The 288,358-nt window shown below is 37.8% G+C and overlaps 1 protein-coding gene across 8 annotated transcripts; it reads right to left on the bottom strand.

The window, feature by feature from the left end:
• Positions 1-58,926: 58,926 nt before the first annotated feature.
• LOC131041478 (protein PLASTID TRANSCRIPTIONALLY ACTIVE 12, chloroplastic) lies at positions 58,927-182,306 on the bottom strand. Of its 8 annotated transcripts, none has more exons than XM_057974591.2 (12): positions 182,162-182,306; positions 91,352-91,440; positions 91,177-91,272; positions 90,995-91,065; positions 90,204-90,881; positions 89,783-89,895; positions 87,405-87,664; positions 65,889-66,010; positions 61,972-62,043; positions 61,683-61,736; positions 61,389-61,472; positions 58,927-59,299 (listed from the first exon to the last, which is right to left on the bottom strand). In XM_057974591.2, the coding sequence occupies exons 3-12, from the start codon at positions 91,211-91,213 to the stop codon at positions 59,240-59,242; spliced, it is 1,551 nt and encodes a 516-aa protein (XP_057830574.1). In that variant the 5' UTR covers positions 91,214-91,272; positions 91,352-91,440; positions 182,162-182,306; the 3' UTR covers positions 58,927-59,239. The 8 variants fall into 8 exon arrangements, with proteins under 8 accessions (XP_057830574.1, XP_057830570.1, XP_057830572.1 ...); XM_057974587.2 differs by having other exon boundaries at positions 91,371-91,440; XM_057974589.2 differs by having other exon boundaries at positions 182,083-182,277.
• Between the last annotated feature and the right edge of the window lie 106,052 nt (positions 182,307-288,358).

Genomic DNA, 288,358 nt, shown 5'->3' with positions numbered 1-288,358 from the left:
TTGATTTCTCGATACTCCATGATTAAATTGATACATGTGTGACTTAATTAAAATATTTAATCAAGTACAACATTGATGATAAGGAAGAAATATGCACTAAGTCTAAGAATCATATAACTAATGTGATTTAATTTTGAACTTAAACACAACATGATACGATTCTACTTAACACATAAAGACACTGTATAATATGCTAGCATAATGGAAATGTAAATCTTTTACAATTTACATAAATGAATTCAAGACAAACTATAAAGTAAGAAGACATGCTTGTCAGGAACAAAGCAATATAGATTAAACAACATAACATTTAATTCTATTTTGCTTTAATTAAGAAACACTAACATATTATCCAATGTTGAAGAATTGAAAAGAAGATAGATAAGAAATGGAGAATTAAGCATAATATCTACGCAAGTGCATAGCATTGATAGGTTCTTTAAGAGGTGTACCGTCTACATCCACTATTTTGTAAGCACCTGATCCATAATCCTCAATAACGATATATGGTCCAAGCCAATTAGGACTAAATTTTCCCTTTTCTGCAGGTAAGGCATTCACATTGTGTTGATTCTCATAAAGGACTAAGTCACCTACTGAGAAGGAACGTTGAATAACCTTATCATTATAGCTTCGTTGTAGAGTTTTGTGATACGCTTGAATATGCTCAAGAGCATTTATACGCTGTTCATCAAGCATCTCAAGTTGTTGAAGTTGTTGTTCTCTATAAGAGTCATCATCTACTATACCTTTGAGAGAAACCCTAAGTGATGGAATCTCTAACTCTAAGGGCATAATAGCGTCAGCACCATAAACAAGATTATAAGGAGTAGTTCCCGTAGCAATTCGTACACTCGTTTGGTAGGCCCAAAGATCATAGATTAGCTGGTTACTCCAATCCTTACCATGCTTATTCACGGTTTTACGAAGAATTTGTTCGATTATCTTATTGGATGATTCGGCTTGACCATTTGACTAAGGATAATATGGTGTAGAAAATCGATGTTTGATATGATACTTCTTGAGGAATTTCTTCACATCCGTGTTCTTAAACGATGTCCCATTATCTGAGATAATAGTGGAAGGTATCCCAAATCGAGAAATAATGTTTTCTAGAAGAAATTGACAAATCACTTCAGCAGTAGTAGAGCGAAGGGGAATAGCTTCTACCCACTTCGTAAAGTAATCTGTTGCGGTTATAATGAAGGTGTGTCCTTGAGATGAAGGAGGAGAGATTTTTCCAATAAGATCCAAACCCCATGCGGAGAAAGGCCAAGAAGCTACTTGAGAACGAAGTTCTTGGGCAAGAGCATGAATCAGATTATTGTGTTGTTGACATTGATGACATTTCTTAACAAATGAAAAGGAATCCTTCTGCATAGTTTGCCAATAGTATCCCATACGAAGCAATCTATGAACCAAGGATTTGCCCCCAAAATGCCACCCACAGGCACCTGAATGTGCCTCTTCAAGAGCAACGGGGATTTCCGACTTGTTAAGACAACGAAGGAGAAGACCATCATAACCCCTTCGATAAAGGACATTAGAAAGGATGATATATCTAGCAGACAGCTTGCGGATTCTAGCCCTAGTGTTTCTATTGGTAGAATTAGGAAAGGTACCATCGGTCAAATATCTTACGATATGCGAGGACCATTCATCTGAATCTACAAAGTCACAACATGTTACCAAGCTAGAATCGTCTTCAATAGCTAGAGAAATAAGATTGTGAATAACAAAATTAAGATCGACCATAGGGTCCTCTAAAGATACTAGAGAAGCCACACATGCCATTGCGTCTGCATGTCGATTATCTTTTCGAGGAACGGGTTCCATGGTATAAGAATCGAAATTTTGTAATAAAGAGATAGCAAGGTCTTTATATTGTGATAATTTGTCTTGTTTTGCTTGATACATTCCTGTTACTTGTCTTATAATCAATTGCGAATCTCCATAGATATGTATGTGTTTTATATTCAGAGCTAACGCTGCTTTTATTCCCGCTATAAGAGCCTCATACTCAGCAATGTTATTGGTACACAGGAAATTTAGACGATATGATAAGGGAATAGGTTTCTTTGTAGGAGAAATTAGAACAACACCTGCCCCCGATCCCGTATGACACTTAGAGCCATCAAAGTATAACTCCCAAGTTTCATCTTTCTCTATAGAAAGAATGAAGTCATCAGAAAAGGACTCAGGGTTAGGGAAGGAGAAAGGTGAAGGGGCCTCAACTAAGTGATTGGTCAACGCTTGTCCTTTAATTTCTCTTTGTGAAACAAATTTAAGGTCAAATTCAGTTAACATCATAACCCACTTAGCTAGACGTCCTAATAAATCAATTTTAGAGAAAAGATGCTTCAAAGGATCAAACTTTACCATGACATGGACTTCTGAATTTAAAAGATAATGTCTCAATTTCTGAGTCGCAAACACCACGGCCAAGCATTGTCTTTCTATCGCAAAATATCGGGTCTCATAATCGAGTAAGGTACGACTTATGTAATAAACTAGGCATTCCTTACCATCTTTATCATGTTGTGCTAACAATGCTGCGAGAGCATGAGAAGAAGCAGTTGTATACAGAAGGAAGGGTTTAGAAGGTTCGGCAGGTTGAAGAATAGGAGGACTAGCCAAATACACTTTTAAATCTTCAAATGCTTGCTGACAATCCTCATTCCATTGAAAAGTGATATCCTTTTTAAGAAGTTGAGTAAAAGGAAAGGTACGATCCGCAAGTTGAGACACGAACCTACGAATGGCTTGAATCTTTCCTTGTAAGCTTTTAAGTTGAGACACATTTCGAGGAGGTGGCATGTTAACAATAGCATCTATTTTCTTAGTGTCCACCTCAATCCCACGATGCGAAACTATGAACCCTAATAGTTTTCCACTATCCACACCAAAAACACATTTTCGGGGATTCAAGCGCATGTGATATTTACGAATTCTTTCAAAGATTTGACGGAGGATTTTAACATGATCCATGCGAAGAAAGGATTTGGCTAAAATATCATCAACATAATCCTCTAAAATCTTATGCATATAATCATGAAAGATAAGGGTCATCGCTTGTTGATAAGTTGCACCGGCGTTTTTAAGTCCAAAAGGCATCATTATCCAACAAAACATACCCCAAGGAGTGGTGAAAGCGGTTTTGAATTGATCTTGAGGGTTTATGAAAATTTGATTGTAGCCTGAAAAACCATCCATGAAGGATAACAAGGCATGTCCTGTCGTAGAATCAACTATCATGTCAATGTTTGGAAGAGGGAAATCATCTTTTAAAGAAGCCTTATTTAGATCCCGAAAGTCGGTACACATTCTTATTTTGTTGTCTGGTTTAGCCACAGCGACAATATTTGAAATCCAAGGGGAATAGTCAATAGGGCAGATAAATCCAGCCTCCAATAATTTTTCAATCTCAGCCTTAACAAGCAAAGCCACCTTAGGATTCATTTTTTGAATCTTTTGTTTCACGGGCTTACAATCAAGAACTAAGACAATATTATGAGTAACGATCTTAGGATCTATACCAGGCATGTCAGAATATGTCCAAGCAAAGATCTCAGGGAATTCATGCAATAGTTCTTCATATTGTTTCTGTTCCTCTTCATCCAAACATTTTCCAATTTTAATAACTTTCTCTTTATTGCAAGGATCCATCTTAACATCAGTGGTGTCACTTATGAGAAGATTACTTTGTTGAGGAGTATCCTTTAACTGAGGGAATTCTTTCACAATCTCATCGTTATCAATCTCTTTTCCAAAATAGGCTTCAGTATTCAAACAATAAGGGAGTCCCCTATTGTGGTGATAACGAGGAAGAGTGTCATAGGCTCCCAAGAACTCAGCTAAAGCATCGTCGGTAGGGAATATATCCAGAGCACAATCACCCGAAGAATCCTCATCAATATACTCAGGGTGTTGTATTGATAAAGATGTAGAGATAGCATTAACACTAATGCATGGTCTTTTAGAAGCTTTAGTACGTCTGTAGGGATTATAGCCAAGTCCAAAGGCATAATGTTGAAAATTAGTCTCTAGAGGAACTCTTATCCCTTGTTCATTAGCACCACAACCTTTTCCATGATACCCATTCTTAGCAAAAATGCGAAAACCACGACCATAACGATCAGCCATTTCAGGAAGGGAAGGTGGTTTTTCATAAGACAAAGAATCAAACTCTTCATAATTATAGATGTGAGGAGAAGAAGTTTGAGAAGCGGCCACAAAATTATTACTCATAGATTCAGGTAAGGTTGATTGATTTTTAGTTTCTTCTTTCTTTTCAACTTTGTGATTTTCAGCTTCTTCCTTCTTTTCAACTTTAATTTCTCTAGAAGGAACCTTATACTCACCTACAAAGGTAGGGTTAAAATCAAGAGATCCCCAATCATCTTCTGTGAGAACCTTCTCAGGATCAAAATCCTTTTTATGTGTAGTTTCAAGTCGAGAAGGATCTTCTTCAGGAGCTCCAGACTCATCCAAAGAATTTTGATCATCGGAGAGCAGGGATTCATCGATAGGTTTCTTGTTTAAAGAGTCATCACTAGACGAGGATGGCTTGGAATTAGATGTTTGAAGACAAGCTTGAAAATTAGTATCACCTATCAAAGTATATGTCTTATTGTTATAAACAAATTTAACTTGTCTATGCAATGTAGAGGGGACAGCTTGCATGCTGTGAATCCAAGGCCTCCCTAATAACAAGTTGTATGTTAAATTTCCCGGCATAACATGGATAGGAGTAGGCAAAGTAACAGGTCCCACTGTGAGAGGTAAGGTGATGATACCCAATGAAGTTTTAGCCACATTGTCAAAGCCACGAATGGGACGAGAGTCAGGCTCAATAAGAGATGTATCCACAATCATCTTATGCAATAAATTAATACTACACACATTAAGGCCAGAGCCATTATCTACTAGTGTTCGTCTTATAGCAGTGTCTTTCATGACAACCACAATCATCAAGGGATCATATTGTTGTTGAATTTCACTAGTAGGCAACTCATCTTGGGTAAACACAATTTGAGCTTTAGGATTCATCACAGAGTTAACAAAAGATGCTATATTGCTAGATGTATTCGGTGGAGGAACATTCAAATCTTTCAAGGCATCTTGTAACATTCCATGATGAGCGGAAGAAGTTTGAATCAAATCCCAAAGGGATATCTTAGCAGGGGTAGCTTTAATTTGTTCTATGAGATCATATTCCTTACCCATAACTTGCGAAATACGGGGAGCTTGAGGAAGAATTGGTTGAGAATTAGGAAGAGAAACTGGAATAACAGGAGGAGGATTAGGTTGCCTATTATTTCTGGTATGATAAGTATGGGCAACCGCATGATAACTCTCTCTAGTTATTTGCTTAGCATAACTGTAAGGACTTATAGGTTTTCTTCCTTGTACAGTGATGATTGGTTTATTCGGGGTACGAAAGGAATCATGATCATACCTCCCTTGGACAGTAAGGCGAGGTGATTTAGGAATTTGAAAGGTGGGAGAAGGATAAGCACCTTGGACTTCAAAGAGAGGCTTATTATGTTCATTCAAGTTTATCATGTTAACCAATTTAGAGGTCTTGTTTTTGTTTAAAGATTTCGACAAAGCCACAAAGTCATCAAGAGCATCATCCAACAAAGCATGATCATATCGGTTAAAAGGTTTGTCTTTTGATTCAAAAGGAGACATCTCCTCATAGAGGGGATTATTGAAAACAACCATGTTACTAGATTCAGGGGAAGAGTGGATAGGAATGTATCCTTGAGAGGAATCATTCGACTTATCTTTCTCATCACACCTAAATGGCATAGTAACAAGGTTTATAAGTTTTTGGTAAAATGAAAGTTTGGCATCTTTAGGGTTCAAAGACTCATCTAAAGCTTCATCTAATTCATCTTGGCTATACTCATAATAATCATCAAAAGCATGGACATTTTACAAATAAAAATCTGACATTTTGAAAAGATTGCATAAAATTTAAACACACAATGCAAAGAAACACACTTTTTTTTTTCTTTTTCTTTTTAATGAAAAATGAAATGAAAACACACTAAATCTAGATCTAGATCTAAAAAATGCAATGCAAGAGGAAGCAATGATAGATTCACGTCGGGTTCACCAAAATGTGTAGGGGAAAAAGCGAGACTAGGTTAACATGCCCTAATCCTACCTTTTGACACACATTACGGAATACGAAAGAGCCTAGAGATATCGCACAATTGGCTACTTCTTTTTGTGAAAGAGAGAGCCACGGGATATCTATTAGGATTCCTATTCCCTTGTTGAAATTGTAAGATCAAGTAATGCAAGTTCAAACCCTAATCCCAAAATGCAAGTATGAACTAATAACAAGATTGCAGAATTGAGATTAAACAATGAACAGCTGTAAATACAAGGATGAGATAAGAATGCAGATGTGTACCCGGAGTCAAAATCGGACTGAAAATATTCGGGACGGGGGCGCGGGCGCCACTGTCCTGAAAACTGCATCGGAAACTGCTGTTCTGCACTCTGAAACATTGTCGGGAAGCTGTCTAAAAGCTGTCTGTCCGGAGGACCAGGGCGCCCAGCACCTCTGTCCCAGGGACCAGGGCACCCAGCGCCCCTGTCCTAGCAGGACCAAGGCACCCAGCGCCCCTATCCTAGTCTTCTGCTCTGCAACTTGACACAGAGTGTTGTCTCGACCTTCTCTCTCCGGATCTGTATCCCGCGGCGTCGTCCGAATCCTGAAACCTGCAATGATATCTGAAAAAGGGTGTATGGGCGGCTATATAGGGTTTTGCCTTAGTCAAACCCCTGCTTTGGTGATTTCCACCTCCACGAATAGCCAAGTTGTTTTGTAAAATGTATTGTGTGTGCAGACCTAGTGTGTGTGCAAGGTCCTAAAATGCAAGAAAGCAAACTAGAGCAACCTAGAAAGTAAACCCTAATTGCTTGTAAATGATAATGTAAATTCTCTAAATCAAGATGCACTGTGATCTAAAGCATGAATAAATGATATATTGAAGCTTATGTAAAGACATGAAAACAATATGAAATCATACCCAACCCTCAAGGGAGGAGTACAAGCCAATCTTCAGTCGGTAATCTCCTATTGTTCTTCAATGTCTTCCAAGCCCTAAGTGAAGGAATGAAATTGATAGATGCTTGATAGAATGCTGTTGAATGTTGTTGAAGTCTTCAAAGATCTGCTCTTTCGCTGCATATGAAGTTCCTGAAAACAAAAATCGGATCCATTCAAATGAAGAAAGAGAGCTCTTATGTATGAAACCCTAGGTCGTAATTTCGTCTTTTGGCCGACCTAGAGATTGAATATCCTGCCAATTTCTTGAGGTTAAGCTTTATTTTATGATTGGATCGTGCTCCCAAAATTTTGGAAAAAATGTTCGGGACCATGTGCACTCCGGGCGCCACGGTCCCGACAACTTTTCACCAAATTTTCAGGGCCGTCGGATATGATGATTTTAGAGAGAATCTCGAAGTTACAGGTGATTTCGAGATGTTTTGACCCTAAAACCAAGCTCCCAAGTTCGAAATAGGACTTAATTAGGGTTTTTGATTAAGTGGTGTATTGGAGGAATAAAATGCGAAGGGCGCGCTTTAGTGAAAGGACCCAACTTTATGATGTAGAGAATGATGAAATAGGACCTTAGACCTAATTAATTTGATTAATTAAGTGCTTAAGGAGAAATGCAATGCAGAATGTAAAATGCACTAAGGCGGGTGCTAAACTAGGTGTGAAATTGTACCACCCTAGCGAGTGCGTACAATTTACGACGCTACACAAACCAAAAGCTATATTAACAAATCTGCATATTACAAGCTACTAGTGAGACAAATTCCAATGAATGAGAATGTGATTCCTATCATTCTGAACAATCAGCTAAAGAAACTAGCTATGAAGAAGATGTGGGTGTCGATGTAGTTAATGAGAATGTAGGATAAATGTTAGGAACTAGATCACTTGAATTAGAATCACATTCGGTTGACTTGGATTTAATTGAGAATGATCAAGAACTACTTGTGAGAGGTTATTTTGATGAGAGTATCGTCCTAGACATTGAAATACATATTGAACACTTTGATGTTTCTATCATGGCCTTTAATACCTTTGAAACATCTCAACATGAGGATCCCTTATCTTTAATAAATCTTGAACTTATTGACTAGGATAATGAATGACATACTGAAATTGATACATTTCCTAATGACCACATTATATCCTTATACGTCAATGCAATTGAACCCACAACAACTTCCACCAAGGATTTCACTAATGCATCTTTCAGTCAAGTGGGTACCAAGTCTCCCAGTCGTAAAAATATAAATAAAGAAAAAATAATCAAGTCTAATGTTGAAAACCATTTATTGGGAACATTAGACTAGGGAGTAGTAAAAAAAAAGGACACATCTAACTGTGAAAACCTCCTTGAGACACTGGAATATGGGAGATTTGACACCTTACCTGAATATTATCAATAGAGATCATTTATACTGATTGAACCAATGGAGGCAGTCAATATTGGCACAACAGATCAACCAAAGATTCTACATCCGACAACCTCTCTATCAGAACAAGAAAAGAAGAAATATATGGAAATTTCAAAAGACAACAAATCAATTTCATCTGGTCATATGCAGACATGCTAGGGTTGGATCCACATCTTATAATGCATCATCTAAATGTCGCTCCAGGAGCCAAACCAGTAAAACAAATATTAGAAAGATGCATCCTCATATAAGTCTCCTTGTCAAAGCAGAACTGAAGAAATTACTGGATGTGGGATTTATCAAACATGTGGCATATCCCCAATGGGTATCAAACATAGTTCATGTTTCTAAACTGGATAAAATTATCAAAGTATGCATAGACTTCAGAGATCTTAATAATGCATGTCCAAAGGATGACTTTCCTTTGCCTAATATTGACATCATTGTAGATATAACTGCTCAACATTCCATGTTTTCTCTAATGAATGGATTCTCAAGACATAATCAAATTAAAATAGCTCCAAAAGATCAAGAAAAAACAACCTTCACATGTCCATGTGGTACTTTATGTTGGAACGTCATGCCATTTGGACTAAAGAATGCAGGTGCTACCTATCAGAGAGCCATGACAACAATATTCCATGACATGATGCATACATAATTTATGGAAGACTATGTAGATGACATATTGGAAACATCATACAATAAAGAGGAACATCTAGAAATATTGGAAAAGATCTTTGACCAGTTAGAACAATACAAGCTAAGGCTCAATCCCAAGAAATGTGCCTTTGGTGTTGTATACACATAAAAATTTTCATTAATTTGTCCTCATTTAATTTCAAATTTCTCCGAACATCGGGCAAGTCCTTATTATTACACTATTATTTCTCCATAATTCATTATTCATAATTTCCATCTTTTATTATATTATTATTAATATCTCATCATTTATCCATTAAATTTATTAAATAAAACATTATATCATATTCGTGTATACACCTTCATGCATTCACGTTATATACATTTCTCTATTTATTTAATAAAACCCTTTAATATCCCCTCCAACCACTTACCATTTCCCATTTACCACTCATCTTCCCTATACCATTCATCTTGCATTATCCCATATTCATCCCATATTCATCCCACAACATGAACTCGCCTGGAGAAAATCTATTTAAACAAGCCCCCCTCTCTTATTTGAGTATCTCATCTTTATACGTCGAACTTATGCCAATTTGCATCCCATTATCGACCTCTTATCCGCTATATTTGCATTCTTAAATATCCATTTCCTCATAGCTTTTTGTATAAGTGTTTCTGAGAGCAAATATAGATTAAAAGTGAAATCTTGAGGAATAAGAGTGCAATGGAGTGATTTTTTGTTGCATGCATGTGTGTTTTAGCTTAGATATTTACATTTGCATGTGTGTGTTTTGTCGGTACTTCATTGTTGGATGTTTGAAGATTGAATCTTTTATTCAATCCATTTCCTCCATCTACATTTGGCACGCCCGGTGGGACCATGTCCTTTCATGTTTTCTTCTGCTTGGTAGAGGCAGTTTTTTTTTTTTTTTGTTTAATTTTGCAGGCTGCCAACACATTCAATGCTAAATCTATGCATTCGAATGATCTTATTTACATGAGATATATATTGGTTTTGTTTAGTGAAATGGACTTTTATGCAAATAAGATGACATTTCAGTGAGATATTTTGTCAAATCTCTTAAAAATCTTCCTACAAACATTTTATGATCCAATTTCTTCATCAAATTGTTGCAGTTCAAAACAAGTTTCTGGCAGATTATAAAATAAATCATTTTTCTTTTTGCGACATTATCCTTGATTACAATGTGTTGAATCTTCTTTGTTGTCTGAATTTATACTCATGTATTTATAGCCTACAAAGAAATTATTTTGCTTCATGTGTTGCAGATACTCTATGAGATAGAGAAGACCTCGAACAAGGTTGTGGAATGTGAAAGATTTAAGGGAGCCATATGCCTGGTCTATGCATAGAGACGTCTTAGTGTTTATCAAGTCTTTCTCTCCTCGATCCTGAGACCGCCTCTTTGTTATTCTCATGCATTCCTTATTCCTCCTTTCACACCACGCCTTTCACAACCTCCCTACACACACTCCTCCCTGTTCTCTTTTCCCACATCTCTTCCCTCGCATTCAACGTCTCTTGTGCATTAAAATCCATGTTCCTCTGCGAAACAGTTTCATAAAGTCTATTTTGTGCATACCCGACAATCTGGACAAATTCATTTTTGGGCATATTCTGCAATTTTTACAGACATTAGGCTCTCATTTCTGCAACATACTTATCATTTTGTCTGCATGTCCTTTTCATTTTGCATGAAAATCTGCTCAACCTGCATTTTTGTTGCCATAAGGCTGCGTAGGGTTCTTTTTACACCTCACGTGAGTTGTTCCATAGCCCATGTGGAGCCATTTCACACCCCACATGAAGCTATGTGGGAGTAGCTTTTTCCTTTTAAGTTTCATTAAAACAAAAAAATCTAGTTTAGCTTGCTTTTTAGGATTTACTCTAGTTTAAATTTTATTTTAGGTTTCAAATTGTTATTTTAATTTAGATTTAGATTTATTTTCTTTTAATTAAATTTAGATTTTGTTATTTATTAAAGTAAATTAGTTTTTAAGTTAATTTAAATTAAAATTAGATTTAGTTTTTTTCTAATTTCTTAGATTAGTTTTAATTTTTGTTAATTAGATTTACTTTTTAATTTCTTAGATTAGTTTTTTTTTTTTACATTAGTTTTTTTTTTAACTTTTATTAGATTAGTTTATTTTTTTTATATTTTGTTAATTAGTTTATAATTTTAATTGTTAATTAGTTTAGATTTTTTTATTGTTAATTATTTTAGTTTTTTTTAATTGATCATTAGTTTAGTTTTTTTTATTGTTTAGTTTGTTTGTTTTTTGTTTTTTTTTAGGTTGTTTGTTCATTATTGGGTGTGATTGTTTCGTGTGTTTGTTTGGATTTTGGGGACTAAATCTTTTGATTTTTTGTCTTGTGCAGGGCATCTATTCTCGTCTATCAAAGGCAATATCTTGAAACTACTAACATTGTTTGATGCAGGACGCATGTCGAAGAAATGGTGATTTGAAACAATTTGTCTATTTTTTTAGCTTAGATCACATTTCGAATTGGTGCTTTAAAATTAACCAATGTCTTTTATGTCTTGAGCAATAGGCTCTTTTTGTTTTACATTTTAGAGGGTCTACCTCCCAAGAAGCCCTTAAGGCTCGGTGAGAGGGAATGACCCAAGTGGTAACGGGCTAAAGCCAAGCTCTTCCGAACCACTATAAATAAATGTGTTTGTGACGAAAGTTGCAAGCCATGAGTGTTGATTAGTTCATACCGATGACATGTCTCCCCATAAACCCTATAGGGTGCAACCTCTATAGGCTGGGAGCCTTCCTTAATGGAGCATACGTCGCCACATGTATGGCCACTCGAATGGATACCCTTACTAGACACCTTTTATGTTGGAAGCCAAAATCCTTCTAGTTGTTGATGCAAGAGGTCGAACCTCTGAAGCAGCTCATGTTCTTACGGTTCTTAGTAGAGATACAAAGTTCGTCACGGGAAGTTTTCATGGGGACTAATGCTTGGTTTCCCTGGAGAAGTGAGTGCCGAGGGTGGAGCTAGTGGGGTCAAACATCTAAGTATCCTCTCTGAATTGTGTAGCTTGGGGTAACCCCCCAAGTGAGATTCAACAACTATTGTCCTGGTCAGCCTTAGGATTGTGCTTGAATGTGTTTTTATTGCAAAATCAAACAAACATTTTGTCTGCCATGTTTTCTGAGTGTGTGCACAAACAAACAAGAACATTTCACAATCAACACCACACTTGAAATTGAAACACTTTACAAAAAACCTTGGTCTAAGCTTTCAAGTATCCATCCACATTGTAAAACAAAAACATTGTGAAACAACATTGTCCTTGAAACATTGAACTTGTGTTCTCAAAACAACCATTTCAAATCTCTTGAGACATTACTTTTGAAGTTATGGTCTTTTAGATCCCCACATAGTCATATCATTCTAGTTTCCCATACCTTTATGTCCTTGCATAGTCTTCACCTAGTTGCACCTTTCATCCTTGCATATCTCATTTAATTATACCTAGTCCTTTGCATAACACCCTTAGATCAAACCTTTGCATACCACCATTGGGTTATACCCTTTCACAATACCCATGATCTTTGCATCGCCTTCCATCATTCCTTTAGGACATAAACTTAGACCTTTCATAGGTGTCTTAGGTCATTTCATCATTGATCCTAGCATTTCATTATTATTCACATTACCAATATCCAAAAAAAAAAAAAAATCCAATCAAACCCCCCCAAAAAAAAACATTGCTTGCACTTAGGATTCCTCGTCTTAGGTCTGACATCAACTTTCGATCATTAATCACCCTTATCACTTGAGGTGCATCTTCCTTGAGTTAGGGAACCTATCAGTGTCTTTGAGTTGGTATTCTGCTTGGAGTTCATCCTCTCCTATCATAGGATGCCCTCTCTTTGATCACTTATCCTTGTTTCTATCCATCATAGCACAACTCAAACCTCACATTGCAAATATTTTCAGATATAGAGTATCCTTAGTCCTTGCATCCAACATCCTCATATCTCATTTAGGGTTTATTTGCACATCACTTTCCTATCATATAGATCGCATTTTGCATCAGCCCTTTAGCACATTCCCATCTCATTCATGTCACATAGATTACATTTTTTCATTAATCCTTATCACATCCTAATCTCACTCATATCATATAGTTCCCCCTTTGCACTTTAGGGTTTGTGTCATACCTAGAGTCTCATACATTGTCCTAGGTCAAAGATCAGAACTATCATAAATATCCATGGCCACCTTGGCCCAACAAATTCAAGATCTCAAGAGAGAAATATATGACATTCAAGTTCAACAAAATGAATCAATGACCCCTTTTGAGAAACAAATTTGTGATATCAACAATGACAAACTTCAAGGAATGCTAAAATGACTATTTAAGGTGGAACAACAAATAATTGAAAATAAAAAGTCAAATCTCAAGAAAGATCACATGAGTCCTTCACTAAGAAAACAAGATATTTCTTCCAAATATCCCTTAGATAGACAATTTACACCTTTGGGGCAATCTATTGAGTCAGCTTTGAAAGAGTTTCTTGAGCACAATCTTATCATATTGTCAAACAAGACCACATGGGGATGTGAATTTTTGAGTAATTATTGTGCATATCATAGACATAACAAACATAAGACTTCAATGTGCATGGAATTAAAACATAAAATTCAAGACCTCCTTGATAATGGTGTTATTGAAATTGAAGATCCTAATAATTCACCTAAGGAGAAACTAGATGTCATTACCAAGCATGATCAAAATAATACACCTATGTCTAGCAAGGCTCCATATATGGCCTTCATCTCTTCCACGATGCCTTCTGTATACACATAAAAATTGGCTATGAGCAATTAAATAAATATTTTATATTTATTTAATAATTATTCTTCTATTAAATAGTTAATTTGAAAAGATTAATTTATTTAATTCATTTCATGTCTTTCTATTAATTAATATTTAATTAATTAATTCATCTATATTATTCCTCTAATTAATTAAATATCTACTATTTAATTATTCTTTTAACCAAGTTAATTAAATATCTAATATTTAATTATCTCCTCCAAACAATTAAATATCTAATATTTAATAGTTATTCTCCTATCCTATAGTCTCAAATATTAAATAATTCTTAAATTATTTAATCTCTTTTCCAACTCATCCTCCATCTCTACTTCATCTTCCCTTTGCCAACTCATCCATCATGTGGCTAAGGAAATTAATATTTCTTAAATATTGATTCATTATTTATCTTCAACTTCCAAAATTAATAAAAATTGTGTATGTACACATATTTCATAACCATTTCCTATATTCTCTCCAACACCCCCTACATCTTAGGAAGGACTTGAGTCCACTTGTGCTCTCGTGCCTAAATTTCCTCCACCCATCCTTAGATTCTCTCAGTCAGCAACCCAGTCAAGATGAGATGAGTGACACTTGTCTTCTCCTTCCCCCTTTCTCTCAACCTTCACCTTTTCTCATAGCCATTCAAATCTGTAAATCTGATCAAGACCGTTGATCTGAGCCACATCATCTAATCCTCTCAAGTCTATAAAATCAGGAGCTTCAGTTGAGAGAGAGTTAGACTTCAAGAGACTGCAAGTGCATTTTGCAAGCCAATCTTATGCATCTATAAGTTTTTGAAGCAAATATCATATAGCATTTTAGCATAATCATATAGCATTTGCATATCATAGTATCAGTTAACTACAAGTTATCAGTCCATTCTTCATATGCCATCTTGGAAGCTAACAGTGCATTGTCTGAGAGCACACCCATCTGCAACCAAGAACAGTGGAGTTAGGACACAATGAGACATAAGCCATGAAGGTAAAAATAGCATTTTTATTTCATATGTACTTCATGTAGTTTCATTGGTTGAATTTGGATTTCCTGTATGCATTTCCATTTGTATTTTATGAAACTAACTTATTGTAGATAACATTCTGAGGATGAAATTCAAGCTCACACATTTTGGCACAAAAATAAAATTAACACATTTGTAATGCAGATTCACGCATGTGTGAATTTTGACAGCGCTTTTGTTCAATGGGTTAGCGCATTTGCATCATAGGTTAGCACATATGTCATGTAGGTTAGCGCTTTTGTCTAAAAAACTGCACATTTGCATCATAGGTTAGTGCATATGTCATGTAGGTTAGCGTTTTTGTCTTAAATTATGCGCATCCGCAGCACAGGTTCGCACATTTGCATCATAGGTTAGCGCATATGTTAAAGAAATTTCTCTTTTATATCCACAGAGCAACGCTTTTGTAGTCTAAGTTAGCACTTTTGATCTGCAGGTTAGCGCTTTTGAACAGAAAAATAGCACATATGTTAGGTTAGCACTTCTGTTTATAAAACTAACAAAATTTTCTTGCAAGTCCAAATGTCCAAGAAATCAGATTTTTTAGATTACTAACATGCATGTGCAGGATAGCATTTAAGGCAAATTCTATGCATTTCCTCATCTAGTTAATTAAAAGTCTTCATTTGGGAAGTAATATATCATATCTTGTTCATCTAGCTTAACTAAGAGGATGAATTGACAGCATGCAACCTACATTTTTTATATTTTCTCTAAAATAGTTGCACATAGACTTAAAGGGCTAAAAATGAACACCATGCTTGTTGGAGCAACATCTCCAAATAGGATTTAGCCAACAATTGCTTTGAAAAGGTTAAAAAGAACGCTTGTATTTCATGTCTCGAAAGTGGTAGGTATGTGTTCTCCCCTTAATTGAGTGATCAAAAAGCAAAGCCCACTCTTTTATGCTTTCTTTACTTTCAAGCAATTAAATCCTTTAGAGGGTCTGCCTTCCCGAGCTACCTTGAGGGGGCCAGTGAGAGGGGAACGACCTAAAGTGGAAACGGGCTAATATCGAGTCCTTCCAATCCACTATAAATAAATTGTGTTTGTGACGAAAGTCCCAAACAACATGTGCTGATAAGTTTATACCGACACTATGTTTCCCCATAAACCCTATGGAGCGTAACCTCTATAGGCTGGGAACCTTCTATATTTACAAAGCTGAAAGCGCCGCATGTATGGCCACATGATCGGAAGCCTTTATTAAAAACCACTTGTACTAGTTGCCAAAATCCTTCTAGTTGTTGGCGCAGGAGGTTGGATCTCTGAAGTGGCTCACATACATACGGTTCCTAGTAAAGATAAATTTTTCTATAGAGAGTTTTCATGGAAACTGATGCTTGGCTTCCCCGAAGAAGTGAGTGTCAAGGGTGAAGCCAGTGGGATCAAGCATCTAAATATTCGCTTTGAATAGCGTAGCCTCGGAGAAAACTCGACATGAGATTCAACAACTATTGTCTTAGTCTGCCATAGGGATTGTACTTTCTTGTGCATTTTATTTATTAAACATTGTGTCTTCTATGTCTATAATAGGTTCCAAAAGGTCAAAAATTGAAGAAAATTATCATCTACGAGTGAGCAAAAATCCAACAAATTGCTGAAAAAAATTGATCAAAAGGGTAATACAAAAGCTTTCCAACACTTGAAACATCAAATCAAAATCAAAGTGTCAAAACATCAATGTCAAAATAATTCTTGAACTAGGTTTGTCTCTAAACCATCACGTATTTTCAAACTAGCTCAAACAACTAGGTTGCTAATCCAACAGGTTATACTCAAAAGGTTCAGTAAACATTAACATTTAACAAGCTATTGATTCAACCATCTTAAGTGCAAAAAATCAACATCTTTGTCAAGTTTCTCATCAGGATAATCAAATCCTCTATCACAAAGCTTGATCAAATCTATACTAGGTTCCTAATCTTGGATATATCTTTCCTATTTTGAACCTAGGTTATATCAAAACTAAATTGCACCAACATTGGAATCAAACAAACTTGTGAATTGTCAAATGCTTATATGACTTTTAAGTATCACCTTAAGAAAAGAAAACCTAGTTACAAAGCTACTCAAAAAAGAATAAGATTCTTATATATCAATCACAAGATCTTATTGAAACATAGGACATTCCTACACCGTTTTCGTCACTACTTACGTGGCTGCGGTACAGAATTTGACAGTGAAACTTTACAAAGACGTGCCTTTCAACAAAGAGATGCTTTATCCCAATGAACAAACAATAGTGGTAAGATCAACAAGCATATCTTCCCTAAACCAATAATCACCTATTGATTTTGTCCTTTGGAACTTTCAACAACTTTGAAATAAACACATGCCAGTTTGGACTAGAGCCCAACACAAACAACTTAGAAAACAACAACAAATGGAGGAAGAAGATACTCCTGTATTCCACACTTTTGGATTTACCATTGTTGACAAAGAAGCAGTCAATAGCACCATCAGAGACCTAGAGCAAGATTTCAAATTTGATAAGCTAATGGAAAAATTGTTGGCAAAACAAAAAGAAAAATATCTCTTGATGTTGGCAAAATCTAAAGCTAAACTACCACAAGACTTTAACATGGAAAGCTTGAAACAAGATGCAGAGACAAGTAACACCCAAAACACAGATGAGCAAAATAATGAAGATGTGAACAAAGAAAGTAACAAAGAAACAAGGAAAGAAAGGGATGATAAAAGAAAAGAGCGTAGTGACAAAAAGACTCATGAAGAAACAAGGAGAGACTATGTAGATAATCCCTTATCAAACCTTACTCAACAAATACAAACTCTTCAACAATAAATACAAGACATGCAAAATGGGACAAGCTCCAAGAAATATTCATTACAAGATATATGCCCATATCCTTTTGATAAAAATCTGAATATGATACCATTTCCGCAACATTGCGAGATTCCTAAATATAACAAATACGATGGAAAATTTGATCCTCAAGATCACATTAGGGAGTTGTGTACTATGAGCATGGAATTTTCTCATGATGAAACTTACCTTATGTGTCTTTTTCCTAGGATTTTAAATGGACAATCAATGGAGTGGTTTTCAAGATTACCATCCGGAATCAAATCCTCTAAAGAACTTGTGAATAAGTTTATTTCACAATATTCCTACAATATAAGGAATGAAATAACAATGTTGGATCTCTGCAATGTTAAACAAAAGAATGGTGAATCCTTTATGATTTTCTTACAATGATGGAAACGCATGTTTAATAGGTATCCCCGAGATGTACCTGATCAAGAAAAATTAGACATATTCATTGATAATCTTATCAGTGAAATGAGTTATTGATTAAGGATGCAATGTCCTCCCTCTTTTGCCAAAATGATCAAAAATGGTCTGAAAATAGAGAATGCAATGGTAAAGAAAGGAGAGCTAAAACTTTACAATAATTCATACAACAACAACAACAACAACAACAACAACAACAACAACAACAACAACAATGGCAAACCTAAGTTCTGGTCAAAGAATAGGAATGTCAGCAATGAAGGGAATGACAATAATAGTAATACAAAATAACAACAACCAATTTTCAATCTATCAAGTCAAAACCCAAGCAATAACAATCCAGAAAACAATAAAGCTAAGTCCTTTTCCTCTAATCCGCGGAGGAAATTCACAAACATTGGAGAATATTTGGAATCAACTCTAAAAACTTTTCTTGCTAACAAATTGACTGTTTTGCCAGAAGCAAGAAATTATGAACCACCAGTCAAGCCCAATTGGTGGAATGACAATCATTTTTGCAACTATCATAGGAATGAAGGACACCTAACAAATGATTGTCAGAGATTGAAACACCTTATCCAAGATCTAATTGATAATGGAACCATCACAGTGGATAGCCATAAAACAAATGAATCACACTTGGCTTTCAAAACTCCACTTTCGAATTATGACAAAGGTGAATCGTCCCAATTAAAAGATGACAAAGGAAAAACCAAGGTGAATTACACTTATACCTATGATGATGTAGTGAATGTAATCATTGTTAATGAAAATTCATCTTTCAAACCAATCAATGTTATCATGAGAAGCAAAGCAAAGGTTACTTTTCCAGGTGTAGCAAAAGATCCAACATCCAATCCACAACAATACAATTTAGTAGAGCAATTATAGCGAATACATGCTCAAATATCAATTCTGGAACTTCTCAAAATTTCACCTATGCATAAGGAAATTTTGGAGAAAGCTTTAGTGGAAACAATAGTTTCAAAAGATTTGGATGTTCTAGATCAGTTCCAAAATATGGTAGGACACCTTATAACTCCTCATTGCTTATCATTTTCTGAAAATGATGATGCATCCTTACAACATCCTCACAATGCTCCCTTACATGTTGAAGTCTCCATAAATAAAACTTGTGTCAAACGTGTGCTCATAGATGGAGGAGTTGGATTAAACATTTGTGCTCTAAGTTTGATAAAAGCTTTGGGATATTTAGAGAATGCAGTAGATCCGAAAAAGAAAATAACCATCAAAGCTTATGATGAATCAGAACATTCTTCTAAAGGAATTATTGTGCTACCAATAAGGATAGGACCTGTGGAAAAAGATACATTGTGTCAGGTTTTAGATTTGAACCTCTCCTACAACATTCTTCTAGGGAGACCATGGATTCACAAGATGTAAGAAGTTCCTTCTACATATCATCAATGTGTAAAATTTCCTCATGAAGGAAAAGAGATCACTATAATTACAGACTCCAGTCAATATTGCAATAATTTGAAACCCACATAAGATACAAGAGTTCCACATAACAGAGAATCAGTATATCCTACCAAAGAAATTCAAGCAAAGTTATTGGAAACTTTTGAAGAAAAGCTCAAGTTAAATGATGAAGGAATGGGAAAGTATTCTTTGCAAAATTTTCCACTTTCCCCTAAGTCATATGGAAAACCTACAAATATTCAATCAAAGACATCAGAAAAATCAAAACATATGTTCAAAGGAACCTTTGTTAGTGTTGGAACTCTTGAAGAAGAAAATGAATACAAAGACATTCTTGGTTGGTTGTACAAAGATGAAGATAAAACTATAACAACAGCAAAAAAAGTCAATATTCCCATAAAACAATATGGCAAAGGATATGAAATCATGCAAAAGATGGGATATGAAGGAAAAGGACCAATTGGTAAGCAACATCAAGGTATTTCATAACCTATTTGTCCGCACTCACAATCCACATAAGATAAATCTAGGCTGGGATATCTAAAGTCTAATCAAAAGCAACATAATCATCAGCAGCAAAAATGGAGAAAAAAATCAGTTCCTAAAGAAGAAAATTGGCAAGAAAAGCTACATCAAGCGGTCGAAACAGTAACCAATAAGAAAAAGAAGCAAGAAGAACATGAAAAGAAAGAAGAAGAGACTGCCATCAAAGGTGAAGAAAAATTTTGTCAACAAGTTCTGAAAATACAAACAAAGGCAAAATCCGAACAAGATATTCCAGAAGCAGTAAAAATAGAGATGACAGAAATCAGGGAACTTTTTGCACCACATGACATTCCAGTATGGTATAGTGGAGTAATCTTAGATCAAGATTCAGAGACAGATTCCAGTGAATATGAATCAAGTCTAGATACCTTATCCACTACATCAAGTAAGGAACACAATGAAGATCAAGCAGCTATCACGAAAGAAGACTTGTCTATTGCAGAACAAAAGATGAAGTTAGAAAGAAGACAAGAGAAACTCAGAATTCAGAGAAAAGAGGCGTATGCAAAAAGAAAAGGGAATGACAAAGACAGAGAGGCAATGCCACAAGAAGCGCAAACAAAAATCAAATATCGAAGAACCATAGAAGAACTAAGAGATAGTCAAGTTGGATTAACTATTAGTCCAGAAGAAGTTGAGTTTGAAAGGAGACAAAATCTATTAAAAGAGTCTACTTCATCATGTGCACAAATATGTCAACTTCTAAATGCAAATGAGGTCAACCAAGAAGGAATTTACAGCATCAAAGATGTGTGTGTGGATATAATCCATTCATTTAAGGGACAAACGTCAGTTGAAGAACCACTTGAGTGTGAACTACAAAATGCTAATATAAATTTTGTTAAGACTAATTCAGAAACGCTTGCGAAAGACAATTCTCACAAATATTTAATCTATGATAGTACCTATTCTACGCCAAGCTATTATCATTATGTCATGAACATTGAAACACCTAATGATGATGATGATTATGATTTACCCCTTCTACATCCTGAACTAATTGATTGGGATAATTTAGACAACCCCAAACTGAATGTCTTTTCCAATGACCATGACTTAGTCATGTACCTTAACATTGTTGAACCCATCCATCCTAAGATATCTTCCATTGTAGAATCAAGTGATGGTTCTCATAGTCAAGAGAATGCCAAACTTTTCAGTCGTAAAAGTGAAATAAAACAAGGAAAGAGACCTATTGTTGAAAACCATTTCATGGCAACATTAGATCAATCAAAAGAGAAAACAAAGGGTGTATCTGATGGTGAAAACCTCCTTGAGGTGCCAGAAGATGAAAAGTCATTCTTTCTGCATATTTTTAAGAGAGATCTGCTATCTTGATAGAACCAACAGAAGTAGTAAACATTGATACATCAAAGGATCTTAAAATACTTCATTTTGCTGCCTCATTATCAAAAAAAGAGAGGAAAGAGTACATAGAATTTTTTAAGCAAAGACAAATAAATTTTGCTTGGTCCTATGAAGATATGCTAGGACTTAACCTAGATCTTATCATGCATCATCTTAATGTGGATTTAAAAGAAAAACCTGTTAAGCAGAAGCTAAGAAAGACGCATCTACATATTTCTCTCCTTGTCAAAACTGAACTCAAGAAACTATTAGAAGTGGGTTTCATAAGACCAGTTGCTTATCCAGAATGGGTCTCAAGTATTGTACCAGTATCAAAGCCAAATAAGAGCATAAGAGTCTGCACAAATTTTAGAGATCTGAATAAAGCATGTCCAAAAAATGATTTCCCGCTACCAAACATTGATATCATAGTAGACTTATCAGTAGGACATGAGATGTTTTCATTAATGGATGGCTTCTCAAGATATAATCAAATAAGAATTGCACCTAAAGATCAAGAGAAGACAGCTTTCACCTATGCATGGGGAACGTACTACTAGAATGTTATGCCATTTGGGCTTAACAATGCAGGAGAAACTTATCAAAGGGCTATGATGACAATTTTCCATGATATGATGCATACATTCATGGAAGAGTATGTCGATGACATACTTGCAAAATCTCACACAAGAAAAGAACATTTGAACATTTTAAGCAAGATTTTTGACAGGCTGGAAAGATATCAATTGAGATTAAATCCAAAGAAATGTGCATTTGGGGTAACCTCTGGAAAGCGCCTGGGATACATTATATCGGCTCGTGGCATTGAAGTAGATCCTGGAAAAGTTAAAGCTATCATGGAGATGGAATCACCTAAAAACATAAGTCAATTGCGATCTTTACAAGGAAGTTTACAATCAATCAGGAGATTTGTTTCTCAATTGGCCGATAGATGTCTTCCATTTACCCATCTTCTACATAAAAATGTTCCATTCGAATGGGATACAAAATGTGAAGAAGCTTTCTTGCAAATAAAAGAATATCTTATGAGTCCTCCAGTACTAATATCACCAACCAAAGGGAAACCATTGTTACTCTATGTCTCAGCAACAAGTGTGTCATTAGGCGGTCTCCTAGCTCAACATGATGATGAAGGAAAAGAAAGAGCAGTTTATTATATCAGCAGAACACTTGTTGGCTATGAGTTAAAGTATTCCCCAATTGAAAAGATATGTCTAGTAGTTGTATTTGCAACCCAGAAGTTGCGACATTATATGTTGATTCATTCTGTAAAACTAATAGCAAAGATAGATCCTCTCAAATATTTGTTGAGCAAGTCAACATTGACAGGGAGATTAGCCAAAGGGGTTATGATACTGAGTGAATTTGACATAGAATATGTTAACCGGAAAGCTATCAAGGGACAAGTCATCGCTGATCAATTGGCTGATGCACCTTTAAAAAATAACATGCCTTTGCACATCGAATTTCCTGATGCAGATATCTTGACAATAAGTACAAACTTTTGGGAATTGTTCTTTGATGGTTCTTATACCCAATATGGTTCAGGTGCAGGAATCTTTTTCATCACACCTCAAGGACACACGATTCTAAAATCGCATATACTATGATTTCCATGCACCAATAATACTGCAGAGTATGAAGCATTGGCTATAGGGCTTAAAATGGCCATTGAATGGAATGTCAAAGAAGTACATGTCTATGGTGATTCACAACTTGTCATTAATCAAATAAATGAATATCAAACAAAGGATGATAAGCTTATGCCATACAAACAGCTGATAGAGGAATTTAAAGGGCACTTTAAAGAAACTACATTCACCTAGATTCCCAGAAATGAGAATAAAGCAGCAGATGCAATGGCTACAATAGAATCTCTCTTGCAAAATAAAGAGAATCAATAGCGTTACGAATTTCTCGTGGAAGATATCTTAACCCCTACCATCCAATCCCAGCATACCTATCAAATTTTCCATATATCAGGAACCAGTGAATCCTTATACGGTCAAACCTACCAATTCTTGAAAGATCATATCCTTCCTCTGGAATTATCTCATAATCAATGAAGAAACTTTATCCATCGATCCTCTCGCTATACCATTATTGTTGATATCCTATATAGGCATGGTCTAGATGGTACATTATTGAGATGTCTTGAAAAAGACAAATCTGAGAGAATTCTTAATGACATTCATTCGGGTATTTGTAGTACACACTCAAGTGGTTTAACATTGGCTAAGAAACTTATTCATATGGGTTACTTTTGGCCTACTATGGAAAGAGATTCATTCACCTATGCTAGAAAATGTAAACAATGTCAAATCCATGGAAATTTAATTCATGCACCAGCGCAAGAGTTGTATCCTATGACGGGATCATGGCCATTTTCACAATGGGGCCTTGATTTGGTAGGAAAGATCAATCCCTCATCTTCTAATGGACATAAATTCATTCTGATTGCTACTAAATATTTTACTAAGTGGATTGAAGTAGTGCCTTTAACGACAATGACAGAAAAACAAATATCATCATTCATCTTCAATTACATAATCTATCGCTATGGCGTTCCTATGACCATTATCACTGATAATGGAAGGCCATTCAAAAATCAAGATGTAAAAGAGCTATGTGAACAGTTTCATATCCAAAATAGGTTCTCTACTCCATATTATCCACAGGGTAATGGTCAAGTTGAGGCATCAAATAAAACTATCTTGAAAATCTTGAAGAAAACAGTCAATGAAGCTGGAAAAGATTGGCACATTTAGCTAAACCCTGCTCTTTGAGCATACCGAACTAGCATCTGCACTCCAACAGGGGCAACTCCATATTGTTTGGTCTATGGATCAAAAGCTATATTACCTATAGAAGTAGAGATACCTTCTCTACGAGTATCCTTGCACGGTCTTATACCAGAAGAAGAACAATGAGTCTCTCGACTCCAAGAACTAGAATTAATTCAAGAATGTCGCCAAAATGCAATAGAAAATTTGAAAGTATACCAACAAAGAATGGCAAGAAGCTATAACCACAGAGTCAAGCCGCATATTTTCCAGATTGGAGATATAGTTCTAAGGGAAAATCTAAGAAATTAGCAGGATCGAGAAAAGAAGGGAAAATTTGAACCAAATTGGCTAGGACCTTTTGTCATAGTAGCAACATATGGATCAGGAGCATACAAGTTATCTACCCCTGAAGATGATTGGTTTGATGAACCTATCAATTATATCCATCTCAAGAAATTCTATGCTTGAGATATAAAGTCCTGAAAAAATCAATAAAAAGCATATAAAGTCCTGAAAAAATCACTAAAAAGCAAATAAAGTCCTGAAAAAATCAATAAAAAGCATATAAAATCCAAAAAAATGCAATAAATTTAGATGGTGAAAACCTGGTACACAGGCGCTATCTAAAAAGTAAGTTCCTCCATCTATGAGATCACTTTGCGCACCTATCCACTCCATCCTATCGCATCTATCGCTTCCATCTATCCTAGTTTATCTATTCCATCTTCCGCATCCATTGCTCTGAACCATTTAGCAAGGAATATGCATCTTACCAACAATTATCAATCTTTGACATACTTGTCGTAGTCACTGCCTTAGATTTTATCAAAATCAATCAATCTGCATTTGCATCCATCCATGGTTTGGATCTTGATCAATTCATACATCCATAATAATTTTTTGTTTCCACTGGGGGCAAAATCCTAACTCCTTTTTCTAAGGTGATGTTTTGAATCTTTAAAATCCAAAAACATTCGGAAAACTTAGAAAAACCAAAAACACCTAGGATTTTGAAACAGATAACGAGCAACAAAGTAATGAAAATCAAGGCATTTCAACAACTGAATCATGACACTCAAAAACTGAAGAATCAACTAACAAGTAACAAAGGATTATCAAAGATCATTCATAAAGATGATTATATCAGTTAATGACCATTAGAACATGTGAATGACATGCAAGATTCAGTGTTTGTATCTTGATTTTATTGCTAGTCATGTACTCTATGCGACTCAAGGATGTCCATGACTAGAGAAGCTATGATGAGGCATGATTATTTTCTTTGATTGTTGTCTGTGTTTTATCTCTTACTACGGTATGAACTTGTCTCAGGATATGATTGGCAAAAGATCAAGGAGGACGTTCCAAATCATGCATGAAAGGGGATAATCCTTGTCTATTCTGCAAGCAATACTCAGGTCAACTTGATCCATTATATCACGTTGCTTGTATTAACTTGCTATATAAAAATCCATGTAAGGAATAACTCAAGTCATCTTGAATCATTATGTCAAGTTGCTTGTATTTTCTTACAACATTTTAAAGCTCAATGATGAAATCAGGCACTGTTACAAGATCACATATGAAGAATTATGGCAGTACAATTTTTAGTTAGATCATTTCATTAGCTCATTTTTCGTCTACATTATAAGCATTCATTGTCAAGTTGCATTATAAGCATATCATTTCATTAATAGATCAACGGTCATAAATAAAGATTGAGTATACTTGGACAAACAAAAACAATTTGCATTTAATCATATTAGGAGCATTCATTCTTAGAATCATTTCAAATCATTTAGTTGCATTTTATCATTGCATTCGTTTGCATTCAATTAAGTGCATTTCACTCATCATGTCATGTATCATCATTATTATTTGCATTATCATTTTATTAGCAATTATTTAGTTGCATATTTGCACTTAGATTCATAAACATTGCATAAATAACTCAAAAACATTTCATATAGATCATTTACATCATCATCAAAAGTAAATCAATCATTCATTCGCATTTTCATATAGATCATTGCATCATTTGCATATCATTTAAGTTAGTAATCATTTTCATTTGCATCCAAGATCCTTAAAATCAAAAATCAAGACAAAAGAATATAATCATTTTATCATCATATGAAGCATCATCAAATAGAATAACATGCACAAAGATCATCATCCATCTAATCACTGCATCCATATAATCAAAGCATATAAGCATGTAGATCGTCATCAAATAAAGTAACATGCATAATAAAGATCATCATCATATAGAATCCATGTCTACATATAAATCATCATAAAACAATAAAAGTCCAAGTATACAATGATATCAAATAAAAAATACAAATGCCTCATCAAATACAAATCAAGTCAAGGTTGTCCTATACCACTACCACCTGATTATGTCTGTCTCTGTGGCTATGGGCGCAAAGATCCTCTAGATACCTGTCTCCCATGATCACCACTCCTCTGAGGAGGTCCCATGACCCCACCACTACTAGTATCCATCAACACGATGGTATGATAACTACTTGCTCTCTGGCTCTCTGCAACTGCCTCCTCATATCATTGTCGCCAGTAGGAAGTCTCCTTCCCAGCCCGAAATAATGCTCTAATAGTATCCACCGAGAGAGTACCTAATCCAACCTATTAAATGTGATCAAGAAGGCCCTGAGCATCATGTTGTCTCCTAACAGCTCTATCCCACTCAGCAATAAGAGTTTGTACCTATGCTCGAAGCTGATCAATCTGTGCTCACAGACTGTCAATAGTATCCTTCCCTGGCACATCATGCTCTGGTATAACCACATCTCCCATATCATGCATCGGTGCAACCTGCTTTGGTACATCCTATTGTGGTGCATGAATCCCAATCCCCTCACCACCAACCTGTCCAACTGCTGGAATCTCAGTCCGAGTAACTCTCTAAACCCATCATCTAATTGGGGGAACATGATCCTCAGGATCCTCATCATCTCCATCATGCACTGCAATAACCCTAGGATCTAGCTGAATCTGACCAAAATCAATACCTCTCCCGCAACCCCCATCCAGTCTTGTCACCCTACCTCCTGTCAATGGCAACCCTCTCGGTGATCTCATACCATTCTTGCCATGCTCTCTCCCAATCCATCCAACATCCCTCCCACCCATAGGATGTGGTCTCTCAATCCTGTCAGCCAGTCCAAATGGTCCTCCACAGACTCTCAATCAACCTCCCCTCCGTCCAGGTCTCCTACCACCACCACCTCCATCCCCACCTCCCCCAGCCTCATGAGCAGCTCTAAGCTCTCGTCTCTATCTCCGTCTCCTAGAAACTGGATCATCTGAATCATCATCCTCATCTCCTAAGCTGGGAGGAGGATCTGTTGGATCAGTAATATGAGGAAATGGACATGCTAATATATACTCGGCATAATCTGCAATAACCCCAGGATCAATAATGTGGAATCTCATATCATACGCCACTCTCGAAGTAGCAACAAACTCTGCACGAGCAATCTCAAATGACAATGACGGTCCCCAATCTCACCTATCTCTGTACCGCCGAGCATATATTGTCACACCAGTAGGCATAGGCTGGATGATACCAAACTGTCTCAAAATCTGACCAATCAAATGTCACTCAACAATGAAAGGTGTCTGACCAATGAGATATCTACTCTGCATGATACATGGTAATGTTTGTGCATCATCCATCCATGGCTCACAATCAAGATATGGTCTCCAAATGATGTTGTCCAAAGAATCAAACACCCAACGCCAATACCCCATCTTACCCAGCTTATGCCGAGTAAGGATACCTGCATAAAAATATACATATGGCTGCCTCTCTTCACGCACTTTGTGATGGATAGGTCGAGTAACAGCAATGTGCTCCCAGCACCAGATCTACAATAAAGTGCATCTAGTAGATAAACTCGCACTCTCATCATACAGTACCTGATGCAGATCATGATATAAATGAGCTAACATGCAAACACCCCAAGCATATCGAGTACGATATTGCATCATACTCAGAAGAATCTCACCCTATCCAATGAAAAAACCTCGTGATCTCCTATCAGGACATATAAATCCTCCAATCAAACCAGCAAGAATCACAAGAAGAGCCTCATAATACATCACCATATCAACCCATCTGATCTCTTCTCTACTGATGCTCTCATCAGCAAACATGACTCTGCACGCCTTTGTCCCCACTCGATCCTGATAATCATACTGCACTAACTCACCAGTCATTGGTATATGCAGAATCTTGTAGACGTCCTCAAGAGTCACACTAATCTCACTCATCGGCAGGTGGAAAGTGTTATGCTCGTTGTGCCATCTCTCAGCCAATGCTATCAACAAACCCCTGTTATGCGTAATCTCAGGCATATATAACAAATGGCGTAAACCATAGGCATCTATGTGTCTAATCTCAGCCTAGGTAAGCTTTGGAGCTAAATGACGCACTACTGGTAATTTCTCCTGACACTGGAGAACATCAAGTTTCTCCTATTTTGTCAAGAGAAATCAATCAAAACTAAATCAATCATCAAATCTATCTATCTATCAAATCAAAATTGAAACAAATTAAGCTATCAAATCATTTTAAAAACCTATCAATCATGGTTTTCTATCAATCACTGAGTTTACTCAAAACTCTACTAAGCTCTTACATCAGCAAACTAAATCGGTTTATTAGAGCTACTCAAGTTAATCAAAGCTATCTATCCAATCTATCAAATCTATCAAATCAAGCTAATCAAAACTATCTATCAAACGATCAAACCAGCTAATCAAAGCTACCTATCAATCTATCAATCATGCAATCATGCAATCAAGACCTTATTTTCATCATCAATGCATATTAAACATGTTAAATCTAATCATCAAAGTGATTTTTAACTTTTGCACTTATTCAAAATATCAAATTTAAGCAAAAGCGCTGATCTATTGAGCATTTGCACTAAACCACAACAAAACTAAATCTAAATGCAAATGTGCTAACTTAGTGCATATGTGCTATCCTTTTTAACAAATGCACTAAAACTACAGGCATAAGCACTAACCCATGCAAAAGCGCTACCTTTCTGGGCATATATGCTAACAAACAATGCATTTGTGCTACCCTATGCATATGTGCTAACATCTTGAACATAAGCGCTAACATATAGAGCATATGCGCTAAACTAAGCATTTGTGCTAAACCTAGTTGCAAATGCGCTAAAACAAACTGCAAAAGCACTAAAATAATGCCGAAAAAATCAAAAAAATTCAAAAAACAAAACAAAACACCTAAAAAACATAAAAATTTGAACGAAAAACTTAACAACAAAGCTCGGGCTAAGATACATACCAAATACCCATACTCGGGAGGTCGCTGATAACGCCGAACATGCTCAAAACGATGGTTCTCCATGGGAATCACCATTTCGCCACCTCAATAAGAATATTTTCTCCACAAGCTGACAAGGATAACAATGAAATTAAAATTAGTCTTGGTTAATTTTATATTTACTATTTGAAGAGTAATTAATTTCAATGGGGCAATTTAATTTATTTCTTACAAATGAATTTAATTGACTAAATTTTTATCAATTATCATGAGATCAATTGTTCCAAACAAAATTTTCGACAATTTCACGATCAATCTCCTGAGGGGGCAGACAATCAGGATTTTCAATCTCTATCAGGCGCATTATCAAGAGACTTGATTTAATCTTTGAAACAATGTTGTCTTGACATTATTTCAAAGAGGGGCAAAATGTATACACATAAAAATTGGCTATGAGCAATTAAATAAATATTTTATATTTATTTAATAATTATTCTTCTATTAAATAGTTAATTTGAAAAGATTAATTTATTTAATTCATTTCATGTCTTTCTATTAATTAATATTTAATTAATTAATTCATCTATCTTATTCCTCTAATTAATTAAATATCTACTATTTAATTATTCCTTTAACCAAGTTAATTAAATATCTAATATTTAATTATCTCCTCCAAACAATTAAATATCTAATATTTAATAGTTATTCTCCTATCCTATAGTCTCAAATATTAAATAATTCTTAAATTATTTAATCCCTTTTCCAACTCATCCTCCATCTCCACTTCATCTTCCCTTTGCCAAATCATCCATCATGTGGCTAAGGAAATTAATATTTCTTAAATATTAATTCATCTTTTATCTTCAACTTCCAAAATTAATGAAAATTGTGTACGTACACATATTTCATAACCATTTCCTATATTCTCTTCACCACCCCCTACATCTTAAGAAGGACTTGAGTCCACTTGTCCTCTCATGCCTAAATTTCCTCCAACCATTCCTAGATTCTCTCAGTCAGCAACCCAGTCAAGGTGAGATGAGTGACACTTGTCTTCTCCTTCCCCCTTTCTCTCAACCTTCACCTTTGCTCATAGCCACCCAAATCTGTAGATCTGATCAGGACCGTTGATCTTAGCCACATCATCTAATCCTCTCAAAGTCTATAAAATCAGGAGCTTTAGTTGAGAGAGAGTTAGACTTCAAGAGACTACAAGTGCATTTTGCATGCCAATCTTATGCATCTGTGAGTTTTTGAAGCAAATATCATATAGCATTTTAGCATAATCATTTTAGCATAATCATATAGCATTTGCATATCATAGTATCAATTAACTACAAGTTATCAATCCACTCATCATATGCCATCTTGGAAGCCAACAGTGCATTGTCTGAGAGCAAACCCATCTACAACCAGGAACAGTGGAGTTAGGACACAATGAGACATAAGCCATGAAGGTAAAAATAGCATTTTTATTTCATATGTACTTCATGTAGTTTCATTGGTTGAATTTGGATTTCCTGTATACATTTCCATTTATATTTTGTGAAACTAACTTATTGCAGATAACATTCTGAGGATGAAATTCAAGCTCACACACCTTCATCTCCTAAAACTTCTCAACAACAATCCATACCATCTCCTTCAAAAAATTAACCTAATGGTGAAACTTCACATGTTGAACCTCAAGGGCTATCAACAGTACAAATCCAAGCTAAGCCATTCTTTTATACAAATCCTTTATATGATTCATATATCTTAGATCCTATGCCATCATGCATTCCAATTCCAATCATACCCACTCTAGAAGGCCCCATCCAAAATGCTTTCCCATCATGCGAAAACATGAACACCTTCCAAGAACCACATATCAAAATTACTACCCCTTCCTTAGAAGTGGCTCCATGTCAAGAGGATAATCTGAAAAATGAAGAAATGAGTTCTATCATAAATTAAGATCAAGATACCAAAACTCTCCAATCCCATCCAATGGTTGAAAAAGATCCTACCTCCCTAGAATCACATGATGATCTCCTTGTACCTTTCCATTTCTTCCAAGATGATCCCCTTCCATCTTAAGAGAAAATCATCCTTCCCAATCCCATTTCTAAACCACTCCCTAAGCAAGATCATGATGCCTCTTCCACCTTTTCAAATGGTTCTATTTAAAATGAAGTGTCAAACACCCTTACTACTCTATCCAATGGTCCTCTTCCATGTCAAGATCAAAGTATCCCTTTATTCCCTTGTCATAATTCTCCATGTCTGCCTCAAGAGTCCATCATGCCCTTAAGGCCCTCTCATGACCCTATCATTCCTTGCAAGCCACCTCCACCTCAAAATGGACTTGCCTCTAGCATCAAAAGTAAGAAGAAACACTTTGTTAAAAAGATCTTCCAAAGAATGCATTATCAAAGAAAATGGTTAGACATTCATGAACAGGGTATATCGGAACCCCCTGATATAAAAAAAATCTTGATTATAATGGCTACATTTCTCACTCTCAATATTTTGGTATCCCTCATCAATCCTACATTTCTCCAGCTAAATCCAAATATATGCCTTCCCCTTCCCCCCTTCCATCTATTTTAGGTCCCTATATCCCTCCATTCCTTATGGAGGATCAACAAAGGAACACATCTTCGAGCACATTCCATTCATCCAAACCTCCATATCATTCATATTCATCCACACATTCTTTCCTTCTTCAATCAATTTGGATGCCAAGCATAAAAGTCATGAGTCAAACAATTCACATGCATTTAAGGATCAACATGTCCCATCTAATCGACATGTAAAAACAAAGAAAAATGTGATCCAAAAATAAAAAGTGATATACAAAAGGCCACAAAGGCCAATTGAGAAAAAGAAAGAAATTTCAAAAACCATATGGGTTCCTAAGGTGCTTGTAGAAGCAATGCATTCCAACAGACTACAAAAGAAAGAAATTTCTGAAAGGCCACAAAGGCCCACAAAGAAAGAAGAAAAGTCAAAATGTGTATGGCTTCCCAAGTCTTACATCGAGACAATGCATTCTAAAGTATCACAAAAATATGAAAAATCAAGAACCATGTGGATTCCCAAGTCGCTCATACAGGACTTGCACACTAAAGAAAAATCAAAATTGGCATTCAATTTTGCTACCCTAGCTTCTCCCACATCCACTATCCTAAAATGTATTCCACCTCCTTCATCCATTTTGGCTCCTTGTGTCCTAAAATCTACATCAACCTTTCCATTAAAATCACAAACTCTGAAATCCACTATTCCTCCACCAGTCCACCACCCCTCAAGGTGTGTGCCAATGTTGATCTTGCCAGCATTTCCATCCAGCCATGCACAATTCTTCCAACATCCCATCCATTATCTAACACCTATGTTCTATCCTTCCATCCCTCTTATCCAATCCTTATAACCTTTTCGTCTTATAATCCATTTCATCTAGTCCCTTTACCATCACCCTATCGACATCTTTAAGAATATCTTCAATAGCCATGGATCGTTATAGAACATCTTTCAACAATTCAAAAAGGTTCAAAAAAAATGAAAGAAAGAAGTCAAAATGAAAAAAGAGAAAAAGAAAAAAAAAAAAAAAAAAAAAAAAAGTGAAAAATCAGAAGAAAAAAAATAGTAAAGAGAAAAAAATTCATCCGTTGGTGAAAACCTAGCAAACAGGCGCCTTGGGAAAGTACCATGATGAAAACCTGGTAAACATGCATCATGTGTAATCAATTATTTCTTGCACTATTCAATGGGGGCAAGTTCCATCTGTGTGCATCCATCTATTATCCCTCATCCTCCATTATTCCTCATTCACTCTATATCCATACATATCCCTTTTCCACCTTTGATCTTGAAAAGGTTAAGGACCTTTGCAGGCCTTATATGTCCTATCTATTGCACTTGATACACACCCTTAAGCTCCTATCCATCATTTCATCCATTACTTGCTTCCATCCATCATTACCCCCTTTTTTGATCTTGCTTATCATATCTACCTTCTATCCAAACCCATCTCTTGATCTTGATCAAAATTAAGGACATAAAATGTAAAAAAACCTCTTGACACGTCCATTCCTTTGGATCACATGACATTCATTACACCATACTCTTTCTTTATTTTACTATATTCGATCCTTGAGCTTGGATTAACATGTTACTCTATTATGAGATAGTCCTTGACAATCACATAAGATTTCTCCATTGTTCTCTTATCCATTCATGTATTGTTCATTCATTCATCCGCTCAAAATCCCTTTTACCTTGCTAGACACTAGGGGTAAACATTCGAAAAAATCATAAAATGTCCTGAAAAAATCTTTTAAATCATAAAATGTCCTGAAAAAATCATAAAAACCATAAAATGTCCTGAAAAAATCATAAAAACCATAAAATGTCCTGAAAAAATCATAAAAACCATAAAATGTCCTTAAAAAACCCTAAAAACCATAAAATGTCCTAAAAAAACCATAAAAACCATAAAATATCTTGAAAAAAGCCTAAAAATTAAAACATTCATAAAAAGCTTAAAATTAAAACATTCATAAAAAGCCTAAAAATCATAAACATTCAAAAATATGTAATAAACATTGCGATGACACAAACACTTAAGACAAGCATGCAGCTTTGCACTTCAACGAATTCATGATGTGATGAGATTATGATTGAGCAAACATAAAAACATCTAATAGACTTATTAAAACCAAACACATTAACTATGAACAAAAAAATCATTTGGTATGAAACATATTGTTTGCTTGTTTGCTTGTTTGCTTATTTTCTCTTGATTGTTTCTGATTTTCTTTTTGGGTGACATGTCTTTTAGCTTTTCTAGGATGTCTCTGACTAGAGATTTTATCTCTAGGATGTAATTGACTAGAAAGCCGAGGATGGAGCATGTTCACTTGTTTGTTGCTTGCGGAATGTTCCTTAGGAATATGATGACACATCCTACGACATGATCACTAAATATCATCGAGGACATATTGGTCTGATACACAATGAGGCATTCCTTTACTGTCTGATATATTTTCTTTCTCACAATTGGTGTGACTGATTCATTTGGATCTAATTCATATCCAAATGATTTTTTGCCTTTTTCCTATAATAAGCTCGATGATGATACAAGCACTTAAAAAGCACAAGAATTCACATCGCTTTCATATCCTCTTTCTCATCATTCTTCATAATCATCATTTTTCTCTTCTGATCCTCCTTCTCATCTATCTTTTTTATTATTTCTTTCACCATCTTCTTCATTCTTTTGATTCCGGTGTGGTGAATCAAACACTTTGTCTAACTGATGCAATGTCTTTGAATCTTTAATCTCTTTATCAACCACCTTGTTTCTTGCAATCTCAATGCCCTAGATCAATCAATCAATCCTTGGATCACCTTATCTTGTGCTAGCATCAATCCCTATCAGCTTAATCAGCTTATCAATTTAGCTATACTGTTCATTTCCATCAATTGTTCAATTACACCTCATCAACTATGCATTTCTATCAAATGTACATCTCAGTCTAATCACTTCTGCAATATTAATCATCCAATCTTCTCTCTCGCGATCTATCGAGAGATCAATCTCCATCATTCTGTTCGATCAATCTCTCAAGGGGGCATAACCAATCAATCATCATCCTTACCAGGACACCTTTGGGGCATATATCAGTTGATCATTTTCTTTGAAACAATGCGATAAGCTGCATTGTCTCAAAGAGGGGCAAAATATAGACATATAAAAATTTCCATTAATTTGTCCTCATTTAATTTCAAATTTCTCCAAACATCGAGTGAGTCCTTATTATTACAATATTATTTCTACATAATTCATTATTCATAATTTCCATCTTTTATTATATTATTATTAATATCTCATCATTTATCCATTAAATTTATTAAATAAAACATTATATCATATTCATGTATACACCTTCATGCATTCACGTTATATACATTTCTCTATTTATTTAATAAAACCCTTTAATATCCCCTCCTACCACTTACCATTTCTCATTTACCACTCATCTTCCCTATACCACTCATCTTGCATTATCCCATATTCATCCCACAACATGAACTCGCCCAGAGAAAATCTATTTAAACAACCCCCCCCTCTTATTTGAGTATCTCACCTTTATGCGTCAAACTTATGCCAGTTTGCATCCCATTATCTTGACCTCTTATCCGCTATCTTTGCATTCTCAAATCTCCATTTCCTCATAGCTTTTTGCATGAGTGCTTCTGAGAGAAAATATAGATTAAATGTGAAATCTTGAGGAATAGGAGTGCAATGGAGTGAATTTTTTTTGCATGCATGTGTGTTTTAGCTTAGATATTTGCATTTGCATGTGTGTGTTTTGTCAGTACTTCATTGTTGGATGTTGGAAGATTGAATCTTGTATTCAATCCATTTCCTCCATCTACAGGTGTCACTTCAGGTAAGCTATTGGGATACATTGTTTCAGCTAGGGATATAGAAGTAGATCCAGCTAAAGTTAAAGCAATCATGGATATGGCATCTCCCAAAAATATCAGTCAACTCGGATTACTTCAAGAAAGATTGTAGCCAATTAGAAGATTTGTTTCTCACTTGGCAAATAAGTGTCAACCATTTATGCATCTATTACACAAGAATTTTCATTTCAAATAGGACAATCTATTTGAAGAAGCATTCAACAAAATTAAGGAATATCTCATGCAACCACCAGTTCTAATGTCACCAATTCAAGGTAAGTTGTTGTTACTATATGTATCGGCCATAAAAGTATCATTAGGAGTTATGCTCACACAACAAGATAATGAAGGAAAATCAAGAGCGTTACAAATTCCTGGTGGAAGAGTTGTTTTACCCTACCCATAACTGTCTTGATTCCCAAAATGTTTGTTAGCTTGTTGGGCATGGTTCCTCCCGCTATGGCCAAATTTATACATACCTAAAAGATAACACTCTCCCTCCCAACTTGTCAAAGAACCAAAAGTGAAATTCCATCCACCAATCTTCCCATTATACTCTTGTCGCTGATACCCTTTTTAAACGAGGTCTAGATGGTACTCTCTTAAGATGTCTCGAGCAAGAAGAATTTAAAAAGGCCTTAAATGAAGTCCATAACGACATTTCTGGAACTCATTCAAGTGGTCTTACCCTTTCAAAAAAACTCATACGGTTGGGCTATTATTGGCTAACTATGGAATGAGATTCTTTTCAAATAGCTAAAATATGCAAAAAATGTCAGATCCATGGAAACTTAATTCATGCACCAACACAAGAGATTCATGTTTTGGCAACATCTTGGCCTTTCTGCCAATGAGGTCTTGTTCTAGTAGGAAAGATAAATCCTCCTTCATCCAGTGGTCACCAATTTATCTTAGTAGCTATAGAATATTTTATAAAATGGATTGAGACAGTACCTCTCACAAATATCACAGGAAACAAATTGTTGCATTTATTTTGAACTACATCATATGCCGCTATGGCATACCCATAACCATTATCACTGATAATGGGTGACTATTCAAGAACAAGGATGTACAAGAGCTTTATGAGAAATTTTGGATCCAACATAGATTTTCCACACCCTACTAACCACAAGAGAATGGACAAGTAGAAGCATCAAACAAAACAATTTTGAAGATCCTCAAAAAGATAGTGAATGATGTTGGCAAAGATTAGCATATTCAATTAAACCCTGCTCTATGGGCCTATCGTACTAGTATCCACACACCAATAGTAGCCACACCTTTCTCTCTTGAAGTAGAGATACCTTCTCTACGAGTATCATTAAAAGGCCTTATCACAGATGAAGAACAACGAGTATCCAAACTGCAAGAGCTACAATTCATCCACGAGAGATGCCAAAATGTCTTTGATCATTTGAAGGTGTATCAGCAAAGAATGTGTCGAAGCTATAATCTCAAGGTCAAACCAAGAGCCTTTCAAGTGGGAGAACTAGTGCTAAAGGAAAATCCATGCAACCAGTCAAACCGAGAAAAGAAAGGGAAGTTTGAACCAAATTGGTTGGGTCTGTTTGTGGTCACAGCAGCATTTGGGTCAGGAGCCTATCAGTTATCAACACTAGACGGGGATTCGATCAAGGAACCCATCAATAGCATGCATTTGAAAAAGTTTTATATCTAAAAGAAGAAAATCCAAAAAAAAGAGAAAAAGCAAAAAATCCAAAAACAGTGAAAAAACAAAAAAATCTGAAAACAATGAAAAAATAGAAAAATCCAAAAATAGTGAAAAAGCGGAAAAATCCAAAAAATAGTGAAAAAAAAAATACAAACACTGTGAAAAAATAGAAAAATTCAAAAATAGTGAAAAAAACTGTGAAAAAATCATGAAAAATAAAAAAATAAAAAAAATATTTGATTCATCTCCCAAGGGGGCATCCTCGCATCATAATCTATCATTCAGTGTATGGGGTATCATATCAAGATTTATCATCTCAAAATCGAAACCGCATCAAATCCACATCATATCGAGATTTATCATCTCGAATCGAATCAATATCGTATCGAAATCAAACCTGCATCAAAATCCAGATCAAATCTGCATCCTATTGGAATCAATATCAGCAACATCATCAAATCAAATTTTCTTTGAATCAATGTGTGGTCACACATCGCTTCGAAGAGGGGCAAAATGTATACACCTAAAAATGGTCTGAAGATAATTAATTAAATGCGCGGCTATTCAATTAACCCCCCTTCCCAATTAATTGAATTCACAAGCATTTTGATTAATTTCCCTATTTATCTACTAGAAAATAAGTCTAACCGGTTTAATTATATAGTTCATTCAATAATCCCCTTTGATTAATTAATTCTCCTCATTTTAATTAATTATTCTAATTCCTAATTAAGATTAACAAACTAAACTTGGTTGAGATTAATTACCATTTTCCTAATATTTGAATTTCTAAATTCAAATATGAGCACATGGCTCCCAACTTCTAACCACCTAACCTAACTACCCTCTAACCTAACCCATTCTATCTAATCTTGGGTTTGACTAACCCTATCCAATCTTGCACATCCTAACCTCTTTTATCCTAACCTCTTATGAGTTGGATATTCTTCCTTTGAGACACATGGAACTTTTTCCACATGTCTCCTCCCTTGGACACTTGCCCTCTCATGAGCAAGGTTCCTTGACACTTGTCACCATAGATATGACAAGTGTCCCTTCCTCCAACCTCTTCTCCAATTTCCTCAATCTTAGCCCTCAATATCTTCAGATCGAATCCAAACCATTGATTCCTACCACCTCATCTTTGGCCTTGGAATTCCTATAAATATCCCTCATTTTAGAGAAATAAAGATCCCTTGCATCCTAGATTTTAGCATCATTACTATGGGCATTTTATATCTCAATCATCTAGCATAATTAGAATTTTATATTAATCATGCATACAATCATCTTAGCCTCATACATTTGCATAATCATGAAGTAGCTACTCAACTTTTGAGTTGCCACTTTGGAGGTCATTGCTCTGCTGAGAGGCAACAAATCCAACACCTTCAAGGTCCTCAAAAATAGAGGAAGATGGGACATCTCAAATGAGTTTCTGGTTTTATTTTTATTTAGCTTTCATTTTGCTTCATATATTTCATTTATATTGTCTCATCTATGTGCATGTTTTTTATTAAGGGAAAAGCAAGTTTTGAGGGGACTGGAAACCCCAAACAATAGGTTTTAAGGGGACCCAAAATCCCTTGATGAATTGGCATCTAGAACCCAGCAAAAACAGCTAATCAATAGATATACAAAGATTCCATAGAGACAACCTCCAATGAAACACCAACCAGAGGACATTAGAAAAAATTACATATCAGGCTGGACCTAAGCAAAGAGAAAAGACTCTGAGGGTTTTGACTGGCTCCAACAACCACAGAAGAGGGTTTTAAATAGGCTCCCACAACCTGAAAGACATTGATGGTTTTGACAGGCACCCACAACCATACAATAGGGTTTTAACTAGGCTCCCAAACCCAGCACACCTTAACCAAAAAAAAGAACTAGAGGAAACCAAGATGTGCCCTCTAAAACTAGCAGCAAACACCCAGTTAGTCAAAAAAATAACTAACGGTGGAGAATTTTTACTGGCTCCCTCAACCAAGAGGAACAAGAACATGGCTAAAAACCGAAATCTCTCCTCAATTACCACCTCAATAGGGATGAGAGGAGGAAGAACAATACATAACACATACTCAGCCATCAAAATCCTAAGGTCCTTAAAAATGGGTTTTGACAGGCTCCAATAACCTGAAAATCTTGGAAGCATAAGTTGAATGAGATACCTGAACTGAATCAGCTCCAAGCAGGTGAGCACCTCCCATCTCTCTGCCTCTATAGGAAAAAGGTCCAAAAGCATAAAACCATGAAGAAAGATTCGAACAAATAACCATCTCCAAGCAAGTTCCATCTAATAGCAATCAACCAGCAACTCTTCCTCTCTATAGAAGAATGACCCACCTCAATAGGGAAGGATGAGAAGAACTGAGATATGCAACCCAAATAGAAAGTGATCCTCTTGATAAGAATAAGATAAAAAATGCACCTCCACCCTTCAAGAGGACAATTGGCATATCTTGATACCACAAACAAGAAAACCCCCTTAACAGAGAGTCTCCCTAGAAACAGAATTGTCAACTTGAACTGAAGATAGACAAATAAGGCATAGTCGACTAGGAAATAGCCTCCACCATAGATCCAAGGAGAAGGAGCAGAAGGAATGGAGTTAGAAGGAAGATCCCTAAAAAACAAGGAGTAGAGCACACAATTCGGGCAAAAATGTTCTTCCAAAACCAGATAACCCCAAGCCCACAAGAACCCACCAGGTCTTCAGAAGAAGAGAGAAAATCCTTCCATCACAGATACCACCTGGATCCCAAATCCTCCCCCAACTCCAATCCAAGCCCCTTGCACCAACAAGAGAGAGAGAGAGAGAGAGAGAGAGAGAGAATAGAGGATCTCTCCTCTCATACATCTCTCGTAGCAGACCCCAAGCCACCTGTAGAGTACCTCCATCCCAACACCGTAGGGAGCTCCAACTGCAACACCAAATCTGCCACATAAGAATAGCAGATACAGGACAAATCCAGACCCCAAAAGGATCGAGAAAGGAAAATAGGCATGGAGGGCAGAGCCACTTCCAATAATGGGTCTGGATGCCAAAGATAACAATCTGCACGCCAAAAAGACCAGGGACAACAAAGAGCATAGCCATCCTAGTAGATCCCAAACCCCGCATAAGGTGTGCATGCTTCCACACATCCACCAAACAAACAGGGCCACCCCCACAATGAACACCCATCCACAATGAAATGTTGCAAACACCAAGCAGAGAAAGACCCAAAAGAAAGGGTGTCGAAAGGGTGTCGAAAGTAGGCCAACATGGGAATCAAATTCCCTCCATCTGCCTCGCTATCATCTTCTTCCTTGTTTGCATCCCTCAACCCCAAAACCCTAGCACTTGCACTAGATCTCCTGCCCATTCTTCTATGATGGGATATTCATCCACAAAATGTTGATGTTTTTATAATTTTATGGTTAAAAGTAACCAACTTTGCTACAAGTTCCTCTACACTATTATCATAATCTATGTGCATGTTGAATACACAATTAATCATATTTTTAGCAGCACACTATTAACACTAAGTGCTTGACATTGGCAATCCAATAAAAATTTAGTCTAACCGTGATCTATTGAATCCAAAAGCCTTCATCACTAAGTTCATTAGGAATATCTAGTCCAAACAATCATAAGCCTTCTTTATATCTAATTCTATCATCATCTCTAGACTCCATATTGTTTTAATTGAATGTAGAGCCTCACATGCTATTATAATTCCATCCAAAATGCATTTTCCCAAACTAAACCTTGTTTGTTCCTTAGATGTAATATTGGGAAGGATCCTTTTCAGTCCATTAGCTACTTTTTTACCAATATTTTATAGAGAGTATTGCAAAGTGAAATTAGTCTAAACTAGAGTATTGAAAAGTGAAATTGGTCTAAACTAGCATATTCCAAAGTGAAATTGATCTAAACTCTTCCAAAGGGGATGATTGATCCTTCTTCAAAATCCTTAGCATAATACATATGTTAGTTCCTATATGGGTCCTTACCGTTTCTCAATAGTACCCTATATCTACCATGTATTTAATCATGCTTTCAAGATGAATAGAATTTATTACATTGAGTTATTTTTTTGTGTTCTCATTTGGTATCAAAACACTCTTATTTTCCTACTCCTATGCTTTAACTTATTTTTTATGATCCCCGGTTTTGTTGATCAATGATGAAGGTGGGTGGGTAGTGGAAGTTTGGACAATAACCATTGAAACCTGTAACATGGTAAGTGAGATGTTGATTGTTGAAATATACACTAATTGGTTCCTTGTGCATGAAGAACTTAGAGCAGTTACCTCAGAATGACAGTCTGAATGCTTGATGGTGTTTTCTTTGCAGGAGTCGTTATTTTCTCTCTTTTGGCATAAAGCAATGAGCATGTATTAAAAGACAATGTCAGAAGGTGTTGATTGTAACTGCTCAACGTGAAGAGATTTACCATTCTATTTTCATTTTGTGGTGTAATTAAACATGGATGTGCAGAAAGGTGTGAAGAACTAGACACATATAAAACTTGTGCAAAGCCCATAAGGAATTGTGGTTACCAAATAGCAATAGATTTGAAGATCCCGTGAATGTCACACTTACCAGAGGATGCTAGTAGTAGTATCAACAATCATGGACCTCAAAATATAATTCATGGAAGCACTGAATTCTATTTTTCTTTATTAGACACTTTCCAAAATACTTACAACCTACATTGGACGAGTTGATTCAACAAGGGATATTGGAGTCTTTTCATTTTGATATGTGCTCTCAGGTAAAGAAGATATGCATACAAGTTGAACCAAACTATGATGTGTTGGCAATTGACACTCATTGGATTCATATGTTGTCATTGATGGCAACATGGCAACATGGTAACTTGACAACAAGATTCATAAGGAAGCTTACACTGGCATACACCAGCATTAGGACGCATTCACCATCAGACACCGGCATTGGAGAATCCAAGGTTACACCGGTACCGACATCTAGCACTTCGGTAAAACCGACATCAACCTTGGACCCAAAGGAAGATTTATTTGTAAAAATCATTTTGTAATTATTAAGGCCGACATTGTATACCTTTTGTAATGCATCGTAAGACGACATAAGGCATATTGTTTGTGAAGAGTATATAGGTCAGTTTGTTAAGGTTATTTTATATATAATGTGACATAGGAGATAAATAGCAGAACTGTATGATGCAAAGAGTATGTATGAAGATCATTTTGTATGTAAATGTTATATCATGCAATTATTTGTAGATAGTTTGGAAAGCATTCTTGGAGGAGAGGAGATACAGGTAGAAGTGTTCATGTTTTATGAACCAGTACAGAGCAGAACTATAACCGGAACTCTTTTTGCCATAGCAGATGCATTTTGTGAGTTCATTATTATTGTTTTATTTCAGAAGAAGCTTGTAGTCAGTGAGACTATTTTGTGATGAGGAGTGTGCTCTAGGCAGTGTGCCTTCCTACATGTGCAGGCCCCCATTTTATGTAATATCCTTTCATATGGCCAGTGAACTGATATTGTGGGTCACAAATCCTACCATGGTTTTTCCTCTTTGGGGTTTTCCGTGTATAAAATTTGTGTGTTATGGTGTTCATTTATGTGGATGGTTTATTTGCCTCAAGTTATATGTTTCTTCATTTACTGGTTTATATGTGTATGTTTGAAAAGGGTAAAATCATATCTTACTGGCAGAACATGGATTCACCCTCTCAGTGTTATTGGATCCCAACAATTCGTTTCAAATCCTAGTTCCTCAGGAGAAGTTTAACAACTTGAGGAAGATCCTGAAACCGGAATCATCAAGCATGGCTATTGAGAAGCAACTTGAGATGGCTCTTGAGGATTATGATGTTAAAAGGATGAAGAATCTAAAATTGCAAGATGAATTGAATTCTGCTACTGAATTCATTCTTGTCTTGCAAGAAAGGTTATCATCTTCTCAAGCCAAGAGAAAGGAACTTTTGTAAAATGAGGATGATGAAGAGAAAAATGCACTTAAGGAACAATGCCAGAAACTGAGTCAAGCAAACATGCAATGAAATGGAAGACCTAACTATGAGGTTATCAAAAGATATTGAGGACAGAAAGAAGAAGGAATAAAATCTTGTTATATCTTTGAAGAACAAATTTGATGAATGTGGAATATTGACTCATGAGAATAATCTATTGAGAACTTATTTGGCACACTCCCGGAATAATGAACAAGAGCTTGAAAGACAAATAACTAATCTAAGAGATGATCTGGCTACTTCAAGTGAGTATAAAGAAAAATCCAGGATTAGTGTTGCACAGTTGAATGACTTATTGAAAATACAAAGGCAGAATGATGATTCTAGAGGACTTGGATTTGTACAAGGTGAAAGCTCCGGTACTGCAAATGAAGATCAAACAACCGGTATGCAAAACTCATCAGACCAAAGGAAAATGATAAGGTAATCTAATGCTTATAAATTCAATGGTAGATGCTTTATTTGTAATAAAATTGGCCATATGGCTAGACAATGTAAAATAGAGCAAATCAAAACTACAATTTTGTTCCTGGTCAATGCACAAATTGCAAGAAATATGGTCACAAGTCTAAAGATTGCAGAATGAATGTCAAATGTCATGCATTTGGAAATTTTGGTCATTTGGCTAAACAATGTAGGTCAAGGAATGACATTGGATATGTTAAATCAATTCAAAAGAACAATGTGACATGTTATGCATGCAACAAAATAGGTCATATTGCTAAATATTGCAGAAGAAAGACTCAACCGGTTAGCAATGATAAAGCAAATGAGAAAGGAAAGAAGAAGGTAGATGAAATAAAACAAGATCACACCAAGAGATGGGTTAGAAAGTCTAAAGAACCAAGTGGAGATGGATCTACACTGGTAATTGCACAAGTTACTCCATCTGTAGAATAGAGCATTCTTGCACCGGCAGGAAATTCCACAAGTAACTGAGGCATACGCCTTAGGGGTTGGCAAATCTATTGCAAATCTTTCTTATTCCTCAGAAGAGATCTTGAGAGAGATCTGGAGAGTGGTATGTGATGGAAGTTTATCTAGCAGAAACTGTGAAACCGGCATTTGGGAGCGTACATCACGAAGCATTTATGATAGTGAAGGATTAGGGTTTACTCGCTGATAAAAGGGGAAAGTGAATTCATTTTCACCCACCCACCATTCAAGAAATCCAGAGCGAAGCAAAGGCGAATCTTAGCCGATTAAGAGCGAGCAAAGGAATTCTGAAAGGATTTCCAGCAATCATCTGAGAAGCAATCAAATCTTCACGCCAACGATCATTTTTAGGTATTTCTTCAAAATGGCATCTGGATCATCTGCTCCTACTTTCATTGCAAATCCTACCATTGTTGAAGTTAAGGATAGGCTGAGACCCGTTTTCAAGGAACTTCCCCAAATAGATAAGAAAGAAGACTTTGTGGGTGCATTCTCTAGGGTTCCTGATGGCATGATGTATGTTGAAGATGTAAATGCATATATTGACTACACCTTGGAGGATCTAGGTACAAAAGAGATAAAGGGCATGTATCAATCTATGATACTGGGAAGCTCCAGAAAAATCAAGCCAGAATATAAGATTATTGAGGATATAGGGCTAACGAGTATCTTGTACATACCATAATTCAAAGATGAGGTAATCAAATATGTTCTGAGAAGAGTTCACAATGAGTTCATCTGGCTGGACCAGCCCTACATGATCACAAAGGAAGCAATTCAAGCAGTCACTGACTTACCCAAAGTCAAACAAGAACCTAGCAAGAAGATTTCCACCACTGCGGTTGAGAAGCTCACCAGCGCAACCCATGATGGAAGATCTATGAGGGTCAGCACCATCAAAGATATTGATGTGAAATTTGTCAGCATGATAATCGGCTATAAGGTAACTCAATCTAGTTGACTGAACTTTGTTGCTAGTTCTTGAATCCATTCTTCTTATCAGATGCTAAAGAATAATGAGAAGTATGATTTGTGTGAATCGCTGAGAAGTGAACTAATGTTGAATCTCGAAAAGATTAAGAATGTTAAGAAAGGAACTTTTAGGTTTGGAAATCTCATTGTTTGTTTAATGCTTTACTTAATGAATGAGCTACCGGGTTTACGGAAGAAGCGTTGGGCACATGATATACCGGTAGGAATGAAAATCAAAGAAGCAATCACCAGTCTTGGTACCAGCAGGGATGAAAAGCTTTGAAATTATTTCAAAACATTTCAGGAAAATATGAGACAGAGGGAAAGAATACCAAAGCACATTATGGAGAAGTACTCCATTGATATCTGTTTTATGGTGAAAACTGATGAAACTCTTATGGAGGCAGTAGAACCTAGGACCATATGGGTCACTAAGCTTGGATATGAAGTGGATGACAACATTTTTAAACTTTATGCAAAAATGTTGCTTGAAGATCCATTGGATGATAAGACATAACACTTTGGTACTGCTGAAGAAAAGGCTCTTGAAGTCAAAATTGGCTTCAACAAGAAAAGAAGAGAGAAGAAAATTGATAAGATGTTTGCATTTGTACAAAATGTAATCCATAAGATTGACACTGAACTGGGTTTTGGATCCAAACCACCAAAGGAACCGGCAATGGTTAGTGCTCCTGAGGCAAACAGGCCCTAAACTTTCATTTCTTTTGTCACTTCTGACTCTGATCCAGAGGATAATGAACATCTAGCATTCAGAAGGGTACAAAGAAAGAAAATTGACCAGCCTCTAAGAAAATTGACCAGCCTCTAGTAGAGGAGAAGAAGGTGGAGCCAAGGAGGAAGCTTGTGAGAAAATTAAAACAAACCTACTACACCTCCACGTCAGGCAAGGAAACCTATTCAAAAGAGGAAACCAGTCACATCCACTCTGGCAACCGACAACAACAAGAAGAAGAGTCATGATGCTATTGAATCTGGTAAGGCTACAATGACTTGTGCTGAATTGATTGATGAAATAACCAAGGATGGAATTTTGAAGAATGTATCCATTTATTATGAAGATTTAGAGGATAATGAGCAGAATGAGATTGAAGAGGCAATTTTGTTACACATGGATATATATAAGAAAGTCTTAGTAGAAATTTTGAAAGAAATTCCTCTATCATTGTACAATAAATTAGATGCTAGAAGACTTGATGCAGTCAAGAGGGATAGATAAATTAAGGAAGTAGAACTTTTGGGTATGTGTGGTTCAATAAACAATTAGGAAATGAAATGATGCATTGATGTTGCAAACAGAATAGTTTTTAGTAGTAAGCCCCAGCAAATAAGCCTAATGATGGGCAGGGTAAATGAGGTAGTAAATGAGACCAAAGATGGTTGGACCAAATTCTTCTAAAAGAATCCTGATTTTCTCACCTCCCAAGAAGAGTTTGTAAACGCAACAACTTCCACCATCCCAAACAGATCTAAAGGGAAAGGTATTTTGGCTAGTTCAGCTCCAATTTTGAATAAACTGACAGTAACTATAAGTATACAGACACCACCGGCAGTAGAGTGTATAGTCAATACCGGCATAAACAACTTTTGAACAAGGCAATGTACAAGATACTGACAATATTATGGATAATAATCCACTGACAGTAATTGATATTGCACCAAGTGGTGAAGCTACCAATGCTAAGGAGGATAAGGCAAAAGGAATTGAGACTGTACCAGCAGTTAATATTGATTCACTGGCAAAGGTTTTGGCAATTGACACTTCTCAAGTTGAGAAGAAATCAATCACTGAGATGAGTCCCACTGAGTTAATGATGATGGCTACTTGGAAACTAATATGTGCTAAGTGTACAATACTTTGTTGATCAGTCGGCACATTTCAACAAATGAAAGAATTATATTTTTGGCAAGGAAACTATCATCCACACAAATCACAAGCCTCTTCAATTTTTGCAAACAAAAGGAAAGATGAAGAATGATAGACATCAAAGATGGTCAGCCTATCTTCAACAATTTTATCTTATTATTCGCCATAAGAAAGGGACCACTAATAAAGTAGAATATTTTTTTAGTAGGGCTCCAATTGCAGTTATAAGTATGGTGTTAGAATCATGTGGTCACCAAACTACAACTTGGGCTCATTTGTTTGCTCATCAGGGTAAGTGGCTTAAGTTCGAGAAGAAATTTAGCTTCATTTTCCTCACATACTGCATAGTGTTGATGCAATGAGGCCCATTGCCTCTCAAGGGGGGAGGAATGATCAGAAAACAATCCAGGAGTGTCCAGATGGTGTGGGCACAAGCAATAACGGAAAATATAAAAAATATAATTGTTCGATATTTTTTATGTTTTAGTAAATGGAATTTTCAGAGCTCTTTGGAGCATTTTTGGCCTTTGAAACTTTGGAATAAAACTAGAGATCTTGGAGATCTTTCCAACGGTGAAAACGGTTCGTAGTTTGAGCCCTAAGCAAAAAGTTATGGCTTTTTTAAGTCAGACTAAATAGTTTTTGGTTTTTGATTTTGTAGTAAATATTCGAAACTATTCATTTTCAATTCCAAGGGGGTTCTAAGGACCCTTGGGATCTTATAAAATTTGTATAAACATATTGCAGGTTATACATCAGGTATTGTACTCTGAAACCATAATTCGAATCAACAAGGATGTAGATACATGTAATAAGTTGGTTCCACATTGAGGATAAGTGTTGTATAAAAAAATTCTTGATAGAAATGGGTGCTCATTTTGTTTTGAGTTATCAAGGAAAAAATAAAAATGGGCATGTGTTCTTAATGGGAACTATTTTCTAAAAAAAAAAAAATTTAAATGCAAATTCATTTTTCCAAGTGAGTGATAGAGATAGTGTCCATTCGAATGGGTACTCGATTATGTGTTTCTACCATCCACCTACCACCTTTTCTCACCTACCTTGTAAAGTAGCTACATGTTTAGGTAGGGTTTCTTATGATTTTTATTGTATTTTTTTTTTCTTAATTTGACTTTATGTTTAGATATTAGGGTTTGTCAAGTTTTTGATAAATTTTTAAGGGCTTCAAGTTTTCTGATTTATAAATGAAATCAATAATGAAGTAATATAAGATATAAACCATAAACCCTAATCAAAAACTTGTAAACCCACTTTAATGATCCAAAAAATTGGCTAATCATTATCAATACAATATATATTCCCGTGTTCAAAAATTAATATCACTTACAACCATATACTTGAATATGTGGCAACACTCATCTCTAGTTGATCCATCATGGATTCATGTATTGAAAGTATGCATTGTTGTTGTCATTGATGTCCAACTTGATGTTCTGGATTGGTTTGAAATGTCTATGGGTTTGGAATGCCTATGGTGCAGGGTTATCTTGCTATGTTGTTGATGTTGTAGTTGTTCTATTGGTTATTCCGAAAATTCTTGGTCTAGAATCTGTTGTTCGTGTTGAGTGTTGTTGTTATCTTAATTGGATATAGTTCCAATATGATAAATATGATGGTTTTGTGGTCCAAAAATATTTTTATGTTCTTCAGGTGTTGTGGTATTGATTGTTGCTAGTTGTGAGATTCTATATTTGACCTATCCTTAGATTTGGATATTATTTGTGGAAGCGTATTTGATATGTTATGGGTCTCACCATAGTGTGTGGTGATCTATATTTGAGTTATTTGTATTGGAGAGTATGTTCTTGACCGTTAATGTGTTATATGGATGTGTAGCGTGTGGATATGCTATTGGTTATTTTTTGGTGATTACGAATAAGTGAATTAATCTTTGTAAGATGTGTTTTGGTGCCCTCTTTCTCCTGGAGTGGATCAATGTCTATATTTTTGGATCAGAATGTGTGTCTTGATTTAGGCCGACTTGGTTTAATCTTTGATGATCTATCTTGTATGATTGATTTTTGCAGATGTAGAAGAGTGGATAGAGTCAAGGAAAGAAAGTGTGATGAATATAGATGCAAGAATAATCAGTGAGGTTTGATAAAGAGCAGAAGAAGAGTTATGTTTGAATGATATTCAAGCTATGCTAAGACTGTCACAGAGATTTGAGATAGAGTGTTGGTAGTTGAGATTAGAGTTGTGTGTGTTGATTTTCTTCACTTGATGCAGAGTTCAAGGACAACTTCATGATCAGGAGATCCTTCTTTTCATATCATTTTGTATCTCGCCTTGACCACAGTTACCTTCAAGTTTTGTAAGTTCTCTTTTGTATATGTGCCCCATGAGAAATTAGCCTTGGTGTGCAATTATGAAGTAGTTAACTCTTTTCTTTGTAATATGATATGTACATAGTGGATATATTTTGTGGGTAGGTTCTCACCATAGTTTTTCCCTATTTTATTTTTCATGTATAAATCTTGGTGTTCATGTGTTGGATGTGTGTTGAAGTTGTGCTGCATTTAATTTTTGTTTTGGATTGATTCACACCCCCTCTCAGTCCTACCTTGGGTTCAACATTATGACCTATACAACTCTAGAGAATGACATATGATTTTGTTTGTACTTTGTGTATCCCTTATTCTAAAAGGTGATTCACTTTGATTTGTTAATTTAAATTCACAAAAGGTAATTTTTTTAAAAGTTCTGAATAGATTAAATCAGGAGAGGCTTGAACCTTAACATTTAACTGCAAAAAACCAACAAGTGATAAAAACCAAGGGCTCACAAGGAATAAGGGTATAAGACTAGGATGCTTACTACCAGAAAGGAACAAAAATCAATAGGCATCTAGCACCACAAACAAAACCCAAGCAATGGACAAACATAACTAACAAACCAAAAAAAAAGAACAAAACATACCCCCACCAAAGGCACAAACTGATGACCTTCCTAGTGGAGGAGATCCCCAACTTCCTATCCTAGCTCATATATTTACCTTTTTATGAAAATGAGAGCTTCCTATTAGATCTTTCCCAGAGGATATTGTCAGGGAATCTTGGGTTGCCTTTACCTTTGACATAGATGTCTCCAAGCCCATGGTAGTGGAGAACTCCAAATGGCACATCTTTTTTGCACACCTTCTCTCAATTGCATCGTGTATGGATTGGAGAGCAATAGAGTTCTTCTCAGTCATCTCCATACTCTGAGCAAACATGTCCTCACACACATGACATCCACCATGAACCATATCAGAGGGTAGAGATAAGGGCTTTCACCTTAAGTCTTTATCAAGGAGAAATGCATTAACAAGACTTTACACATTAAACATCTTTGCTCAAATAGAAGAATACATTATCATAACATATAACTAAATCAATGATGTTGAGACTCGATCTCAGTTAGGGCTCCATTCTTTACCATACCAAGCTTACCTCAAAAGTACACAAACTTTATTCTGAAGAGAGGCTTGGTGAGAATGTTTGTTGTCTACTCATTAGTACTAATGTATCTTAATTGAATAGCATACCTTTCCACTTGATCTCCAGATGCCTTGACCTTTCATGAAATACAAGGTTGGAGTCTGCTTCACTCTTGGTGTATTCCAAGCTCGCCAAATGTCTATCTATCTACAAATATCATACCCTATGAATCAGCATAAAGGTCTTTCAACATATATATATGGGACTCCATCTCATGAAGCATAATTCTCTAATTGATTAATCACCAAAGAAACCATCTTGACATGGTCCACTCCCTCTGAATCAATATGATCAAGATCCTTGAATATCAATCGAAGTATATTTTCTCAGTTGCTCTCTCTTTCACATAAACATCCCCTACTGTCATAAGGTCGGGCCCTAGGCACGAATATGACCATCCTGAGATTTAGAATAAAATCCCCTTACAATATGCTCCCTCTAACTGGGAGAGCCTTCTTGTCTCAACTTTGCTTTGTACCCCTAGATGCTATCATCACGTGCATAAATGCCTTGATAATTTTCTCCAATGGACAGTTGCACTTCTTGCAACAAAATCTCAAGATCTCCATTGAAGTCCTCTACGTATTCCTTCTGAATTTCAATCTCTTCATTACAAATAGAACTTTAAAACTCTATAGCCTGAAAAGCAACAGATTGTGATTCTAAAGATGTCCTAAATATAAGGGACAAATTTCTCATAGTAAATTAAAGAAATTTAAAACACAAGATATCCAAATGCAGCTTATCGTAAGCGAACATCTACTGACAAAGTTGTTTCACAAATAACACACATAATGTAATTGCATGAATTAACAAAAAACTACATATTAAATTCATGAACATTATTCAACCAAAAAGAAAACTTATCTCTTTCAATTCAGAATATGAATCCATCTTAATCCTTTTGTGGAATAGTCTCACCAACATCCGCAAAGGAAGCTTGAGGCATAGTCCTGGTTGGACATTTCATTGCATAGTGACCATATTTGTCACATCTAAAGCATTGGATTTCATAAATGTCCTTCCTTCTTTTGTGTGTAGGAGCACCATTTGATTCTTCATCTTTCTTTCTTTTGGAGTGTCCTTTCTTACCTTTCATCTTTGTGGAGTGGGAGGCAAGAACATGAATGTCTTCATTTATGGAGCTTTGGCCAATGCCTCTTATAGCCAATCTAGACTCTTCTTGAATGCAATCTTGCTTTAATCGATCAAACTTTGGAATTTTTGATCTTGCACTTATCCCTTGAATAAATGCCTCCCATGAGGAGGGGAGACCATTTAGTGCTAGCATGGTTAACTCTTTGCTCTATATTGTGTGACCTATAGTAGAGAGTTGATCTTTCAATTCAGTAATCCTCATGAAGTATGAGGTGATGAAATCACCTTTTGTCATTTTGACATGATGGAGTTGTTACCTTAGAGCAAGAGCTCGGCTTGTGTTGTTTATCGCATACATGTTCTCTAATGATTTGAACAAGCCATAGGCAGTCTCCATCTTGGAGATAGTTGGCACAATATGATCTTTCACTGAGTCAACTAACATCTTCATGGCTTTATTGTTCTTTCTCATCCATTGAAGCTTTTCATCTTCTTCTTCTGGTTTCGGTATGGCTTTCTTCACAAATCCATCTAATTCATTTTCACTTAAGGCCAGCATGATCCTAAACTTCCAAGATACAAAGTTGGAAGCCCCTTCAAGTCAATCCTCAAATCTAACACCATTCACCATTTTGAAGCGTAGAAGGGAGTTGAAGAATTCGAGGATAAATAGAGGACGGATTTGCCTACATTAAACCGATCTAATCTTTTCTTATACTGGATCTGATACCATGTTGATTTTTTATAAGATTATAATGGCAGGTTAAATTCAAAAGTTTGATCTATGATTTTATCAAACCTACAAATGAATTGGTCTCCTAACTCAAGAACAATATGTTTGATCAATCAAGAATATTATTTACCTCTCAAGGTTATGATATTGCTGAAGATGATTGAAGGATATGTTGTATATATAATCCCTTTGCACAAGATTGTTCACGAGTTGATTAGATGATAATCTAATCTGTTGAAAGTCATATTCGTATATGATAACAATATTTGAACCCTTTTGGAGATGGCACGATCTGCAATCAGTATTTTGAAGTCCTTCCAATATTGTATCGGACTTGTTGTATATTATCCACGTCTTCTTCTATCATTGTTGTGCATATCTGCATTCATGGTTCTTACAAAAGAAGCCATATTGACTTTATATAATATAGTGAAGACTTCCAAAAGATACATGACTACTAGCAAGAGTCATAACCAAACTGATTCATAATTGAATCGGTTTATATATATAAACCGATTCAATTATAATCGGTTACACATAACAAACAACAATTAGTGTGAATCGATAATAATCATTGCAAACATAATATTAACCAATATAGTTTAAACAAAGTACGATATGGAAGTCAGGTGTGTGTGTGTGTGTGTGTGTGTGTGTGTGTGTGTGTGTGTGTGTGTGTGTGTGTGTGTGTGTGTGTGTGTGTGTGTGTGTGTGTGTGTGTGTGTGTGTGTGTGTGTGTGTGTGAGTGAACACGCATAATTTGAAAATTGTTTTATCAAATATGTAAGGGTGATAGGCCATCCACATTTAGTTTCAAGATATCAAAAGGATAACTCTAGATGCTACATCATTAACATCTTGCAAGGCAAAAATAGTTTTTCAAAAATTCATATCCTTTGCCTTGGGCGTCAAATTTTAGCAAACAAGGAAATCATTGGAAAGATAAAGATAAGAAATTTCCATCAATATTGGTCTTTATCAAAAAAATTATCTCCTATTTTAAATATTTTATGTCAAAGCTATGCATGAACAAAACTAAATAGTTAATTTTTCTAGATTTTGTAATAGTACTTTTAGCCATTTTGAACCTTAGCACTTTTTTAATTTGGGAAAAGATTTGTAATCAAACTAAAATATAAAGTTCCTACATTGAAATATTTGGGGGGATAATTTCTAAGAGTAGTGAAAAAGGTGGGGGTGTACAAGTGTTCTTTTGTTCTCTTTCTTTCAACTCTTCTTTCAGTATTTTACGTATCATGGATCAAACAACAATTTTCATTCTAGCTCCTTACAATTATATTGAGTGGAAATCATGCATGACAATCTACTAAGAAAATTTAGTTTGCATAGGATAACAATAGGACTAGAAACTAAACCTACTATAGATACAAAAAAGTCTAAGTGGTTCAATAGATGTGATGAAACATATGGAACTTTGTGTTTGTCTATTTCTCTTGACCCAGTCTTTCATATTAAATCTTTGAGTAATTCTAATGAAATTTGGAAAAAGTTAGAAACTTTATTTGGCAAGATTCAATGAGAAGTCATATGTTGGAAAATGAACTTATGAGTCTAAGTCCAAGCAACTTTAACACAATCCAAGATTTCCTCACAAAATTGAAATCAATAATATTGCAGTTGAAATAATGTGGAATTAAAAAGAAAGATGAATAATTGATTATTAGTATACTATCTAAGCTAAGTTCTCAATAATCAGTATTTGTTTCAACCTTCTATGCTACTAAGGGTGCACTTGGGACTCAATTTACCATGTCATCATTAGATGATTTCGCTATTTCTCTCACATGGGAGCAAGATAAGCTAATCCAAATAGGCACTCTAAAATCCTTTAAGTCACATACCAAGGCACAAAAGAACATAAAGGACAAAGTAGTAACAATTAGAAAAAATGAAAGAATAGCTATGAGGAGGAGGATCGAAAATAAGTTGCCCCAAAAGTAGCTAATGAAACTCATCTTCTAATGGTGGCAAGCCTAAGAAAGAGAAGGTAAAATGTAACTATTGCAATAGACCCAGACATAATGAGCATAAATGTTTGAAGAAATAAATTGATCACTTGATTCACATTCTTGAAAGAATATTATCAATGTTCCTAAATCAATAAAACAGAGTTCAAGTGAGAGGTCTAACAAGGCTAAAGAAAACAAGGTGAAAGGAAAGGGCAAGGTCCTCATAGCATTTTATTTGCCACTATCAACTTGGGTTCCTGATTTAAGTGTCTCACACCACATGACTTCATCAAAGGATGAACTTACATATTTGGAGCCATGTTCTATGTCTTTTATTTTGATGGGTGATGGTACTCTTGTTGAGAGAGTCGATGACATCAGGGATTGCATACCCTCACTATCAACTAATCTCCTATTAGCATATCATATCACTTGCATAGGCTTAGGCAAATCGGTTCACTCTTTATTCAGTGGTAATTCATGAGTTCCATATTGATTCTATAGGTACAGTTGGGAAATAAAATCATTAGTCATGACTTTATTTGTTTTCTCATTTTGTTCTAGGTCCTCTATGGTCTATTGTTCACTCATTCTGATAAGTAACTTGTGGCATCAATGATTTGGCCACTTAAACTACCACTACTTGTAGTAGCATAGTTAGCATGACATGGTTATAGGATTTTCTACAATTCACTTTTCTAATGGTGTTTGTCAAGGATACATTCTTGACAAGCATCCAAAAGATAAATTTGACAAAGGAAAAGCTTGGAGAGCTCACAGCTTTTGGAGTTGGTACATAGTAATTTGGTTGGACCATTTCCACATCCATCTTTCAATATAGCCTAATATGTTTTGACGTGTATTGATGATTTTTCTAGATACACCTTCGTATATTTTCTCAAACAAAAATCTAAAGTTTCATTCATTCTTGGACTTCAAAGCATTTGTAGATAAACAATTTGGGAAATCTATCAAAGTTCTGTGTACACATAATGAGTGGAATATGTCAACAAGAAGTTTGAGCAATTTTGTGTCTCAAAGGGTATTGACTTGTAGCAAATAGTTCCTTATAGTCCTCGGTAAAATGGAGGTCCTTGAAAAAAATGGCCAATTGTTTGATTCACTCCAAATCTTTGGCACCACCATATTGGGCAAAAGTATTAACTATGTGTGTTACATCCAAAACCCAATCCCTCACAAAGTTGTAAAGAGAATAATACCCTTTGAAGCTTGGACTAGGCAAAAGCCCTCAGTTAAGCACTTTTGAGTGTTTGGTTCTCATGCATGGGCTCACATTCTAGCAAAGAAACGCAATGTCATGGATGCGCAACATACCTATTGGATATCCAAATGATGTCAAGGACTACAAGATTTTTTATTCTACCACTCATGAATTGTTCATTGAGAGGAGTATTCATTTTGAGGAAAGTCATTCTAGCTCTTCTTCTACTACTTCTCCATCAATTATCATGTTAAAGCTACTCCATCATAATTTTTTAGATGATCTCAATATTCCTTCTTTTGACGAGGAGTCTTCTATCTCCCCTACAGATGGTGTAGTGATGATGAGGATTCACATTCCTCCCATAGTCATCATTCAGAGGATGTTGATTCGCCTCTAGACTTTTTAGTCTCATGTTCTCTTTGGGCTTGTCAAACACTAGAGCTAGCAAGTGATTGTGTTGGTTAAACATAAAGGGAATCCATAACACTCTACAAATGAGTATAATCGATCTTGTCATCACCAACATCATTGTCATTACTAACAAGGGCTTCAACAACACTCAACATAGCCTTATTTGGATCATCTAACTCAATCTTTGATCTTTGTCAAAGATATCATAATTGTAGTATCTAAAAAAGTGTTTGATGTCTCCTCTAAGACGAGTTCAAACAAATGATTAACAACAAACCACAAGCTTTTGTAATTTTTTATGAAAACAGTAAGAAGAATCATGTGCGTTAACCACATAAAGAAGAAATGTGTAAATCAAAACAAGAAATTGGTGTATAACCATAAACACAATTTTGATTGAATCGCTTTGACATTCGTAGAGGAAGATTCAACTTGACATGCATTCATAAGTCCTCCAAATATAAATTTGATGAATTCTTAACACTTCAGAACATAAGACCCAATGAAACCCTTATAGCTAAGGCCACAATTTATCTTGTTTATTTCTTAGGTCTCCCAAACTCTCATGACAAGTTTTCCACTCGTGTAAGTGCTAAAAAAAACATCCTATTCAACATTTTTTTGTACTAATACATTGAGTGTCAAAAATTGCACCCTGTCAATCTCGCCATAGTAAAATATATTGAACACAAAACTGCATAAAAGTAGGCTAAAATAACCTCAAACATTCTACTATTTTGATTAGCTTATTTTGAGTTGTTAATTTTAACACATAAAAATGAAATACCATCTTTTATACAAAGTGGATCCCATGATGCAAATACATCTATAATTTTCAAAAATTCCATACAAACACTTATTTCTTCTTATGTCACCAAAAACACCTTATAACAACTGCCCCCTTTCCGAACACCCGTATTTCTCTTCACAAATTGTATATTTATCCTTTCAAATATAACATTTTATTACTCCGTTTATCAATATAATACATATTATTACTCCAAAAATTATTCTTACACAAAATAACCTTTCTTATCTTCTGCAAATTATAAATCAAAGCTCTCATCCTACAAATCCTTACAAAATTCCACACTTTCTATGGAAGTCAATTACGGATACAAGTTCCAATTACCAACAACTAGCCAGACTAAGCACATTTTTGCTCTTTAATAATACGAAACTTTTGCAAATAAAAGAAAACATCCATATTTCAACATTACCACACAACACTTCTGCAAGCAAATAATGAATCCCCTCTTACAAAATCCGTCAAACTCTTCGCAAAATTCTTCTCAACACACTTTCCTGTACATATATCCTTCTGAAGGAAAAAAGTCTGTATACATGTGTGTAGATGTTTATTGGGAAAGTTTTCTTTTTTTAATTCTATCTTTCAAAAACGAAAACTTCCCAATAAACCATTCAGAAAACACAATTCACATGAATCCAACAATCAATTTCTATGCTTATAATAGATCCTCAACCAAAACAAAAGTTTGTATCAAAAAGAAACTTCCTCCTGCACTCTTACAAATGTTGTCTGTCTGACTTCCATAACCCCAATGGCCAAAAAATATTGTGGCAGATAACTGTTTTATCTTTCTGCCTGTGCAATTTTCCATACGACCAGAAAAATGTCTGCTTTCAATGACTGATTCTGATTATATCCTAGCAACTCCAGTGCATAATGCTGACCACAGCAGCCTCTCCTCGTGTCCTTATCCTCTCATGACCAGCAATTAGTGTTTGAAAACACATTTTCCCATGATTTATGTCCTTGTGTCCAATTTGAGCACCTGTAAATCAGCGTCCACCACATATTCATTGGCTCCTCATGAGCACAGTCACAGATTCATCCACTCCTCAGGAGTACAAAATCACAGGAGCAATCCAGACCCTCACAGCCTTCATGGCACTCTCATACCAATTGACGGAATATAAAACAATAATGTGGTGAAATATCTACACTGATTCTACACAATGCACAATAGAGAATATATCAAACTTATATAATTACTCCATTATATTCATTCCTCCATTATATTCGTTTTTCCATTACATTCTGACTGCTGTATGTATATATTTAAGAATATAACTAAATCTACAATGCAACTACTTATAACTAATTACACAAACTAATGTTCATTATCCTCCACTATAGACAAGGATAAAAGTCCTTACCAAAACTAATGCTACCTATGAGTTGCCGGTTTCGTATCGAAGAGAAGTGATCATATGCATACTCGGAAAAATGGGAAAAAAAAAAAGAATCATTTTCACAGTATCATCCTTCACAAGTAAAGAATCAGCACAACACAAAAAGATATTCCATTGGAATATTGACATGTACATTGGATTAATGGGACAACCGCTAAACAATGAAAGCTTAGAATTGGATGTTATTCCACATTCACATTTCTGCAGTATATCTCAACTAAAAATATCATGCCCAACTTCATGGTGGCCAAATAACTAAACGATTAGAATCTAAAAGGCCTTAACCCGCTGCACACAATTTGCCTATCAAATTGAAGTGTACTACCAGTCAAACAAGGAACCTGATTTGAGCTACATCTAGCTCAGGTTGATCCTCAAAGGTGCCAAGAACTGACTATTCTGAATTTTCAGTAGTGCCTCTGCCAGAATCCTTCTCTGCTTCTGATCCAGGTTCCTGAAAAAAAATGAAAAACACATACATGTAAGTGAACAAAACGAAATCATTACCTTTTGATCGCATATTTGACCATAAATTAATACACTGCGAAAATTTAACAGAAATCTGATATGTAAATGATATGTAGGTTCATAGAGGAAGCATTCTCATCCCTACTATAATGAAGTTCACACTTCACAATGTAAAGCTAATAAAACAATAGAAATGCCAATCATCATAAAGTTTCATCTCATAATCATTTACAATAATACTAATCGACAACATAGAATTTCCAACCAAAAATATTATTCAGTAGCAACTTTTCTGACGACTCCTAAAGAATTGCTACATGTCCAAGAATGTTGAGCTTGAATGAACAGTTCTGTGCGTGATTATAGACAGCCAATAGAAATTTAGGACTTCAGTCAAGTATTCTACCCATTCATTAACAATGCTTCAACTAGAGATCTAGGTAGCACATGCTTTCCTCCAGCAAGTATTGGACCTCTCAATAAACAGCTTTGAGAAATTTAATTCACTACAAGTAGGTGTTAAGCTGGGTGAATAGTTGAGCTTACAAAATCCTCTATCGAGATACTCAAGTGATGTACACTATTATGCGCAACTAATAGAAGTAAACATTTATCATGGATTCTCGTCATGCTACACACATTAAACTCTTCTACAATATAACATACAACCTCCCCTAGGAGAATGATTGCCTAATCTCAGTGCATTGCATCCAATTTGATATAGATGACAACATTTCAAAAAATATAATATTTCAATGTCCAGGGTTTACAACACCTTCCAAACAGTAACAACATTCTTTACTCATGATTCAGGATGAGAAGCATAAGGATGCCACACAGGATCATTTGCGTGGTGCAACCAATGGGACTGGCAATGGTGCTGCTTGATCCAACAAACCAGCTGACAACATTGACGCTCTTGATAAAGATTAATATTGATTTGAAATGTGCATTTGCACTGGTATAAACCATTTTGATTTCATCTTTAACATTTGACAATTGACATTGAATTATTAGTTGAGTATATATATATATATATGGGAAAAAAATGATAAACCTTTGAACCCAACCCTCAAATCCAACCCAAATAGGCAACAAAGCAAAAATGCCAATCTATTCCTTGGCTTTACTCCAAAACATTATATCTCACAGCTTTATTTGTTTCCACTTATATCATACAAAGGTGTCAGTTTTTATTAATTTTTCTCTATAGAGCAGTATCCAACTTTGATCTCAGAAAATAAGAAGAGGATATCAATGAGGTAATAGAATGGATCGGAACACTGCTGCAAACAATTTGTCGAATGAAAATTAAATTCACTAATTGACTATTATTTGGAAATCACAACTTACATTCCCCTCACCCCAAGAGAACTTGAATTCTAGTTTCTTTTTTAAACCCTTATCCTTATGATTATGAGAGTAAATATCATATCACAGATTGTCATGAATAGGAAAGATTATCCCTGTATTTGTAGATTTTTCCTTTTTGTTGAGACATGGACCAGCTAGGACTCAAACCTAGGACCTTCCATATGCTACTGGAGTGCTCTACCACTGAGCGACTGGCCCCTCTTGGACCAGTCCATCGTCGGTTAGGGTGTGGCTTATTTTCAACACCAACACCCCCCCTAAGCCACACCTCTCGTGTGCTTGGGGCTCCTAGCCTGGACCTGGCTCTGATACCATGTTGAGACATGGACCAGCTAGGACTCGAACCTAGGACCTTCCATATGCTGCTGGAGTGCTCTACCACTGAGCTACTGGCCCCTCTTGGACCAGTCTATCGTCGGTCAGGGTGTGGCTTATTTTCAACACCAAGACTTTTAGCATGGAGAAAAGTGATTCTACCATCCATCACATAATTACACCACTCATAAATCTTATATTATTTCCTTTGTAGTTATTCCTCTGTTTCATAATTTGTTGACTCTCAAGTTGTATTGTATATTCATATGTGGCTGGTTCTGAATGGTAATCTACTATTTTCTAATATCATTTTGAATCTAAAATCCAATAATTGTAGAAGAAAAAACATTGAGTACATAAATTAACCATAAGATATTATGGCTCACCAGAGAAGACTGGTGACTGTCTGCAATTTCCAAGTCAGATACGTCATCCTCTTCTTCCTCTTCAACCTCATCCTCGCCTTCATCCTGATACATACACAAACCTTCATGGTAAGCAAAAGATTATGATAGACTCAATGTTCAACTTCTGATACTATAGGGATCCCCACCATAATTTAGTCAGTGACATGGAATCCATATTTTATCAAACCAAAAACATTTTTTGTCAGTCACAAAATTAAGGTTAATGTGAAAGATTCTCGAGAAACTTGATGAAAGAGAAATATAGAATATTACGTTCTTTTCACCAATGTCAACAGCCACAGACATTGCTTCATCCAGTTCATCATCCTGCATTACATGACAACAGCCAGTGCTTAAGATGCTACATAATACATATAAAATTGGCATGCACAGTTGCATCACATTTCTACTCACAAAACAAATATTATGGACCAGTAATTTACATGGGAATACATGTTCTAAAATCAACAGTGTGTTTTCATTCAATTAATGACAGTATTATTCAAAGCTGTTGCGGCTACAAATGTAGATCGCATGTCAACAACCAAACCAGATTGCTCACCTCATCTTCTTGTTCCTCCCTTTGTTTGGCTCGTATTTTATCAACTACATCTTGTGATATAAGTCTGCCTCTCTGGTGATAACAATGAAACTGTTAGCAAAAATCCAAGAGATTTAAATATACCAAAACAAACAGATAAATTGAATACCACCACTACATGCAGTTCTCTCTGATTTCAGGAAACCTACAAATGGCAAATGCATTTAATGGAACAAATGTAACATACACACGTATACACAAACACATATACATATGGGTGTGCTGCAGTGTAGTCCTGGAATCAGCAGCTACTTGAAATGAGTGAACATGATGAAGGACAACTTAGGGCGCTTGATATCAGAACAAATTAACAATGATTTCCATGCATAGCAATCTCAAAACTATAGCAATATATAACACCAACTGCCCAAAATGGCCCTACATAAAAAAAACGTGGCCTGCAGCAACTTGTACAGGCAAGGATGAAAAATGAGCAGCTTTTTTATCTTATTTTTCAGACTCTCAATATTACTTTTGCATTCATATTGACTGAGAAGAATAGAGGATAAAAAAAATTGTCCGGTAATCTGCAATAGTGCCTTAACCAATTAGTACAGCCTACAACTGGGAATAATAACATTCAAATATGTACGGCCTCAAGGGAAATTTGTATGCACTCATTTACCAAGTAATATCTTCAAACATTAATTGCACAAAAAACCTGACTAATCTGCATAGGTATTCACAAGAACTTAAGGAAAATATTCAACCTCAAAACTAGCTCTTATAACACACTGCAAGAAATGGTACAGCCAGCAGCAGCGGACCTGGAAGAATCTAAAATCTCTCCAATATGGCTATTAAGCACCCACAATGCTAATATTATTAAATAACTCAACTGAAATTCAAAACTAAAACAAAAAACTGAGATGCGATCACTGAGAGTAGAAAATAACAATAAAAATTTCACACCCAAAACTGAAGTTTTGAAAGAATTATTGATAAAGCCCATTGTCAATTCCTGAAAGACTCACTGAAAACTAGAGTTTTCATCCTTGTCAGTTCACAGGTGTCACCAGAACATAGATCTTCCAAATTGGTCATACTTTGTTAGAAGATAGTCTAAAGTAGTATGGTCGGAATGAGATATGTGGCACACAACACCAGTACTCAGATGGCATCACATAGGTCCCCTTGTCTATACTCCACGTGAAGGGTAGGGCCATTTCCACTAGGAAGTTGTGCGGGACACCATTGGTCTGTGGTTGGAGTAGCACCCAGATGATGCTCTCCCTCCTGCAATTGACTAGCCAAGGCTTGCAAGATGGGTAAATCTGGTAAATTTTTACTTATGTCATGTTTTGTATCATGATTTTCAATGCAAAGGAAAAAGAAAAGATTGCCTTTCATAATGTATTCAGACAGAAATGTTAAAGAATTTTATTTGAAAATATATCTCTGTTTTAAAAATTAAAAAAAAAGGTTGTGCTTTTACTGCCATAATGAAATTTATCTCCTGTAAAAGTAAAAGTGTATATTTCCTAACAGTTTAGGATTCAGGGTCGTTACAGCATACGTCAACAAAGGACCCCAGAAACAGCAAAAATGTTAATTGGCCCCTTAACAAATTTTCGTGTGCCTAGATTAGTGGTAAAAAGATGATCTTTGACTGCATTGTTGCAAGAAGCTATGTTAGCAGATCAAAATTTTATATTAGACAAGTGATTACAAGAGACGCAATAAATGTATTAGATGCCAAATAAATCAAAGACAATTGTTTGCTTGGAGGGGTCAGAACACCCACCCTAAAGGGGTGAGGGGGCGAGGTGTGGCTGAAAATCTATGACCCCCCATGTAAGGGGTCCAAGAGTGACGCCATCGAAGGGGAAAAAAAATGATAAGTGAAAAGATGAAGAAAAATTGCAAAAATTTTGAATTGAGATGGAGTTATTATACCTTATGCAGTCACTAATTTACAGAGCAAATTTGCCTCAAAGTAAAGCATATTGACCTATCTACAAACAGATTTGTCTAACCTCTAAATAAACACTTTCGCCCAAGCACAGAGCAGATTCACCTCTATGGTAGCGGATTCACCTCAATGTGAATTCACCCAGACTTATCTACAAGTCGTCACTTAGCACTTTCACCTAATCAACGTCGAATTTGGCCGAGTTTTCATGTATTCACATTTCTATACCAGATTCAATCAATTAGATGCAAATTTGCCTGAGAAATTGCAGGTTTGCCCTACAAGGTTCAGCTGGCCATTTTTCCCAAAACGCACACCTATTCAATCGTATCATCCTACTTGAGGATCTCACAAGAGGTTGTTAAACCATGTCACAAGTCCCAAGGGGAGACATAGACACAATTCAACAATCTCCCCCTTAGCATTACCCAAGGGTATTTGAAATTGTGATCCCAATCTCAATGAGCTGGTCATTTTTCCCAAAAGGCGCCCCTGTTCAAGAAACCACAACCATCCAAAATAAGGATCTCACTAGATGTTGTTAAACCCTGTCACAAATCATGAGGGGAGACACTAGACATTTCTAACATGCTGAAGCATGTAGGCAAGTTCTACAGCAGATTCAATCGATTAGTTGTAGATTCACCCAACTACATTCAGGTTTGCCCCTTTGCAGAGCACATTCAATCAAGTTCTGCAAGACTTCAGTAATCCATAGTTTCGCCTCTATAGATGCGGATTTGCCTATTTGGAGATTGTATTCACCCTAATAGTAGTGGACTCACCTTTCCAAAATCTGCAAACGTGAAAACGCTAAAGATGACCAAATTTTGATTAGTTGACCTGTGACATGGGTCCTACCAAGCGTGCCAAAAAATGTGTGCGAATAATCTAGCTATTTAAACCAAACAAACATTCAAGATAAGGTAAAAGAGGTCAAATTAGCATATAATTTAACAAAATTAAACTATATAGAACTACATTAACGGGTTTGGCAAGATTACCCGCCATACCCTATGGCTTCGATACGAGTGCAGGTTAGATGCCGATCCGCTTGCGGGTATGACTCTGGTTCATCTAGGCATTTGCAACTCCATCAGCATACTTTTTAGGGTTTTTTTATAACATTTTAAGATTTCTATCTTCCTCAGTCGGCATAGGATGGTGGCGAGAGCTACTGAAGGGCAAACTTGAGAGTCTACAATGGATCGAGCAGCTATTTTATTGTTTTATCTATTTATAAGATTATTTTTTATAGTAACATTTATAAATTTAGATTTAGTATTTTGATTTTAAATTATTATTATTATATAAAATTTAATATGTTCAAAAATTTAAATCAATTTAAAAATATATAATTTTGATTTCAAATTATTATTATTATCTAAAATTTTAAATGTTCAAATATTTAAATTATATTTAACAAGGTATTGTTTTTATTTTAAAAATAAAGCATTTATATTTATTATGCATTTAAATATTTAAAAAGAAAACATTGTTTATTTAAAATTTAATGTATCTTATCGTGATGGATTCACATATCAATCTTAAAATAAAAGTGAAATTACAAGAGTGTCTGATCGATTTTTTTATATTTTTTAATTACAAGACAAATAGATAGATATGATCAGTCTGATTGTGTGAATAATGAACTAAAAATTGCATAAGATGTGGTATAAGAAAACCAGTTAGTGTTCTAACATATCTTTTAGGAGGCTAAAATAATTGGCAAACAGAAGCTACTGTTTGATAATATTCAAGGATCATACCAGGGATCATACTGCCCCTCTATGTATTAGAGGATTGGGCCTACTAACAATAGAATCATTACTATTTATGCCAAATTATCTCTAGGAAGGAAACGTTTATAATTTATACAGGTTGTCCCTGCAACAATATTCTAACATATTACTTGTTTGGTTAAAAAAGTAGTTTTCTTCAGTGAAATCAAGTGTTAAGGTTCAACCTGTCTTATACGATCCAGTGGCTCTCGTACTGGCTCATGGAAATTAGGTCCTCGATAATCAACAGTATGATCCGGAGCCTGTTCATAATTTATAGTTGGATATGCTGGATCTCCTCCAAATACTGCATAACAATAATATACACGACATTAAGTAATACCCAGTACAATTAAATAGTGGTTTGCAGAAGAAAAACTACCACTTGGTAATTGTTGAACAATATAGAATGACTTGAAATTAATAAGAGCATTAAGATCCTTAAAGATATTGACATCTCATTATAGTATTCACTGCTGTCAGATGAGCAAAGAACATATACAACTTTCCTTAGAGTCCACTCATATGTTTATGAGAACTGATGTTTCGTAATTTGAATGAGTGAAGTTTTCTCTGTCCATGTACAATTCTTTTCCTAAGCTAGACTCATTGTGAAATACTTTTTGGTCACTTGGATAAGTAGATATTTCTCTCTGCAGGTTGATTTTCCAGAAATAATCTTGACAAAGTTCCTGAAGAGCTCAGGAAAAATGCTTGATTCATCGCTTCGTCAAGCAAACGTATTTTTTTTCTTTAAATTGATTGAACCTAAGTATATTGCAATTATTTTAAAAGAGAAAATTTAATTCTGCAACCTTATGAGAGTCAGAATCATAAGTTGGCAGTAATCTGATTTCATAAGAGTGACAATCAGCCCAAAAAACCAAATTTTCTCTTCTTTTCCTCCACCTGAATAAAAATGAAACTAGGAACTTGTTGTGACCATTTCACACATTGCCCCATTAGAATGGGGACCCCCTCTTTTTTTGCTTTTGTTTTGCTTGTTCTTCTCTCTACTTTAGGGTTTTGAGTAAGTGAGTTGTTTGTCTGGGCTGGGGCTAAACCTTAGGGGTTTCTTCTTATGTTAGTCAAGCTGAGTCCAGTCAAATTTTGAAAGTTGTTAAGTGTCCTCCCGAGGATTGAGATTGTTGAAAAAGGTGTGCCTGTTAGGAGAGTCAGATAGGTCTCAGGTTAAGTCTAGATTCAGGGTTTTTGGGGTAAAATCCAAATTTTGTCTAAGTGTTAGCATTTTGAAGGTGAAATTGTGTGTTCTTGCCTAGGTAAATTTTGATCAAATTTTGGAGGTAAGATGATGCCTGAAACAGAGAAATCGCTCCTGTCCTTCACTGGAGGCCCAGGGCGAAATTCATTCTAAGTGCAATTCCTTGTTTTTGATAGGCTTGCTAACTGGTTCCTGGCCTTGAAAATGACCTAACTCTGCCTTGTGAAGTGATTGGAGACTTAAATTTTGGATGGATTAGCCAGAAAGGATAAAATCGCTCCTATCCCTCTCCAAGGGTCCAGGGCGAAATTTTGAATTCCCTCATCTGGCAGTGAAAAAGGACCAAGTGTTGGATATGATTGGAAAACAAGTGACTTTCTCCACCCGCCTGAAGGAGTTTTAGCTCGAGATGATGAAGGATTTTGTTTGAATCATCAAAATCACTCCTGTCCCTCACCAAGGGTCTAGGGTGAAAAGACTTAGTGGAGTCATTCCTGACCTTGTGTGGTCCAATTGAGATACCAAAGGCATGGTAGAGGACAAAATGAACGTGATAGAGCATCCAGACTTGATTAAAGACAATGAAATGATGGAATTTTGCCTAGAAGGGTAATTTCGCTCCTATCCTTCACTGAAGGTCCAGGGCGAAATTCTTTATACACACATTTTTAGACCTTCTTTGGACTGGAACTCTTATTCATGGCGTGTAACAAGATGAAATCTTCCCTAGCAAAGACATTTCATGATGAAAGATGAAGCATTTTGGCCTAGAAGGAAAAGTTCGCTCCTGTCCCTCACTGAAGGTCCGGAGCTTGATTTTCAAATTTGCACTGTTCTTGCAAGATCAAAGTGATTTTATGATTGGAAGAGATCAAGGAAAGCATGTTTTGTCCATTGAATATAATTTGAGTAGTCAGCAAAGGAGGAAATCAACCCAAATGACAAAAGGCGCTCCTGTCCCTTGCTGAAGGTCTAGAGCGATTTTCTAAAAAGTGCAATTTTCTTGCAAGGACAAGGCAAGTTTTGTGATTGAAATGAATGGAAGGAGGTGTGTTTAGCCCGTTAAAGATAATTTGGAGGGCTAACAAAGGACGGATAAAACTTGAATTTGCAAAATCGCTCCTATCCCTCTCTGAGGGACTGTTGTGACCATTTCACACATCGCCCCATTTAAAATGGGGACCCCCTCTTTTTGCTTGTTTTTCGCTCGTTTTTCGCTTTCGTTTTTTAGGGTTTTGTTAGTTTGTTAGTTGTCTGGATTTAGGGTCAGGCCTTAGGGTTTTAATTACCGTCTTTTCAGGCCATAATCCAGTCAGTTTTGAGAGCTTTTTGAGCTTCCTTTTTGTAGGATGCAATTTTGAATGAAATAAATTCACCAGAATGGTCTATTTTCAATTGGAAATTTTGAGTGCAAAGTCTAAATTTGTCTAAGTGTTGATGATGAAAGGTGAATTTTTGTCCAGTTGAATATTTTGACTAAATTTTGAGTTTTTTGATTTTTGATCCTGGGCATTGGGAATGATTTGTTTTTGCCTTGTGAAGTGATTAAATGTGCGAAATCATGATATTTTGGCCTGTAGGAGCAAAATCGCTCCTGTCCCTCAATGAAGGACCGGAGCTCGTTTTCAAATATCTTACTGTCTCTGCAGGATCAAGATGAATTGCGAATTGGAAGTGATAGAGAAAGGCGTGATCTTTCCGTTGAATATAAATTGAAGAATTTCACGAACACGGAAATGCCCCAGGGAGCAAAATCGCTCCTGTCCCTCAGTGAAGGACCGGAGCTCAAAATTAAATATTACTTTGTCCTTGCAGGATTTTAACGACTTGATGATTTGAAGAGGTCCAAAGAGATGCATTTTATCAAATGAATATAACTTGAAGTGCCGTCGTGAAGGAGAATGGTCCAGAATGCCAAAATCGCTCCTGTCCCTCGGTCAGGGACCAGGGCGAAGTTCTTTGTAGCTCCCGTCCCTCTCCCAGGGACCAGAGCGAAATCCTTCATAAGGCATATACTGGGCAAAGATCAAGCAAGTTTTAGGTTGGAGGCAAGCAAAGACGATGAGTTGAACCCATTGAAGATAAATTGAAGATTATAAAACGTCAACAAGGAACCTAAATGACCAAGTTCGCTCCTGTCCCTCAGTCAGGGACCAGAGCGATTTTTGTCTTAGATGATTTTCTTGCCAAGTTTGAAAGATTTCCAAGGCATGGATAAGTGAAACAGAGCATGACAAGACCGTTGAAGATAAATTTTGAGGTTAACAAAGTGAAATGAAGCCTACAGGACCAAGATCGCTCCTGTCCCTCAACCAGGGACCAGGGTGATATAATGATTATATTGCCGTTCCTCCAAATTCAAGACACTCCAAGACGAAGAACAAGGTGGCAAGGGTGTTTCGAGGCATCTCAATCAAACACAAAGTTACGAAGGTCACCAAATTGAAGGATTTGCACTAAAATACCCTAGTTCGCTCCTGTCCCTCAGGAAGGGACCAGAGCGAAGTTTTTATAAAGCTCTAAATTTTGATGGATTATCAAGCATCAAGTATCCAAGGGGTTCAAAGGGACTTCATTTTACGCGTTGAAAGTAATTGCAAGTTGGTTGAAGCAAGGACAAACCCAAAAACTTGAAGTTCGCTCCTGTCCCTCAGGAAGGGACCAGAGCGATATCTACTATAGTTGCTAATTCCTTCAAAAATCACGTTAAGTCAAGATCATGCGAATTGGTAAAAGGTCTAAGGTGTCTTTTGAAGATGATTTACAAAGGTTCCAAACGTCAAAATGCTATCAATTAAGCCAAGGAACTTATATCGCTCCTGTCCTTTGGACAAGGACCAAAGCGATTTTCATTAAAACACTCATGTTCCTTTAAAATCAAGACAAGGCAGGGTCGTACAAGATCAAGGACACTATTTGGAAGGCAATGAACGAAGAATAAAGGCTGAAAGATGGCAAATTTTAGCTAGAGCTTCAAGATCGCTCCTGTCCCTCTCCAAGGGACCAGGGCGATATTCCTCTAAACATCAAAGTGTCTTGTAGAATTCAAGTGAAACGAGAATGGAATGAAAGAATAGCATTGTTTGTCCCTCACAATGAAGATGGAAGTTCGAAGTTACAAAGGTCAATGAGAAAACACTAGGATCGCTCCTGTCCCTCTCCAAGGGACCAGGGCGATATTTGCTAAAGCACTCGTTATCCTTCGAAGATCATGGCAAAACAAAGTTGCAAAGGGTTTGAGACGTCGTTTGAAAGGTAATGAACAAGGAATCAAAATCAAGAACGAAGAATCTCACGTAAAAGAATAGGGATCGCTCCTGTCCCTCTCCAAGGGACCAGGGCGATAATGGTCATGAGATGCATTCATTCGCACAAGCAAGTCAATTAAGCTCGAAGAACCCAACGAAAATGCCAACTTCAACGTAGAGATGAAGACTTTGAACGTCAAAAGTGCAAGGATCGAGACAAAGTTGATGGATCGCTCCTGTCCCTCAGTCAGGGACCAGGGCGATAAGGTTTGCATTTTTCATTTTTAAATTTTGGCGCTCAAACACATTTTTGAATTTATTTAAATGCTAGGAGAATCAATATTTAATTAAAAGCATTTAAATAGCGCATGGTATTCATTAATTAATTGTTTTTTGCCTTGTAAAAAAAATCGAATTTATTAAATAATAAACGATGGCATTTAATAATTAATTATTAATCAATTAAAAAATTAAATGGAGCGCTAGGATTGTGAGGTCGGCTTTGTTATTTATTTAAAAAATCGTTTTAATTGCTTATTTTTATGAAAGTCGGCCTAGAGTGATTGTGGTGTGAGCACTTATAAAGGAGAGGTGAGAATCGTCATTTTCACATTACCATTTTTTCATTTCACATGCGATTTGAGGAAGACAAAAGAAAGTGCGAATTGTGTGTTAAAGGAGCGAATTTTAGTTCAAGCAAGGTGGCGCCAAGATTATCCAAGGTGGTGCGAATCTAAAGTTTCATATTGTGCGAACTTGTCAAAGATATTGGAGATCACATCAAGGACATACCAAAGGTGGCAAAGTTGCTATTTTGAAGAAGAGATCACGTTGAAGACCATCTAACATCAATTTTGCCTAGGCGAATTTTCTTCATTTTGTATTCTAGTGTTAGCTCTCTAGTGAGGTATGGCGATATTGGTTTTATTGTTTTAAATTTTGTACGTTGATCGTCATAGCTTAAATTTTGAAATTTTGAATTTTGAATTCCTACCTTGATCATTTTTAGGAAATGATAACTCTAAGACTTATCATGATGTTTCCTAAAAATTCTCTCTAATCTATGTTATTTATTGCAAGATCTAGTTTCTCATTATGAAATGTTGTGTAGGTATGGCGACCCCGAAGGCGGGAGCATCCACCAATCGTTCAGCTCTCATGAAAGAAGATCAAAAGACCAAAGAAGTGGAGACGAAGATCGTGTCGAAGTGGAGCAACATTGGAGATACCAACTTGGGCAACTTCAGCACAAAGAAGTTTCGAGAGGTCCCTTACATTGGCAAGCCATCACCTGTCGCCCGGAGAATAATCGAGAGTGGCATCATTAAAGCGGCCGGCTTTCCTCCAGCTGTTCAGTGCCATGAGTTGATGATCGAGTGTGCTCGTCATTATGATCCACAGTCCAGAACGATCGTGTCCAATGAGGGAAACACTTTGGCGTACCTTTCGGAGGAAGCTATAAGTGAAGCTTTCCATCTTCCAGAGCACAGGGACATGATATACAAGAGCATAGAAGGAGCCAGGTCAATGTACGAAGATGATCCAGATGCTTGTCTAAGCATTATCAACAAGAACTGGTTACTCAAGAGCCGTCCCCGTCTAAGCAAGATCCCGAACACACCGCACAGGATTGATTTCCAGGAGGAGTACAGAGATTTGATTACAATGCTCAACCGAGTTACAGGAGCCCCTCACGCCTTCTATTTCGAGAAGTGGATGTTCTACTTCATCCAAGTGATCGTTCAAGGGAAAGGTACCATACATTGGGCTAGGATGATTAGCCATTGCTTGGACGTACAGTTGAGGAGACTCAAGGCTACCAAGTCCTTCCACATGAGTTCATACGTCATCTATGCCTTAATTAGGAGTGTTGAGTACGTAGGACTACCTCACAAAGGAGTGATTGGAAGAGGACCCGGCGAGGTCAGAGCTTGTGATTCCTATGCCTACTTGCATCATCCGCCAGGAAGTAACTACAAGTTAGTTAATGATACCTTCACAATGAACATCACAAGGACATTGCAAGGCGGGATTCACAACAGATTATCTCAGGATGCACAGGAACTAGTGAAGAGGTACGGTGCTTGGTTTATTCAGTTTCCGAAGTTCACTTATATTAGAGTGCATGGATGTCCTTTACCTCCATACATGTTGCCGAGATATCCGACAGACAGAATTGTGTTACTTGAAGTAACAAGACAGTTAGCAGCATATGCGAAGGCATTCAGACACAGACATGGGAATGGAGTTCCAGTACCTATCATTTTGGGCAATTCAGTTGAGGTATGTCCTAATGCTTTAGCTATGGATGACACAGAGAAGGAGTTAGCCTTGTTTTCTTTTTCATCTTTTGCTTTGAGAGAAAGCTTTGATCCACATGGACATTTAGAGGAGACAGTCGGCAGGAAGTTTAGACATGAGTACCAAATTGAAGATTTTATGATGAATCTCTTAGATGATCTTGAAGTGAAACGAAAAATGCATTCTAGATTGCCTTTGGATTTCATCAGGAAATGCAGGATTTACAGAGTGACCGACCAAGCTCAGGACAGTGGCAGACATATCCAGTCATCCTATGATCGAGAAAGCAAAACAATAAGGTTGGATTGGAATGAGCCCGAGGTCATGGATCTAGATACTTTAATGGCACCAGTCTTGTCTTGTACTCGCAGATGGGTTGACGTACAGCATCAGAAGTTGAGAGAGCAAGGCATAACTATGACTTTCACTTTGGAAGAGAAACCAGCCGAAGGTGGAGCTAGTGTGAGTGAAGGCAATCCTAATCCTAGAAATTCAGGTGAAGGTAACCTTCGATGTGCCAGTGAGGGCAATCTCCATCCAAGAGGTTCTAAGAGGAAAGAAAGATCAGAAAAGAAAGAATCTTCCAAGAAGAAGCAAGGGGCTAACAGAGATCGATCATCCGGTACTTCTTCTAGACCAGAGAAGAGGACACTTCAAGTGGAAGAATCCATGGAGTCGATGGTACAGAACGATAGGCAGGAAGAAGGACAGGCGCAGCAAGGTTCACCAGATGGGTCTCTCCAAGATTATGAGTTAGATGAAGACAACGAAGCGACATCTCCTCCCAGAGAAGAAGAAGTAGTACATAAAGAAATACAAGTTCAAGAGACCAGATCAGCTATCCCAGATTGGTTGAAGGAAAGATTAACCAAGGTGATCGTAGTAGAGGACGAGGACAATGCAATTGATTTAGAGAGCCTTGTTGGACGTTCTCACGAAGTAACAGAAAAGAGGAAGGCTACCAAGATGTCCAAGATGATTCGAGATGAGACTGGATCCAGAAAACTGCAGATAGCTACACCGGCAGTAGACAAATATGAAGGTGAGATCCTAGCAGAGGAATATGATATACAGACATTTGAACTAGGTCCATCCACAGCAGAGCAGACATTGGATGATGCCACCGACTCATTTGAGGCATTGAAAGACAAGCTTAGAGAAGAAATGGAGAAGAATAGAAAGCTTGAGAGAGAGGTCGGTGCATGGAGGACGTATTTCAATCATATCAATGAGCCTTTGGGACGTCAGGATCCAGCTAGATCACCAGTATAGGCACTTCCCCTTCAATCAATTAATGAGGCAGAAAGATTCAGGAATATGGTCCAGCGTACAAGTAATTGGATGGATAAATCTCATACAGTGGCCGTAGAGTTTGTAACAAGGATGATGAAGATTATTCATCAGGCTATCCAGGTTCTTGAGATAATCCACAACTTGATGATAACAGTAGCCGCATTTGCTCATACCAAAGATGTTATCATTCCTGTATTGAAAGTAATTAGACATACATCAAGGAAGGTCTTAGCACAAGAGAAGATCATGGATGGAGGACCTCACAGTTTGCTTCAATGGTCAACCTTACTCCATATGAAGAGTGTTCTCTTCGAGGACATCAGTACTAGATGTAGCCAAGTTGAGGAGGTGATCAATCCGATCCAGGATAGAGTATTCGAGGTACTTCGTACCATTCTTGGCAGAAGGATCGAGGTCGAGACAGATGTGGATATGCAAGAATTAGAGGATAGAATCAAGGCCATCTTTTGCAAGGACGCTAATGTTACAGACGAGCAGTATGATCAGATGTTTGCCACCATGCTCCTGATTGAAAGAACAAAGGAACTTGAACCTTCATGGGACGCAGCTCTTCTAGATGCATTCGATCAAGTCATCCACTTGGAAGAGAGTATGAAGAATCTTCCCGAGATTCCAATTGCAGAAATCGAAGGAATCGTGTCAAGATTCATTGCATATGCTAAAAAAGAGAATTGGAAAGGGAATAAGATTCTAGATGAAAGGTTGTTATAGATGACATGGCATCTTATTTGTCATTGGTTTATGTCTCCTAGGTTTTTGTGCCAAATTTAATATTTGGCTATGCATTTAATATTGTTCAGTAAAAAGGAAGCCATTTGTCACAAACCCTAATTAGGGTTTAGGTGTCATGATCTTGACCGTTGATCTACTTTCAATCTGGACCTTTCATTGTAATTGAGGATGCTATTTATACCCTCATTTTTCATTTCATTTGTAATAGTCAAGGTAATAGTTAGATATCAGAGAGTTTGTTGTATTAGAGAGATTAGAATTAGAAGCAAATTTTACTTTTGTAGTAAGATTGAGTTTGAGGAAAGGAATTCAAGCAATTGTTGTACATGATAACTTTTGAAATCAATGAAATATTGAAGTTATGGTGTTTTGTTGCAACTTTCTTGGTTATCTTCATGGTTGTTCAATTTACTTGAATCATGCTCAATCAAAGTAGTGTGTTAATTTGAAAGACATAGTGTGAGACTTGATCTTTGGTAGGATTCATTTTCCATACCACTAGCTTCTTGCTGATTGTAGGAATGCCTTGCGTGGTCGACTGGATATATTTGAATCACTTAATCTTCAATCATTATTGTATCTTAGATATGTACCTTCGTGGTAGTGTCTTTGATCTTTGATGCGTTGAAAATCATTTTGTTACCTTAGAAGATCGCATCAATTTCAATTGAGTTGTTATCTTATGGCGAAGTTGAAGTTGGTTGAATCTTGCCAAGTCTTGTTCACACGAAGTCATTTTTAGGGTTAGACTAGATTAGATCTCTTGCAAACCCTATCCTTTTGTTATTTTTTGAAAGCTTCTTAGTTTAGTAAGATTTCGGAAATTCGGAGTGTAAGATCCCCTTGAGGACACAGCAAATCACATCATACCAACTGGTGCTTATCCACACGTAGAGACCCTACTAACCAGAACATTGGAGTCATCCTAACTGATCCTTCATGCGAATCTTCAGCAGTTAGAGACATTTTTCAAGAGAGGATAAGATGCCTTAAGGTATTTTATTCTGTGTATGATGGTGTACAAAATACACGTCAACAGGGTTCAAGGCGAAAAACCTAATATCCAGCCCTTCTCTCCAAGCTTGGACAAATCTAAGCCAAGGCGCAAGTTTGAAATGATGTTTGAAATGCCTTGAGGTGGAATTGAGAGGCAAGGATTACAAATTTTGATGACAATAAGGAAAATCGCTCCTGTCCCTCACCAAGGGTCCAGGGCGAAATTTCCAAATGTGCCCATTTACCTTGCATTTCGAGATAACCTTTTGTTTCCAACACTCAAAGGGGAGTGGAGGATGATGTTCTACGCCTTAAGGGTAATTTGAAGTTGAAGTGATCAAGAATTTGTACAAAGGACTCAAAAGCGCTCCTATCCCTTACTGAAGGACCATGGCGATTTTTACGAAACCAATAACTTCCCTCTAAGATTACGCTAAGGCAAGGTTGTGCAAGGATGGAAAAAGTCTTCTAAAGCATGGTGAACGAAGATTTGACTTCGAAACTTGATAATCCTAAGCTAAAATACAAAAGTCGCTCCTGTCCTTCACTGGAGGCCCAGGGCGAAAATCTTTGAAACACCTATTTTGCCTTGCGAAAACGAATTAAGCGTGTATGGAATAGATGAAAGAGATCATTGCTTACCCCACAACGAGAATTGACAAATAAAGGGTGAAGGATTAAGACCGAAAGTGAAAAATTGCTCCTGTCCCTCTCCAAGGGTCCAGGGCAAAAAAGGTCCTAAAGGCACTTTCCTCCTAGAGATCAAGTGAATTAAACTCAAAACTCCAATTAAAATGCCATTTTAAATGCCTAGATGAAGTCTTGAACAAGGAAAATAAGGAATGCAAGGCCTAAATTGAAAGTTCGCTCCTGTCCCTCTCCAAGGGTCCAGGGCGAAGTTAGTGGCATTCTTCATTTTTTTACCATATTTGAGCGTTAACATCTTCCAAATTGCATTTAATGCCAAAATTGCTAACTTCGAAATATTTGAAAAAATTAAATTAAATTGGCATTTGATAAAAAACGCATTGGCATTTAATAAATTAATTTTGAGCCTCAAAAAATCGAATTTTTATTATAAAGGCATTTAAAATTAATTTTTGTGAAATTAAAATTAAAAATGGAGCGCTTGAGGGCTTATTTTTATTCATTTTATCAAGTCGGCCTCTCCTTTTTGCAAATTTATTTATTTTTTAGGCCTATTTTGACAAGTCGGCCTAGGGGGAGCAAGGTGGTGAGCGCTCTATATATTGGAGATGTTTTTTTTCATCATTCAAATCATTCACTCATTGTTTCAAGTGCGAATTTGGAGAGCAAGAAGGTGCGAAATCTGGTCTATTTGGAGCGAATTTATCTCAAGTATTGGAGGCTAGAAGGTGGTGGAGTTGATTCTTGTGAAGACTAAAGGAGGCGCATTTTGCTCAAGGGAGAACTTTGATCTACATTTTGCCTAGCGAATTCTCCTATTTTTGCATCATTTCTTAGAATTAGTACTCAAGTGGAGGTATGGCGAGATTATCCTAGTCCCAACGTTGAAGATTTGAATTTTGTGCTTTGTTTTGAAAATTCTAAGTTTGATGTAGTTAATTAGGAAATGATAACTCAAGATTTATCATGAAGTTTCCTAATTAAAATCTTGAATCTTCCTTTCTACTCTATATTTCTACGCTTCGAGATATATTACTCATTATGAAATGTTGTGTAGGTGTCAAGATGGCGACTCCAAAGGCAAGAGCATCTACTAGTCGTCCAGCTCTCATGAAGGAAGATCAGAAGAACGAAGAATTGGAGACCAGGATCGTGTCTAAATGGAGCAATATTGGAGATACCAACTTGGGAAACTTCAGTGTGAAGAAGTTTTGAGAGGTCCCCTACATTGGCGAGTCATCACCTGTCGCAAAGAGAATAATTGAAAGTGGCATCATCGAGGCGGCCGGTTTCCCTCCAGCAGTCCAATGTCATGCGCTGATGATCGAGTGTGCCCACCATTATGACTCACAATCAAGATCAATCGTATCCAAGGAAGGGAACACTTTGGCTTACCTTTCAGAGGAGGCTATAAGTTAAGCTCTCCATCTTCCAGAGCATAAAGATATGATTTACAAAAGCCTAGAAGGAGCCAGGTCAATATATGAAGATGATCCCGACACTTGCTTGAGTATCATCAATAAGAATTGGTTGCTCAAAAGTCGTCCCCGCCTGAGCAAGATTCCCAACACACCACATAGGATCGACTTCCAGGAGGAGTACAGAGATTTGATAACTTTGCTCAATCGAGTTACAGGGGCTCCTCAAGCCTTCTACTTTGAGAAGTGGATGTTCTACTTCATCCAAGTGATAGTTCAAGGGAAAGGAACGATTCATTGGGCTAGAATTATTAGCCATTGCCTAGACGTACAGTTAAGAAGACTAAAGCCTACCAAGTCGTTTCACATGAGCTCATGCGTCATATATGCCTTGATCAGGAGTTTCGAATATGCAGGGCTACCTCACAGAGGAGTGATCGGAAGAGGACCCGGAAAAGTGAGAGTTTGTGACTCTTATGTTCATTTGCATCATCCTCCTAGAGGTGGCTACAAGTTAGTCAATGACACCTTCACGATGAACATCACTAGGATATTGCAAGGTGGGATTCACAATCGACTATCTCCAGATGCACAAGAGCTTGTGAAGAGGTATGGTGCTTGGTTCATCCAATTTCAAAAGTTTACATATATCAGAGTTCATGGGTGTCCTTCACCTCCCTACATGTTGCCGAGGTATCCGACAGACAGGATAGTGCTACTTGAGGTGACTAGGCAGTTGGCAACTTATACGAAGGCATTCAGACACAGGCATGGAAGTGGAATTCTCGTGCCCATCATATTGGGGAATTCAGTTGAGGTATGTCCTAATACTCAAGCCTTGGATGATGCAGAGAGGGAATTGGCTTTATATTCATTCACGTTCTTTGCCTTGAGGGAGAATTTTGATCCTCATGGTTATATGGAAGAGATAGCTGGTAGGAAGTACAAGCACGAATTTCAGGTAGAGGACTTTTGGATGAATCTCTCAAGTGATTTGGAAGTGAAAAGAAAGATGCATTCCAAATTACCTTTAGATTTCATCAGGAAGTGCAAAGTTTACAGGGTGGCCGATCAAGCTCAGGACAATGGCAGACATCTCCAGTCATCCTATGATAGAGAAGACAAAGCAGTGAAAATAGATTGGAATGAACTTGAGATTTCGGACTTGAGAGCTTTGATGGCCCCAGTTTTGTCATGTACTCGCAGATGGGTGGATGTACAACATCAAAAGTTAAGAGAACAGAACATACCAATGACTTTTACTTTGGAGGAAAAACTAGAAGAAGGAGGAGCAAGCGCAAGTGAAGGCAATTCTCATCCCAGAGGCGCGAAGAGGAAAGAAAGACCTAAGAAAAGAGAGCCCTCCAAAAAGAAGCAAGAGGCCAATCAAGATCGCTCATCAGGCACATCTTCTCGACATGAAAAAAGGACAAGTCAAGTTGAAGGACAAGAGAAGACGGTGCCTGAGGTTGATGAATCTATGGAGTCGATGGTACAGAATGATAAACCTAAAAAGGGGTAGGCACCTCAGCATTCATCAAGTCAATCTCCCCAAGTCGATGAGCTACATGAAGAGAAGAATGATGATGAAGTGACATCCCCTCTCCGAGAGCACGAACCATTGCTTAAGGAAATACAAGTTAGAGAGACAAGATCCGCCATTCCAGATTGGTTGAAGGAGAGACTGACAAGGGTGATTGTGATTGAAGATGAAGATGATATAATTGACTTAGAGAGCCTTATAGGAAATTCTCAAGAGGCAACGAAGAAGAAGAAGGCCACCAAGATGTCCAAGATGATCACAGATAAGGCAGGATCTAGGAAGTTGCAGATTGCTACACCAGTAGTAGACAAGTTTGAAGGTGAAATTCTTGCAGAAGAGTATGATGTAGAAACATTTGAGCTTGGTCCGCTCACTGCTGAGCAGGCACTGGATGAGGCAACCGATTCGTTTGAAGCACTTAAAGACAAGCTTAAGGAAGAAATGGAAAAGAATAGAAAGCTTGAGAGAGAGAGAGGTGCTTGGAGAGGCTACTTTAGCCATCTCAATCAGCCCTTGGGACGTCAGGATCCAGCAATGTCTCCCGTGCAAGCACTTCCCCTTGAATCAATTGGCGAGGCAGAAAGGGTCAAGAGCTTGGTTCAGCTTATGAGCTCTTGGATTGACAAATCCCACACAGTAGCCGTTGAATTTACAACAAGAATGATGCAGACAATCCATCGAGCTATCCAGGTCCTTGAGATCGTCCACAACCTAATGATAACTGTAGCCGCTTTCACTCACACTAGAGATGTTATCATTCCTGTTGTGCAAGTAATCAAGCAAACACCAAGGAAGATCCTAGCACAAGAAAAGATAATGGATGGAGGAGCTCATAATTTACTTCAGTGGTCAACTCTACTCCAGATGAAGGAGGTTCTTTTCAAGGACATCAGCACCAAATGCAATCAAGTTGAGGGCGTCGTCCATCCAATTCAGGATAAGGTGTTTGAAGTGTTGTGTACCATTCTTGGCAGGAGGATCGAAGTTGAGACAGATGTGGACCTTCAAGAGTTGGAAGAAAGAGTCAAGGTCATCTTTTGCAAAGATGAGAATGTCATCACAGATGAGCAATGGGATCTAATGTTTACTACTATGCTCCTGATTGAGAGGATCAAAGAACTCGAACCTGGATGAGAAGCTGCTCTTCTCAAGGCCTTTGATCAGGTTATCCACTTGGAGGAGCGAATGAGGAATCTTCGCGAGATTCCTATTACTGAGATTGAAGGAATTGTGTCCAAATTCGTTGCATATGCTAAGAAAGAACATTGGAAGGGGAATAAGGTTCTAGAAGAGAGGTTGTTATAAAATGATGTGGCATCTTAATTATCATTGGTCTATGTTCCCTCGATTTTTGTGCTAATTAAATATTTGGCTATGCATTTAATAATGTTCAACTAAAAAAGGAACTTTTTGTAACAAACCCTAATTAGGGTTTAGGTGTCAAAATCTCAGCCATTGATCTTCTTTTGATCTGGGTCGTTCATTGTAATTGAGGATGCTATATATACCCTCACTCATTTTCATTTTGGCATAATTAGAAATTAGATGATTAGAGAGTAGATATTAAGGAGATAGACAGTTAGAGCTTTTGGAGAGAAGAAAGTTATTTTGTAGCAAGATTGAGTATTGAAGAAAGAATTTCAAACAATTGTTGTCTATTTTGGCTTTGAGATCAATAAAATATTGAAGTTATGGTGTTTTATTGCAATTCCTATGGCTATCTTCATGGTTGTTTACTTTCTTGAATCATTCTCGATCAAAGTAGTATTTAAGTTTGAAGGACTAAGTGTTGGGCTTGATCTTTGGTGAGATTCACGTTCCAAACCACTAGCTTCTTACTGATTGTAAGGACGCCTTGTGTGGTCAACTGGAGATATTTGGATTGCTTGAACCTTCAATCATTATTGAACTATTGATATGTACCTTTATGGTAGTATCTATAATTCTTGATGATTTGAAAAATCACTAATCACCTTAGAAGATTGCATCAATTCCAGTAGAGTTGTAATTCCTTGGCAATACTGAAATTGGTAGAATTTTACCAAGTCTAGCCTACATTGAGTCATTCTTAGGATTAGATTAGAATTCATCTCTTGCAAACTCTATCTTTTGATCTTTTTTTGAGAACCTGTTAGCTTTAGGAAAATTCTGTTCCTGCAGCTCGAAAACGTAAGGCCCCTTGAAGAAACAGCATTCACAACGACCACTGGTGCTTATCCACACGTAGAGATCCTACAACGAAGAACCTTGAAGTCATCCTGATTGATCCTTTTTCGCGATATCTTCAGCATTCAGAGACTTTACTCAAGAGAGGATAAGGTACCCTTGGGTATTTTATTTTGTGTTTGATAGTGTACAAAATACACGTCAACAGAACTGCAGATATATTTTAATAGTGTTGCACCTGTTGTGACGTTTTCACACATCGCCCCATTGCAAATGGGGACCCCCTACTTTTTAGGCCCTCCTGGTCTTCTGGCTTGCATTTTTGGGGTCTTCTCGCAGCAGTCTTGTCAGTCTCTCTGCTTTGCAGGTGTTCGAGGGTCATTTGGGTTTAATCTACTTTTCGTTTGAGCGAGTTTGGTGAAGTCGAGGGCCCGTTTTGTCCTTTTTTTAGGGTTTCTGCCTTTTGTCCTAGATTTTAGGGGTTCCTGTTAGGGTTTCGAGAAAGTTGAACATACGACTAGAATCGGGACCCTTCAAGGGACCTCCCAGTAAAATTTGGGCCCAAACGGAGCAACTTTCTATTTTTAGAAAGTCCCTGTTTTTTAGGGATTTTTCTGAGTCCCGGAATGTCACCATTTTGCCAAAAATCAAACTTGCTATTTTTAGTAATTTCTATTTTTAGTAAGTTTCTATTTATAGTAAGTCATTACTGCACCCTGTCTAGGGATCTAACACTGACACCTGTAAAGTTTTTATTTTTGGAAAGTTATTACTGGCAAGGTCAGTCAGCCAAGGCGACAAGGATCAGGCATTCACAGACAATTCTAATTCCGGAAAGTCAGACAGCAGACAGAGAAAGCCAAAAATGGGTCAAGTACTGAAAGTCCGTGCCCAAAATGGAAAAGGCATTCACAGGTGGAAAAATCCGCGAGTCCATGGACAAAGTGAAAATGCGCCCAAGACTGGATTGGGGCGCCAAAATGGAAAAGGCATTCACAAGACGAAAAATCCATGAATCCATGGACATGGTGAAAATGCACTCAAGACTAGACTAGGGGGCCAAAATGGAAAAGGCATTCACAGGTGGAAAAATCCGCTAGTCCATGGACAAAGTGAAAATGTGCCCAAGACTGGACTGGGGCGCCAAAATGGAAAAGGCATTCACAGGTGGAAAAATCCACGAGTCCATGGACAAAGTGAAAATGCGCCCAAGACTGGACTGGGGCACCAAAATGGAAAAGGCATTCACAGGTGGAAAAATCCGCGAGTCCATGGACAAAGCAAAAATGCGCCCAAGTCTGGAGTCATGCGCTGAAATGAGATCCCCAAGGAGAGGGAAAATCCATGAATCCTTGGCATGGCAAAAAAAAAAATTCCACCCAAGCTAAAAATTGAAATTTTGCCTAAGGCATGGAATCCAAGAAGTCAAGGAGGAATAAAAAGCAAAATTCCCCTTGGACGAATTTTCGAATTTGCTATTTTTAGACACCAAATCTCGACAAAGTGTGGAAAATTTTATAGATTCAGAATCGTGGCAGAATTCTCCATCCAATGAACCTGACTCCTAAATTTTAGGAGGATCCCTAAAAAATAGGGATGTTGAAAAGAAGACATGGACAATTCACAAAACAATGAATTCCTTCCTCAGGAGGAATTTCGGCCCCAACCTTGTGGAGGGCGCCAGAATGAAGAGTGCATGGAGAAACAGGCAAATTGCAAGAGTCCTTGACCAAGGCATTTTAGCACCCAAGTGAGAGAAGGAGCATCAAATAAAGGGATGCAAGGAATCCATGGAATTGAAAGAATTCCCCACCAAGTGTAAAATGCCGCCTAGGAACACAGGAGTGCGCTAAATTGATCTTCTCATGGATAGTGCACAAAGAGATGAGTTCCTTCATCGGGGATGAATTGCACCCAAGAAGAAGAAATTCCAAGAAAGGTGAAAAACTAAGTGTTTGAAATTTCTTCCTTCAGGACATAATTCTTGGAAATCATGAAAATTGGCTATGGTATGAAGAATTTCCTTCCTCCGGGTAAGGAACAAATTTCTTTCCAAAGGAGAATTCCTCCACAACAAGAAATCACACCCAAGGATGAATTGAAGATTAAATTGCTAAGGCCAGGAAGGAATCAAGGATGAACTGAACAAGAAATTCCCCCCCAGGAAAAAATTTGAAAAATCCATTTTCAGGGCTCAAATCACATCCAAATTTCAAAAAAATTACAGATTTGGATTCATAGGAGAATTATCTTCCTCTTTGACCCAAAACCCTAAAATTGTGGAAATTCTTAAAAAATAGGAGGTGGTGGAGAATTGATGGAAAACCTTCTTCAAGCAAGGAAAGTTGAGGAGACTTCAAGAAAATTCTTCCTGAATCGAATTTTCCCTCTCCAACAATTCCAGATATGCAGGAGCGGATATACGATGGCGGGGTCCACTTGCATGGCGAGGATCTATTGAACACGTGGCAGTAGAGTCGCACATTCATTACCGGAATATTTGACCAAATGGCGACCCGATCATTACATGTTGAATTTATGGCAGATTCCTTTTGCATGCAGCCGCCGCATGTGAAAATGATGGACCATTTATGACATAATGGGGTGATTTTTGCATGGATGAATATTCAACGCATGTTGGGCGAATTTGAAAGAGGTGGTGCATTTAATGTGCAATGGATGCTATTTTGGGTACTTTTGAATCAATTGTATATGGGCATGATGGGTTATTAATTGGAGATTCCCACCTTGTCGCATCTTGAGTGGAGAATCTTTTAGGGAAAACCCTAATTAGGGTTTGCATGTAATTATGGCCTGAGGCCTATATAAAGGGGTGACCCCCCTCATTTGTAGAGGAGGGAGCTTTGTATGAAATTGTTGCGATAAGTTTTTTGAGAAAATAATAGTGAAACATTGTTCTCTGATGGTGTCCACTTAAGTTATTTTTTCAAAGCTTGCATGGTTTCACCTTCCTCACTTAGAGTAGAAGTAGTATAGTGCTTTGATTTCAATGGAGAATGTAATGGTGTCTGATGAATTTCCATGGTTCATACTTTTTGCATCTTGCTGATTGTAAGTTGCAATGTAAAGTTAGTCTGAGCCCCTTAAATTCATGCTAAGTTCAATTGTGGATAGTCGTTTGGATTGCCTCATTTTGGGTATTCAAATGTACTTTCTCGATTTGAAAATCCTCTAGCATCCCCAGAAGATTGCACCAGTTCTTGGAGAGTTGTAGTTAAACTTGGCGAAGCAGAGCTTGGTTTATTTGGAATTTGTCCACCAAAGCACTATTCATTGTTATCATTGCCCTTAGGAGTAGATTTAGATCCTTTTAAACCCTATCCCTTTTACTTTCAGTTCATTTTAGTCCATTCGAAGCAGCAGCATCGCAGAATTGTCATATCCGATGATGGAGTTCCAGCCACAGCAAAGAAGTGAAAGAACGATGCAAACGTAAGGCCCCTTGGATTACCAGCAATCACATCAGCCAACTGAGTCACGTCTGTAGCATAAAGGAACCTTGGAGTCGATTGTTTGAACTTCTTGTAATCTTAGCATGCAATCGTACTTTGATCAAGAGAGAGTGAAGTGACCGTTAGGCAACTTTATTCTATGTTCGGCACTGTCATAAAAAACACATCAACAGTACCCATACAAAAAGATTATGGTGTCAAAATTAAAATTAACAGCAGATATTCTCACCAAGTCTCTGAGCTCGGACAAGTTTTTGTAAAATTTAGGGGGCAACTTGGTGTAGTTGACAGATTGACCATTAAGGGAGGGTATTAGAATAATATCTTCATTAGTTATTATTAATGGTCAATAATGTAACATAATGTACATATTAGTTAGTTTCTATTTTTCTTCTACTTACGATTGTTTCTTTATAGAAACATCGTATTTGTAACTCTTTAAATGATCGTTTGATCATTTCATTTAATTAATTCATTTGTTTACCAAAACATAAAAGTGAGTATTCGTTGAAGGGGGCGGACATTTAGTGAGGTTTAAGAAATTTGCTAGATAAACGTAGTCATGTGGATTGTTGGAGGTTAAATTCCATGAGGTCACCACCATATTTTGCAGCTTCTATATTGTTATTAGCCGAACAAAAAGGAGTCGTGCAGGTAAAATGAAGTCAGAAATTGCAGAGGCAACCCTGTACTAGCTGAACGAACCTTCGCATCAGAATTTACAATTCGAAGTGATGGGTTTTGAGAAAAAAAAAACTGTAGCAATACCCTAATCCAGTGTTATATATTTTGGTCATGACTATTAACCAGAGAAATGCTGCCATTAGAATCTACTGTGAAGCTTTTGTTAAAATGTAGCAATAAATCTAGCGGTTTTTTATATCAATCACTATAATATAATCAGGTCACAAAGCAATATGGAAAATGGGACAAACTGGAAGTCATAATCTGTAGATTGGACACCTATAAGAAGCATCCTTAATCGCCAACAGCAATTGGGGATTGGAACTCAAAGTTTAAGATTGAGAGGAAGTTCATAATATGTGGCACTGAGAAAAAAATTACAGCTACATCTGATATCAATTAGGTCAGAAATTGAAATTTAATTCATATGTATACAGTGGTATTATTCATCTAATAAAATATTTCATTGAGTTTGGTTAATGGTGTTTATTGAAATTGCTTGTGTTGAACAACACCCTTGCTTTATGTTACTCTGCAATAGACAATTTGTTAAGTATATGATGAAACAAGCATACATTAAACAGAGTATAAACTCAGTAAATATCATTGAAGCCAGCATTTTGTTATAAATTCATAAAACTGGAAAAAAAAAATCAGACCGGTTATTTATGGGTAGACAATAACCACAATACAAGCTCAAAGTTCAACCCTATTACTTCCAATTCAATTCATAAAACCACACACAAAATTGCAAACACATGAATAACTAATTGAACAACAATTTCAGCAACATAAACATGTCATCTACTATGATTAAGAAATTTTGTGCTCCAAGTTTACAAGGAAAAAACCCAATTTTCAGGATTTAGGATAATGATTAATTTATCCCACAATTACTATTTAAAGCAAAATGACTCAAGCAACTAAAGAAATAGAAAATAAAACATTTTAAACCATAAGGTTACCCTAAACAAAGCTGACATAAAAGTAAACAAGACCACCCTCAAAACAAGCCCTCAGCCATTTTGTCAAAAAAAGACCTTCAAAAAAGCAAATACTAAAAATAGTGATTCATGTATAACGGCCATCTTCTGATTCTACAAAAAAAATGGGTAAAAATAGCCAATTCATTCTGAAACATGGCGAATCTTCTAAAGAATCTTGAAACGTTAACCACCAACCACAAAAATTTAAGATCAGCAATAAATGCACAAAAAGATGCCTTAGGCTTAAACCCCAATGGCACCTTGGAAGAAATTTCAATAACAATAAAAAAGCTTAAGCAAAACTAATGACAAACTGATCTGATGCACACAAATATGGCACTCTTGTTTTTAAATGGTGTATTACTAATTTCTGTTCAAAATAGGCAAGGAATGTTTTTCAGGAGTTCTACCACCTGGTGAAATACCCCCAAAGAGGGCATTTCCATCACCTAAGCCTTTTAACATGAAAAAGTACACCTAAATGACACATTTCTACCACTTAACCTAGCAAAATACAACTGAGGAGCACATGTTCATCACCTCCACCACTTAACTTGGCAATAGAGAGGTTGTGGTCTTCTCCACTTAACTTAGTGAAAGCGCATTTTTTATTTACTCCTACCACTTTACCACAACTTAGTCAAATTTTCAAAATCTCGTGCATCCAAGCTCTAATTTGTGTCATCTATTGCATTCATAATTACCTCTTCTTGGGCATGCAATAATGTTGATCAAAACCTACAAGCATGATATTCAAGAACGTCGGAGACAAAGATTCCATAATGACTCTTTGGAGGATAAATGACTTACATTAAACTAGAAAGAAACACATTTGAAAAATTTTGAATGTTTACAAAACGAAGGAACATACCCTTCAAGTACAAGATTCTTTGTTCCTTCTAATGATAATGTTTATTCTGCTTATTCAATTAACATAACCCTTATCTTGCATCTAAGAGAGAAATAACACCTGCTTTTTTATGTTCTGGCCGCATGCGTATTACTACAGGGTCACGAAGAATGCGCACATCTGTGCCCATCATGATGCGATATTCCCTTTCTGTTTGATGTTGGAACATATTAGCAAGCTGTGTATGTACATCCTCCCCCGTTTCTTCAAAGTGCTTCTGCACTGCTTCCTTATAAGTATCCTTTTTCCATGCCTTCACCCACTCTTGATAGTATGCCATTGGACCTAGCTCTCTTTTCCTTTCCTCCTCAAGACTCAGCCTGTATGCAAACACCCAAAAATAACTACCATAGTCACTATAAATAGGACAGAGAGTCAAATCACATAGCATAGACAGTTATCTCATTCATTTTATATTAATTGGCCGTTTAGTCAATAATCTACTCATATCACATATTATGCCAAATCAAATGCATTTTCTTTCCTGAAAGTGGCAGCTTAAGAATAGTGAAAAGAAGCAATATCAAATAGATTATTACTATTTATTCACGGAAAAGAAAGGATTTTATCTATTACAAATTGATATAAAACACAATTTTCCCCATTATTCTTATTGCAACAAATAAATTTTGATTTTCCAAAATGTCCATTTGATCTCATAAAAATGGAATAAATTCAGCATAAAGGAAGTGAAAAAGGTGATGACTGATAAATTAAGAATATTGTTCAAATATCAAACTTCATGAGCACTTCATTTATTAAGGTTTCGAAATTGGAAAATAGCATATGATTACTCAGTGAGTGACAGTGTAAAATATAAAATATCAAACAAACAAATAGAAATATAGAAAAATAGAAAAATAATTACACACAAAATATAAGTTCTCTCCACAGTAAAATTAAGGGTGTTGGCTGTAAAAGATGCATTTCCAACATGGAAATCATATGCCTTTACTTGCAAAGGGATAATTTGACATAACAAGTCAATTCATCAGGAAGAATTATTTGAACTTGGAAAGGGGACCCAGAAGAGGGTTGTACAAGGATGTCAATTACCAACACAAGTAGACTGTTCATAAAAATTTATTTGATTCATCAGGAAGTGGATGTAATGTCCCCTTTTTTACCGAATTTGCCCTAGTATTCAATCACCATTCAGTTTGGCAGAGGAAGCATGATAGGTCTGCCCGAAGCCATCCCTGCACTAAACCCAAGAGCAGACACTCACCCTCTTGGCCCCAGTGGCAGGCACATTGGACATCCACTTGGGGTGGTCTACCTAGTGGGGTGCTTTTATCTGCTTTCCCTATTCATGTCTCCTCCATTTAAGTCCATTGTTGATCATCGTAGAGATGGGAGGGGAGATCGCAATAGTGGGCCCCGTAATCCACCTATCTAAGCTCAAGAGCGCACAATCACCCTCTTGGCCCCAGTGGCAGGCACATTGGACATCCACACAGGGTGGTGTGCCTAGATGATGATTTTATAACTGTTCCCCTTCCTTACAACTCCTTCCCTTCCCTATATGATAGCGTTGAAGCATATGTATTCCACATCCAACATATATCAGAGACAATATAATAAATGCTATCTTATGGTGCATAGGTTATACAATTTAGGCACACCACAAAGTTAATTATTAAAATTTAAAGCTATTATCTGTTTGATATAATGAATCTGGATCTGATCTGTTACAGGTCTGATCCCAGTTTGCACTTGCTGCTCAACAATGATCTTTCCCTGATCTGTATTTGTGTTCTTTTGTAATGATCGCTGCAGATGTTTGAACTATCTCGATTGATGCTGATTGAAATCTCTTCCTTATCTGCTTTTTATCTCTGCTTTAAGTCTGCTCTCATTTCGCTGCAAATCTGCCCTTGGAATAGGAATAGTAGGCGATGAATGGATCCTGAATGATCCACAAACACCTCTTATTTATAACTTTTAAATAACACCTCTTCATTGAAGGCTGCAACCTTTCTAAACAGGTCGGCTAGCAAGCAGGTTTAATTATATAATTTTTTATTATTTCCAAACCCTTACCCAAAGCTGGGCACTCCATAATGGAGGTCGGCCATAACAAATACATTTATATTTAACCCAAACACCAAGCAGATCGTCTAGCAAAGATAATAAACTCAGGCAGCCCTAATGAATTTCCATTAACTATGTCACCTAGGGTTATTTGTAAGGTCGGCCTCCTTTGAGTTTCACTAATTTATTGCCCCAATGTCATCTATTTAACCTGTGATTTGTCTTACAAGGCAGGGGCATGACACTGGACTCCGTGATGAAAGAAGAAAAAGAACTTGTGTCTTGGTATTCTATATCCGATTCAATTTATTAGCAAAGTTGTGCACCATTAACAGAATATGTATGGTTTTGCTCCAATCAAATCTAGCTCCATGACAGGAAAAGAAAAGTCTGCAGTAGATTACCTTTCATTTTTTAGAGCTCTTTTTCGAGCTCGAGCAAGAGAAGCCTCAGCAACTGTTGGTTTCTCCCCAAAAATTTTTATTTGTCCAGCCTCTGCCATTGCCATTGCCATGGCCTGTGAATGAGAGCAATTATTTAATTTGGAAGGATACTAATATTGTTCTTTAACTCACTAAAATCTTATTTCAGGGAAAGATGATGTGTGAGCCATCTGCAATTTCAAGGTTCATGAGAACAATAAAATCCCAATAAAGGCAGATAATCCACAACTAGATCTACACCAAATTTGTTACACGTGCCACAAATGCAAATAAAAAATTAATGTAGTAAATTAATTGATAAGATGTATAATCAAGTTTTCACTATATTCAGAGCCTAGCTCACTTTCCATTATAGAAGGTGTTGCAATTACACACTACATACCGCATCTGAACTTGGAGCAGTCTTCTTCCATTCTGTCCATCGCTCCATTCCTATTGGAGGCTTACGCCAGTTCCACCATAGTTCCTCATTTAATAGTGGTGGTGTAAACTCTTCTGATCTTTTACGAACAAAAGGGTGAGGCTCCCCATATTTCCTAGCCAATTCTTCAGCATCAACTATCTCATCTGTTTTCAGTTCCTGAATAACATTTGGTGTTGAAGTCTCTTCCTCTTCTTCTTCAGATGAATAATTTGAAGGTTCTGGTGTAAATTCATTGTCAGCTGTTTCTCCAGCTGAAGATTTTGGTATTGCCGCGCGCACCCTAGACTTCTTCCTCCTGCTTCCTGGATTTTGACCACTGGATGGTTTTAAGGTATTTGGAGACTTGTGTGAAGGCAAAAGAGTTTGTCCACGCCGTGCACGGATAGCTGTGTCTCCAGACCAGAAATCCCTATCAGGTATACTTGGGCGGGCCCCTCTTGCTGGGACCAGTTCCCCAGTATTAGAGTCTATATAGGAATCATATGGTGGGCGCTCATCAGGACTATCTATATCCTGATCTCCCAGGCTCCACCCTGCTGACACAATCAGATTGCTCTTCTTTCTCAAGGGATAAAGATTTTGTTCTTGAAATGAACTCACTGGGATTTTAGAAGGCAACAAAAATCTGATCTTGTCCTGCAAGTTTCAATGCAAAATCAAATTAAGAAATATAAACATATCTTTAAAAGAAGCTGATGGAATCATTTCAAAATGATGGCGACACATATCTCCCAAGACATAAAACTTACAAGAACTTTTTGTCTTGGGAATTTTAAGCCTGAATAATGGGGCAGATGTACATTATGCTGCAAAATACCATCTGCAGAAAAGACAAACATTTTTCTAATTTATGCCCATAAATAATAAATTTCTGGTCTAAACTGCACTCTACCCGTATAGAGCAAGATTTTGATTAGAGTCAGAATCAAACCTGTATTGAAAGACCACACTGCTAAAGAAAAGGCCATGTAAGATGTAAAATTGGATTAAGAAACTTGTTTAAAGGCTTTCAGTCTTCCTTACATTTCTGCAGTAGACACCATATTTGCTGTAAGAATCAGCACAAAATACAATTACAAATATTAGTCCCAATGTAAAGTCAATACAGGAATCAAATTTCCAAACCAAGTATCTCAAATGCAGCCTCCCAGCGTCATATAATCATGAGAAACAGATCTTAAGTAATCCCCCACACCTGAAATAAAACTCTACTAGTTAATTCGATAACTTCAAAGCAAACAGGAAACATAAAGCACCAACACAACAATGACAATGAATTATTTTATTTTATTTTATTGTTATGTCAGAAATTGAGGGATCTTTGCCCCTCTAGCATTAACACCAGTAACACTTTAAAAATATCGAAACTAAAATCCAAAGAGAACCAAACTCGGATTGCTAACAAACCACTCTTAAGAGGTGGCAACCACACCACTCAAGCTAACCCTCAGGGCCCAACACAAGAAGACTAAGAATCACCTACATTTTAATATTAAAATACAACTTAGATATTACATTCAAGTCCACAATAGAAGTCCAAGAGTCACCACTCTGATTTCTAGTTTTGGATGTCACTTTGGGGATTTGAACTTGGGTCTCCAAAATGAGAACCCAAAGCTTTCAACAATTGAACTCAACCCCTTTGGCAGTGACAAGGATAATTAAATTTGACTCCAATTAATCATTTACCCAAACCAAATTTTACAGAATGGTAAGATATATATACTTAATCAACCTGCAATAATCTTGATTTGTAAAGTAAAAAATTAAGAAATATAGCAATAATTTGACACCTTTTCTGTATGTATTGTCTCATGTCAAACCTTCTATGTTAAATTTCAGTCAGTGTTCAGAACCAGGAGTGAATTCTCAAGCTGCTCAACATGCCATCAAAAATGACATTATGCATTACTGTACCTTTTGCCTAACAAGCATATATCACTAAAAAAGTCCTTAGAACTAAGCCAATGCTAGCACAAACCACTTAGCATTGGCACTCGATATCCACACGAATTTAATGAAATCTATCCATAGCAGCACATCTTTGTTCAGTCAGTGTGCAGAACTAGGAGCAAATTCTTAAGTTGCTCACCATGCTGTGAAAAGTGACGTGTTGATGTAACGTTTTCCTAACAAGCTCACAACATCAAGAATCCATTAGTACTAGCCCAAAACTACTTAGCACTAACTAATCAGCATTGTCACCAGATGTCCAGAAGAATATAATGGAGTCTATGCATACAAATTTGCAATCACATTTTTAACAAGACCAGAATTGATAAATGCAAAGACATGTCACATAGCAGTGACCATACACACATCCTCATTTATCTAATTACCACAACAAAAGAAAAGGACCATGTTCTAATGAACTACAGAGATATCTTCGATGACATTAAATCATATCTCCTTTGGCTGATGTCTCTCGTCACTAATTACTACATCAATCATGCCAATCATTGTTACAAAATTTTGAAATCTGAATTTGTGCAGGTAGAGGAAAAAAAATCCAAAATTTTCAAATATAAAATATACAATGGAAAGTCATGTTCAGTAAATATATGCAATATAGCATATGTAAACATTTGTAATATCAGTTCTTGGTTAAGACCAGAATTGATATTATTATTTATTTGATTGATTTTATCTTTTAGAACTAGACAGAAGTTGTAGAAGGGTTTGGTGTATTTTGTTCGCAATGTTTTTTTGGATAGATAATAGTAAACAACAATATTCTTGCAATAAATGACAATTCTGAAAAAAGCATAAAAAACTGTGGAACCTGAGAACTTAATTTCCAGATTTCTTTATAGTTTCCAAGTTACAAAATTTGCTGCAAAAGAGAATGCCCTAGTTTAAAAATAGCTCTTGCAAATCAGATTGAAGCATGCCTAATAAGGGTCTCTGAAACTTGATGAAGGAAAGATCCAAACAGGTGTCTTGTTAATTAGAATCATCAAGCTAGCAAACACATAGGACACAGAAAATACCAAGTTGGCAGCCACATAGGGAACTAAGAAAATCATTTGCAGCTCTCTCAAAACTGTCCCATCCGCTTAGAAATTCCTCTCAACAGTGAGGTCTGATTTAGGCACTCAAGAAGTGCAAAAGGAGCCCTCAAATCTAGGCAACTAGACCTAGTAACATCACATCTTGATAGGAGTTGCACGGCCTGATGTGAATCAGATTTGGTGCTGTTAGTAACCTTCTAACCCTCTGAAATCACTGAATACCTACTCCAATCAGCTGAAGATGAAGAAGCTGAATAGATAAGCACTGATCAGCAATAGAAAAGTCTTCTAGAACTCCCAAAAATTACCAAGAATAGTGCAGCTAGACAAGCAAGCTGCACACTCAGAAATCCACATCAAATGCTCTTGGGTCTTCAAAAAACCTGATGTAAACTGACCCAACTGCTGGTATTAAATGAATCTTGCAAACCCAACGCTGGAATGCAAAAAGTAATTCTTGCTCCAAACAAGCTAAATAAGGGGGTCATCCTCACAAGCAAGCACCTTGCTCAACCACAACCAGCAAAATGTCTTCAAAACTAATTTTCCTTTGATGCACTGAAATATCCCAGACCAATTTTTTTCAATTTTTCAATTACAAAGAATAATGCAACACACATCCGTTAGGGTTAGCACTTAAACCAAAACGATGCGGAAAACAACTCTAACCAAGAATGTACACCAGGATCCCGGGTTGGGCAAGGCGTGAGCATATGGTCAGAGGGTCTTAAAGCATTCTGAAAGTAACTCTAACCAAGAATGTGCCCAAGATGGACTAACATATGGTCAAAGGATCTTGGTGCATGCTGAAAGCAACTCTAACCAAGAATGTGCCCAAGATGGACTAACATATGGTCAGAGAATCTTTACAATTACAACTGCTGAAAGGAAAACTCGACATCAAGCATGTGCTTTCAAACCCAAGATGGGAATGGAGCTACCATATGGCGGAGATGCTAAGAACTTAGAAATGGAATTAAATGTAAATAACAAGCATGAAATGAAAATGAGAAGAAATGTTGCCAGTACTACTGTTCAGCTTACAATATGATAGTAAATGCTTGCCAAGATCATAGGATTAAGACTATACAATGCTGTAACAATATAGAAGGCTCTCCCGGGCTTAACAAAAATGATAAGTCCAAGAAATTCTACTCAAGGATCAATCTTAATATTCTGATTTATGACAGACCTGCACAATAAAATGCTTAATCAACAACACATAGAATCACTAAAATGCTCATTACTCTCTCAATACTAGTCCGAATGACCCAAAACCAAAAGCAATGGCTTCCTATGAAGGAGGCGACCCAACCAATACCAAGAAATCAGACATTAACCCAATAGATTATTTATCATGAACCCTAGGGCAATTCCCAACAGTGACGCCACGCAAGAATGGCAATTCTTCTCTATAAAATAAAACACTTCATATTAGAATCTGCAAATTTGCACAAAGGAGCGCCCAGCCAAAACAAGAGGAAATATGCAATACCCAGAATGAATATGTTTTTATTTTGAAATATATGAGTGAAACTAAAAATCTGCCCTACTAACCGTGACTCCCGAAAATGAAATGAAATGCAAATAACTGAACTTCAAGCACAACTCAAGCTACAATGCAATCCCCACTACAAACTCTCACAACTACACTAAATCACCACTAGTTGTTATCTTTCAAGCAAGAAGCAATGCCAAGGCTAGGAGGCATTCATTCCTCGAAGCAACCCCAATACCATTCCGGCAGAGTAACATTACAATAGACATAAGATGCCAAATGAAGGGAAGAGGCCTCCATTTATAAGCTTAACAAGGGATCTCTAGAGGCTTCTAGAAAGTGCGCCCTAATTTCACATTTGAATTTTCCTCCAAGAAATGGCACCACTTTTAAAAGCTTAATTAACCTTTATTTTAATTCACTTCTCTTCATAAAGTTGGCACCCCTTTTCATAAGCAAGATTTTAGACCTTAGGAAATATTAAATCCCTTCCATGATGCGTCCACCCTTGAAGACCACCTTTTAAAACAACTTGAAGTGATGAAGCTAGGCCAAGGGGTCAACTTTAAAATATAACATTAAAACATAACATTATTTAAATGAAATGAACTTATCTCTCCAAAAACATCCCAAGGCCAAAAGTGACAAAACCAACTGAACCAACTGAAGAAGAGAACCAACTGTGTCAAAATAATCAAGACCACTGCCAGAAATAGAATTTACTAAAAATAGTAAATTCCAAAAAATACTCGGAACGCAAAGCCGGACATACCACTGCGAAGCCCTTTGAAAACCCAGAAAGAATCAGCAATCCAAACTCTAATTCACGAGCAACAACTCCCTCCAAAATTGGAAACCCTAATTTCATCCATTGAGTAGCCTACGGGTCTCCGAAATAGGCCATCGGTCAACTGAAACATTACGCCTGAGAAGGGGACATTACATGCACCAATGAGATCCCTGAAGTAGAATCTCCCTACACACCCTGAGATAGTCTTCCACAACTGCAGTGTAATATCCATTGGCTAATCTGACCCTATTTTTGCTTATTTGAACTCCAAGGAATATTGTCGAACACTTTGCATACAATATTTGTACTTGTTGTTTTAACTTCAGTTTGGTTTGCAATTACTTTTGATACATGTAAATGAAGTTTGAAGGCTTGCAATGATCTAAAATTGAATAAGCAAGATGTAAATGCTATTCTTTGTCTTTTTTGAATGCAAATAGATGACCGACACAATGTAAATATGCACCTACAGCAACTAGACATTAACTCAAACAGTTGGCATGCAAACTGTTATGCTATCTATGAAGATTATAACCATAGGCATTATATCAAACATTTATCATGCAACCTCTCCTTCCTTCATTGAACTTGTTCAACAATTCTTACAACCAAATGCTTTTCCAAATGGAGGATGAAGTTCATTAAATTAAAACCTGATTGTTGGTAGCCACTACTGGGTCTGATTTAGATTCCAACCTGCTGCAGTAATTAACTTCTCCACCTTCAGAAATATTCGCTTCACCTCTAGAAGAGTATGGCTAAGGAAGAAAAGAGTACGGCTGAGTGTGAGAAGGCTGTACAGCCTATAATTACTGTGCCCAACGTTGAATTAACACAGCCCCATAATTATTCTGCATTTCACAAAAAAACTGCTCAGAAACCTTGATCGATCTTTCTCCAATTTGCACAAATTTGACTGCTGGTTACAGCCAACTCAAAAGCAACCCCCTCGGAAGATATTTCACCACCTCAAGTAGCTGTCACAACGAAGTAGCTACACACTCCAATGCCAAAAAGCTCTGAAAACTTGCAAAAACCCTTGGTCTCTCCAAATCCCAATGCTCTCCAATATCAAGTTGAAAGAAATAACAATCAGATAATGAATTCAGTTTAGCTTGAAGACTATTATATTCTCCACATGGTTTGATTTCCAATAAAGCAATTTAAATAACATTTAAAATGTTATTTTCATTTAGACTTAGGAAATCTTTTAATTTCTCATTAATAATGGAGCCCATAATTAATTGTATTAATGGCCCCCTTTCAATGATGACTTGACCCTCAATTATTAAGTTAAGTTATAACTTAATAATATAACCTTTTAATAAATAATTATTATTTAGGCCAATTAAACATCAATATCTCTCAAAATACTTATTATTTTGCTATGCCATCTGAAATGGGAGCCCACCTTGCTATTCCACATGTGACCATATGCTCCTACTAAAAATAGAAAGGGTCCATCTCGATCGACCCAATACTTACTATAAATAGTAAGTATAGAAAAAGAAGAACAAATGATGCCAAAAGAAATCCAAACCAAAGCATACTGAATCCAGGATGAAAATGCCAACTAAAGAAGACCGTCTGTCCACACTGTAATGTCCCCTTCACATTAGTCCTCAGTTTTTCACGGGATTGGCCTATCACCCGACGCTCGTAGGCCAATCCAACAACAACTATCTCCTCCCACCCAGCCTAGAGCATTCGGAAGGAGTGGGGAAGCGAGCAAAGCAAAGAGTTGTCCCGGAAGGGCCCTGGCTGGTAGCCGCTGAGGACTGATAAGAATCTGATTAATAGCTAGAGGTCAAGTGCTGCAAAAAAAGAGCATAGACGGTTTGCGAGGAGCGGAGGAAGGGGATTGGCCTATCACCCGACCCTTGTAGGCCAAGAGGATTGATTAGGGGGTCGAGTTACAGTAGCTTATGGCTTCACATTTCATGTTTCATGGGTTTAAAGGTGAAATAAGGAGATTACACATATTACGAGGCATGTGCACTTTAATTTCAATATAATATTATTTTATAAAGCGCAATTAATTTAATGTGTAATAAATAATAATAAAGTGTACGTACCCTTATGAGGAGATCTTCTAGAAGAAATGATATGATTGGGTAAGGAAGAAATAAATAGAGGAGGATAACTCATTGTTGGTCATCAGTTGTTGAGAATCATTTATTGTGTTGACTTGCGGAGATGGAAGGTTGTCTGCAGATAATCATTTGGGAATGGAAACTCCTGGTGATTGGCATAATTGAGGAAGTGAAAGATCTTCCGAGGAGTTGCGATTGAGAGGGAGACATTTCAGTCTTCCTATTTGTGCATATCAAAGGTTTTTGCAGTTGGTCATGGTGGTTGCATCGATCATTTTCAGATTGGCCATTTTCAGGTTGGCATCGATCATTGCATATCGGATTTGCTCAAGGAAGGATAGCCAAACCTATTGAGGAGATTGTTGGAGGAATATCACATGCTGGCAGCTCATATTCTCAGTCTGAAGTGAAGATCAATCTGCATACTCCTAACCCTGATTTTGCTCACTACACATCATTGAAGCATTAAAGTTTCATTTGGAGGTTAGCAATTTTAATAAGAGACTTAGGTGATTCTCTTTATGGCAATTTGGAGGTGAACTGATAAGGGATCGGCCTCCAATTAATTTCAAATCAGAAATTGAACCTGACTGCCATCTCCTTACATTTTGGTTCCTAGCTCAAGCATTTGACTTCCAAACTTCACATTGAGGGCGATCAATCCCAGCCAATAAGGCAATCATTTTGGTGGAGTCTTAAGGAGAATTTGGCTAACATATATTGTATTCAGTCAATACATTGCAGCAGCAGGGGCGGCTTAGATGGGGTTCGATTTGGCATGGTAAAAGTCAAAGACATCAATCATTGTATGCTCCTTCAAGGCGACTTGGCCAGGTTCTTTTTAAATTGCTTTCATTGAGAAATTTTCAGTATCTGTATGATTGTAGTCCCTAAGTCGTCAAAAGTCTGAAAAGTGACAGTCCATGTAATCATTAATTAGTTGCCCATATCATTAGGTTGTCATTATATTGTAATTTGGTACATCATATGAAATGAAATAAGCAGAAGGAAGTTTGGGTTTGCATCACATCATACTATCTTTTTCTGAGGACACATGACAAGTGTTTGATAAAATGTCCATTTGCTGTTATCACTTGATTTGATGTTCAGTTTGAAATTGAATCATATGAGTTAGTTGTTCTTTTGATCGCTATCAGTTTTGAGGATCTTTAGGATCATTTTGTAGTTGTTTGTCTTGAGACATTTATGTGTATTGGCCCACATTGCAAATTTGTAAACACTATCTGCATAACACGCAAAACCAAAGTTGCATAACACACAGTTTCAGAACAGTATAACATGCAGTTTTGACAGCAAATACCTCCTTATTTCAATCCTCAAAAGGATGGGGGATATTTCACAAACTCATTAGCCTACGAGGGTCAGAATGCTAGGCTAATCATCCAAAAATCCATGTCTGCTAAAAAGGGGATATTACATGCAGGTGTAATCACTTGTGAGAGTTTTGACCTCACAAGTTGCTCCTCTCAGGAAGCCAGAGCAAGAAAATATTTAACCAAGACATCCCCAAAATGAACTCCAAGTTGCTTTTTATAAGACTTTGGGTCCAAACACCCTAATGAGGGTGTCTTTCCCAAGTTGTCACTTTAAGACTTCAACTTGAGTTTTTAATTAATTTCTAGAGTCTCACTAATACCTTTTCTCTCTCCATCCTGTTGATGTGTTTTTTATGCACATGCGAACACAGAATAAAATACCAAGGTATCTTATCGTCTCTTGAACAAAGTTTCCCCGAATGCTGAAGATTTCGCCTAAGGATCAATCGAGGCAACTCCAAGGCTCTGGTATGTAGGTTCTCTATGTGTGGATAAGCTCTTATGGTGTGATGTGATTATGCTGGAATCACAAGGGGACTTACATTCGAATGCTTGAGCATCTGATTTGCTGGAACTCAAGTCCTATCTACTCACCGGAATAATAAAGAAATAACCAAAAGGTGCAAGGTTTAGAGAGTCTAATCTAAGACCTAGAATGTAAGAAGATAGATGAACGACTAGGTGGAGTCCTACTGGGTTGGGTCTCACCATTAGGTTGAACGATCCGACACGAACTCAGTGCGATCTTCTAAGGGATGCTTCGAATATATTCAAATCGTACACCATCAGACACTGAACACCATTCGAGTTAATGCATGAACAATAGACGTGTAACGACTCGAGATTAAGCTCATTTTATGCCAGTTGACCATGCAGGGCGCACTTACAATCAGCAAGAGGCTAGTTGTTTGGACTAGGCAGATTCCACGCGAGTGCATTCAATAACTTCCTTCATTCAATCTAATTATTTACCATCTAAAATGAAGATTCAACAAGAGACCATGCATATTGCAAAGAAACAACACACTTCACCATAACTTCATTGAAAATGGAGTTCATTTACAATCAAGGCAACAATTTCTTGCCTTCTCTTCCTAATCTACTCTAATTGCTATTTAATCACTACTCACTATTCTAGCTATTAACCCACTATTGACCTTTACAAATGAAGAGCCAAAGCTTTATATAGAGAGCTCTTTACATTTCAATGGCTCTGATTGATTTACAATCAATGGCTAGGATTACAAGATGAAAACCCTAATTAGGGTTTGTTACAACAAACTCCCTTAGCCAATGAGAAAATTACATTTCAAAATTTGAGAACCAATAGATGTCAGGGGTAGGTGCCTCGAAGTTTGTGCCATCACTGATGAGTCGGATACATTGAATCTGGACATGTTGATGTGGACCTATCTGACTGGAGGAACAATGACTGGGATGCCACCTTGTCTTGCGTTTATGCTTGGTCAAGGAACATTGTATTTCTTGATATTCAATGTGATGATGATAAGAAGCTAACTTTGATTAACTCTTCTGAAACTATCTGCTTCTTCAACATACCCCTTGTACTGACTTTGGTTGATCCTCCTTCGTCCTTGATGTACTTGATGAATAGCATACCCCTCCTTGACTCTCTAGTGTTTGATGAGGCCTCTTCTCGATTTTGCATTATGGTGATAGGAAGTCATGGTCAAGTCATCTTCTCTACTAGCTCACTTTGCTTTGAAGTTCTATAAGATCTTTCTTTTGATATCTTGTGATCTCTCCATGTGGTAGAATAAAGATCTTGAGGATAGCTTGCAACTCCTTGAACACTTGAAGTCTTCCAATTTAGTAGCACTTTGAGTACCTTCTCATGCATCCAAGGCGTCCTTAATGATGATGAAACCTAAAGAGGTCGCCCTTGTCCTAGCCTATTCTCCTTCCAGCTTGATTTGATAGACTTGCAAAATAAACAAAAGATGATTAAGAATACATGATATATTGATTCTAACATGGCATTTCTTACCTTAAATCATCAACAAGAAGGCATTAGGACCAATTTCGCTTTAGACCCTCTGGAAGGACAGGCCTTCTAATGAAATTCACTTTGGATCTTCTCCAGGGACAGGACCTATAATGAGATTTTCGCTCAGGACCCTTTGGAAGGGTCAGGAGCGAAAATTGACAAAGTTTCTCAATTAGACCTCATTTTCAACCTTACCTTACCACGATCAAATCATTGGCCTCCAAGATTGCCTAGGAATAGGTTTCACTCAAGGGTCTAGGCAAAAAATTAGACCTCTTAGGAATTTCGCTCTAGATCCTTTGGAAGGATCAAGAGCGAAATTTGCATTTTAGCTCAAATTTCATCATCTCTTTGCCTCAAATCTCTTCTCAAGGCAAGAATATATCAATCTTCCCTCAACTACGCCATAGGAAAAAAGATCTTGGTCTCAAACATGGAGCAAAATAGAGGTTTTAGGAATTTCGCTCTGGACCCTTTGGAAGGGTCAGGAGCAAAATTTGTATTCTTGGCTCAAATTCATCACTGCCTTCACCTCAATTCACTTCTTAAGGCAAGAATATATCAATCCCCCCTCAACCATATCCTAGGAACAAAAACTTTGATTTGAACAACGAGGAAATATGTGTTTTAGGAGAATTCACTCTAGACCCTTTGGAAGGGTCAAGGAGCGAAATTCTTCCTAGGCTCAATTTCTTCATCCATTCATCCTTTCTTTGTCTTGAATTTAACTTACTACACCTCCTCTTATCACCATCAAGTCAATTTGCTATCAAAACAAGGTTCGTTTAGTACATTAGGCAAAATAGAGTCTTTCTAGGAATTTCACATTGGACCCTTTGGAAGGGTCAGGAGCGAAATTTGCATTTTGCTTGATTTTCCTTTACAAAACTCCATTTCTCATCCTTTTCTCATCAAAACAAGTGTTTTGCCTTCAGAAAATGCTTGGGAATGAGTTAGTTCATAAGTTTGAGCAAGATATAATGTTTTATGGAGAAATTCGCTCTGGACCCTTTAGAAGGGTCAAGAGCGAATTTGCTCTGTTTGGCTCAATTCTCATCCTTTTTCACTGCCATGCATGACCACCATTCAATGTTTCTAGTGAGGAATTAGGTCATTTGGAGAATTTCACCTTGGACCCTTTGAGAGGGTCGGGAGATTAGACAAATTTCGCTCTGGACCCTTTGGAAGGGTTAGGAGCGAAATTTGCTTTTATGCTCAAATTCCTTACTTTTCAAATCTTCCTCTATCATCATCAAGTGAATTCGCCCTCAATTTAACCTAAAACAAGATCATTTGGGTGCATTAGATGAAATAAGGAGTCCCCCCTAAGGATTTCTCTCTAGACCCTTTGGAAGGGTCAGGAGCTTAAAAAAATTTCACTTCGGACCCTTTGGAAGGGTCAGGAGCGAAATTTGCACTCTTGGTCAACTTCCTAACTCATTCAAGGTCCAATGGCATTCTTCTAGGTCCCAAATCACTTTAGGTCATTAATCTAGCCTTAATCACACCATAGGAACTAAGGGTTCGATGCAAACAAGGAGCAAATAGGTGTTTTAAGAAAATTCACTCCTGTCCGTTCGGAAGGGTCAAGAGCGAAATTGGTGGTTTTGCCCAAATTCTCCATGTCCTCATGTTCCTAGTGTATTTATCTTCTTCAAAGACACCATGGGAGCAAGGTTTGTGATGCAAATTAGGACCAAGAAAGGAGATATAAGGAAATTCGCTCTGGACCCTTTGGAAGGGTCAGGAGTGAATTTGAGGAATTAGTCTTAGATACCTTCCAAACACTCAAACCTCAGCCTCAATCACATTGTTCTCACCTCAGGACTCACCAAAAAATCACCTTAAGGAGGCACCTAGTCAAAATGTTGAATGAAAAGTGCATCTTAACAATTTTGCTTAGGTACCTTTGGAAGGACAAGACCTATCTAGGAATTTTGCTCTGGACCCTTTGGAAGGGTCAAGAGCGAAATTTTGCTTTTTTGCATAAATTCCTCTTTTCCTCATTTCACTTGGTTGCAACTCATTTCCAAAGGCATAGATAGATCATTTTTCATTCAATCAAGGCATGGAATCAAGGATTTTAACCCATGTTAGAAGCAGGAGAGGTTTTTAGAGAAATTCGCTTTGGACCCTTTGGAAGGGTCAGGAGCGAAATTTTGCTTTTTTGCATAAATTCGTCACTTTTCGTTATTTCACTTTGTTCACAAGGCAAAAATAGGTCATTCCTCACTCAGTCAATATGTAGGAGTAAGCTTTGAGGTCTAGACTGGGAGCAAAAGAGGTTTCTAAGGAAATTCGCTCTTGTCCCTTTGGAAGGGTCAGAAGCGAATTTGGCAATTGTGCTCAAATTCCTCATCACTTCCTTGACTAAATGCCCTAGGTCTTAAAGGCAAGGCCACCCTAGCAGGATATAAGGACTTCCTCAAACTCAATCAAGACCTAACCTAGAAACAACAGCAAGGCTTGACCTAGAGAAGGCTTTCAAAGAGACCATAACCTGGACCACCTACTAACCCACATCAACTTAAGCAGAGCCTGCTATCCTAATGATCTCTCTGGCGACCCTTCAATGCAAAGACTAAAAGCCAAGAACCTAAAAGACTAAACCAGAAAGACTAACCTTAAAAAGCAAAAAGTAGGGGTCCCCATTTGCAATGGGGCGATGTGTGAATACGTCACAACACATCCTAGTGCCCACCTTTTCTTTAATCTTCTTTAATACCAATTTCTCTCTCCTCAAAGGGCACTCACTCTCTCTCTAGACTTAAGTGAACTTTGGAGGAGTATAACTTGGGCGTTAATAAATTTTTAACTTGGCAACTTTGAGATTTGGTAAATAATAACTAATACCTCTTGTTCCACTTGAGCAAACCATCTAAACCTAGTGAAAATTAACCCAAACATCCGTCCTCTATCCAATACATTAGTCTACAAGGACCTGGCAATAGACTGACCCTGATTGGCTAATGCTGGTTAGAAGGGGACATTACAACATTACATTGCCGGATTGAGTCAAGCAAGTTGATTTGGTCATGGAATTGCAAAGAAATGAAAGATTTATTTCTAAAATAGAAAAATTAATTTTTAAAAATGTCCAGATCTGATTGGAACAATTCAATGCCTATAAAACTATTCAATGCAACAGGATTAAACATGCAACAATATTTAGCATTGTTCAAACGAAACCAACCTACACCTCAAAGTACATGCACTAAAGCCTGGAGTAGTTGGCACGAATGCTTGAAGAGAGAACCAATGTTTAACAATGGTGCCAAAAACAAATAACAATCAATGCTTCATTTGTAGACTATTGATTGAATAATGTTTTGTTGTAGTTGGCTCATTGTTTTTTGTTGGCGTTAGATAGTTATGTAACTTCCTATGTCTAGTTGTCGAAGGTTGTGAGGCCAATCACCATACATATTGTCACTTACAAAGCAAGTCTATGTTAAGGAACCCAAACAATTGTAAAGACAAAGCCTATATGAAGGATCTATTTAGCTTGTATTTATTGTGTTCATTGTTACTACTATTATTATTTATATTGTTATAATCTAATGGCATAGAATTAGTGACAAACAATTTGGTGTCATTGCGAGAGATGGTCACAAAACTACATGGGCAATGGTTGTTCCTCCCCCTATCATCCAATCAATGTCCATAGGAAATGTCTATCAGCCAAAAAAAGAAAAAAAAAATCATACACTATTTGCAAGAAATGTGATGTAAGAGTATACGAGTCCAGACACAATCCTGCTCAATAAAATATTCAAATGATGACTTAATATTAATTAATTTAATTAAATAACAATAAAATAATAAAATATTATTATGTCACTTTAGTAATTATATTTTTTCAAGTCAGCCTATCTTCTAGATACTTCCTAGAGATCTTTATAAGGGGGTTCCTAATGATGGATTGCTCATGCTTTTGACTTAATAAATGATTAATGATTTTTGGAGATGAAAACCTTTGGGAGTTGAAGAAGGGTTGGACGAAACCCTAGTTCTTCCAAAGGAGTGGATTCGTGACAGAGTCTACATCTGTGCTGAATTTGTAAAGTCTATGTTGTCATTTTATGACACCCTTGGTCCATCAGTGAGAACCGATCAGAGATATGTTCCATGGACTAGTGCGGCCCCAGTTGATCAAGGAGAGAAGAATCATGAAGTGTGAAGTGTTGCCTTGTCTGGAGGAAGTTCCTCCCTTGGCCTTTTCTTCTTCCCCAGAACTCCGGAAACTTGAGGTTCCGAAGTACTTTGCCTTAGCCGCTTTCTTTCCTTCTTCGGAACTCCAGAACCCCAAGATTCTGAAGTTCCCTCCCTTCCCTCATCTTTTCTCCAATTTCTCCAGAATTTCGGAACCCTGAGGGTCTAAATTTCCTTCCCTAGCTTAGCTTCTCCTTTCCCCGGAACTCTAGAACCCCCAGGTTCCGAAGTTCCCCTTCTCTCTTTAGCCCTTTCCCTTCTCGAAACTCCGGAACCCCGAGGTTACGAAGTTCCTTTGCGCATTTCCCCGGAACTCCAAAACCCCAAGGTTCCGAAGTTCCCTTGCCTTGCCTTTCCCCTAACCCTGAAACCCCAAGGTTCCCTCCTCCCCCTTCTTCCTTCTTCTCCTCGGAACTCCGAAACCTCGAGGTTCTGAAGTTACTTCCCCTTTTGCCTTTTCTCTCTAGAGCTTCCAAAGTCTCCACAACCCCAAGGTTCCGAAGGCCTTTTCCATCTCTTCTTCTCTCTATCCCAGAACTCCAGAACCCCGAGGTTCCGAAGTTTTTTCCTTGTCTTCCTCACTTCGGGAATCCGAGCTTCCGAAGTCTCTGGGCTTCCTTCCGACTAGCGACACTTCCGGATGGCGTAATCCACACTCGAGGCTTTTAATGCTCCAACAACTTGGTGACTTGTGCGCTTTCTTTTGTGGAGCCACAAGGGTGCATTAAGTGTTTTTTGGCAAGATTTCCATCAAGGAAGGTACGGGGCCATGCTTAGTGACTTATGTCATGACTAACTTTGGAGGGTTAGTCAACCCACCTTCCTTAGAATTGCCTTTTGAGGTATGGCTAGGTTGCTTGCATGTAAAAGCCAAGTGCATGCACTTCCCTGCACTCCCAGACTGACATGCAGGGGTCATGATCACCATTGTAACCCATTTTTCTATATAAGGTTGTGAGGCCTCATTGTAAAGGGTTCTCTCCCTGCTGCCTTGAGCTTTCTTATGCTCTTCTCTTCTCTTGAAGACTTGTAATCTTTTTTTTCATTTCTGCAACTGTAAGATTGGCCTTTAGCCTTATGATTAATTGAAGATCTCTATTCTTGCCTTCCTTCAACTTATGTATGATTTGTATGTGTTCTTACCTTCATTATAAGTGTATGTTCGTGGTTTACCTTCACATGTATGTTGTGCTAACTGGTTTTCTGAGTGTGATTTTGTGGGAATCCTTCTCCCCTCTTGACACTTAGAAAATTCCACCCTCTACACATGCATTTGGGTCACTCATGCAATTGAAGTTTGTGCATCTCTTGGGCTTTTCAACTGATTCCTTGTGCCATTTCGAGTGGGGAAAGGAACTATCTCTTTTTGGTGAATCACCTCCTTTTATTTCAAGCATTTCTTTCTTCCCTTTTTCTCTGCAAGCTGTTAGGATAGGTTTAGAAGTCAGTTTTGAAGTGATGAGTTGGTTCAACACTGCACCTAGATTGAGAAGGAAGTCGGCCTCCTCCGGAGATTCAACCCCCCTCACGCAAGGTCCCACACTTCGGGGTTGTTTCCATCTTTCACAAGGTTGCTGAGTTGATAGCTTAGCAAGGGTGCAAGCTTTTGTGCTAACATTTTTTGGCATGCCCGATGGGACCTCTTGCAAGAGAGTGCGAAGAATTTAGTGCTATTCTTAGTGTTTTGCCCTTTAGAGGCAGTCATCTCTCAAGCACCTGGCGACTCTACTCAAGGACCAGTTCGTAGTCACACAAAGTTCATAACTCTGGGACCCCGGAACCCCCAAGTTCCCAAGTCATCAAAACTCTGCTTCACCCCGAAATCCCCAGGTTCCAAGGTGCTTAGGCCCGGAAATCCCGAAACCTCCAAGTTCCGAACTCCGGACCTCCAAGCTTCCGAGGGCGGTTGCAGATTTCATGCCCAGAATTCATACAGGGGCGTCTTCTAGAGGCAGTTTTCAATTCATAGAGCTTCCATCTACAGGCTTTAGAAGGAGGAGAGGCAGGTCTTCATTATCACCAGTCAGGGGTGTCGAGGTTGTAAACACTCCATCTCCCAGGTCTCATTCTACTCCTCCATTTACAAGACCATTGCTATCAAGGGCTCCCACCACTCATATCAATATACCATTAGTTGCATGGCTAGAAATCAAGTCTTTGTTACCTTCAATGGGGGAAGTCCCCTTATTTTGACTCAGTGGAATGACATACCAGTGGCTGTGTTGAAGAGTATACCATACTTCACTGGTCAAACAGCTACTACACTCATTAAGCACATTCAAGACATTGCAAACATCTGCTCCGTCCACAATATCACTCAGGATGATGTTGCTGTCAAACTCTTAGCCACATCTTTGAAAGGCAAAGCCTTGTAGTGGTATAGAGGGTTGTCGTCTAGTTCCATTCACAATTGGGATGAATTGGGGGAGAGGTTGTGCAACCATTTTGAAGACAAAAGTGATCACCTATCACTTATGGAGCAATTAACCACGATCAAGAGGGCACCCAACGAGTTCATTGGAGACTTCAACTTCAGATTTCATAAGACATGGAATAGGATTCCTGCTCTAGTGAAGCCATCTCCAAATCATGCATTCTTATATTATCTTAGAGCTCTCAACAGCTATATAGTTGTCATGATCCAATCAATGGGTGGAGCCTCTCTACCGGGTGCAAATGACATAGCCATAAGAGCAGAAAATTGTTTGATTCGGGCTAGGAAGATAGCTCCAAGGCCTCCAATGCCTCTCTTCCCAAAAGCTCCTACTCAACAACACACCGTGGCTCCTATCCTCATGGCTCCCTGTTGATGTGTCTTTTGTACACGACCAAACACAAAATAAAATACCTAAGGTACCTATCCTCTCTTGAACAAAGTTTCCCGACTGCTGAAGATCTCGCCGAAGGATCAGTCGGAGTAACTCGAAGGTTCTGATATGTAGGTTCTCTATGTGTGGATAAGCTTCTCGCAGTATGATGTGATTTTGCTAGAATCACAAGGGGACTTACATTTGATGACCTGAACATCTGATTTGCTGGAATAACAAGTCCTATTTACTAACTGAAAGATAAAGAAATGGCAAAAGATACAAGGTTCAGGAAGTCTACTCTAAGACCTAGAATGCGAGAAGATGGATGAATGACTAGGTGGAATCCTACTGGGCTGGGTCTCACCATCAGGTTGAACAATTCAACACCAACTCAGTGCGATCTTCTAAGGGATGTTTCAAATATGTCCAAATCGTACACCATCAGATACTAATCACCATTCAAGATAATGCGTGAACAACAGAGGTGTTATGACTCGGGATTAAGCTTGTTCTATGCCAGTTGACCACGCAAGGCACTCTTACAGTCAGCAAAAGGCTAGTGATTTGGACTAGGTGGATTCCATGCGAGTGCATTCAATAACTTCTTTCATTCAATTTAATTATCTATCATCTAAAATGAAGATTCAACAAGAGACCATGCATATTGCAAAGAAACAACACACTTCACCATAACTTCAATGAAAATGGAGTTTATTTACAATCAATGGCAACAATTTCTTGCCTTGTCCTCCTAATCTACTCTAATTGCTATTCTATCAGCTGACTATTCACTATTTCTAACTATTCACTGACTATTAACTATTAATCTTTACAAATGATGAGCCAGGGCTTTATATAGAGAGCCCTTTACAAATTGACAACTCTGATTGACTTAGAACCAATGGCTAGGATTGCAAGATAGAAACCCTAATTAGGGTTTGTTACAACAAACTTCCTTAGCCAATCAGAAAATTACATTCCAAAGGTAAGGACCAATAGGAAGCAGGGGTAGGTGCCTCGAAGTTTGTATCGTCCCCGATGAGTCGGGTACATTGAATCTGGACACACTGAGGTGGACCAATCCGACTGGAGGAGCAGTGACTGGGATGCCACCTTGTCTGATGTCTGTGTCTTGTTTGATCTCCTTTCTGTCTCAATCTGATGAATGATGTACCTCTTTTACTCCCAAGTGCTTGATGAGGCCTTCTTATCGTCAAGTCTTCCTTCTCCGGTAGCATACCTTGCCTTGAAGTGCTGGCGAAGCCTTTCTTTGTCATCTTGTTGTAGAATGAGGTCTTGAGGCTAGCTTGAATTCCTTGAACACCCCTAGTCTTCAAATGCTTCAAAGCACCTTGAATCCTCCCTTTTTGTATGTGGAACGTCCTTGATGATGATGGACTGGAAGAGGTCGTCCTTGTCCTGGCCTGGTCTTCTTTCATCTGCAAAACAAACCATAAGATGATTAAGGACACATAATAAATTCATTCTAATGTAGCATTTTCTACCTTAAATCATCAACAAGAAGACATCAAAATGAAGTTTGCTCAAGATTCTCCCCAAGGACAAGCCCTATAAGAATTTCGCTCTGGACCCTTTGGAAGGGTCAGGAGTGAAATTTGCATTCCTGTTCGATTTAGACTTCATTTCATCATTTCATAATCTTAGGCCTAAAAAGGAAAATTCGCTCAAAATCATGGCTAGGGACAGGATCTATCTAGGATTTCGCTCTGGACCCTTTGGAAGGGTCAGGAGCGAAAATCATGTTCTAGGCTTGATTCTTCATTTCTCCAACTCCAATCTTCTCTGGAAGGCAAACAACATGTCAAATTTACCCCCACCATGCCCTAGAAACTAACGCCTATCCAAAACAAGGAAGGAAATGAGTGTTATAAGGATTTTCGCTCTGGACCCTTTGGAAGGGTCAGGAGCGAAATCCTCTTTCCAGGTTGATTTCGCACTTCATTCATCCAATCCTCCCTCAAGCTTGATCAAACCAACTTCCTTCCACCCTAATCAAGGCAATCCACCATCAAAATAGCTCCAGACAAGGCTAACCTAAGTCTTAAGGCAAAAAGAAGGTCAAATGGAGGATTTCGCTCTGGACCCTTTGGAAGTGTCAGGAGCGAAATTCTCCTTCTAGGTTGATTCCCATCATTTGATTGCTTCAAACCTCCTCTCCAAGGTAAATATGATTCAAGGCCTTCAAATCATTCCTTAGAAGCTCCAAACTTGGTCAAGTTAAAGAGCAAAATGGAGAAAAAATAAATTTTGCTCTGGACCCTTTGGAAGGGTCAGGAGCGAAATTCTTGTTTTGGTAAAAAATCCTTCATTCTTTCACATTCTATCACCTCAAAAGGCAAAGACACATCATTCTCCTTCCAACTACGCCCAAGGAACAAGGTTTGCGTGCAAACAAAGAGGAAAAAAGGTCTCTTCTAAGAATTTCGCTCTGGACCCTTTGGAAGGGTCAGGAGCGAAATTCTTGTCTTGGACAAAATCCACATTTTCCAATGCCTTTAATCACTTCCTAGGACTAGAACATACCAATTTACCCTTACCATGTCCAAGGAACAAGACTTTTAGTGCAAACAAGGCGAAAAAAGGTGTCTTCTAAGAATTTCGCTCTGGACCCTTTGGAAGGGTCAGGAGCGAAATTCACATTTAGGCTCAAATCTTGACTTCATTCCTCACATTTCTTCATCCAAACAAGTGTTTTGCCCTCAATAATGCCTGGGAATGAGTTAGTTCTAAGTTTGGGTCAAAGTAGAATGTCTTATGGAAAATTTCGCTCTGGACCCTTTGGAAGGGTCAGGAGCAAAATTGAAATTTTGGTCTCTCCGTCAGGATTCATATATGGAATATCTTTCTTCTTTCTTATACTTTAAATTATATTCCATATATACTGTCAGGATGTTTGAGAGTAGTTTCGAACCTCTAAGAGTTATAATGCAAAATCTAGTTTTTGGAGGATTCTTCAATTTTCCAGACTTAGTCAAATTTCAGGATCAGGAAGACATTCCAGACTTAGCCAAATTTCAAGGCATTTGAAGATCAGGATGACATTCCAGACTTCATCACTCACCAACTTGACCTAACTCAGACCTTCAAAGAGGATATTCACTCACCAAGCAAGACACAATTAGCAACAAGAGCAAAACCAGGCCCTAAGGAAGACTTTCAAAGAAACCCTAACCCAAAGCATCCACTGACTCACCTTTAGCTAAAACAGAGCCTGCTATCTTAGTGATCCCTCTGGCAACACTCAAAATGCAAAGGCTAACAGACAAAACCCTAAAAACCTAGAAAGAAAACCCCAGAAAGCAAAAAGTAGGGGTCCCCATTTGCAATGGGGCGATCTGTGAATACGTCACAACACTCCTGCAGGACAATCATCCACGCCCTCTACATCCTCCAATGAGCTCCATGAGGTCAAGACTCTACTACAAAACTTTGGCAATGAATTGGTGGCACTAAAAAGATAGCAAACTCAGTATAGCAAACCTTACCAAGCACAAAATCAAAATTATCAGCAAAATAGGCCACCTTTCAAGGGCAAAACCAATGGAGCAATGTCAGGCACTTGAATAGTGTGAACCCCACAACCGCAAGCAGCTCAAAGGCGATAGTTCCAATGCAAAATAACCTCGCCCAAGAGCAAGATTGGTGTCAACCATGCAATCAGCCACACAACCAAGGTATATGCCAAAGTGGAGGGTTTATCCAAACTTTAGTAGTGCAAGATGAGCTGACCACTTCCGGCCAGCAATATGACCCAAATCAGCCTAGTGTTGGCACTCAGGCTCACTTACAAAGGGATTCCACCTTTGTCAATTGGCAGGAGGCAGAATTCTGTGGTTTGAACCAAACAAATGGTGAGTCCATGTTGCAGTATGCAAGATCAAAGAAGAGAGCCATGGAGGCTGCCTCACCTTCAACATTAGCTCAAGCTCCAACACCCAAAGTAATCGTCCATGAGACAAGCCAAAGTACCATGCAAGGGAACAAGAGGCAAGAGGAGGCCCAAGTCGTCCAAAGAGCAAAGGTAGATCTTGTAGCTTCAAAGGGGCCTCTAAAATCAGCTAGTGTTCCTTTCAAGATAGTTGATCAGATGAAGAAGGCCAACCTCAATGTCACTATGTGGGAGGCCTTTCAATCCCATCTCAAAGGGATTTGCTCAACGAGGCACTAAAGGATGTAAATCAGTCAGGTGATGAGGCAGCAGTCAGAGAAAGGGCAATCTCCACCAGTTTGGTGCAACCCAAGGAGGAGGAAGATTCAAGCAAGATCAGCAAGCCTCCCCCCTTCTATCTCTCCTTGATCATAGGAGACAACTTGGTTCACAATTGCATGATAGATTTAGGAGCTAGTAGCTCAGTCATGCCTAAGAAGGTAGCTGATCTTCTTGGCATAGAATACGAACCTGTGACCAAAGAGGTGGTCTAGTTAGATGGCACTTCTATTAAGACGGTAAGGGTGGTAAAAAATTTGAAGTTAACCTTGCATGCATGCCCTGGTTGCACTATCTTGCAAGACATATCAGTCATCGACCTCCCTGCCTTCTTTGCCATCTTCCTGTCTAGAAACTTCACAACCAAGATAGGTGGGTCCCTGTCTTCTGACTGGTCCCATATGCTATTTCGAACAAGGTATGGTACCAAGGTCACCATAAGGGCAGACCCCATTGCCAAAAACTACATTGAGCCCTACAGCCCCAGCCCTATAAACATGAATTGCACTTTGCATGAAGAGGGGAAAGAGTGTGTTGTCCGTGAGCCTGCTACTCTCTTGCAAGAAGTTTTTGATTGCTTGTTGGACGAATGGGCCAATGCTTTTCAGTTTGATCCATTAGCTGAGACTAAAGAGACTAAGCTTCGCACCTATTGTATCCATGAAGAGGATACTCCTATCCCTAACCTCATCAAGGCACAAAGAGATTCAGAGGGATTATGGAACATGTTTTTTGATGGTTCAAGAAACACGAATGGTGCAGGTGCTGAGGTAATGCTTGTTTCTCCTAAGCAGGAGAAATATTTCTTCTCCTTTAGGCTTCAATTTGGTTGCACTAACAATGTCACTGAGTATGAAGCCTTGATCCAGGGTCTCCAACTTACAAAAAGCAGAAAGATCAGATCTTTGCAAGTATTTGGAGATAGTGAGTGTTAGATACTTGATCAGTCCCAAAGACACTGAGAGGGGGGGTGACCAGTGTATGAAATATTTAAACTTGTTTGCAACTTTACAACCCAAATTAATGTACCGGTAAACAAGCAATAAAGCAATAAAGAGAAATAACAGTATAACCATCAATGCACATCATAACACAGATATTTTGGCGAGGAAACCCAGTAGGGGAAAAACCTCGGTGGAATTTGTGACCCACAATATTTACTCGCTGGCCAATATGAATAAATATTATTGATACACTAGGGGCCTGCACATGCAGGAAGGCCAACAGCCTAGAGCTCACTGCTCAATCACAAAAAGGAGTCACACTAACTAAAAAATTGGATGATTAAATCCAATGACAATGTATTACTCAAAATAGCATCTGTAATGCTGGATTTAGTACCGGTTTAAGCTCTGTCAAATACCTTTGCCATAAACCTTTCTTCGCTCTGCTCTGCTCTTATTCGCTCATCAAAATTACTACATCAAAATACACATATAGATATTCGCTCTCATAATCATTACCTAATTACATAATCTTCCTTCGCGTACATACCATACATATTTTTTCACACTACAAAATGACCTATAAGATCTCATACATATATGAGTCTTTACAATACATCATGTCGGCTATACAATATAATTACAATACAAAACAATATAATTTCCATGTCGGTTGGGGTGCCAGTAAGATCTTTTCTTGGTGTAGACTGGGTGCCGGTGAGAATAATCTGGTTGTGCCTGTCAGTGTCGATAGATGATGTCTATTGCCGGTGTAAACTTTGAACCGTGTTACTAGTCGGTTGCCATCAATGACAACATCAACAATTTTCATCTTGAGTGTAGAATGTCAACAATTTGGTTGTTAACCACATCCGAGCCCAAAGTGTAGCAAAGAACAACCTACTCAAATCATACAAGCACGAGGTTTGGGATTTGAGGCCTTCAATATCCAGAGCATTCCAAGGGGTCAAAACAAGCATGTTGATAGGCTTGCAGTAGTCGGTGCTCAGTTCGACATACCAGCGCATGTTGCAAGTGAAAAGGAGCAACACATCAGGCTTGTTGTGAGGTCTGTTGTCCCAGACAATCAAACGAATTGGCAAGTGTTTGAAAGTGATCAGCAGATCGTCAATTTCTTGCAAAATGAAGCAGAGTTTTCTGCTAAAAATCAATCTAAGCTGCAAGACCAGTATGGAGATCAAATCATGCAGCTCAACTCCAACAAGTTGCCTAAAGGTCTAGTTATCTTGGAAGGCATTTTCAACTCGGATGATCAGTTGAAGAAGAAAATGAACTTGGCTGCAAAGACGGGCGATTACAAGCCAGTTGTTGTTGCTGAGGGGAGGTCATTGAACTTGGGCAAGGTGTGTTCCTCAATTGAGCAAGAGGCCTTTGTTGAGCTTTGCCAATGATATGATGACATAGTTGCTTGGACCTATGAAGACTTGAAGGGTTTTGACCCTAGCTTAGCCCAGCATACCATAGAGCTAAACCCGGATGCAAAGCTAGTAAGACAGAAACAAAGGCCAATAAACCCCAAGATTGAGCCACTAATGAGGAAGGAGTTGACCAAGCTCATAGAATTCAATATCATCTTTCCTATCAAGCACTCCTCCTGGGTGGCCAACCTTGTCCCTGTAAGGAAGAAGAATGGGGAAATTAGGCTATGTGTAGACTTTAGGGATCTCAATAGAGCCTCCCTCAAGGATCATTATCCCCTTCCCTCTATGGAGCAGATTCTCCAAAAGGTCAGTGGCTCAGAAAGATTTTCATTCTTGGATGGGTATTCAGGCTACAATCAGATCTTGGTCCAAGAATCAGACCAATACAAGATTGCATTTACTACTAAGTGGGGTACCTATGCTTATTGCAAAATGCCCTTTGGGCTAACCAATGCAAGTGCCACATTCCAAAGAGCAATGGACATGGCTTTCAAGGGTGTATTAGCAAAGTTTGTGCTTGTATACCTTGATGACATAACCGTTTATTCGAAGCATGCAGCTGACCATCTTGGTCATCTTGAGCAGGTGTTCATGAAATGCAAGGAGTATGGTGTGTCCTTAAACCCTAGCAAGTGTGTATTTGCTACTGATCAAGGAAGATTGCTAGGACACATCGTATCCAAGGAGGGTTTGACCATTGATCCAGAGTGAGTGGAGGCCATTATTTCTCTTCCACTCCCAGTCACAAGAAAGGATTGCAAAGTTTCCTTGGTATGATCAACTTTGTGAGGAGGTTCATTCCCAACCTTGCCACCATGGTAAAACCCCTCGCTTCCATGTTGAAGAAAAACTTGGCTTTCAGTTGGACCAAAGAGGGAAGGGCCGGTTTCGAAGAGATAAAACAAGCAATTGTTGAGGCCCCTACCCTTGTCAATCCTAATTATGAAAGGGATTTTATCCTCTATACCTTCGGAGGAGAATCCAGCATCTCAGCTGTCCTAACACAGCTGAACGACGACAAGTTGGAGCAACCTATTGCTTTCTTTAGTGAAGAGCTAAAGGACTATGAGCTTAAGTATAGCTATGTAGAAAAGCAAGTCCTCACTATTGTAAGGGCATTAAAAAAGTTCAAGCACATGTTGTCCAACAACAGGATCCAGCTCTTAGTTCCCCATGCAAGTGTCAAAGATTTCCTTCTAAACAAGGATATCAGTGAGAAGAGGGCTGGGTGGATAACCAAGGTCATGGAGACTGACATCAACATCAAGATCACCAAGCTTGTAAGAGGGAGGGGCCTATGTGAACAACTTGTCTCATCTTCTGAGACTACTTCAGAGGTCGCCCTCGCGTTACGAGAAGATCAACCAACCGACAACAACACTCAATTCAGTTGGGTAAGTGACATGACCACCTTCTTAATGGAAGGTAGATACCCCCAAGGTCTGGACCGGACCAAAAGAAGACACTTCAGGTTGCAGTCCATTCCCTATACCCTAGTGAATGGCACTCTTTTCCGAAAAGACTCCAATGGAGTCTTACTAAGATGCATCGAGTAAAACCAAGTCAGCAGACTGTTAGAGGAATTTCATGATGGCTCTTCAGGAGGCCACTTCTCTGCAAGGACTACGGCTATCAAAATAATGAGGGTTGGTTATTACTAGCCATCCTTATTCAGTGACTCACATAGATGGGTGAAGAATTGCAAGAAATGTGCTCTCTTCTCTGGGAAGCAAAGACTAGCTGCCCTACCTCTTCACCCCATCCAAGCAAATCAACCATTCACCCAATGGGGTTTAGACTTCATTGGCATAATAAACCCACCTTCTAGTGCTGGCCATAAGTGGATCTTGGCCGCAACAGATTACTTCACTAGGTGGACAAAGGCAGTTGCATCGAGGGATGCCACTGAGGCCTCAGTGTTGGAATTCCTTGAGGGAATTGTGACAAGATTCGGTGTTCCCTCCACCATCATATCGGACAATGCCAGGGCATTTATTGGAACCCAAATCAATTCTTGGGCAATTAAGCATAGTGTATACTTGAAGACATCATCCAACTATTACCCTCAGGGTAATGGCTTAGCTCAATCTTCCAATAAGAACCTCATCAGGATAGTTAAAAGAACAATTGAAGACAATCAGAGGGCATGGCATATTAAGTTGAAGACAGCCTTATGAGCTGACAGGATCACACCCAAGAGGGCAATTGGTAACTCCCCTTTCATGATAGTATATGGGAAGGAAGCAAGACTCCCAACTTCCCTAGAGTTACCCTCTCTTGAACTAGCACATCAGCTGGAATTAATAGAAAATGATGCCATGACAGTAAGGCTAGTAGAGTTGATGGAGCTAGAGGTTAGAAGTCAGGTTATGCATACACTTGAGACTCGTCAAGGGCAGGTAAAGCAAGTTTTTGACAAAAAGGCAACTGATAGGGTCTTCAAAGAAGGAGATCTAGTTCTCAAGTGGGATGCAGACAGAGCCAAAGCTAGGCGACACTCAATTTGATGCTATCTGGAGTGGCCCATATGTCATCACTAGTTGCAAGGAGGCCAATGCATTTCATCTCTCCAGGCTTGATGGCGAAGTTCTTCCAATCCCAGTGAATGGAATTCAACTCAAGCCCTGCTTCTAAAGAGGGTGTTGATGACTGTAAATATTAGATTAAAAGTTGTTTTGCTTTCATTAGTGCTTATGCACATGCCGCATTCTCCTTAAGAGGGTGTGCGCTCTAGTTTTCAGTTTTCCTCCAAGTGATGGCACACACATGTTTTGGGTCTTTCAATGACTCAGTGCCCAATGGATGCTTAAGGCTTCTGGACTTCATGCTCAGCACGCAAGCATCTCGCAGAAATCGCCAAAAATGTTGTCATTTTATGACACACTTGGTCCATCAGTGAGAACCGATTAGAGATATGTTCCATGGACCAGCATGGCCCCAGTTGATCAAGGAGAGAAGAATCATGAAGTGTGAAGTGTTGCCTTGTTTCGAGGAAGTTCCTCCCTTGGCTTTTTCTTCTTCCTCGAAACTCCAGAACCCTGAGGTTTCGAAGTTCTTTGCTTTAGCCGCTTTCTTTCCTTCTTCGGAACTCCGGAACCCCGAGGTTCTGAAGTTCCCTTCCTTCCCTCATCTTTTCTCTAGTTTCTCCGGAATTTCAGAACCCCGAGGGTCTAAAGTTCCTTCCCTAGCTTAGCTTCTCCTTTCTCCGAAACCCCCCCTTCTCTCTTTAGCCATTTCCCCTTTCGGAACTCCAGAACCCCGAAGTTACGAAGTTCCTTTGTGCATTTCCCGGGAACTCCGAAACCCTAAGGTTCCGAAATTCCCTTCCCTTACCTTTCCCGGAACCTCGGAGCCCTGAGGTTCCCTCCTCCCTCTTCTTCCTTCTTCTCCCCGGAACTCCGAAACCCCGAGGTTCCGAAGTTCCTTCCCCTTTTGCCTTTTCTCTCTAGAGCTTCCAAAGTCTCCGCAACCCCAAGGTTCCGAAGGCCTTTTCCTTCTCTTTTTCTCTCTATCCCGGAACTGCGGAACCCCGAGGTTCCGAAGTTTTTTCCTTGTCTTCCTCACTTCGGGAGTTTGAGCTTCCGAAGTCTTCGAGCTTCCTTTCAACTGGCGACACTTCCAGATGGCGTGATCGATACTCAAGGCTTTTAATGCTCCGACAGATTGGTGACTTGTGCGCTTTCTTTTGTAGAACCACAAGGGTGCATTAGGTGTTTTTTGGCAGGATTTCCATCAAGGAAGGTATGGGGCCATGCTTGGTGACTTATGTCATGACTGACTTTGGAGGGTTAGTCACTCCACCTTCCTTAGAATTGCCTTTTGAGGTATGGCTAGGTTGCTTGCATGTACAAGCCAAGTGCATGCACTTCCCTGCACTCCCAGACTGACATGTAGGGGTCATGATCAACATTGTAAACCATTTTTCTATATAATGTTCTTAGGCCTCATTGTAAAGGGTTCTCTCCCTGCTGCCTTGAGCTTTCTTATGCTCTTCTCTTCTCTTGAAGATTTGTAATCTTTTTTTGCATTTCTGAAACTGTAAGATTGGCTTTTGGCCTTATGATTAATTGAAGATCTCTATTCTTGCCTTCCTTCAACTTATGTATGATGTGTATGTGTTCTTACCTTCATTATAAGTGTATGTTTGTGGTTTCCCTTCACATGTATGTTGTGCTAACTGGTTTTCTGAGTGTGATTTTGTGGGAATCCTTCTCCCCTCTTGACACTTAGAAAATTCCACCCTCCACACATGCATTTGGGTCACTCATGTAATTGAAGTTTGTGCATCTCTTGGGCTTTTCAGCTGATTCCTTGTGCCATTTCGGGTGGGGAGAGGAACTATCTCTTTTTGGTGCATCACCTCCTTTTATTTCAAGCATTTCTTTCTTCCCTTTTCCTCTGCAAGTTGTTAGGATAGGTTTAGAAGTCAGTTTTGAAGTGTTGAGTTGATTCAACACTACACCTAGATTGACAAGGAAGTTGGCCTCCTCCGGAGATTCAACCCCCCTCGCACAAGGTCCCACACTTTGGGGTTGTTTCCATGTTTCACAAGGTTGCTTAATTGATAGCTTAGCAAGGGTGCAAGCTTTTGTGATAACAGTCTCCATTGGAGACAAATTTACATTAATAAGGGTTTGCAGTTTTGAGGTAATTCGTATCTCTGTGAAAGTTATGAGATCTGAGATGAAATATAGCTAGTTTTGTTTTCAAACAAACACTATGTGAATTCTGAATTATTCCGTCGACCGGTAATCAAATATGGTTATCAGCTATCTCTATCCAAATCTCTTTATTAACGTCACATGATGCTCTTCTAACCAAACTTACATAAGGCTCATATAGTCTGATTGGAAGGTCGAGTACTAGATATGTAACATGATTGGTGGGCTGGGCACTCAACTGACTTTAGGAGGTTTGATTGGCCGCATATCTGCTCACCGACATCAGAGATCGCTCATAACAAGACAGATTGTGTTTCGCATATAGAGAGATAGTGTGTTCTCGTCACCCACCCCCAACTATAGCTCCCTAATTAATATGCATATTATTACTCTTTTAAAATCTGTGGAAAATAATTGCCCTATGCCTCTTGAATTTTGAAGACACGGAATTGAATTTCCCCTTGATTGTAGTAAAGGAAAGCCCAATATTAATTACGCTTTGCACCCAACCTACTATTGTTTGAGGGAAAATATTTATTATGTGGCAGGAATAATAGCATAGATGGATCGATTATTATTGAGGCAGATATCATTTACATTAAAGAGACTTTAGTTGAAGGGAAGAAATATTTCATCGGGAGCTCGAAATAATATTTCGCGAATTCTCCAACACCATGAATATTTGAAGAGTGTATGTTTGCTTACACCATAAGGCTCAACCTTAGGTGTGTTGCGCACAAAGCCAAACCTTTCCCTATTCACAGCCAATTGAGGATTATTTATGCTAGCAACGGCTTTCCAAAAAGGGGTAGAGAACCGATTTCATCTGAATGTGGAGATCTCTGGACAGAGTCGTGAGTTTAGTGCGAATCAACCTAGAGAGATTATCTTAGCAAATGGGAGAGAATATCGTTTGTATCCTACGTGGAACAATATCTAGTAGGTAATTGGCTTTGGCATAACTTGTAAAATGCCTAGGTGCCTCCACAATGTCAACATTTTTCTATCGCTTCCATTCTATAGATGCAGTCTCCATTATGAAACAAGGTATTCATTCAAGTGTTAGAGATGAGTTATGTTCAAGGGCATTTGGTGAGGACATAATTCACTGTGGAGATTCTACATCCAAAGTGCGTTGGGAAACGCAGCAAATAAAGTCTACTTAATACATGCAAATATTATTTCCTATACATTTGATCATTCATCAAAATCTATTAAATAAAATATTACAAGGATCTACGGAATCAATATCTCAAATTTTTTAACTTTTAAATGCATGAAACCACATTAAACATAAAGAGAGCAACTATCAAGACAAACACCAAATTTCTCATGGAAAACACTTTTCGGTAAAAAACGACGACACACAATATCTTTGATTAACAAAATGGGTTCCAACCCAAATTACATAAGTGAGCACCAACTCAAATCAGTTGAGGCACCAACCCAAAAATGCAAAACTCGATAATCACTAAAACTAACATAACACCTTTCATAACGAACTCAGCACTTCCCTTTAATATTTTTCCAAAAATCACAGCCAATTAAAAATAGTTTCATTTAACAGCAGACGCCGATTAATGCCTCCCATATTTTATTATCATCAACACCTATCATTCATATACCACACCCTTACATACGACACTCGCTGCTATCCAAAAATCCCTTACCTCAGAAAAATTACTTCACTCCACACATCTATCTCAAAAAGGATATCTCATACCCCTTATTCAAAACAAAAGCCAATATCTATTATATTTAATGCTGCCTTTGTTAGCAGCCACGACCCTATCCTTGATGAAATGCACGACACTATTATTGTTCCACTATCATGCCAGCAAAGAATTAATGCTAAAACATTTCTAGAACACTGAACTCAAAGAAAGAATGTCGTCAGTCATACACAAAATCATAAAAGCTCCACTATGCATCGATTCATGCTCAAAATAAATAAAACCAGCACACCTTAACAACCTCGATCCCATCATGCGTTTTCAAAAATAGACAAAACAGATGACCAAGTAAGAGAGTCGACTTGGCCAATCACTCTTTATTTGTCTTAACGTTAAAAACTTTCTGAAAAAAATGTGTAGCTTAATATCATGCAAACATTGGCTGCCAAGAATAACATCCACGGCTCATTAAAGGCAAAGTATGTTACAAAAAAGTTGAAATGCCTCACAAAAACTCTACATGGAACTCTGTTGTGACCTTTTCACACATCGCCCCATTGCTAATGGGGACCCCCTCTTTTCCGGCTTGCTGCATTGTTAGGTTAGGGTTTTGGCTGCTTAGTGGGCAATTTTGCGTTTCCCGTGCCCGAGTCTCAAAGTTTTGATCATGCCTAGTGTCGTCTAGGGTTTTTGAGATTATAGGATCAAGTTGCAAACGTTGATATTTTAATGATCCTAAATTTTGTCTAAGTGTTGACTTTTTGAACGTTAACGTGTTTTTAAGCACGCGCATCAGTGATTTTAAAGTGCCAAGGTACTCCCAAACCTTTTGGAGTTGTTTTCTCGCTCCTAAGGTATTATTTAAGTTGATTTCGCACTTTATCCCGATAATTTCCTAGCATTTCGCTCATTTTTTTGAAAAATTTGCCTAAGTCCAATCTAATTTTCAAGTTTCTAAGTGATTTTGAGTGGTTAGAATGCCAAATTCCTAAGGGAAATCCATATTCCAAGAGTTAGAAGGTCAAATTACATGCTAGAGGTGCTTTTCCCCTCATATTCCAGACTACCCACCCTTTTCCCCCACTCAAAATCCACACTACACATGGGTTTCTCCTGAAATCCATACTGGCTATGATTTTCCACCACTGTTTATCCATGCCTGGGTTGATTTTCCCCTAAAAGTGCTAAATTTTGGCAAAGTGTCAGAATTTTTCCAGAATGCCATCGATTTTCCACCAGGAATGCGGACTGGAGTGCAGACAACGTTGAGGATGATTCCATGCCTGGGCCGATTTTCCACCAGGATGTTTTATGACAAGTTAGTGTGGATTTTTGTGCAGACTCTCAATCCAGACCCAAGTCGATTTTCCACTAAGAGTAATTTGATGAGTTTTAAGTCCGGATTTTTGACATTTTAAGTGATTTTAATGGGTTTTTTTAATCCCAGCTTATACCGATTTTCCCCTGGAGGCTCAATTTGGACTTAAAATTGAAATATTTAATAAGTGAGCCCCATTTCTAATTGTTTTTAAATGATGATTAATGATTATTTAAAATTTTAAAAACAAAATTAAATAAATTGCAATAAACATTTAATATTTTAACCTTCTAGAAGCAAGTTGGTTTTTTACCAAACAAGTATATAAGCAACAAGTGTTTTATCCCACATTGCTTGTGTGGTGAAAGTGAAAGGCAAAAGCAAGTATAAGAGAGGAGTCAATAGCAATATTTTATTATTAAATCTACCAAGTGTCTCCATGAAAGACGATTTTTCTCCCTCATTGGTGAATTTTGGCAAACTGCTGAAGTGAAGTGTTGGGTTGAGAATTCTTCCCCCCTCCATTTTTTCCAGCTTGCTATTCCATTCCCTTGCTGCCATTGAAGACCATTTTTCAAATTTAGCGATTTTTTCCAAGTTTGGCGATTTTTCCAAATTTGGCGATTTTTGGTTGAGGGTGGCGATTTTTTATGTTTGGGAGTTTGGCAATATTTTTTCCTCTATTGTTGCTTGCTGTTCCAACCTCTATTGTTGCTACCATTGAAGACATTTTCAGAATTTAAAAAATGGCACCATAGATGGGAAATTTCGATTTGCATTTGGAGGTGTTTTGTGCCATTGTTTGGGGTGATTTCCTTCACACTTGGTGGCTGCCATCATTCCCAGCTCGCTGATTTGTTTCAGATCTGAGGTTGTCTTCAGATTTGGACCTCCATTATTGGTTGCATACTTAATTTTCAGACTTTAATTTTCATTGCCCAGCCAATTCCAACTGAAGCGATTTGCATTTGGAGGTGTTTTGTGGAGTTTTAGTGCATTTTTCAGACAATTTTATCGCTGTTGCAAGTCTGAAAACTCCATTGTAGGCAGCTGTTCTCAGAAATTTTCATTTCCAGCCACCTAACCACTTTGGCGATTTTGCTTGGAGCTGATTCCTTAGTTATTTTCAGTGTTCCACAGAAACACGTTTCCCCCTCCCAAGCCCAAGTCCCCCCGTCCCCGAAACCCATCTCTGAAACTTTTTCCCTTTGTCCCCCCGTCCCCGAAGCCCATCCCCGTGTCCCCATCCCCAACAGTCATAGAACATTGGTTATTTTCTATCATTTTCAGGGATTTTTAACTACTTTGCAAGGTGCTGGTAAGTCTAAAGTAGTTAATTTTCAGACTTGTCCTCAGAAATTTATTTATTTTACCAGCCACACTTACATTCCTGGATATGATTGTTTTCATCACAAAAAATGATTTTTATCAAGTTGTGCATATCTTTTGAAGGATTACGACATGTTTTAAAAGTCTGATTTTCAGGTTGTCTTCAGATTTGTTGACCTTCATTGTTGACTACGGAAGGTGTCTTCAGACATACTTTGTGTGAAAACACAACCTTTCACACCCTTCCTTAGTCATCGTTGATCCGGTATACTCCTTTGCATTTTAGCTTGCATATTTTCTAACCCTAAGGAGGTATTAATGAATTTTATAGAGGGTTTCCATGCCCTAGAGTTGTCATACTTTGAATCTAATTGTCAAAATCTACAAAGAGTATGGATTATTCTCCTAACTTTATGCTCTAATTAGCTAAAATTTTTAGAAAGTCGGGAATTTTATCAAGAGCATTATTTATTTTCCTAAGTCTAACTTCAAGCTTCGTACAGGTACGATGTCGAAGTCCGGATTTAAGGAGAGGAAAGAACTACTGATGATGTTGGAGACTGGATTCTATCCAGAGCTCAAGATTTCATCCAGATGGAAGGAGATCACAAATACAAACATGCATTTCCTAGACTTGAATCAAATGTGATAGCGGATGTTCGGAGTCCTTCTCTAGCATATGTGAACATTATGAAGAGTGGTATTTTCCATGCCATTGGATTTCCATAGTCCATACAATGCAGTGAGCTTATCCTGGAGTGTGCACGATGTTATGATCCACTCACGCGAATGATCAAGACTCCTAAGGGCGTTGTCATTGCCTACCTTGCTAAGGATGCTATTGTTGAGGTGTTCGGAATTCCACGAGGAACAGACATGAAGGATGCTATTGCTGAGGTGTTTGGAATTCCACGCAAAACAGACATGAAGGATGTGACCAAACATGAATATACACAAAGATACACAAAGAAGATGGGTGTATGCAAGATTTGATAAACAAAGAGTGGATGATTGAGTCTAGGTCTCATCATTCCAAAGCTCCCAAGACACTCATGTGCATGGACTTCAAAGAGGAGTATAGCGACTTAATATTCCTACTCAACAGAGTGATGGGGATGCCGCAGGGAGCAATATTTGATGGATGGATGTTCCACTTCATCCAGGATTGTCTTAGAGGAACATTAGTAAATTGGTCTAAGAATATAAGTGACAATCTGGACTTTTAGCTGAGGAATGTAGAGCGGTCCAAGTCATTTGCCATGACTTCCTACCTGGTATACCCGCTTGCACGGTTCATTTCATACAGAGGATTGATATGCAAAGGTGAAGTCGGGAATGGGCAAGGACAATTCAGGAGTCATGAATGCTACCCCCAGCTGAGCATGTATAAAATTGAAGACTATAAGAGAGTGAATGATGCATGCACTATGTACATCACACGGATGCTGCAAGGCGGAATCCACAGAAGATTGTCCAAGGAGGCAACAGAGTTAATAGAAAAATATGGATCGTGGTATATTCAGTTTCCCACTTTCACATACCTTAGGATTCATGGGTTTCAATCCGAACCCTACAGACCTCCTAGGTATCCGACCGAAAGAATGATCTTGTTGGAAGTGGTGAGACAGCTTCTAGAGTTCGATGTCATTCAAAGAGAGAAGCATAGGACAGGCATGACATTCCCTATTTCAGTTGGAAAGACATCAAAGGTTTGTTAGTCTGCCATAGCCACCAACACTACGAGTGAGGAGCTTGCATTCTATCGATTTGCTACATATAAGAAACGAGAAAGATTTGATCCAAACAAGAAAGTTGGAAGGATCAGGGGAGAGAAGTTCATTCACAAAGTTGACATAGAAGATTATTGGGCCAACCTGTTGTGACCATTTCACACATCGCCCCATTAGAATGCCCCCCCCCCCCTCTTTTTTCTGGGGTTTTGCTTTTCCTTAGTTAGGTTTTCTCTCTCTGCTTGCTAGATTTGGAGTGAGTGAGTGGTCGCCTGGGCCGGGTAGATTAGGGTTTCTTTCCGAGGGCCCGTCTTAGGGTTTCTTTCAAGTTGAGTCCAGCCTAGTTTTAGGAAGTCCTTTGTTGTCTGCCTGGAGCCCTAGGTTTGCCTTAGTGGATCTTTTCCTTTCAGGGGAATGAAGATGGATCGGATGATAGGCCTCAGGTCAGGGTAGGTCTGGATTGGTGGTTTTCTTGGCAGAATCTTGTTTTCCTCCCAATCAAAGCCTATTAAGCGGAGTCATTGGTCAGAGAGAGATGGAAGTGGTGATTTCAGAAACTAATGAACAAATGCATTTAATGATGATTGAAGGAGTTTTGAAAAGATATGACCAAGGTTGTTGACTTTTGAGGTGTAGTTGGGAAAGTTGATACATGTTTTGCCTTGAAGAAGAGTTTTTTGACTTTGAAATGATGAAAGCCAGCCTGGGAGGAGATTTTTTGCCTTGAAGAAGAGTTTTTTGACTTTGAAATGATGAAAGCCAGCCTAGGAGGAGATTTTCGCTCCTGACCCTTCCAAAGGGTCCAGAGCGAAATCTTCCTTTTTGCCTTCCTTTGACCTTGAAATGTTACCTTGCCTAGACCAAGTTGGATGATGAATTGTCTTGATTGTGAAAGGAGGAAGTTGATTTGATCAAACTTGGAGGAAAAAGCTATGAGCCTAGGTGAGAAACTAGCCAAGAATAGGGATTTCACTCCTGACCCTTCCAAACGGTCCAGGGCGAAAATTTCCTTAAACATCAATTTCTCACTTGTCAATGTCAGGATCATAGCTTCCTTAGGCATAGTAAGGGCAATTTGATATGTTCTAGCCCTAGGGAGTGATTGATGATGGATGAGATGAAGGATTTTAGTCAAGAAGATGAATTTCGCTCCTGACCCTTCCAGAGGGTCCAAAGCGAAATTCTTGAAAACTCTCATTTTTCCCTTGGCTGAAGTCAGGATCTCGATGGAGATGCATGAAGAAGGATCTATGTTTGCCTCTCAAAGAGATTTGAAGTTGAAATGATGGAGAAGTGAGCTACAAACAAGAAATTCACTCCTGACCCTTCCAAAGGGTCCAGAGCGAATTTTCTCAAAACCTCTCTTTGCTATTAACTTTGTGCTAGATCAAGTGTGGGCTAAGGTAAAATCAAGAAGGAGATGTCCCTAAGAGTGACTTCAAGTTGCTAGAAATCATTGAAGTTGAGGGAATTGAGCCAAGTCAAGATTTTTGCTCTTGACCCTTAACTTGTCTTGCAAAGAGAGTAGGTGCTCTTGGGATTTTCACTTCTGACCCTTCCAAAGGGTCTAGAGCGAAAATCACAAGAGCACCTACTCTCTTTGCAAGACAAGTTAAAATTTTGATTTTTGTGGCCTAGAGAGGAGTGAGGTGATGTGTCCTAAGTCTTGGAGGTGAATTGAAGTTGAAAGGATGGAGGAATAACCCTAAAACAAGATTTTCGCTCCTGACCCTTCCAAAGGGTCCAGAGCGAAAATCCTAAAATCCACCTATTCCTTTCAAATTTGTGCTAAACGATGCCTAGACCAATGTGAGAGATGCCCTAGAGATTGCCCTTGAATTGATTGTTGTCTCCAAAAATGATGATTTTGGGCTAGAGGAAGAAATTCGCTCCTGACCCTTCCAAAGGGTCCAGGGCGAAAATCCTTCAATCACCTATTTTTCCTTGCAAAATCAAGTCAAACTTGGGTTGGATGAGAGTAGAGAAGTGTTTCCTTGCCTTGTGAAGTGGTTTCAGGATGAAATAATGAAGGAATAAGCTCAAAACATGATTTTCGCTCCTGACCCTTCCAAAGGGTCCAGAGCGAAAATCCTCAAACAAATCCTATCTTCAAAGAGTTTGTGCCAAGTCAGGGATGCTCCTAGGATTGCCCTTGAGTAGTTTGTTGCCTTCAAATGTGCTAGTTTCAAGCTAAAGAAGGAATTTTGCTCCTGACCCTTCCAAAGGGTCCAGAGCGAAATTCTTCCAACCACCTTTTTTCTCCAAGTTTTGAGTGAAGTCAGGCCTAGACTAGAGTGGGAGAAGCTATTTGGATTGCCTTAGAGAAGGTTGTTGATCAAACAAAGGTGAGTTTTGACCTAAACGGTGAATTTCGCTCCTGCCCCTTCTAGAGGGTCCAGAGCGAAATTCCCATTATCACATAATTTACCCATGTGAGAAGCTAAAAGATTGAAATCCTAGGCTTTGTTAGGCCAAAACGAGTGTATGCTCACCTTCCGGAGGATTTTGGAGAGAAAAATGGGGTAATTAAGGCCTAATCAAGAAAATCGCTCCTGACCCTTCCAAAGGGTCCAGGGCAAAATCCTTGAGGATACCTATTATTCACCTTGTTTAGACCAAGTCAAAGGCAAGTTGCAAAATTATGATGATAAGAGCATGAAGTGATGACAAATCTAGGTTATGAGGATTTTGATTAATAGAAAGAGCAAACCTAGATAAAAAATTCAAACAAGCCTCCACCACGCTTTGAACATTTTAGTTCTATGGAGAATGAGCCTTCATCAAACCTTGATCAAGCTTTAGCATTCACTAAGCTAGCTTATATCTTTTCATTAAATTTGCCAATTAAAACTCATTTGGGAGACTAAGACAAACTCGCATGAATAAAGGCACTTATAAATTGATTAATTAATTTTTCTAAGCCTTGAAATAAATAAAGAATCCACCTTTAGCCTTGAAATTAATTTTAAAAATTAAAAAAATCACATTTTAGCGCTCAAAATTCATTATTTTCACTTTGCAATCAAGTCGGCCAGCTTGTAAAGTGGTTTTATTTTTATTTTTTTTTAATATTTGCCAAGTCGGCCTAGAGGTAAAATGAGGTGAGCGCCCTATAAAGGGAAGGTGTGTTTTGAAAATTTTAAATCATTCATTCATTTTCCCTTGTGCGAATTTGAGAAGCAGACCTAGTGGTGCGAAATTGAGCAGATTGAAGGCAAATTTCCAGATCTTGAAGGCTAGTTAAGGGCGAAATTGAGCAGATTGAAGGGTAATTTCTAGATTTTGGAGGATATTTGAAGGCTGGTTGAAGGCGCACTTCTTGCTGGAAGCTGATTGGAGGTTAATTCATCCAAAGGAAGAGTCTAAAATTCAGATTAAATACCTTTCATCCAGCAAATTTTCATTTTCCTTTATTCATCTTTTCAAAGTTGATAGCTTGAAGTCAAAAAAAAGGTATGTATAATCAATTTTCTGAAAGCTTATTCAAGATTTAGTTTGCTTTTTCATAGCAATCCTTTGAAAGTCTAAGTCTTGTACAATCAGATTTCAATCCACAATTAAAATTAATTTGAAAATTCATAGTTCTAAGGATTTATCATATTATTTTCAAATTAATATTCATTTGTTTCCTTGAAAAGATTTAAATCCATGTCTTAAGGTATTATCCTCAAACCTAACTTTAAGCCTTTCTTGTAGGTATCAAATGACGACCCCCAAGGCTAGTGGATCCACTACCTAGCAGGCCCTCATCAAGGAGGATCAGAAGAACGATGAATTGGAGACCAGGATCGTGTCCAAGTGGAGTAGTATCGGAGACACCAATCTAGCAAACTTCAATGTGAAGAAGTTCCAGGAAGCGCCCTATATCGGCAAGCCATCACCTGTCGCGAAGAGGATAATTGAGAGTGGCATCATCAAGGCCGTGGGTTTCCCTCCTACAGTCAAGTGTCACGAGTTGATGATCGAATGTGCTCGGCACTATGATTCACATTCAAGGACGATCGTAGCCGAGGATGGAACTATTTTAGCCTACCTTTCGGAGGAAGCTATAAGCGAAGCTTTTCATCTCCCAGAGCAGAGAGACATGATTTACAAAAGTCTGGAAGGAGCTAGGTCTATATACGAGGATGATCCTGATTCCTGTCTGAACTTCATCAACAAGAATTGGTTGCTCAAAAGTTGACCTCGCTTGAACAAGATTCCTAATACACCTCACAGGATTGATTTCCAGGAAGAGTTCAAGGACTTGATAACCATGCTCAATCGGGTTACTGGTGCCTCTCAAGCTTTCTTCTTCGACAAATGGATGTTCTTCTTCATACAAGTGATTATGCAAGGACAAGGAAAGTTCAACTGGGCTAGAATCATTAGTAATAACCTGGACGTGCAGTTGAAGAGGCTAGCCCCTACCAAGTCTTTTCACATGAGTTCATATGTCATATATTCCTTAGTCAAAAGTTTTGAGTATGCAGGGCTACCTCACAGAGGAGTTGTTGGGAGAGGACTCGGAGAAATAAGAGTTTGTGATTCTTATGTTCAACTGCATCATCCGCCAAGGAGTGACTACAAGCTAATCAATGACACCTTCACGATGTATATCACCAGGACATTGCAAGGAGGGATTCACAATCGATTGTCTCTGGATACGCGTGAGCTCGTGAAGAAGCATGGTGCATGGTTCATTCAGTTTCCAAAATTCACATACATCAGAGTTCATGGATGTCCTTCACCTCCCTACATGTTGCCGAGATATCCTACAAACAGGATAATACTACTTGAAGTGACTAGGCAGTTGGCAGCTTATGCTAGAGCATCAAGGCACAAGCATGGAAATGGAATTCCCACGCCCATCCTGCTGGGAAATTCAATTGAAGTGTGTCCTAATACTCAAGCCGCGGAAGATGTGGAGAAGGAGTTATCTCTATATTCATTCACGTCCTTTGCCTCAAGGGAGAATTTTGATCCTCATGGTCATATAGAAGAGATAGTCGGGAAGAAGTACAAGCATGAGTTTCAAGTAGAGGATTTCTGGATAAATATTCAGGATGATATAGAAGTGAAAAGAAAGATGCATTCCAGATTACCCTTGGATCTCATCAGAAAGTGTAAAGTTTACAGAATAGCCGATCAAGCCCAGGACAGTGGTAGATACCTCCAATCATCCTATGAGAAGGAAGATAAGGAAGTGAAGATAGATTGGAATGAGCCAGAGGTTTTGGACCTAAGAGCATTGATGGCTCCTGTGTTAGCTTGTACTCGTAGATGGGTAGACGTACAACATCAGAAGTTGAAGGAGCAAAATGTATCCATGACATTCACCCTGGAGACAAGAACAGAAGAAGGCGAGGCGAGTGTGAGTAAGAATACTTCTCATTCTAAGGGTTCAAAGAGAAAAGGACCTGAGAAGAGAGAGCCTTCCAAGAAGAAACAAAAGGTGAATCCTGATCGTCCACCAAGTACATCTTCTAGGCCTGAAAAGGAAGCAAGACAAGGAGAAGATCAAAGGCAGATAGAGTATGAAATTGATGAGTTTATGGAATCCATGGTGCAAAATGATAATCGAGGTGAAGGACAGGCACCTCAACATTGATCTAATCAATCTATTCAGGTTGGTGCTAACGAACAACAACAAGAGAAGAATGATGATGAAGCAATATCTCCTTTCAAAGAAGATAGACCTCTGCCTAAGGAAATACAAGTAAGGGAAAAAAAGTCTTCCATTCCAGATTGGCTAAAAGAAAGGCTAACAAAGGTAGTTGTGGTCGAAGCGGAAGAACAAGTGTTCGACTTGGAAAGTCTCATAGGAAGTTCTCATGAAGAGGTCGAAAAGAAGAGGGCCACCAAGATGTCAAAAGTGATTAGAGATGAAACAGGATCCAGAAAGGTGCAAATAGCTACACCATTGGTAGACAAGTATGAGGATGAGATTCTAGCAAAAGAGTATGATCTAGATACAATTGATCTTGGCCCACTTACCTCCAAGCAGGCTATGGAAGAAGCAATTGATTCAATGAGAGCACTTAACGACAAACTCAAAGAAGAAATGGAAAAGAATAGGAAGCTAGAAAGCGAGGTTAGTGCTTGGAGGAATTATTTTAGCCATCTTAATCAACCTTTGGGACGACAGGATCCAGCAATATCTCCTTTGCACGAACTTCCTCTTGAGTCAGTAAATGAGGCAGAAAGAATGAAGAGCCTAGCTCAAATCATGAGTTCTTGGATTGATGAATCTTACAAGGTTGCCATTGAATTTGCAACAAGGATGATGAAGACGGTCCATCGGACTATCCAAGTTCTTGAGATCATCCATAATCTATTGGTAACTGTGGATGCATTTGCTCACACTAGAGATGTTATCATCCTGGTCTGGCAAGTGATAAGAAGGACACCAAGACAGGTTCTAGCACAAGAGAAGATAATGAATGGAGAAGCCCATAGCCTTCTGCAGTGGTCAACTTTGCTCCAGATAAAGGAAGTTCTTTTCGAAGATATCAGTTCCAGATGCAGCCGAGTTGAGGAAACCATCCACCCTATTCAAGACAAGGTGTTTGAGGTATTATGTACGATCCTTGATAGAAGAATTGAGATCAAGACGGATGTAGACATCCAGGAATTGGAAGACAAGATCAGGATCATCTTTTGCAAAGAGGAGAACACAGTCACCGAAGAGCAGCGAAATCAGATGCATGCTACTATGTTCCTCGTTGAGAAAACAAAAGAGATAGAACTTGGATGGGAGTCAACTCTTCTCACTGCCTTTGATCAAGTCCTTCACTTGGAGGAAAGGATGAAGAATCTTCCTGAGATTCCCATTGCTGAGATTGAGGCGATCACGTCCAGATTCATTGACTATGCTAGAAAAGAGCATAGAAAGGGGAACAAAGTCCTAGATGAGAAGTTGTTATAAAACGATGTGGCAACTTAATTCCTATTAGTCTGTCTCCTTGTTATTTGTGCCAATTCCTATTGGCTATGGATTGATAATGTTTATCTAAATGGGGAATTTTTTGTAACAAACCCTAATTAGAGTTTAGGTGTCAAAATCTCAGCCATCGATCTTCTTTTGATCCAGGCCGTTCATTGTATTTGAGAGTGCTATATAAGCCCTCACTCATTTCATTATAGAGTTAGAAAAGTTAGAGAGAAATAAGTTTAATATTGTCAGCAGTAGAAGAGTTAGAGAAATATAAGTAGTGAAGAGAGAAAGTTGAACAATTATTGTTTTATTTGGCTATGAGATCAATAAAATATTGAAGTTATGGTGTTTTATTGCAATCCTTGTGGCTATTTTCATGGTTGTTTATCTTCTTGAATCACTCTTAGTAGAGATAGCATTTAAATTTTAAGTTTGAAGGACGAATGTTGTGCTTGATCTTTGATAAGACTCACATTCCAAACCACTAGCTCCTTACTGATTGTAAGAACGCCTTGTGTGGTCAACTGGAAACATTGAGATTGATTAAGAGTTCAATCATTGTTGGAGGTATTGATATGTATCTCACTAATAGTATATATCCCCTTAGTGATTTGAAAATCATTGAATCTCCTTAGAAGATCGCACCAATTCCAGTGGAGTTGTAATCCTTTGGCGATACTGAAATTGGTAGAATCTTATCAAGACCAGTCCTCATTGAGTCATTCTTAAGATTAGTTTAAGTATCTCCTCATCGAAACCCTTCTCTTTTGATCTTTTTTTTTGAAACATCAGTTAGCATTAGGAGAATCCTGTTTCCTCATTTGAAAAGTAGTCACATGAACAAGCTTTCTCTGAAAGTACGTAAGGCCCCTTGAAAAACAGTAAACACAACAACCACTGGTGCTTATCCACGAGTAGAGAACCTACATAAAAGAACCTTGAAGTTTCACTGATTGATCCTTCTTTGCGATATCTTTAGCATTCGGTAACTTTACTCAAGAGAGGATAAGATACCTCTGGGTATTTTATTCTGTGTTTGGTCGTGTACAAAATACACATCAACACAACCCGATGGACGAGCAAGCAGTGAAGAGAAGAATGTGGTCCACAATGTCAGTGGATTTCATGAGGAAATGTGGACTTTTCCCCGTTCCTGATCAAGTGTTAGATAACAAAGATCATACACATCCACAGTATGAGAGTGAAATGAAGAAGGCAATTTTATTGCCAAATTGGTTAGAGTCAGAAGAGATTGACCTGAATATATTGATGAGAGAGGTCTTGAGTTTCTCCCGTGCATGGGTAGATATACAGATGAATAAATTAATCGATATGGGTGTTCCCTTCACTTATGAAAGGACAAAGCCGAAAGAGTCTACTTCCGAGGATGATCAGAGGACTGTCAGTGATGTCAAGATTCATGCAGACAAAGAGAGTCAAGCTCCCAAGAGAAGGAAGAACATGCCAGGAGAAGTCAAGGCTAGAGGGAAGAAGATTGAGGAGGTGAAGAAGAAATAGAAGACTATCATTCCTCCACCTATCATTCCTTCACCCCCTCTCAGTGTCTCATCAATCGAAGTGATTGAAGTAACAGAACAGAACAAGAAAACCCAGCAGTGTTCCAACGCAGTGATATTATCAGAGAATACTCAGGAGTTACATGCCACAGTGACATCTGCACATACTAATGAAAATGATGATCAGTCGGGATCCCCTACTGTCCTTTTGGAAGTTAGTTTGGGAAATGAGGTATATGATTGGACCAAGAATAATCCTGACGATGATGATGATGTTATCTCGGCTTTGAGAGGACTTGATCGAGAAATATGTCTCGATGATGGTATGGAGATGGCCACTATTCTTGAATGGCAGATGAGAAGTATGGAGAAAAGTAAGAAAATGATAGAGGTACAGCGTATTGACAACATTGATGACTACCTAGCTAGGAGTACTGAGGAGAAAGAACCCAAGAGAGCGGAGATTTTGTCGCACATAGCTAGAGATGAGACAGGAATGCGGATTGCACAGATTGTTCTTCCTATTGCAGGCATGACAGAAGACATTGCTACTCCTATGGATTTCCAGATCACTTCAGTTGCCCTTGGTCGTACATCTAAAAAGCAAGAATTTCAAGAGGTTGGTGAAAACCTCAAGGCAATCGATGCAAGGTTAGACAAAGCGATTGTGGAGAAAGAAAGGTATAGAGAAGAGAATATCAGACTTAGAGAGTGTATTGCAGGGAGAAAGCGTGAAAATCCCACCCTTATTTCCCCTATTGCAGTTGACCATGGAATGCATTCACACTATGAAGCAGCGAGAGATACACTCTCGGAGGTGGAAAAGTGGATTGAGCAAACAAACGATTTCCTTACTCAGTTTGTCCATGCATATGATAGGACAACAAGGCTCGCATTTAGAATCTAGTATTTGGAAGGAGTTTGGGAATAATTCCGGCCTATTCAAAAGTAGACTATTCCACGCCTCCAGGCTTGAAGAAGACTCCTAATTCCACCTTGGTCAACGAGAACATTGTGCACAGTGGAAACAGATTTCCATGGCTGGTATTGTTCATTAGCCATGAAGAAATCAACTTATGAGAACGCTCAGTCGAGTTGTATGGAGATGGAGGGATTGATTCAGGACATTCAGATGAAGAGCCTTGCCTCAATTGAGGAATTATTGGGTGTTGATGTTAGTGATGCTAGTGGTTTACACTTAGCCGAATTAAGAGACAAGATGAAATTTATGTATTTTTGCCAGTTGGACTTTTTGAAGAAGAGTCAGATAGATGACTTGGTCTATTTGTTGATTCATGTTCATAGTTCGTAGAAGCTCATGCCAAAATGGAAGAACACTTTGGATGCTTGCTCGGATTCACTGGACATGATTGATTTACAACAGGATACCTAAAGAGCACACAGTTATACTGAGAGGGGGGGTGAATCAATATAATAAAACTTTTCAATTCAATATTTTATATGATAGAATCAATCACTAAAAATAATTTTGCATATGAACACAATAACACAAAGATTTAAGTGGAAACCCAATGCGAGAGAAAACCACTAAAAATGAATGCTATATATTTATGTTCTTTTACAATTTTGTGAGCACCAACCCACTGGAAGCACCAACCCCCGAACTCTGTTTTGTGAGCACCAACCAACTGGAAGCACCAACCCCCAAACTTTGTTTTGTGAGCACCAACCCACTGGAAGCACCAACTCTCTCTACTGAAATTGTGAGCACCAACTCACTCTTCACAAATCTAATTTTCCATCTTGAACATGTTGCTGTAACAATGGATGATGGACAATGGTAACACTCTTTAAATCTGCATACACATCTTCATACAAATATGTCACAATTTCTTTCTTAAATCTGTTGTAAGCTGATCATAAATCTGCCTTACTCTTCATTTCAAATCTGCATGTGCTAAGGTTATATATCTGCTATCATATTCTAAATTTATGCTCTTTTAGGACTGATTGTTCATGTTTCTCTTTGCACACCTCTTACTTCACCGACGTGAGGTATACTTTCAAAAATCCACAGTTTTATACAAAGTATATATATCCAACATATCAACATCCTTCTCAAAGAATTTTTTAAAATTCATATATATATGTGCTAGTTCCACCGGTTGCAAACCTACATGACTTTTAGTTTGAAAAGTCATATCCTTCAATATTTCAATAACTTCTTTTTGTTAAATTCTATTAATAAACTTTTTATGGGAGTATTTGTTTGACAAACACATTTGTTTATATTAATAAACTCTTATGCCACTATACCTTAGACAATACTTTTCATAATAAACAAACCACTGAACTTAATGAAGCCCAATAATATGTATTGTAAAAATAAGGTAAGTAATTTATTTACGATATTATTTTCTCCCAGCCGGTATTAAGTAAGTTCCGCAAAACACAAAGTTTAATAATTTTTTCTCTCGAGATTTATTTTTCACTTTTAATTTTGCCACTCCATATCTATCTCCACTTTAATTAATTTAAAGTGTGCCGCCGATAAAATTGTTCAATATATTAATGCTCATGAGGTGCCGTAAAAAATACTTGGTTAATACATCCATCATCAAAACATTTTTTCGCTTTAATAAACTTGCCGCTATATTAATATATTTGCCGATAATTATAAAGTATTTCCATATTATATATCGGGTAATAAATATATCGGATTATTTATAAAGTCTTTCCATTAATAGTTTTCATTTGATTTCTATTTTTGCCTTCATATAATGATATAGATACGAACCATGCTCACTGTAATCTTCTGCTTCATCATGCTGATTTGCCAGGAAACTTCCAAACCAACACCCGACTCTAGGATATATTTTAGATACTTTCATTCTTTCTGTGATGTCATTTTAGATGCTTCCTGCTTTCAATTAATTTGACATCAATGACAATACTTGCATCAATCTCCCCCTTCGTAATTGATGGCAACCTTACAATCCAGATTGCTCCCCCTCAAACCAACACTCCCCCTATCTCCAATTTCTCCCCCTTTGACATCAATGGCAAGGGATTTTTTGTTGTTTGTAACCTGCCCCTTTTTAATGTATGCTTCATACGAAGTGCTTACTAAGAGGATGAGAGTGATATTACTCCCAATTTATCCCTTAGGTACTCAAAAGTCTCTTTTGGAAGAGGCTTTGTAAAGATATCTGCTAGCTGTTCCTTTGTTGGAACATATTCCAACTTTACTTGCTGCTCAAGAACCTGGTCTCTTAAGAAATGAATTTTGATAGGGATGTGTTTTGTCCTGGAGTGCATCACTGGATTCTTTGACATACTGATTGCACTTGTATTATCACAATAGATAGAGATAGGATGATCGTACTCAATCTTAACATCTTGCAAGGTTTGTTTCATCCACAATACTTGCGTACAACATGTTGCTGTTGCAATGTACTCTGCCTCTACAGTAGATAGAGATATTGAATTCTGTTTTTTGCTCGACCAGGATACAAGGTTGTTGCCAAGGAAAAAGGCTCCTCCACTGGTGCTTTTGCTATCATCCTTGTCACCTGCCCAATCAACATCTGTGTATGCTTTGAGAGTGAAATCAATCTTAACATCTTGCAAGGTTTGTTTCATCCACAATACTTGCGTACAACATGTTGCTGTTGCAATGTACTCTGCCTCTGCAGTAGATAGAGATATTGAAGCCTGTTTTTTGCTCAACCAGGATACAAGGTTGTTGCCAAGGAAAAAGGCTCCTCCACTGGTGCTTTTGCTATCATCCTTGTCACCTGCCCAATCAGCATCTGTGTATGCTTTGAGAGTGAAATCATCACATTTTGGGTACCACAATCCAAAATTCATTGTACCACAATCCAAAATTCATTGTACCCTTCAAATACTTGAAGATTCTTTTAACTGCCTGTACATGTGTTTCCTTTCGTGATGCTTGATACCGTGCTGCTACACCAACAGCTTGCATTATATCTGGCCTGGTAGATGTTACATATAAGAGACTTCCAATCATGGATCTATATTGAGTCTGACTCGCATCAGGGGATTCATCATTTTTACTAAGTTTGCAACCAGTGACCATAGGAGTACTGACAGGATGGCAATCCTCCATTATGAATTTCTTCAACATCTCCCTAACATACTTAGTCTGTGAGAGAAATATCCCTTCATCTGATTGTGAAATCTGCAATCCCAAGAAGAAAGAAAGTTCTCCAAGCATAGACATCTCGAATTCTTTTTGCATGTTAGAAGCAAATTCTTCACACATTTGATTCTTACTACCACCAAAAATGATATCATCTACATAAACAACTACAATCAGCAAATGATTACCTTCACATCTGAAGTACAAATTACTATCTGCTGCTCCTCTTTTAAACCCTTGTGTTTGAAGGTAGTTGTCTAATCTGGAGTACAATGCTCTAGGGGCTTGTTTGAGACCATAGAGTGCCTTCTTTAATCTGCATACATAATCTACCTCTTCTAACAGGATAAATCCTTCAGGCTGTTCAATATACACTTCCTCTTCTAAATCGCCATTTAGAAAGGCTGATTTCACGTCCATTTGATAGACTTTGAAACCCTTATGACTTGCAAGAGCTAGAAACATTCTAATAGCTTCCAATCTAGCAACTGGGGCAAATGTTTCTTCAAAATCGACTCCCTCCACTTGTGCATAACCCTTACACACAAGCCTTGTCTTATTTCTTGTAATTTCGCCATCCTCATTCATTTTATTGCAAAAAACCCACTTGGTCCCAATGACATTTTTGTTTGAGGGTCTTGGAACAAGCTCCCATGTGTGATTTCTTTCAATTTGGTCCAACTCCTCATTCATAGCATTTACCCAATACTTGTCTTCACTAGCTTCATCAAAATTCTTTGGTTCTATCTTAGAAAGTAGACAGAAATGAGCATGTTCTGTGGTGGTAGCTAGTCTCCTCCTTGTCTGAATGTTTGTATCCAACTCTCCAATAATCAAGCTTTCTGGATGATTTTTCTGAACAAACTTTGATGGAGTTTTTGATGGTGTTTTTAAAGGTGTCTTTGATGGTGTTTTTGATGGAGTTTCAAAACTTTCTTGTTCCTCATTTTCACTTTCTTCTTTTAATTCTTCTTCATCACTTTGTTCCTTAGGATGACCTTCTATAGCTTTCTCAAATTGCTTTCCTTCATCTATCTTCACATTAGCACTTTCAACTATCTTGTGAAGTCTTTTATTGTAGCATTTATAAGCTTTGCTTCTGATGGAATATCCAAGAAAGATTCCTTCATCTGACCGGGCATCAAACTTTTCCAAGTCCTCTTCATCTCTTCTAATGTAGCAAGTGCTGCCAAAAATTCTGAAATAATCAATAGTTGCAGCCCTTCCTTTCCATAGTTCGTATGGTGTCTTGTCATTGTTTACCCTTATTTGCGCTCTATTCAATATGTACACTGCTATGTGAACTGCTTCTTTCCAAAAAGTGTCTGCAATCTTTGATTCATTCAACATAGCTCTTGCCATTTCCTGAACTGTCCTATTCTTCCTTTCGACAACTCCATTTTGTTGTGGAGTTCTTGGTGCTGAAAGTTGTCTTCTTATTCCATGTTTTGTGCAAAAATCTTCAAACTCATTTGAAGTGAATTCCCCTCCTCAGTCTAATCTAAGACACTTAATTTTGACATCCATCTCATTTTCAACTAACTCTTTGAAGGCTTTAAATTTTGCAAGAGCTTCAGATTTTTCTTTTAGAAAGGCAACCCAAGTCATCCTGGAGTAATCGTCTATGAGTAGCATAAAATACCTTTCCCCTTGCAAACTTTTTGTTCTGGTTGGTCCGCATAAGTCTATATGTATCAGCTCTAGAGGCTTTGAAGACGAGTATTCTTTGGATTTAAAACTTACTCGAGTTTGTTTCCCAAATTGGCATTGTTTGCAAATGACATTACATGGTTTTGTAATTCTAGGCATATCCCTTACTGATTCCTTTTTGCTGATCTTGACAAGATTGTCAAAGTTAAGGTGGCCTAGCCTTTTGTGCCATGGCCAGTTTTCATCCTCTTGAACAAAATTACACGTTTCTTCATTTATTTCATTTAGAATATATAAATTATTTGCAGTTCTATGGGCATTTGCAATGATTCTTCCATTCTTTTTAATCTCACATCCCTTAGACAAAAATGTCACACTATGTCCTTGATCACAAAGCTGGCTAACACTTAATAAATTTTCTTTTAAGCCTTTGACATATAGCACATTCTCAGTTTTAGTCTTTCCATAATCTAAACTAAGTGTTCCTTTACCTTTTATTTCTCTTTTTGTATTATCACCAAACCTTACTGATCCTTCATCTGCTGGTTCAAAAGAGATGAATTTGTTTTTGTCCCCTGTCATGTGCCTTAAGCATCCGCTGTCTACATACCATCTATCCTTCTTGTTCTTTGCATGAAGAGCTATTTGAACAAATAAGGATTCTTTCTCTTCTTCTTGTTTTTTCTTCCAAGTCATTCTAGATGTTTCCTCCCTTTTGATAGGTACATCTCCCTTTCTTGGTAAACTAGGGAAGATAGTTCGGCAGAATCTAGCTGTGTGTCCAAAATTGTGACACTTATAACATATTACACGATAATTCATTAGAGGAGAAAATGAATTATATTTCTTTGGAGTGAAGTTAGAAATATTTCTAGTATGACTTCTACAATCAATTGCTTTATGACCAAACTTATAGCATGAAAAACAATGTCCTTTGAATGGATAATAATTATTAGTTACATGTGATTTCTTTATGTGAGATGTTTTCAACATAGTTGTGGGAGGATGAGATTTTTGAGCATCATTCTTCCTTCTTTTGTTTTCTACTGTCTTCCATGAATCATCCAAAGTTTTTGACTTAGTAGCATTTGCTGTTTGATCCTCTTCATGTCCTAGACCTGATTTAATGAACGTAGGTCTTTGTGCCTTAAGAAGTCGATCTATTTTCTTGGTGCTGTCTTCAAATTTTTGAAGTTTCCCCAAGTCTTGTTTTAAGGAGACAATTTCTAATTCTAATTTGTTGCATCCTTCCTCTTTTCTTTTAAGCTGATCCCTTATTTCCTTCTCATTCTTCTTTGCTTCCTCCAAATGTATTTTTAAGTCTTCAATGAGCTTGCTTGATTCTTGTAATTTTGTCTTATATTTTGAGACCCTTCCTTTTAGCTTTTCATTTTGTTTATATGCATAATGTAACTCTTCTTCAAGATCTACGTCTTCTTCATCACATATAGCCTCTTGTCCTTCTTCCTTCTCATCTTCATCATCTTCGACTTTCATTGCCATAAAAAGAATCTCTTCTCCATCACTGCTGGACATATCTTCAGAACTTTCCTCCGATGAACTGGAACTTTGCTTAGAGTAGAAGCTTTTCTTATGTTTTGAGTAGTTCTTCTTGAAGTATTTCTTTCCTTTCTTCTTTGAATAGCTTTTCTTCTCCTCTTCACTGCTATCACTTTCATTTTGAGGACACTTTGAAGCATAATGCCCAACCTTGCCACAATTGAAACATTTGAAAGGGAATTTGCCTTTGCCCTTTTTGAACTTTCTCATGAAGTAAGCTTCAGCCTCATCTGATTCACTGCTTGTACTCTCTTTTGGTGTATGATTTTTGTTCTTGCCCTTCTTTGATGCTTTGAAAGATACCTCCTTTTGTGATGGTTTGTCTCCTCTCCTCATTTCATAGGCTGTGAGGATTCCAAACAATTCATCTTTTGTTAATGTTTTCAAATCCTTCATTTCTTCTATTGCTGATATCTTAGGATCAAATTTCATTGTCAATGTTCTCAACAACTTTCGAACGAGAGGTGTGTCTTCAACTTCTTCTCCTAATGTTGTGATTGCATTTACGATTTCATCCACACGCAAAAAGTAGGTGGCGATATCTTCATCTTCCTTCATTTTAAGGCTTTCAAATTTCATTCTAAGTGATTGAAGCTTAGCCTCTCTTACCTTTTCATCCCCTTCATAGATACTTTTCAGTTTGTTCCATATCTCTTTTGCTGATTTGCAATGCATGACTTTTATAAATTCAGAATCAGCCCGGCTGCATAGGAGAGCATGTTCTGCTTCGGCATTATTCTCACTTTTCCTCTTTCCTGCTGCATCGGTTGGAGGAGTTGATGGAGGTGTGTATCCATCTACCACGGATTGCCAAACATCATAACCAAGTGCGTTCAGATAGGCTTTCATCTTGATACTACAAAATTCATAATTTGTCCCATCGAAAATTGGATTTCTAACTGCATAGTTATCTACCATTGTGCTCTTTTGAGGATCTACCTTCAAGTTGTAAGGCTATCTCCGAAGGAACCGGCTCTGATACCAATTGAAGAGCACACAATTATACTGAGAGGGGGGGTGAATCAGTGTAATGAAACTTTTCAATTCAATATTTTATATGATAGAATCAATCACTAAAAATAATTTTGCATATGAACACAATAACACAAAGATTTAAGTGGAAACTCAATGCGGGAGAAAACCACTGAAAATGAATGCTATATATTTATGTTCTTTTACAATTTTGTGAGCACCAACCCATTGGAAGCACCAACTCCCTAACTCTGTTTTGTGAGCACCAACCCCCGAACTCTGTTTTGTGAGCACCAACCCCCAAACTCTGTTTTGTGAGCACCAACCCACAGGAAGCACCAACTCTCTCTACTGAAATTGTGAGCACCAACTCACTCTTCACAAATCTAATTTTCCATCTTGAACATGTTGATGTAACAATGGATGATGGACAATGGTAACACTCTTTAAATCTGCATACACATCTTCATACAAATATCTCTTTCTTAAATCTGTTGTAAGCTGATCATAAATCTGCCTTACTCCTCATTTCAAATCTGCATGTGCTAAGTTTATATATCTGCTCTTTTAGGACTGATTGTTCATGTTTCTCTTTGCACACCTCTTACTTCACCTACATGAGGTATACTTTCAAAAATCCACAGTTTTATACAAAGTATATATATCCAGCATATCAACATCCTTCTCAAAGCATTTTTAAAAATTCATATATATATGTGCTAGTTCCACCGGTTGCAAACCAACATGACTTTTAGTTTGAAAAGTCATATCCTTCAATATTTCAATAACTTCTTTTTGTTAAATTCTATTAATAAACTTTTTACGGGAGTATTTGTTTGACAAACACATTTGTTTATATTAATAAACTCTTATGCCACTATACCTTAGACAATACTTTTCATGATAAACAAACCACTGAACTTAATGAAGCCCAATAATATGTATTGTAAAAATAAGGTATGTAATTTATTTACGATATTATTTTCTCCCAACTGGTATTAAGTAAGTTCCGCAAAACACAAAGTTTAATAATTTTTGCTCTCGAGATTTATTTTTCACTTTTAATTTTGCCACTCCATATCTATCTCCACTTTAATTAATTTAAAGTGTGGCGTCAATAATATTGTTCAATATATTAATGCTCATGAGGTGCCGTAAAAAATACTTGGTTAATACATCCGTCATGAAAACATTTTTTCACTTTAATAAACTTGCCGCTATATTAATATATTTGCCGATAATTATAAAGTCTTCCCATATTATATATCGGGTAATAAATATATTGGATTATTTATAAAGTCTTTCCATTAATAGTTTTCATTTGATTTCTATTTTTGCCTTCAGATAATAATATAGATACGAACCATGCTCACTGTAATCTTCTGCTTCATCGTGCTGATTTGCCAGGAAACTTCCAAACCAACACCCGACTCTAGGATATATTTTAGATACTTTCATTCTTTCTGTGATGTCATTTTAGATGCTTCCTGCTTTCAATTAATTTGACATCAATGACAATACTTGCATCAATACCTTGCCTAGCATTTCCATGGAGGAGTTAGATTCAGTATTGGCTAGATTCTTGGAGTATGCTAAGAGAGAGAGAGATGCAAGGAGGAATCTTCTAGAAGATTCCCTATTTGATGATTAGGTATCTTTTTATTGGGCCATATGTAGGTGGCACCATTTTTTATGTGAACCCTAATTAGAGCAATTCTAGGGTTTTGTTGGCATGATCTCAGCCGTTGATCTTGTATCAATTTGGGCCATCCATTTTGTAAGAGACTATATATGCCTTCTTGTCTCTCATTTGTAAGAGAGAGTTTTTGTAGAATTGTTGGTATATGCTACAGCTATTTGAATCATAATCATTGTTCAATTTGTTGGTGATTTTTCTCTTCAAGTGTTGTATTTGCATTCATGGTTCTCAATCCCTCCAAGTTAGATTAGAATTTTCGATTAGAATTTTCGATTAGAATTTATTTTCATGTATGTTAGATTGAGTGAAAGATTTGTTGAATTCGTTTGTGTGGAATCCTTAATCCATACCACTAGCCTCTTGCCGCTGGTAAGTGCGCCTTGTGTGGTCAACTGAAAATTTGAGTAAGCTTAACTTCAACTATTACGCGTCCTTTGACAAGCATCAACTTGGATGGTGTCAACGTTTGATGGTGATAGCCTGGAAATCTGATACCTTAGACGATTGCACTAAGCTTGCATCAATACCTATTTGTGAGACCTCACCTAGTTTGATTCCACTAGATCCATTCATCATTTCCTACAATCCTAGGCTTAGAATAGATTTCCTGAACCTATTCCTTTTGCCCATTTTTTAGTAAGAAGTAAAATCCAGAGCCATATTGATAAATCTTAAGTTGTCAGCGCACCTACTCCGCATCATTCATGATAATCCAAACATTTGCGTAAGTCCCCAAGTGAACACAGCAATTCACATCGACCATTGAGTTACCCACTCGTCAAGACTTGGCATATAGAAACCTTGGAATCATTTTAGTTGATCTGATTCTTAGCATCTGAGGTGATTTTGTTCAAGAGAGGGTAAATTATCTTGGTAATTTATTATGTAATGTTATGTGCCTAAAACACACATCAACAAACTCCAAGCAAAGAAATTGATTCAAACAATCGATAATAAAACTTTGGTACTTTTATATCTTGGGCTACATATTCATTTACCAAGCACTCCAGGAAATGGAAATATTTGATGCAATTTTAATAGAGAGATGTCCAAATCTATCAGCCTCAAGAAGTATAATTCCACACAAGTATATCCTCTCTTAAATGCAAGATGTTACAAAAAGTCAAAAGCCACCACTTGAAGTCGACTCAAAATAGAATAATAAAGTTGTTGCCAAGGAAACCACCTAGTATTTATGATCGCGTATGTACGACGCAAATTAATCATAGAAATTGACCCTTACAATATTCAAGCACTAACATGGCATATGATCTGACATGGCAACCTAACTTGGCACACATTAACAGGTGAAGTAGACAGGTAGGCAACTCGAGCAGACACCCAAGTAGCTCAACCAAACAACCAAACAACTCAAGCACACATACAAGTAGTTCAAGCACACATCCAAGTAGCTCAAGCACAGATCCAAGTAGTTCAAGCAAACAACCAAGTAGCTCAATCCAATTCTTTGTAATGTTCCCATTTTGATGAGGATCAGTCCGCAAAGGGGTTTGGCCTATTACTTGACCCTCGTAGGCCAAGGAGTTGATGAGAGGGTCGCTTGGGCAGCTGCTAGTGGCTTCACATTTTAATTTAATATAATTTTTGTGAGATGATGCATTCTCATGTATGATGTCACGTGTGTTGCACTTTATATTCATAATGATATTTTTATTATCTAAAGTGCAAATTAAATAATATTATTATTATTTAAGGGGAATCTTCTAGAAGTTCAATTAAATATTATTTTATTTCTTCTAGAAGGAGGCCGACCTCTTGGGGAAAAGAATGAAGAGAGGAGGCAGCCTCATTCTTGAGCAGCCAGGAATTGATATTTATAATGATTGAATTTTGTGGAGCCAAGGGGTTTCTGCAGATCTTTTGTCTTTGGGAACAAAAGCTCTCGTTGATAACATAACTGAGGGAGTGAAAGATCTCTTGAAGGGTTGCATTTGAGGAGGTGATACTTCAGTCATCTCATTTGAGCTTCATTGGTGGCCAAGGGCCGATTTTACTTGGTTTGAATTGGAGGCAACTAGGCATCAAGTATCTTCAACGTTTTGGATCTTTGGAGCTGATTGCATCTTCAATCCATCGAGTTCCTTCCTTTGCAGTTCTCAGATTTTTATATCAGATTGAGGAAGAGCCACGATTTGATTCATATTTGCATCCATATATTGAGGAGGAATAGGCGATTCCATTGAGCATATTGGAAGTGAGTTTGGAGAAGGTTTCAGGCACATTACCATGTTTGATATTAAGTTCGATAAGAGCTAGCAGCCCCTCGATTTTGTTCATACCAACACTCAGGTGCAACGATTTTTTACCTAATTGGAGCGCTCTACTCCTAGGGTGCCCATTGATGGTTTTTGGAACTAGTAAGGGAATTTTAATTGTTCTGATCTGCATTGGAGATTTCATCTGATTTCTACAAAAAACCACGATTTTGCACATGGAGTCCCCAAAATGCTACGACTTCACCTTCTGACTGTAGCACTTCCTTCCTATGATGGTATTGATGCTTTTTAGTCACTGAAAGAGGGCCTAGCAGCATATTATATTTTACAGTCTGAAGCAATCAGGAAACAGGGGCGATTTGGAGAGGAACATAATTTGGGCTCAAGAGGGATTGCATCTCACTGATATTGCTTGCTTCTTCATTAACCAACCTAGACACTGTTGACGTGTCTAAAATCACAGAATTACGACTTCATCTGGCCAACGCAGAATAGAAATGCTAAGAATCTTATCCTCTTGAGATAAGGAAATCCCTAATGTTGTGTTAATTTGATCAATGGGGATGACCTCAATGTTTCGGTTGTCAGGTCTTGACTGCGGGATAGCTTAGTAGTTGATGTGTTTTGCTAGAAACACAAGGGGGACTTACGATTAAACGAAATTGGTTTCGTATAGGTTCCCTAAAATCTTACAGTCCTATATCATCTGATTTGCTTCTAACTGATGCTATTTCAGCTTGACTGGCAGGCTTCTTTAATAATAATAAAAAAAAGAAAAAATGAGGGATAAAGATAAAGAGTGAATAAGAACAGCTAACTAATTTCACTAAGACAGCATATTTGAACACATAGACGGAAGTCTTAAAATAACTAGGAATTACTTTGCCAGCTAATTAGCACTAGGTAAAAACCAGTGCAATCATCTAAAGATTTTGAATTTTCAAGCTACTAAATACAAATGATGGACTCTTACACCCATTCATCCAAATCTAATAACCGAACTTAGCACAAAAGGGGCTCAGACTAACCATGAAGAGGAAACAACAATCAACTATTTCCTAATGGTATGAACCAAGATTATCCATCAAATACATGCATAAATAACTGACTGAAAGTAAATACAATTGCAGAAATATGAAATAAATGGAGAAGACGACCATGCACTCACAGTAAAACAGACACAATTTTAACATCCACTAAATTTTGTATATATTTCGCCAGAGTTTTTGAAACAATCTTTATTTTCTGCCTCTAACAAAGGAGAAACTAACTCCTTTATATAGAGTTCCCAAAATGGATGAATGGCCAAGATTAAACTTAAACAAGTGGGCCAGATTCATCCTCTGTCAAAATTGCCCATACCCATAAATGGGAGGCAAAATATCAACAACAACAAAAGGAGAAACAATAACTACCAAAAAGGTAATCAATAACTACCCAAAAAGCTGCTCCAAAAAGTGCACATGCACGAAGCTCAAGATTTACAATTGTTTTGGTAGTGAGGAATGAACTTTATGTTTGAAAAGTGTTTTTTAAGATTTAAAAAGAAACATATTAGGAAAGCACTTTTTCTTTCTCTATTGTGGACCCTTTTTCTAATAATTCATCCTCGTTGTGCAAATACTCCTTCCAGATGTCCCGACCTGCTGCACGCTCCGCCCGAACGTATTCCTCAAATCTGATGCATAGTTGGAACAGCACCATGCTTGGAGGCATAGGAGGATGGCGTATTTTATATTGCATACCCTCCAGGTGGCGATCTACATTCTTCAACTCATCCTTCCAGTCGAACTGATGAGCCTCAAAACTTAATGTGTTTGTATGCAGCCCAATGGCAAATTCTAGGTCCTCTATGGAGTATGCGACCTTATCAATTCTCAACCTATCCTCCCAGCTTGGTTGCACTTGATTATCGGACAAACTATTTTTCCAGCCAAGGACCATTGATCTGAGGATCTTTCCACCAAGATCCCTCATGTTTTTCAAAATTTCCTCGCACTCTTCCTGCTCTTTATTAATGGTATCTTTTATATCATTCTTCATGTTGGCAGTCAAGTACCACTCCTTGAAAGTGATGATGTCATAGGGATCCAGGATGGTAGGCAATGTGGGAATTTGTGTGTGGGTCTAGAAAAGAGCCCTTATGAGGGGAAGAATCGTACCAACCACCTCATGGATCTTGAAACAATCCCTCTTCACTTCAAAGTTTCAAACATCTTGACGTGGATGATCTCTCGATGGTGGGCCATTTCCTTCACATCCTCAATAATCCGCTCTCCCTTCTCTTTAATGTCCCGAATCCATTCTCTAATGGCCTTGGCAGTATCGCGCACTCCTTCAAACTCAGTTGTAGTCCTTTGTGCCAATGCCAATGGGGGAACATGGGATTCAGCAGCATGTTGCAATGGTTTCAGTAAGTGATCAATGTACCCCTCAGCTTGCTTAGCACGAACTCGATACATGTCTCTCTTAGCGGTCATTTCATCGAGTTGTCTGAGCATATTCTGTACGGAATCCTTGAACTCTTCCCTTTCCTACTCTTTGGTGGCTCGTCCTATTGGGATGGTCGCAATACTATAATCGGCCAATGCAATCTGATCCGCTGGCTTATCTGCAAGCAGGGTAGCGATATGAATGGTGTGGTTCCTTTGCTCATACTTAGTGATCTTGGAGTAGGTCTTGGGCTTTTTCTTACCTTTGGATTTTATCTCTCCTGTGCGAGAGAATATATCCTCCAGGTTGATAGGTGGCTTGACAACTGCTTTCCGTTGTGCATGAGCAATTAACCAATCTTGAGGGATGGTCTATCCGGATGTTATTGCCAAATTCCCACTCTGTTCCTTGGAGGCTTCAGCTGGCTCACTGCTTATCTGCAATTGATCGGTCATAGAAGGAACGGATATAGTATCCAATCCCTTACTCATGGTTGAGTTCTCCCCTACCTCGCTGAACAATTGTCGGGTATCCTCTTGTGATGGTTGCTCTTCAGTTTTGTTGGGCTCTTGGGTCTCATCCTCCTTTTGTTCTCCCTCAACGATGGCATCATCTTTGTCGCTGCTATTCAATTGCAATTCATGCCGACTTCCCTCTGTGAGCTCATGCTTGCCAACCTCTTGATTAGGTGCATTTTCTCCCTCCTCAACTTGATTTCCAAGTTCATTTGAGCCAACCCCTACCTCCGCATCTAGCTCACCTTGTGCCTGAGGATTATTTGCCTCGAATGCATCAACATCACTCTGTGAAGGCGGAGCAGGTATATAGTCAAGTTCAACTACATAATCTTCCGAACTGGGGTCTTTGGATGACGAACTAACTTCCAGCCTCCTGATAGGGATCTTTTCTCTTCTGGTTCTTTTTGATGTCTGAGTCCCCCTATTGGCTCTTGCTTTCTTCCTCTTTTTTCCAGGTTTCCCAACCTCTTCCTTTGATGCACTTGAGGTTCCTTCATCCTTCGAAGACTCGGAATCGAGACTGCCCATCAAATTGTATGTGAATTGAATCCCTTCATGGGTCAGTTTCTCGATTTGCTAGGATAACCAGTGATCGGTATACCTTCTTGGAGCTTCCATGACCGCCTCAAAATCAATGATTGGATCCTAAGTCCAATCAATGCATGGCAAGAGGTATTTAACTGCCTCAAATTCTCGGACTTGCAAACAATTACCATAATCAGTCACCTGATCTGGACCTAACGGTACTCATAAAGCCGCATTTGCTGAACACTTAGCCTGGAATACTCACACCGTCGAACCTCATAGTCATCGGAACAGTTGCTCCAATAATCCTCAATTGATGCCTTCGCCTTGTAGCGCCCGCCATAGGCCCTCTTTGCCAATTTATCATGATCGAAGCACTCCCTAGGGAAATGTTCCTGTAGGCCATAGGACGCTAATTTAGCAAATGACTCCTTAGCTTGCACCAAATTTTTGAAATGCACATCGAGGGCACCCAAGATCATGGGGAAGGTGAATCCGGAGTGCTTCTTATCTCTGAGTAGGCTGCCTGCTGGGTGTGCCTGTCTTGCAACTTCCATAAGGACTATTTTGTCTGTTGGATAGAGTGGAAGTTGGAATGGTGCTCCCTCAAAGCCTGCTATCTTGATGTAAGTGAACCTAGGGAATTGGATAAACTATGCACCATACTTCTATATCAAAATGGTAGCCTGCTTTGAAAGCCTTATGTGCAATCCTCCTTGCATCAACCTGACTAGGCGCATTGTAAAGGCATCATTGACACGCTCATACTGACCAATTGCATAAGCAATGTTATTCTTTTCTCTTTGAGCTATGTCATAACAATGCAGTTGAGGGTAGCATTCATAAACCTTTACCTGATTCGGTCCATTCTTGATCTCACCTTTCTTGATTAACCCTACCAGTGGTTGGTGTCGGGCAAACATGTAAATCAGGTAGGAAGTCATGTTGAAGTACTTCTTTTCTTCAAGCTTGACCAGCTGTGTATGGAAATTGTCGCTGATGATCTAAGCCCAGTCGAACCTGGACTTTCCAGCAAAGACCTGCTCAGTAAAGTAGAACATCCATTCCTCAAAAAAAATAGATTGAGGGAGTCCCATAACCCGACTGAGTAAGGTGACCATATCACCATACTCATTATAAAAATCACTTCTGGGGGTCTTTTTACTGATCCTAATGCTTGGGGGCCTTCTTTCTTTGTACCATTCTTCGTTTATCAACGTCTTGCATTTAGTAGGATTCATGTCATAAGCGACTTGTGCCTCATCAATAGTTGTAGCAACAGGATTATTTGGAAATGGGATATCAAATGCCTCCCCAATGGCCTCAGGTGTGAAATCAGCTAGCACCATCCCCTCTAGCACCACTAATCTGGTTTCTGGCTGATAGTGTCTGGCAACCTCAACCACTAGTTCATAATTTTGCACGGTCGAAGGGAAACCTGTCACCTGAGCAATACCGCTCTCCATCATCCACCTGGGCTTGCCATAGGCGTTTGGAGAGTATAACCTGTTCCTGAAATCCTGAATGTCTATGTGGCCCAAATCAGTGTCACCTACGTTCTCCCATATGCTCTGGACCTTCGACTCCCTAACTCCTCCCCTTTGGTATTGGTACTTCATTTTCTCGCCTCTGTGGGGGATGTCAAACTTGGAAACCAGAGACATTCCGGTTGCACCAGGTGTCTTTGAGGATTCTACCGCCGATCTAGGCATCTATCTTGCAAACCGGACACGGATTACGAGACGAGATAAAGGAACCGAACGAGTTTGCCAAAACAGAGGACGACGTTAGCACATAAAACCAATGATCAATGGGAACATCGAATTTGAAAAAAGCATGACGTTTTAATAAGAAAGAGCTTGATTAATTGGAAATGAAACGCTACTTGAAACAGGAAATTAAGTTGGTTCTGTTTAAAATTTGCTACTCGGAGCGGGTTCCAAAAAGTGCCACTTCCGACCAATTACGACGATACAGGCAAATGCTCAATTTTGCAACTCAAGGCTTGGATGTTTTAATGATTGCTAATTTTTTGCACTTGGAAAAGAGTTTTGCCTAAGTTCAGAATTTTGTTTCAACGATCAATTTTCCTAGCCGGTTTTGCTTTTCCGTGCTATGCTTGATACTTTCAAAAATCATCACCAATTTTGCAATATTAACGATTTAAAGGAGGGAATCAGATTCTACCTAGTGGATTGCCCAATCGTAGAATGAACTTTGGAGACTTGGGCGGTTTGCAAAGTGTAGCGCCTTTCAACTTTCCCTTTTGCGCGATATTGGACTGGGGTTTTTGCAAGCTGCTGAGGTAAAATACCGCCTCTCGATTTTCCCTTTAACTCGTGTTTTCGGGCTGGAGAGGCTAAATGAAAATGCTGAGATAAAACCCTATCATGCAAATTCGGATTGGGAGGGCCTTTTGCCAAGTTCGAAGAGTTAAAACGCCTTCCTTTGCCTTCGCGACTTTCATGTGTCTGCCAATTTTTGGGGTACAACCACTAAAACGCACACTTATAAAGTGACGCCATGCCCTATGCCTTGCATTTTTGGGGTGAAATAATAAAATGCAAACTTCACGATTACCAGAAAAAAGACGCTCTTCCCTATTTGTATTGCACGATTCTCCCTCAACGGTGGTGAACGCAGTCTTCTGAAAAGTTTTAAAGCTCCGCGATTTAACCCTTCTCAGTATTTTCGAGGTACAAGGATAAAATGCAAACTTCAAAAACGCCTTTTACTGACTTTTCAGGGTAAAAGACCCTTTTGAAAGGTTCGCGATTTTCACTTGACTCGCGTTTTTTGCGATGAAGGCATAAAATGCAAACTTCAAAAACGCTTTTTTAAAGTTTCGAGATTTTTTACTGTTTGGCGATTTTCAAGATAGAATGATCTTTTGCCAACTTAGTAAAACGTCTTACTACTTTACTTTTTGATTTTCGGTTGGGGGGCGATTTTTGCAAGATGTTTAAGTTATCTTTTAACGCCTTTCTATTGACTTTTTGGGGTAAAAGACCCTTTAAAAAAAAAGGTTTTAATGTTGCGCGATATTGGACTCCTTTTGGCAATTTTCGGGCTGGAGAGACTATTTGTAAACTTGGTAAAACGCCATTTTTAAAGTTTCGTGATTCAAGTGTTTGCCGATTTTCGGGGTAGAAGACCCTTTTTCAAACATCATGATTTTCACTTAACTCACGTTTTTTTGGATTTGCCCATTTCCTACTAAAAGCAACTTTTGCGAACTCTGCGATTTCCATGTGTTTGCCCAATTTCGGGCCAAAACAATCATTTGTAAACTTTTCAAGTTTTCACTCTAATGCCTTTCTGGCGATTTTTGGGCCAAAAGCACCTCTTGAAAATTTATTAAAAAAAAGATGCCTTTATTATTTTCGGGGTTTCAACCTGAAGGCCTTTAGAAAAGTTTAACGTTAAAGCCAAATTTGCAAACTCGTGGACAACCGACACTCTTGCCTATTTAGCCGACTTTCAGACTCACACGAAAATTAGTCTCCTTTGGATTGATTTTGAATATTTCAAATTGTGAGACTCCCTACAAATCCACCCCTTGGCCCTACAACTTAAATTAACAAGCGCCTCAAAACTTAATATGGTTGCATAGTTCATGATTCAATCCCCTCATCCCAGAGGGGATCATTGCTGACCTCTTATGAGCTCCTCGAGGCTGGAGGAAAAGGGTGGGCTTACTCTCATGCAGGATCATTGCTTCACTACTACCTGCTGCACCTCAAAATGGCAGATAAAAATCAAAATCCTACACCAGGCGAGACGAAAACTAAAAAAGAAACAAGGGGGACCCTGTCGGCGACGGGGAGTGTGTGCAACGCACAACAGACACTACATTCCAGGTTCTTTAGCATTGAGTTTCATTGAGTTTTCACTTTGTAGGTATGCATTCTTGGTTGCCATTTGTACTCAGACATTCTGAAACTATTTGTTGAAGCCAAGAGTCTTGGCCATTACTTTGTTATTTGTAATCAGTCCATTACTTTCTAATAAAGGGAGAGATAAGGTTGCATCTAATTCACATTTTGTTATATAGTTGCATGCCAACTGTTTGTTAAAATATCAGTCTGCTGAAGGTGTGCATTTCTTGCATTAGAATCATGTATTTGAATCAGAATAACACAAAAACAATTGCATACTCATCCTAGGAGGTTGTCTTGTAGATTTAGTAGCTTTTGCAAACCATAATATCATTGCCTATTGAAGTTAATACTCTTAAAGTAAGTCTGAAGTTCATATCAGTCATAAGCTAAGTTAAAACTGCATAACACGCAGGATTATACAGCTGTCCAAAACCGCATAACACACAGGTTATACAGTCTGAAACAAGAACAACAGGTTATCAAACAATTGTTTGATAATATTTCCTACACATTCAAACATATATCAGCAGGGGATATTACATTCTCTATTACTTCAAGTAATCCTCCAAAAATGTACGACCTAAATGTCATCCTTTGACATCAATGACAAAATATCCAACAATCTCCCCCTTTATCATTGATGGCAACTCCATTTGCAACCTGTTGTGACGTTTTCACACATCGCCCCATTGCAAATGGGGACCCTTGCTTTTTTGCTTTTTAGGGTTTGTTTTTTTGGTCTTTTAGGGTTTTGTTAGTTAGCCTTTGCATTTTGAGTGTCGCTTAGGGGATCACATGGATAAGCAAGTCCGGCTTGAGTGATGTCCTGATCCTAAAATTTTGGCTAAGTCTGAAAGTCCTGACCCTGAAATTTGACTAAGTCTGGAAACTGAAAAACCTCAAAAAACTAGATTTTGCAATATAACTCCTAGAGGTCTGAAACCACTCTCAAACATCCTGAAAGTATATATGGAATATAACTTAAAGTATAAGAAAGAGAGTTCAAAAAGTCAAATTTCGCTCCTGTCCTTCACTGAGGATCCAGAGTGAAAAGCGCTCCTGTCCCTCTCCAAGGGTCCAAGGCGAATCGCTCCTGTCCCTCACCAAGGGTCCAGAGCGAAAGGGCTTATTTGAGTCATTCCTGGCCTTGTTTGGTCAAATTGAAACATCAAAGGCATGATGGAGGACAAAATGAACGTGATAGAGCATCCAGACTTGATTAAAGACGATGAAATGATGGAGTTTTTTGTCTAGAAAGGTAAAAGCGCTCCTGTCCCTCTCTGAAGGACCAGAGCGATTTTATTCATATACACATTTTTAGACCTTGTTTGGACTCGAACTCTTATTCATGGCGTGTAACAAGATGATATCTTCCTTAGCCAAGACATTTCATGGTGAAAAGTGAAGCATTTTGGCCTAGAAGACAAAATTCGCTCCTGTCCCTCACTGAAGGACCGGAGCTTGAATTTCAAATTTGCATTGTTCTTGCAGGATCAAGACAATTTTATGATTTGAAGAGACCAAGGAAAACATGATTTATCCATTGAATATAATTTGGAAGGCTAACAAGGGACGGATAAGCTTGGATTTGCAAAATAGCTCCTGTCCCTCTCCAAGGGACCAGGGAGAAAAACCTAGTATCCAGTCCTTCTCGCCAAGTTTGGACAAATCTAAGCCAAGGCGCGAATTTGAAATGATGTTTAAAATGCCTTGAAGTTGAATTGAGATGCGAGAGTTGCAAATTTTGACAACAACTGGCAAAAGTGCTCCCGTCCCTCACTGAAGGACCGTGCCACTTTTTCCAAATATGCCCATTTACCTAACATTTTGAAATGCTATTTTTGTTTCTAGGACTCAAGGAGGAGTGGGGAATGATGTTCTACGCCTTGAGGGTAATTTGAGGTTGATATGATCAAGAATTTGCGCAATGGACTCAAAAGTGCTCCTGCCCCTCACTGAAGGACCAAGGCGATTTTTACAAAATCTACAAATCTCCTTCCAAGATCACGCCAAGACAAGGTTGTGCAAGATGAGAAATGTCTTTCAAAAAATGGTGAACAAGGAATTGCCTCCAAAAATTGACAATCCTAGGCTCAAATGCAAAATTCGCTCCTGTCCCTCACTGAAGGACCAGGGCGAAAATCTCTAGAACATCAATTTTGCCTTGCAAAAAACGAGTTGAACATGCACTGAAGGGACGAAAGGGATCATTGCTTACCCCACAACGTGAATTAGCAATTTGAAAGATAAAGATCAAGGACAAAAGTGGAAAATCACTCTTGTCCCTCACCAAGGGACCAGAGCGAAAATGTCCTAAGGCACGCTCCTTCTAAAGATCAAGTGAATTAAACTCTAAGTTCCAATTAAAAATGCCATTTTGGACGCCTAGGATGAGGTTTTGAATGTGAAAGCAAGGAATGCATAAAATGCAAGAGCGCTCCTGTCCCTCTCCAAGGGACCAGAGCGAAGTTATTGACATTCAATATTTTTTGCCTTATCCCAACGTTAATATCCTCCAAATCGCATGAAATGCCAAAATCATCAACTTCGAAATATTTGAAAAATTAATTAAATTAGCATTTAATAAATTAATTTTGGGCCTCAAAAAATCGAATTTCTATTATTTTGCCTTTATTTGCTAGGTCGGCCTACTCCTTTTGAGGTTTTATTTATTATTTCACCTTTTATTTGCTAAGTCGGCCTCATGGTTGATGAAGGTGAGCACTCTATAAGAGGGGAGTGTTGTGGACAAATGCAAATCATTCATTCATTGTTTTAAAATGCGAATTGGAGGAGCAAATTGGAGAGGCGAATTTCTTGCTAGTTTGGAGGATAATTTCCAGATTTTTTTTGAAGACATTTGAAGGCGAATTTCCAGATTTTGAGGAGGCAAGTGGAATTTGTTCTTTTCCAAGCTAGAGGAGGCATAATTCATCCAAGGGAAGACTATAATCTAAGCTTGTCCATCAAAATCCGGTTTTCTTCCTTCATTTTTTCAAGGTTTTGTACTTAAATACTCAAAGGAGGAGGTATGAAGAATCATTTTTGAAGTTCTTATTCAAGACTTATTGTGATCCCATTGCAATTTTGTAAAATCTAAGTCTTGAAGATCCAAATTCCATTCATTATTAATTTGAAAATGTGTAATTCTTGATTCATCATGGCTTTTTTTTCAGATTAATATCTTAAGTTTTACCTTTGAAAGGTCTTAAATTTCATGCTTTAAGGTTTGATGCTCAAAATACTAACTTTAATATTTTGTGTAGGCATCAAGTGGAGATCCCGGAGTTGGAAAATCAAGCCAGATCAAGGACGATCAAGCATCGACAAGGATGACCTTCTTCGATCCAGCATCATCAGGATGGGGGCGACCTCCTCCAATCTAACATCGACAAGGACGGCCTTCTTTGGACTAACGTCATCAAGGGCGACCTCCTCCAATCCAACATTACAAGGCGAGGTACATCATCATCCTGCAAATCAAGGACGAAAGAAGTTAGAGCAAGGGTTCGTTGAAGAAGCAAATAGTTCCAGATGAATTAATTAAAGCTAGCTTCTCAACAACATCAAGTTGAATATCTACCAAGTTACAAGTGTCAGACGAGGTGGCATCCTAGTCATCACTTCTCCAATCAGTGTGGTCCACCTCAGCATGTCCAGATTCAATGTACCTAACTCATGGGAGGTGACACATACTTCGATGCACCTACCCCGACTATTCATTGGTGGAATTTTCCAGAGAGGACGTGTCCAAGCAATACAATTTTATCATTGGTCAAGCATTAAATGTTATGTAATGGTTGTAACAAACCCTAATTAGGGTTTTTATTATTGAATCCTGACCATTGATCTCAAATTGATCTTAGCCATCGAATTGTATTGTGGGCACTATATAAGCCCTGGCATTTCATTTTGTAAAGGGTGAAATATAGGAAGCAATTAACAGAAGCAGATAGATAGAAATAATACAAGGGAGTTAGTGAATAGAGAGAAGTTAGAAGGTGATTAGAATAGCAATTAGAGTAGAGTAGAGAGAGAAGGCAAAGATTGTTGCCAAGATGTTGTTGTAAGAGACTTGTAAAACTTCATTGAAGAAATGGTGAAATTTATGGGTCGATTCGACAATTTGCATGGTCTTTATACTTCTCATATTTGATTTCATGTTATTAGATGAGTGGAAGAAATGTGCTTGATTGATGGTGAAATTCGCATATCCATACTACTAGCAGTTTGTTGATTGCAGACTTGCCTTGTGTAGTCAACTGGAATCATTCAACTTAAGCTTAACTTCAATTGTCGCTTCTTCATTGATATGCATCAGCTTGATGGTGTCTATGCCTGCAGTGATGATTTGAACATCATAAAGCTTTGCTTCGAAGATCGCACTAGCCTTGTGGAGATGGTCCTACGATGTCAAAACAAGACTTAGAATTTCATCAAAGATCAATCATTGCTCCTACATTCTTAGTATTAGGATTAGATCCTTTCCTCACCCTCGTCTTTTTTCTTTTTTTCAAATCAAAGCTAGTAAGAGCCTGTGTTCCAGCAATATTCAAAGCAGATCAGACATTCAATCATCAAATGTAAGTCCCCTTGTGATTCCAGCAAATCACATCATACCACAGAGAGCTTATCCACACGTAGAGACCCTACATACAAGAACCTTGAAGTTTCTCCGATTGATCCTTTTCGCGATATCTTCAGCATTCGGAAACTTTACTCAGGAGAGGATAAGGTACCTTTAGGTATTTTATTCTGTGTTTGATAGTGTACAAAATACACGTCAACACAACCTAAAACCAAAACTGCTTTGAAACAATGTTGCTATCCCTAAATTACTACCTCCCCCTTTGACATCAATGATTGATATCAACCAACATAACTAAAATGGGGCTAATAGAATATAGCAATGAAAACTCCCCCTAAGGTAAAACAGCACTTCAATGATGGAGTGAAATCACACCCAACTTCTTCCTCAAGCATTCAAATGCTTCCTTTGATAACGGCTTAGTAAACAAATCTACAATCTGCTCTTGAGCAGAAATATATTCCAGCTTAACATGTTGATTACTAACTTGTTCTCGCAGAAAATGGTATTTGATAACAATATGTTTAGTCCTAGAGTGCAAAACTAGATTCTTAGAAATGTCCATAGCACTCATGATATCACAAAAAATAGATATAGGATGATCATACTCTACCTTAATATCTTTCGATGTTTGTTTCATCCATAGGACTTGTGTACAAAAAGACATTGTTGCAATGTACTCCGCTTCAGCTATAGATAATGAAGTAGAAGATAGCTTCTTGTTCAACCATGATACAAGACAACTACCTAGAAAGAATGCACCTCCACTTGTGCTCTTTCTATCATCAACCGAGCCACCCTAATCTACATCTGTATAAGTTGTGAGTGTAAAATCATTACCTTTAGGATACCATAACCCATAATCCATAGTACACTTAAGATGCTTAAAAATCCTTTTAACTATATGAACATGATTATCCTTAGGAGTGGCCTGAGATCTAGCAACATAACCAACAGATTGCATAATGTCGGGTCTAGTAGCTGTAACATATAACAAGCTTCCTATCATAGACCTGTAAAATGTTTGATTAGCATCTAGAGACTCATCATCTTTACTTAACTTACAACCTATCACCATAGGAGTGCTTACTTGACCTGCCTCTGTAACTTTTCATCCTTATTCCAAGTCCTTCTCATTTATTTGAAATCTAATTTGTGATCCACACTATTAAATTTCAGTGACCAGATTAGATAGACAAGAATTTAAACACTTGCACAAAGATTACCCAGGGAAAACCTTCCTCTTGAAGGTGAAAAACCCAGCAACAAAGTAGATATTTATTCCTTCAATAAGACAAGAGTCTTAACAAGAAGTTGCTTCACTCTTTAAAGCTAAGTGATGATATAAGATTACCCTAGACAACAGTAAGGAATTTGCACTACTACATATCAATCTATGCTGATAAATCCACCTTCTATATTCTACGATCTACCTTGAAGATCCTCAAATTGTTGTAGATAGCCTTGATGGAGATACACAATATGAATCGCTAATGGAGGAGTGTGAATCTTCTTGTTGTAGATGATACGAACTGCTGAAGGTAATCTATATCCGATATGCTTGTATGAATGATGATTATGAAGGGAGATCAAACCAATCTTTATACCCATGCGTAGAGGTCTTCAACCAACACGTCTCTTTCACAAAATCGGCTTCATATTGAATAACACGCCTCTTCACAAGGAGCAGTTGTATTTAATTAATCACGTCTTTTGATAGATAATGATTATATCATTAATAGGTGTTTCATAATCCTAGGATGGTGGGATGCAAATACAAGGTTGACAATTATTAATATTAAATCAGATTTTTGTAAATGTGTAAGGCCGATAGGCCACTCACACATTTAATAGCTAAGTTGACCCTTGAGGATCCGACCAAAGTTATACATCAACGCTCCCTCTTAGCTAGGGAGGAATCCTTCTAGATGTCTACAAGTCACATCACCTCATCATGATGACCAACACAATGACTACACTTATGTGTATGAAAGAAGCTTATCATCTCATCGTGATAGCATATCACCTCATCATGATGTTTGACCACAATGGCTACTCCCATATGTGGAAAGGAAAGATATCACCTCACCGTGATATCAACCATCATCGCTTCTCCCATGGATGGTGTAAGGATAGATATCACCTCACCATGATATAAACCATTATTGTGAGATCATCACCTCACAATGATGGTAAAATGCACGAGTGTTCATCATTGTAAGATCCTCACCTCACAATGATATTCACCATGGCTCATCCCAAAGGGTGAACACACAAGTACAAGAAAATCATCACGGACTCTCTCACGTGATGTTGTCATGGAGTCACACACATGACATCCACCATAACTCATCCCAGAGGGTGGATCCACAATGGCTCATCCAAGAGGGTGAAAATAAGGGCTTTCACCTCAAATCTCTGTCAAAGAGAAATGCATTAACAAGAGCTTACACTTTAAACTTCTCTCTCAAAGAGAAAAAATGCATTAGTATGAAATATAAATAGATCAATGATGTTGAGACTCAATCTCAGCTAGGGCTTCATTCTCCACCATACCAAGCTTATTTCGAAAGTATACAAACTTTAACCTGGAGAGAGACTTGATGAGACTGTATGTCGTCTCCTCATTAATACTAATGTATCTCAATTGAATAGCATTCCTTTCCACCATGTCTCTAACATAGTGATACTTGATCTCCACATGAAATACAAGGTTGGAGTCTACATCACTCTTGGTGAATCCCAAGCTCACCAAGTATCCATCTATTCAAGAATATCTTGACCTAGGTGTCAGCATAAAGGCTTTTCAGCCTACACACATGAAACTCCATCCCATGAATCATAATCCTCTGACTGCTACAATTTCTTGATTACTAGAGAAACCATCTCGACATGGTCTACTCCCTCTGACCCAATATGACCAAGATTCTTGGAAGTCAACTGAAGCAAATCCTCTAGCTGCTCCCTCTATCACAGAAGCATACCCTACTCACGTGGTCCCAACCATGGAAGATATCTTGCTCCATGAGACCCTCACCATCTAGTATGATCCACATACGGCTGAAAGTGCAAGATCCAAGACCACCTTGGACCTATAGTCATAAGATCGAGCCCTAGACCAGACAGGAATATGACCATCCTGAGATTAGAATAAAATCCCCTTGCAGTCTGCTCCCTCTTACTGGGAGAGCCCTCTTGTCTCAACTTTGCTTTGTACTCCTAGATGCTACCATCACCTACACAAATGCCTCGGCAGCATTCCTAATGCATCGTTCTTCTTTTCCTTACATCGGTACTCTCTTCTACTAACAAATGTTTGAGAAACACAGATGCAATAAGATAGCATTTCAGAAACATTATCACTTTTCATGATTGCTTATCAAGCCTTCTGCATTCAAGTGCAATTTCCAAAGCCTTTTGAAACTTGCCATCCAAAATGCATTTGTCTAGCATCCTTTCTATAATCGACTCTAGTCTAGGATCCATCTGTGTTGCCTCTCATTTGATTTTGTTGTCTTGGCACGTAGAGTTGCATACTTATAAATACCTTGTAAGATATGTGCCATCACAACTTCATGCACCAATAACTGGCCAACACCAACATATCGTAGCATGCGTACAATCATATCTGAATCATCCTTGACCATTATATCACCTACAGTTGATGGGGAGAGAAGAATGTACAGTTCTTATCTCTGAATACAACTTTGGGAATTTTTATTTTTTTTCATGACGTGTGCATCAATTCCAGCTTCAGTACAGTCACAGGGTAACCAGATAGCACCTTCTACAAGTGATGAATATGATCCATCTGAAAGTGGAATGAATGGAATCATACAGAGATCACTAAGGTAGTCAGATTCTTGTTTCACTTCAAAGTAGACATTAGGTTCATCAGGTCAATGCCTCAAGCAATCATAAAGAGCAGCAAGCAAGGAGCCTAACCAATTCAAGCCCAAGTCTCTTAAGTCATCCCTATTATTGCAAAGTGATTTCAACATCTCAATTAAAGTTCTTGGTCCATATGCATGAACACCTAAAGCATTTGCTAATGGATCAGTCAAATGAACATCTCTATGTAGGTAACCAAGACCAAGATGATTCAGTAAGTCATCCAGTAAAAGCATGCGTAACTAATCACTCCAACCCCTTAGCACCTTGCACGGGATGGACCATGAAATATCCTTGCTCTCTAAAGGTAAGCATGAAGAAGCCCTTAACTTGGAAAGAATCATTCCTGGAAGTGGAGAGAAAAATCCCAAGACTTCCCCAATCAATGGGACAAATCTCATATAAAGCGTAAAAGCTTTTCCCAAGTTACTTTGATAACATGGAAGATCCCTGAAAGAGACTGTCGCCCTGACAAAAAGATCTGGAAACTCTGAAAGCAACCATTGATTCCAGGCACTATCTCCATCAACCTCTTCTCTTGAAGATGGCAAAATAAAGTCGCCTTGAAGTATAAATTTCAAACCATATGCCCGCAATGGAAGAAATGCAAACAATGGTTGATTTTCAAGGCATGGCCTGTACTATCCACTTTGCTCCTCATTTAATGGGAAGGCCATAGCAATTTCAGTAATTTGTACACCCGGTCACAGACTACTAGCATTCAGTTTATGACTTGCCATAAGCCAAGTGGTACTCTCTTTACCATGTGAAACTTTTACAAGACCATTGCCAAGACCAGTTATATTAAGGAATTTGTCACACTATCCTTAATTTTTTTTTGATGAAGAAACAAATAATAGTGATGGATGAAGGTCAGCAAATTTCGACACCCAAGACCTTATTCCTATCCCCTTCGGAAACAAACCTTTGAAAGGAAGGGCAATGCAGGTTTTCCAAACAGAATCATCTAATTCATTATTTCCATCGAGTAGCTCCTTACTTATTGAGTGAAGATTGTGTTGTGCGAATCGCACACCCATCCCCGTCTTGGACAGGGACCCCCCGGTTTTGTGCCTTTCTGTCTTTGCGAAAGAGGAAGGGGATATGAAGGATCAAGTTGGTGAGTGATGGAGTCGGGAATGTCATCTTGGTCTCCAAATGCCCTGAAATTTGGCTAAGTCTGGAATTTCCTGATCCTGAAATTTGGCTAACTCTAAAAACTGAGGAAACCTCCAAAAACTAGAATTTGCAATATAACTCCTAGAGGGCCGAAACCACTCTCAAACATCCTGAAAGTATATATGGAATATAACTTAAAGTATAAGAAAGGAGAAACAATGTTATATTCCATATGCTCAATTTCGGACCCAGCAGCCAAAAGTTGAAGAAGTTAAAAGTTGCCAAACGACCCTCAAGGTCCGAAATTCACTTTAAACATCATTTTCGGACCCTAGGGCCGAAATTTCTAAATATGACAAAATCGCAAAAAGTGTTTCGAGGTCCGAAAGTCCGAAAATCACTTAAGTTGTCCAATTTCGGACCCTGGGCCAAAAAGTGAAAAAGTTGATAAAACTGGCAGGAGGTCCGAAAAAGTGAAATGTTGCAAACGTGCCTTCAGGTCCGAATTTCACTTAAAGCACCAATTTCGGACCGTAGGGCCGAAATTCGAAGTTTCTTCTAAATTTCCAAACGCGTTTTTAGGTCCGAAAAGTGAAAAATGCGATTTTGCAAAATATGTTGCAAGGTCCGAAAACCACTTAAGCGCCCTCATTTTCGGACCCTCGGAGGTAAATGGAAAGTGCCTCGAGTTTAGGAAACACAAAAAAAAAAAACGCGTTTTAGATCCAAAATTTACCAAAAGCGCTTCAAGCCCCGAAAATCGTTTAAAGTGTCCATTTTCGGACCATGGGGCGAAATCGAAAAAAAGGTATAAAGGTGCGAAATCCTACAAAGCTCCTCCAGATCCGAAGTTTGCCTTGGACACCCATTTTTGGACCCCAGCCCCGAAATTTTAAAACTCAAAAATTTGTAAAACGCCTTCAAACTCCGATTTTGTAAACATGTTTAGGTCCGAAGTTCACTTATATTGCAAAAGGTGGTTTAGCTCTGAAAATGAGAGTTCGCCAAAAACGTGAAAAGCTCTGAAAATACACTTAAGTGTCCATTTTCAGACCCTAGGGGCGAAATGTTTGAAAATCGCAATTTTTGCGAAATATATGTAAGCTCCGAAATTTGCAAAAGGATGGCGAAGGTCCGAAATTCGCCTTAAGTCCTCAAACTTCGGACCCATGAGCCAAAAGTGAAAGGTTTTGAAAATTCAAAAGTTCAAATGCTCCGAATTTGCAAAGAACGCCAAAAGGTCCAAAGTTTTTACAAATTTCAAAGGTGCCCTCCGTTCTCCGAAATTTACCAGAAAAGCATGAGAGTTAGAGTTTTAGAATCTGCAGAAGCTCTTCAAACCTCCAGAATCGCGCCATAAACCCATTTGAAACGTCCAAGACTCCAAAGGTAAAATACGCAGAAGTAAAAGACCAAGGATCAGATTTCACAATCGAAGAAAAAGAGAAGCATTTTCAAGATACATCTCGCAAAGAGCTTCTCAAGCCAGACGTCGTAATTAAATTTAATGTTTGTTAAATTAAATTATTTAATTGTTCAAATTGATTTAATTAAGTGAAATTGGTTGATCGCAGGACGTCATCGAAGAACCAGGAGAAAGACCTGAAATGCAAATCAAGAAGGATCGCAATTCAAGGCCAGGCGCTGAAGATTGGAAAAGAAAAGATGCAAGAACGCAAGAACAACCGAACATTGGGAACCGTGCCACTGAACAAAGATGAAGTCCACCACCAGGACCACAGACCAAAGAACACTCTGAATGCTGCAAGTTTATGCATTCTCAAAAAGCACACAGTTGGATTTAAGTCCAGAAATTCAGTTTTAAAGCTGAAATTGCTTTATTGTAAACTGCCTATGGGTCCCGTGCAAGATATTTTTGTGGATAACTATTCCCAACCACCAAGAAAATTGGATAGGCTTGAATTAAAGCCAAATAGTGGCAGGTAGTTGAGATAGTTGCTGGTTGGATAACTGAGAATTAATTCAGCATTGGTCAAGGCTGTCAGCTTCTAGAAGACAGATCAGGACCCTTGGATGCAATCCATCCTGGCCTCTGATTCAAAATTGTAATATCTATAAAAGGCAGAGGCCTTTCTTCTGTAAAGGGTTAGATTGTTAGAGATTGAGAGATTGTTAGATAGTGAGATGGTTAGATAGTTAGATTTTAGAGTTAGAATAGGTTAGATCTTAGCAGTAGCATAGAGATGCTGCAGAAAGTGTTGTAATAGGCAGTTGAAATCAATATATAAACATTGATTTGGTGTTTATTGTCCTGTTTTCATCCTGTTTGCATGGTTTCTTTCAGCATTTTAGATAGATCTTTCTATTTTGGGTGTGCAGGTATTTGATAGATTCAGGCTCATACCTCTGAGGATATGCTGATTGTGTATCCTTTTGTGTGGTTAACCTGAGCCTTCGATTGTGCTTAGTTCAATTGCAGGTGTTCGTCTGAGCTGCGCCAGAATTGGGTGCTTAGCCGTGCGTCTCCAATCTGAAAATCTTCCAAGTTCCTTTGAAGATTGCACCGTTCCTGCAAGGTTGTGAGCTATTCTGGCCAAACAGGAATTGGTTATGTTGAATCCGTCTACCCGCATACCCGTGTTGTTAGTTTTAGATCTCCTCACCCTTTCCTTTTGTTCTTTATTGCGTAATTCGAGAATCACAACAGACTAGCTTGTTGCCACTTAAACGTAAGTCCCCCTTGTGTTTCTAGCATAAACACATCAAGCCACTGAGAGATCCCACAGTCAAGACCTGACAAAAGAAACCTTGAGGTAGTCTCCTTTGATCAAACTTAGAAAACAGCATTAGAGACTTCCTTATCTCAAGAGAGAGTAGGATAATCAGTCGGCTATTCTATTCTGCGTTGGCCGTATGGAGTTTGCAGCAATGCGATTTCATCCACGTCAACAGATTGCTAAGAGGAGCTACAAGGGTTGGCAAAATGAAACCAAGTTCTCCCTTACATCAAATTTCACATTAAAACCATTGAAATGAATCTCCGGTGCATCTGTCACACCAAAAACTGATTTAAAGCCAATGCCTTTATGTCCAATATAACCAGCACTAGAACCTTTCTTTGTTGAATTCCCAACATCACAAAGACCCTTAATATCTTTGGCAGTAAATCCCAATTCATTATTTAAGACCACAACACAATCGCATTGTAGGACAAATGCCAAAGTTGGTTCCACATGAGAGAGACTATCATCTGCATTTTGCACCCTAGCTGCAATTCGCTATACTGCAATCGATCTCTATATTGAAGGAGCGAACAGCGATTCCATATTGTTCCTAGAGCAACAAATTCACAGAGCCATCATGTCGACATTCCGAGACAATATCATACATCTCCGACAACATTCTGTCGCACTCTGGGATTCCAATATTGACATTTACGTGATACATTTCAGAGTCTTGGCATTCCATTATTTGATATCCAAATTCATCCTTTAGCAAGGTTGATCGGAGTCATATAACCATCAACGGCATCATTACATCAGATAGCGACAATATGCTCATTCCTCACTACGATCCTGATTATCCATATCAGATATCTTGCAATTGGCAATAACCTCACAGGATCGGCACTGGCAATTTGATAGTCAAGATCAGACATCATTGATATAAGATCGACACCACATAGTTTGTCATCTCTGCAAAATTCATACTATAATCAGTCCTTCAATAGCTATAATATCCCGTCCTATAATGACTGAGAACAAGGAATATTTGCTGCCAAGACTGCGTGTTATGCTGTTCTGAAACTGTGTGTTAGGCTGACAAGATTTTTAGTTTGATAGGAAAGTCTTTCAACACATGTTTTGACTGATTTTAACTATTAACAGGGACTTGTATTGATTGAATAATCACCAAGAATGCATAAACAATTTCCTAGAGATGCATCCATATCAAAATAGACTCTCAATCATGAACAATCAGGTAACTGACATTATGTCAAACAGTTGTCCAACATCCTTACAAAAGAACATATATAGAATGCAATCAATTCTCCTTCCTTCTTATTTATATAATGATCAAAAGAGACATAACAATTGACTGGGCTATAATCAGACTCCTGTTTATTTTCAGATTTCTGAAGACATATGACAGTTATGAACTCATGCACCCAAACTGAGAATTTCAATGAAAATTCAATTTGCAATTGAACCTGGGATAAAGCGCTTGGTAGATGCAAGCAATTTCAAGGTTAAAGGTGCCTCCAATGTGACAGTTCAACCTCCTTCATGAATTACCCCTGCTGCTGCAACTGAGGTCTGATATAATGATGATTTGGTGGCTGCAAGTCCTTCATTCTCCTTCTAAAATAATCATCCTTCCTTGACACGTGTAGCGCTGTCCTAATAGCTGAGATTCGATGCCAATTAGAGGACTTACAAGTAAAATCGAAGGGAAAGCTGCCTGCCATGATTTTTTATCTCAGTCTGATATACCTTTGAATACTCCACAAAAATCAACTTCTAATTGTCTACAAATGAATCGCCCTGTAATGTCCCCTTCTCCTTAGCACGTGGACATTCACGAGGTTAGTCTATAATTGACCCTCGTAGGCCAAGGAGTTGATTAGGGGGTCGACTTGGCGGAGAATGGTGGCTTCACATATCATTTCTATTTGGTTTTATGGCAATATAAGGGGATAACACGTATCACAAAATGTGTGCACTTTAATAATAATGAAATAATATTTTTAAAAGTGCATTAAAAATAACAAGTGTAATAAAAAAAATAATAAAGTGTACCTAACCCAATCTTCTAGAAGGAATCTTATGATGAGTTATGAAAAGAATAAATAGAAGAGGGTAATACATGGTTGATCATCAATTGTTTGTTATCTTCTTTGTATTGTGGTTGTGGAGCCAAGGGTTGTCTGCAGATTTGGTCTTAGGGAACAATACCTCCCTTTGATCTGCATAACTGAGGAGGTGAAAGATCATCCAAAAGGTTGCCTTGAGAGTGAGGAACGTTCAGTTCTTCATATTGAGATAATTGGAGTTTTTATATCAGTTCATGGTGGACGATTTTGTTGAGTCTTCAGCTATTGGGTTGTGGTGATTTCAGCTCTTCATTTGGCATGTATGTGCATCGATTTTTATTTGAAGGCTAGGCGATTCTATTGGAGGCTTATTGGAGGCTAAATTGTGGAGAGAACTGCACATTTTCAGGTCTGAGACAAATTCGACCAGTCCCTCTATGCACCTCGATTTTGCTCATAACTCCATCTAGGAGCATCGATTTCATTCTTTGATAGGGGCGCCCACTTTGGAGGAGGATATCGTTGATATTTGATGCCTAAAAGGAGACATTGGAGCTGTTGTTTATTAGATATTATCATCTACATCTGCAGCAAGGCGATTTAAAGAACAGTTCGATTTGGCATTAGGAGGGCTCCAGAAACAAGGATACTGCTTGCTTCTTCAATCCCAGGCTGAGGCGATTCCTACCAGGTTCAATTGGCATCATAATTTCATTGTATTTCAGTAGTATGCATGTATTAATGGCTGCCATGTATCTTCAGACAATCTGAAAATCAGTACTTAATTATTAGATGTTTGGGCACTTGTTGAGTGAATGTAATAAGCCTATTTGATTCTAAATAAAGGAGTTACAAGGTTGCATCTCATCTAGACATTGTCATATGGTGCATGCAAACTGTTTGTCTTATTTACAGTCTGCTGTAATCTTTATTTCTGCTTACCAATCCATGCTATTGAATTCAAACATTAGGAATTATAGTTGCATTATCATCCTAGATCATTGTTCTATGGTTTGCAAGTCACCTTTAATGTTAAAACGAAGTTTATGATGACAAGACAAGTCTGAAGTACTCAAATCAGACATATGCCAAGTGTCTGACGAAATTCTCCAAGGGGTCAAAAGTCTGAAATTTATATCAGAATTGGCAAGGGACATTACAGACTAGGGGTTTGTATGCCCACTGCTGATATTGAAGGTTGTAAGTCATCACTACGTTGCTGCCAAAAGGGGTATGTCAAGCATTGACTTTTAAATGCAATATCTTGAAAGAAATGTTATTTAAAAAGGGAGGGTAATAACATTACCAGACCTGTACCAAGTTTCTTGAAGCAAAACTTATGTGTCTTGTTGCCTCAAACTGTGATTTTCATGTTTCCAGTTTGGAATCAGTTTCGAAATAAGAAAGGCATATGACTATTATCTTTCACCTTGTCATTATTAACTATTAGTCATTGTATTCAACTCTCTTTACAAACTAAACCCCTGGACACTAAGAAAAAACTCAGAAACAGCCTTAAGGAGAATGCATGCTAGTTGTTTGACAAAATGACAAACCTCACAAACTGAGATTTAGAGTGCAGAAAGGACAGGGTCATTTCATGCATCCACTGTTAGTGGGATCTCAAAAACCCGAACTTATTGCAAGCATTGTCAGTGACACCCTAAAAGTCCGACCCTTTCCAGTTAGTGACCCTTGGAAAGTCCGAACTTCCAGTTAAGGGTAGGATCTCCGAGCTGCCTTCATATCAGCTACCTATGGTATCCCAAATCCCCCATCAGTCTTAAGGTAACTCTCGTGATGCCTAAATCCACACCTAACAGCTGAAGTAGTTCAAATCAGAAATTCAACTCAAAATCAGGCACAAAAGGTGAAGTCTCAGACCTGAAATAAAGTAAAATCCGACATGAATCAGATCTTGAAACAAGTTCAAATTACTAAAATCAGTATCAGGCACAAAATCAAAAGATTAAAACACTTAGAATGCATTTCAGACTAAGAGATCTGAGAAACCTGACTATATCAAATTAGATGCTTCTCTTGTTTGTTTTGAAGGCAGGTCTAACAGGAATGAGATCAGAGCAGAATGCTTAAGCTGGCAAAGCATATGGAAAGGAAAGGTGAAGGCTCATCAGCTCGCTTACAAAATCAAGATCACACCATTCAATACATTGGAGTACTCCAAGTTTCAAGCTCATGCAAGGCAACGGATAGGAGAACTTCCATTGCAAAGAAAGGCAGCACTCATAAGGGATGATGAGATCAAGCATCCCACTGCATGGAGAGAGAATTCAATAGGGTGATGCACTTGATTTCATGGTAGCTAGCTCAGATACCTGTCCATTGCATTTTAATGTTGTCAATGACAATTAAAATACACATGTAACGTGGAGGCAAATAAATGTATTTTTGGGCTGGACCCAAACATGTAACGTGGAGGCAAGTAAATGTAACTTTGGGCTGGACCCAAACATGTAACGTGAAGGCAAATGTAAATCGTAAAATGACAATGTAATTTAAAAAAACATATGCAAGCCGACTTGGGGTATTGGGGCCAAAAGGTTGGATATAAAACTAACAGCAAATGAAGTCATTATCACCATCATCTTCTACGAATGTATTCTGCTCTTCAATATTGGTGAATTCTCTCTTTCTTGTGCGAATTTGTTCAAGCCTATTGTGCGAATTCATCAAGGCTGATTGTGTGGCGAAGTTGTCAAGATCATCATGCGAACTTGATGAGGCCTCTCCTTGTGCGAATCTGGTCCAGTCTCCCTTAGACATCTGCTGCTGATCTTCCTTAGTCATCTGCTGTTGATAAGAGCTGCAACCTCCATTGTTCTGCTAAGTTGCTGATTGGACAGCAATCTGAGATAAGTTTGTTGCCTTGTAATTGCCTACATTTGAGACGATACATATTGCATTTTGGTGGCTGGGTTTTTCACCTCCAAGAGGGAGGTTTTCCCAGGGTATTGGTGTGTCTTGTCTTGTGTTTTCATTGTTGTTACTGTTCATCTACAATCTGTTATAATCTGATTACTTAAAATTAACATCTGATTGCTTAAAATCAACATAGTATCAGAGCTTTAGGTTCATTCTAAATAATCAAATTATTATTTGTCCTTCACTTTCAATTTGCGGTTTTAGTTTTGCAAGATGGTTACAGATCTGAAAGTAGAGGACAGACTTGAAGGTGCCCTCAATTTCACATCATGGAAGGTTCGTGTCCTTGCTCTTGAAGAATTAGAGCTGTTACAGTTTGTGGAAGATAAGGATCTGACTGAACCTTCGGATCTGGAAGAGCTAAAGCAATTCAAGAAGAATGCTCTCAAGGCAAAGAAGTTCCTTATTGATTCCATGAAGGATCATCTTGTTCCAATTATCTCCAAATTGAAGATAGCCCGAGAGATGTTTAAACATCTAGAAGGGATATATGAGATCAACAACATCAACCGAACAATTACATTGAGGCAGCAACTTCTTCAAGTCAAAATGAGCAAAGGAGATTCAGTCATGTCCTTCTTCATGAAAATTTCAGAATTAAAGGACCAGCTCAGTGCCATTGGAAGTGAAGTTGTTGACAAAGATATTGTCATGATTGCTTTGAATGGTCTTCCTGACTCTTGGGATCCATTCATTCAAAGCATAAGTGAAAGAGCTGATTTCCTTCCTTTGATCACCTCTGGTCAGATTGCATTCAAGAGGAGTCACGCCTTGCTGCCAGAGGAAAGCATAAAGACACTCATGGAGGAGATCAACATGTACTTGCATCTCAACATGTTAAAAGAAAGGGAGGCCATTGGAAGAAGAACAACTTCAAAAGAGATAGACTTCAGACCTCCTGCTTACAATTCAAGGAAGAAGCCAAGGGATCTTTCACATGTCCATTGCTTCAAATGCGACAAGTTTGGACATTATGCTAAAGAATGTCAAAATCCGCCCATGCAAGGAGAGGCCAACCTAAATGAAGTTGCAAACTCAGAGGATAATGAAAACTACCTCTTCATTTATGCCTTGTCCAGCAATGTGCCAACCGATGGTAACACTTGGTTGATAGACAGTGGTGCATCTAGACACATCACGGGATATCGAGAGCATCTCTCAGACTTGATGGAGAAAGAGTCCAACCTTCATGTGGTAATTGGTGATGATGCTCAGTATTCGGTGAGAGGTTTTGGTAGCACTTCTTTAAATTTAGAATCTAGCATGTCCTTGCATCTTAGTGATATTTTATTTGTTCCTAGAATTAAGAGGAATTTAATTTCTATTTCTGCCCTAGCAGATAAAGGTTATCAAATAGCATTTTCTGAGGCTAAAGTACTTGCATGGCCTAAGAAATCCAGTATTAAATCTACTCATGTTATTGAAATAGATATGATAGTTTGTATAGGCTTTCAGCTAACCCCATTCGAGCACTCATTCATGAAGCTTCTGAATCTAGCGAGTTATGGCATAGAAGGCTCGACCATCTTCACTATCAGGCACTTCCTTCACTTGAAAAGATGGTTAAAGGTATGCCTAAACTTAGTCAATTTCATGATGATACTTGCAAAGGTTGTGCATTAGGTAAGAACACTAAAAGTCCATTTCATAAAAGTGAAAGTAGAGCTAAAAAAAAATTAGCACTTGTTCATTCTGATTTATGTGGACCTATGTTTGTTCCTTCACCTAGTGGATTTCTATACTATGTTACATTTATAGATGATTTTTCTAGAAAGACTTGGATTTACTTTCTAAAATCTAAAAAATCTGATGAAGTACTAAGTAGGTTCAAAGAATTTAAAGCCCTAGCTGAAAATATGTCTAGTAAAAGGATTAAAGTGTTAAGATCTGACAATGGAGGTGAATACACCTCAAGTGGCTTCAATGACTTCTATGTAGAGACAGGAATTAAGAGGGAGTTTTGCGTCCCCTACAATCCTCAACAAAATGGTGTAGTTGGACAAAAGAATAGAGCCATTGTTGAAGCAACCAAAACTATGATTCACGATCAGGACCTGCAGACCTTCTTATGGGCCGAAGCATCCAAGACTACAGTGTACATTCAAAATAGATGCCCTCACCGTATCCTGAAGAACATAACCCCCAAGGAAGCTTTCACTGGAGTCAAACCAGATATCAGTCACCTTAGGATCTTTGGAAGTCTTGTCTATGTTCATGTGTCAAAGGAAAAGAGGATTAAGTTAGAGCCTTCCAGGAAGAAGGGTATCCTTGTTGGATATAGTGAATCTTCCAAGGCATTTCGCATCTACATTCCCGGTCAAAGGTATATTGAGGTAAGTAGGGATGTCACCTTTGAAGAAAATATTGCTTTCAAGAAATCTAAAGGTTCTCTTATTGATTATGATAAAGAAGTTAATGATAATCAAAATATGGATATTGATACTAACCCTGAGATTCAGAGGGAGCCTATTGAGCCTCCTGAACCTATTGAGCATGATGATTCTCCTGAGCCTCTGGATCCAACTGATGGACCTAGAGATATTACAGTTAGCAAGAAAATGCCACTTTGGGTTAAGAGCACAATCCAAGATACAGAAAAGTTTGCAGCTCCTAGTGGCACTTTCAGAGAAAGTAAGAGACCTCAGAAGTTCTCCAACTATGTTGCAATGATGTGCAACATCATTGAGACTGAACCATCCAGCATAGAAGAAGCTATGAACCAACAAGCATGGAAATTAGCTATGGACGAAGAGTATTAATCCATCATCAAGAATGATGTCTGCGATATTGTGCCTAGACCTAAAGGTAAGTCTGTTGTTTCTTCCAAATGGTTGTTTAAAATTAAACATGTTACTGATGGTAGTATAGAGAAATACAAAGCTAGATTTGTAGCTCGTGGTTTTTTTCAAAAGGAAGGCATAGATTATGAAGAAACATTTACTCATGTTGCTAGATATACTTCCATTAGAACTATTATAGCTATTGTTGCAGCCAAAGGTTGGAAGTTACATCAAATGGATGTAAAGACTGCTTTCCTTAATGGTGTTATTGACAAAGAAGTCTATATTGAACAACCTGAAGATTATGAGATTCATAATAGAGAAACTCATGTGTGCAGACTAAAGAAAGCTCTCTACGGCCTCAAGCAATCTCCTTGAGATTGGTATGAAAGAATTGATAAGTACGTGATTAGTTTAGGGTTTTGTAAGAATGATGTTGATCCTAACATTTACTTTAAAGTATTTAATGGTAAAATGCTAATTCTAGTTTTATATGTGGATGATTTATTTCTAACTAGTGAAGATAGCCTCATCATTAGGCGTAAGAAAGAATTAGCTACTGAATTTGAAATGAAGGATCTAGGCCTAATGCATTACTTTATAGGGTTAGAAGTGTGGCAAAGACCTAATGAAATTATTCCAAGTCAAGGAAAATATACTATTGATATATTGAAAAGATTTGATATGATGGATTGTAAACCTATGTCTACTCCTATGGAAACTAACTTGAAGAAGTTGAGTATTTTTGCAGCTAGTTCTGATTTTACAGATCCTTCAGAGTATAGGCAATTGATTGGATCCTTGATGTATCTAGTTAACACTAGACCAGATATTTGTTATGCAGTAAGTGCACTTAGCCAATTCATGAACCAGCCAAAGCATGTTCACTCGGTGGCAGCCAAGCACATCCTGAGATACTTGCGTGGAACAATTGGCTATGGACTGAAGTATCCAATCAACACAGTGATCAATTTGGAAGGCTACTCTGATTATGATTGGGCTGGAGGTGTTATTGATAGGAAAAGCACTTCAGAAATTTGTTTCAGCGTGGGTTCCGCTATGATCTCTTGGGCCAATAGGAAACAGTCCTTAGTTGCATTGAGTACTGCAGAAGCTGAATACATTGCTTCAAGCATGGCAACTAGAGAAGCAGTTTGGCTTCGCAAACTTCTTGCTGGGTTGTTTGGACAATCTTGGGAATCCACTGTTATTTATTGTGATAATTAGAGTTGTATCAAAATGTCTAATAATCTCGTGTTTCATGACAAGTCAAAACATGTGGAAACTCATTATCACTATGTTCATGATATGGCACAAAGAGGTGCCATCCAGCTGAAATATATCAGCATTGATGAACAAGTTTCAGATGTTCTCACCAAGCCTCTAGCTCGAGTGAAGTTTGAGTACTTCAGAGAGAAGCTTGGAATTGTGGAGAACACAGCATTGATTGAGAGGGAGTCTCAATCTTAGCGATGCAATTTAGTTTGCATCCTCCACCCTCTGCGGGCAATGCAAGGTGACATTGTATCCTTCTCTAGGAGAAGGCTGAGGTGTAAAACCTCTTCCACCTTCTGTGGGCAATGCAAGGTGGATCCATCCTCTGCGGGCAATGCAAGATGGACATCATGAAATGAGTTCATGATATTTATGTGTTTCGTTGCAGGTATACTCTATGGAGCTTATACATTCATTCTTGCGGCCAATGCAAGATGAAAGTCATGAATGGATCATGACAAGTGGCAGATATCCTCACTAGCTAAGAGGGAGTGTTGAAATAGTAGCTAGCTCGGATACCTATCCATTGCATTTTAATGTTGTCAATGACAATTAAAATACACATGTAACGTGGAGGCAAATAAATTTATTTTTGGGCTGGACCCAAACATGTAACGTGGAGGCAAGTAAATGTAACTTTGGGCTGGACCCAAACATGTAACGTGAAGGCAAATGTAAATTGTAAAATGACAATGTAATTTAAATAAATAAATATGCAAGTCGACTTGGGGTATTGGTGCCTAAAGGTTGGATATAAAACTAACAGCAAATGAAGTCATTATCACCATCATCTTCTACGAATGTATTCTGCTCTTCAATATTGGCAAATTCTCTCTTTCTTGTGCGAACTTGTTCAAGCCTATTGTGCGAATTAATCAAGGCTGATTGTGTGGCGATTGTGTGGCGAAGTTGTCAAGATCATCATGCGAACTTGATGAGGCCTCTCCTTGTGCGAATCTAGTTCAGTCTCCCTTAGACATTTGCTGCTGATCTTCCTTAGTCATTTGTTGTTGATAAGAGTTGCAACCTCCATTGTTTTGCTAACTTGCTGATTGGATAGCAATCTGAGATAAGTTCGTTGCCTTGTAATTGCCTACATTTGAGATAATACATATCATATTTTGGTGGCTGGGTTTTTCACCTCCAAGAGGGAGGTTTTCCCAGGGTATTGGTGTGTCTCGTCTTGTGTTTTCATTGCCCTTACTGTTCATCTACAGTCTGTTATAATCTGATTACTTAAAATTAACATCTGATTGCTTAAAATCAACATGAAAACCCTATATCTTTTGTCATTTTTTTAGTTAAGTAAATTCCCACATTCCAGCAACATTCAAGCATTCAAGATTCAACGTAAGTCCCCTTGTGATTCCAACAAATCACATCATAACACTAAGTCTATCCAAGAGCACATCAAGACCTAACATTTGGAACCTTGAAGTCACCTCCTATGATCACGAAGTTTAGCATAAGAGGAGATTTTGTTCAAGAGAGGATAAAATACTTAGTATTTTATTCTGTGTTGCATATTGCATAAAAAACACATCAACACTTAGGTTCTTTTTTTGGCAAAAAAAATTAGTAAAATAATTCATGGGTTTTTTGTTTCTTTTAATTTTCCACAAAAAACCATGGAAGGGTTTTGCTTATTTTTTCCACAAAATTCAGGGAGTTTTTATTTCTATTAACTACTTGTGATGACCACAAGTTTTTGAATAGACTAGGGGGTTTTGTACGTTTTTCTCCACAAAAAAACAATGGAGGGTTTTGCATGGTTTTCTCTTCAAAAATCATTGTTTCACTATTCGATTTTTGCAAGATTTTTTCACATAAAAATCATGGGTTCTTCCTTTGCAGGAGGGTTTTTTTATTTTTTCCACAAAAAATCATTAAGGGTGTTGTTGTTTTCTAGGTTTTCTATTATTTTCCAAAAAAAATCATGATGGGCTTTTTGTGTAAGTTTTGAGAAGCTGATTTTTGTATCTCTAAATAGCGAGAGGGATGCCTTTATTACCCAACATCATGTTGGAAGAATTGAGGTAGAAGGATTATGGTAAACTTGGTCATATCCAAAAAAATTGCAAAACTAGGAAGGGTCTCAACAGTAGACTCGTGTCGCAGAGTATTCTGAGGAGAAGGGGGCAGCCTTTTGTGAATTCATGACCAAATGACCTGCAAATTATGTCACATATTTTGTAGGGTAGTTAGTAGAATGACCATTAAGGGAGAGTATTAAAATAATATTGAAATATTGATATAATGGTCATCTTAGTCATTTAGTTAACATCTAGAAACTTCCATTTATGTCTTTCATCTTTAGTTAGTTTTAGGAAATTTCTTTTCTGTCTTTCTTGTTTCTATTCTCAATTGTTTCTGTTATGAAATGATTGTCTTGTAATTTTCTATATAATAAGTATTCCTCTCCTTAATTACTTAAAACGTCAAATAATCAATTATCATTTCAAGATTATCAAAAATTTGCAACAAAGTGGGTTAACCGTTAAACTATTAACAAAAGAAACTGCAATGGATTTTGCAATTTTTAAGCGATATAATTGTAATGTCCCCTTCTTAGCTTGAATCAACAGATCAGGATCAATCTATTAACGAAGTCCTCGTAGACTAATAAGGACAGGCAGAGGACACTGCACTGGCGATTTTCTTCTATTTCAGAGGGCACTTTAGAGTAAACATGGGTGGAATTAGTTGACAGTATTGTTATCTCCAAGTCGTCAGTCGAAAACTGCATTAAACCCTAGAATATCTCCTTCAAAGACATACATGAGTCTAGAGAGAGAGTGAAGTGCTTCCTTGTCAGGGGTCCATTAGGAGAGAGAAAAAAAAAGCAAATTAAAAGAGATATTAAAGTTGATGCATATTACTTTGTAATCTCTCCTTGGGTCACTCAAAACATATTAATAATATTAAGTTTCACCTTTCCTATGCACCTATTCCTAGTGAGAGAGTGAATGGGTAAGAGAGATAAAAGGTTTGTATAAGTGGAGAAAACATATAGCATAAAGTGTATGTCCTAAGTGAGACAATTATTATGAGGATAAAGTAACTATTATTTAATTCATTAATTCGATTGAGGTGTTAGGATTCCAACCCTAATTGGGGCAACTTGAGAGAAGGTTTTTAAAGGTCATTGGAGGCTCATTTCTATTCAGGTTTTTGGATATCATTTCTCTTTCATGTCTCCTTTGAGGAGCTTGGCAACCCTAGGGTTTTGAGAACTTTGGAGACAGAAACCTCCATTGTTTGCACATCTACAGCTGTGAAAGACCAGCCAAGGGTGTGAGGAGAAGCTTCATTTTTAGAAGTTTCCTTTGCACATCAAAGTTGGATAAGTTGTAGCAAATCTGAAGCCACCTATTTGCTTGTGTGGCCATACAATTTCAAGGTAGAGGGAGCTCAAGAAATACAATTTTCAGCACCATAGTTATTGTGTTTGTCACCAGCAACACTTTGTCTAAATGTTGAATACCATACAACAATCTTTAGTGGTATTTGGAACAGCAGTTTGAAGTTATTTGTGGATTGGCTTGGCTGAGTGAGGTGCTTGTGTGCCTAGCCAACCCACTCTTCTCCTTGTGCAAGGTTAATACCAAAATAAACTTCTTTCCCATCAGTTCCTTATTGTCACACAATCATCCCAATACAGCAGACAATTTTTGGAAGGTTGCAGCAGTCTAAAGGTTATTTAAAGACATAAAAATCAGTCCATTAGAAAGCCGTCCCATCCAAGGATTTGGAGCTCACAACAAACCCCATCTCAAGGGGAAAGTACAGTTTATATATTCCATCATTATTGCCTTCAGCAGACCATCATATGTTATTGATTTGAAGAGGAAAGGATTATATTTCTAATCTCTGTGAGTCTTTTTCTGAGGTAAGTGTTGATTTTTGTAGCTAGGTCGGATTCCTTCTAGGGCTGACCTAGCATATGGGTGACTAATTGGCCTATTGGCCTTAGTCACAATAATGTGCAAAAATCAATATGTAACTTGTATTTTGGTCTGGCCCTATAATGGCCGATGAAACTTGTAATGTGCAAATGTAACTTGTAAGTGTGAATAGGGCTGACCCTATGTTAAACATGTAACTTGTAAATGCTTATAGGGCTGACCCTATAATGGGCGCCAAGCATATTATTGTTATTATTTGCAAGGCCGACATGAGGTGTACAATGAGATCAAGGCACATATATATGCAAGGTTCATTCATGCATCAATACACACATCAAGTCAGTGAATTACATCCTCCTTCAGCAGCGAATTTATCCAAGACAGTGAATTGCATTATCAAGATCAATGAACTTATCCAAGGGCAGGGAACGCATCTCCCAGGTCAGTGAATCTGTGCTTGAACAACAAACCTTATTCATGGTCTGCTACAGGTCTCCTTAATCAGCGAATTGTGTTCTCTGATTAGGGCATCATTCTCAGTCAAGGATAATTGCAGATAAGTTTGTTATAACTCAGATTTTCATGGTGTTGTTCACACTACCGTGTGCCTTAGTGTAAAGTTATATTCTGTTGTTCATATTGCTTCAAGTGTTGAAGCAAAATTGTAAAGACACAGTCTGATTCTTGCCTAATACAAGTTGAGATTTTGTTGCTGGGTTTTTCATCTCCAAGAGGGAGGTTTTCTCAAGGTACTCTTGTGTTCTGTGTGTTCATTGTGTTATTTCTGGTTATTGCTATCAGTCTGATCTAAAAACAACAGTAAGCACCTCATTTTCTGAGTGTGCACCTTGGTTGTGTGCTACCTTTCAAGTTTACTTTATCTACATCAAGCTAACGGGTATGTAGTTAGTGTTTTTAAGACTTCATTGGCTTTGTAATAGCACTCATATCAAAGTGCTTAATGTACTCATCTTCAATAGAAATCTGATACAAAGACAAGCTTGAATGTAATTTTCAATTTAGTTTTCAGTTTGCTTCATTGTTGTAAAAGAAAGTATTTATCACTCTTTCAAAAACTTCAAAACAAATCATAGAAAACACATATTTTGCAACTTCTGTCTAGCTCTAAAAGACCACCAAATAACAGGAGAACATAGTTTAATGAATTAAAACTCGCAAGCAGGTTACTCAGTTTCAGATTCCAGTGTTCCACTAGGGGTGGGACATTACAATAACTTGTTCATAACTGCACCTATTATGGCAGAAGCTTCCTAAATTTTGACAAGGGGTTAAATTGCACCTTACACATGGCATGGCATGGCATGGCTAGTTTGAAACAATTAAAAACATGAAAAATAGATCATAAAAATGCATCCAGATTCATCATAATTTTTTACGGGACAAAATTCTACCATTTTTAGAAAATGTCACTCAAAACCAAAATTTAGCAACCAAATCAAGAGTTGTAAAAGCACACAAACAAAAAATCTCAACTATTCATTATCACAGATATATTTTAAGTAAAAAGTGTTCTATTTCAAGCAATTTTAAGGATTTTGCTTCCTCTTTGTTTTATAGTACAGCACTATTTAATTATTATTCTCATTCCTAGAAGCTACTACTAAAAGTCTATAAACATGGGTTTTAACCACATTGTAGAAGGAGAGAATCAGAGAGCAGACCTACATTACAAAAATCATCATTTGAGGGTTGAAGTCAAGTCACCCTGTTTGCATGTGAAGTAAAGGATATTGAATGTCAAGCTTATGCTACAAAAATTATCCAGTAATTGTTAAATCCATGTTTGTAATTCTATCAAGTAAATTGAATTGAGTAACTTAGTCAAAGTTTGTGTTGATGCCCATTGTTCATTAAAGTGACAACTTTCTGTAGTGCCTTAGCAATTTATCTTCTGAACTCGTTTGATGTTCATCAATTTAATCATTTATTGTTATGTAGAGTTTTGCTCTCCAATTTAGCTAGAACTTAGAAGTCAATATCCATCAGTGTTATTCAATCTAAACTTTGTTTGCAGCTAAATATCATGCTCTGATTTAACTAGTAGGAAGTTGCGTTTGTTTGTGCTTGTGTGATTAGTCGTCTTTAAATCTGAAAAATTTGGTATAGCCTTAAATATTGGTAATTTGGCACCACATCTACGACAAAACAATAGTCAAAATAAATATTTACATTCAATGCAAACCTCAAAGGTAATTTGTACAATGTGCATCTTTGTGAATTAATTTTAGGTTTAGTTAGGTCTTAGGGAGCTTCCCATCATAATTTAAAGAAAATTTGTACCATGCATTGTACTCCGTTTTGCATTTTTCATAAAAGTGGCAAATTAAAACACTAACAGTGGGCATCAGTGTATCCTGTTGTATCTTCTTTAGAATCATGATTTTGATGAGTGGCTTAATTTTCTAGTTAGTTTCTTATGTTTGTTCCTAGAACAAAGATATATATCGTGCATTCTGATTTACATTTAAAAAGGACAAAAAGAAAATAAAATAAGAGATTGCTCATGGGACCTCAACCATTGGCAAAGATCAAGAAATGTCGTGAATAAGACCAGGGTTTGAAGCCACGGATGCTAACTTTACCATATTAAGGTAGGCAGCTAAAACTTTGGGACTCTGCTACAAGTCTCAACATAACTCGAGTCCCAAGCCAAGGAAGCTGTGACATGGCCAGTGGACTCAAATAAAGAGACTTGTCTCAATCAACAAAATAACAAACACAAAAATAAAGCAGAAAAGAAGTACTCAAGCTTTACAACTGCCGTCATTCCTGATGTTTTACACCCAACTTTCTCTTCTTTAAGAGCCACAAGGGTAAAACCGAATTGCAGCATAAAGGACCTTTGTTGGCTCTTTGATGCGATTTTGATTTAGTTTTCCTTTATTTTTGCCAAGTTTATTTTCCCTTTTACTAAGCCGAGTCTGAGCCCAAAATGATTATACCAAGCACAATCTCGATACTATAGGTAGGCCCACTATCAAACAGGACAAAACTAGTTCGAAACAGGCATAGGCATCGATTGCCCTACGTCTTCAAACGCAGAGTCAACTGCGTCCGGAAGCTCGGATTGACTCTAGCTGAAAATAGTGCTACTGAGCCTTAGCAGAAAATTAAGTATAGTTGTATTCCTCTGTCAAACCCATTTTCTGATACAGTCTGTCTACAATGTATTCGGAATTATATCGCGATGAATATCCATGCCATAACCAAAAAAAATTACTTTGCTTCCTAAACTGAAAAAGAAAAACAGAGAAGAGATTTTCAGAAAAGATATCTGCAACGACTCTTTTCTGTGATGAATTTCCCGTTTGTTTTGGAAAAAATGTAATCTAGCAATTATATAGATTGCCTGGCTATTAAGAAAGTATGAATAACAATGTTATTTCCCATTTGAAAAGATGTGAAAAGCAACAAAGTACGCACCATTTCTCACCGCTGAACCCTGCAATTTTGAGATTGTAATTTTATATTTTAGAGGCAAGAAGGATAAAGAACTGCTTACATTCAGAAAACTTCCTAAAACCCTTCGCTATTGTACTTGGTAATTGAATTGCCCAACAGCCCTCATAAGCCGTTGGATAAGAGCAGGCTATGAGAGTGAATAAGATGGGATACAAAAGAAAATTCGAAAAAAGGTAAAAGAAAAATATTTAAGGATCATATGGATATGTGTAGACTTTCAAAATAAATATTAGATATGATCGCCTTCGTTCATTTTTTTTATTGATTTTGATTGATACAATTAGATGTTATGATAATTCAAAATTTAATTGTAAGTAAATAAAAAATGTTATATTGATTTGTTTAGATTTAAGTAATGATAAAACAATCAATAAGAATAAGATTAAATATTAATTAAAATTGTAAATATAATTGAAAATGGGATGTTAAAAAGTGGTTTGATTTTAAATTGATGTTTTTATATGCTTAATAGATGAATTGATAGTGTACAAGTGTAAATGCAAGCAAATGTAAAGATGTGATTACTCTTTTGCCATGGTATGTTGTACTAATGAATTAGGGTTTGTCTTTACATATAAGTTTAGTGGTGTTCAATTCAAGTTGTTGGTATACAAGTTAATAAGTAATAGTCATATTTTCTAAACTAATTTTAAATTGGGAGGACTAGATTGTGAATACATTTTTTTTTCAAAAGACATACTTACACTAAAAAATGTGGAGAGATGTCAATTTGGAGCTATTTTATTTACTTAAAAAGTTATTTTGTTTTACCTTTGGAGCTAGGGCCTGACATCCACATTCAAGATTTTGAATTTGGAGCCAAATTGGGAGAATAGGGGCATTAAGTGTCCTATTCCAACCCAATCAAACAACATTTTGGCTCAAGGCACTAGAGGTGAGACCAACGTTGTCAATTTAAACCTAAATTGAGCTCGTCCAGGCACAAGATAAAACACTAACTGCAAAACCAATGCTAAACACGACATCAAATTGTAGAGGGTGTACAATTTATAATGTTACATGTAGCCCCCTCTTTAGTGGAGGTGTGAGCTTATGCCCATGCATGGTAAAGTATAGAGCATTAAGGCTATGACACTTATCAAACATACATAACATGAAGTAGACACAATGCAAAAATTAATTGAAAACACACATAGAAGACACACAAGACACAAGGAATGCATACAAAACACATGGAAGACACACCACACACACAGAAGACATGAAAGTCATAAGGAAGATACATGAGAAATTAAGTAAATACACAAGACAACAAAGATTCCAAGTCGGCGAGGTAAAGATACCTCGATATGAAAAAGTTGTCTCAATGCCAAGCATCATCCACAAAATACAACAAACACATTAATAAACTTAATTGAAACATATGGCCATACACATGCAAGAAGACACATATGCAACAACTCTAATAAACACAATGCAAGAATGTAATTGATACAAACACATGATTGGTACACATGACTCTAGCACTAGCTTGCTCCATCGTTAGGGGTCATGCACAATGCAAATCCCCCATGGATCTAGCAAGTTGGGTTATGCTAGATAACTATGGATACAAGAACATACATGCTAGATAACTATGGATACAAGAACATATCTATGGTTTTCATCGGCAAGCAAGTTGTGTTATGTTGGGTGATCCATAAATTAACAACAAAAAATCACAAACTAGCAAGCCACGCTATATTAGGTGTTTAAGGTGAATCATATGAGTGCCACTAGCCAACAAGTTGTGTTAGGCTAGGTGATTCATAGACCACCAACACTTCATGGATCATAAACAAAAATGATCACGAACCAAAAAAGTTGCATTATGTTGGGTGATCAAGTTGAACCATATGAATGCCACTGGGCAACAAGTTGTGTTGTTTTGGGTGATTCATAGATCACCAAAATTACAAGAGATAGGTTGATAATCACACCTCAAGAGGTGCTATTAAAAAACACACCACCAAAAAGGGGTCACATCAATGAGATCAAATTTTAGGAGGCCATATGCCCCCCTTAATATGTTATTATATTGCTTTTCTAATATTTTAAGGAAAAGAAAGGGGATCCTCATTGAGGATGTGTATCATCAAGCTAGGAAGAGATAATCAGCAAGGATACATCTTCCAACAAGGGGGAGGAGATCCTCAATAGGGATATACACCTCCAAACAAGGAAGAGATCCTCATCAAAGATATATCTTTCAACAAGGGGGGGAGAATCATCATTAAGGATGTGCAAATAAGAAAGAGATCGTCAACAAGGATACATCTTCCAACAAGGGGGAGGGGATCCTTAGTAGGGATATACGCCTCCAAACAAGGAAAAGATCCTCATTAGGGATATATCTTCAAACAAGAGGGAGGGGATCCTAAATAGGGATACACAACTACAAAACAAGTAAGAGATACTTATCAAAGATGTATCTTCCAACAAGGGGGGGTGATAGGGAGGCTACCTAATCAACCATCAATTAGTCTTCTTTGATGATTTGCTCCTATCCCTTCTCGGGTTTCAAATCTACTCCACTAGACTCTTGAGGGCTTCCCTACCATTTATTTTCTTATCTCACCTTCCTCAAGCTCGCAAAGTAAGCTTGCTCACTACATCCTTGCAGGGGTGCAGGACACACACACATGTGTTCTCTTATTGCAAAACCACCCATCGTGTTTGATTTAGCAAACTTTTCTTTATTGAATTCACAATGTCACGGTTTCAGGCTTGTAGCCTTCTAGATCTTCTTTCATCTCTCAACAGATCATGTCCCTGCAAGTTATCTTCATTACATTACTGAAACCTAGCCGAACAACTTCCAAGCTCGCCTAGGCTCAGTATGTAGAAATAGCAATTGTTATTTCCTGGTTTCCTCCTACTGCTATTTTACTCATACTGTACATTTTTGGCTCTTCCCGAAGTACTCCAATGGTCGTGTGGATCCCACGATGAAGTTTCAAGATAGATCCATATTTACAATGTCGATTCAAACAAAGAACGAACAACAAAAAGGAAACTCTAGCTACAAAACTGTAATGAAAAATTTAGCAAAACAAAGCAAAACAGTACTCAGCGATCGGAACCAAAAAATAGACTTGTATGTATTTCTTTTATTTTTCCAAAATGATCCAACCTCTAACCCTTTACAAATTCCCATTGGGTCTTTTAAACATCCCATATGTCATGAAGCATAGGCGGTTTCAAACAGAAAAACAGTTACAAAATGAAAGAAAAGCAGTTCCAGATCGGGTCATCGGCATAGCCTCAAAACTTGGCTTCTGATGCCCATTGGTGACTTGCAAAAATCCACACCTTTCATCGGATGATTGAGGTAACCAAAACACACCTACACCAATATTGGATAACCGGCTCCTCTGTTGGCTCTTTTTCAATCAGTCTTTGGGGTAGTATCAAATCCTAGTTCCCGATGGCCGATGGCGATTTGTCGCACTCCGCATTTCCTATCAGGCTTCGGCATAACCTCAACACGGAGCCATCGATGTCCGATGACTATGTCCACCATTTGCACTTTTTCTATATGTCGTCAAGATAACAAGAAATCCCTTCGTCCGATAGCCGATGCTTGTCTCCGCTCTCTGGGCGTTTCCATCGGGTCATCGAGGACTCGCCAAACGGGTTAACCCGATGGCCGATGCTCCACTTTGTGATGTTCCATTGGGCATCAGGATAATAAGAAATCCCTTTGTCTAATGCTCCTCCACTTGTGCTTTGTCATCGGGTCGTCGGCGTAAAACAGAAGCAGTCCTCTCGATGACTGATACAAATAGGTTCGTGCCACTTTCATTATCAGGAAGAGCCTTAGAAGTGAACTCTTGAACCTTGAACCATTCCAACCGCTTGAACCTTTTGAACCACTTTGAAAATTGGTTCAAAGTTCAAGTATAGAAAATAACTTAAAACAGAGACATCCGCTCGTTATACAACAACACATTGTCACAGCTTACAAAAGACATTTTGAACCTTGAACTGATTTGGTTCACGGGTTCAAAGTTCAAAACGAATGACAATAGAACACTTGCTTTCCCATCGGGTCATCGGGGTAGAGTAAAACTACTCTATCTGATACCCAATAACTCCACTCCAACCACTGGCGACCGCATCGGGACAAGTCCTGCCAATCGAGGTAGGTCTTATTGATAGGCAAAATTTCAAAAACTGCAAACAAAAAGGACTTAGAGCCAGTCCATAGTATGTACATGCCAAAATTGGTTAAGGGAATTTCAACCCTTAGGTGCTCCTACACCATACTCGCCCAAAAATGAATAAGTCAAGTGACTGCGCACGACAGGAGGGAGAGATCAATTCCCGACTTGACAAAGTCGGATTCAGGGACCCAGGTCACTTCAGAATCAGGTTTATGCATCCATTTGACCAAATATTCCATGTAAACCTAGTGTCGAGTCTTCTTGAAAATGCGGGAATCCAACACTTTCTCAACCTGAGGCATGGTAGAAGAAGGTAAGGGCAGATTGGCAAGTGCTTGCTAAACCTTTGAAACTTGTGCATGCTCCTTGGGAAGTTTCCCCTTGTAGGCAACCAAATCTGCAACATTGAAAATGGGCAACAAAGCAATATCAAATGGCAAATCGATCTTATAGGCATTAGAGCCATACTTAGCTAAAATTTTACATGGACATATTCTCCTCATTTGTAGCTTGATGGGAATCCCTTTCTACAATCGAGCCTTGTTCAAATGTACCATCACCAAATCTCCAACAGAAAATTGCACATCTCTCCATGTGGCATCAACTCTGGCTTTAACCTTTTGTGAAGAATCTTGGAGAACTCGCCTAACCTGGTCATGAACTTCCTTCATAGATTGAGCGACATCATTAGCTTGACAACTTCTATGTGACAGATTACCAAGATCTCGTAATTCCAGAACACCTCGTGGGTGCATACCATACACTATTTCAAAAGGACTCTTCCCAGTAGACCTATTGACACTGTCATTGTAGGCAAATTCTACCTGGTGAAGAACCTAATCCCAACTCTACCCATATTCTTTTGTTAAACACCTTAAAAGGTTTCCTAGTGTCCTATTGACCACCTATGTTTGACCATTCGTCTAGGGATGATAGGTTGAACCAAAAGACAAGTTAGTTCCCAGTCTTTGCCAAAGAGTTTTCCAAAAATGTCTAAGGAATTTGACATCCCTATCTGAAACAATACTAACCGACAATCCATGGATTCTTATAAGCTCTTTGAAAAACAAGTGTGCAATGTGACTAGCATCATGGGTAGTTTTGCAAGGAAAAAAATGTGCCATCTTACTGAATCTATCAACAACAACAAAAATGCTATCACAACCAAGCTTCGTTTTAGGTAATCCAACCACAAAATCCATACTGACACATTCCCATGGACTGGTAGGAATAGGTAATGGTTGATAAAGTCTAGCATTAGTAGTTGTACCTTTAGCTTTCTAACAAACCATAAATTGCTCAACATACCTTCTGATATCCCTCTGCATTCTAGGCCAATAGTAGAATCGTTGAACAAGTTCCAATGTCTTATTAAGGCCAAAATGACCACTCAAACATCCATTGTGCTTTTCTTGGATTAGATTTTCCCTCATCGATCCTTTGGGAACACATAATTGTCTACCTTTAAACAACAAACCATTCTGCAAAGTAAATTCAACGTATTCACTATGAAAGTGATTCTGAAATTCTTGACAAACCTTGTAAATGACTACAAAATCTTCATCATTGGGGTACAAATCTTTGAAGTAATCAACTCCAATACTCTGAATCTGCACTTCTTGCACTGTTAGTAGCCTTCTACTCAAAGCATCTGCTACTTTATTACACTGTCCTATCTTATGCTTAATAGAAAAAGTATATGAGTGTAGATACTCAACCTATTTAACATGCATATGACTCAGCTTATCTTGTGAATTCAGAAAACTTAAAGCTTGATTATCTGTATAAACAACAAACTCTTTAGGTAACAAGTAGTGCCTCCACTTCCTAAGAGCTTGAACAAGAGCATATAGCTGGAGACCATAGGATGAATACTTCTTCTTGGCATCATTGATCTTCTCACTAAAGAAAGCTACAGGTCTATTCTCTTGACTTAAAACAACACCAACTGCTATATAACTAGCATCACATTCAATTGTGAACAACTTGTCAAAACTAGGAAGAATGAGTACTGGTTGTGTAGCTACCTTTTGTTTCAAAAGTTCAAACCCTTTATTGGCTGCATTGGTCCACTGAAACTTAGTCTTAACTCCTCCTTTGATAGTATCCAACATGGGTGCACAAATCTCGCTGAACCCTCTGATAAACTTCCTATAGAACTGTGCCAAACCATGAAAACTTCTTACTGCACTCGCTATATTTGGTGTTGGCCAATTTGTGATGGCTTCCACCTTTGATGTCTCCATCTTCAAATCTCCTCCTGAAACTACAAATCTGAGATACATAAGTTTCTGCTTCATAAACTCACACTTCTCCAAGTTTATTGTTAGTTGCTCAGCATACAGTTTTTGCAATACAATACTAAGATGCTCTAGATGTTCCTCTTTAATTCTACTGAAAATCAAGATGTCATCTAAGTATACAACAACAAATTTACCAATAAAATCTCTAAGCACTTCATTCATGAGTCTCATGAATGTACTGGGACAATTACTAAGATTGAATGGCATAACAAGCCACTCATAAAGTCCTTCATTGGTTTTGAAGGTTGTTTTCCATTCACCACCTTCTTTTATTCTGATTTGGTGGTATCCACTCTTGAGATCAATCTTAGTGAAGTACTTTGTGCCTTCCAAGCAATCCATCAAGTCTTCAATTCTTGGGATAGGAAATATGTACCTGATAGTGATTCTATTTATGGCTCTTGAATATGTGCATAGCCTCCATGTTCCTCCTTTCTTGGGTGCTAACATTGAAGGTACGACACAAGGACTTATACTCTTCTTTATCAATCCTTGGTCCAACAATTCTTGGACTTGTCTAGCCACTTCCTTGTTTTGTTTGGGAGTCATCTTATAGGCTTCTTTGTTGGTTAATGATGCTCCAGGAATAAAATCAATCTGATGGCTAATGGCTCTAATAGGAGGTAGGGTTGTTGGTGCTCCATCACTTATAATTTCTTTGAACTGGTTTAATATATGTTGCACTTCATGAGGTATTGGAACCTTCTTTTCTTGTTTTGCTTCCTTTCGTTTCACTATAAGAGAAAACCCCACTCCTTCTCCTTCCTTAAGAGTATTAATGAGCTCTTTTTCACTCACCAATAACACATTTGGGACTTTAGTTTTGCTTCTCTCTCCTTCATCACTTAAAGACTGAATATGGTATGTAACTCCATTCTTTTGAAAAGAATAAGAGTTCTTCTCTCCATTATGAATGGCCTTTCTATCAAATTGCCATGGTCTACCAAGAAGTAGATGGCAAGCATCCATAGGCAGGATGTCACACAAGACTTTATCCTTATAACTACCTATGTTGAACTCAACCCATGTTTATTCATTTACTACCACATGTTGCTCCTTGTTGAGCCAAGTGACCCTATATGGATTACTATGTGGGATTCTTTCCAACTTTAGTTTATTTACTGCTTCCTCTTACATAATGTTGTCAGTAGACCCTGAGTCTATCACCACTCTACAAACCTTACCAAGGACCTTGCATTTTATCCTAGACAAAGCTCTTCTTTGAGGTGGTTCTTCTTTGATTGGTTCCTTCATCAATACTCTTCTCATCATTAAGTTTTCTCCTTCTTCAAGAGTTAAGCTCACACCTTGTGTCTTGCTGCTTTCTACATCTTCTTGTGCATATGTCACTCTTCTTTCACCTCCTTGAGATGAAGAAGACTTCTCAAGACATCTATAGGCAGGGTGACCCAACTTTTGGCAATTGTAACACTTCATGGTGGAGAAGTAGGACCCTCTTCCTGGTCCACTAGATTTGCCTCTTCCTGGGTTGCTAGATGATCCCCTTCCTCTATAGCTACTCTTGCTATGTGAATCCTCACTTTTCTCTATAAGTTTGGACTCTCCTTGGGACCTTTGATCTATTCCTCTTCCACCAAAACTGCCTCTTTGGCCTCTACAATCTTTTCCTTTGCCTCTTCCTCTATTGCTTTGTTCTTGCTTCTTCTTACTCTTTTCCTCCACCTTCAGTGCCAATTGACAGTACTTATGCACGATGTTAGGACTTAACAAAATCAACTCCTCTTGAATATTCCATCTCAATCCATTCAAGTATCTAGCTACCTTGATACTCTCATCCTCTACCACCTTGGATCTCAGACACAACTTTTGAAATTCATTAGTGTAGCTGCTCACATCCAAGTCTCTATGTCTCAAGTTTTGTCTCTTTTTGTGTAATTGGATCTCATAATCTTCAGGGATATAGGCTTCCCTCACCTTGGCTACCATTCCTGCCCAACTGGCTATTTGGTTCTTACCCTCTTTTTGCCTTTCTTCTTGGATAAATTTCCACCAAGTCAAGGCTGCTCCTCTCAATCGAGACTTAGCTACCTTCACCTTTTGGGCTCCACTGATTCTATCACACTCAAAGTGATTCTCCAATCCTTCAATCCTTTTCATGACAATTTCAAGCTCCATTTTCCGATAGAAAAGGGGCACTCCTTCCAAGGATTTTCCTCCTAAGGCTTTAATGGCTTTCAGGAAAGGTTCTTCAGGTAGAACAGGGTTTGGGCCAGGTATCCTATCCTCTTCTACTGATTATTTTCCCTTCCCTTCATTGATCTGGATTGCTACTTTCTCTATTTTATCCTCAACGGTGTCTAGTTTTCTCTCCAATTGCATTAATCTTTCTCTCGGGAGTCTATTCTCTTCCTCCTGGTCTTCTACCTTCTTAGCTAACTCTGCAGTGGTCACCATTCTGGAACTATTTTATCCCACTAACTTAGTGTCTGACATCAACTACTTTCTTCCCAAGTCTAAACTTTCTCTGATACCAATATGATAGGGAGGCTACCTAATCAACCATCAATTAGTCTTCTTTGATGGTTTACTCCTATCCCTTCCTGGGTTTCAAGTCTACTCCACTAGACTCCTAAGGGCTTCCCTACCATTTGTTTGCTTATCTCACCTTCCTCAAGCTCACAAAGTAAGCTTGCTCACTACATCCTTGCAGGGATGCAGGACACACACACATATGTTCTCTTATTGCAAAACCACCCATCTTGTTTGATTTAGCAAAATTTTCTTTATTGAATTCACAATGTCACAGTTTCAGGCTTGTAGCCTTATGGATCTTCTTCCAGATCTCAACAGATCCCATCCTTGCAAGTTATCTTCCTTACATTATTGAAACCTAACCGGACTACTTCCAAGCTCGCCTAGGCTCAGTATGCAGAAATGGCGATTGCAATTTCCTAGTTTCCTCCTACTGCTATTTTACTCATACTGTACATTTTTGGCTCTTCTTGAAGTACTCCAATGGTCGTGTGGATCCCACAATGGAGTTTCAAGATAGAGCCATATTTACAATGTAGATTCAAACAAAGAACGAACAACAAAAAGGAAACTCTAGCTACAGAACTGTAATGAAAATTTAGCAAAACAAAACATAACAGTACTCAGTGATCGAAACTAGAAAATAGACTTGTATGTATTTCCTTTGTTTTACCAAAATGATCCAACCTCTGACCCTTTAAAAATTCCCATTGGGTCTTTTAAACATCCCATCCATCATGAAACATAGATAGTTTCAAACAGAAAAACAGTTACAAAATGGAAGGAAAGCAGTTCCAGATGGGGTCATCGGCGTAGCCTCAAAACCTGGCTTCCGAAGCCCATTGGCGACTTGCAAAAATCCGCACCTTTCCATCAGATGATCAGGGTAACCAAAGCACACCTACACCGATACCCGATAACCAGCTCCTCTTTTGGCTATTTTTCCATCGGTCTTCGGGGTAACATCAAATCCTAGTTCCCGATGGCCGATGGTGACTTGTTGCACTTTGCATTTCCTATCGAGCTTCGGTGTAACCTCAACACAGAGCCACCGATGTCCGATGACTATGTCCACCATTTGCACTTTTTCTATCGAGCATCAGGATAACAAGAAATCCCTTCGTCCGATAGCCAATGCTTGTCTCCGCTCTCTGGGCATTTCCATTGGGTCATCGAGGACCCACCAAACGGGTCAACCCGATGGCCGATGCTCCACTTTATGATGTTCCATCGAGCATCAAGATAATAAGAAATCCCTTTGTCTGATGCTCCTCCGCTTGTGCTTTGTCCTTGGGTCGTCGACGTAAAACGGAAGCAGTCCTCCTGATGACCAATATAAATAGGTTTGCACCACTTTCATTATCATCAAGAGCTGAAAGGAAATACAAGAGAAAGGAAAGAATAACAAAATCCAAGTAAGTTTATTGATGAAATAAATGTTACCAAGAGAAATGCAAAAACCTTGGAGTAATCACCCAAATGTGAAGAAGGAGGCACAAGAACTTTTGAAAGGGGAAAAGCAAAGAAAAACCCCTTGTGATATTATGGATGAGGCAATGCTTAAAATGTGTGTGTGTGTGTGTGTGTGTGTGTGTGTGTGTGTGTGTGTGAGAGAGAGAGAGAGAGAGAGAGAGAGAGAGAGAGAGAGAGAGAGAGAGTCTATTTACAATAATATCATTAAGAAGAAATGAGAGAGGAGACATCTCTTAAATAGAGATGAGGAGAGGAGTTACAAAGTAACTCCCAAATCTATGAATGCCACCATTCATAAAATGTGTGTGTCATATGTCCACATCCTCTTATGGAGGAAATCTAATGTTCCTTAATAAAGGAAAATAAAAGAAATGACTTGTCCTCACATATGTACTAGAAGACAAATTACATGTAGGAATTCCAAAGGAATATCCTAAACTAAATACAAATAAACCTAAGCCAAGTAAAGATTAAATATACTAACAAGAGCCTTAGAAGTGAACTCTTGAACCTTGAACCATTTCAGCCACTTGAACCTTTTGAACCGCTTTGAAAATTGGTTCAAAGTTCAAGTACGGAAAATAACTTAAAATAGAGACATCCACTCGTTATGCAACAACACATTGTCACGGCTTACAAAAGACGTTTTGAACCTTGAATTGATCTGGTTCACAGGTTTGAAGTTCAAAACGGATGACAATAGAAGTTCTTACAAAAGACATCATTGAGCTTCTCACTAAAGAAAGCTACAGGTCTATTCTCTTGACTTAAAACAACACCAACTGCTATATAACTAGCATCACATTCAATTGTGAACAACTTATCAAAACTAGGAAGAATGAGTACTGGTTGTGTAGCTACCTTTTGTTTCAAAAGTTCAAACCCTTTATTGGCTGCATTGGTCCACTGAAAATTAGTCTTAACTCCTCCTTTGATAGTATCCAACATGGGTGCACAAATCTCGCTGAACCCTCTGATAAACTTCCTATAGAACTGTGCCAAACCATGAAAACTTCTTACTGCACTCGCTATATTTGGTGTTGGCCAATTTGTGATGGCTTCCACCTTTGATGTCTCCATCTTCAAATCTCCTCCTGAAACTACAAATCTGAGATACATAAGTTTCTGCTTCATAAACTCACACTTCTCCAAGTTTATTGTTAGTTGCTCAGCATACAGTTTTTGCAATACAATACTAAGATGCTCTAGATGTTCCTCTTTAATTCTACTGAAAATCAAGATGTCATCTAAGTATACAACAACAAATTTACCAATAAAATATTTAAGCACTTCATTCATGAGTCTCATGAATGTATTGGGAGCATTACTAAGATCGAATGGCGTAACAAACCACTCATAAAGTCCTTCATTGGTTTTGAAGGTTGTTTTCCATTCATCACCTTCCTTTATTCTGATTTTCATTCAAAATGGATGATAATAGAATGCTTGCTTTCTCATCGGGTCATCGGGGTAGCATAAAACTACTCCCTCTAATACCCGATAACTCCACTCCAACCATTGGCGATCGCATCGAGACAAGTCCTACTGATCGGGGTAGGTCTTGCCGATAGGCAAAATTTCAAAAACTACAAACAAAAAGGACTTAGAGCCAGTCCATAGTATGTACATGCCAAAATTGGTTAAGGGAATTTCAACCCTCAGGTGTTGCACCAGGGGGGATCCTCAATAGGGATACATAGCTACAAAACAAAGAAGAGATCTTCATCAAGGATATGTACATCACCAAACAAGGAAGAGGTCATCATTATGGATATATTTGCCAATAAGGGGAGAGGATCCTCAATAGGGATACACAAATATAAAACAAGGAAGATATCCTCCTCATGGGTTACATCTTCAAAACAAGGGAGATGGGATCCTCAACGGGGATACACACCTCCAAAATAAGAAAAAGATCGTCATTAGGGATACTTATTCCAACAAGGGGGAGGAGATCTTCAACAGGGATACACACCTCCAAACAAGGAAGAGATCCTCATTAGTGATACATATTCAAAGAATGAGGAGGAAATCCTTAGTGGGGATAGACACCTCTAGACATTGAAGAGATCCAACAATGATACTTCCTCCAACAAGGGGGAGGAGATCTGACACAGAGATCCTTGGAGTAGATCCTAATCACCTATTTGTCTTTGTTTCTTTCATCAACCCTCTAACTCTTGAAGCCCATCTAATGGTACTTGGTAGGGGTTTTGATGAATAAATGATGAACAGTTAGTACCAAACCGATACTGAGAGGGGGGGGGGTGAATCAGTACAGGCCAAAATCACTTTTCCTGAACTGGTTTGACTGCAAACAGTGCACTTGACTGGCAATCACTAACACTGGTCTAAACCAGATTACTACCGGTTAAACACAATGAGATGGTGAAGGACCTAAACCAGTAACACTTAGCTTTCCACACAATCTAACATCTTATTTCCACTTCACCCATACGCATACACTGGTACTCTACAATCAGAAATATAATAACCTGCTAGTTCAACATGATTTACCACTTGACAGAAAATAACAAAGACATGAAAAGGCATCACACATGACACGCATATTTTTCACGTGGAAACCCAACTAGGAAAAACCACGGTGGGGATGAATACCCACAAGTTGTTCTTTGAACCCTTTTGAGGTCCGCTCTGTTAGGAGCCTGGTCTGGTTAAAGACTGTTACAATAGGTTCTATTAGGAACTGATCCTGGTAGGGATCACCCGGTTAAGGGATGGCTAAATACTCGGTTAAGGGTTAAACCCTGTTAAAGGTTACCTTGTTAGAGGATTTTAAGAACTCAATGATTTTGAGTCACCCTGTTAAAGGATTTACAACAAGCTGGTTAAAGCTATCATGTTAAGGGATTTTCCAACTATTGAAGTGGTTAGAGATCAACAGGTATTACAATGATCTGGTAACAACACTCAATGCCAATGCAGATCCGCTTCAGTTCCTTCCTTCCGCAATCACACTCTGCAGATATCTATTCTCTTATCTGGTCTAGCAAAAATCACGTATCTCTGCACTTAGATACACACACAACATTTGCCAACCACCTCAACATGAAAAACAACATCAAACTTATAGGAAATAGATAGGTCGGTAGTATAAACCCTAAACCCTAAACATTTAGGTTAAGCAATTCAGTCAGTTCAATCCTGACCATTGAACACTTTGCATTGAATACAACAGTCTTGAACAGATCTCAAGACATTCTCCATTGTTCATTTTTCACTGCTTCTTGGAGGCTGATAACCCATCACGCGTTCTCCACCATTTACAGAGACTTCACACATTCCCGAGGTAGATAGGATCAATCTCCTTCATGCAAGATCCTTCACGTGCACAATCTCCCCCTTTGGCATTGATGGCAATATACAAATATATCTCTCCACTTTACATCTTCTCCCCCAATACTGCAAATATTTTCTTCACTTCACATCTTCTCCCCCTTTGACAACAGTGCCAAAGTGGAGGCATATGCATCTATGTTGTACTATGTTGCTCCCTCTGAGGAGTAGCTTCCTTCAACATACCAATCCTGAAAATAGGATGTATCAATGTAAGACCTGACTAATGTGTAGCACACACCTTTAGTTGACCTCTTGAAGGGGCAACACCCCTAATTCACTTCTCAAATAGGTAAAAGTAGCCTTCGGTAGAGGCTTGGTGAATATGTCTGCTAACTGCTCCTTACTGGAAACATGTTCCAATGCAACCTCCTTGTTTTGAACTTTTTCCCTCAAGAAATGATACTTGAGCTCAAAGTGCTTGGTTCTAGCATGTAAAACTGGATTCTTGGAGATGTTCATTGCACTTGTATTGTCACAAAATATACTTACCAGTTCATATACACGAACTTTGAAGCCATTTAATACATGCTTCATCCAAATAGTCTGGGTGCAGTTCATAAAAGCTACAACATACTCCGCTTCTGCTGTAGACTGAGAGATACAACTCTGCTTTTTACTCATCCATGAGACCAGTCTACCACCGAGAAAGAATGCACCACCGGTTGTGCTCTTCCGGTCATCCTTATTACCGATCCAATCAACATTTGTAAACACTCTCTGGTTGAAATCATTACTGTATGGATACCACAATCCATAATCAATGGTTCCCTTCAAATATCTAAGAATCAGCTTGATTGAAACCAAGTGGGATTCTCTTGGGATTTTCTGGAACCGTGTAGTAATGCCCATTGCATGTGCAATGTCTGATCTACTATGTACTACATAATGCAACTTACCAATCATTGATGGGTATTCCTTCTCATTTACCAATGCTGAGTTATCCTCTTTTGATAATTTACAACTGGTCACCATTGGTGTACTAACCTGTTTGCTGTCTTCCATGCCAAAGGTCTTCAATACCTCTTTGACATACTTGGACTAAGTGATAAAGATTCCATCTTTCATTTGTTGAATCTGTAGTCCAATGAAGAACTTAATCTCCCCTATGAGTGACATCTCAAATTCCTTCTTCATTTCATCTGCAAAGTCATGACTCATCTTGTCATCTCCACCAAAGATTATGTCATCAACAAATACTTCACAGATCAGAATCTGATCTCCTTCTGATTTCAAGTAGATATTGCTATCTTCACTTGTTCTTTCAAATCCAATCTTCACAAGATGGGAGTGCAAGTGTTCATACCATGCTCTAGGTGCCTGCTTTAGTCCATACAAGGCTTTATGTAGCCTACACACCATGTCATCGTCTTCTGATAGGGAAAACCCATCCGGTTTCTCTATATACACCTCCTCTTCAAGTACTCCATTTAAGAATGTTGATTTTACATCCATTTGATATACTTTGAATCCCTTAAAAGCTGCATATGCAAGAAGCATACGAACTCCTTCCAATTTGGCTACAGGAGCAAAGGTTTCTCCATAGTCTTCTCCTTCTTCTTGGGCATATCCTTTACACACCAGTCTGACTTTATTTCTTACCATTTTGCCATCTTCATTCAACTTATTTCTGAAAACCCATTTGGTGCCAATGACATTTTTATGCTCTGGTTTGGGTACCAAAGACCATGTACCATTCTTTTCTATCTGGTCAAGTTTCTCTTCCATTGCCTTGATCTAGTCTTCATCTTTATGTGCCTCTTTATATGATTGAGGCTCAAATTCAGAGATCATACAAGAATTTTCTCTGACCTTTCTTCTTTTAAGAAATCCTGCATCCTTATCTTCTATGATCTGTCTTGGATCATGATTCAGCTTAACATACCTAGGGATGATCTTAACAGTTTCCTCTTGCTTTTCTTCTTCATCCTCATCTTCATCAGCATCAACATCTACTGGTGTAGGAACACATTTACTGGTACTGGGTTGTTTTGCAACCGGTTCCCAAAAGGTTACTATCGGTTCATCTCCTACTTACTCACTGTCGGTTTCCTCAGGTTTTTCAAAGGTTTCATCAACTCTAACATTAATGCTTTCAACAACTCTCTGAGTCCTACTGTTAAAACACTTGAGAGCTTTACTCTTGGTGGAATACTCTAGAAATATTCCCTCATCACATTTAGCATCAAACTTGCTCTGATGTTCACTCCTCTTGATATAACATTTGCTACCAAACACTCTAAAGTAGCTTATCACTGGTGTCTTACCGGTCCAATACTTATAAGGTGTTTTATCCTTACCCTTTTTAATGAGTACCCAGTTCATTGTGTAGACTCCACTGCTCACTGCTTCTCTCCAAAAGGTGTGAGCAACCTTCCCTTGGATCAACATAGTTCTAGCTGCTTCAACCACAGTCTGGTTGTTCCTCTCTGCTAGGCCATTCTATTGTGGAGTCCGAGGGGCAGACAGTTGCCTCTTGATGCCATTCTCTTAACAGTATTTGTTGAATTCACCGGAAGTGAATTCTCCTCCTTGATCAATTCTAAGGCATTTGATTCTCTTACCACTTTCTCTTTCTACCAATGCTCTGAAGGCTTTGAACTTTCCAAAGGCTTCAGACTTGTCATTCAAGAATGTGACCCATATCATTCTTGAGCAATCATCAGTAAGAATCATAAAATACCTATCTCCCTGCACACTCCTAGTTTTCATAGGACCACACAAATCAGTATGCACAAGATCAAGTAAATTGTCTACAGTGAAAGATTTACCTTTGAAGGTTGAGGAAGACATTTTCCGCAGTTGACACTCTTTGCACAAATAATTTTCTGGTTTGCTCAGCATAAGCAATTGTCTAACTGCCTTGATCTTACTGGCCTTCACTATGTTATCAAAATTTACGTGGCAAAGTCTCCTATGCCATATCCAGCTATCATCAAACTTAGCCATAAGACATGTACTAATATTTGCATTCAGCTAAAATAGGTTACCTTTGGTTTTCATACTGGTGGCCATCAGTTCACCATTCTTTCCTTTGATTTTGCACACCTCCCTTTTGAATTCCAGAGTGATTCCATTGTCATTTAGCTAAGCAACACTCAAAAGGTTGTGTCTGAGACCTTCTACCCAATACACATTATCAACACTACTTTTTCCATTCAGAGAGATAGACCCTCTACCTTTTACCATACATGGTGCATCATTTCCAAAATGGACCACACCACCATCATACTCTTCAGAGATAGAAACTTACTCCGGTCACCAGTCATATGGTGAGAACACCCACTGTCAATGATCCACTCATTGGAATTATCAAAGCAGGAGACAAGAGCCTTCTTATCTGACACATCTTCCTTGACTGCTACAAACACAATATATTCACTTTCTTCATCTTCTGATTCCTCATCAGTGACACCTTCATCAACTGCTACAAAATAGTTTCTCCAGTTTCCTCCTTTGAACTTCTTGAACTTTTCTGGTTTGTCCTTATTATCACCATTAGGACAGTTTACAACAATGTGTCCTATCTGGTTACAAGAAAAGCATTTCAAAGGGAGCTTACCTTTGTATTTACCAGTTCCCTTAGGAAGTCTCTTAGCAAGAAGAGCTTCAAATTCCATCAGGATCTCCTCATCATCCATTTCTCTGCTTTGTCTTGGTTCACAACTGGTACTTGCTTCTTTTCCCTTTCTGGATGGTGCAGCAGATGCTCTAAAGGTTGATTCAGCCTTCTAAATACTACCATCATAATTATTTAGCTCATAGGTTGTCAACTTTGCAATGATGGAGTCCAGGGATACCTTTGTCTTGTCTACAGACCTCAACTCCTAAATAGTAGCAACCCCTATTGCATAGACTAGTAATAAGGATCTCAAAACTTTGATAACAATAGTGGAATCTTCTATTTTACCACCTGCACTCTTGATATCTCCTACAACCGTTTTGATTCTTATTACATATTGTTGAATGGTCTCTCCTTCAACCATCCACATGTCTTCAAAATTTTCCCTAAGACTTTCTTCCTTAGCTTTTTTTACATGCTCATCACCGCCATAGATATTCTCAAGTGTATCCCATACTTCTTTGGGATTCTCTTTATCCTGAACATCAATAAACTCAATGTCAGATAAACTTCTGATTAGGGCTTCCATGACTTGCCCATTCTCTTGAATCTCTCTTTTGATCATCGGTGAGAGTACTGATAGGGATTACATAAGAATTCTCAACATAGCTCTAGTGTTGAGCACCCATGCTTCTGATGTATATCTTCATTCTGTCCTTCCATACTTTAAAGTTATCTCTATTGAACTTTGGACCTTCCCTCTTCATCATTAGACTAGGATCTTTCCCTCAAGTGGTTAAGCTTACAACACAGAGGACCTGGAGGATGCTCTGATACCAATTGATGAATAAATGATGAACAGTTAGTACAAAACCGGTACTGAGAGGGGGGGTGAATCAGTACAGGCAAAAATCACTTTTCCTAAATTGGTTTGACTACAAACAGTGCACTTGACTAGCAATCACTAACATCGGTCTAAACCAGATTACTACCGGTTAAACACAGTGAGATGGTGAACAACCTAAACCAGTAACACTTAGCTTTCCACACAATCTAACATCTTATTTCCACTTCACCCATACGCATACACTGGTACTCTACAATCAAAAATATAATAACTTGATAGTTCAACATGATTTACTGCTTGATAGAAAATAACAAAGCATCACATGAAAAGGCATCACACATGACACACATATTTTTCACATGGAAAGCGAATTGGGAAAAACCACGGTGGGGATGAATACCCACAAGTTGTTCTTTGAACCCTTTTGAGGTTCGCTCTGTTAGGAGCCTGGTCCGATTAAAGATTGTTACAATAGGTTCTGTTAGGAACCGATCCTGCAAGGGATCGCTCAGTTAAGGGATGGCTAAATACTCGATTAAGGGTTAAACCCTGTTAAAGGTTACCTTGTTAGAGGATTTTAAGAATTCAATGATTTTGAGTCACCTTGTTAAAGGATTTACAACAAGCTAGTTAAAGCTACCCTGTTAAGGGATTTGCCAACTATTGAAGTGGTTAGAGATCAATAGGTATTACAGTGATCTGGTAACAACACTAAATGCCAATGCAGATCCACTTCAGTTCCTTCCTTCTGCAATCACACTCTGAAGGTATCTATTCTCTTATCTGGTTTGGCAAGAATCACATATACACACACAACATTTGCCAACCACCTCAACATGAAAAACAACATCGACCTTATAGGAAACAGATAGGTCGGTAGCATAAACCCTAAACCCTAAACATTTAGGTTAAGAAATTCATTCGGTTCAATCCTAACCATTGAACACTTTGCATTGAATACAACAGTCTTGAACAAATCTCAAGACGTTCTCCATCATTCATTTTTCACCGCTTCTTGGAGGATGATAACCCATCACGTGTTCTCCACCGTTTACAGAGACTTCGCACATTCCCAAGGTAGATAGGATCAATCTCCTTCATGTAAGATCCTTCACGCACACAAGGCTGATGTGGCAACATAATATTTTCTTCATTACAATGCTAACTCATCACACGACGTCATTGGTTGAATCACACAGGCTTGGAACACTTCAACCGGAAACCTTGAAGCTAAGACTACCAATCGGTAGTCATACCATATGAAACCTTGATACAAAACATTCCATATACAAGTTCACATTCCAACATACCAGTTCACTTGGACAGACATACCGCTTCACTTTTTCACATATACCGGTTCACTACATCATACCGGTTCTTTTGCAAGTTGCTTACTTCAATATACCGGTTCACTCTTCAACATATTGACATCAATGACAATCATACAATATCATCATGTCATCAAACTCTGCACATATGCCAACAGGTTTTGCTAGTTATACCTTCAAGGCCTAATTCACTTTGGATTTCCTCCAAGGTATAGCCACTGATCTTTAACAACCAACTCTTCCTATTGAGGAATCCACCTCAATCCCTAACACCGCTTCCAAGTGCTCCAACAACCTCTGGAAGGATCTTAACTCTCAGACTTGTTCCATGATTGTAAAATGAATAGACATAATGTTTTTGGTGTCTTCTAGTGGTTTGATCACCTTTAAACTCATCTCCAAGCCTTTCCAAGATTTCTTTGGCTATACTGGCTTCAACCAGGGCTAATGCAATTAGCCCTCCTATTACGGTTTTGAGGGCTTAGTTTCAAATATTCCCACACAAGGCCATAAATAAATTACATATTTGAGTACCCTTTTCAGAGTTACAAACAATATTGCAAAATGGCATATGGGTTTTCTGTACACATGGGGTATCCAAAACTATCCTATTTTCAAGGGTTTTAGGCCTACCCGGGTGACTTGCAAAGATGGCTTTGGAAAGCTTCACCAGTCCAAAACCTATGCAAAAACAAATCAAGGATTATTTAAGGTTATTCAAATAGGTCTCCAAACATTTTCCAACTTTGGCTCTACCAATCCATATGTGCTCGGAAAACGCACATCTTTTGTTGTCCTAGTCTCACCAACTCCTAGTTGTGAGCCTAGGGTATCATTGTAAATTCACCACAAAGGTCTGAAAAACCAAAAAACCTAAACTAAACCTATTTAAAGACCCTAACCTATCATTCCACATGATTTCAACTGGTTCAATCAGTGGATACTTGGGCTAGAGCCATTTCTTTCTTAAACCCTAGCTTACAAGGGTTTTGCACCTAGTCACAGAGAATGGATTGAATCTCTGCAACTAGACACAATCAAACTTGCTAATCTACCTTGTTGGAAATTAGAATCACTAATATCTCATGCCTTGCAAGTAGATTCTCCTGAAAAGTATGTACTGGACCATACAACACAACAAAAACAAAGATAATAGTAAAAAATGGTGTCAAACAAAGTTTTTCTCTGCAAACAAAACTTGCTTTTGCATTCCAATTCCTCCCCAAACCGTACAATGATGTTGTCTTAGGCTTATATCATCATGATTCAGTTGGTTAGAACCAACTTCTTCACCTCCAACAACAAAAAGTGCAACTTTTGCAATATCGCAAATGTTGCTTAGCACTTTTTGCATCTTTTTTATTCTTGGGATACAAACTTGCACTCCAAGGCTCAAAAAGGCCCTCAATGCATCCTAGGAGACCTAAAACAATACATTACACCCTATTACATTATGACTCTATTCTTAGAGTAGTGCACATGTGAACAACGTCAGCATTACATCCTTTTAGGATAACAACATCCTGAACACAACAAAAACTTGGACAATTCAACAATGACTTCATGGAGTCCCAAATGGTTAGTCCACTTATTACAACATAAAAGACTTAGAACAAACCAAAAATTGTATGGAGTGTTACTTTCCCTGCACCATACTACCCTAGGACAAATAACTCAAGTCCCTTGAGTTAAGAGGTCTGCAATTTCCATACCATGCTGAAGTATATCTGATGCTGACATCCACATAGCATCTAATTTAGGTAACCCTGCCCACTTTACAAGATAATGATTATATACACCTTTCCTTGTCTTCTTTACTCCCTTGGTGTCCAAGATACTTTCCAACTTGACTAGTTGGCATGGTGGCAAATCTCTCACCCAATCTTCAGTACATTGTGATGAGGTGTCCAACTGATGTGTTTGTGATTCTCCCTTATATGGATATAGATCACATACATTAAAGATAGGAGAAATACCCAAGGTGGGAGGAATTTCAACTTCATATGCATTCTGACCATACTTATGCACCACCTTAAGAGGTCCAATCTTCTTCATCAATATCTTAGTAGGCTACTCTTTTGAAAGTCTCTCTTTCCTGAGGTATGCTAGGACCAAATATCCAATCTTAAATTGCACATTCCTTCTTGTTTTATCAACATTCATCTTATACTGCTTGGACTTTTGTTGTAAGGTTTGCCTTACCTTATCATGCACTTCTTTGATACAATCTGCAAAATTCTCACCTTGTGCACTCTTAGGTGTCATAGAAATGAGATCTTTGAGCTCTAGTATGCCCCTAGGATGAAAACCATACACTATTTCAAAGGGACTTTTACCTGTACTTCAGTTAAGTGAGTCATTGTATGCATATTATACCTGGTCGAGTACCAAATCCCAAGTCTGCCCATGTTGTTTGGTGAGGCGTCTTAATAGATTACCTAAGGATTTGTTTACTACCTCTGTCTCACCATCTGATTGAGGATGGTAGGCAAATGAAAAAGATAATCTTGTGCCCAAATTTCTCCAAAGTGTCCTCCAAAAGTGGCTTAAGAACTTTACATCCCTATCACTGACTATGTTGATTGGAAGGCCATGAATTCTAACTCTCTTTGAAGAAGAGTCCTGCAATATAGGTGGCATCATTGGTGCTCTTGCAAGGTATAAAATGTGCCATTTTGTTGAGCTTATCAACCACTACATACACACTGTCAAATCCCCTTGGATTTCTTGGTAAGCCTAACACAAAATCCATGCTTAAACATTCCCAAGGCCTCTAAGGTATGACTAAAGGTTGGTACAAACCTACATTACTTGATGATCCTTTTTCTCTTTGGTTAATTTCACATTGTTCTACAAACCTTCTCACTTCTGATTGCAACTTGGGCCAATGGTAAAACCTACTAACCTGCTCCATAGTTTTATCTATGCCAAAATGACCTCCAAGACCTCCTTGATGTTTTTCTTGAATAACGTTTTGTCTCATATAACATTGGGGAATGCAAAGAAGGTGTCCCTTGAACAACAATCCCTCTTATATCATATACTCTGAATAAGAAACATGTGAGGTGTTAGAAAAATCAGAACAAACACCATATATCTCTACAAAGTCTTTATCATCCTTATAGAGGTCTTTTAACTCAGTCAATCCCACAGTTTTCAATTGTATCTCCTACATAGTCATGAATCTCCTACTTAATGCATCAACTACCTTGTTTGCAGTGCCCTTTTTGTGCTTGATAGTGAAGGTGTAGGATTGTAAGTATTCAACCCACTTTAGGTGTCTTCGATTCAATTTCTCTTGTCCATTAAGGAAACTAAGGGCATGGTTGTTAGTATACACTACAAACTCTTTGGGTAGCAAGTAAATGACGCTACTTCTTCAATGCTTGCACCATGGCATACAATTCCAAATCATATGTGGAGTATCTTTGCTTGGCTTCATTCAATTTCTTTGAGAAGAATGTTATAGGATGACCTTCTTGGCTCTTAACAACCCCTATTGCCTTTTAGCTAGCATCACACTCTATTGTAAACAACTGACTGAAATCAGGCAATCTAAGGGTTGGCAACTCTTCTATCTTAGCTTTCAACAATTCAAATCCCTTATTGGCTTCCTCTATCCACTTAAATTGACATTTAATCCCTCCTTTAATGGTGTTAAGTATAAGAGCACAAACATGGCTAAAGTTCCTCACAAACTTCCTATAAAAAGATGTCATTCCATGAAAACTTCTAACATCACTTATGCCCCTAGGTATAGGCCAATTAAATATTGCCTCTACTTTACTTGGATCCATCTTTAAACAACCTTGTGAAATGACAAAACCAAGGTAAACTAACTTTGTTTTCAAGAACTCACATTTTTCAAGGTTGATTTTGAGTTGATCCCCCTTCAACTTCTTCAAGACCATCTCCACATGTGTAAGGTGTTCCTCCTTGGACCTGTTGAAGACCAAAATTTCATCAAGATACACAATAACAAATTTTCCAATAAACTCAACCAAGACTTCATTCATGAGCCTTTGAAAGGTACTAGGTGCATTGGTGAGGCCAAAAGACATCACCAACCACTCATATAGGCCTGCATTGGTTCTAAATGTTGTCTTCCATTCATCACTAGGTTTGATTCTTATGTGATGATAACCAGATTTTAAGTCCACCTTTGTGAAGTAGCATGCTCCACCTAGATTGTCCAATAGGTCCTCTATCCTTGGCATGGGAAACCGATATCTTATAGTGATCTTATTAATTGCCCTTGAGTCAGTGCACATCCTCCATTTTCCTCCTTTTTTAGGCACTAGAACAGTGAGTACAACACAGCGACTCAAGCTCTTTTTAATAAACCTTTTGTCTAAGAGTTCTTGCACTTGTTTGACGATCTCTTCATTTTGGCTAGGTGTCATTTTATAAGTAGCTTTGTTAGGTAGATTTGCCCCTAGTATCAAGTCTATTTGATGATTTACATCCCTCATTGGGGGAAAATAATTAGGCATATCATCTCCTATAACTTCTGCATATTGCTTTAATAAAACTTGCACTTCTTGAGGCACTTCACTCATTGGATCTGCCTTCACTTCATCTTTAGGCTTTAACACTCTAGCATAGCCCTGATTACCTTCTTGTTTTAAAAATTTAAGGAACTCTTTGCCACTTAGCAACATAACACTTTACCCTACTTGTTTTTCCTCCTTTGGTTCAGGTAATGGATCCATTTGATACTTCTTACCATTCTTGGTGATGAGGTAACTATTCCTTTCTCCATCATGACAGGCTTTCACATCATACTGCCATGGACGACCCAAGAGAAGATGACAAGCATCCATAGGCAATATGTCACATAGAAGTTTGTCTTTATATTGACCAATTTCAAAGTCCACTCATGCTTGTTCATCAACTAAGACATGTTGACCCCGGTTGAGCCATGATACCTTATAGGGAGTGAGATGAGGTAATCTTTTCAGTTTGAGCCTATCCACCATTTCAACTAAGACAATAGTCTCTGTGGAACCTAAATCCACAATCACCTTACAAATTTTGCCATGTGACTTACAAGTGGTCCTAAATAGACTTTTCCTCTGTGGTGGCTCTTGAGCTTGGGGTATCTTTAGCTTTGTTCTTCTCATCATCAAATTTTCTCCATCTGTCACTGGCACTGCCTTGCTGATTGGAGAGGTCTCACTTTGAGTATCCTCTTCTTGCACTAATTTAGTTCTTCTTTCACCCATGTATGAGCTTGTTGAACTTGAGGCTTTTCCCGGGCACGTACTCATGGTATGCCCAACTTGGTTGTAGTGGTAACACCTACCGGTGCAGACTGTATTTCCTCTCCCTCTAAAGGATCCTCTATATGCTCCTCTTTGTGAGTCCCCACTTCCTTCTTGGTTTTGATGTTCTTCATTTCTTGAAGCACTCTGTCCTTTGCCAAAGGTTCCTCTACCTCTGAAGTTCTTACCACCACTATGTTTTTGATTTTGCTCACTTCTCCTTTTGATCTTTTCCTCTTCCCTAAAGGCCATCTGAAAACACTTGTGAACAGTGTCTAGTGCTAGGATACTTATTTCATCTTGTATGTTTTTCCTAAGACAATTCATGTATTTGTCCAATTTCTCCACTTCATTCTCATGTTTCCTAGCCCTCAAACTTAGTTTGTGGAATTCCTTAGTGTATGCATTGACATCTAGTTCCCTTTGTTTCAAATTTTGTAGTCTCTTGTGGATTTGAACTTCATAATCTCCTGGTAGGAATTGAGCTTTCATCCTTGTCTTCATACGCACCCATGAAGTTATCTTTTTCTTACCTACTTGTATCCTTTCTTCTTGCATCATATTCCACCAAACCAAAGTTGATCCCCTCAATCTTGACTTGGATACATTTACCCTTTTCTCCTCTACTACCTCCTTATAATCAAAATGATTATTCAATGCTTTTATCCAATCTAATAACTCCTCTCCATTGAGATTTCCTCCATAGGTGGGTAATCCATCCAAATTATCCTTGGAGATTGATTTGACTGCATCCAAGAATAGTTTTTGGTCTTGAGATATTGCTACTATTGTCTGGTCCTCCTTATCTTCCACTTCTTCATATGCCTCATCTCCCCATTCTATCTTAACCTTCCACTTCCCCTTCTCCTTCTTAGCATCTTGGGTCCCTTTAGTTCCTTCCCAATCCTTCCATCCTTCTAACATCTCTATCAACATTTGTCAAATGGCTTCTGGAGTCATTGCCTTTGGAGGCATTGAACTTGCTTCTGATTCCTCATAGTCTGACATACACCAATGTTTCAAAGGGTGGCTCTGACACCACTCTGATGCAGAGATTCTTGGAGTAGATCCTAATCACGTAGTTGTCTTTGTTGCTCTCATCAACCCTCTAACTCCTCAAGCCCATCCAATGGTACTTGGTAGGGGTTTTTCTAGTTAGACATTCAAGGCCTAATTCATTTTGGCTTGCCTCCAAGGTATAGCCACTGATCTTTAACAACCAACTCTTCCTATTAAGGAATCCACCTCAATCCCTAACACCACTTCCAAGTGCTCCAACAACCTCTGCAAGGATATTAACTCTCAGACTTGTTCCATGAGGGTAACATGAATAGAAATAATTTTTTTGATGTCTTCTATTGGTTTGGTCACCTTTAAACTCATCGCCAAGCCTTTCCAAGGTTTCTTTGGCTATACTGACTTTAACTAGGCCTAATGCAATTAACCCTCCTATTATGGTTTTCAGGGATTAGTTTTAAATATTCCCACACAAGGCCACAAATAAATTACATATTTGAGTACCCTTTTTAGAGTTACAAACAATATTGCAAAATGGCATCTGGGTTTTCCGTACACATGGGGTATCCAAAACTATCCTATTTTCAAGGGTTTTAGGCCTACTCAGTTGACTTGCAAAGATGACTTTGGAAAGCTTCACCAGCCCAAAACCTCTGTAAAAACCAATCAAGGATTATTTAAGGGCATTCAAACATGTCTCCAAACATGTTCCAACTTTGGCTCTACCGATCCATATGTGCTCGAAAAACGTACATCTTCTGTTGTCCTAGTCTCACCAACTCCTAAATGTTAGCTTAGGGTATCATTATAAATTCACCACAAAGGTCTGCAAAACCTAAAAACCTACACTAAACCTATTTACAAACCCTAATATATCATTCCACATGATTTCAATTGGTGCCATCAGTGGATGCTCAGGCTAGAGCCATTTCTTGCTTGAACCCTAGCTTACAAGGGTTTTGCACCTAGTCACAAAGAATTGATTGAATCTCTGCAATCAGAAACAATCAGACTTGATAATCTACCTTGTTGGAAAGTAGACTCGCTAAGCTCTCATTCCCTACAAGTAGATTCTCCTAACAAGTTTGTACTAGACCGTACAACACAACAAAAACAAAGAAAACAGTAAAAAATGGTGTCAAACAAACTTTTTCTCTGCAAACAAAACTTGATTTTGCATTCCAATTCCTCCCCAAACCATACAATGACGTTGTCTTAGGCTTATATCATCATGATTCAGTTGGTTAGAACCAACTTCTTCACTGCCAACAACAAAAAGTGCAACTTTTGCAATATTGCAAATGTTGCTTAGCACTTTTTACATCTTTTTCATTCTTAGGATACAAACTTGCACTCCAAGGCTCAAAAAGGCCCTCAATGCATCCTAGGAGACCTAAAACAATACATTACACCATGTTACATGACAACTCTATTCTCAGAGTAGTGCACCTATGAACAACATCAGGATTACATCTTGTAGTCACATAAATCTTTCCACTTAATTAAATAAATATTTAGTATTTATTTGATTATTTAACCATCAATCAATAATTAATTTAATTAATTTATCTTAACCCTCTTCTCCTATTAATTAAATAAATTATTCAATTTGTTTGATTTAATTCACTTAACCAAATTCAGACTATTAATTAAATAAATAAATCATATTTGTTTAATTAACTCTTCCCTCACATTTAAATAAATTAACATTTATTAAATCACCTTTATCCTCCACCCACTTGTATTTTCCTACAAATGCAAGTTGCACAACTATTTTAAATAAATAAATAATTTATTTAAAAACCTATTTATCCTCGTCCACTTGAAACCTTTAATGGCTTCCCTTAAAGTCTTCAAACTTAATGGCTTCCTTCTAGAGTCTTCTTAAGCCTTTGATGGTTTCCCTTAAAGTCTTCAAGTATTTAAATGCTTTATCTTCCTTTCTCTCATATAAATAAATTAATATTTATTTAAATAAAATCCAAAATTCACATTCACATTTAAATAAATTAATATTTATTTAAATATCTATCCAAATGCAAATTACACCATTTAATTGAAATAAATGATTTTATTTTAATTGAAAATCCCAAAATTCCTCCCACTTGCATTCTCCTACAAAACCCACCCGCAATCCCTATCCCCTTTTAGATTCTTCTAACCCCTTCCTAATTAGCCTAATCCATCCCCTAAATATTGTCACATTCCTAAGCAACTTGGAGTCACTTCTCAAAGCCCTCAAAGTCTTTGAAAGGCATTTAAGGCTTTATGTCTTCAAATGGTTAACCTCTAAAGTCTTCCAAACCATTAAAGACTCTTACATAACCATTTATGGTTAACTCACCTTTTACCTTTGGTTAGAGTCTTTCCTCTAACTTAACCATCCTTTTGACTCATGGGTCTCTTCAAAGCATTTATTTCTTTGACTAAGGTAACCATTTAACTCTTGCACATTCATTTATCCCTTGGATAAAAGGAATATCCATTAACCTAACCCTAACCCAACCCCTTAGGGTAATCATCATGTCCCCTCAAGCATTTAATGCTCCTTATCTCTCCTCTCAAGCCTCCTCATGGTGATACTTGTCAACATGGGATTGGGTTGAAAGTCTCACATGGATTGAATATCTTTCAATCCTAACCCTTGTTAAGATTTCTCAATCATAACCCTTCATTTCCCCATTTCTTCTATAAATAGAACCCTTCTCTTGAAGCAAAGAAGGAAGCATTAGAGTATTGTTGTTATATTGGTATTAGCATAGAGTTTTTTCATAGCATCACTATCTACACTTGCATAGCATTTGTTTATCATATTCAACCATCTTTAATCTCCATATGGCATCCATGGCTAGTGCTAAAAGTTGAGAGCTACACTCATTTGGGACTTGGAGAGGGGAGAAACAAGGAAGAAGCATTAAAAGACATTATAATTTAGTGGGTGGTATGCCCCCTTGAGAGATGGGTCGATTTTTTTTTGAAAAGCGGGTGATCTCTCGAAAAAGAACAAGAAGTGGTAGAATAGAAGAAATTAGCAATAACAGTGAAAGAATGGAAGAAAACATAGTGAATACGGAGAAATGGCAAGCTAGTGAGTACCCGTAGGTTATGCAAGAGATACGGTGCAAATGTGGTGTTGTGCTTTTGATTAATGCTATATAATTGATCAAAATGGTTGGACAATCTGGTGCAATTGGTTAAACTACCTTGGTTGAGTCAAAGCGTGACAGTTGATGTCAGTTGTTCGCTTGGATAGGATAAAGTCTGAGTAAGTGAATCAAAGTGGCCTATTGTGACTTAGACAATTGATGTAATTGCCTGATGAAGTCAAGGTATCTGATGCAAAATACTCATTGAGACTTAGACAATTGATGTAATTGTCCATTGGATTGTGTTTGATTGGTTGATCAATTGATAGTGTGTGTGTGTGATGGATGTTTGTGGGGAATCATGGTAGCCTTGTTGAGACTAGGTCATTATGATAAATGCCTATTATAGTCTAGGTTTGCCATGATCGATTACTTGTTGAGACCCAAAGATACTTGATCAGCATATATGTTGATAGTCTAGGTGTGTGTGAGTCGATGTACCTATGCAGATAGAGTAACTTACTTGATTGGGTTGATGGGAAATGGTGTAGGGTATGTGATGCTGATTATCAAGATGGGGAGGGTGAGGGGGGGTTCGATGTTAGATAGAAGAAATGGAGGACCTATGACTCATTCCTACGGAAGAAGAGGAAAATAGAGTATCCATTATCATTACTATGTATGAATGATATGCATCTATTATGAATGTATGGATGGATGGAATGCAACAAAATGCAATCTATACAGATGAGATGGAATGATGATCCATAGTGTTTTTATTTTTCATCATTGAGCATGGTATTATCAATCTTGGATGAGGAAGTAGGAACCAAGGATGAAGCATTTGTACCTGTAAGCAATCAGCATAAATAAAGAATAAAGAATATGGACCCTCCATAATGGTTCATGCTCATATGGTCGAGGTATACGCTGTAGTCAGCAAGCCATAGTGATCCATGACTGCATTTTGGATATGATCACGTAGCTTAGTGAACTTCCCATGTAGACACCATTAGTACATGCCCCAGAACTTCATTGGAATAATTCACAAAAGACATACAAACAATGCTTAGGAACCATCCTGGCCACTCTAATCACTTGTGCATATCCTGGAGTAGCGTAGGAACTTGATATAAATGAATAAATAACCTTCAAATCAACCAAGTATTTGATAGCTTAAACATAATTTTTTTGTCAAAGAAAATGTTATCTTGTCTTTGTTTTAGTAAGGAAGGATGCATCCTTGTTAAGATAGTTTGCATTTTTTATGTTGATTGTTTGATTGATATGATAAGTGGTCATCGTTTGAGTATTTCACAATGTTTGTTTGGTATCTTCTTGAAAAGTGTATGTACAACGCGTTGCCATGTTTTTGATTGATTTTTAATGTTTTTATGATGTTTTTGGATTTTGTGAGACAGTTTTCCAATGTTTTTGGTATTTTGTGGTACGATTTTCCAATGTTTTGGGTATTTTGTGGTACGATTTTCCAATGTTTTTGGTATTTTGTGAAACAATTTTCAAATGTTTTTGGTATTTTGTGAGACAATTTTCAAATGAAGAACTCAATGAATCACAAAGAATGTAGAACCCAATTCCATCAAATAGATTAAGGGCATTGCCCCCAATTTAGACATGACTATGAAAAAGTGGGATGCAAGACGCATGAAGTACTATCTTTGATTACAGATCAATAACAAGCCATGGTTTGGATGGATGGATGTGTGTGCAATAAATGTGATCATAACAAGTTTAAAAGACAATGGAGCCATAGCCTTTACGAGTGGCACCTGTTTGCTAGGTTTTCACCATCGCACTTATCCAAGGTGCCACCAGAGTGTTTTTTCACCGTTTGGATGCATGATTTTTCTTTACTATTGTGATTTTTTTGTATTTTCTTTAGGACATTTATCTGAATTTTTTTTGTGTTTTTGTGGTATGTATGCTAGCTTGATTCTCTGTACAACTTATGTATAAAACCATTTGAGGTGCATGTTGTTGATCGGATCTGCTAGCGGTTCTCCTTCTGAAGTAGCCAACTGATATGCCCCGGACCCAAATACAACATTGATAACATATGGACCCAACCAATTTGATTCAAAATTTCCCCGATGTTCTCTATTTGGTTGGTTATGAGGATTCTCTCGAAGAACAAGATCACCTACCTCAAATGTACGAGGTCTAACTCAATGATTATAGCTTCTGCTCATGCGTTGTTGATAGGATTTGAGGTGATTGTATGCAACTTGTCATTTCTCATCAAGTAGTTCCAAGTCTTGAAGACGTGATACTCTGTATGCTTCATCATCTATGAGATTATGCAAGGGAACCCGTAGAGATGGTATCTCGACTTCAATAGGTAAAATAGCCTCTGCTCCATAGACCAGTGAGTAGGGAGTTGCGCCTGTAGGGGTTCGAATGCTAGTTCGATATGCCCATAGTGCTAGATTTAATTGAACATGCTAATCAAGGCCAGCATCATTGACTATCTTCTTGAGGATTCTTAATATGTTTTTGTTGGATGCTTCGGCCTGACCATTTCCTTGTGGGTAATAGGGAGTGGAAAAATGGTGTTGGATGTGAAACTTCTCACAGAGTTCATGGACATCCTGATTTTTGAAAGGAAGACCGTTATCTGTGACGATGGATATGGGTACACCATACCGACAGATGATATAATTTAGAATGTGTTGGCACTTGTGCAGAGTATGTTGACATGATGATATTATGTTGTCATTGATGTCAATATGTTGGAGAGTGAACCGAAAAAATGACGAAGAGTGTACACATTAGGCAATTACCGGTTAAGCAACTGGCAAAGTGAACTGGTATATGTACAAAAGGAGAAGCGGTATGCTTGATTCAGGTGAACCGGTATGATGTAATATGAACCAGGCATATGGAATGTTTTCTATTAAGGTTTAATATGGTATGACTACTGGTTGGTAGTCTTAGCCTCAGGGTTTCCGGTTAGATTGTCCTGAGCCGGTGTGACTCAACCGATGACATTATGCAATGAGTTAGCATTATGATAGAGATCAGATCGTGTTGCCACGTCAACCTCATGCGTGTGAAGGATCTTGCATGAAGGGGATTGATCCTATCTACCTCAGGAATGTGCAAAGTCTCTGCAAATGGTGGAGAACGCGTGATTGGTTATTGCCTCCATGAAGTGGTGAAGAATGAACGATGGAGATTGTCTTGAGATCTGTTCAAGACCATTGTATTCAAATGCAAAGTGTTCAATGGTCAGGATTGAACCACCTAAAGTGCTCAACCTAAATTATTAGGGTTTAGGGTTTATGCTACTGACCTATCTATTTCCTATAAGGTCGATGTGGTTTTTCATGTTGAGGTTGTTGGCAAATGTTGTGTGTGTATCTATGTGCAGAGATACGTGATTCTTGCCAGACCAGTTGAGAGGATGGATACCTACATAGTGTGTGTGCAGAAGGAGGGAATTGAAGCAGATCTACATTGGAATTGAGTGCTATTACTAGATCATTGTAATACGCATTGATCTCTAATCACTTCAACAGTTGGAAAATCTCTTAACAGGGTAGCTTTAACCAACTTGCTGTAAATCCTTTAACAGGGTGACTCAAAGCCATTGAGTTCATAAAATCCTCTAACAAGGTAACCTCTAACAGGGTTTAACCCTTAACCAAGTATTCTATCCATCCCTTAACTGGGTGATCCCTAACAGGATCGGTTCTTAACATAACCTAATGTAACAATCTTTAATGGGACTAGGCTTCTAACAGAGCGGACTTCTAAAGAATTCAAAATGGCTTGTGGGTATTCATCCCCACTATGGTTTTTCCCAGTTGGGTTTCCACGTGAAAAATATGTGTGTCATATGTGATGTTTTTTTCATGTGATGCTTTGTTGTTTTCTGTCAAGCGATGAATCATGTTGATCTAGCAAGTTATTATATCTTTGATGATAGATTATCTATTTATGCATAAGGACAAAGTGGAAATGGGGGAGTAGGTTGTATGAAAAAGCTAAGAAGATTGACTGGTTCATATCTTTCACAATTGCACTGTGTTTAACCGATAGTTGTCTGGTTTGGACCGGTGTTCGGGATTGCCAGTAAGTTTACAGTCTGTAATAAACCGGTTCAGGAAAAGTTTTTGTGCCTGAACTGATTCACCCCCCCCTCTGAGTACCGGTTTGGTACTCACTATTCATCGTTGAGTTATCAATTAGTATTAGAGCCTCCTCTAGGTCCTCTGTGTTGTAAGCTTAACCGCTTGATGGAAAGATCCTATTGTAATGATGAAGAGGGAAGGTCCAAAGTTCAATAGAGATAATTTCAAAATATGGAAGGACAAAATGAAGATATACATCAGAAGCATGGGTGCTCAACACTGGAGCTATGTTGAGAATGCTTATGTTATTCCTATTGGTACTCTCATCGATGATCAAAAGAGAGAGATTCAGGAGAATGGGCAAGTCATGGAAGCCCTAATCAGTAGCTTATCTGACATTGAGTTTATCGATGTCCAGGATAAAGATAATCCCAAAGAAGTATGGGATACTCTTGAGAATATCTATGGAGGTGATGAGCATGTAAAAAAAGCCAAGGAAGAAAGCCTTAGAGGGAAGTTTGAAGACATGCAGATGGTCGAAGGTGAGACCATTCAACAATATGGAATAAGAATCAAGACTATTGTTGGAGACATCAAGAGTGCAGGAGGGAAAATGGAAGATTCTACTGTTATTAGTAAAGTTCTAAGGTCCTTATTACCGGTCTATGCAATAAGGGTTGCTGCTATTCAGGAGTTAAGATCAATAGACAAGACTAAGGTATCCCTAGACTCCATCATTGCAAAATTAATAGCCTATGAGCTAAATAGTTTTGATGGTAGTGTTCAAAAGACTGAATCAACTTTTAGAGCATCTACTGCACCATCCAGAAAAGGAAAAGAAGCAAGCACCAGCGATGAACCAAGACAGAGCAGAGAAATGGATGATGAGGAGATTCTAATGGAATTTGAAGCTCTTCTTGCTAAGAGACTTCCTAAGGGAACCGACAAATACAGAGGTAAGCTTCCTTTGAAATGCTTCTCTTGTAACTGGATAGGACACATCGCTATAAACTGTCCTAATGGTGACAACAAGGACAAACTAGAAAGGTTCAAGAAATTCAAAGGAGAAAACCGGAGAAACTGTTTTGTAGCAGTTGATGAAGGTGTCACAGATGAGGAATCAGAAGATGAAGAAAATAAAGATATTGTGTTTGTTGCAGTAAAAGAATATGTGACAGACAAGAAGGCTCTTGTCTCCCGCTTTGATAATTCCAATGAGTGGATTATTGACAGTGGTTGTTCTCACCATATGACTGGTGATCGGAGCACGTTTATATCTCTAGAAGAGTATGATGGTGGGGTGGTTCATTTTGGTACTAATGCATCATGTATGGTCAAAGGCAGAGGGTCCATCTCTCTAAATGGAAAGAGCAGTGTTGACAATGTGTATTGGGTGGAAGGTCTCAGACACAATCTATTGAGTGTTGCCTAGCTGAATGACAGTGGACTCACACTGGAATTCAAAAATGGAGTCTGTAAAATCAAAGGAAAGAGTGGTGAACTGATGGCCACCGGTATGTAGACCAAAGGTAACTTATTTCAACTAAATGCAAATATAAGTACATGTCTTATGGCTAAGTTTGATGATAGCTGGATATGGCATAGGAGACTCTACCATGTAAACTTTGATAACATAGTAAAGGCCAATAAGATCAAGGCAGTTAGAGGACTGCCGATGCTAAGAAAACTGCAAAATCCTTTGTGCAGAGAATGTCAACTGGGGAAAATGTCTTCCTCAACCTTCAAAGGTAAATCTTTCACTGCTGACAACTTACTTGATCTTGTGCATACTGATTTGTGTGGTCCTATGAAAACTAGGAGTGTGCATAGAGATAGGTATTTTATGATTCTTACAAATGATTTCACAAGAATGATGTGGGTCACATTCTTGAAGGACAAGTCTGAAGCCTTTGGAAAGTTCAAAGCTTTCAAAGCATTGGTAGAAAAGGAAAGTGGTAGAAGAATCAAATGCCTTAGAACTGATCAAGGAGAGGAATTCACTTCCAGTGAATTCAACAAATATTGTGAAGAGAATGGCATCAAGAGGAAACTATTTGCCCCCCGGACTCCATAGCAGAATGGCCTAGTAGAGAGAAACAACTGGACTGTGGTTGAAGCGGCTAAAACTATGTTGATCCAAGGAAAGGTCACTCACACCTTTTGGAGAGAAGCGGTGAGCACTGCAGTCTACATAATGAACCAGGTACTCATCAAGAAAGGAAATGATAAGACTCCTTATGAGTACTAGACTGGTAAGGCACCAGTGGTAAGCTACTTCAGAGTGTTTGGTAGTAAATGTTATATCAAAAGGAGTGAACATCATAACAAGTTTGATGCTAAATGTGATGAGGGAATATTCCTAGGGTATTCCACTATAAGAAAAGCTCTCAAATGTTTCAACAATAGGACTTAGAGAATTGTTGAAAGAATCAATGTTAGGGTTGATGAAAACTCTGAGAAGTTAGAGGAAATTGACAAAGAGCATGTAGGAGTTGAACCGGTAGTAACCTTCTGGGAACCGGTTGCAAATCAGCCCAGTACCAGCAATTGTGCTCTTACACTAGTAGATGCCGATGAAGATGAGGATGATGAAGAAAAGCAAGAGGAAGCTGTTAAGAACATACCTAGGTATGTCAAACTCAATCATGATCCAAAGCAGATAATAGGAGATAAAGATGCAGGAATTCTTACAAGAAGAAAGGTCAAAGAAAGCTCATGTATGATCTCTGAATTTGAGCCTAAATCATTCAAAGAGGCACATAAAGATAAAGATTGGATCAAGGCAATGGAGGAGGAACTTGACCAGATAGAGAAGAATGGTACGTGGTGTTTGGTACCTAGAACAGAGCATAAAAATTTCATTGGAACCAAATGGGTTTTCAGAAACAAGCTAAATGAGGATGGCACAGTGGTAAGGAACAAAGCCATACTAGTATGTAAAGGATATGCCCAAGAAGAAGGAGAAGACTATGGATAAAGCTTTGCTCCAGTAGCAAGATTGGAAGGAGTTTGTATGCTTCTTGCATATGCAGCTTTTAAAGGATTCAAGGTATACCAAATGGATGTAAAATTTGCATTCTTGAATGGAATACTTGAAGAGGAGGTATATATAGAGCAACCAGATGGGTTTGCCCTATCAAAAGATAGTGACATGGTGTGTAGGCTACATAAAGCCTTGTATGGACTGAAGCAGGCACCTAGGGCATGGTATGAACGCTTGCACTCCCATCTTGTGAAGATTGGATTTGAAAGAACAAGTGAAGATAGCAATATCTACTTGAAATCAGAAGGAGATCAGATTCTAATATATGAAAGTCACTTGTGGCTTGATGAAAATGATGACTCCCCCATCATAGGGATCATCTATTTGTTATGCTCATGCAAGACTTAGTATATCACATCCTTACTTGTCACGACAGGATTCATAAGGTATGTAGTACCAAAGTCGAAGAAATATCAAGATGTGGGCTGAAATTATCGCAACTGGCCATTTGACCTTAGGGATAACCAAGCTTTGGAAAAACACCTAGAATACATTTGAAGGAAAGGATCATAAAAAGTTCAAAAAATTGGGTTGATCTAGACCCATACTTACTTATGCCTTTTAAGGCAACATTCTTGTGTTTGTGTGCTTGCTTTGTTTTCTTGTCAAAGAAACATCATAAAATCAGTTCCAAAAACAAGTATTCATCCAACACAACATTTTCAAATACCAACAAAAAGATCAAAAACAAAGAGCAAAAACAAAGTATCAAACTATATGACCATTCTTCACATCTTGAGAAAGAAGAATCTTCATCAACATATCAACTTGAAGAAAAGACCATTAAGCTCAAAGACTCTTATCAAAAGGAGAAAATTCCTCTATCTTAATAGATAAATCTTTGTCTCTCATAGAGCTTTCTTACATCACATGCGTCTATATCTTCAAGGGAAATCAAACGAGTTTGATCAAGAGTCATTAAATCGTCGAGCTTTTATGCAATATCGTGCTTTGAGTTATCGCAAGAACAAAGGAGGCAAGATCAACCCTGACTTCTTTCTAGACATTTGCATCATATATAACGTAGCTCGGGAAGAACCACCAACTCCCGAAAGAGAAGAAGAAGAATTTGTCCCCAATGTGACATAGAGTTTTTATTGAAGCTAGCATCTCATCCATTCTCACATTCACATCATCAATCCATTTCAACTCTCAAAACATTAAGAGGTTCTTGTCCTCAATTCTATTTTCAATATTGCTTGAATCAAACACAAAAACATCACTTTTTAGAGTGTCGACATCTAGGATAAACTCATCCTAAGAGACATTTCTATGCAGGTTAAAACTAGTATATGAGTGCATTCTCTCATTACTAGGTAGTTGGGTCTATAACACATTTCAGGCCTCTCTAAACCTTATCACATCAAACTTTGTCAATCAAACACAACAAGCAATTCAAGGAAGAATTTTTGGTAACATCTACCTTTAGTGCTAGAGATCCATATGCAAAGCATTTCACCAAACATCAATCTTTCATTCCGTCAACAACTCATCATCAATTTCATCAAACTTCAACAAAAACTTATAAACAAAATGGCTCAAACTAGATCTAGAACAAGACAAATAGAAATTGAAGAAGAAGAGGAAGACAATATCAATGAATTCCAAGAAGCCTTGGGAGGAACGTAAATGATGAAAATACAAGTACTCCTACTTCTACAACAATAGAATGGGCACAACACAACCCTCTCTTCAGTTGAATTTTTGACGAAATACTCAGGAGAAATGTTGATGCTCACTTTTTAAGACTTTCTCGAGAGGGAGCCAAACTACCCTCTGATTTTGATGTGGCACAACTAAGGCAAGCATCAGAATGCCAAAGTCCTAATGAGGATGAAAGAGGTCGAGATCACATTAGATACAACCTTCATCAAGGAAATCCCCCACCTCCTCCTCCTCCAAATGACATAGACATGTTGCGGCGACAAGTTGAGAATCTCGCCCAACAACTTCAGAGTGGTGTGAAAACTAACTAGTTTTCACTTAATGATATTTGTCCCTATCCCTTTGATAGGAATCTTCATATGCCACCTTTTCCATGAGGGTTTGAAACACCTAAGTTCAAAAAATATAGAGGAAAAGGAGACCCTTGCGATCATGTTAGAGAATTCCATTCAGCATGCCTAGAAGTGGCATATGAGGACACATACCTAATGCGTCTCTTTCCTCAAAGTTTGGCAGGGACGCAATGGTTTTCCCGACTAACAGGCGGCATTAGGACATTTGAAGAATTGATCCAAAAATTCATTACACATTACTCACATAACATTGAACGCGATATCACCATGGCCGATCTATGTAACACTAAGCAAAAACTAGGGGAGCTATTTTCAACTTTCATGCAACAATGGTGACAAATGTCTAGCAGACGTTCCCTTCAGCTACCTGAAAGAGAGCCAGTGGAAATATTTATTTCCAACTTGAACGAAGAAATGGAATTTCATTTAGACATGAAAGGAACAAAATCTTTCAATGACATGATCACATAGGGTTTAAAATGTGAGCGAGCTCTCATCAAGAAAGGACTTATCAAAATCTACAATGAGCCAAAGGATGGCCCTCATCAACGACGGTGTTGTGGATGCAAGAAATATCAAAAGTGCACAACCTGTGATTCAATTTGCAGGACAGAATCCCCCACCCAAGAATAACACGGTTTCTCCTCCAAATTAAGGCCACAACACATCTCAAGAGGAACCCAGACAACATCAACAAAATTTTAAACCAAAGCGAACATACACTCCCTTAGGAGAACACATCGAAACTGTGTTACGTTAGTTGGTTTCTCAAAATTTGGTAACCTTACCTAAATCATCAAATTACGAACCTTAGGTCAAACCTTCATGGTGGAGGGATACTGAACATTGCGATTTCCATCAAGGGAAAGGGCATAAGACAAACAATTATCACATATTGAAAGATCTTATTCAGAATCTTATTCAAAAATCCACTTCCATCACAAGATCAAAGGGGTATTTCCACTTCAAGGAGAAACATAGACACCATTGATTATATGCAAGCAATGTATAATTACACCATGAATCACCTATACGATGCCAGTGAACAAATTGCAACAATTACCATAAAAAACCCAGCTCCACTTGCAATGTTGTTACACATCACGACAAGATTACCATAAAAGCAGCTCCATAAGGCACCCCATCTATCTCAAAGCAGTATAACCTTGTGGACCAATTAGACAAAACGCCCACACTAATATCTATCTTAGAGCTATTGCACCTATCTCCATCTCATAAAACAATCTTGGATCAAGCTCTCTAGGAGGCGTCAGTCCCTGCAAACCTAAATACAGATCAGTTCCAAACCATGGTTGGAAATCTAAGGTCATCACCTTGTCTCACTTTCTCTAAAAGTGACAACACATTCTTCTAGCAAGCTCATAACACCTCACTCCATATTGAAGGGTTTATCAACCAATATAGGATCAAGCAAGTCTTGATCGACAATGGAGTAGGCCTGAATATTTGTACACTACAATTGGTCACAGCATTGGGATATGTAATTGAATCAGTAGATCCTCACAAGAAGATAACAATCAAAGCCTATGATGATGCAAAGCGTTCATCCAAAGGAGTAGTTGTGCTATTGATCCGAGTGGGCCCAGTGGTGAAGCACATCATCTGTCAAGTTCTGGACCTTCCTCTTCCATATAATTTATTATTAGGAAGACCTTGGATACACACCATGCAAGTCGTTCCATCCACCTACCATCAGTGTATCAAGTTCCCGCATAATGGTGTAGAAATTACAATCCTGGGCGATGCCAACCCCTTTGCATATTGTCACAATATCAATCATCAACTAGAGATTACCGTTCCCAACAATAGAGAAGCCATCTAATCCACATCATATGTAAGTCCATCCTCTCTTTCCAGTTCAAACACCACTATACCCAAGCAAGAGAAGCTCAAGATGAAAATAGCAGAAGAAGGTCCTAGAGAGTACAATCTAAGCCAACTCTTTTGTGTTGGACAAATGCCCACTTCTCCTAGAACACATGGCAAACCTCAATAGGTACTTCAAACACCACTGGTCAAACCAGCATGTACTCTGACACCTTTTATCCTTGGAAAGAGTCAAGAAGAGGAAACCAGAGATGAGGACTTAGCAAAATGGATCTATAAAGATCCTATCACCACTGACATTCTACAAGCCAAGCTTCCCACAGATTAATATGGAAAAGGCCTTCTCATTATGCAAAGAATGGGATATGATGGTTAGAGTGCTTTGGGACCTTGCAAGCAAGGACAACATGAGCCTCCGCAACCGAAATTAAAGCCTAAGGATAACACAGGACTAGGCTTTCAAAAGGAGATCCTGCCTAAGCTTCGATTCAAAGGGAAACCCAGCAAACCTCTATATCAACCTACTACAAAGAAGCCGCCTTTGATTATAAAAGAAGCACCCAAAACCATAGCAATTGCCCCATTGAGGCTAAAAATCCCAGCAATACCATCCACAACACCAATCATCCCACCGATCAAACCAGCAACCCCATCAGCAGCAACCATAACATCAATAGCACCATTAGTAGCAACAACTGTATCAGAACCCACAACAGTATCTATGACACCAACAGTTACAACAGAAGCAACAGATTAACACTACCAATACTCCTTGTATCGGATTCTTTGATTCCCATAATTCTTCTTGCAACACCAATCATTTCATCTATGATGGTACATCAGCCAATCACACCTACCGTGTTTAACTCAAAGGATATCCCAGTATGGTATAGTAACCAGTTACTGGAAAGTGACTCAGAAACTGACTCACATGAGTGGGAATTCGATTCCATACAGCTTAATACTTTAGATGAGGAAGACACATCACCACCTCCACCTCGCAAAGACATCCCTATTTATGGAGAAGTGCAGATTAAAACCTCTTGGGTTCTTGAGCTGGAAACTTCTTCCACAGACCCTACGTCACATCCTACGCCTGATTCTGACAGGGAGAGTACCATCAATGACCTTCACCACAACGTCTTAACCCTCACTGACACATCCAATGAACTTAACCTAATCGATGAAGTAATGCCCATTATCCATCACGAACTCATCTAATGGAACCAACCTAATCCCCCATGTCTTGACCATTTCCAAAATGATGAGGTGATCATTGACTTTTTGGAACTACGGGATAACATACCAAGCAGGGATCACAAAGCTAGATTCACCATAGAACTTAATAGCGCAACATACTTTGGGACGAATGCCAAACCTTTCAGCTACAAAAATATAACAATACAACATGGATCTTCTAGTGAAAACCACATTGTGGCACTGTTTGATCCCACAAAAGTAAAAAGAAAGAGCGTATCCAATGGTGAAAACCTCTCTGAGGCGCCTAAGGATGAAAGGTTTGACATCCTCCCTTCTAGTACATGACAGGAATGATCAATGATTCTCATTAAAGAAATCAAAGAATACAACGTGGGGACTCTTGAAACTCCTCACCATATACATCTGGCATCTCTTTTGACTTCAGAGGAACAACCCAAGTTTGTCGAATTCTTCCAGAAGCGTCAGATTAACTTTGCATGGTCATATGCAGAGATGCCTGGACTTGATCTTGATTTAGTCATGCATCACCTCACCGTAGCAGAAGGAGCCAAACCTATCAAGTAGAAGAGTCACAAGATGCATCCTCTGATTGTAGTACTTGTCAAAGAAGAACTTAAGAAACTCTTGGATGTGGGTTTTATTAGACCAATTGATTATGCAGATTGGATATCCAATATTGTGCCTGTCGGCAAACCAAATGGGGGCATCTGTATCTGTACTGACTTCAGAGATCTAAACAAAGCATGTCCTAAAGATGACTTCCCCTTACTAAACATTGACATCATAGTGGACCTAGCAACAGGACATGCCATGCTTTCATTCATGGATGGTTTTTCAGGATACAATCAAATAAAGCTCACACTCGAGGATCAACATAAGACAACCTTCACATGTCCATGGGGAACATACTGCTGGAATGTAATGCCTTTCGGTCTAAAGAATGCAGGAGTGACCTATCAATGAGCAATGACCACTATCTTCCATGATATGATGCATACCATAATGGAAGATTATTTTGATGACTTACTGGCAAAATCACTCACAAGAGAAGGTCATCCAGAAATATTAGAGAAGATCTTTGACAAACTGGAACAATATCATGTGCGACTCAACCCAAAGAAATGTGTCTTTGGAGTAACCTCAGGGAAACTTCTAGGATACATTGTCTCAAGCAAAGGCATTGAGGTCGATCTAGCAAAGGTCAAAGCAATCATGGACATGCCACCTCCAAAGAACATCAGTCAGCTAAGGACATTACAAGGGCAGCTTCAATCTATCTGAAGATTCATTGCACAACTGGCAGATAAGTGTCACCCATTTACACACCTACTACACAAAAATATCCGCTTTCAATGGGATACGAAATGCCAACAAGCATTCCAGATGCTTAAAGATTATCTCATGAATACGCCATTGTTGATCCCACCAGATCCAAGTAGGCCTCTATTACTCTATATTTCAGCAACAAGTACAACATTGGGTGTACTATTGGCACAACACAATGCAGAAGGGAAAGAGTGTGCTGTTTACTACATCTCTTACACACTGGTTGGCTATGAACTCAATTACACACCTATTGAGTGAGCTTCCCTAGCAGTAATCTTGGCAGCCACTAAATTGAGGCACTATCTGTTAACACATAAGGTATAGCTCATTGCAAAGATTGATCCACTCAAGTACTTACTCAACAAAGTAGCATTGACTGGCCGCTTGGCCAAATGGGTGATGATTCTTAGTGAATTTGACATCAAGTATGTGGACCGTAAGGCTATCAAAGGACAAGTTATAGCAGATCAGTTGACCGATGCACCACTCATAGGTGATCATCCTCTCATTTCCAATTTTCCAGATGAAGAGATATTCATGATCACAATAGCACAACCATGGAAACTATACTTTGATGGTTCATACACTGGGCATGGCTCGGGGGCAGGCATTCTATTTATCACACCTTAAGGTGACAGCATCCTGAGGTCTTACAGGCTGACATTTCCATGCACTAACAACATAGTTGAATATGAGGCCTTGATCACAGGACTTAGGCTAGCCATACAATGGAAGTTACAAGAACTGCAAGTATATGGTGACTCCCAACTGGTCATTCGACAAGCAATCGATGAATATCAGACCAAGGATGACAAACTCATGCCGTACAAGCAAATGGTGGACAGTCTAAAGGCATCATTTACAACTATCACCTTTGAGAAGATACCAAGAGATCAGAATTGAGCTATTGACGCTATGGCTACTATTGCATCTCTCCTAGATCTTCCAATAAATTCAACATGCTATGAGTTCTTGGTAGAAGAGCTTTGGATTCCCGCTTATGATATCCCCGAATCAAAGATGATATGTCACCTTGTCGATTCTGAATCCCCATGGTACGGTGAGTTTTACAGCTACCCCCGCGATCACACCCTTCCTCCTAACCAATCGAATAACCAACGTAAAACCTTCATTCGCCAAATCGCTCGATATACCATCATTGCTCAAACCCTATACCAACGCAGTCTTGATGGTACTCTCCTTCGATGTTTGGAATAGGATGAGATAACAAAGGCCTTGGAAGAGGTACATGAAGGAATTTGTGGAACTCACGCAAGCGGTCCTTCTCTAGCCAAGAAGATCATACGAGCTGGATACTATTGGCCATCCATGGAAAAAGACTCCTACTACTTTCTTAGAAAATGCAAGAAATGTCAAGTTCATGGAGACCTGATACATGCACCCGCACAGGAATTGCAACCAATCATAACACCATGGCCCTTTTGTCAATGGGGACTTGACCTTGTGGGTAAAATCCATCCATCTTCATCCAACAACCACAAATTCATTATTACCGCCACTGAATACTTCACAAAGTGGATCGAAGTTGTTCCACTTACCCAAGTCATCAGCAAGCAGATCACCTCATTCATCCTTAATTACATCATCTGCCGGTATGGTGTACCCATGTCCATCATCACAGATAACAGTCTTCCTTTCAAAAATCAGGATGTCTGTGAACTCTGTGAGAAGTTTCCAACATCGCTTTTCCACTCCCTATTACCCATAGGGCAATGGTCAGGCTGAAGCATCAAACAAGAACATATTGAGAATCCTCAAGAAGATAGTCAATGATGCCGACCATGATTGGCATGTTCAATTGAATCCAACACTATGGGCATATCAAACTAGTATTCGAACCCCTACAAGCGCAACTCCCTACTCATTGGTCTATGGTGCAGAAGCTATCTTACCTATTGAGGTTGAGATACCATCTCTACGGGTTTCCTTACATAATCTCATAGATGATGAAGCCTACAGAGTATCATGTCTTCAGGACTTAGAGCTACTTGATGAGAAGCGACAAGCTGCATACAATCACCTCAAAGCCTATCAGCAGTGCATGAGTAGAAGCTATAATCATCACGTTAGACCTCATACATTTGAGGTAGGCGATCTTGTTCTTCAAGAGAATCCTCGTAACCAACCAAACATAGAACATCAGGGAAAGTTTGAATCAAATTGGCTGGGTCCATATGTTATCACTGTTGTATTTGGGTCTGGGGCATATTAGTTGGCTACTTCAGAAGGAGAACCGTTAGCAGATCCAATCAATAACATGCACCTCAAATGGTTTTATACATAAGCTATATAGAGCATCAAGATTCCATACATACTAGAAAATACCAAAAACATTCAGAAAAATGTCCTAAAGAAAATACCAAAACTTCAAAATAATAAAGAAAAATCATACATCCAAACGGTGAACAACCACTTCGGTGGCACCTTGGGTAAGTGTGATGGTGAAATCCTAGCAAACAGGTGCCACTCATAAATGCTATGGCTCCATTGTCTTTCAGGCTTGTTGCGATCACATTCATTACATCCACTCATCCCTCAGTCCAAAACCGTGGCTTGTTATTGATCCGCAATCAAGGATAGTCCTTCAGGCGTCTTGTATCCCACTTTTTATAGTCATCTCTAAACTGGGGGCAATGCCCTTAACCTATTTGATAGAAGTGGATTGTGCATTACTTATGATTGATTGAGTTCTTCATGCAAAACTGTTTGACAAAATTCAAAAACATTCAAAACAATCATCAAAATACCAAAAACATTCAAAACAATCAAAAAATACCAAAAACATTCAAAAACACTTATAAAATCCAAAAACATTTTTAAAACATCAAAAATCAAACAAAAACATGGCACCATATTGTACATACGAATCCAAGCAGATAACCAAGCAAACCTTGTGAAAAACTCAAATAATGACCTCTTATCACATCAAAACCAACAATCAACCATCAACACACAAATTGTCTTAACAAGGATGCATCCTTCCTTACCAAAACAAAGACAAGATGACATTTTCTTTGACAAGAAAATTTTGTTTAAGCTATCAAAATACTTGATTGGATTTTCAGGTTATTCATTCATTTATATATATCAGGTTCCTACGCTACTCTGGGATATCCGCAAGTGATTAGAGTAGCCGAGATGGTTCCTACCACATTGTTTGTATGTCTTCTACAAATTATTCCAATGAAGTTCTGGGGCATGTACTAATGGTGTCTACGTAGGAAGTTCACTAAGTTACGTGATCATATGCAAAATACAGTCATAGATCACTACAGCTTGCTGACTATAGCGTATACCTTGACCATATGAGCATGAACCATTATTGAGGATCCATTATTCTTTATTCTTTATAGATGCTATTTGCTTGTAGGTACAATGCTCCATCTTTGGTTCCTACTACCTCATCCATGCTTGATATGATTTATCTCTTACTACAGTATGAACTTGTCTCAGGATATGATCGACAAAAGATCGAGGACGTTCCAAGTTGTGCATGAAAGGAGATAATCCTTATCTATTCTGCAAGCAATACTCAAGTCAACTTGATCCATTATATCAAGTTGCTTGTATTAACTTGCTATATCAAAATCCATGTAAGGAATACTCAGGTCATCTTGAATCATTATGTCAAGTTTCTTGTATTTTCTTACAACATTTTAAAGCTCAATGATGAAAAATAAAAGCACCATGGATCGTCATTCCATCTCATCTGTATATATTGCATTTCATTGCATTCCATCCATCCATAAATTCATAAATAGCTGCATATCATGCATACATAGTAATGACAATGGATACTTTATTTTCCTCTTCTTCCATAGGAATGCATCATAGGTCCTCCATTTCTTCTATCTAACATCGAACCCCCCCTCACCCTCCCCATCTTGGTAATCAACATCACATACCCTACATCATCTCCCATCAACCCAATCAAGCCAATTACTCTGTCTACATAGGCACATCAACTCACACACACCTAGACTATCAACAGATATTCTGATCAAGTATCTTCAGGTCTCAATAGGTAATCGATTATGGCAAACCTAGACTACAACAGGCATTTATCATAATGACCTAGTCTCAACGGGGTTGCTATGATTCAATTGATCAACCAATCAAACACAATCCAACGGACAATTACATCAATTGTTTAAGTCTCAATGAGTATTTTGCTTCATATACCTTGACTTCATCGGGCAATTACATTAATTGTCTAAGTCACATCAGGTCACTTTGATTCACTTACTCAGACTTTATCTTGTCCAAGTGACCAACTAACATCAACTATCACGCTTTGACTCGATCGGGGCAATTTAACCAATTGCACCAGATTGTCCAACCTTTTTGATCAATTATATAGCATCAATCAAAAGTACAACACCACACTTGCACTGTATCTCTTGCATAACCTACGGGTACTCACTGGCTTGCCATTTCTCCGTATTCACTCTATTTTCTTCCATTCTTTCATTGTTATTGCTAATTTCTTCTATTCTACCTCCCCTCCACTTCTCGTTCTTTTTAGAGAGATCGCTCGATTCTTCAAAAAAAAATTAGGCCCATCTTTCGAGGGGGCATACCACCCACTAAATTAACATTTATGGGGCATATTTCTTCACACCTATTTTTCTTTCTTTGAAACGATGCGATAAAACCGCACCGTCTCAAAGAGGGGCAAATGTAGTCACATAAATCTGTCCACTTAATTAAATGAATATTTAGTATTTATTTGATTATTTAACCATTAATCAATAATTAATTAACTCATCTGAACCCTCTTCTCCTATTAATTAAATAAATTATTTGATTTATTTGATTTAATTCACTTAACCAAATTCAGACCATTAATTAAATGAATAAATCATATTTGTTTAATTAAATCTTCTCTCACATTTAAATAAATTATTATTTATTTAAATCCCCCAAAATCCCATCTCTCACATTTAAATAAATTAACATTTATTTAAATCACCTTTATCCTCCACCCACTTGTATTTTCCTACAAATTCAAGTTGCACAACTATTTTAAATAAATAAATAATTTATTTAAAATCCTATTTATCCTCACCCACTTGAAACCTTTAATGGTTTCCCTTAAAGTCTTCAAACTTAATGGCTTCCTTCTATAGTCTTCTTAAGCCTTTAATGGTTTCCCTTAAAGTCTTGAAACTCAATGGCTTCCTTCTAGAATCTTCTTAAGCCTTTAATGGTTTTCCTTAAAGTCTTCAAACTTAATGACTTCTTTCTAGAGTCTTCTTAAGCCTTTAATGGTTTCCCTCAAAGTCTTCAAGCATTTAAATGCTTTATCTTCCTTTTTTCCCATATAAATAAATTAATATTTATTTAAATATCTATCCAAATGCAAATTACACCATTTAATTGAAATAAATGATTTTATTTTAATTGAAAATCCCAAAATTCCTCCCACTTGCATTCTCCTACAAAATCCACTTGCATGCCTAAATCCCTTCTAGATTCTTCTAACCCCTTCCTAATTATCTTAATCCATCCCCTAAATATTGTCACATTCCTAAGCAACTTGGAGTCACTTCTCAAAGCCCTCAAAGTCTTTGAAAGACATTAAAGGCTTTATGTCTTCAAATGGATAACCTCTAAAGTCTTCCAAACCATTAAAGGCTCTTACATAACCATTTATGGTTAACTCACCTTTTACCTTTGGTTAGAGACTTTCCTCTAACTTAACCATCCTTTTGACTCATGGGTCTCTTCAAAGAATTTATTTCTTTGACTAAGGTAACCATTTAACCCTTGCACATTCATTTATCCCTTGGATAAAAGGAATATTCATTAACCTAACCCTAACCCAACCCCCCAGGGTAACCATCATGTCCCCTCAAGCATTGAATGCTCCTTATCTCTCCTCTCAAGCCTCCTCATGGTGACATTTGTCAACATGGGATTGGGTTGAAAGTCTCACATGGATTGAATATCTTTCAATCCTAACCCTTGTTAAGATTTCTCAATCTTAACCTTTCATTTCCCCATTTCTTCTATAAATAGAACCCTTCTCCTCAAGCAAAGAAGGAAGCAATAGAGTATTGTTGTTATATTGGTATTAGCATAGATTTTTTTCATAGCATCACTATCTACACTTGCATAGCATTTATTTATCATTTTCAACCATCTTGAATCTTCATATGGCATCCATGGCTAGTGCTAAAAGATGAGAGCTACACTCATGTGGAACTTGGAGAGGAGAGGAACAAGGGAGGAGTTGTAGCTAGGAAATCAGAAATCATCACAAGCAAATCAATATTAATCTAGCTCAATCATGAAAGCTCAAATGCAATGATCAATCCTAAAACACTCAATAAAGACATGAAAGCAAAACATTCAAGATTGAAAACTAAGCAAACCAAATGCAGATTTGAATGTCTCCTTCACGTGGCTCCATTGTCCTTCTTTCTCCTTCAAATAGATTTGTTTGTGGATCTCACCTACTTGTGCATAAGCATGATGTGAAAGCAAGTAGACAAGATTGTAGTGCAAGAATACTCGAAGCGTGATTGATTCGACTAGGTAGGAATCTTGATTGAAGGAATTCATCCAATTTATAAACAAATTGGAGAAAAGATCAAATTAGCATGAAGAGATTCGAATGGAAATTGCAAATCAAGAATGTCAATTATGACAAATTGACAAATTTGCACTTTTTATGCAAGATTGATTGATTGACAATTATGACAAAATTATGACAAATTTCTATGTCAAAATTGATTGATTGTCAATTATGACAAATTATGACAAATTGAAATGTCATTCCCATGAAATTAGGAGGAAAATAGGAGAGAATTGAAAATAGATGAAATAGAAATTAGGAAATTAGGAATTAGAAATTGATGAAAATTAGGAAATTAGGTAAATTAACTAATAATTTGTCATTTATTAATTAATTCACAAAAAGAGGAATAATTAGTTAGCCAATTAAATAAACATTTAATTGTGACACGAAGACTTAGGATAAATAAATAATTTATTAATCTTAGAGGGAGAAATAACAAACAGGGTTAAATGAATAAAATCATGAAACCCTAAAAGATTAGGTCTTGACAAAAGATAATTGATGTCGATTCGATTTAATCATGATTCTGACTTGATAAATGACCAATGCTAACGAACGATTGAGATTGGTTGACAAACTGACCAAGATTGATAAAGAGACCAAATTGATAGGTGCCAATTGACGAGGAACAATGACTAATTGATCCAAATTGACATGATTGAAAAAGACGATGATCAATGACAAATCGATCGCAAAATGACAAAGTTGACAAGGGGACAAGGATTGATGACAAAATAGATTGCAAGACGACAAGATTGAAAATGACCACGATCGATGACAAATCGATCGCAAGACGACAAAATTGAACACGACAACGATCGATGACAAATCGATCACAAAACGACAAGATTGAAAATGACAAGGATTGATGACAAATCAATCGCCAAATGATAAGATTGATAAGAGGACAAAACCCTAATTAGGATTGACGATGTCCAAAATGATGAAAAATGAGCACGCACATTGATGCGACAAGATAAGATCGATCAAGATCATGACAAATATTGTTATCGACAAGACCAAATTCGAAAGTGAGATAAATGAAGAATGCAAAAGGACACGATGTTCGCAAATGATAAAAACCAAGTGTTTGACATAGGAGAAATGTTAATGCGACGCAAAAACCCTAAAATAAGGCAATGCACAAATGTTAAAGTATGACTACGCAAGCGTTGACCATTTTTAGACGTCTACATTTTGCCCCTCTTTGAGACAATGCGAGTTTAAGCGTTGTTTCAAAGAACAATAATGAAAATGCCCCAGACAACTGACAATGACATATGCATGCCCCCTCGAGAAATTGGCCGGAAACATCCACAAAAGTGGCCAATTGATCGATAAAAATGATAGGATCAAACGGATGGACAATCGGAGATCAGATACACAAAGGACAAGCAATTGATGGTGCAAAAGATCACGACCAACATGAGATGGAGAGAGTGCACGTCCATCTATGCACTGACAAAGATCTATAAATGAGACAAAGAGAGTGAAAATTGCTCATTTGCACTAGCCAAGGAGGAGAATTTGTTGCTCTGGAAAAGGACACTTGCAGAGAGATGGCAAATATTCCAATGGTAGATCACCTCGGAGAACGTGTACGCACTTATAGACGACCAGACGACGCGGGAGCAGTGGTATGTATCTCAAAAACCCATATTGTCAATTTGATGAATTTGACTTGCTTGCAGGACATTGCGAGGCCCACAGGAAATGTAGAAACTGACTTATGTGCTTGTGTAGGGTACACAGACGCAGTTTGTTGCTACACAGGCACAAGACTTAGCACACAGGCGCAGTTTTGCTTTGGCAACTCAATTTTGGTCAAAAACAACACGCGAATGATCCGAAAAGGGGGAATAAGAATAGGATAGGTCAAAATAGAGTAGAAACACCCTGATTTGGACATGAAACAAGGAAATGTAGCCCGTAGGAGCAAACCCTAAAATGAACAAAATTTGCCCCAATTGTGATGCAGAGTCGACAGTATCCGTTGATCACGCGGGAGAACCAACCTGATTGCTTCATGTTATGACATAGACTCAGAAGCACAGACAAAGATACATTAACAGGACTTGGGATATACTATATCACATTCATGCCCAAGATTAGGGCAAACATAGGACTACTTACCACATTGGTAGAGCGATGGCATTCAGAGACTTCCTCATTCCATCTGGCGACTGGAGAGGCGACTGTGACACTAGAGGATGTATGGGGTATCCTCTGCATTCCGATTCATGGGGAGATGATAGAGTATGACCTAGTGATAGGGAGAGATGCATTGTGCAGATTATTTGAGTGTGACGCAGATGATCTGGATATCGTAGAGAGGGAGATTGGCTAGGAGACCATGGCATCAGAGTATGATCGATGATATGTGGTGATAGCAGTGGTGATAGCATGCCTACTAGCAGGGGATAGACAAGGACATGGATTCCCTATTGGATGGGAAGAGTGCTGGAGCGGATGGTGACAGAGGGGATGGTGTACGCATGGGGACCATGTGTACTGACTGTGCTCTATTTTCAGTTGCATCAGATAGCATATCAAGGAGTTCAGACTTTGAGCTGTGGAGTCACACTGTTACAGGTATGGGCATTTGAGCACATAGCTATATGTCGACCGATTGCAGAGAGACAGGTATTACCATACCGACCATATGTATACTGCTATGGGGGAGCACTGAGACAGGGTCCTTTTGGATACATATTGTATTAGCGACACGAGCTAGACAGATTGAGAGAGTTCACATGGAAGCCATATCTTGATTGCCCTGGATGGTCAGATGATAGTGATGAGCTATCATATTGCAGACATGAGAGATACCTGATTGGGCGACCAGTGAATCACCAGAGAGTGATTGAAATGTATCTGCCAGAGAGAGTCAAACGATAGTTTGGAGAGCGACAGGATGTACCTAGGGGGACTACACACTTTGCCCGGTCTCACAGAGAGACGAGTCAGTGGGGGAGGATGATTCAGCCACACATAGCATATGCTGACTTCACACAACTATAATAGAGACAGTGGGATTGGAGATCAAATGTGGTGGATGTCGGGATGACAGAGGAGTATGAGCGATGGTTTGCACGACGACGACCAGTGCCATTAACAGATCCTGATATTCCAGTACCTAGGAGACAGGAGGACTTCCCACTCGTTGGAGAGGAGGGGGATGATGAGGATGAGGAGGATGAGGGTGGGGATGAGGATGAGGGGGATGATGAGGATGGAGATGATGATGGGGATGATGATTATGAGCCAGAGTCAGGCGATCAGGAGTCATTGCAGGATATACCCATAGAGCCGGAGACAGTTAGGATAGAGGAGATGGAGATGTGCAGGGCTACCATAGCAAGTCAGCATGATCATATTGTGACATTAGAGAGACAAAATTCCATCTTGAGGACAAAGTAGGATCAGTTCAGAGCGGAGATAGCTAGACTCACAGTGGCTCGAGATACAACAATAGCTTAGGCACAACGAGAAAAACAGAGAGTCATTGAGTATATTGGGTCGATTAGGGATGCCAGTGCATGTGAGATGGCATAGATGCTGGTAGAGACTGGAGAGGAGATACGCCATTGGAGGACACTATATGAGAGTGTAGTTCCACCAGAGTAGAGAGCAGCATCATATCGGGCACGATCGAGGACAAAGAGTAGGGCACGCTCTCGGAGGTCGTTGAGCAGCATGGGGGTGAGTGGACCTATGAGACCACCACAGCCAGGACCAAGAGGGACATCATCCTTAAGACATGGCAGGGATGAGGAGGATAGAGGGAGCACCCCATGACAGAGGCACGTGCTCCTTAGGACAGACAGTTGACATTATGTAGTGTGATATTTTATAGTAAGCCTGCGGGCCATACTTAGGATAGACAGTCCAATTTTGTACTCCGATATTATTGTGATATGTGATATGATATGCATCGATATGATGGGATGCAATGTGTTATGACCTATAGTTATTTTTCCATGTATGGATGACTTATGCACTGTTTATGAACATGCATGTATGGAGATATTTTTATGTATTTTTGATGCATTTATAATATGAAACGGATAAAATGCTTGATGGAATGCGTGATGTAATGCAAATGTACTAACCAAATGGATGCAGGATGCAGCATATGTGTTTGGAGATCGGAGCACTAGACCAGACTGACTATCCGAACTGACGGAAGAAATGTTAGTAAGAAGAAATGAGACAGAGGACAGTTAGAGACGAAGAAAAACTTGCTTTCAGTAATGCAATTTGTAGTTGAGAACCTTTATTTTAATGTAGCAAAATGGATGCGTAGCATCATGGCATTGAAGTCCAGAGCTGAAATGCAACCCTTTTTGCAAAAGACAGACACATTGCAGACAAACAATAATCACAACAAAAAAGAAAGGGACCATGAACCATCCCGGTCACTCTAAATCACTCAGTGACATCATCGAGCAACATAGGAACATGATCGAAGCCAAAGATAAATCAATAAAAAGATAAGATGCACAAATTCAACCAAGTCAAACAAACATCTTGATCTTCATTGTCAAAAGTTGAAAGTGTTGATAGGACAATCATGCTGTCTGGTTTCAGGACATGTGGTACCTCGTCTAAGACAGGACACAGTCTGGTTTCGAGTATACCACACCCTGTATAAGACCCATGATAGTAGTGACAAGGACAAACGATATTAGTGGTAACTTTCGGTTGATATGATAATTATGATCAGTTTGAATGTCTGGTTTGATTGAAAAAGGTCATTTGTTAGCACATGATTCCATTAAAGCACAATGTGTGATTGCATGTCATTTGAGGGATGCTTAGCGATCTGTCTTATGCACAAAGGAGAGATATTTTTGTTTTGCTTTTCAAGTTTTACAATTTTTTTGTGTTCATTTTTTCAGGACTTTATATGATTTTTTTTAGGGAGTTATTTCAGGACATTTTTTGATTTTTTTGGATTTTTCAGGACATTTTGCATTTTTTTTGGATTATTTCAGGACATTTTTCAATTTTTTTGAATTATTTCAGGACATTTTTCAATTTTTTTGGATTATTTCAGGACATTTTTCAAATTTTTAATGATTTTTTCATGACATTTTTCAATTTTTTTGGATTATTTCAGGACATTATAAAATCAAAAGTTCCAGTGATTGATCATGATAAGGGGAACACACCCAATGCACATCTGAAAGACATATCTATAGACCGGGACCGAAACATATGTACAAGAAACCGGAGTATGCAAGACAATGATGTTGACTAATCACGGGCCTGGAACAGAACATTGGGTCAAGACAAAGATAAACATGATAAACTGGCCGAGAGAAAGCATAGCTAGAGGTCATGATAGATGACAGAGCAATGATCTCATTACACATGGCGCCTGATTGCCAGGTTTTCACCATGGTACCTGCCCAAAGCGCCTGTTTGCTAGGTTTCACTAGAGGGCGAATCATTTTTCTTTACTTTTTTTGTTCTTTTTCTCTTTTGTTTTTCATTTTTTTTTTTTTGTATTTTTGATGTTTTGATTTTTTTTGCTTTTTTCAGGATCATACTTGAAGAAGTGCTGATAGAAAATTATGCCCAGTACTTGCGAAGGTGCATGCTATTGACAGGATTAGACAAAGGTTCACCTTCTAGAGTGGCAAGCTGATATGCCCCCGAGCCATAGGCTGCAGTAACTATGAAAGGCCCAACCCAATTAGGTTCAAACTTGCCTTTGATGATGTTAGTAGACTGTGCATTCTTGGGGTTTGCCTTTAAAACCAGATCTCCCACTTCGAAGTGTCGCCCTTTGACCTTCTTATTATAAGAGCGACGGAGACGGTTTTGATATGCTTGCAAATGTGTCAGGGCCATCTGACGTTTCTCATCTAACATCTCAAGCTGATGCAACCAAGAGACTCTGTGCATCTCATCATCAATCAGATGTTGCAAGGAAACACGCAAGGAAGAAATCTCCATTTCCAAGGGTAAAATGGCTTCCGCACCATACACCAAGGAATAAGGTGTTGTGCCAGTAGGTGTGCGGATAGAAGTGCTGTAGTCACATAAATTTGTCCACTTAATTAAATGAATACTTAGTATTTATTTGATTATTTAACCATCAATTAATAATTAATTAAATTAATATTTAATTAATTCATCTTAACCCTATTCTTCTATTAATTAAATAAATTATTCAATTTATTTGATTTAATTCACTTAACCAAATTCAGACCATTAATTAAATAAATAAATCATATTTATTTAATTAAATCTTCTCTCACATTTAAATAAATTAATATTTATTTAAAACCCCCAAAATCCCACCTCTCACATTTAAATAAATAAATCATTTATTTAAATCACCTTTATCCTCCACCCACTTGCATTTTCCTACAAATGCAAGTTGCACAATTATTTTAAATAAATAATTTATTTAAATCACCTTTATCCTCCACCCACTTGTATTTTCCTACAAAAGCAAGTTGCACAACTATTTTAAATAAATTATTTATTTAAAATCCTATTTATCCTCACCCACTTGAAACCTTTAATGGTTTCCCTTAAAGTAGTCAAACTTGATGGCTTTAAAGTCTTCAAACTTGATGGCTTCCTTCTATAGTCTTCTTAAGACTTTAATGGTTTTCCTTAAAGTCTTCAAGCCTTTAATGGTTTCCCTCAAAGTCTTCAAGCATTTAAATGCTTTATCTTCATTTTCTCATTTAAATAAATTAATATTTATTTGAATATTTATCCAAATGCAACTTACACCATTTAATTGAAATAAATGATTTTATTTTAATTGAAAATACCAAAATTTCTCCCACTTGCATTTTCCTACAAAATCCACTTGTATGCCTAAACCCCTTCTAGATTCTTCTAAACCCTTCCTAATTAGCCTAAATTCATCCCCTAAATATTGTCACATTCCTAAGCAAATTGGAGTCACTTCTCAAAAACTCCAAAGTCTTTGAAAAGCAATTAATGCTTTGTGTGTTCAACAAATTAACCCTCAAAGTCTTGGATAACCTTTGAAAGCTTCCAACCTTCAACCACTAAATGGCTCAAAGTCTTTGATAACCATTGAAGGCTTTCAACCTTCAACCACTTAATCCCCAAAGTCTCCAATAACCATTAATGGTTAATTCAACCCTCCCACATGGTTAAAACATTTGTTTTGACTCAACCTCTACCCAACCCAAGGGTCTCATCAAGCCTTTAATGCTTTGACCATGATTATCTCTTAATCATTTGCACAAAGGTTTATCCTTGCATTAACTCCTAATCCAGTGGGTAATCCTAATTTAGACTTGACCCTTATCTTCTAGATAACCATGAGGTCTTCTCAGGCCTTTAATGCCTCCAACCTCTTCTCTCAACCCAATCCTATGTTGACACTTGTCACCATTTTATTGGTGCCAATTGTGCACATGGATCCCCAACTTTCAAACTTGGCCCTTGATTAAACCATTCAATCTTAACCCTTCATTTCCCCATTTCTTCTATAAATAGAACCCTTCTCCTCAAGCAAAAGGAGAAGCATTTTAGAGTATTGTTGTTATACTGGCATTAGCATAGAGCTTTTTCATAGCATCACTATCTACTCTTGCATAGTATTTGCTTATCATATTCAACCATCTTGAATCTCCATATGGCATCCATGGCTAGTGCTAAAAGCTGAGAGCTACACTCATTTGGGACTTGGAGAGGAGAGGAACAAGGGAGGAGCAACTATGAGCATCTTGATTAGCTATTTCATTCTATGTTTATATGCTTTCTATTTCATGCTTAATATCTCTCTTGATATGCCTGTTTAGGATAATCTTTTGTTGCTAACACTAACGTTTGTTTCTTGTGCTCTTGTGTGTGTTGCCATCAAATAGATTTTCTAATCCTTTTTGCAGAGCATCATTTGGTGAACCCGACGTGAATCCAAACACCAAAAAGATCAACTTTTTTTTTTTTTTTTAACCAATAACATGTTTGAATGTTGAAAATGTCACACAGGTTGCACTTTTGACACTGTTTTGGTGCGTTTGACATTATTTTGGCGCTATTCACCCTGTTTTAGTGCTTTTCCCTTCTCTGTCTTTCCCTTTCTTTTAGTGCGTTTGTGTTAAATAGTGCCTCTGTTCAAACGCAGACTAGCGCTATTGTAACAAAACGTTGTACAAATCACCTTGTAACCAAAAAAAAAAAAAAACCAAAAAAAAAAAAAAAAAAAATTAGGCTTGTAGAAGCCCACCAAATAGGCGGATTTTACTAACTATTTTTCTCTTTTGTGCAGATTTAAATTAGATTAAAGAGTAGATTTATATTTTTTTACTAACTTGTTTTTGAAGTTGGTTTTAAAAATGAATTCACTTTTTATTTTGGTTTAAAATTAACTTCACATTTCAAATTTGGGCTTTTAAAAAAGAATCACACATTTGCTTGGGGCTCTTAAAAAGAATTTCATTGTTCAAAGGTAAAAAGAACCACAAACTTATACAAAAACAATTTTAGTTTTTTTTGCAAGTTAAGAAACAAACTTCGTTTTGGTGCTTAAAATCAACAAGGCAAATTTTATTTCTTGCATCAAGATAAAACTCACAATCCACACTTCCATTTTTGGTGCAAATAAAATTCACAATCAACTTGTCTCATTTTCAAAACAATTTTACTTCATGCAAACGTGTTTTTCATTAAGTTGACCAGGATTTTCAAATTCTAGTTTACTCAAACAATTGCCTTTGAAAATTAAAAAGAACACCATGATTGTTGGAGCAACATCTCCAAATAGTTAGATCACATTGCAATGACAGATTAAAAAGAACAAGTGTTTTTTGTGCTTGGCACACTTGTGCAAAAAGGTCAGTCGAGTGGTCCTACCTCTAACACACACTATCCTCTCCCTTGGCTCTCGTGGTCCTAGGTGCAAGAGAAAAGTGTTAGTAACACTCAAATTTTATCTTTTTAAGAGAGGCCTGCCAAGGGATCGATACTCTTGGGAACGACCTTGAGCGGTAAATCCTTTGAGCCGCTATAGAAATCAGGTGTGAGCGAAAGCTGTAGCCTTGGGTATAGCTGTTCCTACAGTGTAACTGGCCGAAAGGACAAATGGGCCCCACCACCAGTTACAAGGCTCTTAAGTGAGTCACTGCAGAATGAACTTATGTCCAAAAATATCGAACATGACTAAACACCTTTAAGTAGTAGCCCACCCGTTCTATTGATTGAGGATATTTGAGATATAATTTAGTGCAAGAGCATAGATGGTTTTGCTCCCAAGATACTCACCATACATATTTCCTTGAGTAGAAACATAGCTTTTTGAAAAGTCACTTGTGGCTTGATAAAAGTGGTGACTCCCCCATCATAGGGATCATCTATTTGTTATGCTCGTGCAAGACTTAGTATATCACATCCTTACCTGCCACGGCGGGATTCATAAGGTATGTAGTACCAAAGTCGAAGAAATATCAAGATGTGGGCTAAATTTATCACAACTGGCCATTTGACCTTAGGGATAAAGAGTGTTTGAAGTGTGTTCGTTTTACAGACCTAGTGCAAATTGAGCCGACTTCAGGCTTTGGAAATACACCTTAAAATAAATCTAAAGGAAGGGTCAAAAACAAGTCCAAGGATTGGGTTGATCTAGACCCATACTCATTTGTGCCTTTGAGGCTACAATCTTGTGTTTGTGTGCTTGCTTTGTTTTCTTGTCAAAGAAAAATCAGAAAATCAATCCCAAAAACAAAGTATTCATCCAACATTTCTCAAAAACAACCAAAAGTACCAAAAACAAAGTGCAAAACAACAAAGAGACAAATTTTATGACCATTCTTCACATCTTGCGAAAGAAGAAGTGTCATCAGAATATCACCTTGAAAAGGAGACCACTAAGCTCAAAGGCTTTGATCAAAAGGAGGAAATTCTTCTATCTCAATAGACAAATTTTTGTCTCACATAGAGTCTTTCTACATCGCATGCGTCTATACCTTCAAGAAAAAAAAAACAAACGAGTTTGATTCAGAATCATTGAACCGCAGAGCTTTTATGCAATATAGGGCTCTGAGTTATCACAAAAATCAAGGAGGAAAGATTAATCCCAACTTCTTCCCAAAACGTCTGTATCACCTACAACATAGCTCGAGAAGTGCCACCAATGCCTGAAAGGGAAGAGGTAGAGTTTGTTCCATTTGTAACACAAAGTTTTTATTGAAGTTGGAAAACAAAACATCCATCATCTCATTCATACATCATTTTTCCATCATCAATTCATCCCAAAACTCTCAAAACATTAAGAGGTTCTTGTCCCAAGATTCCTTTTTTAGATATTGCTTGAAATCAAACACATCACATCACTTTTAGATTGTTTCTACATCTAGGATAAGCTCATCCTAAGAGACACATCTACGCAGGTTAAAACTAGTTCATGAGTGAATCCTCTCATTGCTAGGTAGTCAAAATCTGTAACACATCTCAGATTTCTCTACACCTTATCACATCCAAACTCATCAAAACAAACAAGCAATTCAAAGAAAGAATTCTGGTTACATTTACCTTTAGAGTGCTAGAGATCTACAATCCACTAATCATCCATCTTTCCTCAAAACTAACTCATCATCATCTTCAATCAACTTCAACAAAAGCTTGCAAGCAAAATGGCTCAAACCCGATCACAGTCCAGGCAACGAGAAATAGAAAGGGAAGAAGAAGAAGAGGAAAATCTCAATGAATTTCAAGAAGCACTTGGAGGAAATGCAGATGACGAAAACCCAAGTACTCCCACTCTTGCAACAATAGAAAGGGCTCAGCATAACCCTCTCTTTAACAAACTTTTTGATGAAATACTCAGGAGCAATGCAGATGCTCACTTCTTAAGACTTGCTCAAGAAGGAGCCAAACTCCCCTCAGACTTTGATCTTGCCCAATTAAGACAAGCATCAGAAAGACAAAGTCGCCATGAGGAGGAAAGGGGTAGAAATCACATCAGATATAACATTCCTCGAGGTAACCCACCACCTCCTCCTCCAAATGAAATAGAGATGTTGCGGCAACAAGTCGAGAATCTCGCCCAACAACTTCATAGTGGTGTTAAGACCAATCAATTCTCACTTAACGACATCTGTCCCTATCCTTTTGATAGGAATCTTTATATGCCACCCTTTCCACGCGGGTTCGAAACACCAAAATTCGAAAAATATAGAGGGAAGGGAGATCCCCGTGATCATGTCCGAGAATTTCATTCCGCTTGTCTCGAAGTTGCATATGAAGACACCTACTTAATGCGCCTTTTTCCCCAAAGCTTGGGAGGAACAACCACATCATGGTTTTCCCGACTACCAGGTGGCATAAGAACATTTGAGGAACTCATCCAGAAGTTCCTATCTCATTACTCTTATAATATTGAACGCGACATCACCATGGTTGATCTATGCAACACCAAACAAAAACCAGGTGAATTATTCTCAGTATTCCTGCAACGATGGCGCCAAATGTCTAGCAGACGTTCTCTTCAGTTACCTGAACGAGAACTAGTGGAAATTTTCATTTCCAACTTAAACGAAGAAATGGAATTTCACCTGGATGTCAAAGACACAGACTCCTTTAACGATATGATCACCAAGGGTATAAAATGTGAAAGGGCACTCATCAAGAAAGGACTCATCAAAATCTTTAATGAACCAAAAGATGGTCCTCGCCCGCGCTTCAATAGTGATAAACCAAACTTCTGGAACAAGAATAAGAATATCGTCAATGATGGGGTTGTGGATGCTCGAACTATCCAAAATGCACAACCTGTGGTTCGATTTGCAGGACAAAATCCTCCACCTCAAAATAACACAAATGTTCTTCCTAATCAAGGTCGCATCACATCTCAGGATGAACCAAGACCTCGTCCACAAAAACAAAAACGCACATGCACTCCCTTAGGGGAACCCATTGAAACAGTGATGCGACAACTCATTTCTCAGAATTTGATCACTTTACCTAAGTTATCAAATTATGAGCCTCAAGTCAAACCGGCATGGTGGAGAGATACTGAACATTGTGAGTTCCATCAAGGAAGAGGACATAAGACAAGTAATTGTCATCGATTGAAAGATCTCATTCAGGATCTTATTGACCGAGGAGAAATTGAAATTGAAGGACATGACCCAAAAACAACCAATAATGATCATCAGATGTTCAAGAATCCACTTCCATCACAAGATCAAAGGGCTCCTTCCACTTCCAGACGAGGTCCTGATACCACTGATTATACACAGGCTGCGTATAATTACACTGTCAATCACCTGTATGATGCCAGTGAACAAATTGCAACTATCACCTTCAAAAATCCCACCTCAAATTGCAATGTTGTTACGCGTCGTGGCAAAGTTACCATCAAGGCAGCTCCACAAGGCACCACCTCCAATCCAAAGCAGTACAATCTTGTGGAACAATTAGACAAAACGCCTGCGCTCATATCCATTTTAGAACTATTACGCCTATCGCCATCTCATAAAACAATCTTGGATCAAGCACTCCAAGAGGCGTCAGTCCCTGCAAACCTGAACACAGACCAATTTCAAGCCATGGTTGGAAATCTAAAGTCATCACCTTGTCTCACTTTTTCCGAAAGTGACAACTCTTCGTTCCAGCAACCTCATAACGCCTCACTCCACATTGAAGGCTTTGTCAACCAACACAGGATCAAGCGAGTCTTGATAGATAATGGAGCAGGCCTAAACATTTGTACACTATAGTTGGTCACAGCATTGGGATATGCAATAGAATCAGTGGATCCTCGCAAGAAGATCACCATCAAGGCCTATGATGATGCAGAGCGTTCATCCAAAGGAGCGGTGGTGCTACCAATCCGAGTGGGCCCTGTGGTAAAACACATAATTTGTCAGGTTCTGGACCTTCCTCTGCCATATAATCTATTATTAGGAAGACCTTGGATACATGCCATGCAAGCCGTTCCATCTACCTACCATCAATGTATCAAGTTCCCACATAACGGTACAGAGATCACAATCCTGGGCGATGCAAATCCCTTTGCATTTTGCCATAATATCAGCCATCAACCAGAAATTACTGTTCCTAATAATAGGGAAGCCATTTCCTCCACATCATATGTAAGTCCCGCCTCTCTTGCCAGTTCGAACATCCCTATACCCAAGCAAGAAAAGCTTAAGATGAAAATCGCAGAGGAAGGTCCTGGAGAATACAACTTGAGTCAGCTCTTTTGTGTGGGACAAATGCCCACTTCTCCTAGAACACATGGTAAACCACAGCAGTTACTCCAGCAACCACTAATCACGCCAGCATGTGCCTTAACGCCTTTCATCCTTGGAAAGAGTCAAGAGGAAGAAACACAAGATGAGGACCTAGCGGACTGGATCTATAAAGATCCCATCACCACTGACAAACCGCAAGTTACACTTCCTACGGAACAATATGGCAAAGGCCTCCTCATTATGCAAAGAATGGGATATGATGGTCAGAGTGCTTTGGGATACTGCAAACAAGGACGACACGAACCTCTGCTACCAGAATTCAAGCCCAAAGGTAATACAGGCCTTGGCTTTGAAAAAGAGATCCTTCCTAAACTCAGATTCAAAGGAAAACCCAGCAAACCATTTTGCCCACCTACTGCAAAGAGGACACCTTTCATAATCAAAGCACCATCAAACATTATCCCCACTGCCCCCTCAAGGCTCACAACTCCACCATCACCAATGTCACTCATCCCATCAAACGAACCAGTAATCCTATCAGCAACACCATTTGTAGCAGCAACTATATTGGAACCCGCAGCAACATCTATGGCACCAGTAATTCCAGCAGAAGCCACTGAGTCACCATTACCGATACTTCCAGTGACAAATCCATTAAACCCCATCACAGTTCCTGCAGCACCGATCACCACAAAGATACATAAACCAATCACACCTGCCGTGTTTAACTCCAAAGACATCCCAGTATGGTATAGCAATCGGATGCTGGAGAGTGATTCAGAGACCGACTCACATGAGTGGGAATTCGATTCAGTGCAACTTAACACTTCAGATGAGGAAGACACATCACCACCTCCACCCCGCAAAGACATCCCTGTTTACGGAGAAGCACAGATAAAGACCACTTGGGTACCTGAGCTGGAAACATCTTCCACAGACCCTACGTCTCATCCTACGCCGGATTCTGACAGGGAGAGTACCATCAACGACCTTCACCACACTGTCTTAACCCTCACTGATACATCTCCCGCACTTAACTTAATCGATGAAGTAATGCCCATTATCCACCCTGAACTCATTGAATGGAACCAACCAAATCCCCCATGTCTTGACCTCTTCCAGAACGATGAGGCTATCATTGACTTTTTGGAATTAAGGGATAATCTACCAAGCGGGGATCACAAAGCTGGATTCGCCATTGAACTTAATAGCGCAGCATACTTCGGGGCGGATGCCAAATCCTTCAGCTGCAAAAATATAACAATAAAACATGGATCTTCCAGTGAAAACCACACTGTGGCACTATTTGATCCGACAAAAGTAAAAAGAAAGAGCGTATCCAATGGTGAAAACCTCTCTGAGGCGCCTGAGGATGAAGGGTTTGACATCCTCCCTGCTAGTACACAACAGGAACGATCAACGATTCTTATCGAGGAAACCAAAGAATACAATGTGGGGACTCCTGAAAATCCTCATATCATACATCTGGCATCTCTTCTCACTCCAGAGGAACAGCCTCAATTTATAGAGTTCTTCCAACAGCGTCAGATCAACTTTGCATGGTCATATGCAGACATGCCTGGGCTTGATCCTGATTTAGTCATGCATCATCTCACAGTAGCAAAAGGAGCCAAACCTGTCAAGCAGAAGCTTCGTAAGATGCATCCTCAGATTGCCGTGCTAGTCAAAACAGAACTCAAGAAACTCCTGGATGTTGGTTTCATTAGACCAATTGATTATGCAGAATGGATCTCCAACATTGTACCAGTTGGCAAACCAAAAGGGGGCATCCGCATTTGTACAGACTTCAGAGATCTAAATAAAGCATGTCCTAAGGATGACTTCCCTCTACCAAATATCGACATCATAGTAGATTTGACAGCAGGACATGCCATGCTTTCACTCATGGATGGCTTTTTAGGATACAATCAAATAAAGATCGCACCAGAGGACCAACATAAGACAGCCTTCACATGTCCATGGGGCACATACTGCTGGAATGTAATGCCTTTTGGTCTAAAGAATGCAGGAGCGACCTATCAAAGAGAAATGACCACCATCTTCCATGACATGATGCATACTATAATGGAAGATTATGTGGATGATTTACTAGCAAAATCACTTACTAGAGAAGGACATCTTCACATCTTAGATAAAATCTTTGATAGACTGGAACAATACCATGTTCGACTCAACCCAAAGAAATGTGTCTTTGGAGTGACCTCCGGGAAGCTTCTAGGATACATTGTCTCAAGCAAAGGCATTGAGGTCGATCCAGCAAAGGTTAAGGCAATAATGGACATGCCACCTCCAAGGAATATCAGTCAGCTAAGGACACTACAAGGACGGCTTCACTCCATCCGCAGATTCATTGCACAATTGGCTGATAAGTGTCACCCATTCACACACCTGCTACACAAGAACATCCGCTTTCAGTGGGATGACAGATGCCAGCAAGCATTTCAGGCACTTAAAAACTATCTCATGAATCCACCATTGTTGATGCCACCAGATCCAAGTAGACCGTTGTTACTTTATATCTCAGCGACAAGTACAGCATTAGGTTTATTACTGGCACAACATAATGCAGAAGGCAAAGAGTGTGCTGTATACTACATCTCTCGTACACTGGTTGGCTATGAACTCAATTACACACCTATTGAGCGAGCTTGCCTAGCAGTAATCTTGGCAGCCACTAAACTGAGGCACTATCTGTTAACACACAAGGTACAACTCATTGCAAAGATTGATCCACTCAAGTATTTACTTAGCAAAGCAGCATTGACAGGTCGCTTGGCCAAATGGGTAATGATTCTAAGTGAATTTGACATTGAGTATGTGGACCGTAAAGCTATCAAAGGTCAAGTTATTGCAGATCAGTTGGCCGATGCACCACTCATAGGCGATCAACCCCTCATTTCCAATTTTCCAGATGAAGAGATATTCATGCTCACAGAAGTACAACCATGGAAGCTATATTTTGATGGTTCATACACTAGGCACGGCTCGGGGGCAGGCATTCTGTTTATCACACCTCAAGGTGACAGCATCCCGAAGTCTTACAGGCTCACATTTCCATGCACAAACAACATAGCAGAGTATGAGGCCTTGATCACAGGACTCAGGTTAGCCGTACAATGGAAATTAAAAGAATTGCAAGTATATGGCGATTCCCAACTAGTCATTCGACAAGCAACAGATGAATATCAGACCAAGGATGATAAACTCATACCATATAAGCAAATGGTGGACAGTCTAAAGACATCATTTACTACTATCACTTTTGAGCAGATACCAAGAGATCAGAATCAAGCTGCTGACGCTATGGCTACCATCGCATCTCTACTAGATCTTCCACAGAATTCAACATGCTACGAGTTCTTGGTAGAACAACTTTGGATCCCCGCTTATGATATCCCCGAATCTGAAATGATATGTTGCCTTGTTGGTTCAGAATCCCCATGGTACGGTGAGTTCTACACCTATCTCTGCGATCACACCCTTCCTCCCAACCAATCAAATAACCAACGTAAAACCTTCATTCGCCAAACTGCTCGATATACCATTATTGCCGAAACCCTATACCGACGCGGTCTTGATGGTACTCTCCTTCGATGTCTAGAACAAGGTGAGATAAAAAAGGCTTTGGAAGAGGTACATGAAGGAATTTGTGGGACTCACTCAAGTGGTCCGTCACTAGCCAAGAAACTCATGCGAGCTGGATACTATTGGCCATCTATGGAAAAGGATTCCTACTACTTTGTCAGGAAATGCAAGAAATGTCAACTTCACGGCGACCTGATACATGCACCGGCCCAGGAACTGCAACCAATCACGACACCATGGCCTTTTTGTCAATGGGGTCTTGATCTTGTGGGTAAGATTCATCCATCTTCATCCAACGGCCATAAATTCATTATTACCGCCACTGAATATTTCACCAAGTGGATCGAAGCTGTTCCACTTACCCAAGTCACCGGCAAGCAGATCGCCTCATTCATCCTCAATTACATCATCTGCCGGTATGGTGTGCCCATGTCCATTGTCACAGATAACGGTCTTCCTTTCAAAAATCAGGATGTCCGTGAGCTTTGTGAGAAATTTCATATCCAACACCGCTTTTCCACTCCCTATTACCCACAAGGCAATGGTCAGGCCGAAGCATCCAATAAAAACATATTGAGGATCCTAAGGAAGACAGTCAATGATGCCGATCGTGATTGGCATGTTCAATTGAATCCAGCGCTATGGGCATATCAAACTAGCATTCGAACCCCTACAGGTGCAACTCCTTATTCATTGGTCTATGGTGCAGAAGCTATCTTTCCTATTGAGGTCGAGATACCATCATTAAGGGTTTCCTTGCACAATCTCATTGATGATGAAGCATACAGAGTATCTCGTCTTCAGGACTTAGAGTTACTAGATGAGAAGCGACAAGCTGCATACAACCATCTCAAAGCCTATCAGCAGCGCATGAGTAGAAGCTACAATCACCGAGTTAGACCTCGTACATTTGAGGTAGGTGATCTTGTTCTTCGAGAGAATCCTCGCAACCAACCAAACAGAGAACATCAAGGCAAGTTTGAATCAAATTGGCTAGGCCCATATGTTGTCACTGCTGTATTTGGGTCCGGGGCATATCAGTTGGCTACATCAGAAGGAGAACCGCTCGCAGATCCAATCAATAGCATGCACCTCAAACGGTTTTATACCTAAGGTATACAGAGCATCAGGCTCCCCTACATATCAGAAAAATACCAAAAACATTCAGAAAATTCCTGAAGAAAATACAAAAACATTCAAAAAAAGTAAAGAAAAATCATGCATCCAAACGGTGAACAACCACTCCGGTGGCACCTTGGGTAAGTGCGATGGTGAAAACCTGGTAAACAGGCGCCACTCGTAAAGGCAATGGCTCCAGTATCTTTCAGGCTCATTGCGATCACATTCATGCACACATACATCCATCCATCCAAACCATGGCTTGTTATTCCTCTGCAATTATGATAGTACTCCATACATCTTGCATCCTGCTTTTTCATAGTCATGTCTAAAACTGGGGGCAATGCCTTTAACCTATTGATGGAAGTGGATTCTACATTGTCTTATGATTCATTAAGTTCTTCATTCAAACAATCATCAAAAATCCAAAAACATTCAAAAATATCTCGCAAAAATACCAAAAACATTCAAAACAATTCAAAATCCAAAAACATCGACAAAACCATTGAAAAATCACACAAAAACATGGCAACACCTTGTACATACTCATCCATGCAGATACCAAAACAAACATTGCGACAAACTACTCACACAATGACCATTTACCAAACAACCACACAATCCACATCAACAATCCAAAACTGTCTTTAAAACAAGGATGCATCCTTCCTTACCAAAACAAAGACAAGATGATGTTTTCTTTGACAAGAAAATTCTGTTAGGCTGTCAAATACTTGGTTGATTTGTGAGTAATTCATTTGTTTATCTGTATCGGGATCTTTTCAACATTGTTTTGTATCGTTTGTGCATTATTTCCGATGAAGTTCTGGGGCATGTACTAATGGTGTCTACGTGGGAAGTTCACCAAGCTACGTGATCTTATGCAAAATACAGTCATAGATCACTACGGCTTGCTGACTACAGCGTATACCTCGACCATATGGACACTAACCATTACCAAGGATCCATATTCTTTATTCTTTATGTATATATTGTTTGTTTACAAGTACAATGCTCATTCTTTGGTTCCTCTTCCTCCAAATTGGATAAAGGTTTTATCTCTTATTACGGTATGCACTTGTCTCAGGATATGATCAGCCTAAGATCAAGGAGGACGATCCAAGTCATGCATGAACGGAGATAATCCTTGTCTGTTCCGCAAGCAATACTCAGGTCAACTTGATCCATTATATCAAGTTGCTTGTATTAACTTGCTATATCAAATCCATGTAAGAAATACTCTGGTCATCTTGAATCATTATGTCAAGATGCGTGTATTCTCTTCCAACATTTTAAAGCTCAATGATGAAAAATAAAGCACCATGGATCGTCATTCCATCTCATCTGTATATATTGCATTTCATTGCATTCCACCCATCCATACATTCATAATAGCTGCATATCATGCATACATAGTCATAATAATGCATACTCTATTTTCCTCTTCTTCCATAGGAATGAGTCATAGGTCCTCCATTTCTTCTAACATCGAACCCCCCCAACCCTCCCCATCTCAACAATCAGCATCACATACCCTACATCGTGTCCTAATCAACCTAATCAAGCCACGTTCATCACCATCCATCTCTAAATAGGAGGCATTGTGTTTCCTATCCTCAGTCATCCAATAAGTCAAGCCAGTTACTCTGTCTACACAGATACATCGACTCACACACACCTAGACTATCAACAGATACTCTGATCAAGTATCTTCGGGTCTCAACAGGTAATCGATCATGGTAATCCTAGACTACATCAGGCATTTATCATAATGACCTAGTCTCAACGGGGCTGCCATGATTCCCCACAACCATCCATCACACACACATACTATCAATTGATCAACCAATCAAACACAATCCAACGGACAATTACATCAATTGTCTACGTCTCAACGAGTATTTTGCTTCATATACCTTGACTTCATCGGACAATTACATCAATTGTCTAAGTCACCATCAGGTCACTTTGATTCACTTACTCAGACTTTATCATGTCCAAGCGACCAACTGACATCAACTGTCACGCTTTGACTTGACCGGGGCAATTAAATCGATTGCACCAGATTGTCCAAACAATTTTGATCAATTGTATAGCATCAATCCAAACCCCACACTACATCTGCTGTATCTCTTGCATGACCTCAGGGTACTCGTTGGCTTGTTGTTTCTTCATATTCATTCCATTTTCTCCCATTCTTTCATCATTAGTTCTAATTTCTTCTATTCTACCTCCCCTCCGCTTTTCATTCTTTTTCGAGAGATCGCCCGATTTTTCAAAAAAATTCGGCCCATCTCTCGAGGGGGCATACCACCCATTAAATTTACATTTTATGGGGCATTTCTTCACACCTATTTTTCTTTCTTTGAAACGACACGATAAACCACACCGTCTCAAAGAGGGGCAAATGTAGTCACATAAATTTGTCCACTTAATTAAATGAATACTTAGTATTTATTTGATTATTTAACCATCAATTAATAATTAATTAAATTAATATTTAATTAATTCATCTTAACCCTATTCTTCTATTAATTAAATAAATTATTCAATTTATTTGATTTAATTCACTTAACCAAATTCAGACCATTAATTAAATAAATAAATCATATTTATTTAATTAAATCTTCTCTCACATTTAAATAAATTAATATTTATTTAAAACCCCCAAAATCCCACCTCTCACATTTAAATAAATAAATCATTTATTTAAATCACCTTTATCCTCCACCCACTTGCATTTTCCTACAAATGCAAGTTGCACAATTATTTTAAATAAATAATTTATTTAAATCACCTTTATCCTCCACCCACTTGTATTTTCCTACAAAAGCAAGTTGCACAACTATTTTAAATAAATTATTTATTTAAAATCCTATTTATCCTCACCCACTTGAAACCTTTAATGGTTTCCCTTAAAGTAGTCAAACTTGATGGCTTTAAAGTCTTCAAACTTGATGGCTTCCTTCTATAGTCTTCTTAAGACTTTAATGGTTTTCCTTAAAGTCTTCAAGCCTTTAATGGTTTCCCTCAAAGTCTTCAAGCATTTAAATGCTTTATCTTCATTTTCTCATTTAAATAAATTAATATTTATTTGAATATTTATCCAAATGCAACTTACACCATTTAATTGAAATAAATGATTTTATTTTAATTGAAAATACCAAAATTTCTCCCACTTGCATTTTCCTACAAAATCCACTTGTATGCCTAAACCCCTTCTAGATTCTTCTAAACCCTTCCTAATTAGCCTAAATTCATCCCCTAAATATTGTCACATTCCTAAGCAAATTGGAGTCACTTCTCAAAGACTCCAAAGTCTTTGAAAAGCAATTAATGCTTTGTGTGTTCAACAAATTAACCCTCAAAGTCTTGGATAACCTTTGAAAGCTTCCAACCTTCAACCACTAAATGGCTCAAAGTCTTTGATAACCATTGAAGGCTTTCAACCTTCAACCACTTAATCCCCAAAGTCTCCAATAACCATTAATGGTTAATTCAACCCTCCCACATGGTTAAAACATTTGTTTTGACTCAACCTCTACCCAACCCAAGGGTCTCATCAAGCCTTTAATGCTTTGACCATGATTATCTCTTAATCATTTGCACAAAGGTTTATCCTTGCATTAACTCCTAATCCAGTGGGTAATCCTAATTTAGACTTGACCCTTATCTTCTAGATAACCATGAGGTCTTCTCAGGCCTTTAATGCCTCCAACCTCTTCTCTCAACCCAATCCTATGTTGACACTTGTCACCATTTTATTGGTGCCAATTGTGCACATGGATCCCCAACTTTCAAACTTGGCCCTTGATTAAACCATTCAATCTTAACCCTTCATTTCCCCATTTCTTCTATAAATAGAACCCTTCTCCTCAAGCAAAAGGAGAAGCATTTTAGAGTATTGTTGTTATACTGGCATTAGCATAGAGCTTTTTCATAGCATCACTATCTACTCTTGCATAGTATTTGCTTATCATATTCAACCATCTTGAATCTCCATATGGCATCCATGGCTAGTGCTAAAAGCTGAGAGCTACACTCATTTGGGACTTGGAGAGGAGAGGAACAAGGGAGGAGCAACTATGAGCATCTTGATTAGCTATTTCATTCTATGTTTATATGCTTTCTATTTCATGCTTAATATCTCTCTTGATATGCCTGTTTAGGATAATCTTTTGTTGCTAACACTAACGTTTGTTTCTTGTGCTCTTGTGTGTGTTGCCATCAAATAGATTTTCTAATCCTTTTTGCAGAGCATCAAGTGCGATAAGCCCATAGTGCTGGATTCAACTGTACATGCCAATCTCGACCAACGTCATTGACAACCTTTTTCAGGATCTTGATAATGGTTTTATTTGATGCTTCGACTTGACCATTACCCTGTGGATAGTATGGACTGGAGAAACGGTGTTGGATATGAAACTTTTCATAGAGTTCCTTGACATCTTTATTCTTGAAGGGACGACCATTATCTGTGACTATGGCAAGGGGAACCCCATATCAGCATATGATATAATTCAATAAGAATTTTGAAATTTGTACACCAGTGATATAGGTCATGGGGATAGCCTTGATCCATTTTGTAAAATACTCTGTGGCTGTAATGATGAACTTGTGTCCATTTGCAGATGTCAGGTGAATCTTGCCAATAAGATCCAATCCCCTTTGAGAAAAGGGCCATGAAGATATGGTAGAATGAAGCTCTTGGGCTGGTGCATGAATGTAATTTCCATGGATCTGGCATTTGTAGCACTTCTTAACAAAATCGCGAACATCTTTTTCCAGAGTGGGCCAATAATACCCAACACGAATCAACTTTTTAGCTAAGCTCAGACCATTGAAATGGCCCCCACATATACCATCGTGAACCTCGTGTAAAGCCGTTTGTGCTTCATCAGAATCCAAACACCTGAGGAGGGTATGGTCAAAGGAACGATGGTAAAGGGTATCGACAATGATGACATATTTGGCCGTCTGTCGGATGAAGGCTCGGCATTGGTTAGCGAAAAGGTTAGGTGGTAAGGTTTGGTATTTCAAATATTGATATACATCATTGTACCACGGGGAGTTAGGACCAACAAGAACGCACATCACATCTGCTGTCGAAATGTCAAAAGAAGGGACAAGCAATTATTCGACTAAAAATTCACATTTGTCCATATTGTGGGGCATATTTAACATGGAAGCGATCGTAGCCATCACATGTGCCAAATTGTTTTGCATTCTTGGAACTTGACTGAAATGGATAGCCGTGAATTTTTTCTTGAAGAAATCTACCATATGCTTGTAGGGAATAAGCTTTTCATCTTTTATTTCGTAGTCATCATTCACTTGATGGATGACTAACTGAGAATCTCCATAGACTTGTAAATGTGTGATGTTCCAGTGGACCACTACTCGAAGTCCTGTGACAAGTGCTTCATACTCTGCAATGTTATTGGTACAATGGAAAGTTATTCTGTAGGACTTGGGAATAGCATCACCTTGAGGGGTGACAAACAATATACCTGCTCCGGAGCCGAACTTGGTATGGGATCCATCAAAGTATAACTTCCATTCATTAGAAGATGTGAGAGCAAAGACTGATTCATCTGGAAAATCGGTCAACATGGGATGATCATCATAAATAGGAGCCTCTGCAAGTTGATCTCCTATGACTTGTCCTTTTATTGCCTTTCACTCCATATACTCAATATCAAATTCACTAAGGATCATAACCCACTTTGCTAGGCGACCCGTCAAAGCTGCTCTGCTAAGCAAGTATTTCAAGGGATCAATTTTTCCAACCAGCAATGTCTGGTGATTTAACATATGATGTCAGAGTTTCTGTGTTGCAAAGACCACTGCTAAGCATGCCCATTCAATAGTTGAATAATTCAGGTCATAGCCTACTAGTGTCTGGCTGATACAATAAATAGCTCACTCTTTGCCATTCTCATCTTGTTGATCCAAGGGAACTCCTAGTGCCGTTTCAGTTGTAGAAATATACAATATAAATGGCTTTCCTTCTATAGGAGGCATTAGGATAGGCGGCGACAACAAATAGTCCTTGAGAGCTTGAAAGGCTGACTGACATTGCTCAGTCCATTTAAAAGCGACACCTTTATGTAATAGATGCTGGAATGGATGACATTTGTCTACCAACTGAGCTATAAAGCGATAGATTGACTATAACTTTCCTTGTAGACTTCTTAATTGCCAGAGATTGGAAGGAGGAGGCATATCCATTATTGCTTTAACCTTGGCAGGGTCAACTTCAATGCCTCTGTGAGAAATAATATACCCTAGTAATTTGCCAACTGTGACACCAAAGACACACTTCTTTGGATTGAGTCTAAGCTTGTAAGTCTCCATTCAGTCAAAGATTGGGCCCAGGATGGCTAAATGACTATCTCTTGTGACAGATTTGCATAATAAGTCATCAACATAGTCCTCCATCAACGTATGCATGAAATCATGGAAAATTGTCGTCATTGCTCTTTGATATGTTGCGCTAGCATTTTTAAGACCAAAGGGCATCATATTCCAATAGTAGGTACCCCAAGCACAAGTGAATGCTGTCTTATGTTGATCTTCAGGAGCAATGCGAATTTGGTTATAGCCGGAGAAACCATCCATCAATGAGAGCATCTCATATCTAGCAGTCATGTCAACTATGATGTCGATATTTGGTAGTGGAAAATCATCTTTAGGGCATGCTTTATTGAGATCCCTAAAATCTATATAGATTTTGATGCCCCCAGTTACTTTGCTAACTGGTACCAAATTTGAAATCCAGTCTGCATAATCAATGGGTCCAATAAAGCCCACATCTAGTAATTTTTTTAGTTCCACCTTGACCAAAAGAGCCACTTGGGGATGCATCTTTCTAAGTTTCTGTTTGATAGGCTTGGCATCTGCTTTTAATGGCAAGTGATGAAGGACTTTTTCTGGATCAAGGCCAGGCATATCTGCATAGGACCATGCAAAGCTAATCTTCTTCTCAAGAAAGAAATTGACAAAATCTATCTTTTCCTGTTTTGATAAAGAAGCAACGAAATGAATGACCTTAGGGTTGTCAGGTGTACCCAAATTGATTTCTTTGGTCATTTCCACAAGCAATGTTGATTTATGCTAACTTGATAGGGTATGTCCACTCTTCCACCTTTGGGTGCCTCAGAGAGGTTTTCACCCGCAGGTACGTCTTTTATTTTTACTTTTTCATGGTTAGAGAGTGCCTTACGGTTTTCACTCAAAGACCTATCTTTTTGATTTTTTACTTTTTCTTTTCTTTTTTCATTTTGATGACTGGAAGATGGAGTTGACTCCCCAAAATATGCTATGGAATTCAGATCAATAGCAAATCCTGCCTTATGATCACCTTGTGGTATGCCTTCCCGTAGTCTAAGGAATTCTGCAATTGCTTCATCATTTTGAAAACAATCCAGTGTGAGTGGTTCTTGTTGGTCATGTTGGATAAGCTGGGGATAGACGAGGGGCATGTCATCATTAGTTTTTAGGAGAGAGAGGACTGAGATGGTAAAGATGTAAACATCCGTGGTATCACTGTCTGAATTGCTCGTATCTGATTCGGAGCTTGGGTCCCAGAATGACTCTATCCAAGCATTAGGACATGTTTTGGGAAGTGGAGTTATTTCATGTTTGTCTTTCATAGGCAAATCATCAGGGTCAAGGAAAACATTGTCAAGGGCATAGGAGCTAGAAGAAAAAGAACTCCACTCCCATTCATTGGAATCAGTTTCGGGTCGAGTATCTTCAGGTGTTATTTCATCATCAGAGTTATGCCCTTTTCCACACGTGGTCACTTTGGTAGATGAGGATCCAATTTGCAATGGTATAAAACCTAACCCTAAAGTTGGAGGTCACATCTTGGGTATAACAGATTCTAGCCTTCCCTTCTTGTCCGGGCCCAAGCCACTGCAACCATCATATCCTTTCTTCTACAGCATAGTAAATCCTTTGCCATACAGTTCCATTGACAACCTGACAGGTGGGGTCTTAGTTGGATCCTTATAAAGCCAATCTATGACATCATCATCTAAAGTTTCTTTGTCAAGTTCACCCCATCTTGTAAATGTAGTGGGAGGCTGATATTGAATAACTACCTTAGGTTCCTTTTGCAACAAATGTGGTTTGCCATACGATTTTGGAGATATTGGTAAATTCCCGATGAGGAATGTTTGATCCATTGAATATTCTTTGCATCCTTGGTCCTGTATCTTCAACTTTCCTTTGACAACATCTAACAATTCATTAGGATCCACATAACTATGTGAGTGGGACTAGGACTTGCTGTTGAGGGGAATCCTTTAGAGTAGCACAAAATTGAAATGGATTAGGATCTCCTATAATTGTTATCTCAGTTCCATTGTAAGGATATTTTAAAAATTGATGATAGGTGGATGGAACTGCTTTCATTGCGTGGATCCATGGATGGCCAAGAATCATATTGTAAGGAAGATCGTCATCTAAGACCTGCAAGAAAGTGTTTTCTATCATTGGATTGACTCTGATAGGTAATGTAATTATCCCTTTAGATGGGTGCTCAACATCATCATATGCTTTTATTGTTATTATTCTGGAAGCATCAATGTCCTTTTCTGTATAACCAAGGCCAATGACCACTCGCAAGGTACAGATATTAAGACCCACTCCGCCATCTATCAAGACTCGTCAGATTTTGCAATTATGGACAAAGACTTCAAGATGTAAAGGATCATTATGAGGGAGCTTATCAGGTGAAATATCATTATCAGAAAATGCAACATTTTGGGAAACGGCTAGATGTCCAATTTGGGCTTGAAACTGGTCAACATCAATGTTTGTCGGGATAGTGGACTCAATTAAAGCTTTTTCTAAGACTACACGATGCATGGGGGATATTTTCAACAACTCAAGGATTGATATTTGTGCAGGTGTCTTTCCTAGATGATCCAAGAGATTATACTGACTTGCAGGAGTTGGTTTGGGAGGAGCTGCAGGAGCTCCTTTTAGGACTATTTTAGATGGGCGCTCAGCATCATCATATGCTTTTATTGTTATTATTCTGGAAGCATCAATGTCCTTTTCTGTATAACCGAGGCCAATGACCACTCTCAAGGTACAGATATTAAGACCCGCTCCGCCATCTATCAAGACTCGTCGGATTTTGCAATTATGGACAAAGACTTCAAGATGTAAAGGATCATTATGAGGGAGCTTATCAGGTGAAATATCATTATCAGAAAATGCAACATTTTGGGAAACGGCTAGATGTCCAATTTGGGCTTGAAACTAGTCAACATCAATGTCTGTCGGGACAGTGGACTCAATTAAAGCTTTTTCTAGGACTGCACGATGCATGGGGGATATTTTCAACAACTCAAGGATTGATATTTGTGCAGGTGTCTTTCCTAGATGATCCAAGAGATTATACTAACTTGCAGGAGTTGGTTTGGGAGGAGCTGCAGGAGCTCCTTTCAGGACTATTTTGGATCGACGAGTGGTGATTGCGCAAGAAGGATCTTGTCCCTTTATTCTTAGGGTGGAAACATACTCATTTGATGCTCGAAAACAATTGATGACATTGTTATAACTAGTGTTTGCATAATTTGCTGTTTGGGTAGAGTTTGAAGAAGATGCTTTACTCTTGTCATTATCAAGCAAAGGAGTTTTGAAAATTGTATGATCAGTGTTAGAGGTCACGTTGGGTAGATCTACCTCAATTACTCCTTGCTCTAACAAGTCTTGAATCATATGTTTCAATTGAAAACATGACGCATTTTTATGTCCTTTTGACCGATGGTACTCACAATATGCATTATCATTCCACCAATGCGGTTTTACCATTGAATCTGCCTTGATATCTGGTAGCTTGATAAATTTTGCTTGTATTAATTATTTCATTACTGACTCAATAGGCTCTCCCAATGGCGTAAACTATCGAGGAGGTCCATCCCTAGATCGGAAAGGTTTGCGTTACTGGTTTTGTTGCTGGCCTTGTTGTTGATTATATTGTTGAGTGTATTGTTGAGTATGCTGTTGGTATTGCGGCTGTTGAGTAACATTACTCATTGGTGTTTGATTTTGCTCCATAGTTGACATATTAGGAACACTCAATTTCTTGATTGTGAATGGGGGTTGATTTGCATTCACCGCTCTTGCATCAACAACTCCATCATTAGTGACATTCTTGTTTTTGTACCAAAATTGATTTCTGTCCCCTGAATTGTTTGTGTTGTCACTGTCTTTGTTAAGCTTAATGATTCCCTTGGCTACAAGAGCAGTTTCAATGTTCATCCCTTTCTTAATGAGTTTCTCAATAGTACTGGGACTTTTCAATTTTAGTTCATACATCATTTCTGGGACCAAATTTTGGATAAACAAATTCACTTGTTGTTCTTCAGGTATATCTAGGGAGGAACGACTATACAAGCTTCGCAATCATTGCAAGAAAGTCACTAATGGTTCACCTTACTTTTGCTTGGTGTTGCATAAATTTGACATGGTCACGTCACTATCGATGTTGAATGCGAAGTGAGATATAAACTTTTGAGCCAGTTCCGACCAAGTCTTTATGTTTCCTGGTAGATGCGAATACCAATCCATGGCTTGTCCCGTGAGACTTCGCGCAAATAAGCGCATTAAATATGTTTCCTCATAGCTCACTTTAGTACATGCCATGAAAAATGCTTGAATGTGATCTTTTGGATTGCCATTCCCTTTATATTTCTCAAAATTAGGTGCCTCAAAATGCTTAGGGAATGGAGGCATGTATAAGCTCTTGTCAAAAGGAGCAGCATAGTGGAACAAGGAAGCTTGTACCTCCACTTTGGCATTGTTGTCAAAGGGGGAGAAGATGTGAAGCAGAGAAGATATCTGCAATATTAAGGAGAAGATGTGATGTAGAAAGAGAGATATCTTTGTATATTGCCATCAATGCCAAAGGGGGAGATTGTTGGCACTTGTGCAGAGTATGTTGACATGATGATATTATGTTGTCATTGATGTCAATATGTTGGAGAGTGAACTGACAAAATGCTGAAGAGTGTACCAGTTAGGCAACTACCAGTTAAGCAACTGGCAAAGTGAACCAGTATATGTGCAATAGGAGAAGCGATATGCTTGATTCAGGTGAACCGGTATGATGTAATGTGAACCAGGCATATGGAATGTTTTCTATTAAGGTTTAATATGGAATGACTACCAATGGTCAAACGCTTGCGAGGTCATACTTTAACATTTGCGCATTGCCTCATTTTAGGTTTTTGCGTCACATTAACATTTCTCCTATGATTCGTACTTGGTTTTTATCATTTGCGAACATCGAGTCATTCCTCTACATTCTTCATTCATCTCGTTCTCAAATTTGGTCTTGTCGACAACATTATCCAATCATGATTTTGATCAAACTTATCTTGTTGCATCAATGTGCGTGCTAATTTGTCATCATTTTGGACATCGTCAATCCTAATTTAGGGTTTTGTCCTCCTGTCAATCTTGTGATCGATTTGTCATCAATCATTGCTCTCTTATCAATCTTATCATTTTGGACATCGTCAATCCTAACTAGGGTTTTGTCCTCTTTTCAATCTTATCATCTGGCGATCGGTTTATCAATCTTGTCGTTTTACGATTGATTTGTCATCGATCGTTGTCATGTTTAATTTTGTCATTTGGCGATCGATTTGTCATCGATCGTGGTCGTTTTCAATCTTGTCATTTTGCAATCTATTTGTCATCAATTCTTGTCCTTTTGTCAATCTTGTCATTTTGCGACCGATTTGTCATCGATCGTTGTCTGTCTCAATTATGTCAATTTGGATCAATTTGTCATTGTTCCTCGTCAATTGGCACATTTCTTAATCAAATCATTTATCACATTAGTCATTTATCAATTCAAAATCATGACATTAATTATCTTCAATCAAGACCTAATTGTCATTTTTGCATTTCTAATTTGTCTTCTAGGGTTTTATGATTTATTCATTTAACCTAATTTGTCATTTCTTCCTTTAGGATTACTAAATTATTTATTAATCCTAAGTCTTCTCATTACAATTAAATCTTTATTTAATTGGCTAATTATTCCTCCTCTTGTAAATTAATTAATAAATGACAAATTATTAATTAATTTGCCTAATTTCTTCTAGTTCCTAATTTCCTATTTTTTTCATCAATTTCTAATTCCTAATTTTCATCAATTTTAATTTTCTTAATTCTAATTTCTTTTCCCTCCTATTTCATCTCCTAATTCCATGGGAATGACATTTCAATTTGTCATAATTTGTCGTAATTGACAATCAATCAATTTTGACATAGAAGTTGTCATAATTTGTCATCAATTATCAATCAATCAAATTGTGCATAGAAAGTGCATAATTTGTCATAATTTGTCATATTGATTTGCAATTTCCATTTGAATTGCATCATGCTAATCTTTTCATCTATCCAATTTTTCTATAAATTGGATGATCTTCATCAATCAAAGCTAATCCCTAATCAGACTATTGAATTTACGCTTCGAGTATTCTTGTGTCAATGTCAATCTTGCTTTCACAATTAGGTGTATGCACTTGAAGGTGAGATCCACAACAAACCTATTTGGAGAAGAAAGAAGAACAATGGAGCCGCATGAAGGAGCATTTGAACCCCATCTTTGGTTTGCATGATCTTTGATTTTGAATGTTTTATTTCATGTCTCTATTGATAGTGTTGTTTAGGATAGATCATTGCAATGTGTGTTTGTGATTGAGCTAATAATGATTAATATGTCTTTATATATATTGCTTTGATGATTCCTATTTCCTAACGTACAGGTATGATGTAATGTGAACCAGGCATATGGAATGTTTTCTATTAAGGTTTAATATGGAATGACTACCAGTTGGTAGTCTTAGCCTCAGGGTTTCCGGTTAGAGTGTCTTGAGCCTGTGTGACTCAACCGATGACATTATGCGATGAGTTAGCATTATGATAGAGATCAGATCGTGTTGCCACATCAGCCTTGTGCGTGTGAAGGATCTTGCATGAAGGGGATTGATCCTATCTACCTCGGGAATGTGCGAAGTCTCTACAAATGGTGGAGAACATGTGATGGGTTATCGCCTCCATGAAGCGGTGAAGAATGAATGATGGAGATTGTTTTGAGATCCATTCAAGACCGTTGTATTCAAATGCAAAGTGTTCAATGGTCAGGATTGAACCACCTAAAGTGCTCAACCTAAATGATCAGGGTTTAGGGTTTATGCTACCGACCCATCTGTTTCCTATAAGGTCGATGTGGTGTTTCATGCTAAGGTTGTTGGCAAATGTTGTGTGTGTATCTATGTGCAGAGATACGTGATTCTTGCCAGACCAGTTGAGAGGATTGATACCTGCATAGTGTGTGTGCAGAAGGAGGGAACTAAAGCGGATCTACATTGGCATTGAATGCTATTACTAGATCATTGTAATACCCATTGATCTCTAATCACTTCAACACTTGGAAAATCCCTTAACACGGTAGCTTTAACCAACTGCTGTAAATCCTTTAACAGGGTGAGTCAAAGTCATTAAGTTCATAAAATCCTCTAACAAGGTAACCTCTAATAGGGTTTAACCCTTAACCGTGTGATCCCTAATAGGATCAGTTCTTAATAGAACTTGATGTAATAGTCTTTAACTGGACTAGGCTTCTAACAGAGCGAACTTCTAAAGAGTTCAAAACAGCTTGTGGGTATTCATCCCCACCGTGGTTTTTCCTAGTTGGGTTTCCACGTGAAAAATATGTGTGTCATATGTGATGTCTTTTTCATGTGATGCTTTGTTGTTTTCTGTCAAGCGGTGAATCATGTTGATCTAGCTAGTTATTATATCTCTGATGATAGATTATCTGTTTATGCATAAGGACAAAGTGGAAATGGGGGAGTAGGTTGTATGAAAATGCTAAGAAGATTGATTGGTTCATATCTTTCATAGTTTCACTATGTTTAACTGACAGTTGTCTGGTTTGGACCGATGTTCAGGATTGCCAGTAAGTTTACAGTCTGCAATCAAACCGGTTTAGGAAATGTTTTTGTGCCTGTATTGATTCACCCCCCCTCTCAGTACCGGTTTGGTACTCACTATTCATCATTGAGTTATCAGAATGAATGAGGCGATCTTCTTGCCGGTGACTTGGGTAAGTGGAACAACTTCGATCCACTTGGTGAAGTATTCGATGGCGGTAATAATGAATTTGTGGCTGTTGGATGAAGATGGATGGATTTTACCCATAAGGTCAAGTCCCCATTGATAAAAAGGCCATGGTGTTGTGATTGGTTGCAATTCCTGTGCTGGTGCATGTATCAAGTCTCCATGAACTTGACATTTTTTGCATTTTTTGACAAAATAGTAGGAGTCTTTTTCCATAGATGGCCAATAGTATCCAACTCGTATGATCTTCTTAGCTAGTGAAGGATCGCTTGCATGGGTTCCACAAATTCCTTCATGTACCTCTTCCAAGGCCTTTGTTATCTCATCCCGTTCCAAACATTGAAGGAGAGTACCATCAAGACTGCATTGGTATAGGGTTTCAGTAGTAATGGTATATCGAGCAGTTTGGCGAATGGAGGTTTTATGTTGGTTGTTCGATTGGTTAGGAGGAAGTGTGTGATCGTGAAGGTAGGTGTAGAACTCACTGTACCATGGGGATTCAAAACCAACAAGGTGACATATCATCTCAGATTCGGGGATATCATAAGTGGGAATCCAAAGCTATTCGACCAAGAATTTGTAGCATGTTGAATTCTGTGGAAGATCTAGGAGAGATGCAATAGTAGCCATAGCATCAGTAGCTCGATTCTGATCTCTGGGTATCTACTCAAAGGTGATAGTAGTAAATGATGCCTTTAAACTATCCACCATTTGCTTGTATGGCATGAGTTTGTCATCCTTGGTCTGATATTCATCTGTTACTTGTCGGATGACCAGTTGGGAGTCTCCATATATCTGTAACTCTTTCAATTTCCATTGTATGGTGAGTCCGAGTCCTGTGATCAAGGCCTCATATTCTTCTATGTTGTTCGTACATGGAAATGTTAGCCTGTAAGACTTTGGGATGCTGTCACCTTGAGGTGTGATAAATAGAATGTCTGCCCCTGAGCCATGCCTAGTATATGAACCATTGAAGTATAGTTTCCATGGTTGTGCTGTTGTGATCATGAATATCTCTTCATCTATAAAATTGGAAATGAGAGAATGATCGCCTATGAGGGGTGCATCAGCCAACTGATCTACAATAACTTGACCCTTGATAGCCTTATGGTCCACATACTCGATGTCAAATTCACTTAAAATCATCACCCATTTGGCCAAGCGACCAGTCAAAGCTGCTTTCCTGAGTAAGTACTTGAGTGGATCTATCTTTGCAATGAGCTATACTTTATGTTCTAATAGATAGTGCCTCAATTTAGTAGCTACCAAGATTACTGCTAGGCAAGCTCTCTCAATAGGTGTGTAATTGAGTTCATAGCCAACCAGTGTGTGGGAGAAGTAGTAAACATCACACTCTTTTCCTTTTGCATTGTGTTGAGCCAGTAGTACTCCCAATGCTATATTTGTTGCTGAAATATAGAGTAGTAGAGGTTTATTTGGATCTGGTGGGATCAACAATGGTGTATTCATGAGATAGTCTTTAAGCATCTGGTATCCCATTGAAAGTGGATGTTTTTGTGTAACAGATGTGTAAAAGGATGGCACTTATCTGCCAGTTGTGCAATGAATCTTCGGATGGACTATAGCCACCCTTGTAATGTCCTTAGCTGACTAATGTTCTTTGGAGGTGGGATGTCCATGATTGCTTTGAATTTTGTAGGATTGACCTCAATACCTTTGCTTGAGATAATGTATCCTAGAAGCTTCCCTGAGGTTACTCCAAAGACACATTTCTTTGGGTTGAGTCGAACATGATATTGTTCCAGTCCATCAAAGATTTTCTCTAATATTTCTAGATAACCTTCTCTTGTGAGTGATTTTGCCAGTAAGTCATCAACATAATCTTCTATTATGGTATGCATCATATCATGAAAGATGGTGGTCATTTCTCTTTGATAGGTCGCTCCTGCATTCTTGAGACCGAAAGACATTACATTCTAGCAGTATGTTCCCCATGGACATGTGAAGGCCGTCTTATGTTGATCTTCTGGTGTGATCTTTATCTGGTTGTACCCTGAAAAGCCATCCATGAGTGAAAGCATGGAATGTCCTGTTGTTAGGTCCACTATTATGTCAATGTTTGGTAGGGGGAAGTCATCCTTAGGACATGCTTTGTTCAGATCTCTGAAGTCAGTACAAATACAGATGCCCCCATTTGGTTTGCCGACAGACACAATGTTGGATATCCAATTTGCATAATCAATTGGTCTAATGAAACCAACATCCAGGAGTTTCTTAAGTTCTGCTTTGACTAGTACTGCAATCTGGGGATGCATCTTGCGAAGTTTTTGCTTGACAGGCTTAGCTCCTTCTGCTACTGTGAGGTGATTCATGACTAAATCAGGATCAAGACCAGACATGTCTACATATGACCATGCGAAGTTGATCTGACACCTTTTGTAGAATTCAACAAACTTAGGCTATTCCTCTAGAGTTAAAAGAGATGCCAGATGTATGTGGTGAGGAGTTTCAGGAGTCTCCACGTTGTATTCTTTTGTCTCTTTAGTAAGGATTGTTGATCATTCTTGCTATGTACTAGAGGGGAGGATGTCAAACCTTTCATCCTTAGGCACCTTAGAGAGGTTTTCATCGTTGGATATGCTCTTTCTTTTTACTTTTGTGGGATCAAACAGTGCCACAATGTGGTTTTGACTAGAAGATCCATGTTTTATTGTTATATTTTTGTAGCTGAAAGGTTTGGCCTTTGCCCCAAAGTATGCTGTGCTATTAAGTTCAATAGCGAATCCAACTTTGTGATCCCCGCTTGGCATGTTATCCCGTAGTTCCAAAAAGTCAATGATCGCCTCATCATTTTGGAAGTGGTCAAGGCATGGGGGATTAGGTTGGTTCCATTCGGTGAGTTCCAAATGTTTAATAGGCACTACCTCATCGATCAGGTTAAGTTCATAAGATGTGTCAGTGAGGGTCAATACATTGTGGTGAAGGTCATTGATGGTACTCTTCCTGTCAGAATCGGGCGTAGGATGTGATGTAGGGTCTGTGGAAGATGTTTCCAGTTCAGGAACCCAAGAGGTTTTAATATGTGCTTCTCTGTAAACAGGGATTTCTTTGTGAGGTGGAGGGGGTGATGCATCTTCCTCATCTGAAGTATTGAGATGTATTGAATTGAATTCCCACTCATGTGAGTCAGTCTCTAAGTCACTTTCTAGTATCCGATTACTATACCTTACCGGGATATCGTTGGAGTCAAACATTGCAGGTGTGATTGGCTGATGTACCTTTGTAGATGAAATGATGGGTGCTGCAGGAAGGATTATGGGGATTAGTGAATCTGATACGAGTATCGACATTGTTGAATCTACTGCTTCTGATGGAATTGTCGGTATTGTCGATACTATTGGGGGTTCTGATACTGTTAATGGTGCTATTGATGCAGTTGCTGTTGCTGATGGGGTTGTTGGTTTGATTGGTGGGATGATTGGTGCTGCGGGTATTTTTATTGGGGCTATGGGTATAGTGGGTAGTGCTAGTGGGATTATGGGTTTTGGAGGTAGGATTATTGGTGTTGTTGGTATTTGGATTGGCATACTTGGTACTACTGATGCTACTGATTGTATTGTGGGTGCTGTAAATATAAAGAATTGATTTGATATGAACAATTTATATGAGATTGGTGTTGATATGAGACTGATATGAGATTGATACAAAGATGTGATATGATAATGCCCCCCTCAGGAGATCATTTGTGCACTAAAGGCATGAATGATCTCTTGAAAGAAGAAGAAAGCTATTTGAAAGATAGAAGAGTGAATAGTTGATGACATGCATGGGTTTGACAAGATTGATTAGATTGATATTAAGTCTGGTTTCAAGAATGACACCGTCTGTATAAGACAAAGATGATCAAAGCATTTGGTTTCAGGAAAGATATATCCTGTATAAGACAAAAATGATCAAAGTATCTGGTTTCAGGAAAGATACATCCTGTATAAGACAAAGATGATCAAAACGTCTAGTTTCAGGAAAGATACATCCTATATAAGACTATAATGATCAAAGTGTCTGGTTTCAGGAAAGATATGTCCTGTATAAGACTTGGTAGATGAGAGTTGGAAGAATGATGAAGATATGAAGGTGAAGAAAGATTCCACGATGATGTGACAGATATGCATGTGATGGATGTAAGAATAATGTGACTAGATAATGGTGATGAGATGTACCTTGAAAATGAGATGTATGATATGAGATATTTATTGAAAATGAGATGTAATATGAGATGTTAGAATGTCATACTGATAAAGATAAGGCTAACTAGAATAAAATCCAGCAGTCATATTGATCTATGTCATTGTTTTGTTTTGTTTGATGATTGATAAAAATGTCTGGTTTGAAAGAGTGAGTACTTCGTATAAGACCGATTTATCTGGTTTCGAGTGTACCTATCCCTATATAAGGCATGTTGATGTCAATAGATTTCAAGTGATGAATGGATTAACAAGACATGTGATTAGTTTGATCACAAACTTTGAGAGTCTTCCTGTTGCTGAATTGATGGATGAGCCATGCATTCATGCTTTGATTTTCAATTTTTATTTGATTTTGTCAATTTTTTTTATTTTTATTTTTGGATATTTTAATTTTTGGAGCTTTTTGGATTAGAAGAAAGATGTATTTGGTTTCCCCAATTTATAGAAATATAAGGAATGGATGAATGAACCATTGAGGAGGATTCCCTTGATGATTATGGATCTTCAACATTTGTGCCTCCTCCAATTACCTCTTGAAAATCGTTGAGGTTTTCGTCCTCCTCTTTTTCGATCTCTAGTTGTCTAGTTTTCGATCTGGCGTGAGCCATTTTGTTTGAGGTTTTGATGAAAGTGATTATGAGTTGGTGATGGAATGGGAGATAAATTTTTGGTGAAGTGTTTGCATATGGATCTCTAGCACTAAAGATTTGATGTGACCAAAGTCCTTTCTTGAATTGCTTGTTGTGTTTGGTTGACAATGTTTGATATGATAAGGTTTAGAGGGATTTGAGATGTATTACAGATCCAACTACCTAGCAATGAGAGGATTCACTCATAAACTAGTTTTAACCTACGTAAAAATGCCTCTTAGGATGAGTTTATCCTAGATGTAGAGACACTCTTAAAAGTGATGTGTTGTGTTTGATTAAAGCAATATCGAAAGAGAACTTAGGACCAAAAACCTCTTGATGTTTTGAGAGTTGGAATGGATTGATGATGTGTGAATGTGATAATGAACGAAATGTTAACTTCAATAAAATCTTTGTGTTACAAAAGGAACAAATGCTTCCTCTTCTTGTTCAGGTGTTAGTGGTTCCTCCCTAGCTGAGTTGTATGTGATACAAATGTCTGGAAAGAAGGCAGGATTCATTTTGCCTCCCTTGTTTTTTATGATAACTCAAAGTTCTATATTGAGTAAAAGATCTACGATTTAAAGACTCTTGATCAAACGTGTTGGATTTTCCTTGAAGATATAGATGCATATGACGCAAGAAGGCTCTGTGTGAGATAAAAAATTGTCTATTGAGATAGAAAATTTTCCTTCTTTTGATGAAATCCTTTGAGCTCAATGGTCTTTTCTTCAAATCGATATGTTGCTGAAGATTCCTCTTTCTCAAAATGTGAAGGATGGTCATATAATTTGATATCTATTTTTTTGCACTTTGTTTTTATTTTTGCCAAATGTTGGTGTTGAAAATTTGTGTTGGATGAATACTTCTTTTTGAATTGGTTTTGATTTTCTTTGACATGAAAATAGAGCAAGCACATAAACACAATAATGTTGCCTAAAAGAAGGCACAAATAAGTGTGGGTCTAAATCAACCCAATCTTTGGACTTTTTGACCCTTTCCTTCAAATGTATTTTAGGTGTTTTGAAAGCCTGAAGCTGGCTCAAATTGTACTGGTCTGACACAAAAATGAAGACACTTCAAACACACTTTATCCCTAAGGTCAAATGGCCAGTTGCGATAATTTTAGCCCACATCTTGATATTTCTTCAACTTTGGTACTACATACCTTATGAATCCTGTCGTGGTAGGTAAGGATGTGATATACTAAGTCTTGCACGAGCATAACAAATAGATGATCCCTATGATGGGGGAGTCACCACTTTTAATAGGCTACAAGTAACCTTTCAAAAAGCTATGTTTCTACTCAAGGAAATATGTATGGTGAGTATCTTGGGAGCAAAACTTTCTATGCTCTTGCACTGAACTTCTCACAAATATCCTCAATCAATAGAACAGGTGGGCTACTACATAAAGGTGTTTAATAATTTTTGATGTCTTTGGACATAAGTTCATTCTGCAGTGACTCACTTAAGAGCCTTGTAACTTTTGGTGGGGCCCATTTGTCCTTTTGGCAAGTTACACTGTGGGAACAACTATACCCAAGGCTACAGCTTTCGCTCACACTTGATTTCTATAGCGGCTCGAAGGATTTACCGCGCAAGGTCATTCCCAAGAGTGACGTGTCTCTTGGTAGACCTCTCTTAAATATATAAACTTTGAGTATTACTAACACTTTTCTCTTGCACCTAGGACCACGAAAGCCAAGGGAGAGGATAGTGTGTGTTAGAAGTAGGACCACTCGACAAACTTTTTACACAAGTGTGCCAAACACAAAAGACACTTGTTCTTTTTAACTTGTCATTGCAATGATGACTAACTATTTGGAGATGTTTCTCCAACAACCATGGTGTTCTTTTTATCCTTCAAAAGGCAATATGTTGAGTAAACTAGGAAAAATAAAATCCTGGTCAACTTAATGAAAAACACGTTTGCTTGAAGTAAATCACTATGCAAAACAAAACAAGTTGATTGTTCTTTTTAGCCCATATTGCAAGATGTGAATGTTTGTTTTAGCCAATATTGCAAAAATGATAGTTCATTTTAATTCAAGATAGAAATGTGATTGTTCTTTTTAAACTCAAAAAAAAAAAAAAAACAAGTTGATTGTTTGTTTTAGCCCATATTGCAAGATGTGAATGTTTGTTTTAGCCAAGATTACAAAAATGATAGTTCATTTTAATCCAAGATAGCAATGTGTATGTTCATTTTTAGACCAAGATAGCAAAATGAAGACAATGTGAATGACTATCCTAGGATTGATCAATTTTTCCAATTAGAACATGTTAAGGAAAAAATTGCAAATTTGACACTTTCAACACCTACAACAATATGTTAGAAAGACGCTCCTTATGTCTTGCACAAGATGTAAACCCAAAATTAAATTAATCATATTAACACAAATCACACTAACAAAAAAATTAGATCTAAATTAATAAAACTAATTTAAATCTAATCGAAAACTAAATTAAAAACTAAATTAAAAACTAAATTAAAAACTAAATTAAAAACTAATTTAAAATCTAAATTAGAACTAAATGAAAGACTAATTTAGAAAAATCTTAATTTAAAGACTACTTAAAAAAAAATCTAATTTTAAATAAAAACAATTTTAAGAAAAAGAAAACAAACCTATTCTAAAAGACTAATTAAAAATAAATAAAATTTAAACAACTAATTTAAAAGTCTATTCTAAAAAAGAAACCATTTAATAATAATAATAAAAAAACATTCTAAACAACTAACTAAAAAGGCTTATGAAAAAAAAGAAAGAAAGCTAATTTAAAAGCAAAATTCTATTCTTTCACATTAGGTTCACCAAATGATTTTTTTGATTTTGATTTTTGGATATTTCAATTTTTGGAGCTTTTTGGATTAGAAGGAAGATGTATTTTGTTTCGTGTTCGATTCACATCGGGTTCACCAAATGATGTCATGAAAATGGGGACAAGGCAACAACAAAGTTCAATGTTAATAAATTAGTTTCAACCATAAAACCAAAACAAAGAACTAAAAACCATTCTAAACATATCAAAAGAGATTTCAAAAAGCATGAAAGAAATTTAACAAAACAAAAGAAAGGAGAAGAGCCTCCCTAAGATGCTTCCATGATGCCTTTTAATGCTTCTCCCTTGTTTCTCCCCTCTCCAAGTCCCAAATGAGTGTAGCTCTCAACTTTTAGCACTAGCCATGGATGCCATATGGAGATTCAAGATGGTTGAATATGATAAACAAATGCTATGCAAGTGTAGATAGTGATGCTATGAAAAAACTCTATGCTAATACCAGTATAACAACAATATTTTAATGCTTCCTTCTTTGCTTGAGGAGAAGGGTTCTATTTATAGAAGAAATGGGGAAATGAAGGGTTAAGATTGAGAAATCTTAACAAGGGTTAGGATTGAAAGATATTCAATCTATGTGAGACTTTCAACCCAATCCCATGTTGACAAGTGTCACCATGAGGAGGCTTGAGAGGAGAGATAAGGAGCATTATATGCTTGAGGGGACATGATGATTACCCTAGGGGGTTGGGTTAGTGTTAGGTTAATGGATATTCTTTTTATCCAAGGGATAAATGAATGTGCAAGGGTTAAATGGTTACCTTAGTCAAAGAAATAAATGCTTTGAAGAGACCCATGAGTCAAAAGGATGGTTAAGTTAGAGGAAAGTCTCTAACCAAAGGTAAAAGGTGAGTTAACCATAAATAGTTATGTAAGAGCCTTTAATGGTTTGGAAGACTTTAGAGGTTAACCCTTTAAAGACATAAAGCCTTAAATGCCTTTCAAAGACTTTGAGGGCTTTGAGAAGTGACTCCAAGCTGCTTAGGAATGTGACAATATTTAGGGGATGGATTAGGCTAATTAGGAAGGGGTTAGAAGAATGTAGAAATGGGTTAGGATTGCAAGTGGGTTTTGTAGGAGAATGCAAGTGGAAGGAATTTTGGGATTTTCAATTAAAATAAAATCATTTATTTCAATTAAATGGTGTAATTTGCATTTGGATAGATATTTAAATAAATATTAATTTATTTAAATGTGAATGTGAATTTTGGATTTTATTTAAATAAATCTTAATTTATTTATATGAGAAAAAGGAAGTTAAAGCATTTAAATGCTTGAAGACTTTAAGGGAAACCATTAAAGGCTTAAGAAGACTCTAGAATGAAGCCATTAAGTTTGAAGACTTTAAGAGAAGCCATTAAAGGTTTCAAGTGGGTGAGGATAAATAGGTTTTTAAATAAATAATTTATTGATTTAAAATAGTTGTGCAACTTGCATTTGTAGGAAAATACAAGTGGGTGGAGGATAAAGGTGATTTAAATAAAGGTTAATTTATTTAAATGTGAGAGAAGATTTAATCAAACAAATATGATTTGTTTATTTAATTAATGGTCTGAATTTGATTAAGTGAATTAAATCAAATAAATCAAATAATTTATTTAATTAATAGGAGAAGGGTGTTAAGGTAAATTAATTAAATATTAATTTAATTAATTATTGATTGATGGTTAAATAATCAAATAAATACTAAATATTCATTTAATTAAGTGGATAGATTTACGTGACTACATTTATGGGGCATATTTCTTCACACCTATTAAATATTTATTTGATATTTTCTGATGTTTTTTGGATTTTGTGATTGTTTTTGAATGTTTTTGGGATTTTGTGAGACAATTTTGAATGTTTTTGGTATTTTGTGAGACAATTTTGAATGAAGAACTCAATGAATCACAAGTAATGCAAAATCCATTTCCATCAAATAGGTTAAGGGCATTGCCCCCAGTTTAGACGTGACTATGAAAAAACGGGATGCAAGATGCATGAAGTACTGTCCTTGATTGTAGATCGATAGCAAGTCATGGTTTGACTGATGGATGAGTGGATGCAATGAATGTGATCGCAATAAGTTTGAAAGACAATTGAGCCATAGCCTTTACAAGTGGTGCCTGTTTGCCAGGTTTTCACCATCGCACTTATCCAAGGTGCCACCAGAGTGTTTGTTCACCATTTGGATGCATAATTTTTCTTTACTATTTTGATTTGTTTGTTTTTTCTTCAGGACATTTATCTGAATGTTTTTGGTGTTTTTCTGATATGAATGGGAGTCTAATGCTTTGTACAACTTTTGTATAAAACCGTTTGAGGTGCATGCTGTTGATCGGATCTGCTAGTGGTTCTCTTTTTGAAGTAGCCAACTGATATGCCCCAGACCCAAATACAACAATGATAACATATGGACCTAGCCAATTTGATTCAAACTTTCCCTGATGTTTTCTATTTGGTTGGTTACGAGGATTCTCTTGAAGAACAAGATCACCTACCTCAAATGTACGAGGTCTAACTCGATGATTATAGCTTTTGCTCATGCGTTGTTTATAGGATTTGAGGTGATTGTATGCAGCTTGTCGTTTCTCATCAAGTAGTTCCAAGTCTTGAAGACGTGATACTCTGTATGCTTCATCATCTATGAGATTATGCAAGGAAACCCATAGAGATGGTATTTCGACTTCAATAGGTAAATAGCCTCTGCTCCATAGACCAGTGAGTAGGGAGTTGCGCTTGTAGGGGTTCGAATGCTAGTTCGATATGCCCATAGTGCTGGATTTAATTGAACATGCCAATCACGACCAACGTCATTGACTATCTTCTTGAGGATTCTCAATATGTTTTTGTTTGATGCTTTGGCCTGTCCATTTCCTTGTGGGTAGTAGGGAGTGGAAAAACAATGTTGGATGCAAAACTTCTCACAGAGCTCACGGACATCCTGATTTTTGAAAGGAAGATCGTTATCTGTGATGATGGACATGGGTGCACCATACCGGCAGATGATGTAATTTAGAATGAATGAGGTGATCTGCTTGCCGGTGACTTGGGTAAGTGGAACAACTTCGATCCATTTTATGAAGTATTCGGTGGCAGTAATAATGAACTTATAACCGTTAGATGAAGATGGATGAATTATTCCCACAAGGTCAAGTCCCCATTGACAAAAAGGCCATGGTGTTGTGATTGGTTGCAATTCCTGTGCTGTTGCATGTATCAGGTCTCCATGAACTTAGCATTTCTTGCACTTTTTGACAAAGTAGTAGGAGTCTTTTTCCATGGACGACCAATAGTATCCAACAAGTTTGATTTTTTTGGCTAGTGAAGGACCACTGGTGTGGGTTCCACAAATACCTTCATGTACTTCTTCCAAGGCCTTTGTTATCTCATCCTGTTCCAGACATTGAAGGAGAGTACAATCAAGACTACGTTAGTATAGGGTTTCAACAATGATGGTATATCGAGTGGTTTGGTGAATGAAGGTTTTATGTTGGTTATTCAATTGGTTAGGAGGAAGTGTGTGATCATAGAGATAGGTGTAGAATTCACCATACCATGGGGATTCAGAACCGACAAGGTGACATATTATCTCGGATTCGGGGATATCATAAGCGAATATCCAAAGTTGTTCTACCAAGAACTCGTAGCGTGTTGAATTTTGTGGAAGATCTAGGAGAGATGCAATGGTATCCATGGCATCAACAACTCGATGCTGATCTCTGGGTATCTGCTCAAAGGTGATAGTAATAAATGATGCCTTTAAACTGTCCACCATTGTCTTGTACGACATAAGTTTGTCATCCTTGGTCTGATATTCATCTGTTACTTGTTGGATGACCAGTTGGGAGTCACCATATATTTGTAACTCTTTCAATTTCCATTGTATGGCTAGTCTAAGTTTTGTGATCAAGGCCTCATATTCTTCTATGTTGTTTGTACATGGAAATGTGAGCTTGTAAGACTTCGGGATGCTATCACCTTGAGGTGTGATAAACATAATGCCTGCCCCTGAGCCATGCCTAGTGTATGAACCATCAAAGTATAGCTTCCATGGTCGTGTTGCTGTGGTCATGAATATCTCTTCATCTAGAAAATTGGAAATAAGAGGATGATCGCCTATGAGGGGTGCATCAGCCAACTGATCTGCAATAACTTAACCCTTGATAGCCTTACGATCCACATACTCGATGTCAAATTCACTTAGAATCATCACCCATTTGGCCAAGCAGCCAGTCAATGCTACTTTGCTGAGTAAGTACTTGAGGGGATCTATCTTTGCAATGAGTTGTACTTTATGTGTTAACAAGTAGTGCCTTAGTTTAGTGGTTGCCAAGATTACTGCTAGGCAAGCTCGCTCAATAGGTGTGTAATTGAGTTCATAGCTGACCAGTGTGCGAGAGATATAGTAAACATCACACTCTTTTCCTTCTGCATTGTGTTGAGCCAGTAGCACTTCCAATGCTGTATTTGTTGCTGATATATAGAGTAATAGAGGTCTACTCGGATTCGGTGGGATCAACAATGGTGTATTCATGAGATAGTCCTTAAGCATCTGGAATGCCTACTGGCATTGGGTATCCCATTGAAAGCAGACGTTCTTGTGTAACAGGTGTGTACAGGGGTGACACTTATTTGCCAGTTGTGCAATGAATCTTTGGATGCTTTGTTGCCACCCTTGTAATGTCCTTAGCCAACTGATGTTTTTTGGAGGTGGCATGTCCATGATTGCTTTGACCTTTGCCAGATCAACCTCGATGCCTTTGCTTGAGACAATGTATCCTAGAAGCCTCCCTGAGGTTACTCCAAAGACACATTTCTTTGGGTTGAGTCAAACATGATATTGTTCTAGCTTGTCAAAGATTTGCTCTAATATGTCCAGATGGCCTTCTCTAGTGAGTGATTTTGCCAATAAATCATCAACATAATCTTCCATTATGGTATGCATCATATGATGAAAAATGGTGGTCATTTCTCTTTGATAGGTCGCCATTGCATTCTTTAGATCGAAAGGCATTACATTCCAGCAGTATGTTCCCCATGGACATGTGAAGGCAGTTTTATGTTGATCTTCTGGTGTGATCTTTATCTGGTTGTACCCTGAAAAGCCATCCATGAGAGAAAGCATGGCATGTCCTGTTGTTAGGTCCACTATTATGTCGATGTTTGGTAGGGGGAAGTCATCTTTAGGACATGCCTTGTTCAGATCTCTAAAGTCATTGCAGATACGGATTCCCCCATTCAGTTTGTCGACAAGCACAATATTAGAGATCCAATTTGCATAATCAATTGGTCTAATGAAACCAACATCCAGGAGTTTCTTAAGTTCTGCTTTAACTAATACCACAATCTGGTGATGAATCTTGCGAAGCTTCTGCTTGACAGGCTTAGCTCCTTCTGCTACTATGAGGTGATGCATGACTAAATCAGGATCAAGACCAAGCACGTTTGCATATGACCATGCGAAGTTGATCTGACGCTTCTGGAAGAATTAGACAAACTTAGGCTGTTCCTTTGGAGTTAAAAGAGATGCCAGATGTATGTGGTGAGGAGTTTTAGGAGTCCCCACATTGTATTCTTTTGTCTCTTCGATAAGAATCGTTGATCGTTCCTGCTGTGTACTAGAGGGGAGGATGTCAAACCTTTCATCCTCAGGTGCCTTAGAGAGGTTTTCATCATTGGATACACTTTTTCTTTTTACTTTTGTGAGATCAAATAGTGCCACAGTGTGGTTTTCACTTGAAGATCCATGTTGTATTGTTATATTTTTGTAGCTGAAAGGTTTGGCATCTGCCCCAAAGTATGCTGCGCTATTAAGTTCAATGGCAAATCTAGCTTTGTGATCCCCACTTGGTATGTTATCCCATAGTTCCAAAATGTCAATGATCACCTCATCATTTTGGAAGTGGTAAAGGCATGGGGGATTAGATGCATTCCATTCAATGAGTTCGGGATGGATAATAGGCATTACCTCATCGATCAAGTTAAGTTCATAAGATGTGTCAGTGAGGGTTAAGAAGTTGTGGTGTGTTAGGTCTCGGAGACAACTGAGAGGGGGGGGGGTGAATCAGTTGTCAAATAAATTCAAACCAAAAACAACTTAACCAACCTTAATGCTTAATACCGGTAAACCAAACTTTATGCTCGTAGACAGATTATCAGTTAATATCAGTACCGATAAAGATTAATGCATGAAACAGAAAGATAATAACATCCACAACACATAACACCAATATGTGTACCTGGAAACCTTGTAAGGGAAAAAACCATGGTGGGAAACCTTACCCACAATCAGATGATACTAATGCAAATAGTATGTGTATACAAATGGGTTTTGCACATGCAGAAAAGCCAAGTGCTTAGAGCTCACTGCTCAAACACAAATAGGAGTCACATTGACTACAATTGGATGGTTAAATCCAATGATAATTTATTGCTCAAAATAGCATCTTTCTATGCTGGATTCAGTACCGGTTCAGTTCTGATATGCCTTCGCAAAAACCTTGCTTCACCTTAAATGATGTCTACGTGTATAGCTCTACTTATTTTCGCATATACCTTCTTATAATTCTTCTCACAATCACCTTTTTGATCTTACAAATAAGATCTTACATATATACCATAACCTAAGACCAATTTTAGTAGGTCGGCTCTAAGAGATATTACAATAAGAACATTTTACAAATAAATCAATAACCGATGCAATAATCAATTTAACATGTCGGCTTAATGCATTTACAACAATAATAAATCATTTCCAAAGCATGCCGTGCTGATCTGGAAAAGATAAGCCTGCCAGTGCATAACCTGGACCTATTTGCCAGTAACAAAAAATATGCAAACACAAATATACCAATGAACAAATCTCCAAGACAAAGTGTCCAAATGATGTCTTCGACATAATCAAGTGTTTTCCATATCATTCCAAGTGCTGGTGAACATTGTATCCTGCCAGTTTACCAGATATCGATGACTGTGCATAAGTCACTTGCTTGCCGGTGAACATTGTCAATCCTTCAAAGTGCCAAAGTTGATAAGTGTTGCTAGGTGTTGACATCAATGACAAAACCATACCAAAATACCAACATGGTGAAGGTTGTTGATGGTACTTTCCCTCTCAAAATTGGGCATAGGATGTGATGTAGGATTTGTGGAAGGTGTTTCCAGTTCAGGAACCCAAGAGGTTTTAATCTACGCTTCTCCATAAACAAGAATTTCTTTGTGAGGTGGAAGGGGTGATGCGTCTTCCTCATCAGAAGTATTGAGATGTATTGAATCAAATTCTCATTCATGTGAGTTGGTCTTTGAGTCGCTTTCCAATATCCGATTTCTATACCATACCGGGATATCCTTTGAGTTAAACACTGTAGGTGTGATCGGCTGATGTACCATTGTAGATGAAATGATCGGTGCTGCAAGAAGGATTATGGGGATTAGTGAATCTGATACTAGGAGTATTGGCATTGTCGAATCTGTTGCTTCTGCTGGAATTGTTGGTGTTGTCGATACAAATGGGGGTTCTGATATTGCTAGTGGTGCTATTGATGCAGTTGCTGCTGCTGATGGGGTTGTTGGTTTGATTAGTGGGATGATTGGTGTTGCAGGTAGAATTATTGGTGTTGTAGGTGGGATTGTGGATGCTGCTGGTGTTTTTATTGGCGTACTTGGTACTACTGATGCTACTGTGGGTGTTGTAAATATGAAGAATTGATTTTATATGAACAGTTGATATGAGACTGATATGAAATTGATATAGAGATGCAATATGATAATGCCCCCCTCGGGAGATCGTTTGTGCACCAAAGGCATGAATGATATCTTGAAAGAAGAAGAAAGCTATTTGAAAGATAGAAGAGTGAATAGTTGATGACATGCATGGGTTTGACAAGATTTATTAGATTGATATTAAGTCTAGTTTCAGGAATGAAACCGCCTATATAAGACAAAGATGATCAAAGCGCCTGGTTTTAGGAAAGATACATCCTGTATAAGACAAAAATGATAAAAGCATATGGTTTCAGGAAATATACATCATATATAAGACAAAAAAGATCAAAGCGTCCGGTTTCAGGAAAGGTACATCCTGTATAAGACAAATATGGTCAAAGCATTTGGTTTCAGGAAAGATACATCGTGTATAAGACAAAAATGATCAAAGCGTTTAGTTTCAGGAAAGATACATCCTGTATAAGATAAAGATGATCAAAACATCTGGTTTCAGGAAAGATACATCTTGTATAAGACAAAAATAATCAAAACATCTAGTTTCAGGAAAGATACATCTTGTATAAGATAAAAATGATCAAAACGTCTGGTTTTAGGAAAGATACATCTTGTATAAGACAAAAAAGATACAAGGCTTATCTTTTCCAGATACATCCTGGTTTTCATAGTAGATGCATAATATATTTGCAGTATTTCAGTACTTGTGATTTATGGCATTTTATGGATTATTGCTATGTATTGACACTTTACTTTATCTATGCAATGTGGAATTATATGTTGCGTGTCGGTGAGTGTATTGGATGCAAGGGGACAATTTTCCTTCACACACTCGAGTGAGATAGGGAACGTCGCGATTCTCCTTCATCGGTGTGTATGTCATATTTTTTAAATTGTATATATGTATGTGTGGTCCGATGATGCAGGATATTGCAGGTACAAGTACCGAGTAGGTATGGGGTATCGTCTCCACTTGGCTTCACAGATCTGAGCGTGCCTTATATTTCCGATGGAAGTGGAGGAGATAGTAGTTGACCCTATTTTACACAGTTACACTCTTGTGAGTGTCGTATGTTGGTCATCCTATCAGTTTGTTCGACCTTCGTATTATGTCGTTTGATTTTTTTATGAGTATTTGCTTGAGGTTTGTTCAGTTTGTGTGTTTTAGTGTATTTAATTAATTAATTAAATTTATGGAGTTATCTCATAATTGGTATTTCTGGAATTATGTATTTTATGCATTGAGATTATAAATTTAATTAATTAAAAGAAATTATTAAATTAAGTTGCAAGCTGCATGATATTAGAAATATATTTTATTTAAATTTTAGTGAGAAATAAATTAGATTAATTGCATTTATTGTTTCCTAGAATTTTAAATAAATAAAAGACTAAAAGAATAAATAAATAAATAAATGAAAAAATAATTAATTAGAATTAAAAAATTGCTTTAATTTCTTTATTTAGAAAATTAATTAATTTGCATGAGAAAAGAAAAGAAAGAAAAATGATTTTTAATTATTGCATGTTAACTTATCTCTTTGTTAGAAAATTAGAAAAGAAAATAAAATTGCTTTTATTACTAAATTTAGGTTTTTGAAAAAAATATATTCAACCTAGAATTTTAGTTTAAAAGGGGAATAGGTCTTTATTTTAGGGGAGACAGGAAACAGGTCAGGGATTTAGGTGAAGAAATTTATTTGGAAGCTTATTGAAGGATTGGTTCTCTTCTACAAATTTCTTCCAGGAAAGCTATACTAGGTTGGGTGGCTTCTTTTGATTGATTGTTTTAAGAAAATAGTTCTATTTCTTTTATCTTTCTGAATGATGTGTGTGTTAAGATGTTTGTCAAATCTAAAATCCCGTCTAATTATTTCTTGTTCTTGGCTAAAGTTCATTCCTGAATTTAATTTCTAGTTTATGGAAAGAAGTTATTTATTGGGTGTTTGTAGACTAAATTTTGAGAAAATTGGGAAAAGTTATTATGGCAAATTTTGCCAAGATTTTTATTGTGCATGAAAATTGCAAGATTTTGGAGGAATGGGATTTACTAGAGAAAATTTTTCCTATTGTTTGATTTTTGTTTTGATATTTGGCTATGACAACACTTTTTAATATTTGTATATCTCTGTGGAATTATTTAGTTATTATAGAATTAAATTTAATCATTAATTAAATTTATTGTGCTATTAAAAGTTAAAGGAAATTATTTTATTATATTATTTTGGAGAAATTATGTATTAATTTAATTTCCCTGTAAATAAATTTGGTTGGAAATAAATTTTGGTTGAAAATAGAATTTACTGGTTTTTGGGTTATTGTATATATATATATATAAAAAAAAATTAAAAAAAATAATAATTAAAAAAAATAAAAAATAAAAAATTATATATATATAGTATTTTCTGTGGTTTTAATTATGTTATTTTGGAAATGAAAGATATTTCAAAATTAAATCTTCTTTTTATTATATATATTTTAATGTGATATAATTATATAATATTATATTCGTAGAATATATATTTATGTAATTATATTATATTATTATATATAATTTTTAATTTTTAATTTAATTTAGATTATCGATATAATCTAATCGGGTTTATTTGTAAATTAATCATGAACATATAATTAGGGGGTTAATTTTTTTGTGATTTTATTTAACTTTACTGGACAAAAGACAACGTTGATTTCTTTGTATTAATATAGTTGTATTTTCTATTTTCTGAAAAAATCTTTAATTGCAAGTTATTTATGCTTTTGGCTGTTTAAAGAAAAGATTGCCTGTATTAGGATCTTGTGTAAATGGTATTAGTAGTCAAGCTTAATTTCGTTGTAATTCTAGTTGATTTGTCATTATGTCATATGTTGTTGCACCCCCTTGGTCAAATGTTGTTGTATAACCTTGTTGATGTGAGCCATTGTGTGTTTTGTTCCAAATGGTCAATCCTAGGTTAGTGATTATGTATCCTTCACTTGTGGTTTGTCAGGATTAGTTATGGCTGTTTGTTTCACCATAGAGTTCTCGTAGAGAGACCTTTCTTGTTAGTGTCCTATGAGAGAGTGGCTTTCGAGCGAGAACTGCGCCTGAAGTGGATGGCAAGATAACCCCCCGAAAGTTAGTTAAGAAGTGATAACCTAATAATTGATTAGGGGGTGGGTAGAATAAATATTAATTAAGATAATGTACCTCGTGCGTAGGTGAGTGTTAGTACATGGCTCATAATGTTGCGAGAAGGCCTGGAATGGCAAACTTACCACCTTGTCTTCATGAAAGGATTGGTAGGGTCCGCATGAGACTTGGATGGAGTTGGAGGTTCGAGAGAGGTTACCAGGATAACCCAGGATGGGGGCCGTGACCTATGGAGGCCTACCATGGTAACCATCGTAAGCTATGCGATGATACTCTCCTTAGAGTCACTAGTGTTTGTGAGTTGAGTCACATAGATTTTTGTGGAGTCATGTAGTTCTTTCGTACTTGTCTTATTTTGTTTGCTTGAGGGTCTTCTACTATCTCCTAGCACGGTGGGGTGGTTCCATTTCAGGATAACATGGTTGGGTGGTAGTGCCACTTCCCATCGGATGTTCTAGATTGTATCTTCAGGCGAGGAAAGGTTTCATTGGTGTTTCTTGGTTCGTGGTTCATGTACCAACTCTTGTTCATGATCATTGTTCAATTGAGACCTTGTGGTCATTGTATCAAACTTTTATGTAACCTTGATATTGTAACTTTGTAATCCATGGTGTTATTGGAAGCCATGTATTTATGGATATTGTAATATTATGTCAGTGGAATGTATGTTAATTTAGTTGCTTTGATCTTATGTATAAATGGTTTATGGATAAATAAATGCTTTGGAATACTTTGATTCTTTCATTTTGGAATTTAGGTGTATGTTTAGTTTTAAATCTTAAGCATTTAATTTATCTAATTAAGTGGACAATTGGATTAACCATGGTGTTAATATAATTTGTGAATTGATCATCGTTGGTAACCCTTAGGAAATCATGTGTTAGACTTCCGTTGTGTTATTAAACGTGCTATTGTTACAATTAATACACTTAATCTTTTAAAAAAATAAAATTCACTCTTTAGTTGCCTAGTTGTGTTGTTTTCCTTTAGGGTTCCTGGCGGGGCATTACACTTGGTATCAGAGCCCAAGTTCCAACACTAGGTACTCTAAGTTTGTAGTGTGCCTTTCAATTGACCATCTTGGTTAGGTCTTAATGTTTGTTGTCAGCGTCAGGATTTGATTCTTAGGGGTCGCACCATCGACCAGGTAAGGGTCCTATGGGACCCAAATGATGAGACATCGATGACTTGGGAGGATGCAGTGAAGATGAGAGAGCTGTATTCTTATTTGTTTTAGGCTTCCAAGAGTAAGCCTAGTTTTGGGGGGGAGAATGTAATACCCCTTCTCATTTGAACTTATTAGACATATTTTATTATTGTTTAATTTCATTGGATACATTACCATGATGTGTTATTCAGACTTATATGACATTATTTCATGCTAGTAGATGCATAATTTATTTGCAGTATTTCAGTACTTGTGATTTATGGCATTTTATGGATTATTGCTATGTACTGACACTTTACATTATCTATGCATTGTGGAATTATATGTTGCATGTTTGCGAGTGTATTTGATGCAAGGGGACGATTTTCCTTCACTCACTCCGGTGAGACAGGGAACGTCGCAATTCTCCTTCATTGGTGTGTATGTCATGTTTTCTATATTGTATATATGCATGTGTGGTTCGGTGATGTAGGATATTGTAGGTACAAGTATCGAGTAGGTATGGGGTATCATCTCCACCTGACTTCACATTAGTCCGAGCATGCCTTATATTTTCGATGGAAGTGGAGGAGATAGTAGTTGACCCTATTTTACTCAGTTACACTCTTGTGAGTGTCGTTTGTTGGTCATCCTGTCAGTTTGTTTGGCCTTCGTATTGTGTCGTTTGGTTTTTTTTATGAGTATTTGCTTGAGGTTAGTTCAGTTTGTGTGTTTTAGTGTATTTAATTAATTAATTAAATTTATGGAGTTATTTCATAATTGGTATTTTTGGAATTATGTATTTTATGCATTGAGATTATAAATTTAATTAATTAAAAGAAATTATTAAATTAAGTTGCAAGCTGCATGATATTAGAAATATATTTTATTTAAATTTTAGTGAAAAATAGATTAGATTAATTGCATTTATTGTTTCCTAGAATTTTAAATAAATAAATAAATAAAGAATTAATTAGAATTGCTTTAATTTCTTTATTTAGAAAATTAATTAATTTGCATGAGAAAAGAAAAGAAAGAAAAATGATTTTTAATTATTGCATGTTAACTTATCGCTTTGTTAGAAAATTAGGAAAGAAAAGAAAATTGCTTTTATTACTAAATTTAGGTTTTTGAGAAAAAGATATTCAACCTAGAATTTTAGTTTAAAAGGGAATAGGTCTTTATTTTAGCGGAGAGAGGAAACAGGTCAGGGATTTAGGTGAAAAAAATTATTTGGAAGCTTGTTGAAGGATGTGTTCTCTTCTACAAATTTCTTCCAGGAAAGCTATACCAGGGTGGGTGGCTTCTTTTGATTGTTAGTTTTAAGAAAATATTTCTATTTCTTTTATCTTTTTGAATGATGTGTGTGTTAAAATGTTTGTCAAATCTAAAATCCTGTCTAATTATTTCTTGTTCTTGGCTAAAGTCCATTCCTGAATTTAATTTCTAGTTTATGGAAATAAATTATTTCCTAAGTGTTTGTAGATTAAATTTTGAGAAAATTGGAAAAAGTTATTATGGCAAATTTTGCCAAGATTTTTATTGTGCATGAAAATTGCAAGATTTGGGAGGAATGAGATTTATCATAGAAAATATTCTTTATTGTTTGATTTTTGTTTTGATATTTGGCTATGGCAGTCCTTTTTAATATTTGTGTCTTTGTGGAATTATTTAGTTATTATAGAAATAAATTTAATCATTAATTAAATTTATTGTGTTATTAAAAGTTAAGGGAAATTATTTTATTATATTATTTTGGAGAAATTATGTATTAATTTAATTTCCTTGTAAATAAATTTGGTTGGAAATAAATTTTAGTTGAAAATAGAATTTACTGGTTTTTGGGTTCTTATATATAAAAAAAAAAGAAGAAGAAAAAAAAAAGAAAAGAAGAAGAAATAAGAAAAAAAAAAAAAAATTCAATTAAAAAAATAAAATAAAATAAAAAATAAAAATAATAATAATAATAATAATAATATATATATATATATATATATATATATATATATATATAGTATTTTCTGTGGTTTTAATTATGTTATTTTGGAAATGAAAGATATTTAAAAATTAAATCTTCTTTTTTATTATATATATTTTAATGTGATATAATTATATATAATTTTTAATTTGGAATTTAATTTAGATTATTGATATAATCTAATTGGGTTTATTTGTAAATTAATCATGAACATATAATTAGGGGGTTAATTTTTATGTGACTTTATTTAACTTCATTAGACAAAAGACAACGTTGATTTCTTTGTATTAATATAATTGTATTTTCTATTTTTTGGAAAAATCTTTAATTGCAAGTTATCTATGCTTTTGACTGTTTAAAGAAAAGATTGCCTGTATTAGGATCTTGTGTAAATGGTATTAGCAGTCAAGCTTAATTTCGTTGTAATTCCGGTTGAGTTGTCATTATGTCATATGTTGTTGTACCCCCTTGGTCAGGTGTTGTTGTATAACCCTGTTGATGTGAGCCATTGTGTGTTTTGTTCCAAATGGTCAATCTTGGGTTAGTGATTGTGTATCCTTCACCTGTGGTTGTCAGGATTAGTTATGGCTGTTTGTTTCACCATAGAGTTCTCGTAGAGAGACCTTTCCTGTTAGTGTCTTATGAGAGAGAGTGGCTTTTGAGCGGGGCCATGCCCGAAGTGGATGGCAGGATAACCCCTCAAAAGTCAATTAAGAAGTGATAACCTAATAATTGACTAGGGGGTGGGTAGAATAAATATTAATTAAGATAATGTACCTCGTGCATAGGTGAGTGCTAGTACAGGGCTCATAATGTTGCGAGAAGGCCTGGAATGACAAACTTACTACCTTGTCTTCACGAAAGGATTGGTAGGGTCTGCATGAAACTTAGATGGAGCCAGAGGTTCGGGAGAGGTTACCACGATAACCCAGGATGGGGGCCGGGACCTATGGAGGCCTACGATGGTAACCACTGTAAGCTATGTGATGACACTCTCTCCTTAGAGTCACTAGTGTTTGTGAGTTGAGTCACATGGATGTTTGCGGAGTCATGTAGTTCTTTCGTACTTGTCTTATTTTGCTTGCTTAAGGGTCTTCTACTATCTCTTAGCACAGTGGGGTGGTTCCATTTTGGGATCAAATGGTCGGGTGGTAGTGCCACTTCCCATCGGATGTTCTGGATTGTATCTTCAGGTGAGGAAAGGATTCGCTGGTGTTTCTTGGTTTGTGGTTCATGTACCAGCTCTTGTTCCTGATCATTGTTCATTTGAGACGTTGTGGTCATTGTATCAAACTTTTATGTAACCTTGATATTGTAACTTTGTAATCTGTGGTATTATTGGAAGCCATGTATTTATAGATATTGTAATATTATGTCAGTGGAATGTATGTTAATTCAGTTGCTTTGATCTTATGTATAAATGGTTTATGGATAAATAAATGCTTTGGAATACTTTGATTCTTTCATTTTGGAATTTAGGTGTATGTGTAGTTTTAAATCTTAAGCATTTAATTTATCTAATTAAATGAACAATTGGATTAACCATGGTGTTAATATAATTTGTGAATTGATCATCATTAGTAACCCTTAGGAAATCATGTGTCAGACTTCCGCTATGTTATTAAATGTGCTATTGTTACAATTAATACACTTAATCTTTAAAAAAAAAAAATTTCACCCTTTAGTTGCCTAGTTGTGTTGTTTTCCTTTAGGGTTCCTTGCGGGGCATTACACCTGGTATCAGAGCCATCACTGGGTACTCTGGGTTTGTAGCGTGCCTTTAAATTGACCATCTTGGTTAGGTCTTAATGTTTGTTGTCAACGTCGGGATTTAATCCTCAGGGGTCAGACCATCGACCAGGTAAGGGTCCTATGGGACCCAAATGATGATACCTCAACAACTAGGGAGAATGTAGTGAAGATGAGAGAGCTGTATTCTTATTTGTTTTAGGCTTCCAGGAGTAAGCCTAGTTTTGGGGGGGAGAATGTAGTACCCCTTCTCATTTGAACTTATTAGACATATTTTATTATTGTTTACTTTCTGTGGATACATTACCATGACGTGTTATTCAGACTTATATGACATTATTTCATGCTAGTAGATGCATAATTTATTTGCAGTATTTCAGTACTTGTGATTTATGGCATTTTATGGATTATTGTGTAATGCCCCGCTAGGAAACCCTGAAGGGATTAAGCTAAAAACACTCAAATGGAGTGTAATTTTTTTTTTTTATAATAATAATAAGAGTGTTAATAATAAGTTACAACATTAAGATACATCAGAGTTATCTAATGCTTAGATAACACAACGGAAGACTAAATGAACCTAAGGAGTTTCCCAACGTGATTACATAACCTTACACCTAACTCAATTCGCGACATTTGATCCAATTAAGCTGGATATCTTAATTACAAGTTATTACTTAAGACATGGATATAATATGTTCGATGAATTGACATTTTAGAATTTAGGAAGCGTTCATCTATTATGATTGGAGATGAGGCTAACATGAAGATATTTACTCAATGAATTTTAAACGTAGGCAACTTAAGAATTCTCCCATTAAGGTTTAAATATGGTTAACTTGGTGAGACCATCCATTTTAGATACATTATAACTAATATATCAAAGTTCATTTATAGAGGTTAAAATGTAAATAGCCAAAAGAGCTCATCCATTAAAGTTAAAATAATGCTAAGAGATGAAGTTCATTCATTAAGGTGAAAATGTAATAACAAAGTGAAGATCGTTTATTAGGGTTTAAATATAACTAACTCAATGAGTTCACCCATTATAGCTAAGGTAAGGTTAGGATGATGCAGTTCATTTATTAAGATTGAAATACAAATAACTAAATGAGTTCACCCCTTTTTAGTTCAATTATAGCTATTATGATGAAGTTCATTTATTAAGGTTATAATGTGGGTAACCAATTGAGTTCATCCCATTATAGTTAAAATGAAGCTAATTTGGTGAAGATTATTTATCCAGAATAAAACGTAAATAACTAAATGAATTCATCCAATTTAGTGAAATGAAGCTAATATGATGATATTTATTAAGATAAAAAGGTAAATTGTAGTACCCCTACCGTAATCGATCTCTAACCTTGGTTTAATCTTGATTAGTTAATCGTAATATTATGTTATAGTCAGATGTTGATTTTACGCATAGCTATTGATGTGGTTCTCACACTAGTTTTATGCTAGTTGTTTAGTGTTCTTATTTCATGGTATTCATCGAGCTAACGCATTCATTAAGTTTTATATAAGTATGCATGTATGATCGTTGGTTGCAGGAGATTTCAGGTACGAAGTCGCATGAGTGCGAGGTTCGTCGTCACCTGGTTTTGCAGGTTTGAGCATACTTTTTTAATCCTTAGAGTTGGATTAGGTGGTCGTAAGACCCTAGTTGACCTTCGTCGTGCTCAAGTGAGCATCGCCAGTCGTCGTCGGTTATCCCT

This window comes from Cryptomeria japonica, chromosome 7 (assembly GCF_030272615.1).
Source record: "Cryptomeria japonica chromosome 7, Sugi_1.0, whole genome shotgun sequence".
Taxonomy (NCBI): Eukaryota; Viridiplantae; Streptophyta; class Pinopsida; order Cupressales; family Cupressaceae; genus Cryptomeria; species Cryptomeria japonica.
Note: the sequence above shows the minus strand (reverse complement) of the source record. Positions and strands in the feature narration are given on the sequence as shown.

What these genes read in the sequence shown, in the direction of transcription:
- LOC131041478 (XM_057974591.2), bottom strand. Translation starts at nt 91,213, where the DNA reads ATGGCCTTTTCTTTAGCAGTGTGGTCTTTCAATACAG. An exon ending in GCCAGAACATAAAAAAGCAG is followed by an intron (nt 66,011 to 87,404) that starts GTGTTATTTCTC and finishes ATTGTTATGCAG; the next exon opens with TATTTGGAGGAGATCCAGCA. An exon ending in ACAGTCACCAGTCTTCTCTG is followed by an intron (nt 59,300 to 61,388) that starts GTGAGCCATAAT and finishes ATTTTTTTTCAG; the next exon opens with GAACCTGGATCAGAAGCAGA.